Below are 227,786 nucleotides of genomic sequence, written 5' to 3'. Positions count from 1 at the left end.
TATTGCTACCAATGCTTAATGCACATAGAATGAAAGAATATATACATTATTTATATATCAAATGACAGCATCAGATGGTATGTACCATCAAACTGAAGAAAACACGAAACGAAAACCACACAGGTGTAAACATTCAAGTGGAGATTAACATAATAAATCAATACATTTGTGCATTCACACAATCTACAAATGAGCCTTATGTGTCAAAATGAAATCTGCTGTGGTCCTGCACTGAACGACACCGGCTGGGAACTGATTCCCTACCCTTACCACTCGTGGGGGAAATGGGTAGTGAAATTCGTCTGCTCGATAGTTAGTCTCCTAGGTTTTTGAGTGATGAGAGCATGTGATTCGCTTGCTTTCAGAATTAATGAATTGGCCATTTTCTATTCATAATTTGTTGTTATAAATATTGTATGAGTACACCAGTCTTTTTGGGTGACGCTGGCATTCCAGTGGTTCCAGTTTGGCCTCTTCCACTCGCACAATTACTGATTTGCGCCAGCTGTACATGTTAAAATAAAAGATATGGATTTTCTTTCAAGACTGCATGTTTTATAGGTGAATACCATAATGTTTTGAGGAGCTTGGCACAAAGCTCTTCTTAAGTATCTTAGTATAGTTACTGCTTTTTTTTCTCTGTGCGAGAAACGTTCTCGTTCCAGCAAAAATCCGATGTGAGTGCTGTTCAGAGGGCCCGTGTGGCGGCAGAGGAGCTTGGCCTCTCTGTCCCGACGTGGGAGCAGCCAAACTTAGTCCTGGACTGATCCTCAGGACTTCAGTAAAGTTCTCAATACCTTATGACACGTTTTGACACCCTTTAAATTACTTCACTTTGGACAAGACGCTTTCACTTAAGCAATAGGAAGGTTGTAACAGAGGAAGCCGTCTAATTATCCTCGTGATAACTGTCTTTTGGACGTTAATTTTCAGACAGGTTTCACCTCGTTTTTCATTGCGCAGAACAGCTTCATTTGGGGGACGTGGTCGTTAGGGCTGTTCATTCTGTGATAAATTACGCCACTGCAGCACCGACCCTCGTGGAGCACCCGACAGCTGCCGTAGTTTAGCAAACCTTATCGATTGATACATATTGTTGTCTGCAGCGCAAATAGGCCTCTATCCGTGATACTAATGCACTACTCTATATTATGAACCTAACCTTTATTTTAAGTTTTGAATGCGAAACATTGTCAGACGCGTATTGGCTGTAAAAAATTATGTGTATTTAAAATTGAGCATCGCTACCAGCAGCAAAACAATGCACCGTTTCAAGGAGGGGCGTCGCTGCTGAATTCCCCTTTCGAAAACAATGTTGCCTGTTATCGACTAGGTTGTTGTTTTCCGTAAATGTCAGTAAATGCGGGAAAATCATCTGTCTCAGTACCTTACAAAAAAAGCGCAGTAAAGAGATTGACGTGTAACAATTTACTTGGTGCGAGTCCTCACCTTTTGGTATAATTTTACTGTTCTTCCACTGCGTTGGAATAGGAGTTTCTGATAGCAATTTTTTAAATATTACACATACGTACTTAGAGCATCATTCAGCGTACCTAACTAAAAAAGTGTTGGGTATGCCGTAACATCTATTAGGTTACTTTGTCTCCAATTCTAACACCAGTGACAATACACCACCTTAGGATTCAAAAATGTCGCTTAGAGACGGAGCGTATTTTACAGAAATGAAGGATGGCTCGCAGGCATTATCGCGTACGAATACTGATTTGAAAGAGCTGTTCAAAGTCATTGCTAACTGTGCTTAGTCCGTCACGTTGCCACCGTTCATAGGAAGATTTAACTGAAATTTTCGCCTACACGAAAAGTGCCCCGAGATTTTAGCCCGAGCCGTCTGAAGTCACGTGTGACGTCCCAATGCGACATAGTTTTTAATTTCAGCGGCACTGCGCCTTAGGGTGAAGCGTATGGCGCCCAGCTTCGATGTATTCGCAGGACAGGGCGTTGCCGGCCCGTTTTTCTTATCTTTTTTTGCTTTCTGTTCAAGGTGAATTACTTTCTTAGTAAGCCATGGCTTTAGAATTTTTATGAGTTTACAAGTGATTGGTACAAAACTATTGAGACAAATAAAAAAAATTTTAAATAGTCAAAACTAATCAACACTGCTATTACTTGACCTATGAAAAAAATATTGGAGAACGAGGCGTTCATTCTATCCAGAATGCCCCCATCATTCGCACGTGTGAAAACCAAGAAAACTCGCACTTTTTTAGGGTCAAGGCTCATATTTAGCGTCAATTTATTCAACATTGGTCTACTATGTTAATTTGTGGCAATTTATTTGTATGCTTACTACGACGGCACTGTTTTTCCTTTAGCCTCAATGCCGGTGTTTCCAATGTATGTCATGTAACATTTCCAAGTTCAAGCGATGCTGTTTAAATTGCTGTATGATTTGAATGTACTGATGTTTGTCATTCTTAGTATGTCCCACCCCTGTAACAGCAGGAAGGCTAACAGTATTCGGAAACTAAATAAATAAATAAATAAATAAATAAATAAATAAATAAATAAACTTGTGGTGTAATATTACGTTATCTGCAACGGACCGAGAGTACTCGAATATGATTAGGACGGGTCGTTTTCTGTTTGACTTGATCTCACTCGATCCCGTGCTCTGAGAGTCTGATAGGTGGACGTTCATTGCTATAGGCGATTCTCGGTGCTAGTTGGGTGGCTAAGTACTCTATAGTTTTCGTCTTTAGACGTGTATATGCTGTGTTTTTCAGTATTGAAGTTTTTTTTGGCTTTTTAGACTTTTGGCTGCACTGATGTCTCGTAACTCTCCGGGGTCAGGATCGTTCTCTGTGGGCGACCTCTCAGCACAATGATGATTTCACTCTTGACTTGTTTCTCTGCAGTGGCGTGAGCAGTATTCCAGTCACTCTGTTAACGTTGGGTGGGCACTTTATTGAGCTGAATAACCATAAGGCCATACAAGAATATCTCCATGCCGAAACCTCAAACTACCAGAGCATAGTCAACGTACGGCAGTTTGGTCGTGGTGGAATGGTATGCCGATCACCAGATCAGGAATGTGAAAAGAATCTCTTTAAATGTTTTTTTTCCTTTGCTTAGATAGCGGTAAGTGCGTAATATTGCCATATATCGCATGCACCAAAGGTGTCATACATGATCTAGACGTACAAATAAGCCTTGCGGAGTTGCTCGAGAAGCTTTCTGTGGCAGGTGGGATGACGGTCTGCTGGGGTAATTGAGTGGTTGACAACAAACGATTCGCCACAGAGTCAGTGATTGAAACATTTGCAGGTAAATAGTTCCCTCCTGAAATTAAAGCATAGGCATTTGTAATTAGGGTTGATGAGCTAACGTCACGCCCATTGCAATTCCGGAACTGCTGGAAGTTTGGGCATAGCTCTTGCAGCGGCTAATTAGGTGGGGATGTTGTAGGTATGGTGAAGGCCACTCAGATTGAGGTTGCACAACCCAAGATGACTTGTGCTGCTTGTGCGGCCGACATCACGCTGCTGACTTGACAAGGCGCCCGATTCGCCTTGAAGTAGTACAAGTTCTATAAATCCTACAGAAAAGAAAATACTCTAGGAAGGAAGCCATTTAGGCTGTTAAGGAGAGAGCTCATCGTTTCGCTGGTGTCAGGAGACTAAAATCGCGCAGGTGGTTGACGTAGTGGTAGGAACAGCTGTGGCTAGAATGTTGGACCAATTGGTTGCTAGCATCTCCAAATGTATATCTCAAGTTGTTGGTAATGCCATTGCTACAAAGTTGATCCCAACTACTCTGGCTAATCCTGTATTTAATCAAGCGCAGTGCCAGATCAAACCGAGGAATAAGAAGCGCCTCCTTCCATGAGCAAGTCCGTGCTCACGGGCACTGGAAATTCTGTACATATGCCAAGATATCGGCGCAAGTACAACAAATTTAACATTCCTCGCGGAAACACAGATAGCTGGAAAACACATCGCTGATCAACTACTATACAGATCTGTTGTCGGGGAAGAAGGCATCAGAGTTCTCATCGGTTCTGACCAAATGTGGACGGTGATGACAGGAGAGGTCACTCGATGCGCAGGCAATGACACGCTTATTGCTATGAACTCCAAGCTGGGGTGGATGTTTCAAGGAAAAACCAGCATGGCATCGGACGTTACACACTCACGGATTATGGTCTGCGTATTGAAAACCAGTGTACAAGAGAACGACGAATTCTTTTGTTCGTTTTGGAAACTCTAGAGCGTAGTAATAACAGACGCCGTCGACAGTGAGAGCAAGCTCAGTCCAGCGCTCCAGCCATTTGAACAAACCGTCTGCCTTAGGAGCGGAAAATACGAGGTGACGCTGCCCTGGAAGGAAGACCTGGAGCTCTCGGACAACAAGCAAGTGGCTATGACAAGACTTTGGAAACTTCTCTCCCTACTGTGGAATAAGCAAGGACTCTTGGAGACGTATGACACAACCATACGGGAGTACCTACGAGCGGGACATGCAGAAGTTGTCGATGGGCTACCCCTGAATTTGTCAAAATTTTGTTATATACGACATAGAGAAGTGATCCGAGAGAACGCACTCACCACAGAAGTCCGGATCGTTTTCGACGCTTCCTTTCACGCAAAAGGCTGCTTTTCATTGAATGAATGCCTGGTAAAGGCTGAAAACCTGTACCAGCATCTCGTGAAAGTACTATTACGTTTCAGAATGCACCGTATAGCTCTTCTTGCCGACGTTGAAAATGCATTACTTCAAATTTCGATCGCTGATAAAGACAGAGATGCCTTTAGGTTCCTCTGGTTTCGAGAGAAGGAAGCACAGCATTTGTCAGAGGAGGATATTCAAGAGTACAGAATGACGAGTGTGCTAGTCTGAGCGACGTGCAGTCCCTACCTACTGACGCCAACTGTACTCCACCATATGAGAAGCGTGAATTCAAGCAAAACCAGAACCACAAGACTTCTCAGTGAATCATTCTACGTGGACTATCTAGTGGCTGTAACAGAGTCAGATGAAGAAGCACTTCAAACCTGCAGAGAAGCCAAGGAGATTATGCAGCAAGGAAGAATGACACTGAGGAAATATAGCACTTAATCGGATGGATATATTATCGCATTAGAGCACGAGGAAGAGACCCCAGACAAGGAACTGGCCATCCTCCTTGAGACAAGTGTGAAAGTACTTGGAATTACATGGAATCCTCACACGGATAATTTCACATCTTATTTGAGGAGCCTTCTCGAGTTTATAAAAAAAACGTGAGACCAAGTGGTACATTCTTCAGGCTGCTTCCAGTATAAACGACCCCATGAGATTTGTTGAGCCATCCGCCATTACTATAAGAATCTTCTTCCAGAAGTTATGGACACGCGGAATAGCATGGGATGAGCAGCTACCTCCAGATCTTCAGGATGAGTGGCGTGAATGGGTGCATCAACTACCTCTTTTCCAGAATGTTTCCATGCCACGGTATCTTGGCAGCGGAGCCACTTCACCCACATCATCCAGAGAGCTGCAGGTGCACGTATTTTGCGATGCAAGCCCTTTGACATACGGTGCAGTGCTTTACGTCGTACCGAGCTGTTCCGTGAAGCTCGAATTTCTGATCGCAAAAGCCCATGTAACACCTATCAGGAAAATGACACTACCACGGCTAGAGCTTCTAGGAGCCTTGATTGGAGCGAGGCTACGTTGCTATGTGTCAAGTGCACTCACGAGCTTCGAGATCCACTGTACGTTGTGGTCGGATTGCACAATCACACTTTCATGGCTAAAAGGCGACATGACGAAATAGAAGCAGTTTGTGTCGAACAGAGTGAAAAAGATCAGGGACAAAACTGATCCTTCTAGATGGAGTTATTGCCCTGGTCATGTTAATTCAGCCGAGCTGCTCACACGTGGAGTTTCTATGAAGAAATTATTAACCAGTAACATGTGGCGACATGGACCAAACTGGCTACGTGAATCAGAAGAGCGATGGCCTCAACCACCGTCAGAAGCTATCAGCACCGACGACAGAATTTCTTCTGAAATGATTGCCGTGCACATTGTGATATCCAGTGAGACGACGTCAGTACCTGTCCTGGACATAAACACTTACAGCAAAATTGAAAAGCTACTCAAGGTCACTACCAGGGTATTCAGATTCATTGAACGCTGCCGAATGAAAATCGCAGCGCGCACTGAATTTCTCGTAGCTGAAGAGATTGCTGGAGCTGATAATAATTGGATCAGACATGCGCAGCAGCAATCGTTCAGAAACGAAATTAGCTCAATTGGGAAAGGCAGAAGTGCAAAGGAGGACTCTATAAGCAAAGACCTCAAGCTGTTCTTGAATGACAGCACTGTCCTTCGGGTCGGTGGGTGCTTGTTACACCTTGAAGCATCTGGAGAGTTTAGACGCCCAGTCATCCTCCCTCACGATCATTGCTTTTGCACATTATTGACAGTACGAGCACAGTGCGAAACTTTACATGGATGCGTGAGAGACACTTTGTCACAGTTAAGAGAGCAATATTAGATTTGTCGGGCACGACTACTGGACTACTGGGGAAGAAAGGGATATACGGATGCTATCCCTGCAGACGCTTCAGTATATGCCTAGGTGATGCTCCGACAGCTCCTATAGCACGCCAGTGTTTGAAAACGACGAAACCATTCGAAGTCAGTGGAGTTGACTTTGCAGGACCGCTCTTTGTTGCGACTAAAGCCGGGGCCGCAGAGAGCAAATGCTACATAGCACTTTTTGTATGTGCTACATCTAGAGCAGTCCACCTGGAAGAGGTTTCGAGCCGGACCTCAAAAGCCTTCCTCGTGTGTTTACGACGCTTTGTAGCACGAAGGGGTCTCCCTGACATATTTTATTCAGACAATGGAAGATAGTGCAAGAAGACGTCAAGAGAGTTGAAGAAGCTCAGTCGGATAAGTTCCCAAAATGACGTATCAGCATACTTGGGTCCCAAGAGCATCACCTGGAAGTTTATTCTTCCCAGCGCTCCATGGTGGGATGGTTGGTGGGAGCGTCTGGTCCGGACTATCAAGCTTCCACTGAGAAATGTTCTTGGCAAAACTTGACTTAACTTTGAGGAGCTGACTACTGTGCTTTCGGAAGTAGAGGCGGTCGTGAACTCGATGCCTCTCACCTACCTAGAGTCTGACAGCGGGGAGCCTCGTGCGTTAACCCCAGCAGACCTCGTTATAGGAAGGAAACTTAAGGTGCTACCACACGGCGGCAATCACACGCCAATCAACCTAACGCGAACAGAAGCTTCACGACGGCGTGCACACAGAAAATGGCTAAGCGAAAACTTTGGGAACCAGTGGACAAAAGAATATCTGCTTCAACTTCGATCAGCGCACTTTTCGCGTTCTAGACCCACCAAAGAAGATAAAGCAGGGGACATCGTCATAGTCCATGAGGAAAAATTACCCCGACAAATGTGGAAACTTGCAAGGGTTCTGAAAGTGTACAGAGGAGCTGATGACCACGTCCGTTTGTGCAAGATCCAACAACAGCGAGGGGTTGTTACCACAAGGCCGATACAAAAACTTCATTCGCTCGAGCAGAACTAGTGACTTGGCGGCTGGGAGTGTGTTTATTCAAGCGCAGCGCCAGGTGAAACCTAGGAAGAAGAAGCGCCTCCTTCCACGAGCAAGTCCGTGCTCACGGGCACTTGCAGCCAGGAATCGAGAAAAAACAGCTGAAAATAAATGTAGTTCGTAATGTTTAAGCGTCACTTCTTGCCAGTGAATTGTATGCTATTTTAAGCACCTGTGGTCAGTAAAATACCGAGTTCTAGTGATGCTAATGCAGCAAGTAATGATGAGGTGAGTATTGCTGATAACAACTGCGGCTCCTCAGAGTGTATGTCGAACGTTTACCCAAAACAAGAAACAGACCTAAGTGTGCCCACTGATGTCGAGTTGATGTTCGGGCTCAGGCAGGCAGCCGATCTCAATTAAACCACATGTGTTTCTACGTCCTTTCTGTCTAAACTGAAAAAGACTCTGCCTAGTGAAGTACTTGAGAAAGTATTTTGGAGCAAGTTGTTTGCGCAACATTTTTTGCACCAAAATAGCGCGCGTGCCTGAAAGTTCTGCAGTGGAATTGTTGCTCTCTATTCGCTGCTATTGCTGATTAACATTACCTGTGTGATAAGCTGGATGTCCAAATATTCTTACTTCGAATTAACCTGGGTAGCTCAACATACCAATTTTTACTTAAAAAATTACTTGTCGTTCAGACTAGATCACCATACGAGTGGTGGAATAGCCACAATGATTTTGAACAAACGTTTTTATAAATACAAACTGACACAAAGCTCCTCTCTCCAGCATATGAAATATTAGTACCAGGCTTAATTCTCTCGACTGGTCAGATTTTGTCAGTATTGATTCCTTACTTTCCATCAGGCGTACATGATACTCGGCGATTATATACTCTAGTATTCACGTGTGGAGGAAATATTTTTTCAGCAGACGACTTCAGCTCTCTTCATATTACATGAGGAGTAAAAAGTCATTTGTGTAACACCTGGTTTTAGCACTCGGCCCGAGATAATCAATTTTCATGATTCGATTCGGGAAGCCCCACATACGTATGCAGTCATACTTCTCCACCACTGGATTTAACTTTTACAAGCTCCAACCATAACGTTTTGTCTTGGTCAGTCGCCCCGCCGCGGTGGTCTAGTGGCTAAGGTACTCGGCTGCTGACCCGCAGGGCGCGGGTTCGAATCCCGGCTGCGGCGGCTGCATTTCCGATGGAGGCGGAAATGTTGTAGGCCCGTGTGCTCAGATTTGGGTGCACGTTAAAGAACCCCAGGTGGTCTAAATTTCCGGAGTCCTCCACTACGGCGTCTCTCATAATCATATAGTGGTTTTGGGACGTTAAACCCTACATATCAATCAAATCTTGGTCAGTCATTGATTGCGTAACAAATAGCAACCACTCACCAATAACTTTCTAAATATAAATTCAGATATCCTCTATTATATTTGACACACATAGGCATATAATTACTCCTAGTTCAAGGATTACTTGGTTTCTTTTCTGGCTTCTCTATCGAGTACAAGCATGAAATCGAAGGCTTTTTGCATAAGTTTGTGTTAACCAATTTTCACTAGAAATCTGAGTTCGTATTGTCGTCAGGTTATCACAATTCGAATTCTCCTTGGTGAAATGATGATTGCCCGAGAGACTATAAATGCAGGTAGGCCGCATGAAAAAATCTATTGTTCCTTTAAAATTGAAAATATTACCATTTCTGTGCAGGTGTTTTTAAATGTGCAGTTGCCAGGTCAAAAGAAGATTATGGCAGATGGGAGTTGGAATATCTTTCTAAATCCAACTATAAAAGGGCGTTATATCGCTTTTTACGCAAAAAGAAAAAGATTCCGTAGTTAATCGATGCAGGGTCTATAATTTTGTATACCAAAGAAATAAAAGCTTCGTTGGAAGTGGTTGGGGCAAAATGTTTCTTGCCGACTATCACCAACTTCTTTACATAACTTCAGAGAGGTTTTAAGGTATGAATTGTCGCTGGTGTTAGCTTACCTTCCATCAGTAGCAACTGGCTCTGACGGAGTTACGTTGGTCATGCCTAAAATAATGTGCAAAGAGTCCTAAGAGCACCTGTTGGATGTAATAAATTATAAATTACCAATGACATGGCTCTCATTAGATCGGAAAATAGCAAAGGTAACATCATTACTCAAATTTTTGGGTGAAGGATACGTATTAGATAGCATTAGGTCCATTGCATTGACCTCAAGCTTTGTAAAATGAATTGAATGAATCATAAGCGTTTGTATAGCTAATTTCATCAATGAGAAATAAATTCTGAATCCATCCCAATTTCACTTCAGATACTCTACACGGCTGGCCCATATGAGCCTTGCAAGCCACACAAGTATAGCTAAGCGCGAAGGAAAATATGCTGTTCTTATCACTGTCCACCTTGCAAAAGCATACGACTGCGTTGAAGCGTTGAGTGTATAGCGCTAATCAATCAGCTGCACAACCTTAACTTTCCGAAGTATACACAATCGTGGATTGCGGTATTTTCACGCAATAAATTGCTTTGCTGTTTTCAAAGTGGCATCTCGTCTTCTAGATATGTGCAAACAAGAGTTGTTCCGCAATTGGCAGTCCTTTCTACGATGTATTTATTATTTTGATGACCTCTAATGCACGGCATCAGGGCGTCCAGACATACGTGTGTGCGCACTACATTGCAATTTTTCATCAGCAAGGATACACATAAGGTATTTCAAATATTACAGTAAAAGCTATCAGCCATGCAAAGGCTGCTTGATGGTTTTCATTGGTATTTATATGTCTAGAAACAATTTCTTTTAGCATTTTCACTCAAGACTCTATTCAAACCTCACTCTCGTATCATCTTGATAATATTCATCAAGTAGTGAATGTGAAACATTTTGGCGTGATTTATGACCGATTCATGTCTTAGAAGACGCACATTGAATACATTTCTGCGAAGGGAGGTCAGGTGCTGGGATCAGTAACAGTCCGTTAGGTAGGTGGTTCGCTTACTTCTGCGTATTGCATGTTTGTTCACCGGGTGATTGAGCGTGGGTGCGTGTTATACGCTGGGGCCCCTCCTTACATGATACATGCTCTGAGAGTCATCGAGAGACAAGCTTTAATACAATGCTTAGGTCTCCCTGAATCTCTTGCAATAAAGCTACTGCATCTGGAAGCCAGGCTTCCCTAGCTTGCTACCCGTTTCAAATTATTAGCTACACAGCAATTTCTCAGGCTGTATAAATCACTGGTAAGGTGCTTTGTAAGAATTTTGGTTGCCCGTCCTGAGTTGAGTTTTCGGACAATACTGACCGAGATTCCGTACGCTTCAAATTCTGATTACACAACGTTTTCCGAACAGATTATTTGTTCAAATTTATGCCGTACCTTCAACCAGTACCACTAAAAATGCTGTTAAAATTCAGTTTCATTATTTCTTTCCGGATGATTTAAAATTGACGCGGCGCAGTTTTTCAAAAGCTATATTTAAACATAACCTGGTACATACGTCAATACAAGCAGTCATTGTGACTGGTGCATCACAAAGGGGAAAAACAACAATAGGGAATCGATATTTCTTCTTTTGCCCTAGATTAGTTATTTTATTTTCGCCTTTCAGATTTTGTGCCCATTTTTGAAGCTGAACTTTTCGCGATACTTCTAGCTCTCAAACAATTACCGACACTACACGGTCGGCTGCAATTTTAAGGGATTTACTAAGTTACTTAGTGCAAATTAGAACTAGCATGCTCTGGGTGCTTTCAAAGCATACGTTCCCCCACGCATCATTTTGGTTGAATTCGCGCGGGTTCGCAGACATAAGAGCCTATTTATGAATGAAATGACAGAAGCACAGGCAAAGTCATCTTTCAACGAGCCTGTTATTGAGATATTACTGATATCAAAATTTATTATAGGTGCTAGATTAGGAAAGAAACTGCTGCTACATAAATTTTCTGCACCTTCAATAAGGGTCACATCAGAATTCCAGCACTTCATGTATCATTGAAATAGTGAAATATGTCCAACTCGAGTATTCCAAGTCGCAATCACTGCACTGCGTTGTCAAATTCTGCAGCTAAATTTATATTTACGCAGAAGTGATCTCCCAGCCTCCCCGCATTGTTGTTTTAGCGGAGTAAATTAGTCAACCGAACATTACGTCATTTTCTGAGCTAGATACACTTACGTAATAACACTCTCGGTGCCGTTTGCCACCTCTTCAGAATAGACTTGAATGCGCAAAAATGTGCTTTCTTCGGGGCTTTCTCTCCTGGCCACGGTGACGGGAAGATTGCTGACGATTTGCAGCAGTTCGTCAAGGGTTCAAAGAGGTTCAAGTGTTGAAATCAGTCTGAAGTAACGTAGCGGACATAGGCGAGGACCGCAAGAAAAACGGGGTTGATTCCAAAGACAAACGATTGTCGTCTTCATCAGTCCATGAAGAGCTCACTGCGTGCGCCATGCAGATGCTCCCAGCCGCAGTTCCACTATTAGCACGATGCAGCACTTCCTTCCCCTAAAGTTTCTGGCGAGTTACTGCACTTCCTTCCAAACTATTTCCGGAGCTCTTCATTTAGAAGTTGAACGTCTGGGTATGACCGGGTCTTCCGCAGCGCTTGCAGGCTGGTCTGTATCCACTCCTTTGTCTGTTTTTTCGCAGAGTTCCCCTGCGGGTAGTTGTTGTGGCAACGAATTTTCAGCGCCGATGTCCGTTTCACTCTCCATTGAATGAGTGACGGAGGCTTCTTGCTGTCCTTCGCGAAGTCGGACTTAGTCGACATGTCATCGCTGTTCCCTTTTTTCGTATGAACGGTGAGCAGCTGACCCCTGCTGACAGCCGTCACAGTACCAAGCAGCCATCTCTGTCCACTTTGGTTATACAATCGTGCTTCTTTGACAGTGCGCACTTCTGGGTCTGCTGCCCCGTTTGGCTGTGGATAATAAGGGGCAGTTGTCACATAGCAGACATGGCAGACATGGTTATCCCGAAATAATGTGTCAACACACTGGTGAATTGCGGACAATTATTGGACACAACTGTGTGTTGCAGGCCGAAACGAGCGAGAATAGTCTGAAGGACATCCACTGTGGTATCAGCCATCACTGTTTTGAGTGGGAGTGCCTCTATTCATTTCGTACATGTGACCACCAGCACAAGAATCATGTGACCTTCCATCCGAGCAGCAAAGTCGACATGCAGCCGAGACCAGCGCTTGTCAGTTTCAGGCCAACTTGAGGGAACCTAAGGTGCAGGTAGTGGCAGAGACTGCACACATTGTGGACAACTTTTTACCAGACTCTCTATATTGTGGTCTAGAGCAGCATACAAAAACAAGGCGCATGCGAGGTTCTTAATTGCCGTGACACCCTGATGGCTTTCGTGCAATTCTTCCAACATGAAAGAACATGCTCTCTCCAACAGAATGACACAGTGTCCCCAGTGAACTAATTCATTGCTTACTGTCAGCTTATCCCTACGAGTGAAGAAAGGTCGAGAACACTGTTGTCCGGCACTCAGTTCTCATGGCGAGTCCCACAGAATCTAAGTCATTACTTGATGAAGCACCCTAACATCAGCGCTGTTCTCTTCTAGCTTCTGGGGTCCCAGGGAGACTCGTTTAATGATTGCGCGTGCAGCACGTACTCTACCAAGAAGTTTTCTCCAGTGCTTTTTCGCTAGGCTTAGGTGAGCGGCTCAACGCAACGACGTTACTATTCAGCTGTCCATTCCGATATTCCAATTCATAGTGATACGCTGACAAGAGTAACGCCCAGCGTTGGATCCTTGCCGCTGTAATTTGTGGAATAGGCTTGTTCTGATAAAAAAGCCTGGTCAACGGCTTGTGATCAGTAACCAGCATGAACCGGTTGCCATAAACATAATCTAGAAACTTCATCACACTGAAAACCAAGGCAAGCCCTTCCTTCTACAACTGCGAGTTGTTTTCCTCTGCTGCTGTCAATGTTCACGATCAAAAACCTTTGGGGTAATCTTTGTTGCTTGTGCGATGAGACAGCACGGCAACCAAGGCATACATGGAAGCGTCACATTCGGGCCGAAGTGGTTTACAAGGATCATAATTAATTAGAAAGGTTGAATTTTTCATGGCCTTCTTAACTTTTTAAAATGCACTTTCTTGTACATGTGCCCATTTTAAGGCAACTCCCTTCATCAGCAATGCATACAGTGGAGCTAGCATTTTGGAGAGTTTGGGCAAGAATTTGGAGTAATGCGTGATTAAGCCAAGAAAATATTTAAACGGGCTTGCCGAGGATGGCACCGGTGCACCTAGTATGGCGGCGAGATCGTCTTGCAAAGGATACAGGCCTGTTTCGTTGATGCGGTGGCCCATAAATGTTACTTGCTGTGCTAAGAATCTGCATTTGGTTTTGTTCAGCTTCAGGCCACTGTCCTTCAACTGTTGGAAAACTTGTCGCAATACCGACATATCTTGCTTCTTTTCCGTGACAATGATGCAATCGAGTTAGACTTTCCCACCTGGCAGGCTGTGCAGGACTGATTTCATGCTCTGTTTTAACAAAGCTGGGACACAGTCAATTCTAAAAGCGAGGCAGTGTAACAGTAAAGTCCCCTATGCATGTTAGGTACTGCGATTTTTTTTAGTATTTCATCGTCTAGAGGAAGCTGGTTGTTTGCATTACGTAGGTTCAACGTACTAAAGACATCACCTCTAGCCAGCGCTGCGAAGAAATCGTCAACATTTGGCAGACGATACTGTTCCATGTAGGTGTCGTATTCACCGTTAACTTAAGTCTCCGCAGAGTTTTATGTCGCTGTTCTTTTTCGCTACGGGAGCTACCGGCGTTGCCCATTCAGAGATGCTGATCTGGGAAAGCACTCCTTCCACCAGGTGATCAATCTCTGCTGAGACTTGGGAACGCATTGCAGAAGGCATGGTCCGTACTTTGCAACAAAGAGGCCGAGCGCCTTACTTGATGTACATTTTAACGAGAGACCCTTCACAGCAACCTAGTTTGTTGTCAAACAGCTGCGAAAATTCTTCAAGTAGGGCTTTAACTGCACATTCTTTGGAACAAAGTTTACGCACGCAGCACTTTGGCATCCAAAAGAGACATGCCTGCCTTGCAAAATTTCTATCATGCGTCGGCCGCAAAGCAGTGTTCTTGGACAGCCCACCATCACTAACATACTGGTTACGGTTACAGTCCCAGACTTCACCTCCATGGTTTCCTTGCCCATGATGAGCATGGTTGCAGGAGAGCATGACAGGCGCGGGCAGTTTTTGTGAGAGCTGGCCACCGCATTCTATGTATGTCGTAAGTTCTCATTGGAATCGCACTCCCCGTTGAGCCAGTGTCTATTATCATGATCAGTCTCTGCCCTACCCGTGTCAAAACCTTTGTGGGAGGCCGCGAGACGTCCCTGTCAGTTGCACTGTGGGCCACCTAGCAAAAGCATAAATTCTTCGCTCTCACTTACATTTTCCTCCACGAGATATGCACCTGATGTCCGGGAATGACTCATGTGGCATACCCTGGGCAAGTGACCTTTTCTCTCGCACTGGCGGCACTTGCTGTTTCCATGTCAGCACTCGTTCGATTCATGTGGCCAGTCAAAACTTTCAAACCATGGGTGACTATTTTCCAGGTTGCTACTCGGTGGCCGGGACTCACGTCGTCGTATTCGCTGCAAAATGTTCATGGTACCACTTCCGTTGCCCACGCCAGTCTCATTCATGCCATGGACATCTTTCTGCGTCTTCTCAGAAACCCTGGCGAAGTCCTCGGCCTCTTCAAAGGCAAGCTTACCTCGCGTCAACAAAGAACGCCGTGCGTCATCGCCCCAGATATTGCAAACGCTGCGATCTCGTAACATACGGTCCATTGTTCTACTAAAGTTGCAGCTTTCGGCTAGCCTCCAGAGTTTCGTGATCAAATCTCACACACTCTCGCCTTCCTTTTGCTTCCGCATGAAAAACACGTAACAGGTTGCTATATCATTAGCTTGCCGGGTGTGCTGATGTTCCATACATTCCACAACCTGGTCGAAACTTAAAGGTACTCTAAATCAAAAAACAATTTACGTCATATTGAAAGCTCAATGTATGACATGTAAAACGACAATATTATCAACAACAGTGCCCTACTTACCGAGAAGTTAAGGTAAATGCACAAGAGCACAAGCGCCGCAGTCGGACTATTTCGAAATAATCCCGATAACATCACACGGACTACCTACAATTAATCACTAGTAGTCCGTCGAACTGCACTAAATAAACAACCTTCCGTGCACCAAGAGACACAATAAAATGCTGCTTGTTCGTTTCTGTTTGATTCACGGAAAAAAGAACCACAGGACCTTACTATGGGGAATGGCGCGAGTGATTGAAAACTCAGTTTTCGCGTGGTTACACAGGACAGGTAGTGCCTTCTAGCGGGGCGCAGTTGAAACGAAAGCATCTGAAATCTCGGAGTACAATAAAACAAAAGAAAAAAAAACAGGAAAAGTGCAATAGGGTTTCAAAGCCAGACATTAAAAATAGCAAAAAAAGAATAAGGGGCACTGCAACCTGGCACAAACGACAAAAATTATACCCAAAAGAAGGAAGACGACGACGTTGTTGTTGTCGGTAGAATGCTCGAGCTACCCGCTTGTTTTGTAATACTGTACGCTCTGCGCAGCGTTAGCTGCCAACAAATAAATCTTGCTCATAACAATATGGTGAATATGTAGCATTTTGGTAAAGGCCCTTAAGCTAATTAAGTGACCACAAAAGAACCAATCCTTTGCCATGATGTAGTTTACATCAGCTATCAAGATATTCTCCTGATGATGTGCCATGCTTCACTATACCCCTTTGCTGTTGTAGAGTAGTATACTAGTTTTTGAGAGTGGTTGATAACACTCATTTACATCCCCCTACTTTTGCTTTCTTCCAACGGACTCATGTCATGCGATGCCGAGTTTGCCATACATCAACAAAATCAACTTACATATATGCTAGAGGATAATATTCATATCAGGATATGACATTCATGTTCACCATACGCTAATAAATGTTATGCCTTGCCACTCCCTTCCCTCCACTCGCACCCCTTCGCTCGGCGAAAGACGACCGAGGCTTCTGCTCTCTGTTTAAGTACCCGTCGAGTTCAGGCCTCACGCGATCTTATCGCATGCGCCTTTCGTTTGACGGAGATGACCGGCTCGTCTCATTGCCGCCTCAGCCGTGTTCGTCCCCAGCGTTTTCAAACTTTAACCCCCGTATTCTAGAATGTCTCTTTACTCAACGCTTCACCTTCACTTGAGAAAGCCGATGGGAGCGCCGTCTCTAGGCACAGCAAGTCACTGCATATCAGCAATAATCTGCTGCGATTCTAGTAGCGCAGCGTCATTTTCAGCCCAGCGGTGGCGCAGTGCTCAACTCTGTCAAGAGAAGGGTGGAAGTCGAGTCGAAGAGCGTTTGTGAATACGGGGGTTAGTCACGTGTCAAGGATAAGATGTGCGGTTCAATGGTATCTATTTTCACTTTATCCGAAACAAGGCCGGGATCGTGTTACCCCCTCAGAAAATGCCTACATAATTTTATTGCAATAAACTGGTACACCCACTGGGTGGTTTCATGCACTAAGTGCTCTTTTGTTTACAACAAGAAGCAAAAACAATCCAGGATGAAGCTTGAGGTGAAGTGACCAACAGCGGAAACATTGAAAAGCACTTCCGGTGTTTTCGAGGTCTGTCGTGTTTCCCTCGTGCACTGCCGCTAATTTACGCAGCCTAAGCACCATCTCCTTTAAAATTGCGGTGGTGAACAAGAATGCGTCAAGCAGTGGCTCTTCGTCAAGACAAAGTCTTCGCACAGCTCCTTGATATCAGCACACCCTAGAATGCAAATATAAAAAAGAAAACACATTTTGTTGTGGCAGGTGAACAAACTTGATCATTACGCTATGTGTACACGTGCCTATGGGGTCCATATTCAGAATGAAAGTAATTTTACAAAAAATCAGGTTAGCTTATACTCATTTACCTACATTGAACCTATATTTAGTTAAATCTATATTTCTAAAGTTAACCCATGTGCGCTGCATCCTTCTGCCATTACCTTTTCCAACCAGAAGGCTTTTTTTTTAGTCCTTGACCTGAATAAGGTTGCTTAGGCCATGATGAGTAAGGTGGCGAAGCAAATATGAACAATATTTCAGCTAAATGTGACTCATTAGACATGGCCGTTCGTCTTGCATATAATATTTTCTATTCACATCGTGGTCAGCCTATACTTGATGCCGAAGATTAGATGCGCTCACCCGCTGCTGAGACGCCGGCGTCATATAATATATTAGAGGCCGAGTGTTATTGGCTCGTGCAAGCGACGACTTTATCAGGGCCTTGAGAAAGGGAGGAGGGGAGTGACACCCCCCAGACAAGAAGTGTTATATAACACTCAATTATACACGATCGTAAACTAGGTGTGAAAATTTTGCGTACGTGCATTGACTTTATTTATTTATTTATTTATTTATTTATTTATTTATTATATACAATGTGTGTCGTTAATAAAGTGAGAAAAAAGGGGAACAGCTCACCCAGGAGTTGCATGGTGCGCTCCAGTTCTTCTCTAAGTATCTGCAACATTCTGTCTACACCTTGCTTGCCCTACGAGGAACATAGCGTTGCGTCACAAACACAGAAGAAAAATTAATTCTCAATTCGATTGCAAACGTGAAGGAAATGTGTAACGTTTGGGGTGGTGCACATGAGGGTTCAAAGAAAAGCTGCTGCGTAAGGGTGATAATAACGCTTCTTGTAATGATAGAAGCTTGTTCATTGCCTGTGTTTGAACCACAAGAGGTTGAGAGTGAACTGTCACCATTGGTAAAAAAAGTAAAAGTTTTGCCTAAAGGGCGAAGCAATCAATGTGGTAGTGACAAATGGGATTGTCGCCCTAAAAGCGGCAACCAAATCTTAACGTGCAGCACGCTGTTCAGGGAGAAAGAACGCATTATAAGAACACACAGAAGATGAGCGCAAGCTAAGAACGTTCACAACACACACCAATTACGCTGCTCAAATTCAAAGAAGGCACGAAACGTATACGCACAGACACAAACAGGATGAGGGTGCACAAAGTACTGTCACAGTTGTTACATCGGTGCATTTGAAAACCGCACTCTTTTCGCGAACAGAAGTGACCTTCGTGCAATCGATCTGCTGAAAGCTCAAGAGGTACAATTCTCTGCCACCGCGAGATGAGCGTTCCCGCAATGCATGGGGTGACCACGCACCGAAAGGCAAAGTACATGAGCGGGACACCAAGTGCACTATTAGCGTCATCTCGCTTGAAAAGCTGTGAATACGCTGATACTCTCCCGAGATCGGCATAAATGGTGCATGCAATTAACTCGCCGCGACAATGGCGCAGAACATGTCCTCTTGTGACTGAGTGGCCAACGCCGGACGCTGCAAAATGAGAGGCCACTAATTCGATTCCGTGTGTCGGAAAATACTTTTCTTCGAGGCTTTCGTGGTTTAGTGTATATATATATATATATATATATATATATATATATATATATATATATATATATATATATATATATATATATATATATATATATATATATATATATATATATATATATAAAAGTAGATGCGCTTTCACATAACAACTTGTTTATTCAGCTTACCTTTCGATGGGAACACCGTCTTTTTCAAGGCATAATACTAATTACACATTTTCGTGCCTTCTTATAGCTTCTCAAGACAGGTGGGAAGGGGACAGAAGAAAAATATTAATAATAACAAAAAAGAAGAAAACAGAAAAAAAGGAAGAAATTAAGTAAAAGGGGCAAACAACAAAGGCAAACATAAACGAGCTATGTCATCTTTGTCAACAGTACCTCCAGAGCCCCCCCCCCCTTCTCCCAAGTAGACATTCTGACCACCGTTTCTCTATTTACCCCTCCGGTGCAATCCACTGGCAACTTGCCCTTTTTTGAAGTTTACGACAAATCGGTGGGAGAGCTTAAGCGCTTCAAGTGGATGTTGTGTCATTAGAAGTTATGAAAGAGCAGGTGATTGTGGGTACCTCGATGCTACCTCAATTACGTAGTTGTCTTTTCCACCAAATTCGACACCCATATAAATCATATTGAGCACGTCCTCACATGCCTCATCGACGCCGGCCTTCAACTCAACCTCAAGAAGTGTCCTTTTGGTGCCCGGCCGCTCACCGTTCTTGTCCATGTCGTATACTTCCCGACCCCACCGAGCTTCCCGACCCCATACTTCCCGACCCCACCGAGCTTCGAGCAGTCGCCGATTTTCCGAAGCCAAAGAACTTAAATGAGCTTAGAAGTTTTGTCGCCTTGTCATCATACTTTCGACACTTTATTCGAAATTTAGCTTCCATATGTGCGCTCCTTACGGACAACCTTAGCGGCGACAAGGGCCTTTCCACCTGGTCACCATCATGCGACGAGGTGTTCAATAAATTACGCCGCCTGCTAACTTCACCACCCATCCTCCGCCACTACGATGTTCATAATTATGCCAGCCGTGTTGCACTTGGCGCTATGCTCACGCAACGAAAGTCAGGATTTGATGAATATGTCTTCACCTACGCAAGCCAAACTCTGACGAAAGCCGAAGCTAACTAATCCGTGACCGAGAAAGAGTGTTTAGCTATTATTTGGATCCTTGGAAAATTTCGCCCCCTACCTGTACGGTCATGCATTAAACGTCGTCACTGACCACCACGCCCTTTGTTGGCTATCCACACTTAAAGACCCTTTCGGACGACTTGCTCACTCGGTGCTCAAATTGCAGGAGTACGACATCCGCGTTATTTACAGATCTGGTCGTAAGCACACGGACGCCAACGCGCTTTCTCTCTCACTCATACCGGATGAAGGTGTTTGCCTCTTTTCCCTCGAGCCTGCACTTGCGTCATCCGCATTGCGCAACATGACGGTGGAACAACGAAAGGATCCCTGGATCAGTAGGCTCATAAGCATTCTTTCTGATTCTCTTTTTCTTCGTCGTCTCGCGCTCTCCACCGCCAGGCTAGCAACTTATGCCTCAATGATGAACTTCTTTACCGACACAACTACCTTTCTGATGGTTGCAAGTGTCTCCTTGTGATGCTCCGCCATCTAGCGTCTCTCATAATCATATAGTGGTTTTGGGACGTTAAACCCCACATATCAATCAATGATAGTCCGCCATCTTCGAGCTGTTATCTGCGAAGCTTTTCACGCTGACCCACAGTGCGCCCACGCAGGCCTCTTCAAGACATACGCTAGGCTTCGACTGAGATTTTATTGGCGTGGCATGTATAACTACGTGCGGAAATTCATCCGCTCGTGTGCTCAGTAAAAACGACGAAAGTTACCTCCCAGGCAAGTCTACTCGTCACAACCACTTCCTTGTCCTAGTCGGCCTTTTGATCGCGTTGGCATTGACGTTTACGGACCACTACCATCAACTCTAGCCGGTAATCGCTGGATTATTGTTTCGATAGACCATCTGACACGCTATGCAGAAACAACCGCGCTGCCGACTTCCACAGCCCGTGAAGTTGGAATATTTCTGTTGCAATGTTTCGTATTGCACCTTAGTGCCCCTCGCGAGCTCTTAAGTGACAGAGGCCGTGCCTTCCTTTCTGACACCTTGAAGGCATCACTCAATGAATGCCGAATCGTGCAACACACAAGTACAGCGTACCACCCTCAAACGAATGGCATGATGAAGTGCTTCAACCATACTCTTGGCAATATGCTGTCGATGTATGTCGCCTCTGATCATTCAAACTGCAACCAAGTTCTCCCGTTCGTCACCTACGCGTATAATACTACCGTACAAGCTACTACCGGGTTTTCGCGAAACTTTCTTCTATACGGACGAGAACCTTCGAATACAGTAGACACTATTCTTTCATATAAACCTGATGAGTCCGAAAGCGCAACTCTGTCCGAAGCTGCCCGACATGCTGAAGAATGCCGCCAGCTTGCCCGCTCTTTTTCCACCGAGGACCAGTGGCATCAGCAATCCCGCCGGCCTGGGGACCGCTCGGCTCCAAACTTTCCACCTTGTTCATTGGTATGGCTTCGGGCACCTGCTACTGCATCTGGCCGCCCCCCACAAAACTTCTTCGCGAATACCTCTGGCCATACCGCGTTCCACAACAAACGTCACTCGTCAAATATATGGTGGAGCCCATCATCCCATCCACAGACCTACGCTACCATGGCCGCGACACTGTCCACGGCTATCGCCTCAAGCCATACTATGACCCATTAGTCGTTTCTTCTCCTTCATCCGCCAGAATGGCGCCTTTTTCAGCGGAGGGCGATTCTAGTGAAGAAAACAGGCCTCAGTGGCATTTCTCGGCGCCTCAGGGGCATCGCCATTAGCATAAGCTCGTGCTTGCTGCGCTTGGCCGGACGCTGCTGACTGCTTCGCCTTCTGCGTTCTGGCGTTCTGCTCTGCAAATAAAGCCCGTTACAATATATATATATATATATATATATATATATATATATATATATATATATATACCTTCTGGCTATCGTAACACAAATGATAAACTTAAAACTTGGTAGTAGTAAAACAAAAGACACAACACCAAAAACCAATATTTATTTTATCCTTACAGTTCGGTGGTTTTTTTTAATAATTGTGTAAAATAAGTGGATGGTGCCAATGCGTGACACTGGCTTCCCCTCTTGCAAAAAAGTCGACATCGCATAATTGGTAGCAAAAAGAAGGCTTTACATAGATACATAGCACAACACTTACGCAATGCGCCTACGTTTTTCCATACTGAAATGTGTCCACATCACATATAATGTGTCCACAACACACATACATGTGTCTACGCCACAAAGTGTTTGTAACAACACCAGTAATCACGCCAATTTAAGTGTCCACAAAAAATGAATGTTCACTAAAATGTCAAACGTGATCATGTCTGCTATCCTAAATATTGAACTGTTTTCGAAGAAGGAGCAGCCTTCTTCATGACCACCAGGCGGAACTTGTATGATTAAATGAATAATTAATTTCTTGGTTATATTGCACTACTAGCTAAGTTTATATATATATATATATGTGGTCAAAGAAATATTAAACACATACAAAAATGCATGATTTATACTGGTTTACGCTTCCGCCGTGACACGGCCGATAAGTCAGGAAGTAGTAAATAAATATGCGGTTTCATGAGCGAGCTCTGTGCTCAGATTATGTCGCCTCTGAATATATATATATATATATATATATATATATATACATATATATATATATATATATATATATATATATATATATATATATATATATATATATATATATATACATATATATATATATATATATATATATATATGTATGTATGTATGTATATGGCAGCAGCGCTTTATCTCGCTGAACTTCGTCCACTAACACTTCTATATATATATATATATATATATATATATATATACATATATATATGTATATATATATATAAATAAATATATATATATATATATATATACATATATATATATATATATATATATATATATATATATATATATATATATATATATGTGTGTGTGTGTGTGTGTGTGTGTGTGTGTGTGTGTGTGTGTGTGTGTGTGTGTGTGTGTGTGTGTGTGTGTGTGTGTGTGTGTGTGTGTGTGTGTGTGTGTGCTTCACCACCGCTGATATGGATGCGATGTTGAGCACAGCCACGACCCAGTGCTTGCGGTGCGCTTGTTCAGCTACATCTCATTGGTTTCCGCGCTGTCAGTTCTACAAAAACAATTATTCCAGCGTCGAACTAGTGATGACAAAACTGAAGCAATAGACTGGGGTGGTATTCATTGTTTCACTGCATTTTCCTATATTTTTTTCTTCCTTAAAAATTTGTTATCTCTTTTTAACCTGTTTTTTTGCTATGTATTTATTTCAGTTTTACACTCAATCTACCTATATTCATTTTGCTTTATTTTATTTATTTTTCTTTTTGTCAATTCCTCATTTAATGAGGTAGCATTTCAATGGATACACTGGGCTGGATTTTGTCGGCGTCGCTGTCAATCCCCGCATATGTATACGTATCTATATATAAGAAATTGCAAGAAAGAAAAATAATAGAAAAAAGACTCCGGTGCGTGAAATCGAACGTCATACCTTTGCATTGTGAATGCGAGCCATTAGTCTGAGCAAGGAAGAAACACCTAAGAGCAAGCTATTTATATGTACCACTTACCGCTGATGATGCGTATCTCGGGGAAGGAACTATCATGCCATGAACATTACCAGCGAGATGGCGCAAATGGCGTGCATGGCCACATCGCCACGATGCGGCGGAGCGTACACTCATCTCCCATCCGTACTTCTCCCCGCAGAGAGGCAGTGTACACGCTCAGGCGTGCGCTTGCTTATCTCGCACTGGGGACAATCGTACGGCTTGGGCTTTCACCGGAACGATTCTGTTGTAGTTACGGGCACACGAAGTTTCCGTTTACGAAAAGGACGCGCTTTTCAGACACAGCGAAGTAACAACTGAGACGCGTATTTACGTTCATCTGTGCCGGTGAGTACTTTTCGAGCGTCAATTCTGTGTACGAAACGCAGGGCCCGTTTCAATTTGCTTACCATCTGCACGTGACCTTCCAACTTGTCGCTATCGCATTTATTGCTTCGCCTTTGCGGCATAGTTCTGACTTTTTCTTTCCATCTCTTCCTCTCAGTATATTCTTTCTCCTTTAGTGATTATCTTTTCCTCTTTTTCTTCTGTCTTACTCTCTGTCTTTTTATATCTTTGCCATGTCTGTTTCTTTATGTTATTTTCCTTTCTTCTCATTAGAGCTATGTATGCCTGTATTCCCGTTTTGTATCTATCTTTTACTCTCTATCTCTTCCTTCTGCTCAGTTTTTTCCTCTTTCTATCTATCACTTTATTTCACTCTTTTAGTTCTTCATTTTTCGCTCCGTCTTCGGCATATTTTTCACGTACTACATTTCACCAAGCAGTACTTAGTAGGGGGCCTTACCAATTTCTGTATCGCATACCCACCTGTATACTTTCGCACTTAGAACAATTCGCTGATGTATTGAACAACTTTTACCTTACAACAAAACGTCCTTACGTCATGCGCGAGTCCCCAGAGCACCGGCCGTCCCACGAAGACTGCCCGAGCTCCCAGAGCGAGCGCCTTGACCACGTCGGCGCCCGTGCGCACTCCGCTGTCCAGGTACACCTCCATCTTGTCACCCACGGCGGCCACTATCTCGGGAAGGACGTCGATCTGCAGCGGTCACTCATTATGTAGGAATAACAGTGCTTTCTTCATAAAGATCACCCAACAACTAGCCGATGTTCTCTTCTAGTACAATGGTTACGGCAATGGCTTCCGATTATCAGCAGAGCATTGCGTACCGTTACATGCACGCTTGCCTTCCCGTCCAGCGTGAAAGGCTTGGCACGATTGTGTACCTGGATGCTGCCATTTTCACTGCACAACTTATCTGTCATCTGGATTCTGCATTAAGTTGGAATTCTGAGACTATTAACCAACGTGGTGCTTTAAAGGTTATAGTGATAGTCTGCTACACTGAAGGCCATGGGATTTAATCTTGGGACTGCAGCCGCAATATCATAGTAATGAAATACTTGGGCCCCATAATTAAGTTTAGGCGAAGTCTAAATGTTCCTAGGTGATTGAAAATTCCGGCGCTGTCTACTATGGCCATCGTCGTCAAAGTGTCATAACTTTCGTATGTAAAACCCAGAGGCTTAAAATTGTGAGGCGATCACATTTAATCAAACTGTGCTTTTGTGAGACCCAACATTACTAGTGAGAGTTGCCTTAGGCGGTCTGTGGCCCCGCCGCGGTGGTCTAGTGGCTAAGATACTCGGCTGCTGACCCGCAGGTCACGGGTTCGATTCCCGGCTGCGGCGGCTGCATTTCCGATGGAGGCGGAAATGTTGTAGGCCCGTGTGCTCAGATTTGGGCGCACGTTAAAGAACGGTGGTCGAAATTTCCGGAGCCCTCCACTACGGCGTATCTCATAATCATATGGTGGTTTTGGGACGTTAAACCCCACAAATCAATCAATTAGGCGGTCTGTGGCCTACAAGGTTTCTCACTGTTTCGGCGGTGCAGAGAGGAGGAAGGTTCTCGCTCGCACATGTGGATGCCTATAGTGGGCATTTCTTGTGAAATATTGCGAAACATACAGTGTAACAAATGCTATAGTCACAGAATATATGACTCTGCTATATCGTGTCCCGCGGGAGGCTGCGCAGAAACCACAATGCGGTTATGTAAATAGCGCAGATATCTCTATCTCGCTAAGAAATCTGAACAGGCTTTTCAAATTAGTCCCATTGGTAAACTTCACATTTTGCATTTGTCCCTTCACAAATAACACGAATACGCACGAATACGGCCTGTTGCAGCTGCATCGTGCCACTGGAGCTGTACGTATTCGCAGGGTCACCACGGCTAAAGGTGTGAAGTCAAGTGCATGCTCAATGTCAACACAGGAGCATGTGACACGCAAAGCTATCATCGACGGCCAGCTATACGAACTCGAGGCTCTCCATGCAACCTCGGGAGCCGATTGTGCGTGAATCCAAACCCACGCTCAATCTACATTCGTAGTTGTCTAAGTAGAGTGTACGAGTGAAGTATTGTCATAGAAATACCATGTTAGCAGTCTTCTTTACAAGTTTTTTTGTAGCATGAATATTTATTGATCATATTTCTGATCTCTTGAAATACTGCATGTATTTGGAGTGCTAACCTGAGTCAAGGTCAAGACCCTTATTGTTTTGTAGACGCTCTTTCGATAGTCATTTTGGCCGTTCATACAAGGCTCACTCACCGTAGCTGGAGTTCCGTCCAATTGACGGCCACCATGGTTGGACACAATCACGGCTGCTGCGCCATGCTGATGTGCTGCGAGTGCCGCTTGGGCTGCATTCCAAAAAAAGTGTGAGCACTCCTTGCAGTATCTCTATTGACAGCAACATTTGAATATAGAGCTCGAGATATACATCAGATGGTTGAATGAATGCAATGACATATTGAACGGTGGAGCTGGATGCGCTTGCGTTTTGTCTATGGTCGGCGACCGCTCAAAACTCGGCACGTATGTGCAACAAGAAGAGCAAGCGTAGTGTTCATGGCACATTATAGCAAGAGTGGGAAGGAGAGGTGAGGTTAAGGAGCAGTGGTGCGCGCATGAGGAGTGGAGAGGGTATAAAAAGGCGTAGCCATTCAGAGTAAAATGTAGTAGTGTGGTTGGAAATGGAATCCAGGGTGAAGAGGCAGAGAGGGTAAAACACAGCGTTGCCATGCAGCCAAGTCTTTTTTGGTTATTATAAAAAAATGATAAGCACCCGCCCGTAAATATTTTGGCCTGTGGGATTTATCGAATTCACTCTGATTTTCAAAGCCTATTTTTAACGCTTGATAGACACTTTTGAAGCTAAAAGTCATAAATTAGAAGGATTCATGAGTGGCAGTTACTTCGTAAAGTAGCTTGCGTATATTACAGATAGTTGTGTGGTTGTAATACATAGAAACGTAAGAGTTGTATGATGAAGTATCTGTGCTTGCGCGTATTGTTACGCCTGAGAGTCCAGACCAAACGTCATTACCTCTGCAAAGACAATCTCTGTCAAGGCCAGCGAGTGAACCCGCTTGACGGCATCATCTCAATGACGTCATCTAACGCAGTGGAACCGGTGTGTCTTACGAAACGCACGGCGAGCTCTCTACACCCATGGGCCCGATAGCAGCCTGATGATGCAATCAGTGCCATCCAGTCTGGCGAATCCTACACAATGTGTGGCAACATCTCTCGTCCATGTGTCCGACCCAGCGGTGGTTCCTGACTGCAGGATTCTAACATCACAGCCAGTGGCGCTTCTGATTGGACGTTGCTGACGTAAGGGTCACCCGGGGCCTATAAAAAGCCAAGCGGTGTGTGGCCAAGCCACCGACGTATGCGTAAGAGAGAATACATCTTGGCTCTTAAGACCTACTGTGCTGTCGGCCTAGCCGGCGAGCTTGGCAGCTGCGAGTTTCGGAGCAGGGGCGCCATGCGGAACCGTGGCGTCGGAGTTTCGTAACAGTGGATGGCATCAGCGACGTCGATGGGGTAAGTGCCTAATGTTTTCTCCTCAGTTCACCAGACTGCTCTAGCACAGGGTAAAGTAGTTTAGAGAAGAGCTGCGTGGTAGTGGGTCTTCGACATCGTCGCCACCGTGGAGCATCGATATGGCGTTTCATCACGCCTGAGAGGGACTCCCAGTGGACATTGTAATACATAGAAACGTACATTCCAGTGCGCATTGGAGTGGGCTTTGATTGTTTCAAGCCAAGTCGGAGCGCTTTCAAACCAAAGTTAATGTGGAAGGTGTAAACACAGCAGTCATTAAAATTGCTTGTGCGTCTTGCTAGTGGGCTTATACTGGGGTATGGCAAGTAGATTCTTAACAGGGGCAAACCACAAGAGGCTAGTGTGAACGATGGAGAACCTTAAAATGAAGGAACTCATCGAAATGTGCGACAAATGTGGCCTTACTTTGGGTCGTGCGAAACGAAAGCAAGCAATCTTTGAGACCATGAAGGATAAAGGAGTGACGGCTGAGGAATTCGATGAGGCCTGAGCGAATATCAAAGCACGCCGCGAAGAGGCTGAAAGGCGAGAAGTTCGCGAACACGAAGAAGCTGAAAAGCGAGAAGTTTGCAAACGCAAAGAAGCTGAAAAGCGAGAAGTTCGCGAACGCGAGGAAGCTGAAAGGCGCGAAGGTCGCGAGCGTGAGGAGGCCGAAAAACAGGAGCACCTACAGTTTAAAAGAATGGAATTGGCAATACTACAGTGTTCGCAGGCGCCTAGCGTAGCTTCTACGACGGTTCAGGCCAGCGGTGAGAAAAATCGGGACCAACTGTCACCTTTCTTAGTAGGCGAGGACATGGCGAAGTGTCCCGTCAAGTTTTAACACGTCTGTGAGCAAAATGCTTTGGAGCGGTCTCTTTGGGCGCACAACCTGCTAGCCCTACTTCCCGGCAAAGTGTCCAAAGTGATAACGTGCTTGTCGAGGGAAGCGTTTGAGAGCTATGAAGAAGTTAAGAAAGTGCTTTTGACACGTTACTAGTTGTCACCCAAAGCTTTCCAGCAATGGTTCCGGTACGCAAAAAAGGAAAATGAGTCACACGTTGACTTCGCGTTCGCCTTAAAGCCAATTTAATTGAATGGCTGAAGGGCGAAGATGTTTATGACAATCGCGATAAGATGTTAGAATTATTTGCATAAGAGCAATTCTAGCGCTGCATCGGGAATGACGTAAAACTTTGGCGGCAAGACAAGCTTGGCGAAGTACAGCTAAACAAGGCTGCAGAGTTAGCCGAGGAGTATTATACTCGCCTAAAGTTGCATAGCAGGGCAGTGCGCATTGAAAAAGGTGAAAGAGCAGAGGGATTTTCAAAAAATTTTGAGTGAAAACCTATTCTGCAAAGTCATTTTAGGAAGGACCCGTATACGATGGACACTTTAGGGGAAGGGCAAACAGAAGCGGATAAATCGAGTGAGGTTCCTAAACAGCGCACTGATACCACACGGGTGTTTGAATTACGGAAGCCGCTAATCTGCTACAACTGCAAAAACGAAGGACACATCGTGATAAACTGTAAACAAATGTTTGCTTACGCAACAATCCGAGAATCGGAAAAGATCAAGCGTTTGTTAGAGCTGTATCATCAGGAAATTAGTGTGAATGAGAAAACGTGGCGAGCCCTTCGAGACTCAGCGGCAACCATGGATGTTGCGCATCCTTCGTTTGTGTCACCGGATGACTTTAGAGGAGAATGCACCTGGATCAGGCAAGTCACCGAGAAGCACAGTCCTTGCCTACCAATCGCTACGGTCGTCATTGAGGGCCCGTTCGTTGAGCTTCGCACCAAAGCGGCTGTGTGTGCCACGCTTCCCGATCGTTTTTCTTGTCTTTTTCTGAATAACTCTGAACAACTTCTCAAAGAACAGGGCAAATCGTTTTTCCCCAACTTAGCGTACATGGCCCACACGTGATCGCAAGCGCGGAAGCTTTCGCAGGAACTTGATCTTGTTAAATGTAGTGAAACACCACCTGCAAAACTGCTGATCTGCGTGACCAAAGTGGCGAGTCGACGAAACCTCAGACAGGGAATTCTCCGTGGGAGTCAACTCGAGCAGTCATTCGAGCAGTTGCTGAGCTTCATAGATTTACACGTCCCGCATGGCTGCGTATGGCCCCGGAAGCCAGCGCCGCATTCGTATTTCTCGGAGACCAACTGGAAGCTCCGCCACTGGTCCGAGACCGCTCGGACGCACGTTCGTTTTTGCGTGCCGGGCGCCCTACGGGTGGCCTGCGGGCGGCCCAAGACCATATGAACGATTTTTTTCGGGCAGCGTGCAGCCGACAGAACGGGGCGCATGCCAGCGCGGCCATCTTGAGTTAGACATGAAAATTTTTGACGTGCTCTTGCTCTCTTTTTGCTTTTCTGTCCGCTTCTCGCATGTTTCTGGATTTCGCATTGTTTGGGCACCCAGTTCTTGTCATCGGTATTCTGAGCCACGTCGAGGATGTGCGTATTCCCGAAGGTCGGGCAAACACGTGCTATACTCGCTAGGAGAGACAGCGATGGAACGACTGCACCGGTCTACGATGCGCAAGTGCTCGAGTAGTTCACTTACAGTAAGCTGCATCACAACAGAAATAGGTGTAATTCACTGCCTAACTGCTGTTATGGTTGATATTGGGTCAGTGATGTGGCCTGTGTCATTGCTCTGGAGGGAGCAGACGGCATAGCCTGGCATAGCAGACGCCACAGCAGATGCAGTCAGTATCAAGCGCGCAGATGGCCCGAGGCCGCTCGGGCTGGCCCAGGACTTTTAGATCACGTGCATGTGACGTAGCTGCCTATGAGCCGAGGCGTCCGCAGGCCGCCAGCGATTGATCCGGGACTTGGTAAATCGATGAAGCTTACTCGAGCGGCCCGTCACCAAAGCGACTGGCGCTCTCTCTGACGGTAGAGGAGACGACATGGCGCCATTGAGTGAGATCGAGAGGGGTGCAACACTCTCACCTGTAGTAGAAAGTTGGACTGAGCTGTCGAAGGCTAATCAAGAAACGCTCATTCGAGAGCCGCGGGATGACCTCTCTATTAAAGTGGTAATACAAAGCGTAAAACTGGGAACAAAGAAAAAGAATGTTTCCTTTTTTGGGAAGGCAGGGCTTCTGTATCGGAGCTACACCAATGTGCAAGGTCGCAGGTATGAACAGCTCTTGGTGCCACAGAAGTATCGTCACCAACCATCAAAATTGGCGCGCGAAAACGCGTGGGCAGGACATCGCGGCGTAAAGAGGACCAAGACTAATATTTCCTTTGAGCTTTATTTCCCGAATTGCTGGAAGTGTACCGAAGACTTTGTACGCTCATGCGACACTTGTCAGAGAGCGGGGACATCCACGGACAACTGGAAGGCACCCATGAACCTTGCGCCACTTGTCACAGAACCTTTTCGGTGCCTAGTAATTGATATCATCCGGCCATTGCCTGAGCCAAGGCAAGGTTGTCGGTACATTCTGATGGCCCTTTGAGTCGCCACTGAATTTCCAGAAGCGATACCACTTAAGGAGCCCAATTACCCTCATGTCGCAGATGCTCTGCTCTCTATATTTGCACGCGTCGGATTTCGTTCTGAAATCTAACGCGACAACGGTGGTGTCTTCACCAGAAGCCTTACCTACACCTTTTCGGGTAAATGCGCAATAAAAGTAGTCCACAGCTCGATCCATCACTCGAAATCTAATCCGGTAGAGCGTAGGCATTCCGTTCTGAAACGGATACTGAGAGCCCTTTGCTGCGAGCACCACTGCGACTGGTAAGCGTGTATTCCTCCCGCTATTTTCGCTTTGAGATCAGCTCCTCATGAAAGCACTGGTTATAGCCCTGCAGAGCTTGCGTATGACAGAAGTTTGAGAACGCCATTGCGAATGCTACGCGAGTCCGTGGAGGCATTAGATGAGGGCCCTAATGTAGTTGCGTATGTTCTTGACCTCCTTTAGAGGCTTGTAAAAATGAAAGAACTAGTGGAAAGCCACATGAAGGTTGCACAAATGTTGTCGAAGGAGTACTACGACAAATCGGCGAAAAAATGCACCTTTGAAGTGGGTTGTCACGTAATGCGGCTGTGACCATCCAAAAAGAACAAGATTGAGGTTCATTGGGAAGGGCCCGGCAAAGTCATATCGAAGCTCTCTGATACCAATTATGAAGTGAAAATATGAAGGCGACTGAACAAAATTTACCACAGTGGCTTGATAAAACCATATGTTTAACGTCAAGTGGTCGTATATATTCTTTTGAATGCATCAGAGGAAGAAGAAGCAGAACTTTGGACTTCTAGTGATGTAAGCAAAATGGGGTCAGATGTTCTCTTGGTGCCGTTGAAAATGAAGCCTAGGTTAAGTGAAGTCAAGAAGGAGGACTTGAGGATTGTTTCCGACTTTAAAGACGTGTCTTCGAACCATCCCAGAAAGGTGACGGGGATTGAACATGATATCGAGCTAACTTGTGGGGAGGAAATCCGTAGCAGGTCGTATCAATGTTCCCTTGTGCAAAAGCAGATCCTGAAAGAGGAGATCAATAAAATGCTCGAACTGGGAGTGAGTCATAGTACCGGGCGAGAGAGACTATACATCTCCTCTAATATTCTTTCAAGTGCCAAGAAAATATCCCAGGCCATGCATTGATTATCGGCGTCTTAACGCCATAACTAGAAACCAAACTTACCCGATACCAAATCTAGGGGAGAAGGTAGAAACTGTATCACAGTCTATTTATATTTGCATGTTAGACCTCGTGTGAGGGTATTGGCAAGTTCCCCTTACGGAGCGCACTAGCCGCTATGCCCCATTCGTTTCTCCATTCCAAACGTATCGTCCACTTGAGCTGAGCTTTCGATTGAAAAATGCGCCCGTTATTTTTTTAGGTATTTTTTAGGTAGAACCGCGTTCTTAATGGCCTCTCCGAGTTCCCTCCGCCATATCATGATGTCGCCATCTTTTCAAACAGCTGGGAAGAAGATGTCGGGAATTAACGAGTAATGCTGAACAGGTTGAAAGAAGCTGGTCTTACCGCGAAAGCTGCTAAATGTCACCTAGAGTAAGGTGAGGTGTCTTACCTGGGACACGTTGTGGGGCGTGGCCGGCGTAGATCTTCAGAAATTAGGTAGCTACCGTCGTGAACTATCCACGACCAATCACAAAATCTGCGATAAGGTCATTCTTGGGCCTAGATGGATAATATCAGCATTACGTGCAAAACTACTCTAGCTTTGCCAGCCCTCTAACTGACGCACTTCAAAAGTTCGAGCCGGTTAAACTGGTATGGGACTTAGAAAAAGAGAATGCGTTTTGCAAGCTGAAACAGGCCCTAAGCGAAAAGCCTGTTCTCATTGCGCCCGACTTGTCTAAGGGATTTGTCATTCAATGCGAGGCGAGTGATCGCGGCATGGGAGCTATATTGTGCCAGGAAGATAGCGCTGGTAACGAAAGGCCAATTTTGTATTTAGGCCGAAAACAGAGCTGCAGGGAAGACGCATACAGTCACTACCATTACCTTAACACCAGGCTTGAGCTTCCTAGCTCTGCTGTTTTTCGCCAATTTTGTAAGTTTTCTTACTCGTCTTCTGTATCTTACTGCCAAGATTCGGCCACCACCTTCGCGGTGCATCAGGCGCCATGTCTCCAAGGCACCGAAGCCTTATGTTAGGCTGCCACGACGTCCGAAAGCATCGGCTATTCGTGGCGGTCAATCTTCTCAGCGCCCATCAGATGAATACGAAGTGATGAATGCGTCCGAACAGCAAAATAAACCCGTGTTTCGCGGACCCGAGGAAGACTGTGATGGCCCCGCGATGACACCCAACGCCAGCGAAGAGTGTGTTGATCAGAAGAAGGCGCGAACTGATAATCAAGGTGAATACAGCGATGCAACAATCATCGACTCCACGGAAATAAACTGCAATATAGAAGCAGAAAACAGGCCTTTCACAACAGTCACGCACAAGAAACCCCGACCAGCGGGATTACCCGCAATTTTCAAGCTGACAGACCCTAGCGCCCATTTCTGGATAGTCAATCCGAACAAACTGGACAGTGAAGTAGTATATGCTGCTAAAGAGAAAGTGCAGTCGTTCCGTGTCGACAGAGATGGCAACTTTGCCGTGAGAGTCTCTACAGTTCCTGCATTCTCCATACTTCTTGAGTTAAGACTTCTAGCTGGTCTTCAAGTGACAACGTATATACCGCAGTCGTATGTGATAAACCTAGGAAAGATTAGACAAGTACCAGTACAATACAGTGAAGATCAACTACTTGAATATTTAAGAGACAGCGGTGTAATCTCAGTCAGGAGACAGAATAAATGGCTCCGTCATGAAGATGGTTCAGCAGAGCCACATTTACTCGGCAGTGTAATTCTTGAGTTCTCCCCCGACAAGCCACTGCCACCTCGTATTCTCCTAGGCTTCACTCGTTACCGAGGGCGATAGCAAAATTACCGTAACCCTTGTCGAGCTGTTACAGGACTGATGCAGAACAACCACCTTGAGAATGGACACGCACCCACTGGACACGTAGCGTCTCACAATTGTATCTCATTCTTTGATTTTGCGTTGTTTGTGCTCCTCGTTCCAGTACAAACAAAACAGGACGCTGGAAATTGTCGTTTGCTGAAAGGCATCTCTCGCGAACAGCGCAGATGTCGAGGACTTGAGTTTTGTGATTCACACAGTGATTCGACCCGTAGTGGGGCAAAAAACTCAAGCGATGTTTGGCGTACCTTCCCTTCCACCGCCACGGTGCCAGCGCAGCTCAGTCAGTTGTGCCAAAACTTGTCGCGCGTATTTTAAACTGATCTACAACTTCCTGCCTTGAGTTTACCCCCCGCTATATAACCTAAAATGTGTGTTGCAAACCATGCCAGGCAACAAAAAGGAGTTCCGTGGTGCAGTGAGTAGAAAACATTCATTTGTTTGCGTCATTTAGTTGCGTAGATTTGTCTATTGGTATATTTTTAAACTCTGGCTATAGAATCAGCTAAGGCAACAATTTATAAGCTGACTCTTGGCTGTGCGTTGCTGCGTGAATGTGTATGTACGTAAAGGACGTCTGGAATATGCATCGTGTACGCCAGATGGTTTCTGTACTAGAATGCTACACCTTGTTCTAGAACGTCTCACATCGGTTAGGCAGCTTACTATGCCAATATGAGAATATAGACTAAATGAACGCAAGCGCTTGACCCTTCATAATTGTCTTTGTTTGGAGATGAAGCACTTCACAATCAACCATGCTAAATTTAGCTGGTAAAAACGGTACAAAAACCACCGGAAACGCGCTGAGCAACTGGTAATAAAAGCAAGTGATAAAAAATAGCTATATAAGTCTGCTTATAATCTTATAGACTTATACTTATAGACTTAGCTTATACTTATAGACTTATACTTATAGACTTATCTTATAGACTTATTCTTATAGACTTATATATAGGGAAGTCTAGCTGTACTATTCGAGGAGCTAGAGGGTGTTATATGAGATATAATAGGGGTCAGTGAGGTTAGGAGGACAGATGAGGCCTATACGGTGCTACAGAATGGGCACGTCCTTTGCTATCGGGGCTTGGCTGACAGAAGAAAACTGTGAGTGTGGTTCCTAATTCACAGAAACATAGCTGGCAACATAGAGGAATACTATAGCATTAATGAAAGGGTGGTAGGTATCGTAATTAAACTGAAAGAGATACAAGATGAAGGTGGTACAGGCCTACGCGCCTACATCCAGCCATGATGACGCTTCAGTTGAAAGCTTCTATGAAGACGTTGAATCGGCAATGAGTAAGGTAAAAACACAGTATACAATACTGATGGGAGACTTTAATGCAAAGGTAGGGAAGAAGCAGGCTGGAGACCAGGCAGTAGGAGATTATGGCATCGGTACTAGAAATGCCAGAGGAGAGCTACTAGTAGAATTCGCAGAACGCAATAATTTACGGATTTTAAATACCTTCTACCGAAAACGAGGAAACCGCAAGTGGACATGGAGGAGCCCTAATGGCAAAAATAAGAACGAAATAGACTTTATAATGAGTGCACACCCAGGCATCGTGCAGGATGTGGAAGTGGTTGGCAAGGTACGATGCAGTGACCATAGAATGGTACGGTCTCGAATTCGCCTAGACTTGAGAAAGGAACGACAGAAACTAATACGCAAGAAGCCAATCAATGAGCTAGCACTGAGAGGGAAAGTACAGAAATTCAGAGTCTCGCTTCAGAACAGGTACTCGGCTCTTAGTGAGGAAACCAACCTTAGCATAGATACAATGAATAATAGTCTGACGAGTATCATTACGGAGTGTGCAGTGAAAGTTGGAGGCAGGCTAGTTAGACAGGACACTTGCAAGCTTTCCCAGGAAACGAAGAATCTCATTAAGAAGCGCCAAATCATGAAAGTCTCAAGTACAACAGACAAAATAGAACTGGCAGAGCTTTCAAAGTTGATTAATAGGCGTAAGGTATCCGATGTAAGAAGGTATAACATGGAGAGAATTGAACACGCTCTGAAAAACGGAGGAAGCGTCAAAGCAGTGAAGAGGAAACTTGGGATAGGCAAAAATCGGATGTATGCACTAAGGGACAAAGAGGGCAAAATAACTACCAATATGGATAAGATAGCTGAAATAGAGGAGGAGTTTTACAGAGATCTGTACAGTAGCAGGGACAACCACGATTTTATTACTATAAGAACTAGCAGTAACCCAGATGACACCCCACCAGTAATGATAGAAGAAGTCAGAAAAGCTTTGGAGAGTATGCGAAGATACAAAGCTGCTGGTGAGGATCAGGTAACATCAGATCTGCTGAAAGATGGAGGACAGATTGTGTTAGAAAAACTAGCCACCCTGTTTACGATGTGTCTCCTGACGGGAAGAGTCCTGGAATAACGTCAACATCACCTTAATACATAACAAAGGAGATGACAAGGACTTGAAGAATTACAGACCGATTAGCTTGCTCTTTGTAGTATACAAGCTATTTACAAAGGTAATTGCTAACAGAGTAAAGAAAACATTGGAATTCAATCAACCAAAGGAACAAGCAGGATTTCGAACAGGCTACTCAACAATCGACCACATTCATACTATCAATCAGGTAATAGAGAAATGCTGAGAATATAACCAACCACTATACATAGCCTTCATAGATTACGAGAAGGCGTTTGATTCAGTAGAAATATCAGCCGTATTACAAACACTGCGGAATCGGGGCGTAGATGAAGTATATATAAACATCCTGGAAGAAATCTACAGGGGATCAACTGCTACCATAGTGCTTCTTAAAGAAATCAACAGAATACCAATCAAGAAGGTGTAAGGCAGGGGGACACAATCTCCCCAATGCTATTTACCGCGTGCTTACAGGAGGTTTTCAGAAGCCTAGGATGGGAACAGCTAGGGATAAGAGTTAATCGAGAGTACCTTAGTAACCTGTGCTTCGCCGATGACATTGCATTGCTGAGCAACTCAGGGGACGAATTGCAACTCATGATTACGGAGTTAGACAAGGAGAGCAGAAAGGTGGGTCTTAAAATGAATCTGCAGAAAACGAAAGTAATGTACAACAAGCTCGGAAAAGAGCAGCGCTTCGAGATAGGTAATAGTGCACTTCAAGTTGTAAAAGACTATGTCTACTTAGGGCAGGTCGTAACCGCGGAGCCGAACCACGAGATTGAAGTAGCTACAAGAATAAGATTGGGGTGGAGCACATTTGGCAAGCACTCTCAAATTATGACAGGTAATATGCCACTATTCCTCAAGAGAAAGGTATAAGACAGCTGTATCTTGCCGGTACTTAGCTACGGAGCAGAAACGTGGAGACTTACAAAGAGGGTTCAGCTTAAATTGAGGACGACGCAGCGAGCAATGGAAAAAAATGGTAGGTGTAAACTTAAGAGACAAGAAGAGAGCAGAGTGGATTAGGGAACAAACGGGGGTTAAGGATATCATAGCTGAAATCAAGAAGAAGAAATGGACATGGGCTGGGCATGTAGCGCGTAGACAGGATAACCGCTGGCCGTTAAGGGTAACTAACTGGATTCCCAGAGAAGGCAAGTGGGTTAGGGGGAGACAGAAGGTTAGGTGGGCAGATGAGATTAAGAAGTTTGCGGGTATGAATTGGCAGCAGCAAGCACAGGACCGGGTTAACTGGCGGAACATGGGAGAGGCCTTTGTCCTGCAGTGGACGTAGTCAGACTGATGATGATGATGAAGATGATGATGATGATGATGATGATGATATTCTCATAACACGTTAACGACAATAAAGGGCTAACACAAAAAGCATCGCCGACAGAAAGACAAAGGTATCAAAAATTACAGACAAGCATACGTTAGACTTATAGCATAAGAGTTCAATTTACACTGCTGAAATCGGAATGTGACTTTGGTTGGCCTATGGAATTACGAAATTGAGAAAAGTGAGAAATGTACCTTCATATAAGAAAGGATGAACGTGCCATAACAATTTGTTGAGCGCTACATTACTAACTGACGCTGAACATATGTGCAAGTGTCATACGCAAATACATGTATGTCGAACAGTCACCAATATTATATACAACCAGTTGTGTACAGTTGCGTAATGATGGCAAGAGCAACACGGGTGTTACCAACACTAGAAGCGCCAAGCTGAATTGCAGCGCTTGTGATTGCGAAGATGGTCGCCCTTGATGGAGCTACGTAAGCAAACTTCAGTGGATGGCATTTGCGCATAGTTGGAGCTAACCCGACGCGATGCCTCTATCATTGAAGTGCATATGTAATGTTTATAAATTGAAACGGCCAGCACTGGAACTAAAATGGACGTTTCACCAGCATCGCGACTGCATACGGTCTTTTTTAAAAAAAAGTTCTGAAACCTGGCGTCGCTCTGTGGTAGAATACTCGTTTCCACATAGAATGCTTGGGTTCGATTGCTGCTGGGACCATAGCATATCATCTTTGCATTCATCGGGTGGACGCGGCCGATGTCGATTTTTATACCACGTACGCATATAAATCCCCATTGTTAGTTCTCACCAATCCTTAGTAGACGTAAACTGCTGACCACCTGGGGCGCATAACCACACAATACGAACCCGTGATATATAGGCATGTGCAACACGCGTCTGGAGAAAAGAGTTTGACGTCGTACGTGGTGAAATTTTCAAATTATTCATGTCATGGTCAGATAGTCATATTTTTGAAACCCTCTTATTCACCCATACTCATTTTGGTCTATACCCCAAGGTGAGGAGATGATCAAAAGGACACCCTGACGTAGGCGGATAGATAGATAGATAGATAGATAGATAGATAGATAGATAGATAGATAGATAGATAGATAGATAGATAGATAGATAGATAGATAGATAGATAGATAGATAGATAGATAGATAGATAGATAGATAGATAGATAGATAGATAGATAGATAGATAGATAGATAGATAGATAGATAGATAGATAGATAGATAGATAGATAGATAGATAGATAGATAGATAGATAGATAGATAGATAGATAGATAGATAGATAAAAACGTTCATGGCGTGCTCAGTACAAGAATAGATGCCTCACATTGAATAAGGTAGAGCACAAACAAGCTTAAATTACGCGCTTTATGTGGCTGTTCGAAGCGGCGGCTGCATGATAAAGCAAGTATGCGTTTACTACTTTTCTGCTGCCCGCATAACGTGCACACGACGAGGTCACCGATATACGATAGAACTTACCCGTGAGGACGCCCTTTACGACTACAGGCAACCCCGAGAGACGGCGTAGCCATTCGATGTCTTCCCAAGTGGCAGATGGTCGAGACTCCATGTCACTCGAATATTTGCTCTTTGGCTCGCATCCATCGAATCCTTTCGAACATGCACCTTCAGTATTGGCGAAACTGAGACAACATAAGCACGTGTAACATCAGCAGTTCAGCTACGTCATTCTGCACCGAATGCAATAAAGTGGGTGTCACAAAGCACTTCATCTGGTAATTGTAATAGCAATAATACCTTCGAGTTTTGCGGGCCAAAAGTACGACTATGAGCCACGCAGATGTGGAGGGGGCTTCGGAAATTTTGATCAACTGTTGCTCTTCAACGTGCACTAATGAAGTACAGAACACGGGCATCTAGCGTTTTGCCTCTATAAGCATGCAACCACCACCGACACAACTGGACCAACAACTTTCGGGTGAGCAGCCCAGCAGCGTAACCATTCTTCCAAAGAGGCGGTCGAATATTGAAAACATTCACTTGCAATTTCTCATTCTTCAAAAGGAAGAACGCCCTCATATTTTTATCCTAGCCATGTTCAGTTAGGTGGGTTCTGCAAACTTTTAAAAACTCAAAAGAAACAAATATTCCTTTTGCCTCACAAAGCTGGCGTTGGCTATGTTTTCTTTGTTTATTCAAGTGTATTTTACTAATGTTTCTATTTACATCAAGTTCTCTGAGAGCATGTTTTCATTTGTTATTGGTTCTCTTAGAATTTAAGTTTTTACGGAATAACGGAGAAGTGAACGGACTCTGCGAAATTGAGAGCTTGCTCATGGTAACACTACGACCTGTAAGAGAGGATGTAAGCGTAGGTAGAGTGCTAACAGAAGAACCTGTCTGCCTATAATAAACAAATTTCCCGACGAGTAATTATGTCTGGCGCCAAGACGGTGGAAATTCTCACTTACCCAACGGTGACTTACTTAGCGCTATACATAAAAGAGAGCGTGTACAATCATCGCACACTGTCTGAAGTAACTTCCTAACGAGCGTGACTATGCCCACTCCAGGGAATAAAGTCCCAGCCATGTTCCACCAATCAACCTCATATGGTGGTTGCGGCCACCTCGCTCAATCCGCCAGCTTTCTAATCTTATTGAAACACATAACTTTATCTCTCCCTCTGGCGCATGTTTTTTTTTATTTGAAGCATTTGTTAGCGATCCTCGCCGACATTGAGCATAACTATCTCGCCGCCTATAACTTTTAGCTCTCGTGGCCATTTCGATAATCACATCATTACAGAAATTGGTACGGAATAACACGACAATATGACGAGCATAAGTGACTACTCATGACATGAAAATCATAACATGTATGTCATGAATGTCATGATTTACATTTCATGGTCTTGCTGCTCTAGTGGTGGTTTCGTTCACATGGCATATTGCCAAACTGGTATGGTATGACATGACTGCATGGCGAACATAGGTGACAGGCCCTAACGTGAAAATCATGACATGCATGCCACGTAAGTCATGACCACACGCCACGCTCATAATGCGCTCGTCGTCGTTTCACTAGCTTCACATATACCAATATTAGTATTACGGGACAAGACTGCATGACGAAGGAATATAACTGGTGCAAACTTGATAATCACGAAATGCGTGTCAATAACACGACTACAAGCCACGCTCATGGTGCATTCGCGGCCATTCCGCTAGCTTTTATACACCAAATTTAGTATTACGTGACGCGAACGGACGACTGATGTATATAACACGTCCGAACACGATAATCATAACATGCGTATTATGTAAAACATGACTTCATGCTACGATGGTAGTGCGCCCGCGGTCGTTTCGCTGGATTCACATATTACAAATTTGGTGATATGCGACGCCGATTGATAGCGAAAATACATGACTGGTGCAAACATGATAACCATGACATGCGTGTAATGTAAAAACATACCACGCTCATGATGCGCTCATGGTCGTTTCACTAGCTTCACATACAACAAATTCTGTGTTACGTGATGTGAATGAACGACGGCTAAACTTAATAATCATGACATGCGTGTCATGTAAATCATGACTAAGTGCTACGCTCAAGGCGCTCGCGGACGTTTCGCAAGCTCCAAACTTACCAAATTTGGTATCACGCGACATGACTGGACGACGAAGGTAATTGACACGTCCAAACATGATAATCATAACATCTGTGTGATGTAATACATGACTACATGCTACGCTCGTAGCGTGCTCACGACTGTTTCGCTAGCTCCACAAATACTAAATTTAGTATCACGTAATGTGAATAGGCAACGAAAGTAAATGACACGTCCAAACACGATAATGAATAGATGGAAGTCATGTACGGCATAATTTATGTCTACCTGTTGAGCTAATTTTAAATTGGCATATCAAATTTCCTCATTCGTGCTTGACATATCGATTCGCACTATACGAGGGATCTGCAAATTTTTTCTTCTCTTGGAATACAATCAATGACCCATATTGACCAGTGATTACCCTGCCAACGCACCACGTCTCCAGCCTACGTCTTTTTCTTCTTGATTCGAACTATCAAGTCTTTCACACCCATTCGTTCTCTCGCCCACATTGTTCTCTCATCATCTCCTAAGGTTACACCTGTAGTTTTCATTTCTGTTATCCGCTGTATCGTCGTAAATCTAGGTTAAGCTATCGTAAGCTTTCAGGTTTCTGTTTTAGTTGTGAGTAACGGTAAGATGCATCTGTTATATACGTTGCCATGAAGGTTTTCTGTTAAACTATTATTCATAAGTTGTGAATGCTCTGAGTGTGCCCTGCCACATGCTTATATTCAAGTAACATCAGTCTCGTGATTCGGCTCTGCGATTACAATCTTTTCTAACATAGGGGTCAAATAACATGTTTGTAATGAACTTGAAGAACAGAGAAGATATTGGTAGCGACGAGAAAACAACCAAACGCATCCGCTCAGTATCACCACTCGGTACTGCCATGGTGTTTTTTTAAGCCACATTGGCTTAATGAACACAACGCCCTTTTCTACTAGATAGAGCCTCATTTGTTAGCCACCTATAATAAATATCAGGCTACCTAGCCGAATGTCTAGCTTGTACAACTTTTGGGGGCTTCAAACGAAAAAACTAAAAAAGTACATTATTTTCGTTCTTGATTAGGGCACTTTGACCACAAAAGCACCATTACATTGAAAGAAAAAATGTACCTTAAAAATTGGCAGATCTCACACACCTTGGATATTGATGTTATGCGAAGCGTGTGGATGCCAGGTGACAGTGTTTTAATTTTTTTGTTGAGCGAGACTTTTTTAAGTAGTTCTCAATATATGCACAAATCCGTGCAAAAACATACGTCAAACAGCTGCATTTTTTGTATTAGCATGTTTTTGCAGTTGTGTAACAATGCCCACAGCAACTTGAATATTAGTAAAAACAGAAGCGATAAGCTGATACGAAGTGCTTTTATTTGCGCTGGGGCTCACGAGTATAGTAATCCTAAACACTGTTACACAAGTCAACTTCAGTTGATGACATCTCACTACAATTGAAATTAACCAGACGTGGTGATTGTATTTTAAAAGTGAATATGCAATGTTTAAAAAATTTGATAGCGTTTACTGCAACCAGAATTTACGTTTACGAACGTTAGGGCCTATGGCTGGTCAATCTCACTAATAACTATGTGTAGTCCAATCTCAAAATATAATTTTACCTCCTTGGTACCTAAATGGTTGAAACTGCAGTTTTAATATGCCCTTGATCACTCTCATCTGCAATACCGTCTCCTAATCAGGGGTACCACTATTAAAAAAATTTAATAGATTAACAATTTTAAAAAAACAGTTGTTGATTGTATCGAAAGCCTTAAGCGAAGGGGCCACGCAGGGCTATCCTTTTCCAAGCTTCATATACTAAATATAGATCGCGTATTCAAACTAAAACTCGCTATACATACACATAGAGAAAATGTTCATGACCGCCAAATCCTGCCTTCATCATTAATTCTTTCACTCATTCATTCACAAAACTTTATTTGTGTCCTGAATCCCGGTCTCTTCAGACCGAAGCGGACGGCGTCTATGTTGGTACCGTCAGGACGAGCCTTGTGGCGTCATCGTGGACCTTCTGGACTGCCCGTAGTCATCGTCATCTGTCCATTCTCAATATTAACCCACGCACAACCGACTCGGAACGCTTATGTGTCGAACTAAATATGGTACTGAGCCTATTGCCTACGTAATGCCACATTTCCTAAATAACAATCGAGTTGTTGCCGATATTATTCAGGGCAACTATTCAACGTACCGCTTCGAAAAAGAGTTAAAGATTACCATTCGATAAGCTCCTGGTGCTTCGTTTATGTTGTGCTGTTTCCGCCTGTTCTTTTCTTTCTCCTATTTCTTTTAGTACTGTTCTGTACCATTGATCATTTTGGCTTGTATAAACATTTACATACACGTGTTATTATTGTGGTGTTATGAATGTAGCTGTTTTTCTTATTGTGTTTTGATTGCTTGTATAGGCTGCATGCGGCATTTTGGCCATATATTGTTCCCTGTATTTGCCCACGCTCCGCAGTTTCCCACCCCTGAGCGAAGTACGAGTAGGGGGCCTTTCTCGGGCAGCCGTATCTGCCTTTAACCCTTCAACCTATACAATGGGTGTCTGAATAAAGTTTAAATTCCATTCAATTCAAATTTGGAAAGTATCTCTGAGACCTGGTGTGGCTCTGCTGTAGAGTATTTTACTGCCATGCAGAATTCTAGGAATAAATTTCTGCTGGGACACTGACGTTTATTCTTTGCGTTCATCTGGTCAACGCTTCCAATATCAGCTTTTGTCTAACATTCAAGCGTTAAAATTACTAATGTTTGTGGTCGCCGATCCTGGGTAGATATAAAATGTCTATCGCCTGGGGCACATACCCGCATACCAGTGGCATATACACGCCCCTGTGTGCGTGCCACCGTTTCTTTTTCTTTAGAAAGTGTTTGACTAAAGTGCACGACCACATTGTTACATTATTCATGTCATTACCAACTCGTCATATTCGTCAAGTCATCTTACCCTCCCGTACCAATTTTAGTGTACCCCAAGTTAAGGGGGTGATCTTGAGAGCACCCATACATACATAGATAGATAGATAGATAGATAGATAGATAGATAGATAGATAGATAGATAGATAGATAGATAGATAGATAGATAGATAGATAGATAGATAGATAGATAGATAGATAGATAGATAGATAGATAGATAGATAGATAGATAGATAGATAGATAGATAGATAGATAGATAGATAGATAGATAGATAGATAGATAGATAGATATATAGATAGATAGATAGATAGATAGATAGATAGATAGATAGATAGATAGATAGATAGATAGATAGATAGATAGATAGATAGATAGATAGATAGATAGATAGATAGATAGATAGATAGATAGATAGATAGATAGATGCCAAAAGTGCTTGCAGTACGCAAAGAAATCCTTAGCATTCGAAAGTGGTGGTCTTTTCCATTAAGCAAACACTTATGCGGGCTAGGTAACTACTTGCCACCAAAAACGAAAAAGCTTGTGCATCAGTTAGTTCATTAACTTAACTGTTACATGAGCTGCAATTAAACTTTTTTTTCAAGAAAACTCGGAATGCATTTTTAGCATTACGGTGGCGCAGTAGATACTGCGTACCCCGATTGCGAGGATCTCACCAAAGGTATTTTGGTTGAGTTGGGAAATTCTCAGGTTAAACTTTAGAATATACCAACTAAGCTGCAATTGAGGACTCCAAAATTTAAGATTACCTGAGACCACGTGGCAAGATGGTTCGATACGCATGGCGACGCACAGTGTCTCCCAACACGGGAGAGTCCGCGGTGACCACGATGGCCGAAAACCCCATGGAAGCTGCCCTCTCTACCAGGGACTTGGTGATAGTACGGTCACGGAAGATGTACGTTTGCTGCCACAGAAGACAGCCGGGCGCCGCCGCCCTGACATCTTCGAGTGAGAAGGTGCTTAAGCTGCTCAGGATCATCAATGTACCGGCGTCCTTAGCCGCTGCGTCAATTTCAAAGAAGTGAACCTTTGTAACAAATGCTCAAGCCTCTTTTTTACACTCGCCTGCTTTCGGCGAGAAGCTCACGAAATGATTATCAGAACAGAACGCTTAGAGATAATGTGGAAGGAAGCAGCAACACTGGTACTGTTTTCCAAAATCGGTAATATAGACTACCGCTCAGGTTCCTTTCATGCTGACTGGCTACCAAATGAAATGTCTTCCGGGACCTCTTCACGAAGTACGTTGAAGATTGATTTGTTCATTGCGACGAAAATCTCTGGCCAAGTTTCTCTACCACGTTTATTCGCGTACTTCATGCACTGATTAGCGCGAAAAATTAGGACTGAATCCCGGCCAGTTTTAAGCAGTGCTAAGTATGCAGTTGACCAACTCTGGCTACAGGTGAGTTAACTATTGCTTGTGTTGGTAGCTGCTGGACGAGCATCGACAGACTTAGCCTGGTGTTCTTATATTATGACTAGTGATGACAACTGTTGTCCGAATGCTGGTGAGTCTTAGTTATTTCTGGCTATTTGTGGATACCATAGCTGATATCCAGCTACAAATTTGGTATTAAACGACGAATGGGTTCACCACAAACATTGTATGTTTAGCTTGTCTCTGTGCACTAGTCATCTCTTTGCTTACTGACGCGCCCTTAAAATACCAAGAAGCTCGGCTGGTGGACTTCTATTAGTGTTCGAAGACAGAGCGCGCAAACACGGCCACAAAGACATAGCTGAAGTCAAATAAACAAAAGTATTGTTTTGACATCTCTCTTCGTGTCCATGTTCGCATGTTCTCTTTTTTTTTAACGAGAATACGCGCCTGCCAGGCATATCTAGCCAAAAGAACTAAAGCTATTCGCAGTGCCCGTATACTGTCGTGCCGCCAAGTGGAATAAAGGAGCATTTTCTCGAGGAATGTCAGTAGACGGCCCAACTGCAGCATTGCACCGTCGCTTCCTTGTTCGGTCATGCCAGCCTTGTGTTAAAGTGTTAGCAATGAGAGAACACTACAAATTTGCGTCTTTCTTAGATCACTGTACAAACTCAGTCCTTTACGACACAACAAACCTGAGTCGTTTCACGAGACTCAAATTTTAGGGAAAATACGAGTCAACTAACGCTTTTAGTATGAGCCAGTGGCGTACAGATATCAGCTCTACGAGGTTTTCTGTACCAACGTTGGTTAGTAATATGTTATAGTCTAACGTCTGCAAATCCAACTGGTTCTGTTTTATCTGCACACACCACTCGCCAGTTTTTTTGTAGTGCATGAATCTGAAAAAACTTCTACGCGGGAAGTAACGCGCACTCGTAACAGGGCAATCTCAGACTGGAAATACAATAAAATAGTTAGGTTGGTCCTGTAACAAAAAACGATGCTACAAGAGACGCTTCAATCATTCGAAGATTCAGTTGCTCCGCTATAGTCTTAGAGCGATTGCTCTGAATGCCGTCCTTCGCCAATGTTTCTTTCATCGCTCCTGTCTTTTACGCTTGTTCATAAGGGGCCAGCGATTGATTCATTGATAAGTGGTGTTGAACGTCTTAAAACCATCATATGGTCATGAAAGTGGCCGTAGTGGAGGCCACTTTCATGGCCGTTTCCGCCTTCATCGCAAATGCAGCCACCGCAGCCGGAGTTTGATCCGGTGACCTGCGGGTAAGTGGCAAGCGAGACGCTTGTAGAGTGGTATGAACGCAAAGTGTTCGCCGTTTTAACACGTTAAAATGATGACACGGAGTCGTCGAAATCATTTGTTGGAGGAAATTATTCAGGTTGCTTTTACCAGGTATTCTGAAAGAAACAATCTTGATGACTGGAATTTTTCACTGGACGTAAAAGGCTGTGAAAGCAACCAGAGTGACAGGGACAATAAAGGATAAGCTGCTAACTCACCAGGAGCGAGTTGCACTTCACGTCCCCTTGTGTGTTGAAGTATTTCCCACCCCGAAGTCACATAATTGTAACTAATTTACATTATACTTGAGTGATATCAAAATAGAAGCATAGAGTTGCTTGTGCACTGCATGTAGCGCAATTATTGTGGCTTATAATGTGCATATTAGAACCACATGCCGCCAACATGCTCGAGCTCAGCCAGTGAAGGGAATTGCTTCGAGCTATGAAACGTGCCATCCTGGACAAAATCCACACCTCTCACCTAACTTCACCTGTACCTTCTAAACAGCATTCTTCTGCAACAAACTGGCTAACCTCCCTGTCCTTCCTCATTTATTCCTCCTCCTTCTGCAACAAACTTTCGCAACTTCAACGATGCGAAAAGCATGCGCGTGCATTTTTTTCATATTCATGTTTCCATTGGGTTTGATAGAACCTGCCTGTGGTGACGTGAATAGTGGTGCGTGGCCGTGACAGTACGAGGAGGCAGCTGGTGACGATAATTCCCCTGTGGCGAAAAGCGAAGAGCAGGTGATGGTAATTGTGGTAGAGAAAAAACGAACTGGGGCGAAAGAAGAGCACCAGAAAAGCGGGTGGACATCGGCGACGGCAGTTCGTAGTGTTTCTCGGTACACCAGCGGCCTGCTGTTCGAGTGACCTGGTGTGACTGTTGCGACAGCACCGAGATGTCGTGCTTGGTTCCTGAGTGCACCAGCGGCCTGCAGTTTGAGCGGCCTGGAGTAACTGTCGAATGGCGCTGAGATCCCGTCCTTGGATTCTTAGGGCGCCAGCGGCCTGGTAGGTGCGGGTGTCGTGGAGCGACCAGAGGCGATTATGCAGCTGGAAGCGGCTGGCTAACCATCATCCAGGCATGGTAACAACCTCGGGCCAACCGGCCGTTGCGACTCCCTGCTGACCTGTCACAACCGGGGCGCACTAGGTGACGAGCCATCGTGACCTTAATCGCGCCACGCAGCGACAACACCATGACGACGACCACCAGGGTGACCACGATGACAGCGTGAGGAGGTGAGTGTAGGAGTGCACGGCACGTCACGAGAGTAAACGGACGGTTTATTGCTGAACAGTAGTGAGACTGTAAATATTTTGTGTGGTTTCTAGTGTTGTCCATAAAACCTTCTGTGTTTTATTTTATAATGCTCTGATCACCGAGTCATTCCAATGAACGGATGCTGGGCCCACACTTATTCGTGCTTCCATCAAAAACTGGCGAGCCTGCCAGGATGCGCCAGTAAAACCCTTAAAGCGCAGACAAGATTCAGAAGTATTCATGCAACACTAGACGACCGACATGTATCTCGATAAGTTAGCGGTCATTGCTACACAGTTAGGACTGCCTATATAGCATGGAGCTTCGTGAGCGGGCCGAAAGATAGCAGGTTAGACAGAGAGACGAACGCGTGGCAGAGCGAGATACAGCCAAAAAAGCAGCAGTGAGGTAGCGGTTAGTGAACCAAAGGCACCTCGAGATCCGGAAGCTTAAGCTCAAGCTTCAGTAGGATGTTCCACGTGAGCCATCTGCGGCGGCAGCACTCGCCCCGCCAGCATCTCCTGTAGGCCTAAACCCGTGCACAGAAGCTACTGCCACTATTTGATAAGAGACGCAACGATCTCTAAGCGTACCTGCAGAGGTTCGACCGCGTACACACGATACAGGACTGGCCTCGAGATAAATGGGCAATCGCCATAAGCATGTGCTTGAATGGGGAGGCACTGACTGTATTGCGTGTATGACCGCAGCTGACTCCCTCGAATATGACAAGGCACTACTGCAAAGGTTCAGATGTAGAGCCCAGGGATAAAATGATCCATGCCAACCTGTCTCGCAACCACAGGATGGCGAGACAGAGAAGCAGTTTGCTGGGCAGATATCCAGCTAATTTGACAATTAAATCGAGGTGACAACCTTCCCAAAACAGTTGAGGGCCTCTGAGACGACGTAGTTCACACAATCACCTCACTTTTATTGTCGTATAAGTGTGCCTGTTCACCATCGCCACGCATATAGCACTCGCTCATTGACATTGTGTTTGATGTTCAAACTTGGTCGCTTAAGGTTGTCGATAAATCGCTCTCATTGCTGGCGATATTCACACTGTGAAAATGCATTTAAAACCTTTTTATGCATTCGGAGCAACTCACAGGTGACGCTGCACGTGCGGGGTGACCAGACAACAGTGCGCGCAGAGTGCGTGAACGTGCTGAGAGAGGAGCGCAGGCAAAAGGCTGGCTTAGATTGACGAGCGACCGGTTATTGCTAAAAAATGTGGCGAAACGCACGTGGCGCAGCACCCCCTGGCCAGGCTGCGAGGCCTATACTACACGGCGCTGTCTAGTATAGGCCTCCCAGACAAACAAAAGACAGACTGACGGATGGATGCATGGACGGACGAATGGACGTACGGACAGAAGCACGTATGGACGTACGGACACTTCACACCACTCATCATCATTCACTCCGTGGAGAAGGAGTGATTTTATTAGGCTGCGCGAGTGCTGTCATTTGGCTTTGCTACGCTAAACGAGACGCGAAGACCTTCGACTCTGCCGTCACTGGTGGGCCCTCGGGGAAAAATTAAATTATCCCACGGCACTGAGTTTTTATAGGATAGATTAGAGATACCCGTACCATCTTGAGAAGTATAGTTCAGTCAGAGATTATTGTTCCGCATGGTAAGCTTCCGATAGCGGTATCTTGTATCTGAAGATACGGATTACTTTATTGAATGTATTGGGAATGCAGATGCACGCACTTGTCATGCGAGACATATCACGATGGAAATACAAGATATCTAAAGATTATCTGACATGATTTTGTCACGCACCACTAGCCGTAAAGACAAGACCGGAACAGCGGGGCAGAAAGACACGAGCGTGTATCTTCAAACGAAGCGCTAACACACACTTATTCGTTCTCTTTGCCCTTTTCGGCTCGCTAGGGCTTGCCGGCTCACAACTCTAGGTGGCATTATTCCCCCTTTTATTAGAGCGTCGACTCGATGCTCATACCATCCTCTCGATGCTCATACCGATGCTAAGGGGACAGCAGGATCCATCAGAGGAAAAAAAATGATACTTTTAGTGCTCAGGGCACGTGCAGGAGCAAAAAATTGTCTGTGGTTGGTCAAAAGAAAAAAAAACATTACCACAATTGAAAGTTCATTAGATACCCATCGAACAACGTAAAAAAAATAAAATGTTTGCTGCCCGGGCACAATGAGGCGAGTATTATCGCGTAAAATAACATTTTAGGCGGACGACATGCACAATATCTGTTCGTCGTGAGTAGCGCTGGGTCATTACCAAGCCTCCGTCTGGAATAACTTCATAGTTGAATTTGTTGAACCGCCGTAATGCTTTGTAGGGTCTGAAGTACTTGATCAGGACTTTCTCGCTGACACCTCGTGGTCTAACAGGAGTTCAAACCCACACATGGTCGCCAGGTTGATAGGTGACTTGTCGATGGTGGATATTGTACCTTCAGGCGTCTTCACATTGCTACGTTCTTATGTGCCCGCGAGCTGGTTGACGTGCTTCCTCTGCACGCTGAGTGTAATCTTCGACATCAGGAGTTAGCAGCTCGTGCTGGTCGATTTCACAAGGAATCATGGCGTCTAGCATGGTTTGCACGTCTCGACCGTAAACAAGGGGGAAGGGTGCGAACCTTGTCGTTTCCTGGGTTGCGGTGTTGTACGCAAACGTTACGTACGGCAGGACCTCGTCCCACGTTGTATGCTGCACATCCACGTACATAGAAATCATGCCCGGCAGCGTTTATTTTACACTTTCTGTCAAGACGTTATTTTTAGGGGTGGTATGTGGTTGTCTCACGGTGGTTTTTGTAACTAGGCTTGAAGATGTCGTCCAACAGTTTTGCCGTAAACGTTGTCCCTCGGTCAGTGATGATGAATGATGGGGCGCCGCGATGAAGTACAATGTGGTGCATGGAAAACTGGGCGATATCAGATGCTGTGCCGCGTGGCAATGGCTTCGTCTCAGCGTAACGCGTCAAGTAATCAGTTACGGCAATGATCCCGTTGTTTCCAGAGTGAGACAAAGGAAACGGTTCAAGGAGGTCCATCCCAACTTAGTAAAATGGCGTACGCGGTGTGTCGATGGGTCGTAGGATGCCTGCAGACTTTACAGGTGATGACTTGCGACGCTTGCATTCGCGGCATCCTTTCAAGTAGCGTTTGACACAAGCTGCGACTTTTGGCCAGAAATATAGCTGTCGTACCCGGTCGAGCATCCGTGAGCTTCCCAAATGGCCGGATGCAGCTCATCGTGCCAGGCTAATAGGATGTCATCACGAAGGTCTTAAGGAACGACCAGAAGATCTGCTGCTGACATCGGTGTTTTTCTTGTATATTGTGCCGTGTTGTAAGCAAAATGATGGCAACGTACAGGAAAGTGGACGAGGAACAGACGCGGTGCTGCCTTCTAAATGATCGATGATGGGCCTTAAATCAGGGTCCTCTCGTTGCTTACTGAAGAGGTCCGCCCCACTGAGAGTCCCCACGAAGGCATTGTCGTCTTCTACAGCTCTTTGATCAGATTCCAGAGGTGCTCGTGATAGCGTGTCGGCGCCTTCATGCATTCCACCTGACTTGTATACGATGGTGACATCGAACTCCTGAAGTCGGAGACTCCATTGTGATAAGCACCCAGAGAGGTCTCGGTGGTTAGCCAGCCAACACAAAGCGTGGTGATCAGTCACAACATCAAATGGGCGCCCGTAGAGACAAGGCCTGAACATTGTAATCGCCCATACTACCACGACATATTCCTTCTCTGACGTTGAATAGTTAGTTTCGGCACGTGATAGAGTGCGGCTCGCGTAGGCAATCTTGTGTTTGCACCAAGATAGCACCGCGACCAATGTTGCTTGCGTCAGTGCGCACCTCTGTGCCAGCGTCCTCATCGAAATGACCAACTACAAGAGGGGGAGACAATCGATGTTGGAGTTCTGCAAAGGCAGTCGCTTGTTCGTCAGTCCACAGAAATGGGGTGTCGTCTCGCGTAAGTCTGATGAGCTGCTCCGCAATATAAGAGAAGTTTTCAATAAAGCGGCGATAGTATGCGCAGAGCCCCAGAATTCTTTGAAGACTTTTCTTGTCTGTCGGAGCTAGAAAAGCGGCCACAGCGAAAGTCTTCTCTGGATCGGGCCAAACGCCTGCAGCGCTCACAACGTGACCCAGGAACTTCAGTTCTTCGTAGCCGAAATGACACTTCTCAGGCTTGAGGGTAAGGTTAGCGGATCGTATAGCTTCAAGAACACCCTGAAGACTACAAAGGTGCTCGTCAAACGTTTTTGAAAAGACAACGACATCATCTAGATAGACGAGACAACTTTTCTTTTTGAGGTCAGCGAGAACAGTATCCATAATTTGTTGAAATGTGGCCGGAGCGGAACAGAGGCCGAATGGGAGCACTCGGAATTCATACACACCATCAGGAGTTACAAAAGCCGGTTTTTCGCGGTCACTTTCATCGACTTCAATTTGCCAATAACCACTTTTGAGGCCGATTGAGGAAAAGTACTTTGCTCGCCTTAGCCTTTCAAGAGAATCGTCCACTTGAGGCAATGGGTACACGTTTTTCTTTGTGACGTTATTCAGCTTCGTATAAACGGCACAAAAGCGAAGTGTACCATCGTTTTTCTTCACAAGGACCACTGGCGACCACCATCGGCTGCTTGATGGCTGTATTACACCGTATTTAAGTATTTCCTTCACTTGCTTTTGAATCAAGCGTCATTCCGTTGGTGAAACGCGGTAAGGCTGTTGTCGTATAGGGTGCGCGTCGCCGTAGGAGATATTACGGCGTTCGGTAATCTATGTCTGACGGATTCTCGATAAACGTGCAAAACAGGCGTGAAATTCTATCAACAGGTATTTAAGCCTTCGTTTGTTTTCTTCAGAAAGCGTTGGATTTATATCGACACCCCGGAGAGGTGCTTTGGCATTATCGGTTGCCTCGAAATCAAAACACTCAGTCACATTGGTTACTGGTAAAGCATAGGCGATGACAGTACCAGGGAAAATGTGTCGGCTTTCGTAGCTGAACTTTGTAACCAGAGCCTCGCAGTGGCCAGCCTGGAGTTCTACTAGGATTCGTGCAGACACCTTGGGAAAAGAGTAGGGATCGATTGCTCTCTGCCACCATGTGCTGTTTCACCATGTGCTGTTTTGTTACACGCCACTTGAACCATAACACTTGAGCGCGGTGGTATCGTCACAGCATCGTCAACTACGCGCAGACATACTCGATCATGGCTGAGATTACGCTCTGGTGTGGTGCTTTTTGTTGAGAACGTGACAAGGCCTTGTCCAATGTCGATAATAGCATCGTGCTCCCCCAGGAATTCCATGCCAATAATCAGGTCTCGAGAACACTGACGGAGAACGCTCAACCTGACAACAAAGGTAGGACAGCGAACCTGTATTCGTGCTGTGCAAACGCCAAGTGGCGTGACGATGTGCCCGCCAGTAGTATGAACTGGCCTGAGGTTCCAAGGCATCGTCACTTTCTTCAGGAGAGCAGCCTGTTTCTCACTTATTATAGAAAATTCCGCACCCATGCGAACTAAAGCACTCACTTTGCGACCGTCGAGCAGCACTGGAATGTCTAATGAAATCTTTGCGGAACCAGCTGGTGTCGTCATCGTCGGCACATCTTCAGTTGCGGAAGCGTCGGCAGGAGGTGCATCCGCTTTTGTGTTGAATATAATATATAAGTTACATGTATTATTTGGCACTGCCCGACTCCGCTAACAAACGGTTTGGCCCTCCTCTGACCGCCATTTTTAATCATACAGCTCGCCATTTATATATTTCGTGTTTATCGCGAATATAATAAAAGACAGAACCCTACAGTGCTATTGAAACAGCCACGATCATAAACATGGTCAGTTAATCACATGGCACCCAAACTACAGTATTCCTGGGCGTCAATACGACAGAGAAGAGCGCCTGTAGCCTAAGGGTGAATACTTAAGGCACGTACTTCAAAACATTTAAATATACGGCCACTTAGTCTAGCTTACAAGACAAAGCAGCAAATCAGAAAAAAACAAAACTAGTTCAATGAATAATTTATTCAATAAACGAAATGCTTATATTTTGCTTTCATCTTTACTTTGCACTGTTTACAAAGAATATTGAAGTAATTACTGCAATTGTATTAGTAATATTAATACTCCTATAGAAGTAGAAGTAGCAGTGGTTCAGAGAAAGAAAGAAAGAAAACGACAGCAACTTTGCGGGGTTGTGGTTATAAAAGGGAAAAGAAGATAAAAGTGAGCCCCGTAACTGTCTGCATCTGGTGCGACACCTCAACAGTAGCTCACAAGGGATGGGAGTAAGGGGGGATTGAAGGATAGGAATAAAGGTATATATATAGAGAGGGAGAGAGAGACAGATGCGCAGGGACAGCGAGGGACGACAAAAGAGAGATAGGAACAGGGTGAATGATGGAGAGTGGGGTGAAGCTGCGTTCCTATGCCGCTGCCGCGCCGTCTCTGCCTCCCGTTGTCGTACTGCAAAGCTTCACGGCGCACTTCTGCCTTGCGCGCCCACACGTCAAGGTCCCTTCTTCGACCGCGAGCCGCCACAGCATTCCGCGCACACCGCTCAGCACCCTTGTCCATCCTATGCCACCCAGCCTCTGAATGCACGCGCGCGCCAAAACGTCGTTCATATTGTACTAGAAAGCACCCCCTGGCGTACGGTGCCGCCGAAGAACAGGCGATAGTAGTCGCGTGATCGTCTCTCTCTTCTTGCGTACTTTTGACGTCAACCCTCCCTTTTCTACAGTTACGCACGCCCTCAAGTGTCGTACCATTTGCATATTTGAGCATATAGTACAAGCACAGCCCTCTATGGCCCGTTCAAGAATGAAAGGGGCGGTTTCACACAACGAAGACGCAGAATGCACGTCATATGGAGCTTCGCCCCTACAAGGTGCTAGTTGCAGCACGGCTAGGCGCCTCTCCTGTAGCGCTGCACTGGTCTTGGCCAGCTGCCTTGCCGCTGAAAAGAGAGTATAGCGGGCTCGTGATGTTCGAGCCATGAGGTGCTTTTAGAATGCTCACGCTCATGGTCTGCTTGGACAAGCCAGCCCCTAGCGCTTCGTTTCAATGGCGTCTCAATAAAGACGCGAAGACGGCACAGACTCTTTAGCCATGGTCAGGTGTCCCTGCTCCAAACTACTTTGGTATTTTAGTTGCGAAGTGCCTTAAGGGTTCGGCTTCTCGGCTTCTCGTGTCCTCATGTTGTGATGTGTAGTCATGGTTCAACACAAAAACGGGTATGCTGCACGAGAATGTCTTAAACCTGACTGCTTATCACCGGTACCCTAAAAATGAAGGAGGCAACAGCCATAGCCGACATCATTAGGGCAGCTGAAACACCCTTCCCAGCCTTTTTGATTTTTACTCGTCGTAGTATTTACGGTTAGTGTTTAAATTCACATATGCTAGAGAAAGCGCTGTTCTGTTTTAGATTCACATTGCTAGAGAAAACGCTGTAGATTAATTGTACTTCGGATTGGAAGCTTTAGGCTGGACAATAAACCATAATTGTTAAACAAATAAAAACGAAATGTCTAAAGTTGCAAAGATATTTACTATAGGAAATGAGCAAAGAACGTTGACAATGCATCGCACTGGTGCTTCGTTCAGCACTGTTAAACGTCGAACAGCAACACTTAAACGAGTTAAACGAGAATCTTCACCGATATTTCAATGACTAGTGAGGTACACCAGACAGGGTTAAGGGCCTTGCCTTTCGCAGTGCTGATCTCTCCTTCTGGGTGAGCGATTTTGTGAACCGCCGATGGAGCCAGACCTACTGGGAAGGATACCGCTTGTCCCAACAGGGTGGTTGAGGTGTTGATTCTCTCCACATCCACAAAGATCCGTGGTCTGAGAAGTATTCTGGATATGCATGCAGTGCAGAATGACGAGTAAGTGTGGAGAATATAGTGTGACCAGATTGACGAAACGAACTCTGGTGCACCAGTGGTGAAAGATAGAACTCCAGATCAGGTGACGCTAAAGAAGTTTTGCCTTAATTCTTGAGGCCAACACTACAGCTTTGAAACGCGCATTAACTGTCTTGAGCACAATTTTGACTCCTCCTGCTCACTGTACGTACAACTATGGTGGTTGCTTTGCGATTTCATGCCTGTATGCTTCACACGGCTGTACTAGAAAATGGACAGATTTAGTTGAGCCTCTGCTACAGCTTCGCGGACGCAGATTGCCATTGGAAGTGGCTGGAAGGCTGAGTTTGAAGAGCTTCGGCGCACGCCCAACTAAAAATATAGAGATTTAGTTCAGTGGACCCAAGGCTGTACTTCCACAATGAGCTCCGCGCTGAATACGCTACGTCGGAGGCAGCTTATCAAATACAACCTAAAGATTCTGGTCAGGCAAATACTCCAGGTAATCAAAATATGGCCACAAATAGCTTCCTTGGCTAAAGAAATGATCGTGCTCATACGCTCTTTAATTCTGGACAAATTCGCTGTCACCTATGGTAGCCCAGCATATGATGACAATATGAAGTGAAAAGACATTGAGACAGGCTTGTGTACACCAGCCTACGATAAGGCAGTGCTCTGGGTTTTAACGTTGTCTCTGACTATAAACGAAATGTCCTCGTATAACTTTGATCGCCTTACTTAAATGGCATCGCAGCGTCTACCATCTGTTCAGTTAGTATCGAAACCGTGGGACCCGTCACAATAAGAGTATGGTTACCGAGTAATGTGGGCTACCACAGGAAAGCTTTGTTTCCAGGCATCAAATAGCGATGCATTGAGCTTTGTTGTTATAGTGTGTTCTATTGCTTGACAATGCTTATGTGGCGCATATTTTTGATTAAACGTATTTTGTTCATTAGCTTTCGTTATACTCTCTCGTATAGTTTTATTTAGCGGAGCGTGCTGTATACAAAAATTAATAAACTAAACAAAGGAGAGCAGGAGGCGACGCCCGGCTGGAAAGAAAAAGCAGCACAAGGCTGTCCAAGTCCAAGTTAATATAGTTAAGTTACAGTATTATTCTAAAAGGCAAAACTAGGGAAGTGTATTCAGTGCGATCAAGTTACAATACATTCTTTCGTGTGGTAATTACAAAAAATACATAGATATCCAATTCAGAATTAGCATATTCTAACCATACTTCGAGTAGTAATGCGTTACCCGCATTGCGGTTCGGCGAAAGAAAGACTGTATGGAAACGTTAATGCATGCGAGGCAAGGTTCATAGGCGAAGGCATCTTTGTCTAGTTTTATACGGATTCGCTGTCTCAAATTTCTAGCATTATGGCACGTTTTGACAAAGGCAAGTTCAAACCTTTGGAAAGCCAGCGTGTTCTCTCTGAGGGTCTGCTCTCGACCGGCGCCAAGAGCAATGTAGAGCCTAGCACTCTCCTCCATCTTGCCCTCAGCAAGCTTCTCGATGTCTCCCACCGTCTCCACTGCCATCGTAGCTGCTGTCACGGTGTCTTGACACCCAGCCACACTGCAGTGGAAATCGAAAACTTTGGTTTTCAATGCCACCAGAGCATAAGAAGTTCTGGTGTAGCTTTATTCTGTATGGCACATGCCAGTATGACTCAGGGTGCTTGTTTGAGCTTTGTCGCGAGAGATCACCTTAGCTGTACGGCAGCACGACTAGAGAGTTAGAAAAGAATGCTTGTGTTAAGGTGCAAGATGAAAATGGTGCATCTTTATTTATTTATTTATTTATTTATTTATTTATTTATTTATTTATTTATTTATTTATTTATTTATTTATTTACTTACTTATTTCTTTATTTATTTATTTGTTCATTCATTCATTTATTCATTCATTCATACTGTCGATCCCATCAGGGATCTTTACAGGAAGGGCATATTGAATTGTTACAATATGACAATACAAATATCAAATATTCAACTATGCATAAAAATATTGGCGGTTAACAAAGGCAGACGAGAAGACGTAATAGTACATCATAATAATAGTACATCCTAATACGTAAAAAAGGGGTGATCAAAGAGGTGTATAATGGCAAAACTGAAGTAAACATACGTTTATGTAAAAATGGTGAAAATAGACGAAGTAACAGTATGTAGAATCAACGAAATTATGCGTACAGTGTAACAGCAAAAAAAAGTGAACAAAAAGGCATACAAAGGGAAAATAGGAGCAAAAAACGCACTGATGTAAAAAAAGTTATACAGAAGTAAGGATGATACAGGAGGCTCATAACTGGGCAGCATGTAGCTGATCTCCAAGCAATGTTAAAAAGGATGATAACGTCGCACTTGTTGTTACGCTAGGATACAGCATGTTCCATTCACGTGTAATTAAAAGAAGAAATGAATATTTATGACTTTCCGTATGAATGACATGCTCATGTATTGATAAGGCGTGTTTGTGCCGCGTTTGGCGTGTTTGGGTTAAAGATGAGTATTTGTAACTGTCAATCTTTATGTCTTTGTGAATTAGCTGGTACATCATTTTTAATCATATGCACGCCTAAATCTCCACGCCTAAATCGAGTCGTGATGATCATTTGGTTGAACGCTTGTAAGAAAACATAGAGTCACCAGATCATGAAGTAAAGACACAGGAAACTGTACTGATGGGTGACAAAAATGCAAAGGTAGGCAAGAAATATGATGGAGACCATGCGGGCGAAGACTATGCCATTGGCTCCAGAATTGCCAGAAGGAAGTCATTAGTAGATTTCGCAGAACGTAATAATTTGCGGAACTTGAATACTTTCTAGAGAAAACGGGATAACTGAAAGTGGACCTGGCGGAGTCCTCATGGAACTAAAATCAAAATACACTTCTTTCTGTGTGCACACCAAGGTATTGTACAAGATGTAGAGGTAGTTGGCAAGATCCGATACTGTGACCAGAGATTGATAGGAGCTCGAATCGACTTAGATTTAAAAAAGCAAAGGCTTGAATCGATACGCAATACGATTTTTAGCTTGCGACGGAAGGAAAAGCACGGGAGCTCAGAGTTCACTTCAGAATAGATTCACGGCTGTAAACGAGGTATCGGTTGTTATAATTGACACCATGAACTATAACCTTACTGATATTATCACAGAGTGCAGTGGAACTCCGAGGCACCATCAGTAGACAAGACACTGGCAAACTAACCCAGGAAGTAAAAAATGTCATTAAGACACAACAAACCATAAAAGCCTCAAATGCAATCGAAAAAATAGAGCTAGTGGAGTTTTCGAAGTTAATCAATAATAGGCGCAAGGTAGCCGATATCAGAAAGTATAACATAGATAGAATCGATTAGGCCGTAAAAAGCGGCAAAAGCCTTAAAGGTCCAAAACAAACCTGTGCATAGGCGAACATTGGCTGTATGCGTTAAGGAACAAGGAAGACAATGTCGTAAACAATAGGAATAGGATAGTCGAGGTGGCGGGGAAGTTCTGCAGAGAGCTTTACAGAAGCCGATACAACCAGGATGGTATGGTAAGAAGCAATAATAGCCCAGATAGTTTGACATCCTACCAGTAACGACCAGGGAGTAATGAAATCTCTCAAAGGAATGCCAAAAATGTAAAACAGCTGAGATAAGGTAACAATACACCTGTTGAAAGATGACGGAGAAATTGTTAGAAAAACTGTTCATGGTAGGCCCGTGTGCTCAGATTTGGGTGCACGTTAATGAACCCCAGGGGGTCAAAATTTCCGGAGCCCTCCACTACGGCGTCTCTCACAATCATATGGTGGTTTTGGGACGTTAAACCCCACAAATCAAACCAATCAAAACTGTTCATGAACATTATAATCGAAGTGTCTCTTGAAGGAAAAGGTACTAGAATTTAGTAATAACGCCCACATATTCTTGATCCATTGGAAACAAGACGTCAAGGTGACTTGAAAAATTACAGGACGATCAGCTTACTGTTTCTTTGTAAATTATTCGTAGAAGTAATCGCTAATAGGACTGGGACGACATTACACTTCAACCATCCAAAGGGCCAAGCATGATTTCGTACAGGCTCTTCATACTATCAATCAGGTAATAGAGAAATATGTCGCATACAACGAACCCCTATACATAGCCTTCATAGATTACGAGACGGCGTTTGACGCTGTCCTGACACCAGCAGCAATACACGGCACTACGGATTCCTTGCATCGACGAGCCTACATCAACTCACTGGAAGAAATTCACTGCGGATCCGCGGCCACCATAGTTCGCCATGACGAAAGCGACTGAATCCCAAACAATGAGTGGGCACGGATTGAGTGGGCACGGAGTGGGCATGGATTGAGTGGGCACGGATGCACAGACAGAATGAAGAACTTACGGCACATCTTTCTTGTTGTGCAGATTGTGGGCGTTCTTGCAAGCCATCCCTTGGATCATCGATCGCTTCCCGCGGTCGAAATTCCGTTTTGCGGCTCGACTTCGGCGTACGTGGATGTCATCTGCGCAGCCACCGATTCTTCATGCGTGTTTGAAAGCGCCGCGCCCAGTCTTCTCAACAGCGCCACGGCTTGCCCTTTCCATGAGCCACGCAGTACAACGTCAGTGACATCGTCACGACTGATAGTGGATGGTTTAAAAGCACACGCCACTTGCCACCCCGCCAGTGGGCACGGATGCACAGACAGAATGAAGAACTTACGGCACATCTTTCTTGTTGTGCAGATTGTGGGCGTTCTTGCAAGCCATCCCTTGGATCATCGATCGCTTCCCGCGGTCGAAATTCCGTTTTGCGGCTCGACTTCGGCGTACGTGGATGTCATCTGCGCAGCCACCGATTCTTCATGCATGTTTGAAAGCGCCGCGCCCAGTCTTCTCAACAGCGCCACGGCTTGCCCTTTCCATGAGCCACGCAGTACAACGTCAGTGACATCGTCACGACTGATAGTGGATGGTTTAAAAGCACACGCCACTTGCCACCCCGCCAGTGGGCACGGATGCACAGACAGAATGAAGAACTTACGGCACATCTTTCTTGTTGTGCAGGTTGGTGATTCCTTTCTCTTGCCTTGCAAATGTTACAAGACTAGTGACCGATTTGCGATTGTGCTTCCGTGCCCAGAAGCATTGCTTGAACCTTTTTCTTCTTTGCTGCTTATGCTTTGTGGGGACATTGAGGAAAACCCTGGGCCTGACAAGACCCTAACGGAACTAATTCAGTTGGTTAAAGAGACAAATGAGCGTTGTATTAGAATCGAGACTAACCAATCGAGCATGTCACAGGCATTGTCTGATCTTAAGGTTTCCCATGAGACAGTTGCAACTGCTGTGGCTGACATTACCGTACGGCTACAAACAGTAGAAAAACGGATTAGCGATCTTCCAAATGTACAGCAAGAACTATCTATCACGCGCCAATCACTAATTCGCGTGGAACAAGAGACAATTGATCTACAAGCCCGGCTTGACGAGGCTGAAGATCGGTCTCGACGTGATAATGTGCTATTTTATGGCTTACCTGACGTGCCAGACGAGAAAGCGCACCAGTCAGAAGAAAAAATTATCACGATGGCCCGTGACAGGTTGGATGTTCGCTTATCACCCGATGACATAGCACGAGCACACCGAATAGGCAGATACTTGGCAGGTAAAAATAGACCCCTCATTGCTAAATTTTCAAATTCCAAGTCAAAAATGCTACTACTGTCTAAGAAATCTATTTTACGAGGTAGTGGCATTGGCCTTTCTGAAGACTTCTCTGTATCAACTCGTGAAGCTCGTAAAAAGCTGACAGAGTTTGGCATTGCTTTAAAAAAACCGTTTAAGTTGCGGTACAAAAAATTATATGCACAAAATAAATGCTATGTGTATGATGCTCGCACCAACGTCGTCTGCGAGGCACCTTCCCCACAAGTTGCCGTTTCCTCTAGCCCTAGGGCGACCAGATCAGGTCGTCCTTATTCTAACACTAGCTAGGACAGTGTGAGGGGTGGTGGCTCATCTTCACCATCGGAGCTTTCAATCCTGTATGCTAATATTCGCAGCCTTATTCCGAAAAGAGACCGCCTAAGTGCTTTAATTAATGACACGGATGCTGACATAATTCTTTTGTCTGAAACCTGGCTTTCCGATCAAATTGCAACAAGTGAGCTTTTTCAGTGCCACAAAACTTTCACTGTACATCGATGTGATCGCTCCGAAAGAAGGGGTGGTGGGGTCCTTATTGCTGTGAATGAGTGTCTTCAATGTACACTTCTGAAAATCCCTTGTAGATTAGAAATTGTCTGGTGCTACGTGACGATTTGTTTTCAAAAAATTGTTTTTGGCATTTGCTATCGCCCGCCTAATTCCAACGGCTCTTTCTGCGAAGAATTACATGATTGCCTAAGTCATATTTCGGCATTAACTCCCGGTATTCCAGTTTTTCTTCTAGGAGATTTTAATTTTCCATCAATCCAATGGTCTCATCCATGCCCGTTTGCAGAGCCTGCTTCAGCTGAAACGAGTTATTTCCTAACCACTTGTTTGGATTACAATCTATCTCAATTAGTGCGTATTCCCACCCGTGTTACTCCTAGCACATCACACCTACTAGATTTGATACTCACCTCATCACCAGATATTGCATCTGAAATAACTCACTTGCCAGGGTTGAGTGACCATGACGTGCTACATTTTTCCATTTCTGTACCGAGGAATAGAAGGAGCAATCGCTTTAAACTTATAAAGGATTACAATAAGACCAACTTTGAGGCTATCAACACCGAGCTTTCCTCATTTCTCGACAGCTTTTGTCTTTCTTACAATGATGCTACGGTCGAGAAAATATGGACGTGTTTCAAAGACAAAGCACTGCATCTAATAAAAAAGCATATCCCTGTAAGGAAGGTTTATCATTCATCCAACGCGCCATGGTATTCAAGGTACCTCAACCGGCTGTCTAACAAAAAAAAAAGGCTCTTTCGTGCCGCCAAGAAATCGTCATCTGCTGATAAGTGGTCCACTTATACAACCGCGGCAAAAGCATACTCCAGTGCATTAAAAGAAACTAAGTTTAAATTTTATAATAATACACTTCCGTCATTGCTCCAAAGCAACCCAAAACGCTTTTGGAATGTCGTGAGAAACCGGGATAATCTAACTATAGCTCTTACTGATAAATCTGGCGAGTCAATCCCAAGCAGCCAGTGCGCTTCCACACTTAACACTGTTTTTGCCCGTTCATTTTGTGCTACTCACCCTGACATCTGTCCACGTTTCACTGCGCCTAGCTACGTTCCCATGGAACCCATTTTACTTGACTCGTCTGGTATCCGCTCCATCATTAACAATTTAAAGAGATCGTCCTCGTGCGGTATTGATGGCATCACGTCGAAATTTTTGCAGGCTACCGCCGAATATAGTTCCATCCTACTAAACCTTATTTTCACGAAATCACTGAACAGTAGTTCCTTACCTAAAGACTGGAAAACAGGCAAGGTGATACCACTTCATAAATCCGGTGACACACACAACCCTCAAAACTATAGACCTATTTCCCTGACTTCAATTCCTTGTAAGATATTCGAACACGTCATTTTCTCCCATCTGGTCAATTTTTTAGAATCGAATAAGTTCTTTCATAGTAGTCAGCATGGGTTTCGTAAGACATTCTCATGCGAAACACAGCTAGCAACATTTTGCAATGATCTTCACGCATTTCTAGACAATGGTTTTACAGTAGACTGCATATTTTTAGATTTCGCCAAGGCTTTTGACCGCGTCAGTCACCGCTTACTCTTATTTAAACTCAGCCAGTTAAGCATTGATCCCCTGGTTTTCAATTGGATTCGAGAGTTTCTATCCAACCGAACGCAATATGTCAGCATTAATGATAAAAACTCTCCTGAAGTACCGGTTGACTCAGGCGTACCTCAGGGCTCTGTTTTAGCACCATTACTTTTTTTAATATACATCAATGATCTTCCTAACCAAATCACAAGTTCCATCTGTTTATTTGCCGATGATTGTGTTTTATATCGCAAGATTGAAGGCCCTAATGATACCCTAACACTGCAGAATGATCTTAATAACATTTCGACATGGTGTAAGCTCTGGGTTATGGACCTTAACACGTCTAAATGCAAAACAATGAGAATTTCCCGTAGTATTTCAGCATGCCCTAATTATTTACTGAATAATACTTCACTTGATCAAGTAATATCCTATAAATATCTTGGTGTGCATATTACTAACAATCTCTCATGGAAAAGACACATAGAATACATTACATCGAAAGCTAACCGCATGCTTGGTTATTTAAAACGTAATTTTTCCTTAGCTCCCCCGAAGTTAAAGCAACAGCTGTACATTACTTATGTTAGGTCTAACCTTGAATACGCATGCTCCATATGGGATCCTGGTCATGCTAGTCTGACAAACATAATTGAAAATGTGCAAAATCGAGCGGTCCGTTTCATCCTTCACAACTACCATCGAACTGCCAGTGTCACTGACATGAAACGAACACTTGGCATTCCCCTTCTTTCTTCTCGTAGGAGGTTATCCCGTCTTTGCCTTTTTCATAAAATATATTATCATAACAATGAGTTGAAGTCCCGATACATCACATCCGCATCCTATATCTCCCCACGTGTCGACCACCCTTTCAAAGTTCACGTACCATCACAGCGCACAGTCACCTACTCATATTCATTCTTGCCAAAAACATCTTATGAATGGAATCACCTGCCTGCGTCACTAGTCGCAATCAGAGACCCTGACCGTTTCCGGAAAGCATTAACGAACACGCTATAAAGCTGCATCACGTTCACAAATGCATTTACAACACACTGAAACTGCAATTTACTTCTTTACCACCTATCTCTGTACAGGTCTTGATCTCAACAAATTTTTTTTTTTTTTTTTTTTTTTTTTTTGCCTTGCACTGATGTTTTCTTTTTGTGTGTGTAACTCGATAAAATTTGCTTTTTCATGTATCATTTTTTTTTTTTTTTGAACATGTGTATTTTATTTTTTTTTTTTTTTTTTTTGAACATGTGTATTGAAAAGGCATCAGTCGATTATTTTTTGTGCAACATGCACTGACATTCACTGTGATTGCGACGTCAAAGTGTATTTTTTCGTCCTATTTTCTTTTGTTAGTTCATGTATAAACTTATCTAGTTTGTTTCCTTTTGTGCTCTATCTCTTAGTGCCACTTTTTCTGTGTATTCCTTATAGTGTTTTCATTTACTTCAGCCCCTCCCCTCTACAATGCTTCTTGTAAGCCCTGAGGGTACCAATAAATAAATAAATAAATAATTAGGGCGTAAGGCACAGAGACACGCTCTCTCCAATGCTATTTACCGCGTGTTTAAGGAGGTTTTCGGAGCCCTAGATTGTGAAGAGTTATGAATAAGAGGTATTGAAGAGTATGTAAGGAACCTGTTATTTGCTGACGACATTGCCTTGATGAGTAACTCAGAGCACGAATTACAGCGCATTACTGAACTGAACGCGAAAGTAGAAGTGTAGGTCTGAAAATTATTGTGTACAAATTTGAAGTAATGTGCAAAAGTCTCGGCAGAAAACAGCAATTTGCGATAGGTGGCGAGACGCTAGAATTTGTAAAGGAATTTGTCTACTTGGGAGAGGTAGTAACCACAGAGACGAGTCATGAGAATGAAATAACTAGAAACATAAATGATGGAGAGGATAGCATTCGGCAAGCCTTCTCAAATCATGAATCGTAATCCACTACCAACCCGCAAGAGGCAGGTATAAAACACCGGCATTTTGGTGGTAGTTACCCGTGACGCCGAAATCTCGAGGATTGAAAGGGGGGATACACGCGAGGGGCAGACAGAAAGTTAGGTATAGGCTGATAAGATTTCAAAGTTCGCGAGTGTAACGTAAGAACAGAGAGTACAAGATTGGGTTGTTTGTTGGATGAAGGAAGACGTCTTTGCCCTACAGTAGGCGTGTGCAGGCTACTCATGAGGATGATTAGGCGCGAAAATTATCTCTAACTTGTACGAGAATTCGTTATCTTGGGCGGATTAGGAGATACTTAAGCGTTCTACTGTAGTAAAGATTACAATATGTATTTGGTTGTTCCCGTCAAGAAACGGGCCTTTCATAGATAGAGGAGTCAAGTTTGATAGATACCGATCTCGTCGAATCGTCAATAAATATATGTGACGCTATGATGATTGCGAGACGTGGCCTGGCTCATACCCAATGTTTATTCTAGTCTGATCTTCTACCTTCTCTGTCTCTACCTAACCATCGCTACCTTCTTACGTTACACACACACACACACACACATATATATATATATATATATATATATATATATATATATATATATATATATATATATATATATATATATATATATATATATATATATATATATATATATGCAGGCATGGTGGTTGAGTGGCCGTAGCGTTGCATATAGTCCAGTAGATCCTCCGTGAGCGGTCACAACGTGGTTTATTTCGACGTTTCGGCCTAGAGTCTGGCCTTCATCAGAATTAAAGATACAGTTTGTTGGTGCTCAGCTTTATGCAATCTCAAATCAGAGGGCAAGGAAAGAGGAAAAAAGACAGAAAAGAAAAAAAAGAAAAAGAAGAAAAAAAGAAAAAGGAAAGAAAAAGAAGAAAAGAAAGAAGAAGAGAAAAATATTATATGGTGGACTCCCCTCGGGTGCCCCCCTTCCACTCTTCCCTCCACTTCCCCCTTCATTTCTCTCCCCCTTCTCCCTTTCACCTTTCTGATGTCAGCGGTCTGTGTATGTTTCCTTTAACTAACGCATTCCTCCCGGCCAGACGGCGCTTCCTGGCACTGGCGGTTCGGTGTGGGGCAAAAAAGAGCTTTTTTAGGAAGTTCTAAGCCTTCAACTACTCGGAGTCCCGTAAAAAATCTGTCGAAGAAGGAGGGGTGCCGCGTATTGTGGCAGAGCCTGGTAAGCGGGAATTTTAGGAAGTTCTAAGCCTTTAACTACTCGGCGTCCTGTCAACATTTCGTCGTAAAAAGAGGAGTGCCCCGTATTGCGGTAGAGGCTGGTAAGCGGGCGCAATGAGAATTCCTTGCCCGCTTCTGGATTACGCGTGTAGTGGGGGCCTCCCGGCTGTGCACAGGGTTGCTGTTGGGCATGTCATGCATGGCACAATTGATTGGGTAGTAAAATAAAACAAAAAACAGACGACAGCTGCACTTAGGAAGAGTAGTTACACTTGGAATTGTTTTGGGTTGTCCAGTGCCCTTCTCAGCTGCAGTGCCGCGAACTCAGTTACTATTTTCATTGTTGCCGTTATTGTTTTCTAATGCTTTAATTGCTGCAAGTGTACCAGAATTCTCATTTATTCCTCTATCGAGGGTGTTAAATCAGTGGATAAGGTATGCCTCTCGTTGTTCACGTTCTCGATTTTATTTAAATACCGTCTCTAAGAGCGTTACTGATAGTTTGTCAAATGCATGGTCGGGAAGATTGAGATGCTTTGATAGAGGTAGACTTGGGGCTGATTTTGCATGGACTCTGTGATAATTGAAGTGAATCCTAATTGGTGTTTCTGTTTGCCCGATGTACTGCATACTGCACACGTTGCATTCGAGTAGGTGTACCACATTAGAGGAATCGCATGTTAGGTTTCCTCGTATGTTAATTGAAAACTTGGATTGTGTGCTGGTTGCTTTGTGTGTTTCTCGCATCGCCTTACATACAAGACATCGTGACTGTAAACAAGGTTGGCATAAAAAATTGGCGGGTAAGGTGTTGATTTGAGATGGGACAAGTGTGTCTTTGAGGTTGCGTGGTCGTCGGTAAACGACACCAGCAGCGGATGGGAATGCGCGTTTCAGACGTTCACTTCGGTCCAGAATGTTGTAATGTCGTTTAAGGATTTTTTTAACATTGGGGAATTGTGTGCATTAGGTTGAGCAGAGGTTTGTTCGTTGTGAGTCGTCTTGTGGTGAGCGCTTCGTAAGTAAGTCATTAAGCTTCAAGTTTCTCGCTTTTTGAATGGCGTCATCAATTACATGTGGTGGGCGTTTTTGTTTATCGAGCTTAAGTTTCAGCCTCTATGAGCTTGTGTCACAATCAGCGTTCTTGAGCAGATTCGCTTAAAGTGGTGAGCCTGTCTGTATGTAATACTGTTTTTACAGTGGCGCGAGTGATTGGTTTGGCAATGGGGGTATTGTTTTCGATCCGTTGGTTTGCGATATAGGGTTGTAGAAAGCTTGTCTTCTTCTATCGCTATGGTAACATGAAGAAAATTTACGGTTGCTTGCGAGTAGGTGTGTATGAAGTGCATGTTCGGATGTACAGCATTGCAAGTGTCGATAAAGCAGAGAAGTTAATCCTTGCTGTGGGTCCAAATAAGAAAGATGTCGTCTACGTATCCTCTGTATAACTGTGGTTTCAAAGAACTTGTGCAAGAAATTCCGACTCTAGCTTTACCATAAATATGTTGGTATAATTTGGTGCAATTTTGGTGCTCATAGCAGTCCCACTGATTTGTCGAAAATACTCCTGATTAAATTTGAAGGAATTTAGTTCGAGGACTATCCTCGTCAAAGTTGCGATGGAAACGAAATCTGGGCTGTTAGATTGCCTATGGTTTGTGTGCATGTTTTGTAATGCAGCTATGCCGTCATCGTGAGGAATTTTTGTATATAATGAAGAGACATCAAGAGTAACCAAGTACGAGTTTTTCGGCACACAGAGACCTGCAATGTCTCGAAGAAAATGTGTGATGTCTTTTATGTACGACGCGAGGGTGCATGGAATGTGGCTTATTAGATTTTTCACGTACCCTGATATGAGTTCAGTTATTGTACCGTTGCCTGATATGATTGGTCGACCTGGATTACCGGGTTTATGAATTTTTGGGAGGATGTAGAAGCGACCTGGACGAGGGTATGCTGCTCGCATCAGTTTGTGGTCAGTGTTGGTTATCTTTTCTGCATTCAGCAGTTTCTTTAGTTCTGTTGATACGATACGTTTGTATTCGTCTGTCGGATCACCTGGGAGGCGTTCGTAAAATCTTGAGTCGACTAGTTGGTGGTATGCTTCTTGTAAGTAGTTGGTTGTATTAAGGACTACAATTGCTCCTCCTTTGTCAGCGGGTTTTATTGTTATGTCTGTCCTAAATTCCTAGACCCCCCAATAATTCATGCCGCCCTTGTTTAAAGCCACGAAGTCTTGTATGTAAGGCGATGCGAGAAACAGACAAAGCAACCAGCACGCAATCCAAGTTTTCGATTAACATACGAGGAAACCTAACATGCGAATCCTCTAATGTGGTATACCTACTCGAATGCAACGTGTGTGGTATGCAGTACATCGGACAAACAGAAACACCATTTAGGATTCGCTTAAATAATCACAGAGCCCATGCAAAATCAGCCCCAAGTCTACCTCTATCAAAACATCTCAATCTTCCCGACCATGCATTCGACAAACTATCAGTAACGCTCTCAGAGACGGGATTTAAATCAAATCGAGAACGTGAACAACGAGAGTCATACCTTATCCACCGATTTAACACCCTCGATAGAGGAATAAATGAGAATCGTGGTACACTTGCAGCAATTAAAGCATTAAAAACAATAACGGCAACAATGAAAATAGTAACTGAGTTCACGGCACTGCAGCTGCGAAGGGCACTAGACAACCTAAAACAATTCCAAGTGTAACTACTCTCCTTTTGTGCAGCTGTCGTCTGTTTTCTATTTTATTTTACTACCCAATCAATCGTGCCATGCATGACATGCCCAACAGCAACCCTGTGCACAGCCGGGAGGCCCCCACTACACGCGTAATCCAGAAGCGGGCAAGGAATTCGCATTGCGCCCGCTTACCAGCCTCTACCGCGATACGGGGCACCCCTCTTTTTACGACGAAATGTTGACACGACGCCGAGTAGTTAAATGCTTAGAACTTCCTAAAATGCCCGCTTACTAGCCTCTGCCACAATACGCCGCACCCCTCCTTCTACGACGAATTGTTTACGGGACTCCGAGAAGTTAAAGGCTTAGAACTTCCTAAAAAAGCTCTTTTTTGCCCCACACCGAATGGATGGATGGATGGATGAATGGATGGATGGATGGATGGATGGATGGATGGATGGATGGATGGATGGATGGATGGATGGATGGATGGATGGATGGATGGATGGATGGATGGATGGATGGATGGATGGATGGATGGATGGATGGATGGATGGATGGATGGATGGATATGGCTGTACCCTTTAGATCGGGCGGTGGCTAGCGCCATCAAGCTAGCGCCACCAAGCCGAACCGCCAGTGCCAGGAAGCGCCATCTGGCCGGGAGGAATGCGTTAGTGAAAGGAAACATACACAGACCGCTGACATCAGAAAGGTGAAGGGGAGAAGGGGGAAGTGGAGGGAAAAGTGGAAGGGAGCGCCCGAGGGTAGTCCACCGTATATTATTTTTCTCTTGTTCTTCTCTTTTTTCTTCTTTTTCTTTTCTTTTTTTTCCTTTTTTTCTTTTTTTATTTTCTGTCTTTTTTTCCTCTTTCCTTGCCCTCTGATTTGAGATTGTACAAAGGTGAGCACCAACAAACTGTATCTTTAGTCCTGTTGAAGGCCAGACTCTAGGCCGAAACGTCGAAATTAACGACGTTGTGACCGCTCACGGAGGATCTACTGGACGATATATATATATATATATATATATATATATATATATATATATATATATATTGTGAGCATTGTTTATGCGTCCCATCTTTTCATCTGTACATACTCATCATCACTAGTCAAGCTTAGGTTGTGGGGCACATACTCGAGACAATAAAGAAGAGTCTCGAGGGTACTGTACGCCATCTTACAAGTGGTGGAGAGTGCTGCCCGATTCCTACGTCCTCTCGCTCTCTCGGACAACTCCAGCATCTTCTAGAACACATCCCTGAAGCTCCGTTCAGGCCGCCGCTTAAACGACCTGAGTTCGGTAATGTCGCAAGCCGACCAGCCCAGCGCAGCAGCTGCGCCACCGCTCCCACTGCCAAGAGACCCTTCTCACCTGGTCACCAGCCCTCAAAAGGATCCTCCGCTGTCCGCAGGGCTTTAGGGTGAAGACGTGGAAGACTGGCTCGAGGATTATGACCGCGTGAGTGCCATCAACAACTGGGATGAGCCTGCGAAACTCATCCACGTTGCATTCTACTTGAGCGGCGTCGCAAAAACGTGGTTTTGAAACCACGCTACAGATTTTTTGACATGGCCCGCCTTTACGCGCCAGCTCCGCCAGATTTTCGCCAACCCGTCGGTGCGCTCGGATATTGCCAAGGAAAGGCTTGGTGCACGTGTTCAACGCCCTAGCGAGTCTTACACTTCTTACATTGAAGATGTTCTCGCCCTTTGCCGCCGCATCGACAACCACATGGCAGAAAACGACCATGTGCGCCACCTGCTAAAAGGAATTGCGACTGTCGCTTTTATTGCGCTTGTGGTGCAGAATCCCCAGACCGAGGCTAATGTTGTAGCTACCTGTCAGCGCCTCGAGGAGCTTCAAACCACTCGGGTGCAACCTGATATGCCTGATCTCAGCTCGAGTCATGACACAACAGAGCTGCGTGCATTGATCTGCTCTATCATCCGCGAGGAACTTCATGCAAAGGCTTCACCTCGCCTCCTTGATATCCGAGCGACGCCACCTGGTACTAGTTTGCGCGACGTCGTGAGGGAGGAACTGGCATTGATCACAGGTACACCAGTTCCGAGTTCACATCCCGTGCCCATTCCAAGTTAAGCTCACGTTGCTGCAACGACACTTGCGCCCCAGCAAAGTCTGGCCTGGATGACAATCTCACCACTTCAGAGCTCATATCCTGTGGCCATGCCAACTTATGGTCAAGTTGCTGCTAGGACACCTGCACCCCAGCAAAGCCCAATGCAGCTACCAGCGGCCGAATTGCCTGGTTCGCTCAACTCACTCGCACCGCGACCATCTTCCCAGCCTTACACTAGAAGTCCTAATGTCACGCGGGCCTAGACCTCAAGGCCTTCGTGCCCCGTCGCCCCTTTCGCCTTTGCAGCGCCAGTGCGTCTCGACATTAGGACTTCTAGTGTAACGTGAGATAGGGTGAACCCCACGCCCTGCGCGGCCGGAGGGAATCCCGCATGCTGGAACCCAATAAAGTTTATTCTCTCTCTCTCTCTCCCAGCCTTACAACGACTGGCGCACTTCGCGGCCGAATTGCTTCTATTGCGGCATCTGTGGTCACAATTCAAGGTTTTGCCGACGCCGTCAGCGAGACGAAAGACGAAGCTACGATAACTTTGAACGGGACGACTTCTACCCCACTGGACCACCCTATCGCCAACTGTATCAGAACAGCACACGTCGGTCGCCGTCTCCGCAGAACTTTGGCTCAGTTGGCAGTTCCCGTTTCTCACGTCGTCGCTCACACTCACCGATGCGGCGTTCCTCTTCTCCTCTCCGAACTTCTACTTCAATTCCTGACCGCCAACTGGAAAATTAAACAGTGCAGCTTCAGGAGGGAAAGCTGCATACTTCGAACTGCGTCAAACTCCTCCAGACCGCCCTTCGAATGTTTTATTAGTGTACGTTGAAGGTATACAGACAGAGGCACTGGTAGACACAGGCGCATCACTTTCCGTAATTCGTGCAGACTTTTGTGCCCGCTTGAAAAACGTTTGGACGCCATACGATGGCCCTCCCCTTCGTTGCGCAGATGGAGTCCCTATTCACCCTTCAAGTGTTTGCACAGTCCGCGTTTTCATAGATGGCATCCTTCACCACATTCAGTTTCTTGTACTTCCTTGGTGCACTCACACAGTAATTTTAGGATGGGACTTTCTGTCTTCGGCATCAGCTTTCATATCGTGTCGTCAGCGAGTAATTGAAATGTCAGCTACTGAGAGTTCATCCGATGTCGATCCATACAGCTTCCGTTTCATTGCTACCGCTGCTTGTTTCATTTCGCCAGGAGATCAACAAATTCCCACGATCACTTCGGATACTATAGTTAACGGTGACGTGTTCATAGCCACATCAGTTCGCTCAAACCTGCGGGACTTACCATGGCACCCGGCCTTGTGCGGTTTAACGACAGTAAAGCATCGGTCACCGCCTTGAACCCACCTTCATCGCCAGTGATGCTGCCTCAAGGCACTGCTGTGAGCTGCTTCGCTGACAGCGAGCCTTTCTCGCTGGTTTCCCTTCCCGCAGAATGAACGCCTTTGTCTGCTACAACTGATATGAAGGCTACCACTGTTGCTTTAAATGACACCATAAGTCCTCACCTCACTGCCGAGCAAAAGAGACCTCTTAGACCTTCTCCAAAAGCACAGCCTTTTGTTTGACGTGCATTCCAAAGTTCTGGGCCGCACCTTCGTTGCAGAGCACAGCATCGAAACCGAAGGCAGCTCCATTGTACGCCACCGCCCATACCGTCTGTCTTCGACGGAACGGCAAATCATTAAGGAAAACGTCACCGACATGCTCAAACGGGATATTATTCGACCTTCATCCAGCTCTTGGTCGTCTCCTGTGGTGTTGGTCCGAAAAAAGGATGGCTCTGTCCGCTTTTGTGTTGATTACAGAGCACTTAATAGGATCACGGAAAAAGACATGTATTCGTTGCCACGCATAGATGATGACCTGGACTCCCTACAAGGCGCAGAATACTTCTCCAGCCTCGAGCTCCGATCCGGGTATTGGCAAATACCTATGCGCGAAGCAGACAAGGAGAAAACAGCATTTGCGACGCCTGACGGGCTTTACAAATTTAACGTCATGCTTGTGGCTTATGCAACGCTCCAGCAACATTCAAGCGCATCATAGATACCGCCTTACGTGGTCTCAAATGGAAAACCTGTTTATGTTACTTAGACGACATCGTAATTTATTCTTCTACTTTTCCTCAGCACCTTAAGCGTTTGGACGAAGTTCTAACGTGCATTTCGAACGCTGGTCTACAGCTCAATACAAACAAGTGCCACTTCGCCAGCACAAGCATCAAAGTATTGGGTCACCTTGTCAGCAAAGATGGCGTTCGACCCGACCCCGACAAGGTTCCTGCCGTAATTAGTTTTCCACGTCCAGGTAATCAAAAACAATTGCGAAGTTTCGTGGGGCTGGCGTCTTACTTCCGCCGCTTCATCCGTCGCTTTGCTGCCATTGCGGGGCCGTTACACAAGCTTCTGACGTCAGGAACGGCATTCACGTGGACTGACGAGTGCGAGTGTGCTTTTTTAGCCCTTAAGCGTGCTCTGACATCAGAACCCGACCTCCGTCACTTCGATGAGAGTACACCAGCTTTCCTGCACACAGATGCCAGTGGCCACGGAATCAGGGCTGTCCTCCTTCAGCGCGATGAAACATCCCGTGAGCGAGTAGTTGAGTATGACAGCCGCGCACTAACACCTGCGGAGCAGAACTACTCTATAACAGAGCAGGAATGTCTCGCTGTCGTTTGGGCGATCCAGAAATTTCGACCTTATCTGTATGGACGCCACTTCACTGTGATCACCGACCACCATGCCCTATGCTGGTTGTCCTCGCTGAACAATTTGTCTGGGCGCCTCGGTCGCTGGATACTGCGTTTGCAAGAGTACACTTTTGACGTTGTGTACACATCTGGCAAACAGTATCAGGATGCTGACACTCTCTCTCGCTGCCCTCTGCCACTTTTATCTCCAACCACAAATCCTCAACGCCCCTCAGGTGATCAAGCGGCTTCCTCTTCAACCAGGTTATCACCCCTGGCAGTTGCTGCGTCACTATCTTTACACAGCAGCGCCCAGGTTGCCGCGTGCCAACGTGACGACCCCTACTTTAACCACATCATCGAATACTTGAATGGCTCGTCTTCTCCACCTAATGCCAAACTACGTCGTCAGCTACGGCAGTTCAAGCTAGAGAACAACGTCCTACAGCGCTATACTTACAACGCGGGTGGGCATCGGTGGTTGCCAGTACTTCCCCGTTCACTGCGAAAACAAGTTCTCGGAGCACTGCACGACGACCCATCTGCTGGACTCTTAGGATTCCAAAAGACCTACAACCGCGTTAGGAGCTGTTTCTTCTGGCCTGGTCTTTCTACCTTTGTGGCTAATTATGTCGCTTCTTGCACACTTTGTCAACGCCGAAAACGACCAACTTTAGCTCCTGCTGGCCTGTTACAACCCATTCCATGTCCCGATACACCTTTTGTCGTTGTCGGAATAGACCTCGTCGGGCCACTTCCCGTAACGCCAGCGGGCCACCGCTGGGTCGTAACAGCTGTCGACCACCTCACACGATACGCGGAGACTGCTCCTCTACGCACTATTTCTGCATCAGACGTTGCCGCCTTCTTTTTAGAAGCCATTGCGTTGCGTCATGGTGCACCTCGCGCGTTGTTGAGTCTCTAAGGCAAGGCCTTCCTGTCCACTATTCTCGATGAAATCCTAAAAACTTGTGGCACAGTTCATAAGACCACATCCGCTTACCACCCGCAGACAAATGGCCTGACAGAGCGATTCCACCGCACTCTAACCGACGTGATATCCATGTACATCGGACCGAACCACGATAACTGGGACAAAATCTTGCCGTTCGTAGCATTTGCACACAACACCGCTGTTCAACGAACCACCGGGTATTCACCATTCTTCCTCGTCTATGGTCGTGCGCCGACATTCACCATTCACGCCTCTTTCTTCAATGTAACGACAACAACGCCCACGACTACGCCAGAACATTTCGTTTCCAGGCTCTCTGAGGCATCGCAACGTGCTCAACTCAACACGGAGGCCAGTCAACAACACCGTAAGCAACGCTATGACAGCTTTCGTCGAGACGTCACTTTCCGTCCTGGAGATGAAGTATTACTTTGGACGCCTGTTCGCACTCCAGGATTGTGTGAAAAGTTTCAGTCACGCTTTCTCGGACCTTACGTTATTTCTGAACGGACGTCTCCTGTCAATTACCTTGTCACTCCTGTCGAGGGTTCCTCGGACCGTCTTTACCGTGCCTCCGAGATAGTCCACGTTTCACGTCTTAAACCCTTTGTTCGCCGTACATTTCCCGCCTAAGTCTCGGCCGGGCCGGCCACTCAAGTGCGCGGGGAAAATAAGTGTGAGCATTGTTTATGCGTCCCATCGTTTCATCTGTACATACTCATCATCACTAGTCAAGCTTAGGTTGTGGGGCCAATACTCGAGACAATAAAGAAGAGTCTTGAGGGTACTGGACGCCATCTTCCAATATATATATATATATATATATTGCAGAGCGGTAGACACACGTAAGACGTACGAAGTGACTTTATTCGACCGCGGGTCCCACCTTCACCAAAATAGAGCGCATGACATGAGTGCTGTTTATATCCACGTGCATATCAGAGGAAAATATGAAAACGTGCATTGAAACAATATATTGTATACAAGTGTATGAGGTGCCCTTCAAGTCGAGTGAAATGCATTTATGTCCGCCTATATATCACCGTTATAGTTAGTTTTCACATTTTAATCTCATTGATATGCACAAGGATATAAATAGCACTCATGTCATGCGCTGTATTCTGATAAAGGCTGGACCCGCATTTAAAACTTCAATAAAGTTGCTTCGTACATGTGTATACTTTCCTGCAGATTGTTGCATGAAGGCACACTGAAAACTTTTCTCAGTAAGTCCGTGAGAGGATGGGTGTCTTCCGCAAAGTAGTTCACGAAACGTCGAAAGCACGATCACAGACCAAGAAAGCTGTGGACTTCCTTAGAGCAGGTCGGAACGGGGAAATTCCGCACGGCTCACACTTCATCAAGATCAGGACATACACCAGAGGAGTCGACAAGGTAGCCCAGCTTGTCTAGTTGCTGGCGCCTGAAGTGACACTTTGAGGAGTTCAGTTGGAGACCAGCATTGCGAAATACAGCCAGTATTAAGGAAAGGCGGTCGAGGTGGGTCTCAAAGGTCGGAGAAAAAACGATGACATCCTAAAAGTAACATAGGCAAATGGACCACTTGAACTAACGCAAAAGAGACTCAGTCATCCGCTCGAAGGTGGCCGGAGTGTTGCACAACCAGAAGGGCTTGACCTTAAGCTGCTAAAAACTATCTGGGGTGACAAAAGTGGTCTTTTCGTGGTCCATGTCGTCGACAGCAATTTTACAGTACCCTGATTCTAGATCAATAGAAGAAAAATACTTAGCACTGTGAGGACAATCCAGGGCATCGTCTATGCGCGGTCGCAGGCAGACTTCTGTAGTGATGTATTTCAGATGTCAGTAGTCAACACAGAATCACCAAGTGTTGTTCGTCTTTTGGCAAGAACTACAAGAGAAGCCCATGGACTATATGATGATTGAATTATGTCTTTGGCAAACATTTTGTCGACTTTTGCTTGAATTATGTGACCTTGGTTGGAAATACGTGGTATGGATGTCGATGAACAGGAGAGGCATCGCCGGTGTTCATTGGGTGCTTTACACCACTGGTTTGACCTAGCGGACGATCACAAAAGTCAATTACATCCCAGTATGACTCAAGGACGCGAAGGTGTGCGTCGGCTTGATGCTGCAAAAGGTCTGAGGTGATTTTTTTAACGTGAGGAGATGGGCTTGCTTGCAAAGATCGAGCATGTGTGGAGCTGTAGTGTCCAGCATTCTTGGAAGAGAGAGCTGAGACGACGCATATTTGTCAGAGGGAGTCAGTATGGCGAGGGCAATTCTACGCGGGAGTACTTGTGGACACAGAGCAATGTTGAGCAGAGAAACGCAGGCGTGGTTTGCACGTAACTGAATAACAGTGTGTGGTAATACGGTAACACTGCGAGTCAAGAGAATGAATGTGATGGGCGCGAGCACATAGTCGCCATCGGATACAGGTGGCGAGGGTGTTACGGTGATGTAGATCACAGTTTTTGATGACAGACAAACATGTTCAAGGGAGCACATACGAGCTTGGGGTGAACTGGGCGGGTCAATCGGACACGGTAGGTCAAGTTGCACAGTACCACCTAAACAGTCTATGAGGGCGGAATGAGTGGACAAAAATACGAGTCCGAGGATTACATAATTGGTGCAGTGAGAGAGAATAGTGAAAAGGACTGAAGTTTGATGGCTGGCAATAGTAACGCGTGCAGTACAGACGCCAATAACTGCAGCTGCACCACCATCAGCAACACAAACACTGCGTAATGGAGGTGGAGTACGGACTTTCTTTAAGCGATCACGAATGTGCAGGCTCACCACATAAATATGGGTACCAGTCTCTACCAAGGATTTAACAGATAAACCGCCAACTTCAACGTCATTGAGGTTCTGATTGGTCGGGTGCGTGAACAGACAAATTGGAGGGCAAGTCGTATCAGCAGCGTCACTTTCAGGAGCGGCAGCCGTTAGTTTTCCGAAGAAAACCGCTGGGCAGAGGACGGTGAAAGGGACGGTGAACAAGGTGGCGGCAGAGACCGGGAAAATTTACGTCGAGGTGAAGATGAGTGACTTTACTGGGCAGTGGATGTAGTGGTCGAGTCATAATTAGCTGACCCATCATGCCGTGGTGGTTCTTTGCCATAGAGATGAGCTGGTGAGTAGATGTTAAATAAGCTTTGGTTTGCAGCTTACGATGAGGTCCATGTGCTTTGGCAATGACGGTAAATGGGTCCCATTCGTTCACATCGAAAGCAAATTGGCCTGTGGTCAGGTGTCCTCCACGCATTTGTGTCACGGTTACGTGGAGCGGGGTGGTGGTAATGCTGTGAGTGGCTCGAGGTAGACGAACTGACGGCGTCGAGACGGTGCACAGAACACACCGTGTGAATACCCGCGTTTGCTAGTTCTTGGCGAACAACCGTCTGTATAAGTGATATGGTCAGCTGAGGATTACTCGGTGCCACTGCTCTCAATGGTGCGGCTGATATGACTTCGATTTCACGGAGTACGATTATCGTGGTGTCACCGGAGTGTGAATTGGGCTAGGTCACTATACGAAGATCCTGACAAGTTGACGTCGCAGCAGTGCAGGAAAGGCGCGTAAGGCGGTGGGCAATGGGACAGCTTTTCGCCTCTTAAAAGCGCTGGCACTCCAAGATAACATTTGTAATGGTGCAACAGCCTTTGAGCACAAGGTGGTTAAATGAATGATCTGCGATGCTCTTAAGCACGTGCGCTACCTTGTCGGCTTCAGCCGTGGTTGGGTCAACTTTACGGCAAAATATATATGCCAGGTAAGACTCCGTGGACGTCTGAACACGTGTGCCAACTTATTTCTCAGCGGCCTGCTCATAGCCGGCAGATTGACCAAACAACTTGGGTAACCTGGTCTTGCATACGTCCCATCTTGTGATCGCGTCCACGTTGTTATTAAACCATGCCTTGGCCATTCCTTGCAAACAAATGATGATGTTTGCCAGCATCAAGGTTGAGTCCCATCTGTGATTTTCGCTGGCGACCTCGTAGAGTTTAAGCCATTCATACACATCCTTGCCATTCGTTCCCGAAAAGTTGCCGGGATCGCGGGGTGAAGTGGCCATGAAAAAAACAGGGGAGGTGGGCGCAGTTGATGGGGGTGGGCGCGGCATTTGACGAAGCGTCGCTGCCGGTCGACATGATGGAAGCAGCGACTAGGCGTCCGCTGCATAATTCCATATTGTGTTATACCCAGCACCACAACCAAAATGTTGCGTGAAGGCGCACGCAAAACTAGGCGCTTCATGATATATTTAAACAGCGCCAACGCGCAAGGCAAAATGGAGAAGAAGTGTGCACTCTACACCAAAATCACGTCGTCTTCCTCGGCGCTTATCTCCCTGCTGAAGTGGGACGCTATCTCATAACAATATCTTGTAAAGATGACAGCGTCGCTTGGGCACGGCCACGTGCTGGTCTTGACTGGGAAGACAAAAAGAGAGAGAGAGAGGAGAAACTTTATTGAAGTGTCCCTGCTGGGGTCAAAGATGGTGGGGGGCCGGGAGATCAGCCCCTCTGTAACCCCCTTCCTCAGGCGGCCGCCAGGTCTTGAATCCTCGCGGCGTCTTCGGCCAGCTGGACAGCCAAGAGCTGGTCCTCCGGGTACGTGCAGAGCAGCAAAGCCCCCACTGCTCGGCCGTGGTGATTGTGAATGTAGGGTTCGTGCTGTGTTTGTCTGAGTGAGTAGCTGCGGGGCAGGCCCACATAATATGGTCGAGCTCGGCGTTAGGTTCACCGCACGCGTTTGTTTCATTGTGGCGTGTGAACAGCGGGGTAATTACGGCTGTACAGTGACGGACAGGGGAAAGTGCGTGTCTGTAATAGACACCAGGGAGTGGACTGCTGCTTACTAAGGCACTTGTCTGGTGGTGGGTATTTAAGTCTGGCCTTGCGGTAATACATTAGGATTTCTCCAAAGGTAACCATTATCTCCCTCGCATTGTCGCGAAACGAGGAGACCATCATCTCTCGCTCTGCCGCGTCAGGTCGCGATGGGTGGTGCTCTGTTGGATGACGCGCCCAGTGGACGAGAGCTCGGGTGACTTCATGAGCGTGTTGGTTCCCCGCGAGCCCCGAGTGTCCCGGAGTCCAGATGATCTCAACGCGGCAATGACGTAACAGAGGTGTACTTGTGAGAATTGTGAGTGTACCGGTTGGCAGATCAAACCTTTCGTAAAGTTGCGGATAGCAGTCTAGTAGTCGCTAGTAATGCAGGATGCTTGGTTTGAAGCGTAGGCGAGAGCGACGGCTGCTTTTTCGCCTTCTTTGGATTTGTTTGTGTGAATGTTGCCACTTGCGATAATTATGTACTGTGGCCCAGTGGCGACAGCGAGGGCCATGGCCCGTTGCGTAGGATATTCCGCTGCGTCTACATACGCCACGTGCGTGGCTTTCACGTAGCGCTTGCCTAGTTGCTTGGCGCGGTCTACTCGTCTTTCCGCGTTATATTCAGGGTGCATATTGCGTGGTATAGGGGGAATCACGAAAGTGTCGCGAATGTCCGAAGGAATTGGGAGTTTCTGGCCAAACTGGGGGCGTAGGGTATGCCGAGTGCGCACGTCAGATGACGTCCCGTAGGAGTTTGGCCTAATCGTTCGTAGTGCGATATACGTTGGTCTTCGATGAATTCATCTATAGTATTGTGAAGCCCTAGGCCATTGAGTTTTGCATTTGGCGTAGACATGGGGAAATGCAACGCGCACTTGTAGCAGCACCTGATCATTATGTTTAGTTTTTTCTTGTCGGTGAGCATAAACTTCATAAATGGAGCAACGTAAAGGATTCTGCTTATGGAGAAGGTGGTCACCAGTCGTATGAGATTGGCCTCTTTCATGCCGTGCTGTTTATTGACGATGCGGCCGATGAGACTAGTAGTCTGATAGACGTGATACATTTTATTTTTCTTCAAATAAAACAGTACACGTGACTAGGACTGCCAAAGCTAATTGGTGGCTTGAGTGGCAGAGCCTGGCAGACAGCAAAACAAACCGGAAGCGTTACATGATTGTATTTCACGGCCTAAGAGGGGTGACAGGACAAAAAACATCGTGCATATAAGATTAGAAACAGGGCATACAAGCAATAGTTACAAGCATTATACAATAGTTACAGCAATTTAAAGTGAAAAGGTATAAAGGAAAAAAGAACAGAGTTATAGCAAATGCTTCATAAGCAAAGTACCACAGTGGATGATTGTGCAGCATCATGCTTGCGAATGAATGTATATGAAATAACACAAGACATGCATTACAATTGTATACAGGTACGCCGTAGCTGTTTCTTTAATTTGTATTTTGTTTTTGTGCGAAAAATGCTGGGGGGCAGTACATTGAAATAGGTTGGGACATAATGGGCTCGTATTCTAGTTCCATACTTTGTTGAACACCGCGGCCTCCAGTAACGTACTTTGGGCCTTAAAGAACGAGAAGTAACATACGTAACCAGGAATTCCTTGGACCAGAAATGTTTTAAAACAACCGTTTGAATTAACAGATCAGTGAAGTTTGGCATAAACAGCGTTTTGAAAATATCTCTTTTAGAATTCAGGTTCAGCTCGTAAGATATATTTAATTAAAATTGAACGCAATATTCTGTTTATTCTATTGTGCCATCGGACAGCACAGTGTCCGTAAATGGTTATTCTGTAACGCAGTATACTGCTACCTAAAGCGTGTGCTATATTCTTACGTACTGAAAACGGCATGTAGTATATTATGTTATATAATAGACATGACACAGCGCGATGTCTTTTGCAAATATAGACGAGATGACTATTCCAGAAAAGGTTGCTGTCAATGTATAAGCCAAGGTATTTCACAACAGATGATTACTGTAATGGCCTACAAGAGCAGGATGAACAGTCAGAACAATGCAAAATGAAAGGATAGTCAAGGGTTACTTTCTTCATTGGATTATGGGGGCAGATTAGATTAGTTTTAGACACATTTATATTAATAAGGTTATCTCGAAACCAATCCATGGCTTTAGTGGCAGCTGACTGAAGAAGAGTAATCGCCTCATAAAAGTTGTTTGCAGTCGTCACGATCACAGTGTCGTCGGTGTATTGATAGAGAGAAACCAGTATCGCGCTGTGAAGGTCATTTACAAAAATACTGAATAGCAGCGGACTAAAAATGATTGTGGAGTAGTAGTTGCATTGTAGTGTAGTAGTTGCATGATTGTGGTGTAGTAGTTGAAATGATCGTGTAGTAGTTGCAATGTTTCCGAATTGCCGCCGTTCTGCTGATCGCGAAAGCCCAATACGCGAATGGTAGGGACTAAACGTATAGGGTGATGTTGCACATGCAGATTTATCGTGAGAAGGTCTCTGTTGTAGGGAGATCTAGGTCGATAGACGAGTAACTCTGACTTCAGGGGTGAGCAGGACAATCCTCGTTCTTTCACATAAGTTGTCATTCTATCAATCACCAATTTAAGTGCATCTTGTATCCGTTCGTTGCTACCTCTGGCAATCCACAAGGTGATATCGTCCACGTATACGCTGTGGTGGAGGTGGGGGATATCTTCTAGAAGTGGCGGAAGGTGAAGCATGGCCAGGTTGAAAAGGAATGGAGAGAGGACCGACCCCTGTGGTGTCCCTTTCCGACCGAGAGTGATGGAAGGTCCAGGCAAATCGTCGACCAAGAGTGCGGCTGTCCTGTCTGGTAAATGTTGCGGATGTAGCGATGGGCATGGGCGCCTACGTTGAGCGTGGCGAGGGCGTCAAGGATGGATGAATATAGCCCATTTTCAAATGCCTTGGTAAGGTCTAGCCCCAAAATAGCACATGTCCCATACCGAGAGACGTCTTCAATGTCGATAATGACTCTTCAGTTGAAGCATCACGTCTTGTGTCGAAAGTTTAGGGCGAAATTCGAACATTGTATGCGTGTAGTAGGCATGTTCTTCCATGTGCAGTAGCGTCCATTGTTGAAGGGAACACTCGAATACACACCATCAATGTTGCTGGCCCTCTAACAGCAAGTGGTTATGAGAACAATCTCCATGCACATCATCAGTGCGTCAAGAGTAGTGAGAACTTTCAACCACCAGTAGCGTTTATTATACTTAAGCTACTATGCCATCCGTAAGATAGCGAAATCTAAGCATGCTGTGCACACAGGTGATCTCTTTAACAGTGAACGCGTCTGTACCTTTGTAGTCGAGTGTGAATAACATGCCCGAGTACCTTGCCGACACAGGATGTGAGAGATATTGGCCAAAGGTTCTCGATAGTGAGTGGTTTTCCTGCTTTAGGTATCAAAATGACTGTGGCGGTTGTCCATGTTGTTGGTAGTTCCCCCGACTCCCAAACCATTTGCAAATATGATGTGAGCGTTTCAAGTGATTCTTCGTCAAGGTTTCGTAAGATTTTATTTGTAATTTTATCCGGGCCAGGCGCTGATTGAGGTGTCAGTTGTGAAACTACGGAGCTCACTTCCGCTTTTGTAATCTGGGAATCGAGGACTGGATTATCCACCCCAGTATAGCATGGGAGATCAACCGAAGTAGCGCTGACAATGTACCGACATGATAGGTCCTGGATAAGGTCTTCATTGCTACCTGGATAATTGCGCAGAGTGGTGATTAAAGAGTGGCGCTGAGCAGTTTTTGTCAATGTTGGTTCTATCATACAACTAAGAATATTCCACGTTTAGGGCACGTTAGGTAAGCGTTCCATAACGTTACAATGCTGATGCCAGTTTTGGCGGGAGAGTTGAAGAGCGTAATCTTCAATTTGATGCGTTAATATAGCAATGCGTTTGCGTAATGAGCGGTTCAATTTCTTGGAGTTAGAGCGCTTGCGCAGACCAGCGAGGGCCTCCCACATGTTCAGCAGTTTGTTGTCTATCGTGTCGCCTACGGCGTCTTCTGGGGCAGTCTTGGTAGCACGCTTAATGTCTCGTAGTAAGGAAGCTGTCCATTGGTCGATCGAGGTGGCAGATTCTCGAGAGGCCGTTGCCTGCAATTTGCGTAAGACTTCCCAGTCATCCAGGGCAGGCTGTTTGGATTTCCTGTGCTGCGGGCCAGCCTTGACGATCGTTTGTATTATGTAGTGGTCGCTGCCTAGATGTTCATGAAGGCTGGACCACTCTGCATGCGTAATTTTCGCAGTGAAAGTGAGGTCAGGAGTGGTGTCTCTGGCACTGTTGCCCAACCGCGTAGGGTATGCCGGGTCTGTGATAAGGGTGGAGCCAAGACTGTGGGTGTCTTACCACAGCATTCGTTCTTTTCTGGTGTCGTGAATGTCGCCCCAAGCGGGTAGGGAAGCGTTAAAATCCCCTACCACGAGGAGGGGGGAAACTCTTTCCAACTTCTTGACATAAGAGAGGAGCTTGTGAAAGCGATGTGGTTGTCGTGGGCTGCTGCAAACATGGACCAAAAACATACTGGTGGGTGCCCCGCGAGATAAAGAGAAGATAATCAATATAATCTGTGGCGCTGTATCAGAGAGCGAGGGGTGTTGAATAACAGGGATATTTCGTTTCACGAGGGTGGTAAGGACTTCGTGACTTTCAGGGGCTTGAGCAGCCGTAAAGGAGGCGTATCCGACCAGCGTAGCCTGTCCGCCCGATTCCTGTTAAGCAATATTATCAGGTGTATCTGTTTCTTTGAGTGTCGATGGAAATTGTTGTGGCACGGTCCTCTTACGGCGGTAGCCACGGCAGTTACACTGCCAGATGCTGTACTGAGTGCGTGGATTACTCATGGCCATCTTGGTTAATGCGGCCATAAGGGTTCTTATGCGAGTGTGAGCGAGAGCGATGTGAACACCGCTCAAGCTCTGTGACTCTGCTATTGTAGCTGGCAAGAAGACTCGAAAGTGTGGCTTCAAGGTTGTTCTGGATAATTGTCGCTCGGGCTTTCAGCTTTCCGTCGAGCATTAAGGTGGGGGGGTGCTCCAACTTCGCTGTGAGGATTGAATCGAGAGATTGCTCTAGCGTTTGCTGGATGGTTTATTCAAGCATTATCGGTAACTGCCGTTCAAGTACGCTTTCATTTGTCTCGTGAAGTTGCTGCTGCGGTACAGATTCTATAGGCAAAATGGTTGTTGAGGCGGTAGGTGGTTGCGACGATAGTGTGGCTGGTTCTTCTGTGTCGGTAGCCTTTTGTTTAGGGGGGTGGGGGTGGGGGCGGTATTGGCGTAAAGATTAGCAGAGTGAAGCAAAGAAGAGGACGGAGGTTGCTGGGCAAGTTGTTTCCGAAGAGCAGCGTTTTCAAAGCGAAGTTTTTGTACTAACGTACAGATTGAACGCAGCTCCAGTGTGGTAGTACTTAACATGGTTTCCTTATTAGGTGTGGTCGTGTGTGTAGTTGTGGGCGCTGTATTATCTATAGGAGCAGGTTGGGAGGCAATGCTAGCCCAGCTTACCGATGGGGTGGCGAGGATGAGACCGGGTTGCCTCTGCTGAAGGGGGGGGGGGGGGGACCATCCAAAGCCTCGGTCGCCACAGATCCTAATAGTAGCTCTTGGGGCTGATTCTTGCGCCGCTGCTTTTATCGGCTGCGTGAACCACGACGCTTCGAGGTTGGACTGGGACTGCTGGAGCGGGTGTTGCTAGGCTTCACCTCCTGGCGTTCCGGTTGAACATCTTGCGTGGAAATCATGGTTGAGAGGTACTGTTGTTGTTGGAGCTTAGCTTTTTCTTGGCGACGATAAATGACAAGGCGAGTTGTCTGGTAGCGTTGAGGACAGGTTTTGTCACCTGTCTGTTGCGCTTGGCCGCACAGAAGACACCTAAGCGTGCATGGATGAACAGTGGCAGGGTTGGCTGTGCCACACAGCGTGCAGATTACGGCATTTGGTTTGGGGCAGACATACGAACGGTGGCCGACTGCCCCGCATTTGTCGCAGGCTTCGATGCGCTTCTCATATAGGTGACATTTGTATTCGGCTTTTCGATAGTAGACATGGAAAGAGACTTGGTCACCATCGAATACATTGAGTACCGTGTTTGTCTTTCCCATTCGGCGAGCTTGTAGTATTGTGGGGTTGCGGTCATTAACAAGACTTGCTGAAATGTCTTTAGAGGAGTCGTAGGGGGAATATTGTGGATCACTCCCTTTCCTGTGTTCTCATGGGAAGTAACGTAAGCTCGAACGTCATAGGTTTCAGTTTCCACCTGTATTTTGAAGATCTGACTGTAGATTTCTGCGTTGAATAGATGAGGTGTGCTTACTACGATGAGATTAGCTTCAACGCATGTGTGGTAAATGTCCTCTTTGAGTAGCATTGCATGCAGATCCACTTCGCGTAGAATAGCATCACGCACTTGTGCTTCCCCCACTTTGGAGAGATTGAGGCCGTCCCTCGAGCGAATCACAACTTTGACGTGATCATCTGGCAGACGCGATTGCATGGGTGTGCGAGGGAGACGCTAGGCAGATCCGTTCAGCATTGGGTATCGGGTGCACTTTCCTGGCCAGTTGGCGATGCCGGAGCATTCGATGCATGGTTGCGTTGCTTGTTTTCGTGGCTAGAGATCCATCCGGCTTCGAGGGTTGCGTCTTCAGGGGTGATCTCAGTTCCTTCGACTGCGACCACTTTCATGGTTAACACACGGCTGCGATTTCTGAAGGTAGGGCTCAACGTGGACGATTAAGATGGAGTTGGGTGGCACTGGCGGCGCGGCGAAGAGCAGCTGCTGCTGCAGCCGCTACGCCAGCGTCGGGCGGCGTGAGCAGTACGAGTTTGTCGTTACGGTTAGCGTCTCTATCATCTGGTCGGGAAAAGCTCGCTCACCAAAAATCTTCCGTGTACTGCAATCGGGGGGCTGGTTGTATTCGGTGCTGTGGTGGTTCTGGTCGTCGACAAGGGCAACTGAAGATATCTAGAAGTAGGGGCTCAACACTGCCTCTTCGACATGCAGGAGCGAGTGGGTGTGCTGCTGCTCTGCATCATGTCTAAGGCGTCTCTCGACGAAAAAGAGGGAGCACAATAAGAACAGCCAGCTTGGAGCAAGGTATGCTGTCTCTTGTTTGTCTTTTCTCCCGACAACATATATATATATATATATATATATATATATATATATATATATATATATATATATATATATATATATATACTAAGCTTCTGCCCGGCTACAAAATTTTTCGATGAATTCCACTTGCTCTGAGACCTCTACAACTTCTCTAAAACCTTAAGGTTGCGCGACTATTTCGTGGACAGGCCTTCTAACCAAGAAACAATTCACAATCGTAAAACAAATGATTGGACACCGAACAGTAAACGAGGCATGTGCCTGCACCTTTATATTACCACAGTACAGAAAGATATAGTACACGAATACCACAGACGGAAAGAAAAACGAGAAAACTTGATAAAATCTGAAAAAAAGGAGTATGAGAAATCTGGCATCTAGGACAAACATAACAATAAAACGCGCTGACAAAGGAGGAGCGACTGTGGTCCCTAATGCAACCAACTACTTACAAGAAGCATACCGCCAACTAGACGGCTCAAAATTTTATGAACGCCTCTCAGATGATCCGACACACGAATACAAACGTATCGTATCATCAGAACTAATGAAACTGTCGGATGCAGAAAAGATAACCAACAGTGATCACAAACTAATGCGAGAAAATACCCTCGTCCAGGTCATTTTTACATTCTCCAACAAATTCATTAACCCGGTAACCCAGGTAGACCAATCATATCAGGCATCGGTAAAATAACAGAACCCATATCAGGGTACATGGACAAACTAATAAGCCACATTCCATGCACCCTCGCGTCGTACATAAAAGACATCACACATTTTCTTTGAGACATTGCAGGTCTGTGTGTGCCAAAAAACTCGTACTTGGTTACTCTTCATTTCTCTTCATTGTATACAAATATTCCTCACGATGACGGCATAGCAGCATTAAAAAACATGTTCACAGACCATAGACAATCTAACACCCAAGATTTCTTTTCCATCGCAACTTTGACCAGGATAGTCCTCGAACTAACTTCCTTCAAATTTAATCAGGAGTATTTTCGACAAATCAGTGGGACTGCTATGGGCACCAAAATGGCACCCAATTATACCAACATATTTATGGTAAAGCTAGAGTCGGAATTTCTTGCACAAGTTCCTTGAAACCACAGTTATACAGAGGATACGTAGACGACATCTTTCTTATATGGACCCACAGCAAGGATTAACTTCTCTGCTTTATCGACACTTGCAATGCTGTACATCCGAACATGCACTTCATACACACCTACTAGCAAGCAACCGTAAATTTTCTTCATGTTACCTTACCATAGCGCTAGAAGAAGACAAGCTTTCTACAACCCTATATCGCAAACCAACGGATCGAAAACAATACCCCCATTGCCAAACCAATCACTCGCGCCACTGTAAAAACAGTATTACATACAGACAGGCTCACCACTTTAAGCGAATCTGCTCAAGAACGCTGATTGTGACACAAGCTCATAGAGGCTGAAACTTAAGCTCGATAAACAAAAACGCCCACCACATGTAATTGATGACGCCGTTCAAAAAGCGAGAAACTTGAAGCTTATTGACTTACGAAGCGCCCACCACAAGAAGACTCACAACGAACAAACCTCTGCTTAACCTAATGCACAACATTCCCCAATGTTAAAAAAATCCTTAAACGACATTACAACATTCTGGACCAAAGTGAACGTCTGAAACGCGCATTCCCATCCGCTGCTGGTGTCGTTTACCGACGACCACGCAACCTCAAAGACACACTTGTCCCATCTCAAATCAACACCTTACCCCCCAATTTTTCATGCCAACCTTGTTTAAAGTCACGATATCTTGTATGTAAGGCGATGCGAGAAACACACAAAGCAACCAGCACACAATCCAAGTTTTCAATTAACATACGAGGAAACCTAACATGCGATTCCTCTAATGTGGTACACCTACTCGAATGCAACGTGTGCAGTATGCAGTACATCGGGCAAACAGAAACACCAATTAGGATTCACTTCAATAATCACAGAGCTCATGCGAAATCAGCCCCAAGTCTACCTCTATCAACACATCTTAATCTTCACAACCATGCATTCAACAAACTATCAGTAACACTCTTAGAGACGGGATTTAAAGCAAACTGAGAACGTGAACAACAAGAGTCATACCTTATCGACCAATTCAACACCCTCGATAGAGTATTAAATGAGAATTCGGGTACACTTGCAGCAATTAAAGCATTAGAAAACAATAACGACAATAACGAAAATAACTGAGTTCACGGCACTGCAGCTGCGAAGGGCACTGGACAACTCAAAATATTTTCAAGTGTAAATACTCTTCCTAAGTACAGCTGTCGTCTGTTTCTGTTTTTGCCTTACCGTGCAATCAAGTGTGCAAAGCATAGCATGCCCAACAGCAACCCTGTGCACAATCGAGAGGCACCTACTGCACGCGTAATCCAGAAGCGGGCAAGAATTGACATTGCACCCGCTTGCATGCTTCTGCGGCAATACGCGGTCCCCCTATTTCTATGACGAGATGCCGACGGTGCGCTGAGTAGTGAAAGGCTTAAACTTCTTTAAAAAGCTCTTTTCCCCCACACCGAACCGCCAGAGCCAGGAGGCGCCGTCAGGACCGGAACAATGCCTTAGTGAAAGGAAGGATACGCAGACCACAGACATCCTAAAGGTGAAAAGGAGAAAATGAAGAGAGAGGGAGGGGGAAGGGGAAAAAGAGTGATAGAGGCGTCCGGGAGAGTCCACCTTATATTCTCTTTTTCTTGTTTTCTCTTTTTTCTCTTTTTTCTCTTTTCTTTATTTCTTTTTCTCCTTTTTCTCTCTCTCCTCCTCTGATTTAAGATTGTATAAAGCTGAGCACCCACAAACTGTACCCTCAATCCTGATGAAGGCCAGACTCTGGCTGAAACGTCGAAATGAACCCCGTTGTGGCTGCTGACGGATGATCTACTTGGATATATATATATATATATATATATATATATATATATATATATATATATATATATATATATATATATAAAGGAAACAAGTGTATTCTTAAGGGCTCGTTTTTTCGTATTTACACAATATTAATGAGATCTAACAGACAATAATGCCAAGCAAAAGATAGGGGAAGTTATTAGGCCAATTGTAATGTAAATGAGCAGAAATAAAAGTGGGGGAAAAGATAACTTGCCGGGGGAAGGATCCGAACCGGCGACCTTCGAATAACGCGTTCGATGCTCTACCACTTGAGCTACCACGACAGCTATCCCCTCAGCCACTTTATCGGTTATCTATGTCAATTTAAACGTGGGAGTGTTAGTCAGCACCCCTAGTGCGCCATGGCGGCGAGTGGGCACACTCTTTATGAGCCTGTTTGGCGTCACGTAGAACGTGAACTTATTACGAACTGGCAGCTGACCAAATAGTCCCTCGTATACAACCTAAAGGCACCAAGTCTGCCAGTACGAAACCATCCTTAATAAATAAGGGAAACAAGTGTATACCTAAGGGCTCGTTTTTCTTGTTTACACAATAATAATGAGATCTAACAGACAATAATGCCAAGGAAGGTATAGGAGAAGTTATTAGGCCAATTGTAATGTAAATGAGAAGAAACAAATGTGGGTGAAAAGATAACTTGCCGTGGGCAGGATCCGAACCTGCGACCTTAAATATATATATATATATATATATATATATATATATATATATATATATATGAGATATGGCACAACGGGAGCGTTGTCAACAACACGTGAATCCAAAGCGAACTTCTCGGATTTCAAATTCTGCATAACTGAAAGCCTTAATTGTGACTCCAGTAACGTAATATACATGCTACATTGCAACATCTGCGGACAAGAATATATCGGCCAAACAGACACGCCATTTCGGCTGCGGTTCAATAATCACCGGTACCACGCCACTTCACTGCCGAAGCTACCTTTATCTAGACATCTGCGCCTGCCAAACCACAGTTTTAAAAATATTAGCGTAACTCTTTTGCAGTCCGGTTTTTCAAACAGACGCGAGCGCGAACAGCGTGAGGCATATTTTATTTTCAAATTTCGTACATTAGTAGCCGGTATCAATGAGGACCCCGGAAAACTCAACTGCCTCCGAGAAGTAAGCCAGGAGAAAATTGGTGACAAAGATTGAAAGCTGGAGACCATGCTTTTTTCTGACTGACTCGTACGTGTACACTGTCCTCTTCTTTTTTTTTTTTTTTCACATGCACATACAAAGTGTTTACGTTCGCCTACCACTTCATGACCGTTGAAGGGAAACGGACGAAGATTAAAGGTAAATAGCCGACCGACCCATTAACGAGAAACCTTTCCTTTACACACACCGCCCGCCGCCCGCCGAACGACCAAACGACCAATTACGGGGAAACCCCTTTCTTTAGGCACGCCGTCCCGGACCCTCCCGGCACCGCGGCGACAATCTTGGGTGGCCCGACACACGCCAAGAACTGAACAGCACGTGATATGAACCGTAGGTGGATGTAGACGGACAGTTGGCTTCGTTTTCAGTGTTGACAGTGGTTCTTCCTGTTTTTTACTTTTTTTTTACTTTCTTTCTTTTCTTTCTTTTTTCGTCTTTTTTCTCTCTTTTTTTCCTTCTTCCAGTTCCCTCTCACTCTCGCAAACGTCTTTCAAGGCGAGAGGGACGCGGCAGCAAGGAAGTTCATGTCAGTATAACTCATCCCCTGATGAAGGGAGGTCCCCTCCCGAAACTGTTGGGAAATAAATATATTTATCCTTGTTGACAACGCTCCCGTTGTGCCATATCCCATACCTTCACGAAGACTAACTGGCCCATTGAATTATTACTCCCACTATATATATATATATATATATATATATATATATATATATATATAAATATATATATATATATATATATATATATATATATATATATATATATATATATATATATATATATATATATATATATATATATATATATATATATATATATATATATATGATACGCTTTGACCTTACTTGACATGGTCGAAAAGATGGTGGAGAGTACCAGGAAACAGTGGGTATAACGGTAGGTAGGACATACTGCGCTCACTTTCGCGCGAAAGCTGGGTTACAGGGAAGGTATGGCGGAAAGGGAAAATCATGGTGCAACAGGCTGTAGCATGCAAGGGAAGCTACGCCGAGTCGTCATGGCAATGCCGTCAAAATCGACAGCATCAGATGAAAAATTTCTATACCAACTGAGGTTGTGACCACTAGTGTCGCCACTGTCGCCTTCCCACATATTTCTTTCCTGACATCCCGCGGCGCTACTACAACGTCGTCTTTTGCGCGGTGATTCTGTTTGCGATAAAGCTGATATTTTGTTTCTTTTTGCGGGTGTTTGTGTGTTTCATGATGCGGTCATTGCCAGGGGAAACTTTTTTAATCAATATGATGTGTGGTATGCACAAACTTAGTGAGCGAGCAGCTGCTGCCACTTCCAAATTACGATTCTCTTGTTGCTGATAAACGTGATTATTCTTGGAATGCACCATTTTAATTGCTTCTGAAGACCATCAGTGAACAGCGGCGGAATAATTTCCCGCAACGCAATCTGTCACATGAAGAATTAAGCTGGCAGTTCATGCACATCCAAAACTCACCTAATTGTCTATAGACCAACGGATGCCCGCATACAGAATCGTCAGCCTATGCCGACTCGTCACGTCACTCGATGACTTGCGGACGTCGCAAGCGTACGCCACCAAATGTTTTCTTTATTGCTGTTTATTTGTTTGAGAAAGGTTAGTGATGGTGAGAAGTGTTGTACACGTTCCTATACAACGAGAACGATAAGGTGTTTTTCGTTCTTTCTAAATTTCGGAATCAGTTTCCGTCACAACTTCCTGTGAAGCGCAAGAAACAGGTTACAGTTACAATTCGGAAGTTCAAACGTGTCGTAACATTAGCGTTACATTTGACATTGATGACATAAATATAAAATTTCACTGAATCCTGAAGCAAATAAAGTAAGCTCGTGTCAAGATACAAATATTGTATGAATTTGACATTGCCGACAACGCGTTATACAAAATAAACCCAAATAAACGCTCCAACTGTCATTTATAGAGACCACCGGCCATACCACCCTATTAAAGTCGCCCTTAAAAACATTTCGAGTAAAAATGGAAATATTTCACTGCAAAAGCGTATTTATTACCTCACAAATTCAACGCCGCAAAAATTTTAGGAATCCATCCAGTACGAGCGGTGTTGCAAAGATTTGTCACACGCTGCAATCGCATTCTCTCTTTTCTCGTCGCTACGAAAGCGCTGGAAGCTAGGCAGGGAGGAATGGCAGGGGCAAACAAAAACGTCACTTGCGTCTCGTGACCTTGAGTACTTCTTTTTTTTCTTCGAATACGCGGCTTTTTTAGTGCGATCGCACGCGCACGCGTGGACAAGTGACGGCCTCGCGGCGACCCCTGTAAAAACAAAGCGCGCCATGCTCAAATCAGCCAATGGCAGACAGATGGGCTTACTACGCGTGATTTTGGGCTTATTCCATGATTTGTTGAGAGAAGAGACAGCTATGTTTAGATAACTCTGATAATTTATTGTGAATTTCAGGCCGCGTACTGTGCTATATTATTTTGCTCCTGTGTTTTCGGGAGCCTCTACTACCTAACAGCACCGTTTTCTGACCATGCTCAAAAACTGTTGCAGGGCCTTTTTAAGTATATCACACAAGCAACTGCCCCTTGCGTGGTCGCCAATTTGAAGTCACACACATGGGGCCCTTTCCAAGTTAGTCTTGAAAGGAAAAGTCTGGATACTGCCGTGGAAATCTGCAATTTTGTAATTAGGTTCAGTTCAAAGAAAACCTCATCGAAGCAGAGAATACTGAGGCGTTTAATGAGCGCCAATTCAATATTTCAGTCTAAGTAAAAAATAACGTCCTGGAAACGCATTCGCAACAAAGTGAAGTTTCTGTTCACACCAGCCAGAAATTTCTGAGCGTTTTTCTGTTTTTACGTTTTTTTTCTCTCTGTCTTTGTCTAACCTTCATCGTTTTTTATACATCTTTATGTGTCTCGCTCCCTGTATAGCCACTGTCTTTCCTCATGTTTTTTTTTTCTCTCTCTTTCTTCGTTTGCTCTATTTCTCTCTTTCTTTCTTTCTTTCTTTCTTGATTTCCTCCTTTTCCTTCTTTCTTTATCACTTGCTGTGTGTCTTTTATGTTACATTCATTCTCCCCTCTTTCACTTGTCCCAACTCTCACTACCCTTTCCGAACGAATTGCTACATAAAGGTCTGCGATGCTTGGCTATAGCGTGCGCGTATGTTGCTGTGAAACGCATAGCTATTAATTCTCTCAGCACCCCAAATAATTAACATAGCTTTTGGCTCGAAACAAACACGAGAAACGGACAAAAGCTGTCTCACAAGCATAATCGACTAGTCATAACATAGAAGTTATGACATTAAGTCATGACTGTCAGGAAGAACATTTCATGGTCTTACTGCTCCTGCGGTGTAATTGTTTACACGACGTATTGTAAAACTAGTATGGTATGACATGACTGCATCGCGAACATAAGTGACATGCCCTAACGTGAACATCATGAGATGCATGTCATATAAGCCATGACTACACGCCACGCTCATGGTACGCCGCCGGTTGTTTCGCTAGCTTCACATATACCAAATTTGGTATTACGGAAATTGAATGGATGAAAGTATATGACTGGCGCAAACATGATAATCATAAGAAGCGTGTCACTTAGGAACATGACTACATGCCACGCTTATGATGCGCTCACAGCCGTTTCACTAGCTTCAAATATACCACAGTTGGTATAACGTGAAGTGAATGGACGACGAAGGTAAATGACACGTCCAAACGTGATAGTCCTGACATGCGTGTCATGTAAAACATGACTACATGCTACGCTCATTGTGCGCATGCGGCGGTTTCGCTAGCTTCACATATATCCATTATAGTATCAGTGGCTGGTGTGAACGACGAAAGTAAGCGACACGTCTAAACATGATTTTCATGACATGCGTGTCATGTAAGATATGACTACATGTTACGCTTCTAGCATGCTAACGGCTATTTCGCTATAGCTCCACATATACCAAATTTGTTATCACGTGACGTGAATAGACGACGAAGGCGATAATACGTCCAATAATGATCATCATGATGTGCGTGTGATGTAAAATATTACTACACGCTACGCTCATAGTGTGCTGACAATCGGTTCGCCAGCTCCACTTATTCACCAACAAGACACTTCTGTTTTTTTTCTAGTTATCTGGCAGGTAGAAAACAATGTGTTGTGTTCGATCGCCCATTCTCAGTCTTTTGAAAAACAACATGCGGAATACCCCAAGGAACCGTGCGAGGCCCTTTGTTATTTTCGTTACACATAAATGACCTACCGTCTGTTCTTTCACGTAAAACCATAATGTACGCTGATGACACCGCATTATTTTTCCGAGGTAACTCTCTCCATTCGCTTAAAGAACAAGTCACGGCAGAGTCATCACATATTTCCACATGATTCGCCGGCCACAAGCTTGCATTATATATAGACAAAACTAAGTACGTCATATTTCATTCCAGGAGAAAAAAAATCTAGATTTAAGCCATGTACACTTGGAAATTAACAACTCACTCATTGAGTGAGTTTCCACGTTTAAATATTTGGGGGTTCAAATAGACGAAAACATGAATTGGAAGGATGAGGTTATTTACATATGAAAAAAGTTTGCTTTCGCATGCTTCACACTGATTAAAGCCAGATGTTACCTTCCATATAACGTGCTTCGATCATTATACATCTCTGTATTTCACTCTCAAATCAGTTGTTGTAGCGAGATATGGGGCTTTACTTATCCAACTTACATCGAACCGATCATATGGTTACAAGAACGCACCCTATGTATCATTACGTCTTCTTCTACCGCAAGCTCGGATCTGTTTTCCTATACTCGGATACTGCCTTTCATGTCTCAGCGAAATTATAAAACCGTGGTAATAATAAATTCAATCATTAACACCAACTTTCCACTACATGTGAGTACTTTTTCTGCACCCACCAGCAACACAAGGCATGCAGGCAATGGCAACTTTAACCTTCCCAATTGTAGAATTGTATATGGCGAACGGTTAATTCTTTTCATCGGTGCTGAAATCTGGAACACAATTCCAATTGAAGGTAAACTTGCCCACAAATTTATTTTAACTTGCAAATACACTTTCTCAATCAGTTGTGTTCTTAACCACAGTGAAGATCACATCCATAGTTGGTTATGTCTCACCAGGTACATATCTCTCCCTTTCTCGTTTTAAAGATGATAGTCTTTCTTGGGGACCTTCGACGCAAAAATTTTGGTGTGTCTGTCTGTACATTTGTCTGTCTCTCAACTCGTAACGGCACTGGGTACTTGAAACGGCTGACCCCAACCGCAACGCCTACCAATGTTGCTCAAGATTTAGCCTTAGTACTTGTGCAATTGTCAATAATAAGCAATTATTGCGCAAAGCTGGGGCACCATAACAACACGTATATATTCTGCATGTGCATCTTTCACTAGAAAAGTCATCCATAAGTAATTTTAAGGATCGTAGCACTTATCACGCTGCGCTGACCATGCAACGCTTGCACAAAAAGGTGAGCATTTCCAATGCTTTGCTAAAATGCGATGGTGGTGGCACCTACCCGTCGCCTAGCGTTCTACCCCTTATCACCTCTGAGACGGGCGTGCAGACCCATCTCAGAGCCACACGCTTCGTTTTCCTAGAACACTGCCAGGTTGCGCTTATGTCTCACGTGTGACGTGCCTTGATGCACTTGTTCACCCCCGCTGCACGCTCTAGGCACTCTAACACAGCGCCTCCAAAATACCATTCACAGATTTTCTTGCGCAGATCATCAAATAAAGTGTTCACTCTCTCCACACTCTAGACTATTGTCTTTCGACGACATTTGCAGATTACATGCAGATACGCCGCCAATTTTTCTTCTTGGGTCTGATTCAAGTACGACTGTTATTTACCTCTTCAACGCAGCCTTATGCAAAAATTTTGTGCATTCTTTTCGGGTGTCGTCCCGTCTTGTGTACTTTTTACACAATGTATGCCATTAGTTCATTTTTTATTACTTTTGTAATGAAGACTTAGTAGCAGTTTCATATGTATTTTGATGTGCCTTTCATTATATATATTTATATTGTACCTTTCAAGCTATTCAATTAGTAAACTTGTATAAAGATTCATAAACGTGTCATGTGCTCCTCTGCTCCAGACATGTAAAAATATTCATGTATTAGATTGCACCACTAACTAGCCACACAGGTTAATGGTCCAAATATTTTGTAACCATTTTTGTATTCAGTTCAATGAATAAACACTGATTGACACTGATTGATTGATACCAAGTCTGGTATCACGTGACTTGAATACACAACAAAAGTAAATGACTCGTTCTAAGGCGATAATCATGGCATTGAAGTCATGTACGGCATTATTTGCGTTTGCTTCGTAACGTTGGGCTGTTATTAACGTGACATATCAACCTTCCTCATTCGTGCTTCGCACATCATCGATTCCCACTGTATGTGAGATCTGCCCATTCCTTTTTGTATTAACGCGCTGTTCTTGGTAGTTCAAACGTGTCTTTCATAAAACAGTGGAATAGCACTGCAAATCATTATGGCTCGTCAGCCATTACCGGCTGTTATTATAATTTTCTACTGAGCAGCCGTAAACGCAATAGTCATTATTTGCGAGGTGATGGCCCTCGCAACAAGCCTGCAGCTTTAGCTTGATGGCAGCTCTTGTAATCAATCTCGGTTAAAGCACATGGCTGTTAGTTGTGTACGTAAATAAACTTCACTTCACAAGATAACCACGCGATCCGCAAGCCCGTGCTGATCAAGAAAAAAAGAAACAAGAAAGCCAAAGCCTAAACTTAATAAACTCACATACATTGCAGCAGCCAATCAAATTCACAGAGAACAATGCCGGAAGTCGGCCGGGGGAGCTACACAGCCAGCCAGATCGCACTCACGCTGCACTTTCCACCACTCTTACCCCACCCACGTCCTGCAACGAAGCCCAACTTCGCCATTTTGTCAATCTTCAAGGATGGCTTCTGAACAGATTCCTGCCATTTCCGACATAAAATTGTAAAAGCGCACATAGGTGAACGCCTAAATTCATTATTGCATCACTAAATGAGAAAATATGAACGCTAAATTAATATTGGCTAATACAACCTATCATGCCCCACCAATTTCCACTCCGCAATTTTTTTAGTTTGGTTATACTAAATGTAGTGACGGTAGTTAAATATTTCTGTGATAAGGAACAGCACGTTTTTTGGGCGACATTTTTCGAGAGACGAGCCCGCTTGTTGCCGGCTCACGGCAGATGTGGCTCGGGAGAGGATATGCCACCCGGGTTACGAAAAGAAGGAGGACGAGCACGTTCGTGGTTTACATGGGCGGTAGCCGGCGGCCGCGGCAAAAATAGCACAGTGTGTGATTCGGTCGGCCACAACGTGTCTCTCATACTGTGACAATAATGATAGGTGTTTGCACGTCACCTATCATTATTGCACGTCACCAAGTCACCTTCACCACAATTAGCAAGATTCACCGCAATCACCAAGACCAGTCACCACAATCAAGCAAGCTTAGAAATTAAGCAGCGTGGAATAGGTAGGCTTGGCTTAGGAGCTCACAGAAATACACCAAATCAGGCTGTACAAGGTGATATGGGATGGACATCATTTGAGGGCAGGGAAGCTAGCAGCAAAATAAAGTTTGAGAAGCGATAGAGAGAAATGTGGAGGAGCGTTGGGCTAGAAAGGTATTCAGCTACTTGTACATAAAGAATGTCGATACAAAAGGGAGGAAGCGAACCAGGAAATTGACGGGTAAACACTTAGAAAAGAGAAGGGGGCCTAACCAAAAAGAATTGCCGGTTAAGAACAAGGTGAAGGAAGCTGAGACCGATATGTGGAGAATAGACATGATTAAGAAGTCCGCATTAGAGATCTATCGAACATTTAGGCAGGAAATTGCCAAGGAAAATGTCTACGATAATACTCGGGGTAGTTCTCTACTGCTGTAGGCCAGGACGGGGTATTGCGAACCAAGACATATCGGGCCAAGTACGAAGGGGTAGACACGGTATGCAGTGCATGTGGAGAGGAAGAGAAAACTGCCAAACACTTGATAATGCTCTGTAAAGGGCTTCACCTTATAGTTCAGGATGATGGCACTGAGTTATTCAAAGCACTGGGGTTTAGGGACCGGGAGGGCAAAATAGACTTTAAGCGAATAGAATTAACTTGAAAGAGATTATGTGATTGGTGGCTAAAGTCAAGGCACGAGTGAAAATTAAACCCTTAACTGCAATGGACGACTCCTCAACCTCACTATTTAAAGGAAAAAAAATTAATCTGGTTTTTGGTTCACTAAGTATTGCGGCTTGGTGGCGTTATGCACCACCCGATGTAAAGGGTACAGCCATATCAATCCATCTATTCATCCACCTAAGATGAGGTGTGTGCTGTAAAAAATCATCGCGTTTGCCCCCCCCCCTCCTAAGAAAACTCTGCGCCTAGCCATGACAATATTTCAAAACATACACAGAGTAGCACTCACACACACTTAACTTTCTAAAAAAACAAAGAAAAAGCTTAGTGGCGTACTCTTGCGACGTCCGCCAGTCTTCTAGTGGCTTGACCAGTCGGCATACGCTGACAATCCCGTTTGTGGGCATCCGTCGATCTAGAGCCTCTTAGAAGAGTTCCTGAAGTGCACAAACTGCCGCGTTCACTTTTCATGTGACAGAAGGCGTTACGAGATATGATTCCGCCGCTGTTCAGTGATGGTGTGTGGAAGCGTTTAAGACGGTGTATTACAAGACTAATCACGTTTATCAGCAACGAAGGAATGGTGCTCCGGAATTGGCAGCAGCTGCTCGCTCCGATTGCGCATACCACAGATCATATTCATTCAAGAACTTTCACCTTATGTAATGACTTGACCATAACACACACCAAAAAAAGTCCGCAAAAAGTTATCTCCTTCAGCAGAAACACAATCACAACGCAAAGACCAACTTGTAGCATTGCGTCGTCATGTTAGGAAAGAAATGTCGAAGGACGATCGTTGCGACGCCTGTGGTCACTCCTGACGGGCTCAAGAAGTTTGACTTCCGATGCTGTCTGCTGTAGCGTCATTGCTGCCTTGACGGTTTGGCTTATGCTGATGCTGATGCTGATGACCTCTGATGGATAGCGCTCACACACAGAGGGGGATGGGCCAAGAACCGTGCGGAAGGATACCTAAATGAAACTAAAATGAAATTAAAGCCAAGCTTAAACATTAGTTTAGAGATAATACTGCCAATAAACTAAATTTTTGCTGAGAAAGCAGTCAAACCATCTCTTGTTCCTGACAGATATGGCTACAAATTCTAAACAAAACATCTGAAAAGGTTAGGGTTCACTAGCATGGTAATCTTTTAGTTGCATTGATGTAGTCATGCACAGTGGAGCATATATCCCTGTGGCAGTAACCAAATGAAGTGCCGCCAAGTGATAAAAGTACTGGTACATTTACTTGTATTGCTAGCTTTTGTATTAGGGCTACTAAAAATCTTTTTTCCTGATAGGAGTAACGACGACAGAATAAAAAAGAACTGCTCAATTGTTTCAATTTCGTTGCAAAACATGCACATCGGTGACGTATTCAGTCAAGCTTTGTTAAGATAATAATTTAGTTGTGGAACTGTACAGCGCAATCTGGTGTCAGTGACCTCTAACTGGCGAGATACACACCCCTGTTTGTTCCAGCAATAACTTAAATGCTCGAAATCTCTAAATTTATCCACACTACCTATTCCACATTGCAAACATACATTTCGGAACCTTAGCGCTGTCACGTAAGCCGTATCTGGCAAAACTAGGATGGTGGGCTCACTCAGGGGTAGTGCTGCTAAAGAGTCCGCCATTTCGTTCAAATATCATACACGGTGGCCTGGTGCCCATGACAAACACAGTTTTGATATGTTTTTTGATACTAAATGCCGAAACGTATTCATCAGCTCTAAATTTGCTGCCGCAGAAAGTGCATTACATACTGATAATGAGTCTGTAAAGATAACTGCTGATGATACGGTTTGGCCTAGCTCCTCTAGTATGGTGAATCATCATTTTCCTCACCCACCATTCTCGTGCCGTTTTGAAGCAGTCACGTAATAGTTGGTGCAATGTCCTACCGATGTATCCACTAGTTTTAGTGTGCTCTCCACCTTACTTTCCATCATACCATGTAGCGTACACCATGCCACGCGCCGCTGTACACTATAGCCATAATGGTTGCTAATATACCTGGCATTATTTCCACTATATCCGCGATCATTTCCAGTATTGTATACGGTAGTTCCATCAATGAAGATGCACGCATGTTAAACGCAAGTAATGTCCCGGGTGTCTTCACAATTCGAATTTCTGTTCGAAAAACTTAAATTAGTCTCATCGAAAATATACTTTCATTGAAATTCAAATTAAAATGAAGTTAGAAGAGTTATCACGTGTAAATGAAGAAAGAGTGAAACAAGGCAGGGACCACAAGAAAACTAGAAATAAATGTTTACGAACGTTTCCCGCGCCGACGTAATGTCCCCATAATGGAATGCCTTCACACTGGCCGACATTTCACCGTCAGTAAAGCGTTGTAATACCCTCGAGACGTTTCAGGTTTCTTTCTTTTATAGAACACGTGACCTTTCCTGCTCTTAACACTGATTCACCTGGTTCAAATGCGAGCTGGTAGAAGAAGCAAGCCAAGCCTTGAGAGTACAAGAAGCCGAACGGCCCTGATGGCATGCCAGCTACACTAATGCGCAGATGCCTCGCTGTGCTCAATCGCAGACAGGAAACCACGCCAGCTGTACATAAACGAGCTCCGATTCTGTTACCTGGTCCTCGACTCCTGCGAACATTATTCACTCACAATCTGCCTCTTGTAAACTAATAGATTGGTGCTCCGTGAGGCAGACGCAAATGAAAGTAGATAAAACAAAGCACCTTTAATATGGCAACAAATTTTTACACCAATTCGTACACAATTGACAATATCACAATTGGCACAATGTCGACATGTATATACTTAGATGTAATCTTTATTTCGACTTTGTCCTGGAACAACTCCATATAATACACTATACTTCTAAAGTCTTAAAAAAGATCAGCATCTTGAACCAATACCTTCATCCCGCGAACCGTGACACCGGCTAATTTGCCCATAACTCGCTCATTTTCCTTTCTTGGAATACTCATCTGTTATTTGGCCTCCCCATCTTGTCGCCTGGTATAATCACCTCAAATCAGTTCAAAACAAAGTAGCCTGGTTCATCCTATGACCTTCTTCTTGATTTCAAAGTGTCAAAAAAATAAAACCACTCTTATTATGCATGACTCACTTTGAGTTGAACACATGCCCGGTCACCCTTCTTTCACATCTTCTACCATTGCAGCACGTCTTTTTCGTGATCTCATAGTTTACCCGCGCACCACATTTTGTTCAGGTTACACCACGCCCATGATGTCAAACCGTTTTTTTTTTTTCAGACTGAGATATACTAGGATTCCCTTCTTGCAGATTTTAGGAAATAACTGCCATCTAACATCGCCACTCTTGACGATCATTAGTGTCTTCAGTTAGCTCTCCACAAGTTTCTCGACCGTAATAACACTTCTCAGTAAATAACCTCATTGTTTTATTGTATTTTGTACTGTATGTCATGTTTGATTTTGTTGGTTTTAGAAAGTGAACAAACCTAGAAAGTATCTTAATATTATCTTTAGTTGGAATATGATGTTTCTGCATTGCATATATAGTTCTCCTTTTTTAATGACTGTATGCCTGAAATGTCATTGTCGTTCACTCCTTAAAGATACTCCTGTGTGATGCCCTCCGTGCCCTTAGGGTATCGAAATAAATAAATGTGAAGGTGTGTAATCTGCTCTCTGCCATCTTCCTAGCAGCAGTAATATTAGTACCAGCAGCAGCAGAAGCAGCAGCAAGCAGCAGCAGCAGTAGTAGTAGTTTTAGCAGCAGCAGCAGTAGTAGTAGTAGTGGTAGTAGTAGTAGTGGCAGTAGTAGTAGTAGTTAAGGCAGCAGTACTTGTAGCAGTCGTACTATTGCAGTAAGACAGCAAGTTGGGCCAGTTGGTTGGGATTCATCGTGAACTTGGTTTACGCAAAGGGTTGCACAACTTCACCTGCCAGTCCACTGCAGGTTATGTGATGGTCATCTTTAAAACACCGTCGTCATATTTAAACACGTGAATCAATTTGTAAGAGAAGTTGCTGAGGCTTATAACATATTGATTAGAGACAAGACCTCTATCATTGAATCGTCTGTTTTTCTGCACGAGAAGGAATTTGATTACTTGTGTCGATATTCAATGTATTTATGTATGACAACGCTGCCAGAATGTCTCGCGTGTCTTGCGCATCTCACAATTTTTACATGTGCTATATATATGCTTCACAATTCAATTTTCAATAAAAAATCACTTCATAGCCAGCGCCGTCTTTTCTTTCTCGTTTTCTCCTTCCTTCTGCCTGTGTTTTTAGTGTCCCACTGTAATGCAAGTTGTACGTACCTAGTAGCAGTAGTAGGAGGTGAAGGATGAGGAGTAGGAGGGAGAGGAAGAGCAGCGGCAGCAGTTGTAGCAGTAGGAGCAACAATAGTCGCAGTAGTACTATTACTTAGTAGTAATAGTAGTAGTATTAGCAGTACTATTAGCAACACCCTCTCACCTCTGAGACGGGTGTGCTCGCACGTCTCAGAGGTGATAAGGTGATGAACGCAAGGCGACAGGTAGGTGCCACCACCTAGTCGTCTCAGCAAAACGTTGGAAGCACTCGCCTTTTCGCGCAAGCGTTGCATGGTTAGCGCAGCGTGATAAACGCTACGGTTTTTAGAATTACTTATGTATGCCTTTTCAAGTAAACGACGCACATACAGAATATATACGTGTTGTTATGGTGCCTCAGATATCCGCAATAATTGCTTTTTAATTGACAATCGCCGAAGTATGAATGCCGAAGCTTGAGCAACATTGGTGAGCGCTGCGGGTGGGGTCGGCCGCTTGGGATATTGGCTGGTGCCGTCTCGAGGACCCGCAAATGTACAGATAGACAGACCAATAATTTTGCGGCTCGCAGCCATTTCGCTAGCTCAACAAGTACCCAATTCGGTATCACATGGCGTGAATAGACAACGAAGTTAAATGACAGAAGTAAACAGGATAATCTTGACATGAAAGTCATGTGCGACATAATTTGCGTCCGCCTCGTAACATTGTGGTGAATTTAAGGGGACATTTCAACCTTCCTTACTCGTGCTACGTATATTATCGATTCCCTCTGGACGTGTAATCGTCCAATTTTCGCCCCTCAGTTCACCAGACTGCTCCAGCACAAATAAGAGCAGTCTAAAGAAAGTCAGTGTGAAGCATTGGAGTGAGCTTTGATTGTTTCAGGCCAGGAAAGAGTGCTTTGACACCAAAGTATAGCAGAGGGTGTAAGCATGGTAGTGTATAAAATTGCTTGCGTGTCTTGCTAGTAGACTTATAGTTGTATGGCAAGTAGATTCGAAACAAGGGCAAGCAACAAGAGGCTAGTATGAACAATGAAAAACCTTAAAGTGAAGGACCTTTTTTCGAAATTTACAAGGAACATGACCTTACTCTGGGCCGTGCAAAACGAAAGCCAGCGATTCCAGAGATCATGAAGAAGAAGGGAGTAGTGGCTGAGGAAGTCGATGAGGCTTGGTCGGATATCAAAGAACGCCGGAGGAGGTTGAAAAGAGAGAACAGCGAGAGGACACAGAAAGGCGAGAACTCCGCGACCGTGAGGAGGCTGAAATACGAGAACGCCATGAGGACGCCAAATGATAGGAGCTTCTTGAGTTGAAAAGAATAGATTTGGCGCTCTTACAGTGTTCACGCGCGCCTATTGCCTTGCTTCTGCGACGGTTCAGGTCAGCGGTCATATAATCCCCGATTAACTCTCACTGTTCGTAGTAGGCGAAGACACGGTGAAGTATCTCGTCAAGTTCGAAGACGTCTGTGAGCGAAATGCAATTGAGCGGCCTCTTTGGGTGCTGGACCTGTTAGTTCTATACTTTCAGAAAAAGCACCCGACGGGAAAAAATGCTTGTCCAGGGATGCGTTTGAAACCTATGACGAGGTTAAGGAAGTTCTCTTGAGATGTGATAAGTTCTTACCCGATTCTTTCCGACAAAAGAGCCGGTATCCGAAAAAGTGCAATAAGTCATACGTTTCCTTCGCCATTTTGTCCTAAAGCCAATTTATTTGAATGGCTGAAGAGCAACACTGGCTATAAACATTGGCCAAGTGCAGATAAACAAGGCAGCAGAGTTAGCTTAGGAATGCTGTATTTGTCAAAATTTGCACTACAGGGCAGCACGCGTTGAAAAAAGCGAAAAAAAACGGGTCTTTCCAGAGAAACCTGATAAACCGAAGCCCACTCCGCAATGTAAATTCAGAAAGGACCCGTCTCTGATGAAGGACACTGTAGAGGAAGGGGATACGGAAGCGCAGAAATCGAGTGAGCTTCCTGAACAGTGCACTGATACCACACAGGAGTTTGAGTCACGAAAGCGGGTACTATAGCTATAACTGTAAAAAGGAAGGGCACATCGCGTTTAATTGTACAGAAACGTTTGCTTTCGCAACAATCATAGAGTCTAAAAAAACATGCGGTTGTTAGAAAGCGCTATGTCCAGGAAACTAGTGCGGGTGGGAAAAACGTTTCGGGCACTCTGAGACTCATTGGCAACCATGGACATTCTTCATCCTTCGTTTATAAATCCTGACGACTTAACAGGAAAATGCACGTAGATTAAGCAAGTCATCAAGGAGCAGACTGCTTGTTTACCGATCGCTATAGTTGGCAATGAAAGGTCTTTCGGTAAGCTTCACACCAAAGCGGCGGTCAGCTGAGCTTCCTGATCGTTTTTGCTATTTTTTTAATAAATGTGCCGCTTCTCAAATAGAAGGGTAAATCGTTTTTTTTTTCAACTTGAACTACATGGCCCTTACACGATCGCAAACTTGGAAGCTTTCGCAAGAACTCAATCTTGTTCAATGCAGTAAAACACCACCTGCAAAGGCGTCCGAGCTGCGGACAGGAAACACTATTGTTGAGTTATTCGAGCCGCCCGTAGCCGAAGTGGGTAGCGTGGTCTTTGTGAGTGGTGGTACAGAAATGGTGCCATTGGGCGAGACCAGCACTGCGCTCTCCCCTGTAGCTAAAAGCTGGTGTGAGCTGTCAAGTGTTGATCAAGAAACGCTCATTTGAGAGCAGCGTGAACTCTTCTCTATTAAATTGCTAACAGAAAAAGTGAAATTGGGAGCAGTGGGAAAAAGGCGTCAGAGGAAGAAGCAGCAAAATTTTGACCCCTAGTAATGTAACCGAAACGGGATCAAAGGTAATATTTGCGGAGTTGAACCTGGAGCCAAGGTTAAGTGAAGTCCAGAAGGAGGATTTGAGTTTCCGAGTTTAAAGACGTGTTTTCGGATCGTCCTAAAAAAGACGGTGATTAAACACGTTATCGAGCTAACCTGTGAGAAACCAATCTGTAGCAAGCCGTATTGATGTTCCCCTGGAAAAGCACATCGTGAAAGGGGAGACCAATATAATGCTTCAGACGGGAGTCAAAGTACCGGGTGAGAGTGACTAGACACCTCCTCTAATTTATTTATTTATTTATTCATAATACCCCTAAAGGCCCTCGTGAGAGGGTATTACATAGGGGGGTTACATGAGCAAAATAAACAATAAAAGTCAAAAACGAGAAAAAAGTAAAAAAAATTCAAATTAAATACAGACTAAGGTTGAGATATATGTTATAACTAGTAACTGGTAAAGACAGCAAAAAATAGAGAAAAGAATAGGCAACAAATCATTAGAATACAGATGAGTACCTAGTGAACAACCTATGAAAATGCAAGAAAAAATAATCAATACACTTGAAAAAAAAAACGTACACTCAAAAACGAATAAAAAATATACACTCACTCATCACACCTCAAATAAGCTGAAACAAGGTAAGAATACTACACGTGTGCTCTGCACGTTATAGAAAAGAGGGAAAAACAAGTAAAAAAGCAAAAGTTAGATGATATCAGTATTTTGAATTAGTTCTTGAAATTTAGTGGCGTTTTTTTCTAAGGAAATGTGTGATGGTAGTTTATTCCAATCGATTATGGTACGCGGAATGAATGACTTGGAAAAAGCAGATGACTTACAGTTTAAGCGTTTAACTTTGTAGGGGTGATCGCGGCGAGGAAAAATAACGGCAGGTGGCTCGAAGAAATCGCTGTGAAGTGACACGTGGTGATAAAGTTTATGGAAAAGTGATAGGCGTGCAAGTTTGCGACGATGGAATAGTTCGGGTAGCTCTGCTCGGCGTTTTAGTGCTGTGACGCTGGAATGACGTGAATAATCTGAAAATATGAAGCGAGCGGCACGATTTTGCAGTGATTCAATGTCGGTTATGATGTAAGCACGTTCGGGATCCCAAATGGCTGATGCATATTCTAATTTTGGACGTATTAGTGTAGTAAATGCAAGTTTGCGTATGTTAGGAGGAGCCTGTTTAAGGTTACGCTTGAGAAATCCGAAAGACCGGTTAGCAGCCGCCAGGGTGAGTTTTATATGGTAGTGCCATGTCAAATCAGGTTGCAAATGAATTCCAAGATATTTATAAGTGGAGACGAGGTCAACACTAGTATTATTCAACATGTAGGAGGTAGTAATCCGGGTTACGTGTTTACTGAAAGACATAAACTTCGTTTTAGAGCAGTTTAGGGTCATTAGCCAAGATGAGCACCATACATTAATAGCATTTAGATCAGTTTGCAAAGCCTTCCGGTCATTGTCAGAGGAAATTATTCGGTAAACCACACAGTCGTCAGCAAAAATTCTAATTCGGGATGAGACACAGGATGGCAAGTCATTAATGTAGATTAGAAACAGTAGTGGACCAAGTACGCTATCCTGTGGGACTCCAGAAGTTACTGGTCTGAAGGAAGAGTTACAATTGTTAGCGGACGTGAACTGTGTTCTAGAAGAAAGGAAATCTTTTACCCATGCCAAAATGTTAGGGTGAATGTTAAGCCTAGACAGTTTGGTTAGAAGCCGGTGATGAGGGATACGGTCAAAAGCTTTTGAAAAGTCGAGAAAAATAGCATCAACCTGGGATCCACCGTCGAGAGCTGAATGAATGTCATGAATGAAGCCGGCGAGCTGCGTGTCACATGAGTATCCTCGGCGAAAGCCATGCTGATATTTATGTATAATGTTATGATCTTCCAGGTAGTTAATCACTTGGGTGTGGATTATATGTTCAAGAATTTTACAAATGGTACTGGTTAATGAGATGGGACGATAGTTTAATGGCGATGAGCGTTCACCAGACTTGAAGATGGGAATTACTTTAGCGATTCGCCAGTCATGTGGGATGCAGCCTAATGATAACGATTGTGAAAAAAGGGCGGCCAGTATGGGACAAATGCTAGCTGATATATTCTTTAGTATCTTATTATTAAAGCCGACATGATCAGAAGCAGTAGAAATTTTGAGTTTATTTAGTAAGGAGAATATACCCGCTTCACTGACTATTATTTCTGGCATGCTGATATCAGGAATTAGGTTAACTTTCGGGCATGACGGGATGTCTTCACACGTGAATACCGAAATGAATGCGTCGTTTAAAACTTGTGCGCACTGAGACGTGGGAATGATGCTGTTATTACTGGTGGTAAGGACTATATCAGGATGATCAACAGGATTGATGACACGCCAAAATTTCCGAGGGTTATTTAATAGCATAGATGTTAAGTCATGTTTGAAGAAATGACGTCGAGTTGATGTGAGCAGTGACTGATATTCCTTATCACATGTTTTGTAGCGTAACCAGGAAACAGAAAGGGGGTCTATTTTATTGGCGTGGCGGTAAAGTCTTTTCTTTTTGTTATTGAGACGTCGAAGCTGTTGGTTATACCATGGTGCGGTGTTTACAGTTTTGATGGTGATAAGGGGAATGAACCCGCTGATTAAGTTGGTAAGTGCATTTTTAAACATGAGCCAATTATCTTCAACGAATCGGGATAAATACCCTCCTAAAAAGTTATTTGAGAAAGACAGGAGTTCATTATTAATGCTATCGTAATCAGCTCTATTATAGCACCTTATTTGCTTATTGGTAGTTTTGCGCTTATTAGGGGAAATCCGGACGCTTCCAGTAAGGACGTCGTGATCAGAAAGCCCGTCAAGATGAGTAATTTCAGAAAAAATATCAGGGTTGTTGGTAAATACTAGGTCTAGAATATTAGCTGATGTGGCGGAACACCGCGTGGGATGAGTAATTAGCTGAGCCAGGGAAAAGTCGAGAGAAGACTGGACGAAATTATGAGCTTCACTTTGACCATCCCTAACGGATAGAGTTGACCAGCAAATGCTCGGAAAATTAAAATCGCCAAAAATTATTAAGAGAGAATTAGGAAAACGAGAACACAGTAGCGTCAAGACACGGGTAAATTCATTAGAAAAGTCAGTATTTGCATCTGGGGGGCGGTAAAAAACACCAATAAGTATGACGCGGCCGCCACACTTCAGGGATACCCATACACATTCCAAAAACGAGGTAACCGGAACAGGTACTGCAAGCACATCATTTTTTATCGCCAGAAGTACGCCACCTCCCCTTCCATGTTTCCTATCACAACGAAAAAATTTGTAATCTGCCCACGTGAGAAAAATACTGCTGTCAGGAATGTCATCGTTTAGCCACGTTTCAGTTAGTGCGACAATGGTTGGTGTGCAAGAATCAACGAGGGATGACAACGGAATGCTTTTGGACTGAACGCTTCTAATGTTCGTGTACAAAAAACGAACACCACCAGAACATCTTTGGTGCGATGATAAGGAATGGTTAATTGTTGAACGGGGGGTAGGGTTGGGCTGCAGTCATACCGTAGCGGAAGAGGATTGAGATAGCGCAGCGTGATTAGTGATGGGTGCGGCTTGATTGGTATTGGGGTCCCATACATAAACGACATTATTGATGTGAAGCCTGTCAAAAACAAGCCTCACAATATTGGTTCAAGTGCCGGGAAAAGGGTAGAAAGAGTGTCACAGTCTATTTACATTTTCGTGCACGTTGCACCGTGCGCGTGTCCCCCTTACGGAGCGTGCCAGCTGCTATGCCGCATTTGTTTCTCCTTTTGGAACGTTTCGTCCACTTATGCTTAGTTTCTAAATGAAAAGCACACCCTATTGTTTTTCGAGCTTAATGGACCGCACTCCTGATGACCTCTCCGAGTGCGCACTGCCGTATCTTGAAAATGTCACCATCTTTTCGAATAGCTAACAAGTACATGTAGAGCATTTACGAGTCGTGCTGAACAAGTTTGAAGTAGCTTTTCTTATCGCGAACCCTACTAAAATCACCTAGGATGTTTTGGGGTGTCTTAATTGGGACACGCTGTTGGGCGTGGCCGGCGTAGACATCCAGAAATTAAGGTAGCCGCTGTCGTGAATTATCTACGACCGATCCCAAAATTGAAAGATGAGGCTGTACCTGCGTATAGTATCAGCATTGCGTGCAAAAATACTCTTCCAGTGTCCGCTCTCCAACGGACGCCCTTCGAAAATCGGAGGTGGTTAAAGTGGCGTGCGACTCAGAAAATGAGAATGTGTTTTGCAAGCTGAAACAAGCCTTGAGCGAAAACCCTGTTCTCATGGCACCTGACTCTTCTAAAAACTTCTTCGTGCAACGCGGCGCTAGTGATCGTGGCATTGGAGCAATATGGCGCAAGGAAGGCATCGCTGGCAACGAAAAGCCTGTTTTGTATTTAAACCGAAAACTAAGCAGCAGCGAAGAGACATGATGTACCTCAGGAAACGAATGCGCCTACATCGTGTAGGCCGTCCAAAAGCTGGCCTGTTATGTGTCTGGTTTACAGTTTGTGGTCGGAAAGGGCCACTGTCCACTAGCCTGGTTGAATAACATGTCGCCTGAAAGTGGCGGGTTATTGAGGTGGAGGATCATTCTCCAACTGCACAATACAGATGTTTGTTGCACTACAAGAAAGGAAAGCTAAACACTAACGCAGATTTATTTAGCCGTGCGTTTTAGATATTACCTTCTACAGCTGTCCTTTCGGTCTTTCGCTGGCGAGTACGGGCATACTTTTGTCCTAATCCACAGCTTTAGCTTAGCGCTTCCATCCTGATAGATCTCTTTTTCTTTTTATTGCGACATAGCCTTGCCCATAAGGCATCATAATTTTTTTTTTCGTGTATGTGCAATAAATGTGCGCCGCTAGGCTGGTGCTGTGTGTGAAGTGAAGTAGCTTCTTGTGGATTCTGTTATCATGTATTCAGTGGTTGAAACTGGTTGGTTCACTATAGCGAAGGACGGCTTGAAGAAGGGTACGCGAACGTTCCCGCTGTCATGTTCCTTCAACATGTTCATAAAAGCTGGTATGCTTTTTCTTGCATCACTAAAGTGGTGAGATATGGACAAGCATCACAAACTGGTAAATGCGACCAGTTTGTTTCCATGATGATATAACGACCGGTGTAAGGACCACCGCAACCCGAAAGATCCTAAACACAAGTTCCTCCACCCTTGTAAGGTGAGGTGGGAGAGAGCAGACACACTGCGGAATAACAGTAATCACAAGCGGCGAACTTTATGTTGTATCCTACTTAATTGCATATGCTGCACGTGAAAACTCTTGTGCACTCTTTTTAGGAGTTTTGTGTCCCACTTGTGCCTTTTATGTAGAGGAAACAAAATTTTGATACACACATCGCTAGTAATATACTATGCTATATGGTCTGGTGTTCTGTTGAATGACCGAGGGCAGTTGCTTGTGTAGTGTGTTGTCTGTTTTTATCAACCGTTCTTGACGTGTGGCAGAACCATCGACAAGTTCTGAGACCAAAAATTGTCAGAAGAGACGAGCGAAGCTACCCCACAAGTTGTGGTGACAAGCCAGTGAAGCTGGGATCCACCCTCATGAATGGGATGTGTTCACGGAACTGAGCCTGGAGCTACATCCTCGCCATTGCCCTGGAGGGGAACGTGGAGAGACCTGGTGAAGGAGCGTGCCCGACATCTGGGCCACGTGGAAGCAGCTCGTCTTTCCGGCGACAAGAGCGCTGTTTTGTCTGGGAGTCCAAACCTAGCTCCATTGCTTCTGCAAAGTATTCAAGCTGGTGCCGTCTGGTGCAAGTGGCGTCAACATCAATAGACTGGCTGATGCAATCAGCGTCCAAACTTGCGTGCGAGCCAAGATTATGCACTCAACGGCATCTCTTGCGGCGCGAATTACTCAGCCCATGGCAAGCCCCCTAACCCACGGGTCTGATTCCTGCCAATCTGATGCAATAAGCGGCATTTCTTGAGGTACATCTTACGCAAAGCATGGCAAGCACCCCTCACCCACGGTTCCGATTCCAGCCAGTGATCAGCGGCGGCTCCTGATTGAATGCTTCGTACTACTCGTTGATGCAAAAGAAGCCGAGGGCCTATTAAAGAACCAAGCGGCGCGAAGAGAAAGAGAGCGACTGAAATCCCGGCTCAATGGCTATTATAATCGTATTATTATTATTGCTATTACTGTTATTTATATATTTATTATTATTGTAATAATAATATTGGTATTACATCTAACAGCAATTAGTGAATATGGTAGAGGTGATGCCAGTGAGTAATATGTACATATTGTGTGAAACAATTACACCAGAGTTACAAATACAGCAAATCCAAAACTTGGATGACACTCGAGGTTCGCCTTCAAGAGTTGACCACGATAGCGTAACGGGGCCCTGTGCGAATCACCTTCTGAATCACTAGCCTTGCTTCGGTCTTGGTGTATGTCTGAACCATTCCATGAGGGAACGAATGACTATGCGTGTAACAATGGGCTTTTCAACCTACGGTAGAATGTCTAATAAATGCTGTAGGCTCGTGTGCTCAGATTTGAGTGCATGATAAAGAACCCTAAGTAGCCGAAATTTCCGAAGCCCTCCCCTACGGCGTCTTTGATATTCATATAGTGACTTTGAGACGTTAAGTAGTTGTCACAGAGAACAGCCTCTGCTTCGAGCTCTGTGAGTTTTCTAATTATTTTGCCAAGATTTCTCAATAATCGACACTCCTCGGAGGGACGTTCCCCCCTAGAATGGGGGATCAAAACACCTTCCAGCAACCGGGAATGGGCCGACCACGTCATAGTGCGTCTGACGCAAGCTCTCACACCGGCCCAAGCGTGGTCCACGTTGACAATTTTAATGACTCCTCCGTTGAAGATATCGCTTCGGACAGCGACTACGTAGTCGTACCAAGCCGACGCCTGAAGAGGAAAATCAACTGGACGTCGCTGACTGGCCGGCAAGCACAGACAAAGGCGAGTAGCATGTGGTTGTACACCATTTCGTATGTGCTAACATTGAAGACAGGCATCTTGAACTCTCTAAATAGGCAGAGCCTGTCGCATTGATTGATTTATTGATTGATTTGTGAGGTTTAACGTCCCAAAACCACAATATGATTATGAGAAACACCGTAGTGGAGGACTCCGGAAATTTTGACCGACTGGGATTCTTTAACGTGCACCCAAATCTGAGCACACGGGCCTACAACATTTCCGCCTCCATCGGAAATGCAGCCGCCGCAGCCGGGATTTGATCCCACGCACTGCGGGTCAGCAGCCGAGTACCTTAGCCACAAGACCACCGCGGTGGGGCGGAGAGCCTGTCGTAGTACTTTGAGCTCATCGCTCCAGGGAAAGTCGTAGAAATACGGATAAATACTCGAAAGAACATACTGTCCGTGGAGGTCACTACGAAGGCCTTATTGGACACGCTGAAAGCGATTGTTCAATTAGGAAACATTCCGGTTCGCACATTCTCCGCGTACGACGAAGAAACGACAACAGGAGTTATATACGATGTGTATGAGGAGATAACAGACTCAAGTCTCGAAAAACTGCTGTCATCGTCGGCTCCCGTGCTTGGTTTCCACCGCTTTGGACGCACGCGATGTGTTAAAGTAGTGTTTCAGTCGAAGACGCTACCCACACATGTGAAAGTTGGATACGTGAGGCAGCCGGTACGTCGTTACGTACCAAAACCTTTGCAATGTCATAAATGCACAAAATTCGGGCACGTTAGTGCAGTTTGCAAGGGTGCAGTAACCTGCAAGCATTGCGGTGGCCTTCATGATGGTGATAACTGCAATTCTGTGGCAAAATGCCCAAACTGCTCAGGCGCCCACGACGCAACATCAAAGGAATGTCCCAAAATGAAGAATGAAATTAGTATCCTGAAGAAGATGGTTCGAGACCCCTCCACTCACAGAGGAGCTGCAAGGGCTGTACGGCGCCGTAGACGTCGTTCGCGACACCGACGCAAACGAAGCAGCAGTGCTCATAGCTTATCGTATTCGACACACAAAACTGTGCCTTCACCACCTCCTAGCTTACTTTTGTCGGCCAGAAAGGAGGATAGAGATGCTCAAATGCCAAGACAGTCCACGCAAGTACAATGTAACCAGTCATTGGCTCTCACCACGTCGGAAACTCAGTGGCCTTTACTACCGTCAAGACCTACGGTACCACCATCATCACATAGTGCCCCTACCCCCAATGAAGAAAACAAGAAGATGGACAACGTAGATGTCAAGACTGTGCTTAAAAATTTGATTGGTTCGATGCGTAGGATCCTCAGCAGCATAAACACTCCCGCTGCTAAGGCGGCTATGCAGCTACTTGAGGCTTTGGAGCCTCTTCTACTGGTTCTTCAGTATGTGAACTTGGCATTGATGTTCGAAGAACGCATGCGCCAGTCGCTTGTTATGCAATGGAATGCTCGTGGCCTACGTGGCCGTCTGTCAGACTTCAGACAATGGGTTTTTAAATATCACTTTCCTGTTATTGTTATATGTGAACCGAATATGGTTTCATTTTTTCGTATATCTGGATATATCCAGATTTGGTCCCGCAGTGATCAACGAACGAGCAAAGTTCTCGTTTGTATGCGCCGTGATTTGACGTTCTTGGGACATGAAGTCACGTCGCATACCAGCAATGATTACGTGAGCCTGACTATAACACATAAAAAGTGGACATTCTCAGTAATAGGAAGATACATACACCCAAGTGCACAGATGGACTGCTTCCACCTAGGGACCATTCTTCAATCAGCACAAAGGCCACACATTGTGATTTGCGATTTTAATGCAGATCATCCTCTCTGGGGTAGCACTACAACGAATTATCGCGGAAGGGATTTGGCCAATTTTGTATGCAACTATGGACTAAGCGTACTCAACGACGGATCACCTACATTTGTTCGTGGCACGTCCTACAGCAGCTGCCTCGACCTCTGTTTCGTTTCTCGAAGCCTTCTGTCTTCCGCATGTAGGTGCTCAGATTTGGACACTCGCGGCAGTGACACCTTCCAACCTATGTTTATTTCAGGTGGTTTCGCCGCACGCACACACGCTACATCCGTCAAACCGACTAGACACTATTCACGGCATCTGTCAAGTCTGGCTGTGAGCACACGACTGATCCATCCGAGGTAGAGAACATCATTGCTTCTTCACTGCGTGACACAACCAAACAGGTTAACTTACCGATGCAGAGATCAGCAGTTGACTCCAAATACGAGGCTCTTCGTGCAATCCGTCGCCGTGCCGAAAGCCGATACAGACGAACGAAGTCGCCTTCAGACCTTTCCGCCTGTCGTCGAGCTCAACGACATGTTCTTCGGCACCTTGACAAGATTGACAGGCAGCGTTGGAGAAGATTCTGTGGATCTCTGGACCCCAGGCAACCTCTATCTAAGATCTGGCGGGTGGTACGAAGTTTGCAGACAACTCCCCGACAACGTCAACAATTTCAAGCTGTTGCTCTACATCAGGGGCGGACAGAAGTTGAGATAGCCAGTGACTACTCTAGCTTCATCGTGGACCCCACTGATGGTCTTGCCACTAATGAGCCTCTTACTACCATTGCGCCTCCATCGTCTGACGAATGCCTTGATGTACGTTTTACAATGCATGAGCTTGACGCTGCGATTTCTGCCTCCCACCGATCATCGGCACCAGGACCTGATGGAATCACGTATGCTGCACTCAACCATCTGGATGCAGAAGCACGACGTATCCTGTTATCTCATTATAACACCTCATGGGAGTCAGGAGAAGTCCCAGCTAATTGGAAATGCAGTCGCATTATGGCATTGTTTAAGCCGGGGAAGTGTCCTTATGCACTTTCCTCCTACAGACCAATCGCCTTAGCCAGCTGCGTCAGGAAAGTAATGGGAAGAATGGTACTGTCATGATTAGAGTGGCTTCTAGAGAGCAACAACTTCTTTCCTGCATTTATGAACGGCTTCATCAAAAGAGGCCGATCTGCAACTGATGGTGTGGTCGACTTGATCACCAGCGTTGAAGAGGAAAGAAGCCGACGCAGACTAGGGGTGGCGGTCTTCCTAGACATTGGATTTTTTCTTCCTAGACTTGGATTTTTAGCTACCTTAGGGACCGCATCATTTACATGACGACAAATGACGGAGACACCGATTGACTTAATGTTCATCGTGGTGTTCCCCAAGGAGGTGTTCTCAGCCCGATCCTATTCAATGTCACAATGATCGGCCTAGCAGCAGAGCTTCCCAGCACGGTGAAGATCAGTGCATTCGCTGATGACATGCATATGGGCATCCGGAACTACCCGTCCGCAATTGCGAGCTCGACTGCAGCGTGCAGGGACGATCACATACAAATATCTACGACGTCAGGGGCTCACTCTTTCAATCGACAAATGCGCAGTGCTTGCGTTCACGCGCAAGCATATGTCGCAATACCCGATATTTATTAATGGGACAGCGATACCTGCTTTAACGCACCACAAGTTCCTTGGGGTTGTCGTACACAGAGATCTATCGTGGATGAGGCATGCCGCAGTACTTAAATCTAAATTGAAGAGCTTTGCTCTCGTTCTTCGCCACGTAGCAGGAGCAAGATGGGGCCCATCAGAATCATTGCTACTTCAATTGTATAATGCTCTAATTGTGGGATACATTCGATACAGCATGCAGGTGCTCTCCAATATGAGACCTAGTTGGGTGAAGACGCTAGAGAGTGTTCAAGCTCAATGCTTACGAAGATGCTTGGGTCTACCGCGCTTTACTTCAACAAATGGGACAATCGCAGAGGCTCGGGCTTGTCCCATCAGTGTATACATGCTCTGCAAGCCACTTAGAGTTTACCTCCGATTGCTTAGACAAAGACCGCACCCACTGTCAGTACTACCCGCCTGTCACAAAACGAGCGCTCAAAAACGGGCGCGCCGGCAAGTCCTCGCGACGAAGCGCCGAGAGGTCAATGATAAAAAAAAGGAAACAAGCATCCAAAGACTCCCCGGGCGCGCGTCCTTCTCCCTCGGAAGCGTGGGTTCGCCGACGAACCTCCTCTCATCGGCACCCGAGCAAGCCCTAGAATGTTCTCGATGGAAAGGGGCGTGGTGATGCAGGGTTGCGTCATCCGTCGTGGACGGCCCTCTTACCGTCTCGCCCTTTCCCCAGCCTTCGCTGCGTATCGCGCTGACGAAATGATGAGAACTTTCTGGAATCTCGCGTGGAAGGTATTTAATCGAGCAGCGGAGATGGGAGATCAGCAGAAGATGGAAGTTAACGCCAGAGTGCGTAGGGTATCCCGCCGCGTCTGTCGGTGAAGGTTTTGTCCTTAGTGACAAAGCAGGAAAAAAAGAAAGTATGCGCCAGAGTGCGTAGGGTGCACCGCCTTGTGGGCGAAGCCTTTTGTCTTGAGTGACAAAGGGGGAGAAGAAAAGGATTTCCACCTGAGGGGTGAAAACTCGAGCTACAGGCAAGAGTGCGTGTCTACCGCTAGCGAGCGAAGACGCGTGGCCACAGCTGCGTGTGGGAAGCCGACGTGTTTCCGGCGAAGGAGGTTGAAGCTTGGAGAGTGGCCAATTGAAGACGCGAGGTTTCCTGGAAGAGAAACTTCGGGGGCAGCGGAACGACAACAACGCTGGACTTTGAGTGAGTGATTCTCGGAAGAGTATCATACAGACTTTTGTTCCAAGAAGTTTGGACTGAATAGGTTCTCTATCTCTTTAGTCTTTAAGTGTCTTGGTTGTTCAATGCATGCGACTGCATTGTAGTGCATATTGTTGTCTGTGTCCGTTGTTTCGAGTGTGGCTGATTGTACTGTGTAGTACGTTTTTTGGTTGGTGACATATTGCACTCAACTATTGTGGAGTGAACATACTTGTGTATTGTTTTTGATCTGCCATTATAGAGAATATAATTTTGTTTTGTTTATCAACTCTCGGCTCTGACTTGTTCTTTGGGCCACAGTCGGCGTCCGCTGGCGCGCCAAAAAGGACCACTTCTAAATTGTCCACGCTATCGTGGTGCGGTTCGGGGTGCCGATACTTCGGCCCTTGGAATTAGCCCGGCGATCGCCTCCCGAATTAACGGGACCTGTGACACCGCCACTCACCCAGATTGCAGTTTCTCAAGAGTAATATCGCGGCATGAGAATATTATACCATCAAGGTTTTCCCCAACAAAGGCCCCGGCAGTGCCTCCATGGGTCCTGCCTAAACCGCCTGTTTGTTTAACGATACCTGGAATTACAAAGAAGTCGCTCATTTCTTCTGTTGGCCTCAGACAACTGACCTTATATCACATTTATACAACGTACAGTGATTCTCTGCACGTGTACACCGACGGATCCACCACGCTAAACACCTCCGCCACAGCATTTGTCATCCCAGACATGGATATCGCTCAACGATTCAATGTTGACCATAAAACCACATCAACTGCCGCAGAGCTTGTCGCTATCCGGGTGGCAATAAGATTTATTTCCGGAGAGCGACCTCGAGCCTGGACGATTTTCTGTGATACCAAACCTGCTTTGCAAACAAATAATTGCATCATGAAGCAAGGTCCGTATTACAGCTTGGCAATAGAAATCACGAAACTTATTCAGGTTACTTCAACAAATGGCCATCTTATCACTTTCAAGTGGATTCCCACTTATTTCGGCGTGATGGGAAACGAAGAGGCAGACGCTGAAGCTAAAAATGCCTTAAGCAGTGCCCCTGAAGTACGCATTGCGTTTTCACGAGCTGACATGAACGCCCTGCTTCGCTGCGTGATGCGCAGCTACACACTTCAGCACTGGAAAAAACCGGCACGGCGACACCAGCGACTTCACAAATGGGACCCGGAAATGAGGTTCTGCATGCCCCCTAAATTGAAACGGCAAGTCACAAGTATGATCCACCGCATTCGTCTTGGTGTGGCGTACACAAGACGTTACGCACATATCGGTCGCAGTGACACCGGTTCTAATTGTGAACACTGTGATGTGCCAGAAACGCTTGAGTACATATTTTGTGTCTGCAAAGCATACGCACGTGAACGACAAACACTGATTTCTTCTACTGAACTATATCACAGTAGGTCAATAACTGATGAGACCGTGTTGGGCCCTTGGCAAGACACCAACAGTGCAACTGCGGTCACAAAAGCAGTTATTACCTTTTTGGAAACAACTGGACTATATGCGCGGCTATAAAATGTGTCACAGCTAGAAATAACACTACATACTCACCTCTCTATCTCACCAGCGTCATCCATTCTTCTTTCTTTTCCCCTTTCCCTTCCCCCAGTGTAGAGTAGCAGGCTAGAGCAAGCTGTCGCTCAGGCCGACCTCTCTGCCTTTCTGTAAATAAACTTTCTCTCTTTATCTCGTGAGACGTTAAACTGCACATATCAATTGAATGTCTATTGAAAGTGCAAGTGTCATATGCCAACTAGGTCAATCCGCGAAGGGCCCTAAGCGCGTGCGTAAAGCGACACCCGAAGATATGTTTGAGCGCTCCGTACTGAGTAGGCCTTCAAAACAACCACTCGTGGCGTGTTCCTCATGTTTGGACAACTGGCACAATTCTACGCGTATACCACTTAATACAACGTGCGTTAAAGGGAATGAACCGAAGAAATCTGAACGTAAGGCCTCGTTTTTTTTCGGTTATACGCAATATCGATGAGAATTTCTACTACATGACATTTATATTGTGTTTTTAATCAGTTTAAATAATTCGCATGCCTCTGGTAGATCACCAGACTGCCACTCAGAAAGTCTTGGTTCATTTAGTACTCGTATTGAAGTTTTCTTGTATTTTTTTTCAATTGACAGGTTTTTTTTTTACTTTTTGTCACGGACAAGATATTTTTTGCTCACAAGCAGCGACGTAGACATCGCCATTTCTGCGAAACGAGCTATTTTACGCTATCGCGCTCAAATAATATGCACTGCATAACTGTTCTAAATATAAGTACAGAGCTTGATCATGCCCTTCATATACGTTGTCAGATAAAAGACTGCCTCCTCCGGTATGAAGAGACAGTCATTTATCCTACAATGTGATTAAATGACATGGTCAAGGTATGCGCTGAATGGTAGTTGTAACCTCCAAGAAAATACCCCAGAAAAGAGAGGGGACGAGCGAAACAAGCTGAGACCATGTTACTAGAGCCGAGTTTTGAATCCTGCATGGTGAAGTAAATCAATCGCATGCCATAATTTTTTATCTGTTGAGGTATAAACCAAATATTGTTGAGCGTGACAGACCTCCAAAGAAATCCGACGCAATTCAAAAGGTGGGAGCAAGCTTTGCGTCGCAAAGATGGAAAGCTCACTGCAAAACACACTGTCTATGACGTTCAATTTGAGAAAAATGGCATGGTAACGCACTACAGTCATTATTTTCTGGACAAGAACTTTTAATCTCACGCGGAAAGTGAAAGCTAGCGCCCAGTACCTTTCCGCGATTGTTCCCAGCAATTTCACCCAATATATTCAATCCAAAATGTTCATAACAAAAATGCCGATCTCCCCAGATGCTTGGCGCCTTTCAAATGCCCTGTTCCTAGTTTGAAGAAGCCACCAGAAGTAGAACAGCACGATCAAAAGCATGCGACGAACAACACTCTCGCTATTTAGAGATGCATCACAGTGGCATTCTATATGAACTGTCGCGCTGTCTTCAAAGCAGTAGATATTGTTTCTGTAATATATATTTTTCTTATGAACCAACACAATCGTGTGTAAGGGGTCATCTTTTACCAGTGGCCATATTTTGTTACATTTGCTTCATATGACGGTAGTACACTCTAAGTCAAATCCTGGCTAGACTACACGTTCGCAGGCAGGGAATCTAGTTATATTATCGCCGCTCCTAGGCGGCTCCGTAGCCGCTTTGCATATAAACCGGCCCGATGCGAAGTGGCCTTATGAATGGACAATACAAAGATTAGCCAGGATTTTAGGTCAAATTTTTCCTCGCAAGATACGGCCTGCGGTTAGGCGTGACTTTCCATAGGCGGCCCGGCCTTGATGCGGTGGCGGAAAAAACGTATTATTTTACGTTTTTCAGAGCAGTTTCTCGTCGCGAATGCGGGGAATATTACAACAACAGGTAATTAGAGCACCATTATTATCATATTACCTATATTTGCAAGATTAGCATGCAAAGCACAGCCCTGGAATTTATTTTTTTAATCACAGTGTTCTTATTTCTCAACATTACTAGCAGGTAACGGGGTGTTGCGCATGTCGGTGTCACGTTCGTGGGTTCGTGGGTTTGGTTAAAAGAGGGTACAGCACAAATTCCGCGGGTTCGCTAGGAGAGAGTATAGCATCTCTCACAAGTACCCCTCGGCAGCCGCTCGCAAACCACATGAAAGAACACTCCCTCATATAAAGCACTTTCCAGAGAGCTGCTTACATCATCCTTTGTGCGGCCTTCTTTCTACATTATAAGCAATCGAGATAGCTCTATAGATGAGAGCACACCTATCTCGCAAACAGGTGCCTTCGGCGGTATATTCTGGCTTCTGGAGATGCCATAAATTGTTCGCAACTGCCAAAGCGCGCCTCGTTAGCATGGGAAGCAGTGTCTCTGAAAGTTTAAAAAGCGGAAACGCGCCTCTCGCGCTGCGCCCTCTTATAAAATGTCATTTGGGTGCCATTTCGTTGTTATCTGATGCGAGAACAACCAGCGCAAGAGGAATAGATTGCTGAGCACTGCCTGTGAAGTTTACAGCGCATCGAGAGAATCGTGCCAGTGCGGTGTTTTGCAATTGCACAGATTTGCGTCCACAACGAAAAACGCTCAGCTCCGTCACCTTAAGATACAATCGCAATCTACAGGAAAAACTACGAGCCTAGTAAGGTGTACGAGTAAGTATACCTAGTGCGTTAATTCAAGCGCGACTCCAGGTGTTTCGCTTTACATCAGCGACTTGCGTGCAGTATGCCTGTAGTACACGGCACAAAACTATTGCCGCACTTTTGCGCAGGCTGCATGTGAATACTAGGATATACGTATTATGATTCACGCGTGGATGCACGCACCACGCATGTTTAGTACAAGTGTAACGGCCTATACTATCGCGATGCAAAGGGACGTGAATGGCGCGGAAATGACGGCTTTCGACTCGGTCGAACTGCAACATGCCTTGACTGTCACTAGGCTAATCTATATGTGGTTTCATCTAGTGTCACCATATCATTTCAAAACGTTGTTCTAGCTAGCACTTTTGCACCACGTGTGTGTTCCGGGCGCCCGACAGGATTATCAATTGATACACATGCGGTTCATGAGCGTAAGTTGGAGCCAGATTCTAGCGCTACGTTGACGTCAGCTTACAGCACGAATTCTGCCTTGTCACACCAAAGGCGCGCCGCAGTTAACGTTTTCCGCTTTTCACTTTTATTTCAGAAGTCGGATAATACGTACCTGACGAAGTTTGCTTACGCAGTCTGCAATGCACGTGTTGCAGGCATTCCGGACGGTCGAGGAAGGTGTCCTCGACGTTTCACACGAAATCAGCACAAAATTCCAGCAAAGGAACAGCGCGAAACATGCTTACAGTCGGACTCTGGTTATGAAGTTTCGCGTTTGATTTGCAGAGAGTCTGCTCGCTTGGTAGTAGAGGGTGTCGCTTCGCTGCGCTTGCAACAGAAGGCGCCACGTGCTTTTCACTATGGCAGCAAGCACCGAGGTCGCCGTCTTCTGGTGCATAGAGGCTTATCATGAAAACCACGTAGTTAGTGACATTCTTTGGTTGTGCTTGCAAAGTTGAAGTGGTTGCTACTGTATCTTTAAAGTTATACCGCTGATTGCGAAAACGTTATGGCTAGAGTAGTATTGCTTCATATAGTGATGAGAATATTTATTTATTTATTTACTTCAAAATACTGCGGGCCATCTTTCCCCTAGTAGGAGGGCCAGTAAACAAATCAGAAAAAAATACAGGAATGGCGTAATACATTAAATGGCACCATTTGTAACTAATTTGTGCACATACGAATTGAAGCATAAAAAATTAACTCTCATACGTAGAGAAATGAAACAGTATCAGCACTAAAGAAACAAATTATCTAGCAAAACGTGCTTTTTCAGAGTGTTGACGAAGTCTGGCGACTTAATTACTGAATCTGGAAGTCTGTTGCAATCCTTTATTGTTTTGGGGAAGAGGCTATTTTGAAATGACTTAAGTTTTAGCAAAAATAAGTTTCGGTGCATGAGATCTAGTGTGCCTTGTTTGTCTTGTGTTAACAGGACGAAGGTATGATGAGACACCGACATTCAAGCCACCAGCCAATATGTCATGTAGAAACTTTATGCGATGGAACTTTCTTCTGGACTGTAACGAGAACATTTTGTTTTTGGTCATGAGGGCACTAGGAGAATCTCTTCCCTTATATTTAACAAAAATGAACATAATGGCCTTGCATTGAATCATTTGGAGCTGACTAGTGTCTTTCAACGTAACTGGATCGCAAGTTTGTGACCGATACTCTAATATTAATCACACGAACGTGTTCATAGCAAACAAGCGTAACAGGGGCATGACGGAGTCTTCTACGCAAGAAGCACAACTTCTTAAATGCCTACGAGCATATCTCTGTAATATGTTTAGTCCATAATAACTTATCAGCCAAAAGTGACTCCAAGGTACTTGTAACTACCAACTGTTCGAATGGAGATGCTGCTGGAGTGGTAGTCAAATATTATTGGGGCCTTTTTCCTAGTGATTCCTAATAAAACTGTTTTTCGTACATTTAGCTGCATATCCCAAGAGTGGCACAAAAAACTTATGTTATCAATTGCTAGTTGGAACAAATATTGGTCGCTAGTAGATGTAATTTCTTTAAAAATAATGCCATCGTCTGCAAACAGCCTTACTGACACTGATGATAAAATGCCCTTCCTTAAGTCATTTATATATAGTAAAAATAACATCGACCCCAATACACTGCCCTGCGGCACACCTGAGCCAAATCCCCCAAGAATGGCTACTATTATTATTTACAAATTGTTGTCTGTTGCTTTAGAATGATGCCGTACACTTAATGAGATAAGCCGGCAGACAATTTCGTTCAAGTTTGTACAAAAGTTTTCACTGTGACACTTTTTTTGAAAATCTTAGAAAAGTCAAGAAATAGCCTATCGACTTGGCCACCTTTATCAAGAACCTTTATTTTTGTTTTTTCGAAAGAAAACCAAACATGAGCATTCTGTAAAGGTACCAAAATGCGAAAACTAAGGTAAAGTTGCTGTAACATTTCTCCCTGTGCTCTAGATAGATAGCCGTCGAAAAGGCTTGTCTGGTGAACAATGTATAGCATGGGTACTGTTTTTTAATTTTTTGAGAACGCCTTTTGTAGCTAGTAGAAACACAATTGCTTTACTCTAGAGCGTTTTTTTTCCTCGTAAGTTCACTTTTTTTGGGCTTATATAGACGTTCTGGGTTGTTTTTTGTCTATAGGCAAGACGGCTCTGTGTAAAATGATAGCGGTCGTCATAAAAACCACCCTGAAAAGGCTCATTCACCTAGAACGTCCCGTACTTTGGGGTTGAACGCAATGCCGATTACTCATTAATAGGCAGGAAATCGAGTCTCAGCCAACTTGCAATGGGCAACACATCCAGGCTAGCTATATAGGCGTACTTGTGCGTATGGACATAAGCAGTCACATGAGCAATTCACATAAGAATGTCGATTGGAAGCACGATGGAAGATTGAGTTTAATATCAGTACAACAAGAAAGCCACCACGAGCAACATCGCGGCCGACCGCCACGGCACGCTGCCGTAGAAGACGATACGCCGAAAGTAGCGCAAAATCTTACTGCAGTGGCGCTAGTGCTTGCGACCGCCGTTCGCCCACCCTCTTCCGCAGGCGGAGATACGGAGCTTCGAAACCGAGTGTATTCTAGCAAGGTTGGCTACAGTATTCTAGCATGTATTTTCGGGCAGCCATATTGTTACGAAGAGAATATTCTTTCGCCATATTGCTACATTTGTTAACCTACACCTTCACCAAAGATGTTACTGCGAGAACATATTTACACCATATACACACACAATGAATTTATTAGCTGTCGACATGGCACCCAGATTGCAGAGTGTGGCAGCGTCATTTTCTTTCTATTCCTTCCATTCAGCCCGTTAAAATATGAACACAACAGAACAAGCGATTATAAAATCAATACGGAGACGCCTATTTGATTACAACGAAGAGCTAATAGCGACAGTATGCGAGCAGTCATATCTATGCCCTGTATGCGAACAGATGTATATTTAGAGGAGGATTTTAGAGCTTGGCGCCAGTGGTATTGCAGCAAATTGATTCCCGAGGCAAGACATTGACATAAGAGGTTCAACGAACCCATCAATGTCCGACATGGTCGCGATGAAGTTGCGTTACCAAGAAGATCAGTGTAGAATCACGGAAGTGTTGCCATTTTCTTGAAGAAACGAAAAGTTCAACCTTGTGTAAAATGTAAAAAATGGGCCCCGTATCTGCATGTTGATCCAGAAATGTCGTCGAAAGACGATAGTCTTGCATGTGGAGAGAGGAACAAAACATTTATTTGATGTTCTCCGTAAGAAAAATGGTGAATGATATTCTGGAGGCACTGCGTTAGAGAGCCTCCAGCGTGTATCGGAGGCGAACGAGCACATCAAGTAACGTCACACGTGAGACATAAGCGCTATCTGGCAGTTTTCTTGGAAAACGAAGTGCGTGGTTCTGAGACGGGCGTGCGCGCCCGTCTCAGATGTGGTAAGAAGTAGAACGCAAGGCGACGGGTAGCTGCCACCACCATAACGTCTTAGCAAAGCGCTGGAAACACTCGCCTTTTCGTGCAATCGTTGCATGCTCAGGGCAGCGTGATAAACGCTAAGGTCCTTATAATCACTTATGTATGCATTTTCTAGTAAAGGCGCACATACAGAACATATGCGTGTTGTTATGGTGCCTCAGATATGCGCCATAATTTCTTTTTATATGACAATCGCACAAGTATTAATGCTGTGTCTTGAGCAACATTGGTGGGCGCTATGGATGGGGTCGGCCATTTGGGATAACGGTTGGTGCAGCATAGAGTACCCAAAACCGTTAAGAGTGGACAAACAGTCAAATGTACAGACAGACAGACCAAAATTTTTGCGTTGAACGTCCCCAAGAAAGACTATCGTTGTTAAAAGTATGAAGCCACGCAAGAAAAACGAATATGCGAAGAAGATCACCACTGATGAAATGTCATGAAATATACTCAAAACATGCACATTTTGAAATGGAATTTTCGGAAATGGCACTTTGGAAATTGCAATGTTTAAAATGGCCTCGCACTTCACGTGTGCAGCATTACTGCCGTTAACATTGTGGTGCCAACACCCAGCCGAAGCTCTTCTTATCAGTACTGACATCCAAAAGAACATAAAGTCGTCGCATCTTGCCCTCTACAGGTCACACTACTGTTCATACACTAGAAGCACAAGGACGCATTCTGATTTACGCGGATCACTCTGTTTCTTCATTATGCTCAGCAGGGGTGGTGCTTATTCCCACGAATTCCATAACAGTCAAATTCAAGACATCGCATTTGACGTCATTGAGAGCTGCAGAACTCGCTGCCATACGTGAAGCTCTAAAGTCCATAGTTGAATATTGCTCGGAAGCTTCGTCCATATTATCGCACTTGAACGCAGCTTTTCAGTGTTTTATATAACCATTTCGCTATGGACCTAATGAACAGGTAATAGACGATATAGGGCTTCTTCACCACCAAGCAATCGGGAGACATTTCAGCATTGCGTATCGGTAAATACCAGGTCATTGCGGTATATATGACAACAACCGCACAGATGAGGCCGCTAGACCTGCACATAGTGGTCCGATACATGTTATCCCATTCTCAAGAACCGACGTGGCTTCGTTCGTTTGCGCATCACCTCACACTGGTACAATGAAACTCGACGCAATTCAAAAACAGTCGCCTACATAACCTGAATACCAATCTCAGGCTTCGTCTTCCTTCAGGAATATCTCAAGCTGAGGAGACTCTTCTGAACCACGTTGGGCTTGGCGTGGCCTTCACAAACGCGTATTTTTTAAAGACGAGTCTTTTTGGGGACCTTAGACGCAAAAATTTTTGTCTGTCTATACATTTGTTTCTTTGTACACCCTTAACGGTACCCTAAAAGGCACAAGACGATACTCCAAACAGCCGACCCCATTTGCAGCGCCCACCAATATTGCTAAAGTTTCTGCGTTCATACTTGTGCAATTGTCAATTAATAATCCATTATTGCGCATATCTGAGGCACCATAACAACAAGTATATATTCTGTAAGTGCGTCTTTTACTATAAAAAGCAGTCATAAGTCATTTTATGACCGTAGCTCTTATCACGCTGCGCTGACCATGCAGCGCTTATCGCGCTGCGCTGACCATGCAGCGCTTGCACGAAAAGGCACGTGTTCGCAACGCTTTGCTAAAATGACACGGTGATAACACCTACCCGTCACCTTGCGTTCAACACCTTATCACTTCCGAGACGGGTGCGCATGCCACGCGCTTCGTTTTTCAAGATAACTGCTTGATAGCGCTCATTTCTCACGTGTGACATGACTTAATGCGCTCGTTCGCCTCCGCTGCATGCTCGAGGAACTGTAACGCGACGTCTTTAGCATACCATCAGCCGAATTTCTTGCGCAGAACATCAAATGAACGTTTTGTTCACTGTCTCCAGACGCAAGACTATCGTCTTTCGACCACATTCGCAGTGTATCATGCAGATAAGGACCAATTTTTCTAATTAAAATGGTGAGCACTGCTACGAAGAATTACTGCAGCTTCGAAGAAAGAATCACCCATCTTCTTCGCGATACTCATTTCAATGCACCAAGACAAGAACTTACCGAAGCTATAGACAATCAACCATTGTAAAAACAAGAGATTCTGGGTAAATGGCTGAGTCCATCCTCAGCCCAGAAGGCTACGTGTTTGGCGGACAACTGGCCTTAGAGACAGACTTTATTGTCCCATTCTCTTTATTTTGCTTTTCCTCTTTCGCTACTTTTGGCCTCTCTTATCTCTCGCGTTCTACCTTCTTTTTTGCCGTATTTTATCTCCCTTACCCCTTTTCTCAGCACAGAGTAGCCAGCCAGTCTAAAAACTGGCTAACCTCCCTGTCCTTCCGCTCATTTTTTTCATTCCTTCCTTTCTGTCGACAAAGTCTTCGCACAGGTCCCTGACGTCGGAACAACCTAGAATGGGAATGCAAAAAGAAATGAAGGAAACGTAATATGAGGTTACTTTCTTGGCCTTGTTGGTGTAACGTGTTTGTAGTGTTAAGCGCAGCTGGAAATGACGAGGACTGAACAGGGAGATCACACACACACACACACACACACGCACACGCACACGCACGCACACTCACACACACACAAGCGCATGCGTATGTGCTCCCTGTCCCGTCCTCGTCACCTCTCTGCTGCCGTCAACTTATGAATATGACAATACGTTGTGTTCAGTGAACAAGCGGAATAGTGTTACGTCCCGTACGGGCGATATAGTTCCCACTTTCTCCTTAAACTGATGTGTGACGAAGGACATCAGTAAAACAGAAGGGCAGCTATGTGTAAGAGCCAAGACGTTACATGAAGCTTCTACGTGGTTTCAAAAGGGTTTGACAAGTCACGTGGTCGGGTGTCGTAGAGGTGATTTAGAGGACGTACGGGGTCGCAGACTTGTAGAAAAGACACAAACATTACTACAGCATACTGTACAGTGTCTTGTGCAGCCTCTCATAGATCCTACATCGTGTTCGTCATCTACAGTTATCTCCCACGTAGCATAAAACACCCGAGAAGTCGCAAACTTTGTTTAGATGGTCGCCAAATATAACCGATGTTTACCTTACCTAAGGGCATGCTCTGTGTAGTTGTACGCCTAAGAATTTTGTATCTTAGGTGGTGTACCGATGCTTTACTAGCACCTTCGTTTTGCTGTAGCGAGGTTCTGCCTGCGCTCTACACAATACCACAGCTCGAATCGCTCAGTGGCTGGCGCAGTGGTGATTAGCATGATAGAATCAAGAAAGGCCAATACTGATTGGTCGAAGTGAAGACGTCATTGCACAGCTGCAAAGTGAAGGCAGTGGCATGCTCCATGAGCGGACTACATAACGCTAAGGCAACCATGATGATGGATTGGACACGAAAACATCACTTCAATAAATATTTCCATATAGGCTATGCATATTATTTCTTCTTCACTCGTTCGGCCACTGCGGGCACTGAATATAAGGTACATGAACAGCAGAATAATACACAATTTTCGCACGCATGGAAATCAAAAAATACACAAATTATACAAGAATATAGGGCACTGAATGATCACACAAATAAATGTGCGAATATTTGCCGTAACCAGTGTAAGCACTCTGTTGTAGCACAGGGGAAACGATATATATACAAATATATATATATATATATATATATATATATATATATATATATATATATATATATATATATATATATATATATATATATATAGAGAGAGAGAGAGAGAGAGAGAGAGAAAGAGAGAGAGAGAGAGAGAGAGAGATGAAAGAAAAGACAGGAAATTTAACAAGACGCACGTCCCGTTTCTTACCCCGGTCTAGCTGAAGAGATACACAAAACATTATGTTATGTGCATACCCACCAATGACAGCTCTAACACGCAACACAGCGAAAATGGAAGGTACAAGTAGTACGATACGCAGTGGTTTTACAGGGAGTCACGAGGCCCACTGTGTCTCAAATGTTACGAGCAAAATTATTTCTCAGTCATTACAGTAAACTACATAAGGCTGAAATGGTTTCTCTGTTTCAATGTGTGAAAAAACAGGCCTAAATATGCTTGCCCGGGTGGATTATTGAAGCAAGTCAATCATATGACGATTCCTTGGTGGGTGCTTGTAAGGTAATCATGCGGATGTGTATTCGAAATCCATATATAAAGCCGATGCAATATTTCCGGCGCAAGATGTAGCGGTAATTTTGAAGTTCAGTGATACCATTGAATGTCATTAATTATGTAGGAAGTTGATTTAAACTGAGATTAAAACATGCCACGAAGCTTCCAGTCGCCCAATTTTGGAAAATATTTGCCGGTTGTAACTGGAATGAGAAAAACCAAAAACAGCTCACCGAGGAGTTGCATGGTGCGCACCAGTTCTTCCCTAAATATTTGCAACACGCGTTCAACACCCTGCTGGCCCTGCAAAGAACTAGGTATTATTGAAGAGAAAACACCTCCAAAAATTACCAGACCTGCGTGAAACGCGCAGCATATAATCTTCATCATCATTATCATCATCAGCAGCAGCAGCAGCAGCCTCATTACACCACCGTAGGACAAAGGCCTCCCTCATGTACTGCCAATAAACTCGTTCTTGCGCTTTATGCTGTCACGTTATATCTGCAAACTTCCTAACCTGACTTGCCCACCTAATTTTCTTTCTTCCTCGCACACCTTCCCCTTCCCTTAGGATCTAGTAAAATTGCCCTTAATGACCAGTGGTTACCCTGCTTACGTGCTACGTGACCAGCGCATGTCGAATACTTCTTGATTTCAACGATGACGTTTTTAGCCACGGTTTGCCCCCAACCCACTCTGCTGTCTTTCTGTCTCTGAAGGTTGCACTTATCAATGTTTTCCATCGCTCACTGCATCGTCCTCGATTTAAGGGGAAGCCTCTTCGTAAGCCTGCGCGTTTCTACCTATTATTTAGGGACCAGTAATTTGCTTCTGTTGCTTACTTTTTAATTGAGGGATAAAGGTAAACCACAATTTGTTTAATATTTTTTTCAAGAAAAAGGACAACGAAGTGTGGGCACGAGCGGGGAGCTCGAGGCTAGGGTGCGCCGAAAAGAACGTTTGCTGGTCACTGGACGCATTTGTTACCTCTCTTGATTTTTAAATCTTTGTTTTCGCTCACTCCACCGGCAAAGACACCTTCTCGTCTACATCATCAGTGATTTGAGAATGCTTACCGAATGTGCTTCATAACATGATTATTATTTTAGTTATTTTCACTCTTACGGTTCAGCTCCACCATACAAACCTCTCCTAAGTGCGCATATTCCCTTACGAATTTTGGTGTCTCGCCCCTGTCACTAAGCGCCGTTTTAAGCCGAGAATGTTGCAAATTACTTCTCTGTCAGTGAGAGGGAGCCGTAGAAGTCGACGCCGACGCGATCAAATGGCTTGTTATGACATGCAACGGTTCTAATGCGGCAGCCGCACGCAAATTTGTTGCTTATGTGCCGCTGCCAGTCAAAACAGCACTGCAGGAACTTGCGTACGAAATTGTACATGCAGCACCAATAATAGCGATAGGTTTTGAATACCGTAAAGTGGGCACATCTTGGATTGTCGTGGAGAGAGGCGCATAGTTGCGATCTTAAAGTGCGTGGAAGGACCAGTAGCCAACGGCGGTCATCGGCAGTGCAGATGCGGCGATGAAGCTGTTGATCGCGAATGGCGAAATTAATATCTTGACGTCAGAGGAATTGAGATACCGGAGTTTTGTGCGTGCCTTAAAGGTATTGAATAACAGATGCAATCCATGGGTCACGATGTCTTTCGGCGGCAATCGAGTCAAGATTGAGAAATGACAAAGGCTGGACGCAAGTGTTACCACACGCAGGAGCTTGTGGTAAAGGTGAGTGGGAGAGGGCGTCAGCGTCAGAGTGCTTGCGTGCGCAGCGGTATACAACACGAATGTCGCACTCATTCATGCGGAGTTCCCATCGTGCAAGGCAGCCAGAAGGGTCTTCCAACGTGGTGAACAAAGTGAGTGGTGATCGGTCACTTGATCAAACTGGCGGCCATACAAGAACGATTGGAACTTGGCAAGCGCCCACACCGGAATCAAACAATCTTTTTATGTCAAGCTAAATTTAGCTTCGGCTTTCGTCAGAGTGCTGCTAGCGTAGATTACGACGTATTGTAAATAGCCGGGCTTTCGTTCAGCGAGGAGAGTGCGATGAGCAATACTGCTGGCACCGGAGTGCGCTTCGGTAGAAGCCATCAGGCAAAAGTGGCTAAGAAAAGGTGGGAAGGTGAGCAGACAATGCAGAGTAGTGAAGGTAACGCCACATTCAGGGCACCAGGAGAGGTTCACGTATCGCAAAGGAGTTGAGCTAACGGTGACATGATGGATGCAGTATTGTGAACAAAGCACCAGAAATAGGAGCACAGGCTACAAAATTGCGAAGTTTCTTCGTGGTCGTCGGCTTCGAAAATTCCGTAACTGCACAAAGTATTGCAGGGTCAGGCAGTACGCCATGTTTCGACATGATTTGGCCTAGGATTACGAGGTGCCGTGCAGCGAAGTGGCATTTTTTTAGGTTAAGCTTAAGGTCATTGTTGGTCAGACAAGAACAACGCGCCTGAGGGGAAGAAACTGCGTAGAAACGTCATGCAAGAAAACTACGACAGCATCGAGGTAACAGAGGCTCATAGTCCACTTAATGCCACGTATTGTTTTATCCATAAGTCGGTGAAACGTGGCAGGTGCGTTACAAAGCCCAAAGGGCATGTTGTGACACTTGTATAGTCGGTCAAGTGTAATAAAGGCAGTTTTTGGTGATCTGCTTCGGCGATTGGAACTTGCCAGTAGCGTCAACAATGCGCGGCAAGGGATAGATGACCTTACGGTTATCTTTTTCAAATGAAGGGAGTCTATGTGAAACCAGATAGATCTATCTTTCTTGCACCAGGGTGATAGGAGACGCCCGGGGACTGTGAGTTGGTCGAATAACGTCTGTACGAAGCATATCTTCGACTTGGTTGTTAATGATGCGACGCTCTTTGACGGAGACACAATATGGTCTTTGACGCAGTGGCTGGTGCAGGTCTGTGTCAATGTGCAGGTCTGTGCCTAGTTTGCAACGTCCAGCCCGGTTTAGATTCTGAGACATCGCGAGATTTCGGGAACTTGCGTAAAAGATCATGTAGGTCGGCATTTCGGTCAGAATAAAGGTATCGGTGATTACACTGAAAAAGGTATCTCCGGATGGCTCCCTTATTGCGAACAAGGCATTTTTTTTTTGGTTACAGTAGTCATCGCGGACCTGAACTAAAGACGAAGACTCGAGATCTTCAACGCGGCCGAGACATACCCCAGCAAGCAAAGTGACAGGTTCGGGCAGTGAATGAAGGACGAATATATTGCTGCTTCCGGTGGTGATGTCTATTGTTGCGAAAGGTAGCGGCAGAGCTTGACGACTTGTGAAGACATCGAATGGCGTGAAAAATACTGCAGGGTCAGCGTAATCGTTGCATAAAACGACGCGAACAAGTAGAAAATTTCCAGGCGGAATATATGTATATTTAAGAACAAGTAACTTAGGCAGCTGATGAAGAGCGTCAAGTAATGGTACGTTAAACAAGGGTGAAAACTCAACTTCAGCGCATGCACTGTCGGTGGCAGCATTATGGTGGGATAAATTGTCCAACCTGAGGATGACATCATGCGGAGGGACACAAAGGATTATGTAAAAATTGCGTTCGCAGCTTCCACTGCTTTGCAGGCTGTGAGAGGTGTCACATGCTGTGCGCTGGCAGTAGGAATTAACAGTTCCGAAAGCAGCATCAATATACATGGCGTAATAACAGCAGAGACTGGCGACCATGACAGAAACAGCGGCGACGGTGTCCACGAGTACAAAAGTGCGATGCGCTTCAACAGTTACTGCAACGGCGTTAGCAGGAGAAAGGTGAGAGCTTGGAGAGTTCAAAAAAGGCACAGTTCTTGCCTATGGAACTGTTGCGTTTAGTTTTTCTGGTAGCAGGGGCCGAGTCGGTGACACATAGGGGAATGCGATTGCCGATAAGAAGATGGTGCGCTCTGCAACTCTACGTCAGGGGGGTGAGTAGAGCGCAGCGTGGTGACCAAACCGGCCCGTATTAGTCAAACGGTTGGCTTCCAAGTTACGGTGCGCGAACATAATAACCAAACGTTTGAGGTCTACGGCGGAAATAGCGGGCGGCGGGATCGGGAGTGAAGCAAGCCTAGCGAATCAGTTGGTTATCAGGTGTCCTGCAAGGATTGGCGATTGTTGGTGCCACCCAAGGTGCACTATAAGCACGTAGTAGTGTGGGTAGCGAGTGCGTGGTGCAAGGCGGTTGCGGAAGTCTACGAACAGCGTCCGCAAATGTGAGGGGTGAGGCCGCAGGCTGCATGGCTTGCATATAGGCGATGGGAGCGATCACAGGCTGCTCTGCATACGTCATTGGTGCTGCCACAGGTTCCACGGCTGGTGGATGGGCAACAGGAGCGCCCAGCGGCTGCATAGCACGTGGGTATTGATCATGGCTCAATGGAAGCGGCTCGTGGTGCGCAACAGGAACAGCTTAGGTAACCTCTTCCGAAACAGCAGTGTGGAGCATGGTAGGCAGACGGGTGGTGGACTCGTGAGTAAATATCATTAGGGAAAGGTGTTGGGCGATGTCCTCACGGACGAAGCCTCACACTTGCTGAAGTAACGTTGAATGACCAGGCATGATGTAGAGACTGCACAGCGACACGCCACCCCGCCGAGGCTGCCCAGTCAGGGTACGTTGCTTTTTCAACTCGTCGTAGCTTTGACACAAGCTGACAACTTCTGAAACTCTGCTCGATTTTCTAGCGAAGATTCTTTGAAATGCGCCTTCATCGATGTCATTCAGGATGTGTTTAATCTTCTCAGCTTCGTGCATAGTGTCGTTGGCACGTCTACGAAAATCGACGACACCCTCAATAGAGATGGTGAAGCTTTCAAGAGTCTGCTGTGAGCGGACGGGCAAGCGCTGTTCTGTGCGCTGCTTGCGAACAACCGGGCACCCAAACACATTAGAACAGGAAGTCTTGAAGACTCTCCATGTGAGAATGTTGATTTTGTAGTTGTTGTGCCCCGATTCAGCAATGCCATTGAGATCAAATATGATATGGCCCGGCTTGTGGGGTTCATCCCCCTTATTATTAGCGCTCATCAGTTCGTTGTATTCAAGTCACTCTTCCCCGTCGGTTCTATCTGTGTCTCCTAAGACATTCGGGTCACATGCCCGAGGATGCCGAATGCAGGTGATGAACTGGGGCGAAGGCGCCAATGGGTTTGAGTTGTCAGCCATGACGGGCGGAAGCATCCGACTTCGATGATGCAGGGTGTAGCGACGGGGATAAACAACACCCTCCACCAAGTGTGAAGAGGTTACTAATCATTGAGAACATTATAGTTGTCAGCCGCGAAGCAGCAGGAACAACCGTTCAGAGGCCGAAACAGTAGCGATGTGAAGCAGGAGCCCAGCGACGCAGGCGTTGGTGATGCTGCTCGAAAGCCGCGAGTCTTCTTTACATACCTTACAAATTTCGGTGTCTCGCCCCGTATCGTTAAGGGCTGTTCTCTGCCGAGAAAGTTGCACATTAGTTCTAAGCGGTCCACTCTCATAGCAAAAGCTGGAAGTGACCCCTTTCTACAGCCCATTGCAGACTGTCTAAAGGGAAAACTGAAAGTTTTGATTAGCGCAAACAGTATAACGACAGGATGAAGTAAAGTGTTTCACTTGTATGAAACCTGCGGAGGGGTGAAGCATGCCATGCACTACGGTGTTTCCCGCTGCAGTGTCGTTGCTAATGAGAAATTCGAGATGGAAAAAGCAACAGAAGAATAAGACTCTTGCTCGAAGTTCAGATTTGGGATAAGAAGACCGACATGGAGTTTACACTATATATAATCACGTTTTAGTGTAGGACGTACATAAAAGTAGGAAACAAGATAATGTTCTGTGATCATTGGTTAGCAAGGGCGAGGACAGCCCTTCATGTGCGAACTAAGGATTGTATGCCCAACTTTAATAAAACAGGCCAACCTATTCATGTACAGAATGAAGAAGAGCAATTCCAGATTGCGCTTGAGAATATATATGGCGCTTCAGAACGACAAAACATGGACATCGTGGCAAAAAACTTAATTGTAAACATATTTATCTGAAGCAGCAATCGTTAGAGGTAAAGCTACAGGATCGAAGAAGCAAGCAATGCCGTTTCAATTATTGACCTTAAAAATCCCAGAGGGGTATTTCAGAAGGGTTGCTTATACCAAGAAAAATTACAAAGTTTGTACATGAATAAATCTTGTCACTCCTTGAATGAAGGCATGTGAGGTGGTGATGGGAGCGATGTGGCGTGGGAAAATGATGACGAGCAAGTGACAGTACATACACATGGACGAGCAACGTTAAAAGAATGGCCTGTGCGCAGTGAAATGCGCATAGACGGTAGAATGTAAGGCGTTTGGTGAAGTGAACTGTTATATAATTAATGATATATTGATAAGCTCGCGATGCAATGGCGATGTACCACTGCCTCCAAACCAGAATATGCGTTTAATGACGAAACACCCATGTCATACGAGAATGATGAATGTATGAACCTTACGGCGCAATTTAGAACAGATGCTATGGCATCGCTGAAATAAATCTGATGAGGATTCCAAATAGGTTATGCATATTCGAATTTAGGCCTGACCAATGTTTTATATGCGAGTAGTTCTACGTGTAGAGGAACTATGTGAAGGTTACGTTCGAGAAATCCTGAAGTTTTGTTTGAAGAAGATGCTGCGATGTTATTCACGTGAGAGGACCAGTTGAAATCATGCGTGATAGTAATGCCGAAATACTTGAATGAGGCAACAATGTCGATGGGAGTTTCAATTGTGGAAGAAAGGTACGATAATTACATCTGTGTGAAATGGACATGATTTAGATTTTTGAATAGACAATCTTTTCTAAACCTAGAAACACCCTTGATGTGTTTCTGCATCATCAGAGTTTATACACACTGATTCCATGACGCCTCTACGACTACTGTATTTTTTCCGAATAAAACCTTTTTAGTAAATTTATGAAGGTCATACATAGCGTTTAGTTGTACTGCATGCATTCCCCAATAAGCTGATTGATAATGTGAACAGGATAAATCATAGAATAACATATATTAAATACTTCTTGATTTCATGCGTGATCAAGTTTTATGGTTGCCCCGATTCTCTTGACTTTTGCTCACGCCTTTAGGCAATAAAATGTAAGCTGGAAACTGTACTTGGAATAGTTGCTGAGAAAGCCAACGAACCTATGATCGGCTTCTTCACGACCTCAATATTATATATTCAGGTAGTGAAGTATATTAGTACATATGGCACTGCTGCTCATTTGCCAAATTAGGCCTGTAGAGCGTCCTTTTTCTAAGGAGTTTCGAACACCGGCATAACTGTTTGGTGGAATACTAGGCTGCTATTTAAAAGGCTCATTTTGAAGTTCGTTTCATTCTGCATATTTTTCTTATCTCGCTTTTTTTTCTTCTGTGTTCTGTGATAGTGCTTACGGACTACGGCAGTAGTGGTGGCGAACAACTGTCGTGCCAAAAGTGGCCCTTGTGATATAACAGCATTCGATGTTGTAAACAAAGGAAGGGCATCTAAGTAACGAATAGTGTAAGACACGAAGTTACGATACCTTTATTGTGATGATTTATATGTGTGGTTTAACGTCCCAAAACCACCATGTGATTATGAGAGATGCCGTAGTCGAGGGCCCCGGAAATTTCGACCACCTGGAGTTCTTTACCGTGCGCCCAAATCTGAGCACACGGTCCTACAGCATTTTCGCCTCCATCGAAAATGCAGCCGCCGCAGCTGGGATACAATCTCGCGCCCTGCGGGTCAGCAGCCGAGTACTTTAGCCACTAGACCACCGCGGCGGGGCACCAATGACCCACAGCTTAAGGACCTTCGCCCCTAAACAATGGGCGTTAACTGGACATGTAGCTAGGATGCCAGACAGGTGGTATTCATTGAGATTGATAGGCTGGATATCAGGAAAAGACACTCAACAGATGCAGGCAGTTAGTCGGGCAGATAAGAATTTTACGGGGGTGACTCTGACTGCAGCAAACACAAGATCACATTGATGGTAAAAGCATGAGGGAGATTACTGTCATACGTTGGTCTTTGGTTAATGAGAATGGTGATTGTTGAAATCGCAGAGAATGAATAACGCTCTGTGATGTGTGGTGCGCGTTCAAAGTGCGCGCCTTCGAAAAGTGCGCGTCACGGAAAAAAAAAAAAAACAAAAGGAGAAATACCAGAGTGCACGTGCGGTGCTGCTTAAACAAGAATGACGACGTTAAAGAGCGTCAAGCACGAGGATGCGTGGCAGGACGTGAAGTAAACAAAAGGTAAAACATCCAATGGGCAGCGAACACGGAGATTTCAAGGCCCAATGGCTTGACACCACGAAACAGCAGTATCTCCAATGAGAACGAGACAAGTGGGCCAGAGCTGAAGCAGGAGCCTGGGGAGACCAGAGCAAGGGGAATTCGAGGCAGGCAGTGCAAGCGGAAGGTCGTCACCGGACCGGGCGCTGAAGATGGGCCGTTGGGTTCCGGACCCGAGCCTACAGGACTTCCACCGGCCGGGGCCTCCTGCTTTCGGGTTCCCGCTCCAAAGGACCGTGGCCATCCGGTCCTGAACTCCTTTCCAGGGCCTGCGGACTTTGGTTCCGGCAGGCGAGCTACAGCCGTCGGGCTCCGGGCCCGAGCTGTGCGCCCAGCTGCTTGACTAGGTCGACCCTAGTTCCCGGACGCGTCGCCACCAGCCTGCGTTCTCCCGTCTCCGACGTGTCCACGCTCCTCAAGCCGAAACCATCACGATTTGGTAGGGCTTTTCGACGTGTCGCCAGCAGCCAGCGTTCCCTCGTCCTCGTCCAGCCCACGCACTGACGCAGGAGTCACGGCGTTCCGGTTTCTCATCACCGCCGAAAACCAACTTGTGGGTGAGACTGCACCGATACTCTTGCGCTACTCCCATCACTCAGCCCCTTTCGAACGTTAGGTTTAGTTACTGACTTTGAACGTTTTTGTTGGGTGTTTACAGATGTGTTTCGTCATGTCCAGTCAACTGTTTATTAAGTGTTTTGTTTTGTGAGGAATCTTTGCCTTTTTACTTTTCGATTAAACTTTTTGTGTGTTTCTTGGAAACCGAACGGCTTTGTCCTTATTAACAAAACTCTCTGAGGCTCAGCCCGGGAGAAAAACAAATCAGCAACAAGAACCATGCATCACAAATTGGCGTCCGCGACAGGACAAAGTCGTTTGTTTTTCCAGTAGATTTTTTTTGACGCGGTTAACACGATGACGAACACGTGGGAGTTAATTGAGTTGGCGGATAAAATGGGACTGACGGGAGCGGAGTTTAGAGTATGGTACGAGGAGCGGATGGAGAGGGAGCGTGAGCAACGGGCTGCAGAACGAAAGGCGGCGAAGGAAAAGCTTGAATTGGTGCTTAGAGCTAGGAAGGAGGAGCTAGAGCGCGTAACGCGTGAAAATAAAGTGTTGCTAGAGCGTCAGACACGCATACTGAAGCAGCAGCTCCAATTAGAGAGGGTGGACTTCGAGCGGCGACTCGAGCTGGCGATGGCGAAAAGGGGGCAGCTGGCGATGCAGAAGGTCGAGCAAGCGGTGAATGTTTGCTCCGATAGCAGCGTTTGCTGGAGGGAAGTCGATTCCTGCAAGGTTGGCCTCGAGCCTCGCGACAGCCTTACTTCGGAGCGAGAAGCTCAGATAGAGGAAGGCAGAGAGGTGGACAGCCAAGAAGGCAGGAGTCATGAGGAGTTTGTTGAAGCGACGGAAAGCTTCTCTGGCTGGGAACATATTACTTCCGTTAGCTGCTTGGGGACCTCTGAGAGGCCAAGCACCTATGAAGAAGAGCGCCTGGATATGGGCGACCTAGAAGCTGTGGAAAATGTTGTGGAGCAAAGCTTCGATAGCAGGGAACAAAGAAGTTCCATTCAGAATGAGGAGTGTATCAGAACGTCTCAAAGGCCGAGCACATTTCGGGAAGGGGTAGGGCTACCTCTCAATAGCTCCATGGAAGGAGCGCTAGAACGTCATTGGGAAGATGGCAGCGAATGCCATGAAGGCTCTGATATAGTGGCCACTGATTGTTTTGTACCGACAGAGGTAGCAGCAGGCACCACGTCAATGGTCCTAGACCATACATATATCTCACTCAGAGAGAGAGGGGATTCTAGTTCACAGGATAGCGTAACTGCTATTTGTCCGAGAAAACACGATGGGAGTGCTGAAGCACTCTTCAAAATAAACAGTATCGAATCGGAGGTGGGCTCGATAGTAGGTATGGAGAATGCCAGACAGGGTCTTGAACCTGAGAACGTGATTGGTTTTGAACCTATAATTAAGTCCACTCAAGATGAGCTGTATAATGACCGAGCACAACGGCATCCCTTCTCAAGAATCCAGGAACCTCACACGCTTGTCGGAGCGTTTGGGCTTGCTGAGGGCACCCCGAGCTTGTGTTCATTAGATGGTGAATTAAAAGAAAGCATTTGTGTGAGAGATTGTGGCATTTGGACATTCGTGTCTCAGTGCGTTTCGTGTCGACGCCGACGGCTCGAGACCGCGCCCTGTTCCTCTGTGACCGGTAAGCGTTCATGTGGCCGGCGGGGGCGCAGACACGCGTTTCAGCGAAAGTGCATAAAAGCATGTTTGCCACAGTTACTTTCGAAACGTGCGAGAAGGGCAGTGCGTCTGGTTTGGGACGACGCGATAACCTGAGTGTAGGGTTAGAAAACCGGTAGCTCTTTCTGGACTTCGACTTTTAGATGCGGACACAAGTAGCTTTGTCCATAGTCGATTTTGTAGTAAAAAGGTTTATTCCGGGTTTCAGAACTTTTAAATGCAATTGGGTGAATCTAAAGTTTAAGTGTGGACATTTGGACGATGTAGCGAACTGTAGCCCGGTGATGTGTTGAACTGCGTGGTGCAAATATGTGGTTTAATTGTGACGTAGTGCAGAACGCGCACTCATCGGCAGTTTTTTTTTTTCCTTAAAAAAAAAACTTGAATAAAAGGGGGGCGTATGTGATGTGTGGTGCGCGTTCAAAGTGCGCGCCTTCGAAAAGTGCGCGTCACGGAAAAAAAAAAAAACAAAAGGAGAAATACCAGAGTGCACGTGCGGTGCTGCTTAAACAAGAATGACGACGTTAAAGAGCGTCAAGCACGAGGATGCGTGGCAGGACGTGAAGTAAACAAAAGGTAAAACATCCAATGGGCAGCGAACACGGAGATTTCAAGGCCCAATGGCTTGACACCACGAAACAGCAGTATCTCCAATGAGAACGAGACAAGTGGGCCAGAGCTGAAGCAGGAGCCTGGGGAGACCAGAGCAAGGGGAATTCGAGGCAGGCAGTGCAAGCGGAAGGTCGTCACCGGACCGGGCGCTGAAGATGGGCCGTTGGGTTCCGGACCCGAGCCTACAGGACTTCCACCGGCCGGGGCCTCCTGCTTTCGGGTTCCCGCTCCAAAGGACCGTGGCCATCCGGTCCTGAACTCCTTTCCAGGGCCTGCGGACTTTGGTTCCGGCAGGCGAGCTACAGCCGTCGGGCTCCGGGCCCGAGCTGTGCGCCCAGCTGCTTGACTAGGTCGACCCTAGTTCCCGGACGCGTCGCCACCAGCCTGCGTTCTCCCGTCTCCGACGTGTCCACGCTCCTCAAGCCGAAACCATCACGATTTGGTAGGGCTTTTCGACGTGTCGCCAGCAGCCAGCGTTCCCTCGTCCTCGTCCAGCCCACGCACTGACGCAGGAGTCACGGCGTTCCGGTTTCTCATCACCGCCGAAAACCAACTTGTGGGTGAGACTGCACCGATACTCTTGCGCTACTCCCATCACTCAGCCCCTTTCGAACGTTAGGTTTAGTTACTGACTTTGAACGTTTTTGTTGGGTGTTTACAGATGTGTTTCGTCATGTCCAGTCAACTGTTTATTAAGTGTTTTGTTTTGTGAGGAATCTTTGCCTTTTTACTTTTCGATTAAACTTTTTGTGTGTTTCTTGGAAACCGAACGGCTTTGTCCTTATTAACAAAACTCTCTGAGGCTCAGCCCGGGAGAAAAACAAATCAGCAACAAGAACCCGCATCACACGCTCCCATAACACTCCGGTATGCGAGTGTACAAGAGCAAGAAAGTGGGCTCACGTAATATGCGAGTCCCCAGAGCACCGGCCGCCCCACGAAGACCGCACGAGCTCCCAGAGCAAGTGCCTTGACTACGTCGGCCCCTGTGCGCACTCTGCTGTCCAGGTACACCTCCATCTTGTCCCCCACGGCGGCCACTATCTCGGGAAGGACATCGATCTGCAACGGATGTGTCAGTGGTTTCAAGTATAAGAATACCGTAGAAACTTAGAGTAAATACTCGGCGTCTGGCGGCGCAACCTTCTGCAGACATTATCTGTAATTTAGTGGCATTCCGAGACAATCACTTTTGGTGACAGTCACACACGCGAAAATTCATTATGCTAATGTTTACAGCATTCAGTCATCTGTGGTTCAGAGCGCATTAGCATTGTGCCATACGTGGCAGTCGGGATGGCTAGCAACATTGCCGTTGGTAGAAGCTGACACTTCCGGTGCATATTTTGTCAGATCTTGTGAAAGTGACAGCGTCGTCCTCAAATAATATCCACAGAATACGGCTCCTGAAGCAAGGGATCGCACGATAAGCTGTGCAGTGAATGTGCCGTTCATAATACGGTGCAATTTTCAAATGCGGAGCATTTTATAGTCGCACCAGAGTCCTTCAATGCTTTTCTGGTATCGAAACTCCGCCCGAAGGTTGATATAGGGACAAAATCTGTCACTAGAGGCGCCACCCGTCGTATGGGGGCCACAAGCCACCGCCACTGCTGGGCTTGTATGCGCACTGCGGCCGACGTTTCGACGCGATTGTGTGCGAGCTGTTCTTCCTGTTACCTTTTTTTAAACGTCTCTGAACGCATCAATGCCACCAGATAAATAAGTTGAAACGGGATCCAGTGTCGACGACCGATGAGAGCTGTTTACTCTGGAACGCACGCGTAGTTTACTTGGAAGTGCGGGCCCACCTTATAAACAGCAGCGCATTAAAAAAGTGTTCTCACACCGCGCGATAACGCATTGTGTCAATAATTGTCTCATAGCCCAATTATATGCATACTTACGATGCCTCGAAGCGGTACTTGCGAGCTATAGCTCGCAAGTGTTGAAAGACGATGCTTATGCTCCATGCTCTTGATGCGAGCAGCTACTGCTTGATCTGCTCGACAACATGTTTGTATTTGCGCCCGGCCAAAGGGCGATTATGTTTATGCGGTAGGTGAGCTTTATATTCTGGTAGGGCCGCTAATAGGGGGAGGAAGGTGGACGAAATGAAACACGACTGGGTAGTACAGGAGCAATCACATTGTTTTATATCCGGCTCGCCTCTCGCGCGCTACTACCCAAGTATTCAAATGAACTGAATGGTTGAGCCAGAAGTTTTATTCCAGACCTTTCAATTGAGTTTATACCCAAATGCGCCGTTCTGTTGGACACACGTTTGTGAGCGCCGATCGCTTTTTTGACGCGGGAACTTTCGATGCCGAGGGCTTTCGCGACCGCTCTAAACGTGCCCAACATTTGATTGATCACTTCTTTCCACGCAGTTTACACGGGACACCCACCGCTTGACGTTTCCTCGTGTTTACTGTTTAGGGCGTTATTATTTACCGGCCGACAACCCATGATTTCTCCGGGAACGGAAGTACAGCAGCCTAATCTGGAAGTTCCTTTTGATGCCAGTGCTAGCCGCACAGTTGCCCGCGAGGCTTTGTTTTTTTCTCGAGTGAAGAAATGTAATCTACATCTCAAAAAAAAAGTGTACAACCTCAGCTGTTGTCCCTTAAAAGTGCACCAGACAACCTACACTTGCGGACGCTGTGCGGCTGTCGAGCAAAATGCCCTCAACAATCCTCACGTACACGTCACCGCATGCAATGTTTTGCACCATGTACGTCTCTACATGTTCTTCAACAATTTTCAGGAGAGCAAGAAGACGGCTGCTAGGTACTTTCAAACAGCCCCTCGATTTTGTTTGTGGCTTTGTCAGGTATGCCGGGAGCCCGTCAAAAATTCTTGGAACGGCGTTCGTGCGAAGCCTCGGTCTCTCTCGCTGAAGCGACACGACCACCCCGTTCACGATGTGCTCGTCGGTTCTCACAACGTCGCTGGCAACAAAATGCTTTTCGCACTCCCGAACGTTCTTACTTTCGAAGCTGAAACCGCCAGCTTCCAACCGCGGTATAGCTCGCTTCCATTTCTCTCGGAGTTCGGCGCTACTTGGGAAACAGAAGAGCGACGCCTTTTCTTTGTTGCTTCGGTATCCGGAGCTGCAACCCGTCACACAGCACGTCTTAGGCATTGTTCATTCGAATTTTCATGCCGTCCACCTTGAGCACGGTGCACTGGCACATGAAGTTCGCGTTTCGCTGATGCAGAAACCGCGAGCTGCCACCACACAACGCCTTCGGGATGCCGCCGCGGCCAGTGCGTTCCGCCGGGTGCAGCGGGGCGATGGCCCCCCTAGGACGGCTTGCGCCGCATAGCGGCCACTCTTGGCACCATATCAAGCTCTCCCATAGAGTGACGGAGAAGTTTCGTGACCAGAACGGTATTAAGGGACTGTGGTCGCACCTACACGCAAAGCTAGAATCAGCGGTGTCCTCTACACCCCCAGTGCGCATGCTCGACTCTCGCGTCTCGTGATAACTACCACTCCCCTCCTTTCTCGCCTTGCAAAGCCGACGCAGACATTATCTGCTAGCAAAGATTGACTGCACGTGATGCACAACAGTTCACTGGCCACCCCGTATATGTAGGCAATGATCGCGCTTTTGGAATTCGGTCAAGGGCGTCTTTACTTGGCTTTCGCTTAATTTGACGCTTTGCTTGACTCGAGCAGATGCCATGGAAACAACAGTAGCACGGCCGCTAGATACCTTCTTCCTGTAGTGGGGCACAACCAAACGCCATTCGTTGAAAGCAACGCTTCCCATTTATTCAATAAACGAGTATATAAAAGCGAAATAACAATTAAGCACTCTCAAACAGGATCCAATTACGCAGCATTCACGCGATAGTCCCACTACTCTTGACGCATTACTCGTGTTCACCCCGTGAGAAGATGTTCACCCCGTGAGAAGATGCGGGCGGTTTTCTTGCTCTTTCCTCAAAAATATGATCTGTATTTTGCCTATTGTTAAAGCTTTCCGCCACCTGTCATGGTGGTCTAGTTGTTATTATGCTCGACCACTTATCATGGACGCAAAAGCCCCGTTTTAATGAAGGTGAATTGCTCGGGGCCATTGTACTTGAATACAGCTGCAGGAAAAAAGACACGGGTGGTATGAATTTTCGCAGCCCTCCGCTACGGCGTACCTACCCCATAATCGTATATTGATTTCGGAACGTTGAAAATCCACCAGGCATGTAATGGTAGATTATTGTATTAATTTGAGAGCACCCCGAAGGCTCTTAGGATTATATGCAAAGAAACAACTAAGCAATCCTACTCAAAAAAGCCAGCCAATATTTTATTACGAAGGAGCAGGACCACTTGCGTAAGTGCTTGTTCTTGTTGTGGAGCTCTGAAGATGTTGAATTCACCACTTTGAAGAATGGTCAGGGCACTCGCAAACAATCACCCGAACGTGGCTTCAAGTCATTCGTATTTCATCGACGTCCATGCTTACAGTTGAATTCAATACTATCTGACTAGAAACACATTTTGTTAAAACTTTGCCAGAATTGGAAATAGTGGTGGTGGTGGTGGGAGGCGGTGGTGGTGGTAGTGGTGATGTTGCCACAGGCGGAGTTAGCCTGCTAGACCTGCCTGACAATCACTGGTAATGAGAGACCACTTCCATGTAGTTCGGCTCACCAGGCATCGCTTACTCCCGTCTCTCGGAGAAAATTAACAATATGTCGGTCAGTTGCTTTAGCACCAAACACACAGCTGGCGGAAACGCAATACCTTCACAAATAACATGGGGGAACCCTCGTTTCCTTATACTGTCCATTAATCACTATTACTTCACAGCAAAAATGCTTCGACAACCAGAAATAGTGCTGAATATCCACAACTTCATTGCAATCAGTGAAGAGTGGGGAGGGAGCACCCCTGAATTGAAATTACGATGCAGGAGTGTATGCCAACCGTGTTCCTATTCTATATAACAATGGCCTCAGCCAACGTTGCTTCTCGTGGGCAACTTCGTAGTGACATAGCGCCCTTTTCGCAAGCAGTAGTGTCTGGCAGTCGTTATACGTAATGCTTCGCTGTCATATTGTATTGCGCCACCGCTGAACTACGTGTTGTTCAACTGACAAAAATTTCCGATCCGAAAGTTTCCGCGTTTCCATTTCACATAAAAACATGAAAGCTAATCCACGGGGATCATATTATCGGCATCGCAGTAATTAAATAAGTGGCTATCAGAAATGTAGAGTTTCCCCGATGACACCTTCACCAGTGCGGGCTCTAACATGGACAAAATAGATGCCCGCATTCATCACATCAACGAAAAGAGCGTCGTTGCGCAAAGATTACACTTATGCGATGCTTCACGTTGCTCTTCAGTGGTAAAATGGTCCGTAAGAACAGCCGTTTAGTGTAGGAATACAAGAGTCTGGAAAGCTGATTCTCTGAATGTTTCGCTATGCTTTCGTACACCACGCGAGTGTCTTGTCCAAACACTCTAGATTCTCACAAGGAAACTTAATTAGTGGCGATGGTCACTGGCAAAGAAGTTTCTTCAGCCATTGACGAGTGTTTACGAATTACAAGATTTCACCCCTAGAATTAGCGATGAACTTGTCTTTTGATAGTTTGCACAGTTCTATTCCTTGAAACACATATTACATTATATGAAACGGCAGACCTTAAAAGGCGGTAAGAAACTCCTTGGCTTGCTTAAAATGTCAACGCAATTTCACGAACGAGACACTACACTATACTTATTAAAAATAAGACTTGCAACAGCCCTTATATTGGAACTACTTCTGCATGAAGTATACAGCGTAGAATGGGTAGGGGGCAGAACAGCGCTACAACAAAAAGCCGCAATCCTTTTTCTTTTTAACTGACTAATTACTGAACAATAGCAACTTCACTGTGAAATGTCACAAGCTCAAAAGCTGGAAGCCTACATATTACTACTTACTTCGTGCTCATAATTAAAGTAGGCAGGTGAATTAATAATGCTTTACTGATTGTCCACGTTTAATCTGTATATAAGACAAACAGCTCAGATTCGCCTTTTGGTATATATTGCTATTGATTGGTTGATTGACTGATAGATTTATTGATTAATTGATTCACTGAATGAGCTAGTATATAAAGAGTCTTGACAGGCTTTTATGGCTATTACGTGTTCTTAGTTAGTAATATTATGACGTCTTGGTTGCAACAGCATTTATTCGAGGGAAGACTTCGCAAAGTGAACGGGCAGTGACTGTACACAGAAGATGACGATGATGATGACCCACAGTGGTGATGCGGAAAAACAGACAAGCGAATGATGGGGATTATGATCAAGCAGGGATGATGGAATGATGACGATATGAATAACAAACACCCACACTTATCCCCCTCCCCCTTGCAATCGGACATCCTGGCCGCTGTAAGTCAAAATGACGAGGAACGTCGCGTGAAAGTTTTGTGCGAGAAACGTGGACAATCTCGGTGCTGCGGTAACGATGGTCTATTGTGGTGACAAGTGGTGTCACATGATAATTGACCAGCGAAATTTGTTACAGAACTATGTATGGCCCGATGAAGTGCGGTTAGAATTTGTCACAGAGACCAGGAGTGCGTATAGGCGTCAAAATCAGCACCTCGTCACCAGGTCGGAAAGACAGAAAGAACGCGATTGGATGCGTCACAGATGATGCTCCGCTCATGCTGTTTCGCTTCCGTATTGATGCGAGCCTGATGGCGAGACTGGGCCAGGCGGGAATTGTATTCTTCGCTAGAAGAATGACATGAATTAGCGTGGCTGTTAAAGAAGGAGACCTCGAGAAGATGGACGAGCACACACGAGGTGAAACGGTGAGTAGCCAATTCGCCTACAGCAGCGCTGAACAGCGCTGCTGTAGGCGAATGTCAAAAATTGCAGAAAAGTATACTAGTTTTTTTTGATTGGGTTGTACGTAAACGGCTATCATGTCATCAAGGGTTCGACGAAATCTTTCGGTGAGAACGTTGGCCTGAGGGTGGTAGCTGGAAGCTATCTTGTGAGTAGTTCCAGAAGCGCGCAGTACTTCTTTACCATTTGTGACAGGAACGCTTTGCCACGGTCACTAAGCAGAACACGAGGAGCCCTATGGCGCAGCATTATTGCGTGAAGAATAAAGCCAGCATCTTCCGCAGCTGAGCCTGTAATGACAGAGGGCGTCTCGGCGTAGCGTTTCAGGTGGTCAACGGTGGTCACTATTCATCGTTTGCCAGCAGATGTGACGGGTAGAGGCCGACACCTACAACTTCGAATGGAATTGAAGGGCACAGAATTGACTGTAGAGGTCCACAGGTGCAGGTGTCAGTAGTTTACGACGCTGGGGTGGGGAGCAAGAACCGACGTACCATGCTACGAAGAAAGGCCAGGCCAGTGATACCGACATGGCCAGCAGTCAAGTCATCCTGGAAGGCTTCAAGCTCGTGAAGTCGAAGAGGGTGGGGCAGAACAGAAACGCAGCACTGACCATCAGGGCGGTAAATATGGCGGTACAGAACCCCATTGTACATCCTAAAGTGCAGGAGTTGGCGATGATGTCGCGCGTTAGGGGGATGAGAAGCTCCCGAAATGTGGTCCTTAATACGTCTGTAGTGTGGATCCGACCACTCTCGGGAGCTAAATGTTGGCTCGTCATCCGAAAAAGGTTGCCCTATCGAGGCGAGCGTATGAACTGTGGTAGATGTGGTGGTCGAGCTCTCGCCAACGCTGATATGGAGAGCACGAAGCGGGCAACAAGAAAAAGCGTGGGCGTTTTGATGTTTTCTGCCAGATCGACTTGTAAATTTTGTCAAAGCCATACTTCTGCAAGCGTAACATTCACCGACCCAAGCGTCTGGACAGCTTCTTCAGTGTAGAAAGCCAGCATAAGGCGTGGTGGTCGTAATGATTGTGAAGTGACGGCCTAGGAGATAGAGGCAAAACTTCTGCACCAACCAAACCACAGCCAGACACTCTTGCTCGGTTATCGTGTAGTTCTTCTCGGCAGTGGTGAGTACGCGACTGACATATGCAACAACTTTTTCTGGGGAAGACTTGTCGCGTTGTAGAAGAACAGCTCCTATACGATGGCCGCAAGTGTCGGTATATAATCGGTGCGGCTTTGTGAAAATGACAGAGCACTGGTTCAGGCGCGAGGGTTGAATGCCGTTTGACATTCTTGATACCACAGAAAGGGGACGTTGGAAGAAAGTAGCTGGTGTAATGTAGCAGCTATGGAGGCGAAGTTGTGGATAAACCTGCAAAAATATGAGCCGAGGTCAAGGAAACTGTGCAGCTCCATCAATATTTTGGGACGCGGAAAGTGAAGGATCACAGGAATATTGTCAGAGTTCATATATTTGCTTGCGAAAGAGCATTTCTTATTGTTTATTTGGAGAACGGCGCTGGCAAGGGACGTCAAAACTTGATCCAATTGTTCTTGGGGCTCAGGAAACGTTGACGAAATGATCACAACGTTGTCCAGGTAGCAAAGACAAGTTTTACATTTCAGGCCGCGCAGCAAAGAGTCTATCGTGCTCTCAAAAGTCGCGGGCGCGTTGCAGAGCCTGAATGGCATCACGTCGAATTCGTATAGCCCATCAGGGGCTGCGAATGCATGGGAATCAGCCAGTACCAAGAACGCAAGTCGAGGCTAAAAAAGAATTCAGAGCCTTGTAGGGAATCAAGGGGGTCGTCAATGAGTGGCATGGGGTACACGTTCTTGCGTGTGATCTTAAATAGCGCCCGGTAGTCCACGCAAAAACGCACAGAGGCATCATTTTTACGAACGAGAACAATGGGAGACGACCAAGGGCTATAGATGACGGACGGATGACTTCCCGTTTAAGCATGTCGGCAACATTTTCTTTTATAATTTTTTTTTCAGTTAGAGACACGTGGTAGGGTCGGTGGTGTGCGATTTATGTCCCAGCTGTTTGAATTCGATGTGTTGTAGTAGTAGTGTGGCCCAGCGTAAACGAGCAAATATCGAAAAAAATTTGCGTGTTTTTTGTAACAGTGCAAGCAGCTGCTGCGTATGTGAAGTTGTCAAGTTGCTGCTGATTGCGGTGATAAAGGCGGAGAAAGAAGCATACTCACCGAGGCAAGGGTCTGTGAATGCGATGGCCTGAAGTGGCATGAAAAATACAGGCTCGAAGTCAGCAACACGGGCCACATTAGTGCCCTGTGGCAGTAGGATCGCCGGTGTAGAGTTTACGGCGGTGACGAGTGCACATTCATAGTGAAAACGGAGGACACTGGACGCAAGGACTATGCCTTAACGCAAAGTAGTGACGGGGAGACACATATATCGCCGAGGTAGATGTTGTTGGACGAAATGGTGACAATTTGCTCTTGTAGTGATGGTAGTTCAATGCCTTTCACAGCGACCAGACGAAGTGACTTCTGAGTGTCATCGTCAAGCATGTAGTCGGTGTCAGTAAGGTGAACGATGCGTTGTCCGCAACAAATTGCCGCGGAAGCAGGCGACAGGAAATCCCACCCCAAAATCACTTGGTTAGAGAAGCGAAATAGGACAGCGAATTGGCATGATGGCAGATGCCGCCAATGAAAACACGTACAGCACAAAACGCGGAAGGGCGAATGATGTTGCCCTGGGCAGAAACTAACATGCCACCATTGTAAGGCATCATTACTTTTTTTAGATGCTCACACAAATTAGCACGTATAACAGAAAACATCGCTCACGTGTCCAACAAAGCATCGATACGCACTCCTTCCACAGAAACCATGTTACACGGGCCTGATGTAGGAACTTAAGTTCTAAATTCGAATGCAGTTTTTTCTCCACAAACTGCACCATTTAGTTATCCGAATGACTATCCGAAGAGAATGAGGTAGGCCAAAGTGGCGAAGAGGAATGGTGGAATGCCGAAGGCGAGCGGCATCTCGTGTTCCGGCTGTTCCGTGGTGCATTCGATGCTGGTGGAGATGGAGACTGGTGCGGAGGAGACGAATAACGCTGACCTTGATATGAGGCCCCAGTGGACCAATCCCGTTCACGCACGTCGTAATCCGGACGCTCATCTTGCTGGCGCTTTCGGCAGAAACGAGATCTGTGGCCGCGATAGTCGCAGTAATAGATGACAGGGCGGGATGAGTAGAAGGTGTTAGGAGCACCTGGAGATAGCGTGGTCAGATGGGCCGAAGAAGCGTCAGGTGGCATCGAATGGTAGTTGCCCGTTGAAGCGACAGCAACCGACATGTACGATGTTTGCGGAAATGTCACGTGTACGTCGCTCGGAGGCGCGGCAGCAACTTGAGCGTAGGTTGATATGGGTCGAGAAACAGGTGGCCGTACGAGAGCAGGGCTGGTCAGAGATGTAAGTTTCTCCCTGATGAGGCCACGCAAGGGAACTCCCGAAGACTGTGTTGAACGTGGTGAAAGAGGTGTGAAGTCCATAGACCGCAATTCTTCGCATATAACGTCCCGTATAAGGTCACGCAGATGGCCATGAGACGTGGATTGGTGGTCGCTGGTTTATCATGCCTTGATGATGGCATCAAGGCGCTGACATTTCGCGACGACGTCAGCGATAGTAGCTGGGTTTTGTGAAGCGAAGGCATTAAAGGCAACAGGTCCTATTCCTTTCATGTAGGAAGTGTACGATTTACCGGTATGTTGTAGGCGAGTGTAGAGGGTCCTCTTCGCGACGGCGGAACGAATGGCCGGTGTCCCAAAAACGTGTTGGAGCTGGGGCTGGAATGTCGCCCAGTCGGGTAAGTCAATGACGTAGTTGAAATACCATGTCTTGGCGAGTCCAGTTAGACAGAAAGGAGCGCAACGCAGTTTGGCTGCCTCTTCCACCGATAGGCGACTCGGTCGCTCATCAACCCAGTCTTCTACGTCATGCTCCACGAAGACCAGTGAAGAGCAGGGATTCACGCTAATGACCTCTTATAAAAACAGGAGGGGCGTCTTGCCTCGGTGCGTGGTTGATCACATCAGCGCCGGCAGGCTCTTCCTCCTTCTACTACTACTACCATTATTACTACTCCTACTACTTATATTACTACTTCTATTCCTACTACTACTACTACTACTACAACTACTACTTCTCCTCCTCCTCCTCCTCCTCCTACTACTACTACTACTACTACTACTGCGAAGACGATGAAAACAATGGTGACAATGATCATACTGATTACTACTACCACTTACCAAGTATTTCTTTCTCCTCTTCGAAGTGAACTGCGTTTACTGAGTACAACGCAAGCTATGTTTCAAGAAGTCGGGAAGTCTTGCACACGATGATTTCTTGGTTTTCATCGGCCACCGTAGAACTTTATTAGGTGCAACGAGTTACTTAGCCCACGTATCATTCACTCACCGTCACCGGAGTTCCGTCCAGTTGACGGCCACCATGATTGGATACGATCACGGCTGCTGCACCGTGCCGATGTGCTGTGAGCGCTGCTTCGGCTGTGATACCCCCCCCCCCGAAAAAAAGAAAACAAAAACAAAAAATATGTAAAAGAACACAGTGCGCGGTTTTTCTGTTCACGGCAACACACGAAAACACGTGAAAACAAGGCGAGACGGTTTTTCCCACATCTACCTTGCGTCACTTTATGTTTGCATTATTCCACATTTTTTTGCAATTATATCAGGAATTTTGGCATGCGGTACATAGTGATGAAAACAACAAATTTAATTGTCACTGCGCAGAACATCTCTTTCACATGCCCGCTATGCAGACTTCGCAAGACATTCTACAGTTATAGGCTCTTAGTCAGTGCCTTCTGCGTGACATGGTAAGGTTAAATTTTAGCACCTTGCAATAAATGTCGCAGAGCGTGGCAGTTCTTTTCAGTACAGGAAGTTGGATTTACAAAATTAAGAATGTTAACGAATGTATTGGCCTGCAGCTGATGGAGTGTAGTTATGTCCTCACCTCTATGGGAAAAACTAGCTGTGTGGATACTGGAAAAGATGGGGAATCCAGTGGAAATAGGGCTGGGTGTGCTGGAAATACATGATGCAGCTTACCCGTAAGAACTCCCTTTATGACTACTGGCAGCCTCGAGTGACGGCGTAGCCATTCGATGTCGTCCCAAGTAGCCGATGGTAGAACATCCATGTCACTCGAGTATTTGTCTCGTGGCTCGCATTCATTCGGTTCTTTCGAAAATGCACGCTCAATATTGGCGAAACTGCGATGACAAAAGCATGTTTAACGTCACAATTGCTACTATACCAGTCTGTAGAGAATTAAGTAGACTGGGTGACACACAGTGCTTTCTCTGGTTCAGCATGCAACCCCTTGTATCCTGGACGATGGCGGTTGTAAGACAAAACAAAAAAGTGGGTTGGTGAAATCCATTCATAAATAGTTTATTGTGAATTTTAATGTAAATAGTGAGCCGGGTTTCACGTGCCGAAACCACAATATGATTATGCGGCACGCCGTAGCGGATGACTTCAGAATTTCAGACTATGTAGCGTTTTTGAACGTGCACTGGCATTGCACATTTAACAGATAAAATTCGGCAGGTCCACGTACCTCGGGATGCAATATAACGCGAAGCATGCGGAGAGAATGCGACTGTGTTGAATAGCTTTTATTGAGCGACACGTTATGAAATGACGCCAAATATATGTACGTACTAGTGTTGTACGTGCCAAAATATGTTGAACAGTTGCAGATGTTTTATATAACTAGTTGATTGCTCCTGTGCAACGATTCCAACAAGAACACAAGTATTAGCAACAGCAGAAACAATAAGCTGATAGGAAACGCTGGGGCTTTCGAGGATAGTTGCCTGAGATCAGTGGTGAAAAAATTCAACTTCAACGCATGGCACCAAACTTGAGGGACGTTAACCCGACGTGACGGCTTTATCGTAGAAGTACATAGGTATGTTTATAAAATTGAATGCCAAGCACTGCGACGACAATCGATGTTTCAGCAGCATTAAGATCTGTTTTAAAAGTAGTTCTGAGACCTGGCGTGCCTGCGCGATGGAATCCTTGACTGCAATGCAGATTCTAAGATTGAATTCCTTCGGGGACCTTGACATTATTGTTTGCATTCGTCTGGTCAACGCTGCTAATAGCAGGTTTTTGTTAACGCTCACGAGTTAATGTTACCCATGTGTGTTCTGGTCGTCTCTGGTTAGATACTAAGTGTCAATCACCTGTGGTACATAGCCGCATGCCAGTTGCACATAGTCACCCCGGGTATGTGCCGATGTTTGGCGGGAAGTGGGACGACGACGACGAAATGATTGCTTAGCAGATCGCTGTTTCAGTATGTGTTCTCTTTTTTCACCTAATTACAAAAGAACTTCGCAAATATCACATCCATGTCCGTCGGTGATGGACGTAGACCTCCACAGACATCCACCAGATACGGCAGCGTCAGCGCTGGCCGCATCCAGGAAGCGTACGGGACTCTACAGCGACTACGACAGCGAGGGCGCTCTTGTTTACTCAATGAGCAGAAAAAAGCCTTCCGATGTCGACGACTTGAAGCTAGTGCTGAGCCGTAAAGCGAAGAGGCGGAACGTCAAAACATCTTCGTCATCGAGTACGTTGAACGACAGAGTGCCAAGAGACCCGTGACAAACGCTATTCTTTTTGTCCCTGAGGTACCTGATGGTAACTTGAAGCTCCTCAACAGGCAATCGGTCTAAATTTCCGGAGCTCTCCACTACGGCGTCTCTCATAATCATATAGTGGTTTTGGGACGTTAAACCCCATATATCAATCAAATCAACAGGCAATCGGTCTCGGTGATGCTGGAAGAACTCATGCCAAACTAGATCACAGACATCAGAGTGAACACGCATAAGAACGTATTGGCCATCGACGTTTTAATGCTGCGGCACTTAATCTATTACGCAACGTCTACGAGCTGGGAGGAATGAAAGTTCGCTCCTACATTCCTGAGAGCTCTAACGTCGTCACTGGAGTCATCTAGGATGTGGATACTGCCATTCTCAGCTCGGATTTCGGTGTTCTGGTCAAACCAGCAAATTAAGCAGGCTTCATTGCAAAAGTTGTCCATTTGGGAAACTCACGCTGCTTGAAGTTTATGTTCAAGGGCGACTCTCTTCCTTCACACGTAAAGGTGGGCCACTTTCGGCATTCTGTGCGACCTTTCGTACCGAAGCCCTTACAGGGTCAAAAGTGCATGAAGCTGGGCCACGTGAAAAGCGTATGCGAAAATAAGACGGTGTGTCCTCGATGCGCGGAAGCCCATTCTGCGGATGACTGCGAAGCAACTACCCTCAATTGCTGGAATCGTCATGGGTCACATGCAGCTTCATCAAAAGAATGCCCCAAAATCGAAAGAGAAATAGCGGTATTGAAACAAATGGTCAGAGACAATTTGACGCATCGAGGGGCTGCCAGGACCGTCCGAAAGAGGCGTCATCGTCGCCGCAATTCATCAAAGAATGCCGCCGACGCTGCATCGACAGCGCCACTCCACCACCCTTCTCTTCCACTGCCCTTACCTCCCAGACTGAAGGCGGCCAGCGCTGTACACAAACCAACGAACAGCAATGTAGCAGATGAATCAGTTTGGCCTTCATTGTCGAAATCACAGCCACCTGCGAACTCCAAGCGCACATCCATAATTACATTCCTCCAGCCAGCCGCTGACAAGCTGCCTGAAGAGGACACAGATGTCATCAGAATGTTCCGAACACTGCTGGATGCCATGCGAAAGCTGTGCAGCAGTCTGAAGTCCCCACTCGGTCAGAGTGGACTACAAGTACTGGATGCTTTAAGTCCAGTATTTGCAAGTCTCCAGTAGCAACCATGGCTCGACCAATTTTCTCCTTCCGCAACGAGATCCACCAAGCGTCGATAATGCAGTGGAACGCGAGAGGTCTGAGATCCCGCATCTCTTTATTCCGTCAGTATATATTCATGAATCGCATTTCTATAATAGTTATATGTAAACCAAACGTGCAACAACCTCCTAAACTATCAGGGTATGAATCTTTCGTTTCTTCAACGTGAGAGGAACGCAGCAAGGTGGCTGTTTACATTCGCACAGATTTCACATATGTGCATCACGCAGTTCAATCACAGGATGACAGTCAATATGTCTGCTTACGTGTTAAAGAAGAAAAAGTGTCATTCACACTCATTGGTGTCTACATATCACCATCCAGGCGGTTTGAACAAGACCGACTACGAGACATACTGACAACAACTATGGGCCCGTGGGTTATAACTGGAGACTTCAACGCACATCACTTAATCTGGGGTAGTTCGACGATCAAGGCTAAAGGAAGAAACCTCATGTCATTCGCCTCCAAGCACGACCTATGTTTCTTCAATGATGGCAGTCGTACATACCTGCGGGGCCTTACGTACAACAGTTGCCTCGATTTGACTCTAGTATCCAGAAACTTCTGGTCGCAAGTGCATTGGTTTTCAGACATCGAAACGCATGAGAGTGACGACATTCCAACTTATATGCGAATAAGGGGTCTTACTAACTCCTCTCCTAGGACCACAATACGAAGAATTGATAGGTCCAAATTTCTGCGACTCATTGAAAATACATGCCGTGAAGACCCTGACCAGAACTAGGAGGATGTCATATAAGAGGCAATGAGGGAAGCTTCCTGTCTCCTCCCGTTCACCGGCAAGCGTTCACATTTTGACGTTGAACTGGAAAAACTGTGTGCGCTTCGCCGAAGGGCGGAAAGGAGATACAGACGGACGAGAGCAATATGCGACTTGAGGCTGGCATGACGCATACAGAAAAAGCTCCAACGACGTTTAGACAAACTTAAACAGGAACGCTAGAAATCATTCTGCGAATCATTTGATCCCCGAAAGCCGTTGTCACGCATCTGGAGCACTATTCGAGGCCTGCGCTCGACTCCCCAACACAGACATCCTTTCATGGCTTTAGCCCTACATTTAGGCCGCACCCAACTTCAAGTGACAAATGAGCTTTGTACGCGAATCGCTGGTGTGTCCGCCTTGTCCGCTGGCACCGTTAAGAGTGTTATCCCTGAACCCCGAATCTCTGAAATGGACAATCTTTTCACTATAGAAGAACTTGACGCATCTTTGGCGGCTTCCCGACGATCATCTTCACCAGGACCCGATGGCATCACCTACGCCGCTCTAGCCAACCTTCGACAGTAGGCCAGGGGACAGTTGTTATGCTATTACAACCACTCAGGGCAGGCGGGCATTGTTCCCCAGGATTGGAAGATAAGTCAACTTGTGCCACTACTCAAACCAGGAAAGTCACCATTTGATTTAATATCATTTCGCCCTGTTGCCCTTGCAAGTTGCGTAGGAAAAGTCATGGAAAGGATAATGCTTAGAATGGTACCTCGAGCTCTACAACGTATACCCAAACTGCATGACGGGTTTTCGGCGAGGTAGGTCATCTCTTGACAACGTGATTGATCTCACAACATTTATCCAGCAACAGAACAGCCTCAAGCGTATACCACTGGCACTCTTACTCGACGTCAAAGGGGCTTATGATAACGTTACACATAAAGCCATTCTAGACTCGTTGAAAGCTGTCGGAATCGGTTATCGGATGTTCCAACGGATCCACGATTATTTGATGAGAAGGTGCTTTTTTCTACAAACTGCAGATGGACCTACCACCAATTACTATAGCTCCCGGGGCGTCCCTCAGGGCGCCGTATTAAGTCCCACTTTATTTAACCTCGTGATGGTTGGCCTTCATGAAATTTTGTCCTCATATCCATATATGCTGACGATATTTGTCTATGGACTTCGGCTGTAACTCGTCTACAAGAACGTGCAAGAGTCCAGCAGGCTGCCACCCTGACATGCTCATATCTCCGCAAGCAAGGTCTTTCCGTCTCAGCAGAGCCATGACACGATACCCCGTTACCATCAATGGACAAAGTATTCCATACCAGAAGAACCATCGCTTTCTGGGTGCGATTATTGACAAGGGCCTTTCGTGGAGTTCCCCCTGCAATTACCTGAAGAGAAGGCTAGCTTACCTCGTCCATATATTGTGGTTCCTCTGCGGAAAATATTGGGGCACACCGATAAGGTCAATGATGCAGCTATACAGGGCACTGTTTCTGGAATTTTTGCGCTACAGCATGCCGTTACTGGCAAGTACGTGCAATACGAACATCCGCAACCTCGAACGTCTGCAAGAACAAGCACTACGCGTGTGCTTAGGATTGCCGCGATGCTCCTCAACCTACGGGGCAATTATGATCGCAAGAAAGCATCCAATTCAAACATACATCACTACTGACGATTTGAGAGCCCACGTAAGACACATCTGCCGAGTTCCTGGTCACCATGTTACAGTGTTGCCACTTCAAAGACCACAAGCGATGTTTTCAAAGATTATTTCTGCTCATAGAGAATGCCTTCCTTTTGGCTTCACTCCAGCAACAAGACCAGCGTCACCTCCGTGGTGCCTACAACAACCACAGGTGTGCCTCACTATTCCGGGAATAACGAACAAGAGCAGTCATTCGACAGTGGTCCTACGACAGGTGACATTCTCGCTACTCAACAGAAAATACGGCCAGAGGACCCACATTTACACCGATGGATCGGTCTCGGCTGACAGCTCCACAGGTGCTGTTGTCATTCCGACGTACCAGGTCACTATAAAGTTCAAACTGTCGCATAGGGCAACATCCACAACAGTGGAGCTTGCCACCTTACGTGCTGCTATACTTTATATCGCGGAAGCCCGACCTCAAAAATGGGCTGTGTTCTGCGACTCCAAGGCATCCCTTCAGATCTTGCAATCAGTTTTACAACAAAGGGTGCATCAACAACTAGTGAATGAAATAAGAGAAGTGCTTCACAAAGTTTTATCGAAAGGACAGGACGTGGTGTTCCAGTGGTTACCGGGACATAGTGGTATTGTCGGTAACAATCTTGCTGATAATGCTGCCCGATCCGCCCACGCGGACGCCCAGACAACCCCAATTCCATTGTCGAGAACCGACGCTGCAAGGTGCCTTCACACGTTCGCTTAAAACAATGTCGGAAACTAGGCTGAGTGACCCCAGTGTCGGGAACCACCGCCTACACAAATTGGACCCATCGAGAAAGCTTCAAGTTCTATCGGACCTCTCCCGCCAGGATGCCACTTTATTGTGCCACCTGTTGTTAGGAGTAGCTTTTACGAAAGCAAACTCCTTTCGCGTAGGAATGGCGGATAGCTCCCGATGTGAATCGTGCGACACGGACGAGACAATAGAACATCTACTCTGTTCTTGTGAACGTTTTGCGAGTTAACGCAACTTGCTACGCGAAACGTTACAGACACTAAACAGTAGACCTTTTTCCGAAGAGAAGATCCTTGGTTCATGGCTCTACGCGTCGCAGGCCAGCAAAGCGACGCGGGCATTGCTAAGTTTTCTAAAGAAAACCGCACTACGCGACCGCTTATAAGCGTGCAATGAACAAGGTCACATCCACACACACGTTGCCCTTCACTTCTCTCTCTCCTCTCCTTTAATCCCCTCACCCCTTCCCCCAGTGCAGGGTAGCAAACCGGACATGCGTCTGGTTGACCTCACTGCCTTTCATATCTTCCCTTCCTCCTCCTTCCTCCTTGGCGGGAAATGTTCGGCGACGTAAGTGATGGGGTTGTGGCTTCATTGAAGTTTTGACACGCACGTCATATTCGTCACACCATCCTACCCTCCCATACTAACTTTTGTTCACCCCAAGTTAAGGGGATGATCACGAGAGCATGCAGACGTAAGTGGATAGATAGATAGATAGATAGATAGATAGATAGATAGATAGATAGATAGATAGATAGATAGATAGATAGATAGATAGATAGATAGATAGATAGATAGATAGATAGATAGATAGATAGATAGATAGATAGATAGATAGATAGATAGATAGATAGATAGATAGATAGATAGATAGATAGATAGATAGATAGATAGATAGATAGATAGATAGATAGATAGATAGATAGATAGATAGATAGATAGATAGATAGATAGATAGATAGATAGATAGATAGATACGACAAACGTCTTTTCAGTACGCAAAAATGCCTTTGTGCACCATAAGCACAATATAGGCGTCGGGTGCACTTTCCTTGTTTACACTAGCCTACTTTACTAATATTTCTATTTATGTAGTGGTCTGAAATGAAAGTTGCGTCTCTGAGCATTATTGCTTGCATTTAAGTTTTACATGTTAACAATGTAGTAAATGCGCTGTGAGATGGCCGGGCGGAAAAGCAAGAACTTCCTGTTTGTAATGAGACACTACGGCTTGTAAGAGAGTCTGTAAACGTAGTCATATTGCTAACAGGAGAACCGGCTTCACCATATAAAAGAAGTTCGCCGAAGAATAAAAATGATATAGCATGCAAATGGTCTGCATTATATTTATCACTTACCCAAAGAGCAACTTACCGCCACACAGAAGAAGAAAGTGTACAGCTATCGCATATTGTCATCAATAACTTTATCATCAGCGGAACTATTCACGCTTGATCTCATCGACCCATTTAGATTCGCCTCTCCATCACGCGTTTCCCTTCTCTTGGAACCCGGTCAGTTACCTTAGAAGTCCCGTCTGCTCCCTTAAAGACTAGCAGCGCTCTGCCCAGGCTCATTACCTCCTCTTGATTTAAACTATCATGCCTTTAACACCTGTTTCTTCCCTGGCCAACTGTGTTCTCCTCCCGTCTCTTAGGTTACACCTATCATTTTCATTTCCTTGGCTCGTGCGTCGTCTTTATTTAAATTCCACTGCCTTTAAAAGTAGCCAACTTTCTGCTTCGTAGGCAAGTACCAGTAGGACGCAGCTTTATAAACTTTGCCCTTGAAATAGAGTGCTAAACTACTAGTGATGATTTAAAACTGTTGGTCGTGTTTGCTCCACCCCATGCTCATTATTCTCGTAAAGTCAGTATCGCGGTAAGCGTTCGTGATTACTGCCTGTCGTAACGTTTGGGGACAATAACTTACGGGTTAGGAACCTATAAAATAGAGAACAGAGTGGTAGCAACGTGAAAACTACCGTTCATTGATGAACACGAACTGCAGCCGCACTGGCCCAATACACACAAAGTTCTTTTTTTCTAGATATGACCTCGTTTCTTTGCCGGCGTATAATCGCAATCGGGCTCACCTACCCCTGTCTGCCGCATGCTCTGCGTGTACAAATTTTTTATAGGCCAAGCTCCTTAAGGTCGGGTCTTGTCCATTGTTCGACGTTGGTGTGCGTCGTAGCTGCTGTTGGCGATAACAATTAGGCTTATCGCGATCAAGAACACGCGCAATCCAGACCACACATTGTCTTTCTGCCATCACGGTACATCACATGCAAGGTACCTATTATATATCTTGACGATGATGCTCATGACAATGATGAACAAGCGCGTTCCTGACTACGTATTCTATTTGTGCCGCTGCGGCACAGCACGGGTCAGGTGCGCAGTATACGCTATGACAATAGCAATGACACTGATAACAATGAATATGATGATGACCACGCACAATGACTCGCATGTGCACTACATGACGCCTCGATATGCTTCGCGATGAATTTTGTATTACTGTAAACAGCCAACCGTCACCAGAGGAAAGTGCCAAGACTTTGTCATTGCCAATTTCTGGCTAGATCCATTAACACAAAGCAGTAATAATGAAGGCCAAAGTAAATTCACATCTCAGCACAACTTACCTCTTACGATCAATAAACTTTTATATAGCTGTACACCGCTTGGCACTCATTTACATAGAGTGGTCAATGTCACTGGTTATTTACGGTAACACCGGAATCCCACGGCTTTTCCCGCTCATCATTCACTTCGTCTACATTCCCTAACATTTTGCGCGGCAGAAAAAAAATTGTCACGGAAAGTCTTTCCGTACATTCCGTCGTTAGCATTCCGCAATTGAGCATTCTGACCGGTAAGGTTTCGGTGACAGGAAAACAGCTACCATAAAAATTGGTCGCTTTTCACTCTAAGCATACAAAATTCATGCTTGTAGGAAAGCTCCTTTCTAATAAAAACGAAAAGTTGCATCCTTAGCTCATTACCTTAAATGCAACATCAACCGCTATTCGATTTTCTTCTGTAACAGCATCCAAGATGTACTTTTAGCATAACACAGCGCAGTCAGGATAGTATAGCCCAATTGTGATTACCCTAACCAAGGATATTCCAATTAATTCAAAACTGAGGACTCCAAAATTTAAAGGTACCTGAAACCACGTGGCAAGACGGCTAGATGCGAGTGGCGTAGTACAGAGTCTCCAGGAACGGGAGAGTCCGCGGTGACCACAATGGCCGAGAACCCATTGGCAGCAGCCCTCTCGATTAGGGACTGGGTAATGGATCGGTCACGGAAGATGTACGTCTGCTGCCAGAGAAGACAGCCGGGTGCCGCACTCTTGACAGCTTCGAGCGACAACGTGCTCAAACTGCTCAAGATCATCACCACGCCGGCGTCCTGAGCCGCTGCATCGATTTTAAGAAAGTGGACCTTTAAACATTGCACCTTTTCCATTTTCCATGGCAGTGTGATTTGTCTGGTTTCTGTGAGAAGTCAGTGAAGTGATTGTCAAAAGAGAATACTGAGAGATAACGCTTGAGAAAGTCACAACACTGACACTGTCTTTCGGAATCGGAAAGCCAGCTAGCGCTCATCCGCTTGAATGGTTAATATATATAATGTCATCCGCGAACTTTTTACAGAATTCGAAAAAGATTCCTTGGTTGTGTTGCGAATTTCTCACCAAATTTAGCTACCTTATTTACATACGTGCTGCGCTGATAAGCGCCAGAAATTAGGGCTCAATGTCGGATAATTTAAAGCCCTGCTAGGTATCATGTTGACTCATGCTGACTAAAGGTAACTAAAGGATTGCTAATACAGACTGCCGCTGGCCAAGTGTTTGAAGGTGTAGGCTTTTCTTCACACATTATAACTAGTGAGGGTAACTGGTCTCCCACTACTAGTACAATTTCGTAGTCTTTGGCTACTCTCGCCTATTCATTGCCCTAATAGCTGATAATGAGAAAGTCAGGACATTCTGTGGGAAAAATGATAATTCAATTTTCCACAAATGTTTTGTGGGGAAATCTTCTCCAGGCACTGCTTGGTTCGCTTAGTAACGCATGTTTAGAACAATGCATAGCTGAGCTAGGTGACAGCTATTCAATTTAAGAGGTGGCACGGAGTACAATCATAGACACAAAGGCACAAATAAAAACAAAGAGAGAAGTGTCGTGTTGACATCTTCCTTTCTGTCAATGTTTAAATACCTCGTCTTTTAACGTGAATTCATGTTCCCTGCGTCATGCAGGCATTGTTACTGGGCGTCATTACGACATAAAGCAGCCCATATGCCCTGCCCTACGAGCGAGTGCTTTTTGTGCGTCCTTCGAGGAATTCGAGGCCTCCAACCACCTCATCGAGGTTGCGTGAAAATCTTGCACTTGAGGAAAAAATAAGAAAACAAGTTCAATGAATCACTTCAAGTTCCAGTCAATACACCACTCAGCGAAAACATATTGACACAAGCGTCGATAACGGTTTTAATTGACTGCGCCATCAGTTTCGTCCTTCTATACGTTACATTGAAGTGCGCACGCTATTAGCAGAGCCATCAGTGACGTCATTCATCCCTTTGCAGCTCTGCCGCCGAGCCCAGGCACAGCAGTTTATACTTACAACTTTCACATAAGGAGGGCACGGTGCGTACGAATGCCGCAATAGCACACATTTCAAGAACAGCATGACAGCGATCCGTGACAGAATTCATGTTCGCCGGGCCAGTGCAGATACCCAGGCACAAAAACAGGCTTGGCTGGCAAAGCGAAAACAGCAACAGCGCACCGACGATCCAGCAACATTGGAAGCCATACGTAATCGACAATGATGAGCCGGGAAGCGGCGCTGTGAGCGGAGCAGCGTCGATGTGGCCCACAATGGCGGGCCAACGTCCGCTTTCGGCTTAAGATTCTCGAGCGGCACTTCGGTTTCGGCTGTGACATCTGCAACTGCCTGTGGCCGCGCACTTTTCAGCTTCGCTGGTTAGCCATCTGCCTGGAGTGCTTGAGTGTTCAGAACTTCAGAGGGCACGTAGAAGTAATGGCTCTCTTCACAAGCTTCGGTTGGCATGATTCAAAGAACAATAACAATTTCTCAGTACTTTGCGCATGACGCCCCCAGGCATGACCGACTGCCTTAATCTCTATTATTAGTTCAAGCAACTGAATCGAGCGATCTCGGCTCGAGTAGCAGGTGAATGTTAAGCCCCAAGTGGATCAGGCAAACGTTGTTAAAATACCTGCAGTAAGACATTCTATGTTTCTACTTTTACTAATCTGTTACAGTACTGAAGAGTCATGTGCATATCGGGCGAGTGGGGAAGAGAAATGGAAAGAGGACAATTTTATTTATTTTCGTTTCACCTTTTGCCCTGCGTTGTTCGCAGAGAATACTAAGATGATGGCTGTCCTAATAATGACGCAATGCCATAATGTGGCAACCACTATTATGGTACTAGTAATGTGTACCTTGGTAGTGTCTTGGTATTGTCACTTCCCTTTCGGTAGTAAAGCAAGGCTGCTAACATAGCTGTTACTAGCTCTTACTGCTACACGGGCAGTGAAAGTTGGTAAACTGCTGTCAATGTTATTAAATACTAATAGTTTTTGGAGTGCTCTGTCGGCCTAGTATCTAGCATAGAACAAGAATGGCGATTTGGGCTAGTTGGTTTGAATTCATGATAATAAGGGTTGCAGCGCGAGCACGAATGAGCAAGAAGAAACAGACGAAAGTCGAGGTACGGAAGGCAAAGAGGACAACACGAGCGCTGTTTGTCCTCTTTGCCTTCCGTACCTCGACTTTCGTCTGTTTCTTCTAGCACATTCGTGCTCGCGCTGCAACCCTTATTATCTAGCATACTTCGTTCTACGTTTACATTCGGGGGTGAAAAAAATCATACATTATATTCTTGAAAACATTTCGGCTCGCCCGTTTGTCTTCTCGTCTTTCGTTTTTTCGCCTATTGTGAGCATGCCGGAAGGTTTTCAAGAATGTCCTGAAACAAACTCGCCCAACTCTACATCGTCTATTCGTGGTAGCGGGTAGACATCTTTTTTCGTAATATTGTTTAAGCGGCGATAGTCCACGCAAAATCGTACGGTGCCATCTTTTTTCTTGACCAGAACCACAGGTGATGACCAAGCGCTTTGAGAAGGCTGTATGACTCCACGTTTAAGCATGTCATCTACTTGCTCCGTAATGACGCGGCGCTCTTCGGCGGAAACGCGGTAAGGACGCTGTCGCAGAGGCGAATGTGAGCCGGTGTCAATAGTATGAGCGATAGTGGTGGTGCGGCCCAAAGCAGGTTCTTGAAAGTCGAAAAAAGAACGAAACTTGTTAAGGAGAGCAACAAGTTGGCGGCGATGCGAGAGGAAAAGGTCTGCGTCAATAGCATTGTCGAAGGCTGACGAACTTGATGGCTCAGACGCATGAGTGATTGCAGCAATGTGACATGGCGTTTCGTCGGGAAGAATATCATCGATATGGTCGACAGGTTGCACATATCCTAACGTTTCACCACGAAGTAAGCCAATGGGGTAGTTGCAGTGGTTGGTGACCAGCATTACGGTTAAACCAGACGCAATTGTAAGAACAGCAAATGGGAGAACGATGCCCTTGAGTTCAGTAAAAACCGGAGATGGCGTAAACACCACCGCGCCGTCAGGTTGCGCCAGACATGAAAGGCTAATAGGGACCGAAGCTTCAGGAGGCAAGGTGATGTCGTCATCAGCGATGACTTTGCAGAGCAGAGGAGAGCGGTCGGGTGGTGGAAATTCACATGTTGGCACAAGGGACACTTCGGCACGGGAACAATCGATGATAGCTTCATGACGTGATAAGAAATCCCAACCCAGGATAAGGTCATGAGAGCAAGATGGTAGAACAAAAAACTGTACGACGTACAAAACGTCTCGAATGACGACGCGCGCCGTACACACAGCCGAGGGATGAATGCGTTGCGCGCTAGCCGTGGACAGCACCAAGCCACTGAGAGATGTGGTCACTTTCTTCGGTTTCCTACAAAAGTTTGCGTTCATCACAGAAACGGCGGCCCCGGTATCAATTAACGCTAATGTGGCGACTCCCTCAACATCGACATCAACAACATTTTCCGGCGAAAATGGAGGCCTTGGGAATTGCGCACAAGTTGCAGTTCTTGCCTCCTGAACTGCACTGATTAGTTTCCCTCCTCAAGAGGTGGTCGACGACGCATAGGCGATGGCGATCGGCGACGAGGTGATGGGAAACGAGCAGTCGATGGGTGGCGATCCGAGTCGCAGTGCCTCTGTTCATATGCAGACGTGGTGGTCTGCTGCGGTGCATAGGTAGGAGCTCCGAAGTATGCGTGCGCAGGCGTGGGACGGCGGCGGCAGAAGCGTGCAATGTGGCCAGCGATGCCACACGCGAAGCAGATGGAACGATTGTCTCGGGTGCGCCACTAATTAGATGGACGGAAAAAGCGAGGTGGGGGCCTATAGACTGGAGGCGAGGCCGGAGGCGGTGGAGCCGATAAGGCGACTGGATGCGGTGGGGGCCGCGCGACCACAGCTGCGTAGCTGAGAGGTGAAGGCGGCGCAGTTGGTGCGTAGCCAGCAGTTGAGAGATCAGATGGCACCGAAGTGCACGGGTAAGAGGTTGGAACTGTAGGGAGTGCATTGCAAATTTCAGTGCGTATGGCCTGCTGCATATTCGAAGGGAGGCTTGTCGTGGGCGCGTCACTATGCGGCAGCAGGGAAAGCTGTCGGGCGACTTCCTCCCTGATGATGTCTTTAATCTGGTTCGACAGAGTTCCTTGGTGAACGTTGCCATTGGCGAGTGCGACGGCCGAGATCGAATCTGGTGATGGGACACTCTGTCGGGCGATGGAACGCTGACGACGCAATTCATCGAAGCTGTGGCACAGGCTTACGAGGACTGCCACCGTGGTCGGGCTCTTCGCCAGCAACATCTGGAACGCGCCATCCTCGATGCCTTTGAGAATATGTCGAATTTTCTCTTCTTCAGGCATGGATGAGTTAACACGCCTGCAGAGGTCGAGCACATCCTCAATATAGCTAGTAAAGGTCTCACCAGGTTGCTGGGCTCGGTGGCGCAGACGCTGGTCCGCGCGGAGCTTGCGGACCTCTGGTCGGCCGAACGCTTCGGTCACGAGGGTCTTGAAGGTGGACCAGCTGGCGATGGCGGTTTCGCGGTTGGTGAACCATAGCTTGGCGACGTCAGCCAAGTAAAAGATGACATAGGCAAGCTTAGAGTCGTTGTCCCATTCGTTGCTGGCACTCACGCGTTCGTACAAGGAGAGCCAGTCTTCGACGTCTTGCTCACCACTGCCGCTGAAGATTGGTGGGTCCCGCTGACGGGTAGCACCGGGGCAGGTCGACGGGGCAGCCGATGGTGCTGGCTGTGCTGGGATGGGCTGGTTGGCGACTGCGTCAGTCATGTTGTACGGTAGTCTTTCGGCCAACTTGCGAGAGCGGAGCTCCAGGTCTGCTTAGGGATCTCAGCACCTCCACCAAATGCGATGATGTTTATTAGAACAGAGGAGCCGCAATGAGGTCGCGACGGAAAATGGGCGAACAGCAAGTCTGGCAAAGGCGGCACAGGTTCTCGCGCAATCAGAGCACGGGCTTTTCGTTGTCTTCCGAAGGTGCATACGCGTTGGTGCGTATGCCCCACTACAATACGATTATATTAAACTGTAGAATAATAATATTGATATCTTGAACTTCTAGCTAATTTTAAATAATAATTGGTTAAAAGAATTCATGTGTCTGAATTTCCGTAAACATCTACAGCAAGAATTGAGCAAAGAATATTCACAATTCATCCGACTGCTTGTCTACTTGGCATCACTGCACTATGACAACCAAAACAGAAAAGAGCTAAACGAAAATCTACAACGAGAATGCAATGACTCGCGAAATCTAACTGACAGAATGGTTGGCCTTGCCTTTTGCAGAGCCGATCTCCCCTTCCGGGTTCATGATTTTCTGAGCCGCTGAAGGAGCAAGGCCTACTGGCAAAGATACTGCCTGTCCTAACAAGGTGGCCGATGTGTTGACTTTCTCCACGTCCACGAAGATTTGGGGTCTGAAACGTATCCTGCGTACAAGCACACGCGCAGATGACGAGAAAGCCGGAGAGCACAGTGTGAGCAGATTAAGGCGATCCGCACTCTGGTACACCAACGAGAAAGCAAGGCGAGTTGTAAATTTGATAATGCTAGAGAACTCTTGACTTAGTTCCTCACACTGACAGAAAAGCTTTCGGAGGTACATCTGCTACGGTAAGCACAATTACGACTCCTTCTATTCACTATACGTGCAACTATGTCGGTTACTTTACAACTTGATGTGTGTACGCTATGCATGGTTGTATTCGAGTATTTTAGTTTAGTACGTGCAAGCCTGTACGTCTGCAACGAACTGCGTGCGGCGCACGTACCGTCCGAGGCTGGCTATTTTCTGATACAACCTATGCATTCTGGTAAGGCTACACCCAGATGATCGAAATGCGACTGGCAGAAGAGAAGAGAGAGGAGCTGGGGACGCACATGCGCAACGGAAGTGTAAATGCCACAGGGAAGGGTGCCTATAGCAAAGAGAGGGGGAGTGAGCGTTGGCTAGCAGACGTGCGAGGCGATAAAGAGGTAGCTAGGAGAAGAGAGAGGAGGAGAGACACGCATTTTCTCTAGAGGTGGTCATGCCGCATGCCAAAATGAGCTCGACATTACCACGCTTCGCATTAAAAGCAGGACAAGGCCGTTCAAGCCAGAGTTGTAGTTAAATGTCAATAATACATACACCGTAACTAAGGTAATATATTGACTGAAATGAAGTCCCAATACGATGTTTCGAGATGTAATGAACGTGAAGATTCATGGTTATCGAAGTATGAATTACCATATTCCCGCCACTCTTGAAGTGGTGATACGTTCCAATAATTTGGAGTCCAATGAAAGGAACAGTGTTCGAAAAACTAAGCGCATGCTAAGTGATACGAAGAATATTAGCATCTATGTCGCGTTTGACTATCTGCACCTTAAGTTTCTGACTAATGTTAACTTCACAGAAAAAGGAAGTTCAAACCTCTGAAAGGCCCGGGTGTTCTCCCTAAGAGTTTGTTCACGACCAGCACCAAGAGCAATGTATCGACTTGCACCCTTGTCCAACTTGTCCTCAGCAAGCTTCTGGATGTCTTCAACCGTGTACACTGCCATCGCAGCCGCTTTGACAGCGTCTTCACAACCAGCCCCACTGCAACGGAAATCGCAAAATATGGTTGCCAATACCACCAAGCATGAGAATGTCCTGTGCGGCTTCATTGTGCGTGGCACCTGCCAGTCAGTCAATGAACTTTAATCATAAAGTGTCTTTACAAGCCAATGTCCCTCAAAAAGGTGGGTTGCTTGTTGAGTGCTTCTTGAGGGCCTCTTTCGGGACCGGTAAGTATTGGTGTCGCAACATTGCTAAAGTGATTGACTGGGCCCTGGAGATTTGCCGGTGTGAGAGCGGGAACCTACGCCTAGCCAATCGATAGTATTTACATTATTCCTTAGAGGTGAGGAGAAAATTGAGCTGCAGGAGGCCTTCGCCTAAATTACAGGTTGTATGCCCGTCACGGTGGGACAGTTTGCGTGCGCGCGCACGGGCAAACTCATGGGAGTTGGGAACGATAGGTTGGATATCCTTGCCCATGTGGTCAGGAAATCAAGATATGTGGCCATCTATTGCAGTGCAGTTTGGATTTTTGGTTCGAATATGGGCTTCCTGCTCACGCACTGACCACGCAATGAATGCAAATACAGCAGTGCGAGAGTCAATGAAATTGTGTGTGGGAATCAGCACGGCTAGCTCAGTCCTGGCCGGCATGTTATCTTGACGAGATGCTGCTTTGTGGAGCTTACTTTGAAGGTAAGTGACCGCAACCACAAAATTGACTATGCCAGGTACTCTGTTGTGTCAACAAACGCGCTGCAACATTGTAAATTATATGGCACATAAGAAAGACATAGAAAAGCCTTATGATACTAGCCTCATAAAGACTTCGATGACAGATAAATACCCCACGTCTAAGCTATACCATGCTTTCTTCCTTGGCCGTAATACGGGTGAAAGTATGAGAGTTACTACCGTGGTCTTCCTGGAACGTGCCTAGTATTAAGATTTTGCTGACTCGGGGGTTAGCTTGCCCTAACCATCTGTGAATTTCTATCCTTATATCTTCCGGTGGAAGTGGCATGGTGTTGAATTTGCGTTTGTCTGGGTGTGTGTGCAGAGGAAGCTCTGATTCGGTGGTGAATGGGTGCAGCGCCGCACTATTCAAAAACACTTCCGTGCAACTGATGGCCTGCTGATGTTCCAGGGCTTTTCTTTTAGTGTCAGCTACCGGGGCCGAATTTCGATGTAAGCCAGATGCAACGAGTAGCCAAGTGCTTGGAATTAGGTTCCCACTAGAGAACCCACGTGGTCCAGCACATTAGCGTTAATCGTAGATATATCAAAGTTTTTGCTTGGGAGACGATAGCAGTAGCAATTTGTAATTGCTAAAATACGTAAGCACTTCGAAAATCCTGATTGAACACCAAAGGTTCCAATGAATGTGAGATATTAGTCCACCCTGAGGAGGGGTGTGGGGATGGCGGAAGGAGTGATAGTTCTGTATGTTTAATTTACAACAATAACATGACTCTCCAGTCAGTGCCAATAGTAAGTAATATAAATTGTCCTATTACGTAGTCATCAATCATTAAATAGTCATCTCAATTTTTACCGAGATGTATCGCCGAGGAATAGAACGGGGAACAAGGTTGGGATGAACGAAAGAAGCGAAATTTTTCCGATGGGCTGAATTTTTTTAGCACGACCGAATAACCGAACAGAATTACTCAACAAAAGTGTATGGAATAATAATTGTTTTTACCTGTATTGTAGTAATTGTGTTGTGAATTAAAATGAAATATTGAGGAGAAATAAACACCCTTTTTCCCCAGTGGAATCCGACCTTCGACTTGTATCCCTTACGATCGATGGCGTTTTGTCATTTACTACGCTAGGTAATTCGTGTAGTTGGTTAACGTGTTCGAGAGCTTTGCTCGAAGCAGGGTGACCAGTGTGCAACACTGTTATAACCAGAAAAAGTTAGACAGCACATGATCTGCGTATTAGGTGAGGGCTGACCAACGAAACCCCACTTGTTATCGAATGGCTTTAAATCTGCCTAGATGAGGCCCCCATATTCATTTCAATTTACGTAATATTACTGCTCTGCCGATAAGAACAACGATTCTTGCCCCCTTGTTTTTCTCGACCCATATCTCTGTTGAGTTTATTTAAATTAGTCTCATTTCAGTTTTACGTTCGCCATGCTTATAACTAGAATGAAGCCAACAGAGTTCACGAATAAATTAAAGGAGAATGGCAAGCTGGAAAAAAAATAAATATTTACGAGTGGTTTCAGCGCTGATGAAACGTCACCTTTATGCAAAGCGGTCCAGCTGCCACGCCGTTTCCCGCGTTTCCCGTCAGCAGGGTCCCGCGGCATTCATTGCGCACCAGTCTCTTTGTTTTAGAATAAGCGTAAACTTTCGCTTTCTCATTACTGATTCAACAGGTTGAAATGTGAGCGAGTACGAAAGGTATCAAGAGCCCCGAGAGTACAGAAAGTCGGGCGGCTACGATGGTTTTACAGCGCAGCTGTTGTCTGGGCTCCGTCGTAAACAGGAAACAAGGCCAGCTGTACATGAAACGAGCTGCGATTCTGTTGCCTAGTCCTTGTCAGTAAATGTTGGTCGCTATAAACAGCAAAAGGGCGAAGCCTGACCCAACATTACAGGGAAGCCGTGTCATGTAGTGGCAGCAGCGGTAGCAGTAGACGTACTAGTATAGTAGTAGTAGTAGTAGTAGTAGTAGTAGTAGTAGTAGTAGTAGTAGTAGTAGTAGTAGTAGTAGTAGTAGTGGCAGTAGTAGTGCTGGCGGTGGTGGTGGTGGTGGTAGCAAAAGCAACATTAGTGGCAAGAGTAGCAGGAGCAGCAGAAGCAGTAGTGGTAGTTCTAACTATTATTTTTTTATTTCCAAATACTTTCGGCCATCACTGCCGTAACATATTTGGTATAGTAAATGTCATTAGAAAACAAGAACAAGTACAACATATTATAAAGAAGACAGAACCGGAAAATTACATATCTATTTTAGGGCAAACAAAAAATATTCAGAAACGCTGCAGAAAAACGTACATACGTGACATTGTGGTGGTTGCAATATGAAGTAAGTACACGTTGTATTTCCGAACAACATGTGAATGTCCAACACTAAAAATAGTCAATGTTGAGATATATTTTTTAATGCACCCATCAAATCTTCCACTGCTTTTCGAATACAGTACAGTTACTGGCAACTGATTGCACTCTTTTATTGTGCGTTGAAAAAAAGGGGTACGTGTACACATCAAGATAGGATTTTGGAACCGAAAGCACGAAATTGATCCGACATTGCTGGTCAGCATGGCAGCAAGATATGATTTAGTTTAAACATTGATGTGTCCTTTAGATAACAAAAAAAATTAGGGTTGACAGATTTCCGGCGTCAAGCCAGCGTAAGAAACCGAAGCATTGCATAAACGAAGTTTTTTTCGAGAATAACACTGTAAAATTAGCCTTGTGGCTTTTCTCTGCATTTTTTTTCTATTTCAATTTATTAACCCCGACTGGAACGAATCACTTGCAGCCCTGGCATATTCTAACAATGGCTTTACGTATGCTAAATATACAAGCAGGTTAATGGAGGGTGCTGCTAGCTTTAGTTTGAAGCGAAGGAACCATTACTTTAATCTACAGCTACACAAATGCGTTCGGCGTGTTCTTCCCATCCTCGGTCTTTTGATATTGTTAAGGCTAGGTATTTGTCACGTCAACTTCGTTTAGAGTTGTGCAATTCATCTGAAAATTATTCTTGATTGCGCGCTTTTTTCAGCTCTCAGCTTAACTGGTTTAGATTCATTAATTTTTATTTGCCATTTAGTGGCCCCTCATCCTAAAGCTTTAAGAGCTCTCTTACGTGACGCATCATTATGCTGGTGAATAATTTCACTATATATTAAGCAGTCATCTGTGAACAACCTGGTGGTTATGTCGTCACTCATGTCTTGGGCATTATCGTTTACGTAAATTCAACAAAGGAGTGGTCCTAAGACGAATCTCTACGGTATGCCTGAGGTTATGTTTAGCATATTCACTTTGCTAGCGTTTATTTTGATGTATTGTGCTCAACCTGTGAGGTATGAGCAGATCCACGCTACAACCTCGTAGTTTATATTGATTTCCACGAGCTTATAATTCAATTTGTTGTGTGCAATTCGATCGAAAGAATTCGATAAAGTAAAACATATAGCGTTAATCTGTTTTCTGTTATTCAGTTCAGTTCAAAAGCCATTATTTTTTTTACCAATGTGTAACAGTGGATAGGTTCCGTCGGAAGCTGTGCTGATTAGAAAAAACAAAGCTTCTTGTTTTTAAGGGAACCATAGATTGATTTTAATAAATTGTGCTCAACAAGCTTGCAGCTCACACACGTCAATAAAATGGGCCGATATTTTTCGACGTTTTGCTTTTCACCTGATGTGTGTACCGCAAAAATTGTGTGACTAATGATGATTGATTTCTATGTGAGTTTGAACGTCCCAAAACCAAAATATTATTACGAGGCAGTGGGCATGGCTCTACCGTCGTGGACAACAGTTCGATGAAAAAGAAGTGGACTCGCCGCGCGAGAGACTGGCAGCTCTGAAGCGTCACTTTGGCATGTAAATATAGGAAATACGCTCATTCCTCTCTTCCGTGTGTTTGCGAGCTCCGTAACAAATTGGTGGGAGTGCTGGGTAACGAAGCGCCATACAACGGAGCTCCGCAGTGGTCGTCAAATCGGAGTTTCCGTGATGGAACACGGGACTGATCCCACGGCCACCTCTCCATCGGCTTCGGCGACGCCCGCACCATCCACGGCAACGCCTCCACTGGCCCCACCCCCACCCACGTACGTGCTGACGCATCCGAAGCATCCTGGAACGTTCTGCGGTACGGACCAAGTTGATGTCGACGACTGGATAGCCGACTACGAACGCACCAGTGCTCTCAACCGGTATGATCCGACTCTTATGCTGGCCAATGTGCTGTTTTACCTGAAAGGCACGGCCAAAGTCTGGTACGAGAACCATGAGGAGGAGATCGGCAGTTGGGACACCTTCAAGGAAAAGCTTCGCGACTTATTTGGGAAGCCCATCGGTCGAAAGGCGGCTGCAAAGAAGGAGTTGTCTATACGTGCTCAGACGTCCACAGAGCCGTATATCTCATATATACAGGACGTGCTGGCTCTATGTCGTAAAGTTGACAACGACATGTCGGAGTCTGACAAGGTTGGCCACGTCCTCAAGGGCATAGCGGACGACGCGTTCAACCTGCTAATGTGCCGGAACTGTGCGACCGTCGACGAAATTATTGAGGAATGCCGGCGTTTTGAACTGGCCAAAAGCAGGCGGATTTCAAGATCATTTACTCGACTGCCGAACACCGCAGCGACGTCCTCCTGCGAAGATGGACTGTCCTCCCATCGGCAGTCTTCACCAGCGTCTGAAATTACGCGAATTGTCCGGCGGGAAATCGAAGCAATTACACCTACTCTTCCCGCCAACGGCCACGTCGATTTGCAAGTACCTCAGGTTTGCTTGGTACAGTCGATTGTGCGGGAAGAACTGAGCAATTTGGGCTTCGATGTCTGCGCCGTTGCTCAGTCTCGACCAATTGGCTTCCGTTCAAGGTCGCCGCCTCGCCCCAGGTCACCACCCCAAGAAAGGTCTTATCCACGCTCTCGCAATCCGGCCGAATGGAGAACTGCGGATGATCGGCCGATCTGCTTTAACTGCCGCCGCATAGGTCACGTCGCACGGTATTGCCACAACCATTGGTCTTCGTCCCGAAACCAGTATAACACTGCTCGCCGCACCGATAGCTACCGTCGTTTCCAACCTCCTGAGCCGATCGCCGACAACTACCGCCGGCCTCTGCCCGTCGATTCCTACGCCTGCGATGCCCCTGATACGCAGCACAGCCGCTCACCGTCGCCTCGACGTCACCAGTCTCGTTCGCCGCCAGGACGTCGACCGTCGTCCCCTTCTCCTCTACGACGACGCCCGACCTCCCCGCTCAATTCTCACCAGGGAAACTAAGCGGTGCAGCTCTTGGAGGTGAAGCTGCATCCTCGGTACCGACCTCAAATCCTCTCCTTGTACTGCCGACACGACGAAATTTGATCGACGTCGACGTTGACGGCCTGACTGTTTCTGCACTTGTTGACACTGGGGCGCATATTTCTGTGATGAGTGCCCGACTTCGTCGCCGCCTGAAGAAAGTGCTCACACCGGCTGCCCCTGGCGTTATTCGTGTCGCCGACGGAAGAAGTCTTGCCATCACAGGAATGTGCACAGCACGCATCACTATCGCCGATCACCCCACATCTGTTCTCTTTGCAGTTATTGAGCAGTGCCCAAATGACCTAATTCTTGGTTTAGATTTCTTGTCCACCCATGCTGCTCTCATCGACTGTGCAACCGGCGTTCTTCAACTTGAACTGCCTCGACTTGGACCTGTGCCGTCCTCACCGTCACACCGCTTGTGCGCTGTTGATTATGTTCGGCTGTCACCGCAAGCCACCACGTGTGTTGCCTTAACGATATCACCAGCTCTTCCTGACGGTGACTACATAGTGTCTCCATTGGTGGATGTGCTCTTGGCTCGAAGTGTTGCTGTGCCGCATACAATCGTGACTATTGTGGACAACTACGTTCAGCTTCCGCTCCTTAACTTCAGTAGTTCGACCCAAGTTCTCCCGCAAGGCATTTCGTTAGCCCACGTTTCCCCACTTGATGCATGTAGCATCGTGGCATTGGACCCTGAAGACTGTTCGTCCCCTACTGCAGCCAGCCGAGCAAACGCACCTAGCGACGAAATCACGATGATGATCGCCCCTGATCTTCTGCCCTGTCAGTTGGCGCAACTTCACCACGTTCTGACTACCTACCGAGATATTTTCGACTTCGATGACCGCCCTTTAGGGCAAACGTCCTTCGTGCGTCATCAAATACATACCGGCGATGCTAATCCTGTTAGACGGCGACCGTATCGTGTTTCCCAGTCCGAACGCCAGGTCATACAACGAGAAGTCGAGAAAATGCTCTCCAAAGGAGTCATAGAGGCCTCTTCAAGTCCATGGGCGTCACCTGTTGTTTTAGTGAAAAAGAAGGATGGCAGCTGGAGATTTTGCGTTGACTACCGTGCCTTGAACAAGATAACCCGCAAAGACGTATATCCGCTGCCACGAATCGACGACGCCCTTGATTGCCTTCATGGCGCGCGATACTTCTCATCTATTGATCTGCGTTCGGGCTACTGGCAAATTTCTGTCGACGACTTAGACCGAGAAAAGACTGCCTTCATCACACCGGACGGCCTTTATCAGTTCAAGGTTATGCCTTTTGGGCTGTGCAACGCCCCGGCAACGTTCGAACGCATGATGGACTCTCTTCTTCGTGGTTATAAATGGTCCATCTGTCTTTGCTACCTCGACGATGTGATTGTTTTTTCCCCAACATTTGAAACTCACTTAACTCGTTTGTCGACCATTTTAGCCGTTTTTCGTCGAGCAGGACTCCAGCTGAACTCGAAAAAGTGCAATTTCGGCCGACAACAAATCACGATCCTTGGTCATCTTGTAAGTGCTGCTGGCGTCCGACCTGACCCTGACAAGATTAGCGCTGTCAAGAATTTCCCTCTGCCTTCTTCAACCAAAGATGTTCGGAGTTTTGTGGGCTTATGCTCGTACTTCCGCCGCTTTATACGCGATTTCGCTACAATTGCACGACCACTAACTGATCTTCTCAAAAAGAACGTGCCCTTCTCGTGGGGCCAAGACCAAGCAGCTGCGTTTTCCACGCTGATCGACCTGCTCATTTCACCACCAATACTGGCTCACTTTGACCCGTCTGCGACGACTGAAGTACGCACAGACGCCAGTGCTCACGGAATCGGCGCCGTCCTCGCTCAACACCAGGGAGGCCAAACGCGTGTTATTGCGTATGCCAGCCGCCTTCTCTCCACATCTGAGCGAAACTATTCGATAACAGAGCGCGAGTGTCTTGCGTTGGTCTGGGCTGTAGCGAAATTTCGCCCCTACTTGTATGGCCGCGAGTTTTCAGTTATTACGGACCACCACGCTCTGTGTTGGCTGTCGTCGCTCAAGGACCCAACTGGTCGCCTAGGTCGCTGGGCTCTACGTCTCCAGGAGTATAACTTCGACGTAATTTATAAGTCGGGCAGGTTGCACCAAGATGCTGATTGTCTCTCGCGTTATCCGGTGGACCCTGCTAGCCTCGCTGTCCATGAAGGCGATTCTTGTGTGCTCGCCATATCTGATTTGCACGACATCGGCACAGAGCAGCGCCGGGACGCAACCCTCAAGAAGGTCATTCAGCGAGTATCTTCAGGACATTCCGACCCTTCTCTCCGTCAATATGTCCTTCGCAACGACATTCTGTATCGTCGCAACATGAAGTCTGATGGCCCGGAATATTTGTTAGTTATTCCCCAACACATGCGTGCCACTATTCTTCAACATCTGCATGACGCACCGACGGCGGGACACCTGGGTTTTTCACGCACCTATCACCGCGTGCGGCAACGGTTCTTTTGGCCTGGCATGTATAAATTTGTGCGCCGTTATGTCGCTGCTTGCGAGCGCTGCCAGCGTCGGAAACGTCCTGCTCTCCGTCCGGCTGGCCTGCTCCAACCTATCGACATTCCCCCGGAACCATTCTTCCGCATCGGCCTCGACTTGCTCGGACCTTTCCCGACGTCCGTGTCAGGCAACAAGTGGATCGCTGTCGCAACCGACTATGCGACCAGATACGCGATAACTCGTGCATTGCCAACTAGCTGCGCTACAGACGTCGCAGACTTTCTCCTAAATGACGTCATTCTGCGGCATGGAGCTCCGCGCCAGCTTTTGACGGATCGGGGCCGCTGCTTCCTCGCAAAAGTTATCGACGAAATCCTCCGGAGCTGCTCTACCGAACATCACCTTACTACTGCCTACCATCCCCAGACTAACGGTCTCACGGAGCGTCTCAACCGAACTCTTACAGACATGTTGTCTATGTACGTCTCTGCTGACCACCGTGACTGGGACGCAATGCTCCCCTACGTTACATTTGCATATAATTCGTCAAGACATGACACCGCCGGCTACTCTCCATTCTTTCTTTTGTACGGCTGCAACCCTGCGTTGCCATTCGACACACTCCTTCCTTCTGCTACTATCCAACCAACGGTGTATGCGCAGGACGCTGCTTCTCGAGCCCGCGTCGCTCGCCAAATCGCGCACACTCGGCTCAGTGCTTCTCAGGCCGCACAAAAAGTCCGCTACGATGACTCGCACCGCGACGTTGACTACCCTGATGACTCTCTTGTCCTACTCTGGACGCCGTATCGACGTGAAGGTTTGTGCGAGAAGCTCCTCCCACGATACACAGGACCCTACAAAGTTCTCCACAAGGTCACCGACGTCGACTACCTCATCACTCCCGTTCAACCGCACTCATCCTCTGCTACACCATCTACTGATGTTGTTCATGTGTCGCGCCTAAAGCCCTACTATACTGCCAGTCCTGATTGACTTAGGGGCGCCGTGACGGCGCTTTGTTCGCCGGGGGTGATATTACGAGGCAGTGGGCATGGCTCTACCGTCGTGGACAACAGTTCGATGAAAAAGAAGTGGACTCGCCGCGCGAGAGACTGGCAGCTCTGAAGCGTCACTTTGGCATGTAAATATAGGAAATACGCTCATTCCTCTCTTCCGTGTGTTTGCGAGCTCCGTAACAATATGATTATGAGACATGCCGTTGTGGAGGGCTCCAGAAATCGCGACCACCTGGGGTTCTTTAACGTGCACACACATCTGAGCACACGGGCCTACAGCATTTTCGCTTCCATCGAAAAAGACTTTTGCGACAAGCCAGTCATATAATCTTTAAATATAATCTCAAGAAAGCGGCCTACCCATACTAAATACCTGCATAAAAACGCAGTTGGTATACCGTCGGGACCTATGGATTTCTTGTCTTCAATGTTAAGCAAAAGTGCTACCAAAAATCTATATGACAACTCTGTATCAGGCATCGGGGTAATGTATAGGGATCGCAGCGGAAAGGTCCTGAAAGTTCTTCGACCCTTTGCGGAACTAGAGGCTCCGAATTATTTCGTTCTCTCAACAGACGAAGTCTGCACAGCGAAGACAACGCAGCTCATCGTAAAAAAAAAAAAAAGCTAGGCAACTTCGATAGTTTTCGCATATTTTCTTATTGCGAGAATAATTTTATGAACAGTGTCTACAGTGTTTCAAAGCCGCTGTCATTTCTATATAAAGTTCAAATCAATAACTTATGTACACACACTGTGTGCTGTTCCCGTGGATAAAATACCGCGAGCGCCGGCGAGGAACACTGTTGAAGCATAGGTGAAACAAGCATCCCATCTCCATCTCACGGAGGCCGCATGTCATAACATCACATTGCGTGCGATGCCTGCCGTCGATTGCTCCTAAACCGGAAAGGCAGCCCTGTCGGTCTCTTGCTGGACGAAGGATTATGAAGAGATACTCAGGTAGTAGAATGTGCGGCTCGATCCGCAACTCTGGTCTTTGATTATAAGAGTGCGGTCGTGTACTAGCGCGCGCTATTTCAGCAGGCAACGCTGAACGGCTCAAGTATACCCTTCTACTCGCTATGATATCACTGCGCAAACACTGCTCTTTTTCCGGAAATGGCGTTTTTTCCGGAAATGGCTGTTTTTCCGGAAATGTGTGTGTGTGTGTGTGTGTGTGTGTGTGTGTGTGTGTGTGTGTGTGTGTGTGTGTGTGTGTGTGTGTGTGTGTGTGTGTGTGTGCCTGCGTGCGTGCGTGCGTGCGTGTGTGTGTGTGTGTGTGTGTGTGTGCGTGTGTGTGTGTGTGTGTGTGTGTGTGTGTGCCTGCGTGCGTGCGTGCGTGCGTGTGTGTGTGTGTGCGTGTGTGTGTGTGTGCGTGCTTGCGTGCGTGCGTGCGTGCGTGAGATAAAGAGAGGGAGACACAAAGAGAAAGCGCAAATATCCTTAGGGAACCATTGAAAATAATTATGACATCCCGATGTATTGAAATGCGCAGCGCTTAGGCCGCTTGAGGCTAGAGTGAGCCTTGTCATAAAGGAATGCCCAAAAGTAGCTTAGGCAGTGTGTTATGCAATAATCAACCCTTACTTTTTTCTTGCATAGCCATGGAAGTTCATTCTTCCAGTTCTGTCATCCGCTCTCGAATTACGAACACTAGTCCGTTCTTCGAGTATGGTCATCCGCTCTCAAATAACGAACACTAAACTCGTCTTTTATTGTGTTTTTGTTTGTTTGTTTTTTTCCGGCGGATAGCGTGCCGCTGTTCCGCTCTTGGCAACGCCGTTAATGTACAGCGACTGTTACACTCCATTGTGTCGCTCTCTGGGAGTACACCGCAGTGACCTCGAGTATCAGTTCTCGCGAACGACGAAGTTCACACAAGTGATTCACGTCGGAGCAACCTAGAATGTAAAGAAAAGTTGCGGCTCCAGAGATTAGTCAGTACACGTATGCAAAGTGTTAGCCGCATTTTTCGGGCATCTCATATACAGGCATAGTTATTGAACTGTACAATCAACATCGTATAAAAACCGAATACCCGCAAGCATCACAAATTGTAAGGGGCGCGCCGTGCGGTCATCACAATTTACAGATGCGCAGTGCAAGGTTTCAGCAGCACGGCGCGAGTCCATGGTGATCAATGGACGAAGTGCACTACACCCCTGCTGGTGCTTCCCAGCGTCTGGGTTTCATTTGACGCCGATATAACATATCACTGCTCGTTTGTTATGTGTTCTTTTTTATTTCACAATAGATCAATACTTCGACTGGGACAAAACAAAAAGATTGCTTTCACTTTCGATTCACATCTGGCGATTGCGTAAATTAAAGTGCGAGTTATTTTTCGCCCGCGCCTAGCAATCTTCTAGCCATTTTGGCCTAATCTTCATTTAGGACAAACTTTTTGTGAAGTTTGCTTTCTTTCTTTCTGATAATTGCTCATCTCCCTTCTTTCCACCTGCATGCAGCGATGATGGGTTGAAGAAAACGGGTAGCCAGGTGCGCTAGTTGGTACCGTATTATGATAACCACTTTATTACGATACCCCTTTTCGTCCTACGTTGTTTATTTGCGCTCAAAATGTTATATCACAAATGCTGACAGAAATAAACCATCTCTCGCCAAAGGGAACCATGTTTGCATGCGAAGCAATGGGCACTAAAGCTTACACTGGCAATGGCGTTGACGCTAGCGCTCATGGCCGCATCGTGCGGGAGAGAAACCTGGAGAGGCGCAAAGCACGCGGTGACGGACCGGTGTTTCCAGCTGAAACATGGCAACCGCTGCTAATGGGAAATGAGAGAGAAGACTCCCATTGGACATAGAGACCCGTAGTCCTCTTTCAGTTCACAGCATATCAACAGAGTCAGCGATGAGTAGGCCGAAGCGTCTACCCGTCCATCTGTCCGTGCATTTGTTCTTCCGTTCGTCCGTCCGTCCGTCCATTCGCCCGCCTGTCCATGCGTTCGTCCGTTCATGCTTCCGCTCATCCGCGCGTCCATTCATGTGTCCAACCAAGCATGATCCGGCAAGCGTATACTGTTCCACGTACGGCGACGATTCAGGAGAAGGAGAGACAACCCCCACTATGCCTGCGCAACAGATTATCGAGCAGCTTAGATCGAGTGGTTTAAGAGCAGCTGCGCCTCCAACGCCATCTAGTGAACATTCACACCACGATTTTGCATGTATCTCTACGGGACTGCTGTGCTGTCTAGTATATTGTCACCCAACTGCAGTTTGCGTGCCTCTTTCTGAGACAGCTCCAACCAATAATGAGAAGAGAGGCGCTACTGGGGTGGCACGCCAAACTGAGCGACGTCCATCGACGACCGACCAGATGATGCTATAAGGAGCTTCGCCCCTAAAAGAACAATATCTAGCATCGAGACCAGTTTGAGTCCATACTGTCAGCGTGGTCACCGAGTAGTTTATCACGCAGTTGGTAAGTATTTCTTCGGAAAAAATTCTTACAAGGTTGCTTTGTTGGGCAAGCGATGACGTAAACAGCGGTAATGTTGCGCCATAAAAGGGTAAACTAAAAACCATGCAGATGTCACGGAGTCCCATCTCTGTAACAAGTCGGTCACTCAAGGTTTTGCACCCATTACAAAACGTTCCACTTTAATCGTTCATCGTCATCAAGCACAACATCAGCGGCGGCACATAAGACCTTGAAGATGTTTTGCTGCTATCTCCCATATCCAGAGAATGAATATTTATTAATGTGAGCCTTCCGATTTCGCACAAATTACGATGGTTTATAGCGTAGTGGTCCCATCGAAACTGTACTTGTAGTAGTTGCCCCAAGAAAGCCTAAAAAAGGTTCTAAAAAGGGCGCGCTTCGAGCTTTTGCTGTCACTATGCTGCTGGTACGACTGCCTGTACATGATATATGATTGCCTGTACATGTCTGTGTACATGTCTGCGCCCGCACGTTCATGCATTTGGATATTTCTATTCACACGTGTGTATGTGTAAGCGAGCATGTGAGCACGTCTATGTGTGCGCATGTGTGTGTCCGCGTGCGTTTCTGCTTGTGTGTATTCGCAAGTGCGATGCCAGTGTGCGCACACATCGGTATGCGTGCTCTTGCGCGTGCGTTTGTGTGCATTCACACATGCGTACGTGCTTGTGCACACATATTTGCGCACTTGTGCCCGTTTAGGTGAGTGGGCGTCTTTATCACATGTACACGCATCGCGTGCGTATGCATTATTGTTTGAAATAAGAGCGCACTACGCACTACAGGGGTTATTTTGTATGTATGTACGCATTTATGCATGCAATATTGCGCTTGCTAACGTGTCTCACAGTGGCACTGGTACAAAAAGGCGTCGGGCCTGGGCATGTTGGCCAATTGAATTCAAGTTAACCACTACTTTTTTTCATGCATACCTTCTTTGAGCTCACCAGTTAACCACAATTATGAAAGAAATTTTCCTTTTTGTGCTTAACAGACAAGCGCCTTAGTTACGTAATACCAATAATTGAGGGGGTATAAATTCAAAACCACAATATAATTATAAGAGACGCCGTAGTAGAACGTTCCGATGTTATGACCAACTGGGGCTCCTTCACGTGCACCTAATTCTAAGTGCATGGGCCCCGTCTATTTTAGCCGATACATCAAAAATGTGGCGGCCGCAACCTCGATTCCATCTCGCGATCTTCTGTTCAGTTGTGGAACACCAAAGTCACTAGGTCACCGCGGCAGACGCGGGTGTTATCGACGGTTGAAGCGGGAACGGAGGGGTAATTCAATCGTTCAACCTCCAAACAGGCACCCATATGTTTTTTCGAAGCACTTCCGCTTGTCTTTAGTGAATCGTCTTTAAAAATGTTTATTTACAAGGTCTGCAAGAACCCTATTGTCGTCGTCACTATCTTTTAGCGACGCATTTTCGTTCTACACGTCGAGGTGCCGATGAAACGAGCGCACTCAATGATTACGATTGCGGCTTCCCACAGGCGCTGGAGGGTTCAGCGTACCGCGCGCACTAGAATAAATGTATATGCTACCTTTAGGTAGCAGTGTAGTGCGATTTCTTCTCAAACGCCGCTAGCAACCATGCACCGCGGGGAAGCTGGTGCATGGGCCACACCGCTGAAAGCATAGAAGTGTGGCAGCTTGGGCTAGTTGGTATGGCATGACGATAGTCGTAGCGAGAGAACAAAACGACGACACAGAAACAAGAAGGACACGGGTCTTTCGTGTCCTTCTTGTTTCTGTGTCATCGTTTTGTTCTCGCGCTATAACTATCGTCACGCTGAAAGCAGTCACCGTCCACCTGGAATCTACCAAATGACTGTCGTGCACTCTGTAGCTCGTTAGGTACGATTTGGTGCGTTTATTTGTTTTAGATTTATGTTCTTAAGCTTCGACAGCAAGGTTTTTGCATGGCTTCGGCACCATTTTCGAAAAACATACTTAAATAAGCAATGGTGTATGCTTAGTGGGGCGTTCCTTGAGCCTCGGAAAAGGTATATTTTATGTTTGTGAGTGGTTGGTTATCTTTTACAGCTGGCGCCATTTGACCATGCGGAAGCAGCAGTGCGCGTTATACGCCTTGGCACTTTGCGTTACCGGACAGACTAAAAAGGGCTTTTCAAGTCACTTGGCACAGTCCCGAAAGCCGGTGTTTCTTCTTTATTTGTCGGTGCTTGACACGCCAGGCACGTCGACTGACGATCGGCGACACGCTTTGTCGATCGACGACAGCACGTCGCTTGCAAAATAAAGCGCGGCTTCACCACGTAACTACATGGTTGATAACCAGGCAAGATGGAGGATCAATGCACTACTCTGGTTCCGTAGGGAGCATATACGGTTAATTTTGTGCGCACCGCGCTGGCCAGGGCAGGGCTTAAATTTGAGAGGAGTGCAAGAGGACAACGTGCGCGCTGAAGAGGGTGTCGCTACTTTCCTAATCAAGAGGCTTCGATGTCCCCAAATCCTAGAAGTGGGCCACGAAAGAGCCGCACACTTTGCGCATATGATTTTCTAAACCATCTGCCCAGGCATTACTTCTTGACTTAACCTCTGTGTGCTGCGTATGACTGTAACTGGTCACTTTGGCGAACCTACTACAATGTTCAGTGGTTCACTTGATATGCCGCCTTCCAGGAACAGCGACAAAAAGCAATAATTTCCATTGGTCTACCTTAAAACTGCCTATGGTTTTGAGCCTGCGTGTTTAATTCTTTTTGTCAAGCAAGAAATCAAGGGACTGCGCAATAATTAAATGTCTAATTCGAAGCAGAGTAAGACTCATTGCCAAAACCTAAGCAAAAAAACATATTACTTCATTCGGTTATCAATTGATAGATGAACACGCATGTACAATAGACAATTGAACACCAGTTCGTCATAGCCTCAAAAGAAATTGAGAATCAAGCACTGATGAACCATATAAACTGTCTGCCCCCTGAGTATGGATAAGGAAAAATATAACACTAACCGAGAAGCCGCATTGTGTGCTCCAGCTCGTCCCTGAGTATTCGCAGTACCTTTTGGACCCCCTGTTTGCCCTGAAAACAAAATAAACCGATATCTTCAGTTCATTACACAGTCTCTTGGTTAGAGATTGAAGTAACACGCTTGGCTTGTCGCAAGCACCATAAAATCTTGGTGGTGATATCCAGTAAGTTCAATTAGTAGGACCAAAAAGCAGGCGAGTCGGAACTTATTGTTGGGGAACGCACAAATTGATTAAACATAAGTGAGAGAACAGGACAAGCGCTGGTCTAACAACTGAAAATTTATTTGAAATGTTAACTTGGTCGTTCATGAAATATAATAAGCTTAAAAACAGAACGCCATACAGCACTTCGCGTTCGCAATGCTCACCTATTGACACAGCTTAAACCAAAGCACAGAAGTATCTGCTGAAAGCGATGGGACGAGACAGCGAAGCACGATGACTTCATACAATCAAAGTTACATTCACCCCAAAACTCCACAGCGTATGTTGGCCATCGAGGTGCGTGCGATTAGATTTCCCAACACCTGCTAAACCACCCGTCAAATGCTCAAACACAAAGGAAGGCCCCTACTCGCGTCTTGAACGAGCATGAATAGGCGGGAAGGTAGGAGTTGCGCGAGAAGCAACAATGTTGTGAACTCGTTAAGGATGGATGGATGGATTGATTGATATGGCTGTACCCTTTAGATCGGGCGGTGGCTAACGCCACCAAGCCGTAATACTTAGAGAACCAAAAACTAGATTTACTTTTTTCTTCTTTAAATAGTGAGGTTGAGGATTCGTACTTTGTGTACGAATCCTCAACTTTTCACTCGTGCCTTGACTTTAGCCACCAATCAGATAACCTCCTTTTAGTTAATTCTACCCGATCAAAGTCTATTTTGCCCTCACTGTCCCTAAACCCCAGTGCTTTGAAAAACTCTGCGCCATCATCCTGAACTATAGGGTGAAGCCCTTTACAGAACATTATCAAGTGTTCGGCAGTTTCCTCTTCCTCTCCACACGCACTGCATACCATGTCTACCCCTTCGTATTTGGCCCGATATGTCTTTGTTCGCAATACTCCCGTCCTGGCCTGAAACATTAGAGAACTACCCCCAGTATTATTATAGATCCTTTCCTTGGCAATTCCATGCTTAAAACTTCGATAGATCTCTAGTGCGGACTTCTTAATTATGCCGATTCTCCGCATATCGGTCTCAGCTTCCTTCACCTTCTTCTTAACCGATAATTCTTTTTGGTTTGGCCCCTGCTGTTTTCCAAGTATTTACCAGTCAATTTTCTGGTTCGCTTCCTCCGTTTTGTATCGACATTCTTCATGTACAAGTAGCTGAATACCTTCCTAGCGCAATGCTCTGCCCCCATTTCTCTCAATTGCTTCTCAAATTTTATCTTGCTGCTAGCTTCCCTGTCCTGAAATGATGTCCATCCCATATCACCTTGTACTCCCTTATTTGGTGTATTCCCGTGAGCTCCTAAGGCAAGCCTTCCTATTCCACGTTGCTTAATTTCTAATCTTGCTTGAACTTCTGATCTCATGCACAGGACCGCATTACGAAACGTCAGACCAGGAACCATGACCCCTTTCCATATTTCTCTCACAACATCATGCCTATTGTAATTCCACCGTGGCCTGTTTTTCATCACTACTGCATTCCTGATACCTTTAGTAGTCACGTATATTTTGTGTTCCCTTAGGTACTTGGCCCTATTGCTTATCCATACACCCAGATATTTGTATTTATCTGTTATCTCTAGCGTGACCTCCTGTATTTTAAGCTCACTACCTTCATTATCATTAAAAATTATGACTGCTGATTTTTCCTTACTGATTCTGAAATCTAACCTATCTCTGAGGACGGGGGAAGGGGGCGCCCTCTGTGCTTCAACAATCGACGGTTGCCCTAGCAGGGTAATAGTGACTTCATCGAGTGCGCCTCGAAGTGATGGAGACGAGCCGGCTCGTTTGATCTCCGTTTCAGTCGCGTACGTTGCCCTCGCTCGTGGGTAGAACGTAGGATGCGCTGAGAATTGATATTAATTTTTACATTATACGGTAATGGGCTGCGACAGCGAAAAATCAGTCGAGCATGGCTATATACTTTCTAGTACATTTAAAATTTGTTTAGCGTGTGTGGCTAAAATACAAAAAAAACTTCGAAATTCATGGCGTCCCCGTCCAAGTTTCCATCGGGACATTTAGCAGTGAGGCTCTCGGCATTTATTTTTTTTTCGTAATTAATCTGTGTTTGTGATAACAACTTCACTAGAGTCTAATTGATCACTCTATATAGTTCTTTGTTTCACTTCAGTCCCCAATCGAGCATAAAAGAAATGGCCAAGTGAGCGAAACTGACAGCAAGCAAAATTGACACCGAGAATAATAGCCCAGCTGCCTACTTTTAACATGTGTGTAAAACATTTCAAGCATCATGACTTTTACCATTGCCATTGCTTTTGGTGAATTATCATATATAGCGTTTCACCAATATTTAAATATTTTTTTGCTATAGAAGCGTGGATCATTCATGCACAATGGTACGTATGGCAAAACAGAATGAACGATGCAGACTATTAGGTCATGAACGGCATAGTGTAACATTGATTGTTCTCTCACACTATGGTGTAGAAATTAAGATGGTAAATGAAATCAGCTAAACTGAAGGAAAAAACTAAGACCGCTTCGCAGTAGTGGTGACAATGCTTGAATAAGCAACAGAGCAGGGTAGTGTTGCTTGTCTTCCTTAATTGTTTTGCTTGTTCCTTTATTTTTCTGTTTCCCTCCATTGTTTTCTATCTCTTTATTGTCCTTGTTTCAATTTTTTGTTTCTTTTTCTGCTTATTACATTTGTATTTCTCCCTAGCTCTATTTATCAGTTCTGCACTTTATTCCCTTTGTTTATTTTTCTCTTCGTTTTCCCTTTTTGATATATTTTCGTCTATTTTCTTCTCTCTATGTCTCTGTTTTTTTTTGTTTTTTTTTGTCTCTCGTGCTTTTTTTATCTCATTTTTATGTTACCTATTTTATATCTCTTTTTATCTCCTGTATTTATTTCTTGGTCTATCTGCCTTGTTTTTATGTCTTCCATTACTTTCCTTCTTTCCCTCTTTTTGTATTTCTCGGTTTTTCTCTCTCTCGAAAATTGTGCTCTTCTTGCCCGTACAAGCTAATCCATTCGACGCAACCTGAACAAGTCGGCATGGCAGGAGAGCGCGCGTGAGCGGACATGTTCGTGTATGAATGCGGATGATGAAGAGGATGACGAATGTGCGTGCCAACCGATGTATTGCGTTGCACGCACAAGAAAATTAGCAGTGAGTTCTTGTACACACTTTAAGAGAACCGGGTATTCCCGCCACGTATACTAAGAGATGTTTATGCACCTTTTTCTTCATGACCAGAAGAGCTAGAGTAATTATTTTACTATAATTTTAACTATGAACATTTTCTCTTCTTATTGAAACATATTAACGCTGAAAATGGCATTGCTAACTTGCTGTAACTTTTTTTTTAACTTCAGGTACCAAATTAGCACACGATAATAGCTATTAAATGTCGTGTTGCAAAAAAGCACTTCCTCACACAACAATAATTCTGCTTCAGCATATTTCCTATTATGTTCTGCAGATACTAGCTGAAATCTATCATTCTGCATACAGCGGTTGCTCAGAAGAACTAATATAAGTACAAAGAAAGCATTCTTTGAGGTAGTTGCATTTGGAGTTGAAAATGTTCAATATTTCAAATGTACAGTGGGATAACAGAAAAGTGAACGACCCGTTCGATAGGCATTAGCCAGATACTCATCACCGATATTATTTTTCTTTCTTTTTGTGTTGAAGCATCTGGCCTAGCTAGCCTCATTTTTCGCTTGCTATGCAGCCGTGTCAGCACACCACTGTCGACGCAGTCCAAGGGTGTCTCGACCCTGCACTGTGCAGTGTGCAGTGCTCTGCCCAAATTCACAGATAATTCAGCACTTTTGAACTGACTACATCGCCATTATTAAAAGTTAAAACAGCATCAAGAGTGCATATATACAGTGTTTGGTGCCAGAAGAAATCGCTTTTTCAGAGCGCGCTCCTACATGACAATCCAACGACTTCTTATGTTTTGACTTTTCCATGAAAGCATTTAGGAAGTAATTCTGAATGAGCTAGTTTCAGATAATTTAGCTGAACAGTCTCAATAACAGAGGCTAGAAGGTAATCTTCAGGAATGAATGGTTCACCATTAAACTGGAATTGGTTGAATTTACACCATGCTTCGGTGTCCTTCAAGCAATGACCGTGGGATTGATTGGTATCCTTTGATGTCGTGTGAAATCATGTGGACCGTACGTCTGTCGCATGTCTTCCAAGCTGGCTCTATTTCTGTTACCCCCAAACAATAATAGTTTTGGTGCTTACCAATGATGACACCACTAAGACGTCCCCGACCAGATATAGCTTTCGCGACAGAATGGTTTATACCTCTGCATTCTTTAATTCTCGCATTTATGGGCCCATTCGTTGCTGAATGTGCGAAATTCATTCTAGCTTGCAAGCTGTCACTTCTTCATAGCGCTATGATGCTTGAACTGCAAAGAGTCCCTTGCTACGTAAGAATGAGGGTATGGCAGGCCGCCGAACAAGTCTTTAAATATGTCATTTTTAGAGAAAAAATCGTACTAAGACGGACAAACGAGTGGTTATGTTTAATGAAAGGCGGCAGATTTCAAATAACGCAAAAAAGGTTATTTTAAACATTTTTGCTTAATTTGTCCCCTTAGAGGTACTGACCATTCATACTGATGTTGATTTTGCTAACGACTGACACCGTAGCGACTAACTAGCCCAGCTGTGAAATCGCTTTGTTCTACGGTAGGAGCGCACACCGACAAAAAAGTTCTCTTTTCGTCTATTTTAATTACCTTCAACTGACATCAAAATCACTATACTCCGCGACAGCTTTTCTTGACAGCACTGTGGAAGCTATAGAGCCGAACCGCCTGCATGCGCGCGCGCCAGGAAATAGTACCTTTTTTATTTTCTGATTCTAATAGCTACTTGGCCCGAATAAATAAAACTTTCTTCATTATAAGGATAGAACAAGTATGGGACGCTGTTCATGGAAAAGAAGTTATCGTGCGCCTTAGTTTTTTTTTTTTTTTTTTTTCTTGGACGGCACCACGTTTTTTGCACGCCGGCTGCGTCGGCTGCTTGCTCTTGCAGCGGCGAGCACAACATCGGCCGTGGAAAAGCTGCTCATCGTTGGGACGCGCCGTCTTTTAAACATCACGCATCGAACTTTCCTGCCTTATCACTGGTGGCCGCGCAAGCTCTGAAATAAGCTTCACTGTTCGCGTCTTGCGCGCAATCTTAACAACGATCTACAACAATTGTGAGGCTTCTCGAACACTGAGGCGCAGTCTGCGCCGATCATTGCTGACAGCCTTTGAGGGCGCAAACCGAATACGGCAAAACTGAAACAAGACAGGCCCGTGGCCGGATCGTGCCGCAACCGGCCTTCCATTTCACCTGTATCAGGGCTCAATACCGTAAACGTTAACATTCGATCACGTGTGGCGCGTACCCGTATATACTGGGCTGAACAAGGAACCTAAACTTCACTGTTATAGAGGCTGAATAATGCTGGGAAAACGTTCTGAACAACGGAAAATTTTATATGTACCAGTATATAAACAGCACAGTAACTAGCTGCATGTATGCACTCTCATCAAAGTTTAACTCTGACGTTCCCATTTTGCATGCATACATTTTCCTAAACACACTAGCGCAGCGAGCAAGTGAAAACCGAAACTGGAACCGAAATCGGCTGCAAGCTGCCGGACTACTTGCGTAGTATTACAAATGTGCGGAGGCCCCGCCTCCGTAGCCTTCGCTCCAATGTCAAGAAAAGCTGTCGCCGAGTATACACTACTGTTAAAGTGAGAAATATACGTCCTTTTTAAAAAAAAGCCCACTTGCGGAAAAAGAGACAGGAAGAAGCAAGTTCTCCCGCCACAAACGCACCTCCACACCACCACAAAGGCGGTCGACTGTTATTTTGTCCGTGTTTAAACGCCGTGTCTCTATTTAAATGTGTACCTACCTATGCTTTCTGTGCCTTATTTTTTGTTGGATTTTTCTGATTGTGTTCAACAACGAAGTCGTCCCCTAGAAAAAAAATAAATTTGTTTCGTTTAGCAATGTACGATTGAAGTGCGTACGTCATACGCCAGTCCACAAAGCACCGGCCACCCCACGAAGACCGCACGAGCTCCCAGAGCAAGTGCCTTGACTACGTCGGCGCCCGTGCGCACACCGCTGTCCAGGTACACCTCCATCTTGTCCCCCATGGCGGCCACTATCTCGGTAAGGACGTCGATCTGCGATGAGGAGAAGGTCGAATGCCAATTACGCTGTGTCATTCTAAAGTCGTCTGACGTGCAACAAACCACGCGCTGTCAAAACAAACACACAAAAAAACTAGGGATGAGTGAAGCGTGATTCAGCTCCACTTATGTGGAGCCTTGGAAAGGGCGAAGTATGCAGTGCGCACAGCTGTTCTCCAAGGCAAAATTGCTGTTAATGGGCAATAAGAGACAGTAGAAGAAGAAATAGAAGGAGAAAGATGTAGCTTTTTAAATCGCCTAACATTGTGGAATAACCATTCAACTACTTAATTTTGGCCAATCCCCAGAGTGCGCACATGTCCTTCTTTTTTTTAATAAAAATCAACCAAACCAAGTTGTTGTTGTTGTTGTTGTTGTTGTCATCGTCGTCGTCGTCGTCATCGTTGTCGTCGTCGTCGTTTGGTGAGGGTGGTGGTCGCGGTATCAGAACCCAGCTGCAGCGGCTGCATATTCGATGGAGGCGACAATGCTGTAGGCCCGTGTGCCTAGATTAGTGTGCACGTTAAATAACACCCGGTGGTAGAAATTTCTGGAGCCCTCCACTATGGCGTCGCTCAAAGTCATATGGTGGTTTTGGGATGTTAAACGCCACATTTCAATCAAATCACATACATGGATCACACTCACTCAGGGGGATTGGCCAAACAACAAGTATTTGGATAGCAGAGATCCTATTCTTCTTCAGTCTCTCAGTGCCCAATAGCAGCGAGTTCCCCGTAAAATATTTTCTTGTTACGCATCGTTACATGCTGCGAAGTATGTCTTGCAGGAGAAAACTTGTCACTTGAAATCATTTTTGGGATTAAATTTAACACATAGCAGGTATATGATAAATAAATCCTGATATAATCGACTATTTGTTGGTCTAAATGTTGGTCGTCTTCCTTTTTACTAGACTGGTGGCGAGTAGATTTGTGTGTGTTTAGAAAAAGTGGTAAATGATTTAGAGTACTCGGTACTATATTATGGGAGAGCTGAAAGCCGTCCCTTCGAACACCAAAAGGTAGAGAAGTTCCACATATTTACCCAATATTTGGGGTGCATAACCGTTTTATCCCGGACCAGGACTGCACAACATAACATGCCAAGATGCCGTGAGCCTAAAGAATCTCGCTCCTAAAATACACTTCTCCATGTGTCCATTCAGATGTTTTGCACCTACAATTCAACAAAGGTAATTGAGACAAAAGAAAAGATTATTTTCGATCTACAGTCCTTTTATGCAAATGCATAAGTTACCGCATGAATTTATACGTCATTATCGTACCACGTATCACACAGGCATAGATAGAACTGGCGTTGACGGGACTCTTCACCGCAATGAGAAGTCTTCCTCGTCTCGTTACGCTCTATGTTCGGAACCCGACTGGCTCGCCCCACATCGCGTACACGCGGGATCAGTCGACACTCTTGCGCGAACGAGCGAACTTTTGGAGTGTCCTAGAAAGTACTCTTGTTGTCTTGAGACATTCAATGATTTACGAATGCCTTTCCGGAAAACTTGTTCTAGATAACGTCTGGAGACAATTTCTCGCTTACTACTCATGGAAAGTTCAGGAGGAACAGTTAACAGGTGAGCATGTGAAGACAGCCCCATCTTCTACTAGTAGATTTATAAGCAGTATTTCTCTCCGTCTTTTAGTCTCCCGCTTTTGCCCTAAATGTTGGATGTTGTTCGGGTTTCACCAGTTAGCTGTATGTGTTAAAAGGCAGTAATCAGTAGAATTTTACATAACATCCAGTGCTCCTATGTACGAAAAAAATATCATCATCATCATCATGAACGGCCATATGGGAAAAATCCCATCGTAGGACACAGGAAAATGTGAATGAATATTAGAGAGAGAGAGAAATGTTTATTTTTACAAAGAAACTCAGATGTCAGCCTAAATCTGTGTTCTAGCCTGCTACTATGCGTTAGGAAAGGAAAGGTGGTGGAAAAGAGAGAGAGAGAGGAAGAGAGTGTTGTTCATGATGAGGGAGGTGGCAATGAAGCAAAACCTTGGATAAGTTACCAAATTAATATTTAGAAAAAATCAATAACGAAAGGTATAAATAAATGGATACATAGCTTAATTAATTATATCCTCATGTTAGCACTGCTCGACTGAAAAGGAAGAAAGGAACATAAGGGCCAGGCGCCATTCAGGGTTTCTGGACAGATGTAATCAACAATCAAGAAAGACATTACTGAACCTCCGGAATAAATCTAGTGAGGAGCCCACCACAGGATTCGATGATTAGACACATTTACCATGTTTCTGGGTGATAAAATGGTTGTGGTTTGTATTTTAATATATACCTAAATTATTAAAAGCAAAACTACTGCCTCAGTATCAATAGCACCTCCACCGTGCACCACTTACGTTAAAAATGTTTTATGATTACATGCCAACAACAGTGCAATTAATACGCATATGCAACCAATATATTCGGCCTTAAAGGCAAGTCGGCTTCAATCAAAAAATGAAGAACACCTTCATTCACGGAACAGAAAGGTACGCACTGTTGCCGGTGTTCCATCTAGCTATCGGCCACCATGGTTGAAGACAATGACGGCGGCAGCACCGTGCCTGTAAGCTTCCAGCGCATCTTCAGCTGCAACATGGCAGTGACGATAGTGAGAGAAGAGGCAGCAGTAAATGAACAAGCACCCTGAGCCTCGCAGGCTCCGTTCTATGCAAATATTGTGAGCTAAATGTACCTCTTTCATGGCTCTACATCTTTTCACAAAAAAGAGATTAACAGTGCAAGAACGGGACCAAGAAAGGAATGCATAAGAATAGACGCCGGTCAAGTGAATAGTTATGCGAAGAAGCCAAAATTCTATACGTAGGAAAAGAAAACAAAAAAAACAAGAATGAACGAATATCAGGGGCCATTTCCGTCGTGCAAGTGGCGTTAGCTATCGAATTTTCGGACGTAGCATAGTTCCAGAGATGGCGTGCTTACACTCAGTTGCTCGCCCTACTGGCCGATAACAAGGACCTCGGAATTGCTCCTGGCGTGCACATCACGGTCCCGTTACGAGAGGGCAATGTCAGACGAGCTGAGGGTGCACTCACAATGTGTGGCGGAATCGATCTCAACACCATCATTGGCATATTCCAATAAAGTACGTGGGCAGCTCGAACTAGTGGAGCAACGATTCACTAAGAGCGGAGCTTGCGGCCGACTTGCAGATTAATGGCAAGGTTTTATTTAACGAGGTTCGATTTATTATGGCCATAATACGCAATGTGTTATTCGCATCATAATACTTGGGACGGTCTAGTGAGAGTCTCCTTCATTAACGTAGTTTATTACCCGAATTTTCATTTAGCAGTTGTAATTAACCTGTAGCTACGCTTCACGGTAATGCGTCTTTTCCATTTTTCTGTGTCACCATTTGGCATTTTGGCAGGATTCGGTATGGGCCGGGAGAACTGGCATGGCTACAACGAAGGCCTCCGAGGCATTTTGCGACTTCTCCGCTATACGGAAGGGTGCATGCGCCCGGCATCGTGAAAAAGGCGGATTATTATAAAGGATTCCTTGGAGTGCCTGTAGTGTTTGTAATATTGACTTCTGCAGGAATACGCATCAGAGAAACTTACATTGAGCATCGAATGCGTCGATCTTAATTGAAGAGCTAGCCACATGCCTTATTATCCGCCAAATGATTGGGCGATACAACGAAAAATACCCAAACTGTCCTCATTGTTCGAATACGTGCCACCAAAAGCAAACTGTCTTTATTTAGAGTCACTCCTAGGATGAACAATATAAAGAGAGCACGCGCCGACCGACTTAAGGCACTACGCACGCTAGGCACAGCCTCCTCTTCTCTTCGCGCGAAACGGTGAAACTAGACGCTTAAAGGCACAATAAAGAGCAACAATGACTTGTTTAATATTGACAAACTGCGCTAAAAAGTGAGGTTTAACGTCCCAAAACCACCATATGATTATGAGAGCCGCCGTAGTGAAGGGCTCCGGAAATTTCGACCACCTGGTTCTTTAACGCACACCCAAATCTGAGCACACGGGCCTAAAACATTTCCGCCTATATCGGAAATGCAGCCGCCGAAGCCAGGAGTCGCTCCCGTGACCTGCGGGTCAGAAGCCGAGTACCTTAGCCACTAGACCACCACGCCGGGGCAATAAACTGCGCTCGGAGAACTCCAATGGCATGTGTTTCATTATCATGGGTTTATTATTAGCGGAATAAACTCCGGCTGCATTTCCGATGGAGGCGAAAATGTTGTAGGCCCGGGTGATCAGATTTGGGTGCACGTTAAAAAACCCCAGGTGGTCAAAATTTCCGGAGCCCTCCACTACGGCGTCTCTCATAATCATATGCTGGTTTTGAGACGTTAAAACCCACATATCAATCAGCGGAGAAAACTAAAATTGACGTTGCATATTGAAACCTCACGCCAAAATCTTTGTACGTGAGGTATGAAATTTTCAAATGTATATTTGGCATTTCCACGACATTGGCTCAATAAGATTCTCGGAAACTTTGTATGATATGTCTATGACGTCCGCGTGATAACAATGTACTTCAATTATATAGGTTGGAGGCTACGTAGCACCTCATAGACACCTTCAACATTTCTTACGTTGTGGTGTTTGTTGCGGAAATCTCTAGGTGGCATAGCCACCAACATCTTCTCGTCGCTTGTTTTCTTGCCTATTAAGCGACATGACATGGTAAGAGTGACGTTTTCGAAATTATGAAAATCAATTTTACTAATACGCGACAAAAACCATTTTGGTCTTTAGCGTTCTTTTGAACAGCTCCGCTGTAAATAGTTACGTCCCAGTCAGCACCCACTCGAGTGCTTTTCTTTCTTGCTCTTGCGTTCGCGCTGTTAATTCCTTCTTTCAGACAGGTACAACCGAGACCACTTTTCACCACTTCTCGACTCCATTGTTATCTTCACTAACATGCATGTTTCATAAAAATATCTAGTTCTCCTACAGGCCAACCTTCAATTCTCAATTGACCTTTGTTCTGGATGGTCACCTTCCGCAACCTGCAGAAGTCAGGAGTGTTTCAATATTTCAGGCTGTCTTTTCAAAGTTATGATAAAGGTTTTTGGTAAAGTTCATAATGCCTAACTGAAAAATATAAAACTAAATGAGCTGTTACGCACCAAAGAAGCGTCATAAATTATGCACTTGTCAAAAGCACTGTTTCAACGTTTCTTTCTCGGTCACGGTTGTTTACAAATAACCCACAGCACTATTAGGTTTCTAGAAATTTAATTGCCCGCAAATTATGATCACTATAGTTTAGCTGTAATTTATACATGCCGTCAAACTATCTTTAAAACAAAAAAACGTTGAAACCCTGCTTAGTGCTTGGTGTGAAGCATTTCTGTCAGTCGTGCATCATTGAAAATGTAACTAACACATCGTACTACTTTTTCCTGAATGCGCATTGTTTAATAAGCGTCAGCGTCCCGCTCACCCCTGAGAACGCCCTTGACGACAATGGGCAGATCAGCAAGACTGCGCAGCCATTCGATTTCCTTGAAGGTGGCAGATAACATGGCGCTTACTTCGCGGGAATGCTCGCCCGTGGCAGTGCAACCGGGCCGGTGATAGGAAAACGCGGCGTCCAGGTTGGCAGTGCTGTAAGAACATAGAGAGTGAAGGGGAATTACCTTGCCTCTTAAATGCTGCATTCAAGCACACACGTCTAATTACACCGATACAGTTATTCAACTACCGCGCGTTTGTCAGTTTGTTGAATGAAACTATAATTTCTTTATATTTTACATCCACGCTTAGAGTCGTGCTCAGTGTTGGTCACAACAGGCTGGCCGTGGTTAGAGTGATCCCAAGCCTCAACAATGAAACCAAAAAAAAATTTAAATTGATTCTAAAGTACCACTGAGAGTTCAATGCGCCGATTCTTTTCTATGTAGGTGCCTATTTGAAGTGCTGGCGGCATTTTGAGTCCAGACAGCGTGTTGCAACTCACATCGAGCGGGACTGTACATACATACATACATACATACATACATACATACATACATACATACATACATACATACATACATACATACATACATACATACATACATACATACATACATACATACATACATACATACATACATACATACATACATACATACATACATACATACATACATACATACATACATACATACATACATACATACATACATACATACATACATACATACATACATACATACATACATACATACATAGTGCACGAGTGCCTTCAACCTTTTCCGATACCTCACCAGTGGTTTTCTGTAACTCCTGTTAGAATGCTTGCGTAAGTAGGCGCCTGCCGGAAGTAGAACAACGTTGGTATGGCGTACTGAACTCTGTCAGAGCCGTGCGCAATTTCATGCTCAATTGCATGCAGCCAACGTAAGAAGCGCACTACGGAACATCTTTTTTCAGGATACTAGACCACAGTAAAGTATTTCACGCATTTTAGATGCCTGTTACTTTACTTTCGAATTAAGGGTTATTCGAAAAACCGCGTACATTACGCCAGAAGTGAGCCATTAACAATACAAGCGCATGAGGCTAGGATTTTTTCACCAGCCACACTTGACAATTTTCGCACCATAGGTCAAGAAGAGCCTCAGTATTGAGCCACATTTCTAAAAGCAGTTCAACCAAGACAGGTGTTAAGCGGAAGATGAAGGTCTTCAATTGTGCGAAATTGTTGAACGGAGAATGTCGCTGGAGGCTCCATCCCTATTCCTCAGTTGATCAATTTCTCATCGCTTCCTCTGAGTGCCATCTTGTCGCCGCTGTGCTGTTTGCGTCAGCAATCATAACAGAGAAAAGTTTATTTTTGGACGTCAATTTTCGCTGCCCCATGCATCTTTGCTTGAAATATCTCGTAGTGCCTGTAGGAGGTTCATTAGAGCCAAACTGATCGGCAAGATTTTACATGACGTTATCAAACGTGTGTGACAACACGACATCATCGGAGAGCCAAGGATTGACGAATCTATGACACCGTCGAGATTAAGCAGGTAACTCTACAAAGGGATCAAGTAGAGAAAGCTTCAGTGTGGATTGGTAGTGATAGAGTTGAAGCAGAGCAAGCGTAACATACTCTTTCGTAAGCTCTTTTAAAAAAAAGGATGTCAGGTTCCTAATGCCAGATGTATTTTTTTTTTGCCCCTCAGTGTCCACTCAATGTTCTCGTAGACGAAACACCAACCTAATTCCATTTGGAAGGCCGTGTGGGTACTCGTGGCGGCTCACTTTGTCTCCATCGACAGGCGCGTCAGCGGTGACCACGATCACCTTGCAACCCTGCGCCGCGGCCCTTTTGACCAGGTTCTCGGTGAGGCACCGCTCGCTGAACAGGTACACCTGCTGCCAGATCGGGCACTTGGGTGCCTTTGCCATTACGTCCTCTAGCGCCACGCTGCTCAGGCAGCTTAAAATCATCACAGTGCCAGCATCTTGAGCAGCTGTCATGGTAACGAAGCGAAAAAAAGGCACTTTCTGCGAAGGTATTCATCCTACACTTACGATGAAGAACCAAGGAATAGTTCTCATTAACATTGTGCCAAACAAATACAAACAAGCTTTTAAATTCACACCTTTTACTCCTTCAGTATTTACGGAGATTCGTGGACAGTGATCACGTGCGTAGTATATTTTGGAATTGCCTTAAATGCGTGATAGCTTGTCTGGCTCCCAGCCCTTTTCGGAAAAGCTTTTGGTTGCATAGAAGTATATTGACAGCGTCCAGCGTAACTCCAACTTCTGCTGGCAGTTCTCGAGTACGACAAGCTCGTATTTAGAGCATGTGGTACTCCTTCAAGCCTTCTTCACATAGTCTACATTCGGAAACAGCACAACGTGTGCACAGAAACTAACTGCACTTATAGTGTAGATGAACGGATGGATTATATTAATATGGCTGTACCCTTTAAATCGGGCCGTGGCTAACGCCGCCTAGCCGTAGTACTTAGTGAACCAAAAACTAGATTTCTCTTTTTTTTTTCTTAAAATAGTGAAATCGAGGACTGGGGCTTTGCAGTGATTGATATAATTTTCACTCGTGCCTTGATTGTAGTAACCAATAAGATAATTTCCTTCTAGTTATTTCTACCTTCTTAAAGTCTATTTTGCCCTCTATGTCCCTAAACCCCAGTCCATTCAACTACATAATAGCTCCCTCTGCCTTCAGCTCTCCCCTTTCTCCTTAGTCTGATGAGCAGTCACAGTTTACAGCCAAGCCCTCTAGTGCCACCACTCCTCCTTTCTCTTCGTTAAATAATTCACTATTCACAAAACTTTGGTGCACTTCGTGGTACATAGAGATCTGTGCATCGACCTTGGTGATTACTTGTGCTCGACGTCTCATTGCGTGTTTTCCTCCATGTCATGAGCCGCCAGCTTTTTTTTCACCTTTCCCTCCACGTCCCAGGCACAACGTAGCCTAACGTGCTCATCCATCATTAGTCTTTTGTCATTTTACTCATCATAACACTCGCTTTCTCCGAATTTGAAGGTTTTGCATATTATGCAGTTCAGCCAACTTGTTGGATATGTCATTAGCTTTTCTCGTAAAGAAATGTGGAAGTATATAACGCCGAATATCAGCGTTTTTGACCTGCACAAGCTTGCAGCAGCAGGGCAGAAGGTACTAGATGTTGACACCCCCCCCCCCCCCCGCATGCATAGCCATGTGGTAGGGGAGCGGGGAGGCGAAGGTTTGTCATAGCACTCCCCATGCTTATGTCAGAAAATGGGGCTGGTTTTGCGTCCCCCCCCCCCCCCCAGAGTCTAAGTGCTCCCCACTCGTACCATGTAATCGTATGGGGTTGACTCTGCTTTTGATGAGGTGTCTCTGGTTTTAGACTTAAAAATTAATGATGAAATCGGCTATCACTTCATGTCGTCTCAGCCACAAACCTATGAGCCCTATGCAGCAGGGCTGAGAAGATAATAATATCGAAGGAAAGAAGGTCGTATATAGAAGCGACACGTACGGAATAAGCAGGAATCGGTTTTGAAGGCATAGCCTTACCTGTCTGTACCTGCTTAATTGCCAATGGCTGAGTCCTCCTAGCAATCAGTTACCGAAATATTGTGCTGAAATTTGTGTGTGGCTTGATTTTTAAACATTGGTAGACATGTGCTCTACCAAATGTGCGCATTTGGAGAAAAACATTCTGAAAAATAGTAAAAGTATTAGGATTTTGTGTTCTTTCTAAGACAGTCCAATCGAGAACTCTTGAGCCCTCCGAGTGATTGTGCATATTCTGTAACGTTTTGGCATTTACGAAAAGTAATAATGACTCAGAATCGACAAAACAAATATAAGAAGTTAACGAACATGCTTTTTTGCCTATTTTATAAATTTATACATAGTTTAATAAGGGACGGAATTATCTACCTTGTGAAATGCCTCGAGAGTTAGTATGTTAGCTCAGTTAACAGTGAATATAAAACTCAAACGAATTATTTTTACGTGAGAGTGAAATACGTGCAAGTAAAACATAACCTGTTGGGCAGGTAATTCACTAAATTTAGTGGACGTACACGCTTTTCTTCTTCCTGTTTTAACCCTTTTTTTCCTTTATTTCTTTCTTTCCTTTTTCACTCGGTTGTCAAAGCTTTGTAATTACCTATCAGCACTGATCGCAAATCCTCTTAAACGGAAACTGAAGCTCTTTTCTAAAAAAATGTCTTAGGAGCGTGTAAGGAGAGTTTGATCCGAGCTGAATTAGAAAGTGATGTGAGAGTTCTCAAGAGTGAACGCCAATAGCACTTTTAGGAGAAAAAACAGTGGCTGTGGCTACCATGCTTTTTCATACGCCGAGAGAACACAGTGACGTCATTCTCGATATGACGGGTCATGTGCAACAGCAGCACTGCTAAAGTGTGGCCTATTCGATTAGTTACGGAAACGGCACGTCATGGGTTAGTCATGGAGGCCATGGTTGAAGATAAGAAAGAACACATGCTCCGGGCCAGAGGAACTGAAGATGTCGTATGTTTTCACGCCCACACTTTCAGTGTGCTCGTGGGGGAGGAGCAAGACAAGCTGTTATTTCGCCTGTTCTAAAGCTCCTGCTCCTACAACCGTGAAAACTATTATGACATTGTCAGCAATAATGTCGGTTCTTCCTAAACACATAGTTTGATTGAATACTGAATTCCTTTGAGGTTCGCTTTAAGACAAAGATCACGTACTTTTCGGTATCTCTGTCTTTTTGCCTCGAACATTTTCCTTAATTTCAATAACCGATTACCATTATGGCGGAAGGGTCACGGTGTGAAACCTACCTTGCGCCGTTCCGACCTCTCCGATTGGGTTCGCGATCTTGTGAGTTGCGGACGGTGACAAGCTAACGGGAAATTCAACTTCGTGACCCAGTAATGTAGTCGACGTCCTGATCACGTCCACGTTCACGAGGATGCGGGGTCTGAAGCGAAGCCTGCGTCACATATCTGGGTGTGTGATATCGGCTGCCCAACGCACTCCCTCGTTAAGCATTGTGCCAGCTGTGGTCAAGACGCAGCACGAAAAAGAGCTTTCGATATGATGATTTTGATAGCACATATAACATTGGCTCTGAAAGATTTCTAACTGTTCACTGTAAACCAGTTTTCACCTTTAAGGGTGCCTTGTCTGGCCTATAACTAGCACCCAACAATAAGAGTGTTTCGACAAACCAAGACATCCATGTCATGGGTCTTTTGGTGTTTCAAACAACTCATGACGTGGTTGTTTCGTTTCTCAACACACCTTTATTGTAGGATGTTAGTTATAGACCAGGCAAACCATTTTAAGGGTACAAACTTGTTTACAGTGCCCCTTTTCAGTTCTTGACCAAGAAACAATGTCGACTACTTAAACAGAGGGGACTTTCACCGGTAATGAAAGCGCAGGGATTTTATTTTGGGTACTGTGGTGCTTGTGCTTTAGTAACTCTGGAAGAGGGTTTTGCTCGATAGCAAACGTCCGTTGTTTGCAAGAAACCATGGTGTCACTGTTTCTGAGTTTTTCCTTTTAATAATTTTTTTTCAGTTTCCATGTTTTGGTGATTTTGTTTGAGTGTTCACAGTCTTCCCTACAATTCATATGACATCAGAAACTTCTCTGATAGCCCATGTTTACCTGCACTACCTAAAAGAAAAGAACACACACTACATAAACATGCCAGCACATAATGTATTCTTTCTATTATGATCAAGTAGTCATTCTAACTGGATATTTCTTATCATGATTTTCAGTTATTTTGAAACACGATGCTCAACTCCTGCGACTCAGCGTGGTGTACTATGAACTTTAAGATTTGTTTTTATATCTGTTCAAAATTTGAAAACTTCTTTTATGCTTATTAAGAAGCAGACATCAATTACAATGTATGTGCATTACTTTATATCTTACAGCACCTTTTTGTTTCTTAAGTCATTGTCCAATGCAAATTTCGATGGCGGCAAAATGCTAGAGGTTAGTAGGACGTTCTTCAAATGCAACTATAAGATTTTTTGTGGCAAAAAGCCATAGTTACAGGTACGGATATTGCAAAGCTATATTGCACGAGAAACAAAAACTGTATTGAAATATATTGGTATCACCAAACAAAACTATCACATTTAACGCCTAAAACCTACGGGGAAAACTTTCGTCACTAAATGTCATGAGATTATCGCCACGTAAGGCCGGAGGGGAAGCTGATAATTGTGGGTAAAACTTTAAAGCTTCGGTTTCACATCACGAAGCAAGCAAAGTAATGGTTAAAGAGTGTAGTGCAGTGGTCGGTGTGAAATTGCAGCTGTAGGTACGGAAAATGAAACAGATAGTTTTTGGCCTATTGTTATTGGTGGAGCTTACTAAGGCGGAATTCTCAAATAGCTCCTCGAACGCGATAGTTGAACGTTGGCGTATCACCTCAACAGCGCCGGTGTCCTGCGACGTCGGGAACGAATGACGTGAAGATCGTCATTGCGTGAAGATGGCACCAAGCGACGTCAAACTGACGTCGCAAATTGCCAAAATTTGTGACGTCATTATGACGGCCCCAAGCGTCACTGTGACTTGATGACATCATCACATGACATCGTAGCTTAGTCAAAGACGGTGCCGTCTTGGAGGCACTGCAAAACCAGGTAAGGTACCTCAGATCTTGGAGGCAGAGCAAGACCACGCCAGGTGCACAAAGCTTGAAAAGTGGGGCGCGGCAATATCAATAGATCGGATGAGAGAAAAAGAGAACAGCTTCCGCCATCAAGTACTCTTTAAGTGAATGCATAAATACTTTTTTGCGAGAGCATTTGCATAAAAAGTTTCGACTGATTTTTTCCTCTCACCTTCGCCATCATGTACCACTTGACGTCCAAAGTGATAAGATCCCGCTGGGCACCGCGCATTCTACCCGCGGGTAATTGTGTGCGAGCGGGGCCGATTTAGGCGGCTAAAACTGAAATCCAACAAGACGGCTTATCTCCGTCAGTCGAAGGGTTGATGCGATAAGATCATGGCGCCTGCTAGACTGGCCGTCCGAAACTCAAGCAGAGGAAAAATACCCCCCCCCCCTTCTTAATGAGCATAAAAAAATTGGCAGATCCCACATACATTGGGAATCGATGATATGAGAAGCACGAAGGACAAAGGTTGACATGTCACTGTAAAATCAGCACAACGTTACGAGCTGGAGGTAATAATGCCGTACATGACTTCCGTGTCATGATTATCATGTTTAAATGTGTCGCTTACCTTCCTCATCTATTCACGTCACAGGATACCAAATTTAGTATATGTGAAGCTAGTGAAACGACCACGAGCACGCTATTAGCATGGTGTGCTGTCATGTTCTTAGATGACACGCATGTCAGGAATATCATGTTTGCATCAGTCTTATAATTTCGTCATGCATTGACGTCACGTAACACCAAATTTGGTATATGTGGAGCTAGCCGCGAGCGCATCATGAAGGATCCTATATACTCCAACTCAGCGTTGATGCGTACGCACGCTGGTACAGTGACGCTACGTTAGCAAACGTGAGGCCAGGCGCGACTGACGCGACCAGCGTCCATCGGTGCGGCCCGACGGCACTGGCAGGAAATGCGACATGCTGAATTTCGCACCGATGCGTTACCGAGAAAACGCTGCATCTTCCTGTTTTCGTGACGCAGGGACGCCGGACGCACTGAAAGGCGCATGCGTCAAAGCAACGCAGCACGGCGCGCGCCTGCGCGTATAAGACAGAACCGGCGCCTGGCGTGGCAACGCCGGCGTCACTCAACGAAATGAACGCCGGTAAGCACGCGCACCACGTCAAGTCGAAATGTATTGGCGCCTTGAATGTGGCATGTAGTCATGTTCTCGCATGAGACGCATCTCATGATTAAAATGTTTGCACCAGTCACGTACTTCCGTCATACATTAACGTCACGTAATACCAAATTTGGCATATGTAATGCTAGCGAAACGGCCACGAGCCATTATGAGTCTGGCATGTAGTCATATTGTTACATGACACGCATGTCGTGATTATCATGTTTGTATGTGTCATTTATCTATGTCGTCCATTCACGTCACGTAATACTGAGTATGGTACATGTGAAGCTATCAAAACGGCCGTGAGCACATCAGGAGCGTAGCATGAAGTCATGTTGTTACATGACCCGCTTTTCATGTTTATCATGCTTGCACCACTATCGTACCTTCGTCATACATCCACGTCCCGTAGTACCAAATTTGGTATAAGTGAAGCTAGCGAAACGGTCGCCAGTGCATCATGAGCGTGGCATGTAGTCATGTTGTTACATGACACACAGTTCATGATTATCATGTTTGCACTAGTCACATACCTTCGTCATCTATTGACGTACCGTAATACCAACTTTTGGTATATGTGAAGCTAGTGAAACTCCCGCGAGCGCTTCATGAGCTTGTCGTGTATTCATGTTGTTACATGACACGCATGTCATGATTTCAATGTTAGGGTATGTAGCTTGTGTACGCCGTGCAATTATGTCACACCTTAGTAGTTTGGAACATGCCATGTCACCGAAACCATCGCAAGAGCTGTAGACCATGAAATGTAAAACATGATATTCATGACATACATATGATTTTCATGTAATGACTGGTCAGATATGTTCTTCATACAGTCATGTTATGCCATACCAAGTTTGGCATTCATACCTTTATCGAAACGGCCAGGAGAGCTAAGGCCCAAACAACGAAACGTTCCTTTCCTTTGACCGCGTCCTCTCCTTACGTGAGGCCTCCTTACAACCAAGTACCGACGGAGGAAGCAAGCGTACTCTGAAAGCTCCCTTAACCCGTCCTCGCGGGAGGAATGGTTGCCGCGCTCCTGCGTTCGAGATTATCGAGTATAAGCTTTGCTCACAAGCGTTTATTCTGTAAAAAAAAGTTGGGTCACCACATCACTTCCAAATTGAAGGGTTAATATAGAGACGCGTGTACGTTTTCTTCCAACTACGATTACTGAATGTGAAAAGCCACCGTAGTCGAGCGCAAAACGTGGTGCATTCTAGCAACACTGAAACGCCCCACGGAGGAAGGAAACAGGTTTCCTTTCCTTCCTCCGTGGTGCAGTGCACGCACGCTCGCCGCTCGTGTCTCCCCGCAGAGGTGGGGTGAGAGGGTTGCCTCGAAAACGAAAACATCACGTGGGCTAGCTGTGAGGCGAAGCGCTCGTTCAGGGCAAGGAGCGGACCTAAGGGCGCACGAAGGTAGCCCCAAAGCAACCTTAAGCTGAGGAAGCGCCAAGGAAGCCTTCACCGAGGGCTCCTCACCGAGTGAGGAAGCTTTCAGAGTGACATAAGGCGGCCTCACAAAAATGAAGGCTTCCTTACTGAGGAAAGGAACGTTTCGTTGTTTGGCCCTAAAAGTCCTAGGCGGATAGATAGATAGATAGATAGATAGATAGATAGATAGATAGATAGATAGATAGATAGATAGATAGATAGATAGATAGATAGATAGATAGATAGATAGATAGATAGAGATAGATAGATACGCGCAAAGTCGCCGAAGTTCAAATGCTTCGCATTTAAAAGGTGCAAAGGATGGACAGCACTACAAACTTCCATTTCACAGTCGTGGTCTCCGTTGGCGGCTCGTGTACGCCTACGTGCTACGCTCTCAACATGAAGAGGCTGTGCGAGAATTGGCCGTGGGGCGGCTGTGTTCTTTTACACCAGCGTTTTTTAGAGTTGTGTAAGATCGGATAAAAATGAAATACCTGCCAGCCCCTCTTGCGCAGTGAAATTTGTTGTTACCGCATTTATTTCTTCACCAATACATACGGTAAATAGTTCATAAATGAACACAACACAGATGCATATTCAAGAACAGGGCGAATGAGGGATTTATAAGTAAGGTAGTTCAGTATTGTCAGGGGCCATGTTATTCTTTGGAGGGTGATATAAACAGATACATACCTCTGAAAGGCGCGTGTGTTGTCCTCGAGGGTCTGTTCTTGGCCTGCTCCTAAAGCGATGTAGGTCCTTGCACTTTCTGCCATCTTCGCCTCGGCCAGCCGCTGAATGTCCGCAACCGTGACCGCCATCTAGGCTGCCGTATACACCAGGTTGTCCCACTGCCGTGCCTGGGCAATAACAGGTGTCGTTCCAATACCGCACATCACACAGTGCGTATCGGTCCTTATCAGAGATACCATGAGGAAGCGCGAGCCATGAACTGTCGCACATGGTGGACTTACAGGGACCATTTTGTGGGGTAAATCTTTTAATGCAACATTCAATAACCAAAGAGAACAGATAGCGCCATTGAATTTTTCACAGAGCAGAAATTGGGATTTTTTTTTCGATGCTTCTGATTCTTCGCTACTTTTGAGATACATCATGTGTTTTTTTTTTTATTGTTGCTATAGCAGTATACCTAGGGTTGTTCAATTTTGGGTTTTATATTTTTTCAAATTCGTGGGGTAAAAATCGGGCGGTATTTTTCAAACTGATATTCGGGGGAAAATCGGTTTTTTTTTTTGCGAAACCATTCCTTACTTCGAGTTTTTTCGGGTTAAATATACGGTTGTACTTATCAGAACTTACACTGAGCTTATCAAAACGTATCACGGGCTTTTTAAGTATAACACGTTAAATTTGGTGTTTCAAGCTGGTAATTGGGACAGACACCAGAGTATTATAGCAAATACAGTATACTACCCGAAATTTTGTGTTTGTTTGAAAATGAATCAGTGGTGCTTGAAAATAAATGAATCAGTAAACATTGACTCTTAGAAATTATACATTTTATTCTCGAAAATCTGGTCATCGATTTTTTACACGTCCTTGTTGACATACATTATCATCTGCATGCGCAACATGTCAGTCTCCATTCGAGATCTGTCCGGTCGTTGAACATATCTCAGCTGGGAGAAAGTTCTCTCCACGTAACAGTTACCATTAGCTAGGCACAACAATGTCAGTGCAGCTTTTGCAAGCCTTGGGTAGCGAGAAGTAGAGTCATGCCAATACTCGATTAGTTCGACAGCTGGGTTTGTGGGGCTCGCTTCCAGCAAATACTGGTTGAACTCGTTATTAAGGGAATCTACATTGTCGGTAACGGACATGAACAGAGGTCGGTAGTCCTCAAATGACTGCCCCAGCAGACGCTTCTGAAACGGATCAAGGACGGCTCCCAACTTCCACAAAGTTAGCTGGTTTCCCTCTTTTTCTGAGACGTTCCGTCCAAGAGTGCAGCGCCATTTTGTGGCGAGTTTCGTGCAGTACTCTTCAGAACATATTTTTACTAAATTAGCGCTGCGCTTGGGTAACATAGACAAAACAGCTTTGGCCTGATCGCTTTTACCGGTCATCGCCGAAAGCTCCCGGATAATCTGCTGCAGCTTCACGTTTACCAGGTGATCAAAGCTGGGCATCAAAAGCTTCCAACTTTCAAGCGTTTTCTGGGCTTCCAAAAGTGGGCCGAGTGCATCTCTCATCAAGATTGCCTTCGCATAAACAACTTCTTTTTCAGAAAGTATCCCTCGAATAGCTTCCGCTTTGCTGCTATCATGCGAGCTTTCAGCAAGTTCTGTTAACGAGCTCCACATTTCTACGACTACCACAAGTGCCTTGTAGAAGCTTTGCCATCGATTCGGGACAACAGAAGGTGGCTTCTTAATGTCAGGTCCAAAGAGGTCATTAGAAGAACAAATTTCAGTGTACTTTTGGTAAAGCTTGTTAGCGTGCTTAAATAACGCTCCAAACTTGATCACTACGGATCGAACATCAGACATGCATGGTAAAGAAATGGCATGGTCAACACTCACATGAATAAGGTGTGCTATATCTTTCACATGCAAGATTTGGATCCCTTCAGCCTGACAGATTTCTCGGACCATCTTTCGCATGTACTCCGCTGAGTCTGTGGCTTCTGCCACAATGTCTTTCCACGTCTTGCCAACCGTCAGGAGTGCCTTGCTAACTGCGCTGGCCACCGTGTAACTGTTCGATGCATTTACCCTGTCGACGTCGACCAGAACAATGTGCTTCTTCACGTTTTTCTGGCTATAGTAGCACAGGAGTGTGTTGATGGTAGGCACACCAGTGATGTCTGGGGATTCATCGACGATGACGCTCACCTTCACATCTCGCATATCATCGCGGATTTTCTCCATGTCCTTGTCAAAAGCTTCTTTCAGGTATTTCAGCCGAAGTCTTTGTCCTGTTGGCATGGTCTTCGCGGCCTTGCAGTATTTGCGTGCGAAGTCTCCCAGCGGTCCGTCCGCCTGGTGCATGCTTATTCCGCTGTACGCCAGGGCACGAACAAAGTCATGGATAACGCCGTCCGCTTCAGTTTCTTTCGCACGCTGTCTACAGGACATATCAAAAAGCGTCCGCTGAGACGTTCCCGCAGTCTCAGCTTCCTTGGAAGCCGTCTTGAACTTCTTATGACGAGATGACATTAGATGCTCACGAATTCGGTCGTAGGGCTTCTTCGCTGGATCGGTGACCATCTCGGTGTTGCAATATTTGCACACTAAAGTGCGGGTGCCTTTACTGTCTTTCGTTGCGATCTGGAGATCTTCATGTTCTTTACACCAGTCATCCAGTGTCTTTCGTTTTCTTCCCGTCTCCACGCTGAAGTTTCCGGTGCCGCCTTATGTCCGCGACGGTGGCTTTGCGCTCACAAGACGCGCCTGGTAATGCTAAGTGAGGATGGCGATATGCGTCTCGTCTCGTGTCGCGCGAGAGAGTGAGGGGCGTTCGCGCGGGGTTGGACGCTGGGGGAGGGTATGGCTGGCTTCTTCGTCGCTCAATCTCTCTCCCACCGACTGGTCACCCGTCCCTTCCGCGTGAAATTCTTGGAAGCAGGTGCACATAGCCGAGACTAATCTGCAGTGGGCAAAGGGGCCGATATCTTTGCTTTTCTTTCACCCTAAATTTGTTCACAATGTACTCGAAGCGTGGCCGGCCTCAAACGTGTTTCCCACTTTCTTCTGCAAGCATTTTTTAGGGGGGGGGGGTGCATGTACGCTCTCACGCATGTGCGTGCAGAGGAGAGAGGGGATGTAAAGTTTAGAGAGGAGAAAGGGGTGACAAAGGAGACAGGTAGTGGTGAGAAGAGAAGGGGAAGAGCATCAACACGAGTTAGCAGCAACTCACGATTGTTCAGATCGCTGCAGGGAGGTTTGTTCGGGGAGAAATCGGGTTTAACCCGATTCTCCTGAAACTTGTTCGAGGTGCAAGAATCGGGTAAAAACGGGTTTTACCCGAAAACGAACAACCCTAAGTATACCATACGTCAATCTTTTGTTATTTCAATAGGCATGATCATTGGAATATGCCACAATCATTGCTTTGTATCTTTTTGTTTTGTAAAACATTGTTCTTTATATATGTGTTGGTATTCTGATTACACACCCCCTTTTTTTTGTTTGCATTTCTAACCAACTCATCGTTGGTCATTCCCCCCACTCCTTTGATAATGCCTTGAACTCGGCATTTAGGCTGAAATAAAGGAACAAAATGAAAACTGAAACAATATATCAACTGAGTCCACCAAGGTGCATCTCTGGCTAAGGTGCTGTAGGCTGCTGACCCGAAGGTTGCGGGCTCGATCCCTGCCATGGCGGTCGCATTTCGATGAAGGCGGAATAGCAGAGGCCCACCCGTGTACTCTGCGGTGTCAGCGAACGTTAAAAAACACCATATTTAAAATGCAACACCTCCGCATTCGCAAGGGATGGCTCAGTGCTCTTCCATCGTTGAGTACGAAGTACTCGAAATCGTTAAATATTTTTTCTAAACACATTACCGAACTTTCCGGAGCCCTCCACTACGGCGTCTCGTTGTAGTTCTTTATAGTTAAACCACAGATATTAATATTTAACATTTGTGGTGATGACAATATTTTTGCACATTTGGATTAGAATTTGCGGTTTTCGGGCGTTAAAACACAGGTATAATTATAGAACGTTTTAAGCAATAAAATATATTTTTTAATTACTTGTATATGACAGGAAATGTACACGTTCTATGGGGATTATTTGGCACGAATGATGGAGACAGTGCCTCGTTGTGACGAGCTTTTCCACCTTTCGTCACATATCAAGCTCTCAAAAACATCAGTATTGAAGTCCCTATTTATTCATTTGATTGATATGTGGGGTTTAACGTCCCAAAACCACCATATGATTATGAGAGACGCAGTAGTGGGGGGCTTCGGAAATTTCGATCACCTGGGGTTCTTTAAAGTGCACCCAAATATGAGCACGTGTGCCTACAACATTTCCGCCTCCATCTGGAATACAGCCGCCACCGCCGAGATTCGATCTCCCTACCTGCGGGTCAGCAGCCGAGTACCTTAGTCCCTATACCACCACGGCGGGGCCTATTTAATAATTTATATAACTTTTTTATTTCTTGATGGTACACGGATTCACTTCAGCTATGTAAGAACCAACAAGTAAGAAGTGTCATCTCTTCGCGCCAACCTCCTAATAATGTTGAGAAACAAAAGAAAACTACGTCCCCCACCCTTTAGTATTAACTTTATTGATTGATTGATTGATTTTTATTTTTTTTTGCAACAACAAACGAAATAAATCTTGAATACGTGATGTACGGAATGACATCTCAGCCGAGTGCGTTGAAAAGCGTATTTGATAATGTCTTTACTGCCGTATGTAGCAATGACCCATCGATGCACAATCCAATATTACTAGAAAATGTTCAAAACAACGGGCGACCTCTTTCGGGCCACTGCTGAGCTACAAGTGGACCGTACCGATCCTGCGAATCTTCGTGATATTGGCGAACTTCCTAAGCCGTCTTCACTAAGAGAACTCCATAGCTTCCATGGGCTCTGTTCCAATTTCCGTGGATTTGTTCTTGATAAAGTTGTTCATCACAAACTAATTACAAAACTTAAGGAAATCAATCTACCCGATATTTCATTACCTGGATAAAACACTACTTATCAGAACGTTCACAGTTTGTTTCGACAGGTGGTAGGGATTCGAGCTAGCTTCCTATTACATCAGGCGTGCCGCAGGGTAGTGTCGTGGGGCTACTGTTATTTTTAATTTATGTGAACGACATTGTAAACACAGTACTACCAGGAATTAAAATTAGATTATTCGTGGAAGATTGTGTGCTCTTTCGGGAAATGATTTGTTCTAATGATCAAGAGAACTTGAACAACAGTCTTAATAAGATTCTAGTGTGGTGTAATGAAAATAGTATGGCACTGAACGCACAAAAAACTGTTTTTCTTTGGAAGACTCGTTCCAAAACACCCTTTCATTTTACTTATAACCTAGGCTCATTCTCACTACATCAGGTAAAGCACTACAAATACCTAGGCGTCACAATAACTGATGACCTTTCATAGAACACTCACATAGACAACGTATGTTCTTCTGCGTTCCGTAAGCTGTGTTTTCTAAAACATAAACTTAGAAATTCTCCTTTTAACGTAAATGTACTTAGTTATTTAGGGTACACGATACCAAAACTACAATACTCTTGTGTTGTGTGGGACCCTTTTACTGAATGCAACAGTAAGAAACTCAAAGCAGTACAAAGAAAGGCTGTTAGGTTCGCTTATTCTAAGTTCAAACTTATGGACTTGCCGACTGAATTCATTAATGCTAACAACATTGAAACACTTTTGTTACGGCGAAAAAGAAACCACCTTAACTTTCTATATCTGCTAGTTAATCACAAGTTAGCCCTTGACCCGAGTGCACACGTATCTCCTCTGTCCTCTAGGCATACTCGTCATCATTACGCCCATTTTTTAACCCCGTATTTTGCCAAAACCAACGCATTTAAGTTTTCTTTTTTTCTGCGCACTGTGTCAGAGTGGAGCTGCTTGACTGATCCCAGCCAACTTTCCGTTGTTTAGAGCTAAAATATGCACTGTGAATTTGGGCTCTGTTGCTATTTCTTGTAGAATTTCACCTTGTTATTTTTTATGCGTTCTGTTAGTACGAGTTTTGATTCTATTTCTCGTGATTTATTCTGATGTTATCACATGCGTTTTTGTATATATGTTCTTTCTCTTGTGCCTGTCTTGCTTGGACCAGTTCTTGGTCTGTAGTATTTAATTAATAAAAAAAATACCGTGGCGACAAATACCCTATTAAAACAATGGCTTGTCGACAGCCAAGGTACCTTGCATGGTCTTCCACTTGCGACAATCACTCGCAACTTTACGTTCTCTTCAGACATCCCACTAATCTTACGTCGCATTCACCAAGACCTTCTAGCTGAAAGCCATATTAACGCTAAAGAAGTAGGATTCGATGCCACCTTTTGCAATGTGTAATCCTGGCTTCGACAAGTACGTTGTTCCTTATGGCAATAGCATTCTCACCGAAGAGAAAAGGTGCTGCTCAGGCGTCGAAAAAGAATGTCCTGCCATTGTTCGGGCAACGACAAAATTTTGAGCTACTTCATATGGCTGCCCACTGGACGTCGTGACTGGTCACCACGTTTTCTGTCTGTTGACATTACTAAAAGACCCGACTGATCACATAGGTTATTAGCAGCTACGTCTTCAAGATTATATCCATGATGTCTACCAGTCCAGCCTTAAGCATTCCATATCGACGCTTTTTCTTGCTCACCACTTACCCGTGAGTACGATGGGGTGTCTTTATCCTGCCCGCATAGACAACAGACTGATAATTATTCATAGAAGCAACTGCAGAATGACGTCCTGAGAAGTCATCTTGAGTGAAAGCGACGAAGAAAATGCTCAAATGTTCAAAACCACACTTTCACCGGTGATTATAGGCCAATGTTTATATACACGGCAGTAGCGTTAATTGCATCAGATTGGTCAATTAGGCCAGTTGTTTTGCTTACATATCTTGAATGAATACTAGCACGAATGAAACAAGGACGAGAACGGATGGGAAAGACAGACCACAGCGCCGTGGTCTATCTTTCCTGTTCTTGTCCTCGGTTTTGTCGCGCTAGTATTCGTTCTAGATGTGAGTTGTGTGATATCGAGCTTGTGCGCTGTCCCTGTTTTTCTCTTTCTCTCTGCCTCTATTGTTCAAAGCTCCCCATCCGCGTAGGGTAACATACCAATTTTATTCTAGGCTACAGAGAAAATGTCCAACGCACTCAGGCTGATAAGGGTTACCAACCGACAGCAAGGACTGTGCGAGGACCACCTCATCAGGTTAGTGCATGCTTTCCTGATGTGTCACGTCAGGTACATCACGGCAATGCACAGCTGCAGCAGAGATTGAAGCTAGAGAAACGGAACACCTTGATAAGGAAATTGGTCAAGACAGCCTTCGGGCTTCCGATGTACACAAGCTCGGTGACGCTGCTCTACCTCGGCGTGCACAACAGGCTGGAAGAGATTGCTGAGTCGCAGGAGAGGGCGCGGATTACCAGACTTTCTTCAACCAGTGCCGGGAAAAACATCCTGAGGGAGCTTAGAGTTAACCCTACAGAAATTGATACCAGATACTGCAGCATTCCTCGAAAATAGAGAGCGTATTACCGTCGCACTCATACCTCAGAATGTCCTCACTGAGTACAATGCCCACCCTGAGCACCCTGAAGAATGCCCACGCACATGCCCGGAGTTGCTGTTTTGTTGACGCTGCACGGTACCCAAGCGGAAATAAGAACATTCGTTGTAGTCACCGTTGATCAAGAAGGCATTTTTACAAACTCCTCGACGGTCCGGACCACAACGGCTGAGGTTGCCTAACAGGTCGCAATAGCCTTGGCCCTTGCAAAATGATTGGAAAACAACAATACACAGTGACTCGAGATTGTAAGTCCGAGCATTCGCTAAGGGCACCACTGAGAATCAGCCTTGCGGATCCTGCAAAATAAAAGAGTAGAGCAACACACAATAGTCGGGTTTTTCGATCACATGGAACAGATAGAGGGCGCTCGGTCCAACCTAAGTGAGTCGGCACACAGAGCTGCGCTAGGGGTCTTCGACCGTGTAGCGACTGAACGGTGCGGCGATGAGGTTCTGCACAACAAAGATCCCCAAATTAAGTACAATGAGCTTACTAAGCAGTTTTATCTCAGGAGGCGAAAGTATCAGCCACCGCACAGTGAAGTGAACAGGTGTCAGGCATTGACGTTCAGACTCTTGCAAATCGGGGTGTATCCCGCACTCTTGCAGAAAAGTTATCGAAAAATTCAGACGTAAAACAGAAGCGTGCTTTGTTCAGAATTTGCCAGCTTAAACCACATGCTCTGGCGGTGCCCTGTGTTACGGGTAGAACACATTACATCTCTAAGTGGGATGCTGCACTACACAGTTCGTATTCAAGGAAACAACTACGGGCAGTCCAACGGGCCCACGACGTGGCAGAGAAGCTAGGACTCTCTGTCCCGACGTGGCAGTGGCCTGCTACGTGTTAGTTCATGTCCTGACGAACCTAATAACGTTTAAGGGCGAAGCTCTTTGGGATGTAGGGCAGTCCATCCCTCCTGCGTAGCCAGCATGGCATATCCACAGACAGTAAGACAGGCGGACTGACGGACAGACAGACGGACGCTTAGCTCCCTAATCATCAATACCTTTGTGAATAAGCTGTGATTTTTTCCATACCATACTATAATTCACATTCCTGTCTTGCCTTCCTCTCCTGCCCCATCATCTCTTACACGTGTCCACATGCCATCTTAGAAACGCCATACAGGATGAATGGACAGCCTACTACTCTCCAAAGGTACTCTCCTAGAGTAGCTATTCCAGGCTTCTTTTCGCGCCACCAATCTCTTCGACGCACTGCTCACCGCTTTAAAACTTGTGATGGCACTATCTACCTCTGAAACTGCCAATCTTATGGACGCAAATGGCTGCTGGTGATTTCTTTCCTCTGCGTTCTGCCATCTGTGCCTCCCTTCCCCAGGATCTGCATTGTATACTGGTGCATGGGAGCATTGAAGACATGCCCGGCTCTAGATTCGATACGGCTGGCGCGAAATACATTCCGCTTTGTTCACCTGTACGTTCATCCATGCTCTACAATGGCCAAAGCTGCAAAAGCTGTCATCACACGAATACCGGGCCCCGCCAACCTTCTCCTCGTCTCTCACAGACTTTCCACTACATCAGAATCTATTTTTGTGGTCCCCAGCCATACACACCGCATGCCAACCACTCGATCATCGTTGCTGTAGACCACTTCCCCAGCTACACTGAAACTTCAATGCTTTTAGAGGCTGCAGCATGTGAAGTTGGTGTGCTCATCCTTCACAGTCTAGTTTTTCGGCACGGTGCGTCAAGCGGGCTATTCACTGACCGCGGACGTTCTTTCTCGTCGGAAAGCTTAAAAGTGCTCCTCTGTGAAGGCAACATTTTTCATCGAACTACTACCGCATATCACCAGCAGGTCACGGAATGACCGAGCGCTTTATTCGTGCATTCGGTGACACGCTGTCTGCAATGATGGTTCCAACAGCTTCATACCGTACACCATGAATTTTTCTTTGTTTTTTTTTTCTTCTTGACACCACGCATGACGTGGTAGGGGCCATCAAAATGCATGACATCGCACGTTTGCTGCGGAAAGTTAAGTATGCCGCCATCACCCTGATTTTCGTTTCGCATGTTTTCTCAATCACGAAACTCCTTCTCGCGGTGAAGAGTGGTGTTTTTGCTATTGTATTTCTAAAATAGTATTTCTCTTTGATGTCTCTTCAACCTTCGAGGACGAAGGTTTATGACAAGACCCTCGGGGCTTGTACCAAAAACTAAATGCACCTCGCACTTTTTTGACCAAGTTTCTAGAATAATCATACTGAAAAAAACTCGGCAAACTAGGTTTATCAATTACCTTTATTTAAAATTGAGTTTCCCCACGTGAGCCCCGCCGCGGTGGTCTAGTGGCTAAGGTACTCGGCTGCTGACCCGCAGGTCGCGAGATCAAATCCCGGCTAATGATGCATATGATAAGTCGCTTCATATTGGCGTAGTCTCCACAATTTTACGGCTATGATAGTACAGTGATTGAGATAGCACCGTAAGGTGTCAAGTAAGTCTTGCTTAGGTCGTCTGGTAGGTGCTTCTTTGCTGATGAGGCATGCGCAAGCGAGGGTTATCAATTTCTTATCAGGTCGTCGACAGCATGTTTGAAGTGCTTCACTTGAAGGCGATGCTTTTGCAGCTAATAAAGTTGTTTATATTCATGCTCCACAAATAATCATTGCCATTCGATATCTCATGTCTACATTTGCATAAAACTGGTGGACGGGATGACACAGCACGCAAGGCGGAGGGGTTCTACCAAAGTAAGCAGCCTTTATGTATATGTATGTATGTATGTATGTATGTATGTATGTATGTATGTATGTATGTATGTATGTATGTATGTATGTATGTATGTATGTATGTATGTATGTATGTATGTATGTATGTATGTATGTATGTATGTATGTATGTATGTATGTATGTATGTATGTATGTATGTATGTATGTATGTACTTGAGGAGCCACTTGATCTTTTTAACCTCAGTGAGCATCAATCACCATGTAATGGCGCGTAGCAGCACATTTCACATCAATACACGCGTGCACGCATTCAACAGTCCGGTGCAGCTTTCGTCTACCAGGCTGTTTTGTGAAACATACTGAAACACACCTGTTTCATTTTTTCTTTGCTTTTCCGTGTTGCTCCTGGCTTGCAGTCACACATTTCTTTCCTGCCTCAAGAAAATGCTGTCTGATCCACAAAAAAAGTAAAAAAAGACTGCTGATTTCTTGTTGTGTAATCAATGGTTGACCATTGCGTCGATTGCATGTCAAGCTCGATCATTTGACATTTTTTTATAACTTGATGTCAGCGTTCAGTAAAGAAGGATGATTATAACTGTTCTTTAAAAAAGCGGGAGTGCTGTTTAGTTTGTGGAACAGCCTAGTCGATGACAGCTGTATAAGTGCTGTATCGCGTGAACACATGTATTCTCGTCAATTTCCCCGCTGTGACCCGTCACAGAGCGCTTATCACCTCGGCATTCGTTACGGCGGTCGATGCTCTGGCCTTCGGGATAAAAACTTGGCCGGCAGTACTACATGGAAACTAGGTTAGACAGAGCTCGAGCACTTGTAATATAGATTTCGCTGGAGAGGCCGATCCTCCTTGGAGTGATCTCTACTTTCCCGACTTTTGAGAAACACTAAAAAACGCAAAAATGTTGCCGTATTCATCATTACCATCTTAATTTTGGCTGCGCCCACTAACAGGCAAATGTGTTTCCCGTGTTCCACCAGTTAACCCAGTCCTGTGCTTTCTGCTGCCACATTACACTTACCAGCTTTTCAGTTCTATCTACCAACCTATTTTCTGTCTCCTTCTTGCGCGGTGGCCTTCTCTTGAAATACGGCCAGTTATACCTCATGTTCAGCTGTTATGCTGCCACTCTTACTGCGAGACAACGCTTCGTAAGCTAGCAATCGCGTAAAAAGAAATGACGGGTGGTGACACCATCGGGAAATTCCCGAACCAGTCGCCTTGACTTCACAGTTTTTGACGGTGTCTACTAAGCCTTACTCCTTTCCTAAGCACTCAGAAAAATGATGTACATTTTCCTCGGAGGAGGTCAAAGACATTCCATATTGAGTTTAAGAAAATATCATGCAGCTAATATTGCTAAAATACAAAAACTTACCTGTGAATATGAATGTCTGCTGGACATTCACCCTACGCAAGATACGTAAGGCGGGCGATCACGTGGACCGGATGGTTTGTCGCGTATTTAATAAAAAATAAGGGACCATGATGCAAACGTGCCCTGCACCTGGCTAATGCATTTGTCATTACCCGAATTTTATACTCGGCTTCCTACCTGCACCTACGATAATGCGATGAGAATGCATTCGATGCAGTTCTTCGCAAGGTATACAAGAGCGCACTCGACCCCCCCCCCCCCCCCCATAACGACGTCCAACTAGCGTCTCCTCTGTCTGGGGACAACCAACACGTTTGGGGAGCTACGATAAGCTCATCATACTAATCATTACTTGCGCCTGAGCAAAACACCTGCGGGGTGCCACCTTCTGGCCCACTTACTTACATTCCTCGTCACAAAGCCGGAAGAATGGGTCCGCGTCCCCGAAGGTTGGCGCTTCGCACTTCAGGTGCGACCCCTTCCGAACAGCATGTCTAGAGACGCCCATGAAGGTCGCCGCCTTGCGCGGGTAGAGGCTATCTCTCAACTATACGATCATAAGCCAGGTGTCTTCTACGTGGATGCTGCCGCACGCACCATGAGGGTTGTACACGGCGGCCGTCATCCACCGAAACACTACAGTTCAAGGCATAATTTCCATGCCCCAAATATTACATTTGCAGAAGAGATCGCCATTCCGTTGGCAGCCGCAGGTCCAGACTCCCGGGTCGTTATTACTGACTCCAGGGGTGCCTGCCGCCATATTCAGCAAGGATATACTCCGCACCATGCCTTCAAATTTCTCCACGCTAGCGAGTACACGGGATATTCGGCCCGTCGTACCATCGTGTGGGCACCGGCTCATGCGGGTCTTGAGGGAAACGAGACAGCCGATGCTGCCTTCCGCGAGCTTACTCACCGGGCATCGCCTCATCCGCAGCCAGCTCCGGAACCCGATTTCCGTCCGGCTATCAGCTTTATAGAAATCACCTCTCTTTATCAATGTTCTGATTGTCTCTATCCCCCCTTTGTAAAGACCTCACCAGGGTGGAGGAGCGCTGGCTTATCCACCTTTTTATCAATACTATACTGTGCCCGGCAGTACTGAAGCATTTCAATTCGGCCTTCTAGGGCCCGTGCCTGCACTGTGCAGAGTCTTGTGACACCTATCACATGGTGTGGGCATGCCCTTCAAATAGCACCAAGCCACCCCACCCCACCCCACGGGAGGGGACTGGGAAGCTGTCCTGCTCAGCTGCTCTGACCTCCAAGCCCAACGGGCATTGGTGGCTATAGCCCGAGCCGCCGCTGCAGCTGCACGGATACCGGCCTAGGGATTCCTCCTAGTGTTTGTCAAAGGCAGGCCCTTCAGACTCGCCTTATCCAAACCTTTCACTGTAAATATATTAATAAATGTTTTTCACCACCACCACTTACCTTTTTATAAGAGTTTTTGGCAGTTCAAGTTCAAGTAAATCATGCTGTACGGTTATGTTAGTATATGAGTATGTGCAGGGATGTCAATATTCACGTGCATAATGAATTCACTACTATGGTCACCGAACCCTCTTATTCGTCGTAGTGTTCTCATGTTTATGGTGAAATATTGCTGACCCGAAGGGCACGGGTCTGAATCCAGGCCACGGTTGCCGCATTTTGATGGCTACTGTACTGAAAACCCGTATATTTAGATTTAAGCGTGCTTAGTCAAAATTTCCGGAACCCTCCAGCGTGGTGTCTCTCATAACCATGCCATAGTTTTGGGACGTTAAGCACAAACAATTTTTACTATTAGCCATGGCCGTATACGTAATTCTCATATACCGTCTTGCCCCTACCTACTCTGGGAGCTATTTGCAAAATTATTTCCATGGCAAGGCTATTAGCCATAGCTATCAGAGCTAGCTATGGCGTACCGGTTTCGCGGTATGTTGACGCAACACATACTTGTTTTATCTGCTGACCGCTTATCACCGAGGGAAACTGTTGCGGCGCTGTTAAGAGGAGCCACCACGTATCATATTTTCTGCGAATGATATCGCCGAAATAGCTGCGTTAGTAATTAGACCACAAAGAACGACGCGAAAATATACTGTATACATTTTTCGATTTGCGTGGCCACCAAGACTATGATGTAACGTTAGGTAACTCACCTATACACGGAGTCGACTTCATTAGAAGCATCAATCGATTTTGACGTTTGTAAAGTGTCCGTTGCCACTGTTGTGCTTAGCCGTTACTTGTTTTTCAAAATAAGTAACAAGAATTCCGGGCACTAGTAGGTCCAAAAAGAAGCTTAATACCTCAAAATAATCATTTTAACTGTTGGGATTCAACGTCCCTAAGGAAACATCTATAGACTTTAGCCCTCCCCCCCCCCCGCAAAACGAAATGCACGGAAGCTACACATAGCCTCGACACCAGCGCTTTGTGGGCCTTCCGGGTCTCACGCGCCGCGCCACACGGTATTTCGAAATTTTCTGCGGGCGGTCCGCAAGCGCAAACGGTGGCTCGCGTTACGACACATGCGCAGTGGCAGCGACCGCACCGCAAGGGCTTGCGGTGCGCTATTCTAAATGTCCCTAACCTGAGTATGAGGGACGCCGTAGTTGCCGGCTTTAAAAAAATCGACGATCTTCGTTGTTTTGTTATTTAAGACAACAGTCTTTCTTGGGATCCTTCAACGCAAATCTTTTGGTCTGTCGGTCATGTCTGTTGGTAATTATCCAATGATTCAGCTAGTTCAAGCCCGTACTCAAAGACCACTCATCATGATCTGGTAGCTTTGCTCATACTCGTGAACAGTGTCAATCAAAAAGCAAACATTACGCATACCTGAGGCGCAAAATTAATACACAAGTATCGGGCAGTGTTAGAAAATGTATTTACATACGTAGTTCTCAATACCGCAGTGTTCATTACGCTGCGCTGTCAATGAGACCCTATGAACGAAAAAGTATGTTTCTTCACATGTTGCTACCAGGGTTGAGCAGTATCGCGATACAAAAGTACCGCGATAGTATTTCAGAGATACTTTTGTGTATCGGGATACTTTTCGAAAATGTTTTGGAATCTCAGTAGTGAAATGCTTTTACGATGTATCGCCCGTATCGCGATACCATACAGAACACAGGTATCTCCTTACTTTTTTAAGACGATAGTCTTTTTTGGGGACCTTCGATGCAAGAAATTTTGGTCTGTCTGTCTGTGTCTGTATTTGTCTGTTTGTCCACTCTTAACGGTACCGGGACCTCTGAACGGCCGCCAGCAGATAACCCAAACGGCCAACCCCATCCGCAGCGCCCACCAATTTTGCTCAAAGTTCAGCGTTCATACTTGTGCGATTGTCAATGAAAAAGCAATTATTGCGCATATATATACTGTATGCGCATCTTTTACTAGAAAAGGCATACATAAGTAATTCTAAAGACCATAACGTTTATCACGCTGCGCTGCACGAAAAGGCGAGTGTTTCCAGCGCTTTGCTAAGACGACACGGCAGTGGCACCAACCCGTCGCCTTGCGTTCTACACCTTATCACCTCTGAGACGGGCACGCACGCCCGTCTGAGCCACGCGCTTCATTTTCCAAGAAAACAGCCAGATAGCGCTCATGTCTCATGCGTGACGTGACTTGATTGCTGATTGATTTGATTGATTGATTTGTGGGGTTTAACGTCCCAAAACCACCATTTGATTATGAGAGACGCCGTAGTGGAGGGCTCCGGAAATTTTGACCACCTGGGGTTCTTGAACGTGCACCCAAATCCGAGTACACGGGCCTACCACATTTCCACCTCCTTCGGAAATGCAGCCGCCGCAGCCGGGAATCGAACCCGCGACCTGCGGGTCAGCAGCTGAGTACCTTAGCCACTAGACCACCGCGGCGGGGCGGCTTGATTGCTCGTTCGATTCCGCTACACTTCTCGAGGCACTCTAACGCAGCACCTCCAGAATACCATTCACTGATTTCTTGCGTAGAACATCAAATAAATGGTTTGTTCACGCTCTCCGCACGCAAGATTTCGACGACATTTGCAGAATAACATGCAGATACGGGGCCAATTTATTTTTCGGAAATTAGCTGAGACATGTTTAAAATTGGAAAAAAATTCCTGCTGTGACCTTGGCCGTCTGCGGTGAGATATGCACTTACCATTTCTATATTTCTGCTGAGAGTGAAACTGACTGTATACCTTCTTGAAAGCGAGCTTGTCGCTTTGCTACCCGCATCTACTGTGCTCCTTCAGGCAGAACTGGATTGTGTTTGAATAATTTCCTGCTTGAGCTTGCCAACAATGTTTTAGTGTCATTTTCCATTCCAGCAGTGATATTTTCATTGACGCCCATTGTATACTGCACAATGGGCGCCACCCAGCAGTGTCGTTCTTAAATTTTGTTCCGTAATGCTGATTGAACGATAAGTGTTTTTTCTCTTTTTTTTCTCTTTTTCCTGCGGCGCCCATTTGGAAAACCGGAGCTTATCGCGGAAGCCACAAACCACCCAAAGAATTTGGTGTGTGGTGCCATGTGCCATCAATGATACTTCTTTCTCTAAAGCATTTCTGGATGACGCCGGCGTGGCCACACAGCGCTTGGAAGGAGGTCTTTTGGCGTTTCCTTTCGCATTCCTTCTTTTGCTCGTCCTTCTTTCAGCGTTTCGTATTTATTTTGGAAACACTAAACCTTCAACTGGAAGTAAGAGCTCGTCTTCATTCTTTATGTGTTCCCCTCCTGCTTCGTGCTAGGCCACTTTAGCAAAACTGGAAACCAACTAGCCTGAACCGCTAGTCTACTGAGTAATTGATTGATTGACATGTGGGGTTTAACGTACCAAAAGCACCATATGAATATGAGAGACGCCGTAGTGGTGGGCTCCGGAAAGTTCTACAACCTGGGGTTCTAGCGTGCACCCAGGCCTACAGCATTTTCGCTTCCGGAGAAAATGCAGCCGCCGCTGCCGGGATTTGATCCCGCGACCTGCGGGTCCGCATGCGAGTGCCTTAGCCACTAGATTACCACGGCGGGGAAGTCTACTAAGTAGAAGGTCGTTGCAGTAAGCGCCACCATTACAGCGGAAGCAAAGAATTCAAGAGCCTTTAACTAGAGACACATGCTGACCGCTGTGTTAGTCCAGTGTTGGCCGTAAGCGTTAGAAGTAACGGCGTTAGTGGTAGTGATTTTTTAGGTGACTCAGTAACCTAGTCGTTCCGATTTCGGAACTGTAAAGGGTAACGTACTTACGTTAAGTTGGCGGTCCCACTCCGGCGGCACCCACTCCACATTGAAGTCAATCTTTGCTGACGCACTACGCTTGCTGTGCTGACCATATCGATGTGAATTGTATCCGCTATAACACAAATTTGTGCTCCTCTGCAGTTGTTGAGCGACTTTTTCCGTTCGCGAGTCTTGTGTCGAGGCTGAAGTGACGATGTCTAGATGACAGCCTGTTCGAGAAGCTATGTACAGCTGCTTCAGTGCAATCGATACGCCAAACGTTCCAACGAAACAGGTTTGTGTTAAATAAAATCATATTTTTCTCAATTCGTTTGTTCATGGTTCCAGAGCCTCGCTTGAACTATGCTACATCTAGCATAGCTAATACTGTTGCCGCCAAATATCCCGATTTCGGTGTACAATGCCTGTGACTCTTGCTCTCATACAGCATAGTATTTATTGCAACTGATATCTGCAAATATGTGGTTATTAACAATTTTGTGCGATGTAAGCCTCCTTTGTACTACTTCAAGGACACTCAGAGCACGGTGATAAAATAATGAATAAATTTATATGCAAATTTTAATGCGCTGCGCATTTTAAATATTGACGCAAGGTAGGCTGGCAACTATATAGTGGCCAGCCTACTTTGAATAGAGGAAAACAAGGTATTCCAGTGTGCGCGTGCTCTTGTGGTTGTTTTTTTTTCTTTTTTTTGTATTAGGAGTAAACGCCCTGTTTTGTACCCGCGTCCCCGTGTCCTTGTGACGATATTATGCTGCACATATTAAATGTCTGTACGAAATACGACTATTCCCGACATAGAGTAGAGTATTTCAGGACCTGTATTGCTGTATCAGAATACCGGAATACTTTTTCGTCTTTTTGCAAAATAATCTCTGAAATATCCCGTTACGTCAGTTACAAATGTGTCTCAGTATCTGTATTTTAGGTGCTATTTTGATATTTGTATTTCGGAATACTTTTTTGGGTGTCTCTGCCCAGCCCTGGGTGCTACCTACTACCAGTAGCTATCTGTGCCACGCCGTGGTGGTCTAGTGGCTAAGGTACTCGGCTGCTGACCCGCAGGTCACGGGATCGAATCCCGGCTGCATTTCCGATGGAGGCGGAAATGTTGTAGGCCTGTGTGCTCATATCTTGGTGCTCGTTAAAGAACCCCAGGTGGTCGAAATTTCCGGAGCCCTCCCCTACGGCGTCTCTCATAATCATATAGTGGCTTTGGGACGTTAAACCCCACATATCAATCAATCAAGTACCTATTCGTTCAAAAATAAAAACTTTCGTTTCTTCACATTGCTGCCGGAGAGCGCCATGTCACGCAGCCTCGACAACGTTCATCAGGAAACTTTGTGAGACATATTGAAGGAAGTGGGTAAAGACGACGACTGTATGCAGCTTTTAAGAGAAATATACCGAAAAAATGCACTTTGCATAGAATGGGAAGGAATAAGTAAATGACAGCGTTGAAATTAACAAAGCACTGAGACAAGAATCTCCTTTGTCCTCGCTGTTATTTATGCTGTGCATGGTGAGGAAGGAAAAAGCGCTGGAAGGTAGCAACATTGGGTTTAATCTGTCACACAAATAGGCTGGCGCGATGGTTGAGCAAAAGCTTCCATGTCAATTTTGTGCAGACGACAGTGTCCTATGTGCGGACAGTCAAGACGACATACAGCGGCGGTAGATATGATTGGAAGGCGAGGCTCTTGGACTTGGATGTAGTGCAACAAAATGTGAATTGATGGTATTCAATGATCCCAAAGACCAGGTGGTCTCAATAATGCAAGGCCTATAAATACCAAGGTTAAGCGAGAACGAGCTCCCTTGGAGTATGGGTAAATGTGGGAGATAGATATGCATAGAGGTACAGGAAAAAAACATTGGCAGCAAAGGGAAAGAGGAATGCTGCAAGAATTAAGCACAGAGCATTATTGGGGTATAATTGGTACAAAGTGCTTCGAGGTTTTGTGAAAAGACGTAATGGTTCAGGGGCGTACATTTGGGTACTCAGTGGTGTGCATGCAGTACGTCAGAGGTGCAATCAGGCATAGATGTAAATCAAAGTAAAGATGTCTCGCGTTGGTCGCTCACAGGAAGACAAAGAATGAGGCTGTAAAGAGGGACATTAGATGAACAGGCTTTAGGGTAAGGTAAGCTCAGAGCAAGATGAGATTTCAAGAGACACGTGGGAAAATGAAGAAGAATAGCTGGGCAGAGAAGGTGTTCAGGTATTCTATAAGAAGAGCAGACACGAAGGGGAGAAAAAAAAAACTACGAGATCACCAGCAAATATAT

General features: G+C 45.4%; 1 protein-coding gene across 2 annotated transcripts; it reads right to left on the bottom strand.

The window, feature by feature from the left end:
- Window positions 1–17,065: 17,065 nt before the first annotated feature.
- Window positions 17,066–173,203, bottom strand: LOC119163120 (L-lactate oxidase). Of its 2 annotated transcripts, none has more exons than XM_075874180.1 (12): window positions 172,953–173,203; window positions 170,594–170,761; window positions 169,456–169,607; window positions 163,657–163,912; window positions 57,766–57,933; window positions 56,189–56,340; window positions 45,220–45,475; window positions 39,391–39,554; window positions 26,397–26,488; window positions 24,656–24,814; window positions 18,101–18,170; window positions 17,066–17,396 (listed from the first exon to the last, which is right to left on the bottom strand). In XM_075874180.1, the coding sequence occupies exons 2-12, from the start codon at window positions 170,722–170,724 to the stop codon at window positions 17,308–17,310; spliced, it is 1,689 nt and encodes a 562-aa protein (XP_075730295.1). In that variant the 5' UTR covers window positions 170,725–170,761; window positions 172,953–173,203; the 3' UTR covers window positions 17,066–17,307. The 2 variants fall into 2 exon arrangements, with proteins under 2 accessions (XP_075730295.1, XP_075730294.1); XM_075874179.1 differs by having other exon boundaries at window positions 172,982–173,202.
- Window positions 173,204–227,786: the final 54,583 nt, after the last annotated feature.

The sequence above is a fragment of the Rhipicephalus microplus genome, chromosome 9 (assembly GCF_043290135.1).
Source record: "Rhipicephalus microplus isolate Deutch F79 chromosome 9, USDA_Rmic, whole genome shotgun sequence".
Lineage (NCBI taxonomy): Eukaryota > Metazoa > Arthropoda > Arachnida > Ixodida > Ixodidae > Rhipicephalus > Rhipicephalus microplus.
This window is presented reverse-complemented; position numbering and strand designations above follow the sequence as displayed.

What these genes read in the sequence shown, in the direction of transcription:
- LOC119163120 (XM_075874180.1), bottom strand. Translation starts at nt 170,724, where the DNA reads ATGGCAGTGTACACGGTTGAAGACATCCAGAAGCTTGCTGAGGACAAG. An exon ending in ATCTTGCCACGTGGTCTCAG is followed by an intron (nt 39,555 to 45,219) that starts GTAATCTTAAAT and finishes ATGTTGTCTCAG; the next exon opens with TTTCGCCAATACTGAAGGTG. An exon ending in TGGACGGAACTCCAGCTACG is followed by an intron (nt 24,815 to 26,396) that starts GTGAGTGAGCCT and finishes TGACCGCTGCAG; the next exon opens with ATCGACGTCCTTCCCGAGAT.